This window comes from Callospermophilus lateralis, chromosome 15 (assembly GCF_048772815.1).
Source record: "Callospermophilus lateralis isolate mCalLat2 chromosome 15, mCalLat2.hap1, whole genome shotgun sequence".
Classification (NCBI taxonomy): Eukaryota; Metazoa; Chordata; class Mammalia; order Rodentia; family Sciuridae; genus Callospermophilus; species Callospermophilus lateralis.
In genome coordinates, this window is record NC_135319.1 from 60,872,395 (window position 1) to 61,130,816 (window position 258,422).

The 258,422-nt window shown below is 41.4% G+C and overlaps 2 protein-coding genes across 3 annotated transcripts; one reads left to right on the forward strand and one right to left on the reverse strand.

The window, feature by feature from the left end:
* Nucleotides 1-49,873: 49,873 nt before the first annotated feature.
* On the reverse strand, nucleotides 49,874-206,203 carry Myof (myoferlin). Of its 2 annotated transcripts, XM_076835348.1 has the most exons (54): nucleotides 206,001-206,203; nucleotides 186,349-186,404; nucleotides 183,619-183,710; nucleotides 166,566-166,674; nucleotides 163,749-163,836; nucleotides 151,580-151,746; nucleotides 150,571-150,699; nucleotides 150,029-150,091; nucleotides 149,889-149,939; nucleotides 148,734-148,764; nucleotides 148,131-148,246; nucleotides 147,260-147,386; nucleotides 145,939-146,042; nucleotides 143,244-143,312; nucleotides 143,105-143,148; nucleotides 140,342-140,424; nucleotides 137,458-137,496; nucleotides 133,332-133,456; nucleotides 131,703-131,819; nucleotides 121,459-121,636; nucleotides 119,800-119,924; nucleotides 118,315-118,421; nucleotides 115,913-116,105; nucleotides 114,242-114,397; nucleotides 111,082-111,213; nucleotides 108,213-108,376; nucleotides 105,910-106,024; nucleotides 103,946-104,051; nucleotides 102,673-102,818; nucleotides 101,033-101,206; nucleotides 100,039-100,147; nucleotides 98,315-98,392; nucleotides 95,757-95,938; nucleotides 95,506-95,664; nucleotides 95,290-95,388; nucleotides 94,161-94,322; nucleotides 92,099-92,264; nucleotides 88,953-89,029; nucleotides 85,536-85,547; nucleotides 83,696-83,794; nucleotides 81,909-82,034; nucleotides 79,885-80,040; nucleotides 79,302-79,393; nucleotides 75,922-76,092; nucleotides 75,074-75,222; nucleotides 72,917-73,056; nucleotides 70,440-70,528; nucleotides 70,257-70,352; nucleotides 66,949-67,090; nucleotides 64,268-64,367; nucleotides 61,877-62,067; nucleotides 59,941-60,050; nucleotides 59,400-59,547; nucleotides 49,874-50,423 (listed from the first exon to the last, which is right to left on the reverse strand). In XM_076835348.1, the coding sequence occupies exons 1-54, from the start codon at nucleotides 206,086-206,088 to the stop codon at nucleotides 50,385-50,387; spliced, it is 6,186 nt and encodes a 2,061-aa protein (XP_076691463.1). In that variant the 5' UTR covers nucleotides 206,089-206,203; the 3' UTR covers nucleotides 49,874-50,384. The 2 variants fall into 2 exon arrangements, with proteins under 2 accessions (XP_076691463.1, XP_076691464.1); XM_076835349.1 differs by lacking the exon at nucleotides 137,458-137,496.
* Nucleotides 206,204-219,428: 13,225 nt separating this feature from the next.
* On the forward strand, nucleotides 219,429-237,477 carry Cep55 (centrosomal protein 55). The gene is made up of 8 exons (XM_076834629.1): nucleotides 219,429-219,617; nucleotides 222,075-222,350; nucleotides 225,062-225,130; nucleotides 231,341-231,491; nucleotides 232,844-233,148; nucleotides 234,392-234,463; nucleotides 235,440-235,565; nucleotides 237,143-237,477. Exons 1-8 carry the CDS (start codon nucleotides 219,435-219,437, stop codon nucleotides 237,341-237,343), a joined length of 1,383 nt encoding a protein of 460 aa, XP_076690744.1. The 5' UTR covers nucleotides 219,429-219,434; the 3' UTR covers nucleotides 237,344-237,477.
* Nucleotides 237,478-258,422: the final 20,945 nt, after the last annotated feature.

Sequence of the window (258,422 nt, forward strand, 5' to 3'; positions counted from 1 at the left end):
CATGAGCTCTAAACAAGAGATCCTTGAAGAAATTACTAATTCTAGGGCTGGTGAGAGGAAAACACAAGGTGATGTGTTTTCTGGGATGTCTTGTTATGCCAGAAAGTATTTGAAGTAAGAGTGTTCAAAGACTGATGAGCTATTAAGAAGGCAGGGGCACCACCTTGAAGGAGCTCACATTGGTCAAATTTGGGTCAAGTGGAGCATCAAAAAGGATGGTGAACTGGGCATGGTGGCATACACCTCTAATCCCAGCTGCTAGGGAGGCTGAAGCAGGAGGAGTTCAAAGCCAGCCTTAGCAAAAAGCAAGGTGCTAAGTATCTCAGTGAGACCCAGTCTCTAAATAAAATACAAAAAAGGGCTTGGGATGTGGTTCAGTAATTGAGTGCCCCTGAATTCAATCCCTGGTACCAAAAAAAAAAAAAAAAAAAAAAAAAAGAATAATTAAATAAACAAATTGATAATTGAAATAAACAAATAAACATATCTGATAAAAAAATCAATGAGTCCTTTGAGATACTAAAAACAATAAACATCAAGTATAAAATGAGATTCAGTCTTTTTCTCTGTGTGCCTCTCTCCCTCTCGTACTGAAAATTTAACCTAGGGACGCTTTACCACTGGGTCATATTCCTAGACCCGATCTTTTTAAAAAATTTGAGACAGGGTCTCACTAAGATGCTGAAGGCCTTGCTAAATTGCTGAGGCTGGCCTTAAACTTCCAATCCTCCTGTCTTAGTCTCCTGAGTTGCTGAGATTACAGGTATATGTCACTGTACCTGGCGGGACTCTCTTTATAAACTAATGCCACCCAACAAATGTAAAAGGAATGACAGTATTAAGAATCATCCTTTTCCAGTCATCCATTTTAATAATAAAAGTAAGTAAAAATTCATCAGTGGATGTGCAACCTCTGGGCTAACCCACTAGGAAACAGATGTTCACTCAATCTCAAATTGTAGCCCACTGACCTCCTCTTATTAGAAGGGAAAAAGAACTTTTGTGCCAAATGATCAAATTTAACATCCCCTGAATGAGACAAACTGCCCACATGTGCCACCTGATGTGAAACACTGAAGACGACACACGTTCACTTCTCTTATATTCCTGCCAAACTCTTCAACTTGAACCAAATCACAAAGAAACAATCAGACAAGCCCCAAATTGAGGGACATTTTACAAAATAACTTACCCATATGCTTAAGAAAATCACTGTTATAAAAGAGAGGGAAAATTTATAATAACCAAATGTAAAGTATATTGCTAGATTGGAGATATATATATATATATATATATATATATATATATATATATATAAGCATTTTGGAACAACATAGGGAATATGAATAGAAACCACGGATTACATATGGTACTATTTTTTTAGATATACATGACAGTAGAGTGTATTTTGACATATTATACACACATGGAGTATAACTTATTCTAATTGGGATCCAATTCTTGTGGTTGTACATGATGTGGAGTTATACTGGTTATATATTTCTATATGAACATAGGAAATTTATGTCTGATTCATTCTACTGTCTTTCCTATTCCCATCCCCCCCCTCCTTCCCTTTCTTCCCCTTTGTCTAATCCAATGAACTTCTATTGTGATATTAAATTTCTGGAATGAGCTGGTTATGTGTTTAGGTAGCAAAATATTCCTGCTCTTTGGAAATAAATGCAGAAGTATTTAGCTATAAAAAGCACTGAAATGTCTGCAACTTTCTTTCCACTGTTTTGGGAGAGAAGGAAAAATTGTTCATATGAAGATAATGGAAGAAGAAGGGAACAACTCTGCACAAATATGATACAATTTTAAACAAATGTCTAGATATATTGACGTGGGTTGCATTCTTTCCTTTCAATTTTCCTGTCAACTTGAGAATTTTTTAAATAAAAAGTTGGTGTCCTCTACTCGGTGGTATTATGCATGCTTAGCATGCACAGAACCTTGTTGGGTCCCCAGCACCACAAAAATAAAAAGAAAATGGTAAAAAAAAAAAATTGTATTTAAGTTTTGGGGAAAGCAAGCATATGGCTAGAATGACTATATTGGAGGAATGCTAAGAACAATCTCGTTCATCCAGTCAAGCCTGGGTCTGAGGCTGATCCATGCAGGCAGCTCCTGACAGCCATTCTTTCTGGGAGGAGACAAGAATCCACATCTTCTAAGAGATCAGTTCCCAAGCACGAGTTTTTTGGGTGGAGTCCTCTCAGTCACTGGGACCTGGTGGGTGCAGAAACTCACCTTGAATGAGTCCCACCTTCTGTCCCAGAATAGGGATTCTGACGCTATCCCAAGGGCTGCCTCCAGACTGAGTTTCTATAAATCCAATCTCCACCACACAGAGTGCTACAAACATTCACACATGAATATTTTATTCATTCTCATTAATTCTCATATTTTATTAATTCCCACAGATCCCTCAGATGAGGTCCATGGCCAGGTAGCTTGACCCCAGCTGCTCATCAGAATCACTCACAGGGCTTATAAAACCACAGACCCCTGGGCTCTTCACCCCAAGTTTCTCAGTCAATCTAAATCCACATTTTGAGAGGAATGCCCAGGTGTGTGTGATTTGTAAATGGGTATTGCAACCTTAGGTCGGGTGACCTTTGAGGAACTTCCTTACTCTAGGTGCCTGGCCATGTAAAAATAGGGGATAAAAATAAAGACACACTTAAGAAACTGGAAGACATTTTCTCTCGTCCATCCAGCCATGTGAAAACAAACCTCTTCTTTGTAAGATTCAAAGGCGGCCACCTATGTAATACTTACTACTTCTGAGCAGATTAAATAATTGAGCCAGAGCTTGGGTCTTGAGGTTGGAAAGGTACTTTCAAGTGTCACAGACGCCTGGTGTTTGATCAGGAATGTGGTCTGGGTGCCTTCCAGGCAGAGCCTGCCCGTGCCAGGCTGGCAGCTTCTCAGCATGGCCCAGCCCTTGTCTCCCCTGGCTTCTAAGAATGTTATCTCTGCCATGTGGGAAGGAAATCGTCTAGGTCTAGAAACACAAAATATACCAAAGCACGGAATCCATCTGTGAAAGCTAGGGGTCTGGAATCAGAGGTGATTAGAGCTCAGAAACCATGAAGGCGTTTCCCTCTGACAGTTTTAGAGGTGGGAGAGCTGTGAGCTCCAGAAAGCTTTGCCACGTGTCTGGGAAGTGTCAGAGGAGGGTCTCCACCAATGACTCAGAGTTCAGAGGGGCTCCAGTGCAATCCCACAGATCCCTAGCTTATCTCTGGTTGAAAGGACCCTGTTTTTAGGTCTATGTGAAGATAATAAAAGTCAAGCATTGGGTAAAGAGGAGATGGCTGTGAGCACTAACTCAGGAAGTTTAGGCCATGTTCTCCAGGGCAAAAATATGCTTAATAAGTTCTGGGATTTCTCCCTCCCTTAGTTCTTCCTGGGGGTCTTTTCCCCAAAAAAATCAATACTTTGAGTGTATGTTTGTCCTCAAAAAAATAAAAAATAAAAAATAAAAAATAAATATATATATATATATATATATGTGTGTGTGTGTGTGTGTGTGTGTGTGTGTGTGTGTAGAGAGAGAGAGAGAGAGAGAGGACTTCAGGATAGTGGAAAAATTTTCTTCTGTTATCAGGTTTTGACTGATTTGGGTGAACTAAAAACAAAACAACCACCAAAAACTCGGGTAGGAAATCCTTTTAAATTAAAACTCACACAGGAAATCCTTTTAAATTGTTGACTCCTAGCTACATTTAAAAATGGATATTTAAAATTCATTAATCAAATATTTATGTCCTCAGTATTGTTCTAGGTACTAAGGATACAGAAGGGGGGAAAAACAAACAAACAAACAAAAAAACCCAAAGCCCTTACCTCCCAGAAACTGCAGTCCAGCAGATAAAACAGAGGTGAGGATGACTGGCAACTTGTAGTTATTGTCTAAATAAATACAACTTTAAATGTTAACCGTGAAATCCAATGATGTTATGTGAAACAGAGTACCTTATGATACATTTTCTTATTCTTAAAACAAGAATTGGAATTACAAGACACTGGATAAAACTGCTGCATGCCTGTGTTTCTTTAAAAAGAAAAAAAAAAAAACTAACAAGCAAAAAAAAAAAAAAAAAAATTGACCTGGGTCTTAAGTTTCCTAGAAATTTTACTTCTCTTAATGGGGCTTCCAGGATTTAAAGGGATTAGCAGTGTTTGCTTTGGGCCAAGCTCCCTAGGGCAATAGACACTGGTCCTAGAGTTTGGGGGATTCTTGGAGTCTTTACAGTTACAAAGAGGAGACTTCAGTGAGGGAAATCTTATGGTGAGAACCCCAAAGGGAAATGACAAACTTTATGAAAACCAGAGCCCGACACAGGGTGCCTCTCCCCTACCCCTGCCCTGACTTCTCGGCTTTTCTTAGCATGGCTATTCTGCCTCTTGCCTCCCCCTAGATTTTTCTATGTGGTTTCAATGTCCCCTCTCACCAAATGTCACCTTGCTCATTGGCCATAAGGGCTTCCCAGCCTTGGTTTAGCCTGACTTTTCAATGGCAGTGTAACCATCTCTTCCACTTGTCCATTTCCTTACAAGGCTCTTAGTTTAAATTCGCAAGAGGGAAAGCTAACTGGTATGTTCCATTTAATCAAGCCCAGCCATGCAAGTTGTAGGTTGCTGACTGGCTCATGGTTGGTCTCTTCCTTGGGTCAGATGTTACTCCATTTCCCATAGGTTGTCGTCAGAGTCAAATGGTGTAGAAATGATTATTAAGAACTGCAGTACTTGTAAATGAGGCAGATTCCTCCAGAAGGCAGTGTTTGGAGAGGCAACCTTTAACACTGGTTTAGTATTGTGATGGCATTTACCATTAGATCCAGAGACCTTGGGGATATCTATGGTTGGCTACTTCTGAACCCTGTGGGTACCTGTTGTATCTTAATCAAAGTTGAAAGATAGGAGTTTCCCCCAAAGAAGACAGAGCTAGACCAAAGAGCCAATCTCTGCCCCCAAACCTTTATTTTATTTATTTATTTTTATGCAGCACTGAGGTTCGAACCCAGGGCCTCACACGTGCTAGGCAAGTGCTCTACCACTGAGCTATGCCCCTAGCCCCCCACCATTTTTTTCTTAACCGTGGTGTCTGTAAGCACAGATGGAAGCAAAATAGGGGAAAAGGAGTATTTCCTGGAATCCTTGACTGCTTTTGAATCCACTTGGAATCTCAAATATGTGGGTTCCAGGTAAGTCTGGACCAAGATGGACCCTTGGTGGAGGTTAAAAGAAAAGACATTTCTTCAGCAATTTTCAGGTGAGCTCATGGTGGTCCTACTGGCATTGCTACTTAGAATATATTTCTGCTTAGAATGGGATCAAGGGATGAGTTAAAGTATAGATACTGAAATTTTGGTTTAATCGGTCTAAAGAGAATGGTGGGGCCAACAGAAAAATATAAAAGGCCAAATATTAAGCTCAGAGTGTTCCTCCTGTGGGAGAGAGGGTAACTGAGGATTTCATTTTAGAAACCCAAATGGGCTGATGACGACAGGAGAGCCAATCAGGAGCCTTTGTGCTTTGATCAAGTAAGTGGTGATGTGCAACAGGTTCTGTAGAACTGGCAATCAGGAGGACCTGTGCGGGCAGTGAAGTAGGGTGAACCAAGAGCCAGAAGTGCAGACTTTGGAGCCAGACAGAAACTTCTGGAGCTCCATGATTGAGTAAACCTCAGTTTCCTCATCTGGAATGTGGAGATAATGCCTATTTCTTGGGGTTGTGAGGAAGGTGAGAGCTGATGTTATCTGTAAAGGTGAAATGTTAGCTGTTATTAAACTGACTGCAATCATCATCATCATCATGACTATCTGCCGCCACTGATGAAACTCATTACCATGCGGCATTTCACTTGGCTTTTCCCTTTTAGAGCTGCATTTCTTGACCACAACACTGAGTAGAAATTAACAGAGAAGGAAAATGTTTTTGATACCTCCTTTGAGGTTACTTTTTCTTTCTAGAATTCTCTTTAATCTGAGCTCAAAACTTTTGTCCTGGAGTTGAGGGATAAACTGCTGGGAAAGAACACTTGAATCAAAAGAAGCAAATGTGAATGAAAACAGGTGGAGGGAACCAGAGACCAAGTCCTCAGCTTGGCCTAAGTGTTTCTCAAAAAGTGCTATTTTAAGTTCTGTGACCTCTATCAGAAATTTGTGTGATCTGCCAGCCTCAGTGGCACACGCCTATAATCCTAGTGACTCAGAAGGTTGAGGCAAGAGGATCTCAAGTTTGAGATCAGCCTCAGCAACTTAATGAAAGCCTATCTTAAAAAATAAAATGGGTTGGGGAGTGTATCTCAGTGGTAGAGTACCCCTGGGTTAAATCACAAGTACTACCAAAAAAATCAAGAAAGAAAGAAATGTGTAGTGTGAACTGGTTGAATTAGAGGTTCTGAGGAGTTCTGCATCTAGCTCAACAGTTCTGGTTTGTTGCCTGCAGAAACCCTTTTCTGACATAGATCTTATCAGCTTCCTGAGGAACCAGGAGGACACTTTAGAAATTCTGCTCCACATCTGATTAAGGAAGAGATTACACTCAATACCTACTTCTCTGTTCTCGGTATCTAGGTGCATTGGAGAAGAAGCATTTGGCAAATAAGATCCTTGCCTTCAAATGGGTGGAGGGTTGGCACACTGTTCAGTGGTACTTATATTTGTTCTGGGTAGCTCCAAAGAATAAAGTGGGGGTCACTGTTTAGATTCCAGAAAAGCAGATTTTATTTATGAATGAGAGAGAATTATTTTTCATTATCTTGTTTTTGGAAAAGACATTATAAGCACATGATACAAAATGTAAAAGGTGTTATTACCAAGTGAAAATGTGTGTCAAGAAACTCTGAGTCCAGCTTACATAATGGTTCATGTCTGTAATCCCAGCAATTTTGGGGGCTGAGGCAGGAGGATCATAAGATTGAGGCCAGTCTCAGCCTCAATTTAGCAAGACCTTCAGTTTAGCAAGATTCTATCTCAAAACTTAAAAAAATAAAAGGACTGGGGATGTAGCTTAGTGGTAAAACACCTCTGTGTTTAATACCCAGTGTGAAAGAAAGAAAGAGAGACAGACAGACTCTTACAAACTGCTGGTGGGGTAGCCATTTGGAAAAGCCATCATTTACATATTCTATACCCCACTTATCCCCCTTGGAGGTTTGTACTCCAGAATAATTTTTATATACATGGACCAGGAATTGTGTATGAGAGTATTCTGGACAAAACTCTTTGGAAGCACCAAATGTGAAAATGACTGGATGTTCACCCACAGAAAAATGGATAAATAAACTACAATATTTTTATAAATTGGGATGGTATATGGTAGAGACAAAAGGGAAAAATTACTACTGATACATGCAACATGGAAAAAAAATCTTAGAAACTTAATGTTGATATGAAAAAGAATGTAGAAGACTACATAAAGCCTGATATAATCTTTATATGCCCCAATGCAAAGCCAGGTGAAACAATATAGTATTTATCAATATATAAAATTATTTTTTAAAAATAGCAGGAGTTAGTATCCCAAAGATGGAAATATTACTGTCTTTCAACTGATGAAAGGTTATATGAAATGTGGTATATTCATACACTGGAATGTTATTTGGCAATCAAAAGAAACAAAGTAGTGCTATACACCACAACACAGATGAACCTTGAAAACATGCTTAGTGAAAGAGGCTATTCACAAAGGACCACACATTATTTGGTTCCATTTCCATGAAATTCCAGAATAAGTAAATCCATAGAAACACAGAGTAGATTGCTGATGGTGGGGACGGACTTGGAGGATAGGGGAAGTGACTGCCAATGGATACAGAGTTTCTTTTGTTCTGAAACTGCGATGGTTGCACAACTGTACAAGCATACTAAAAACCATTGGATTTTACACTCTAAGTGGGTAAATTGTATAATATGTGAATTATATCTCAATAGAGTTGTTATAAAAAGTCATGAAAGAATATCAGACGTGACAGTAAGGGAGGGAATATGCAAGGATGGATGGAGGAAGAGCCTCCAGGGAGACTCTTCAGAGCTAGAAATGTCCTAGATGTGAGGTTCACTCTATGGGTGTATTGATGGGGGATGGGGTCGTTGCTGTTCTTGGTTTTAAAAAAAATACTATACAAATTGCATAAATGTTGCACCTGTTATTTTATAGGTGTCAATAATCCATAATAAAACTTTTTTTTACCAAATGTATAAGAACACATACATAAAAGTAGGTCTCACTTCCTTTGCCTAGCCTCCCAATATCCCTTCTTCAAGGTAGCTAGTGTTCTCTGTCCCTTGCGTGTCCTTCCAGAGAGGCTGTGTTTACAAACATGACATGCATGTGTGTGTCCAGAGGAGACTGCATGCTCTGCACACAGTCCCACATGTTGCTTCACAAACCTCATATGCTTTGGAGAACTTTGCAAACCTGCACAGAGTAGCCTTGACCATTTTGATGGCTGAGAGGCTTGGAGTCTTATTTGGGAAGAACGATTGTTCTGGAGTCAGACTTTGTCCTTTGCTCTTCTCAGACTTGGGAGACAAAAAAGCCACCTGATCCAAAAATGTTTCTTTCCATCCTCCTCTGTCCCCTGCCCTGTATTAGATATACATCTTCCCTGCAAGACCTGCCCTAATATTTATGCATTCGTTTAGTTGTTTGTGGTTCATCTTCCCCACTAGATAGCAAACTCTGTAATAGCAGGGACTTTGTTCTTTTGCCAGGTAGGGTGCATTGCAGTAGTCACAAAATATGTGTTAAACAATTGGACAAATAAACAGATGAAATAATGTCTGGTTTAAAATCCCATCTCCATCATGTACTAGCTATAAAACTGAGCAAGTTACTAAATCTTTTCCCCTGCTTCCTCATTTGCACAATAGTGTAATAGGCATGAGGATTAAATAAGTTTATCATATTAAACAGATCAGGGCCTGGCACACTGTAACATTTATTATATGTGGGCTCTTACTATTAAAATATCCCAATGCAGTCTGAGAGTCTCAGACTCTCAAACTGGTTTTCTTTTTAGGTTGTTTTTATATGGGACTGGAATGCATATGAACAGGTCTATCTGTTGGATGAATTTCTAGAAATGCATTCTTAATTTTAAAGATACATGCATTTTTAATTTTAAGAGATAAAACCAAGTTGAAAAGGGGAATAATGATGAGCAGAAGTGGACCATTACTGTCTAGTGACCACTGATGCTAGCTAGATGTGCTTATTTAGACAGTGGATGGTGTGACTCAGTCTCAGGGATGTGGTGGCAGCAATTCTTTCTGCAGGTGGAAAGCTGGGCTATGTGATCTGCAAAGTCCTCACGGACCCAGGATATGAATATGTTCCATACTATTATTGGCTTAGTGCCAGACATATTTACAACATAAAAATGAAAGATTAAACTATTCCATTTCTATCCAACGGTAGTCATGGGGAGAAACACTCTCAATTTATTTTAAAACTTAAGAGCCACGTTTTGTTTTTTTTTTTTTTTTTTTTTTGTCTGTCTACACTACAGTGTTTTAAACTTTTTTTCTTTATTTTTTGAAGGTATTTAATGTAAGTATTGAAAGCATCCAACATACCTTTAAAAAAAAGGTGGCTACTATTTGAACTCTCCATATACAAATTAAACTTTTATATAATGTTATAATGTTTGGAGTGGGAGGTGGGTCAAGAAATATTGTATTTCTTTTTTTTTTTTTAAACCTTTATTGGCTTTTTTTTTTTTTTTCCTGTTGAGTCTGGTCAATAATCCACATTCTACAGCCACTCAAATGTCAAAACGTTTCAAAAAATATATAAAAAAATAAAGAAATGAATAGAAGCGTCCTTGTTCTTTAAATTATTTCTGTGTTACCCTGAACTGTAAGTGAACCCTCCTTGCTTATAAAAGAAGCAGCTGTTCCTGCAATTGAAACCATGGTTCATTACAAGCTGACCTCGGATTCAGGAGTAAAACTTCCTCTATTTTACTACGACTATTCAGACAGGGACTGGAGATAAACAATAATCAAAATCAGGATGGAACTTGACTGGGAAACCCTCTATGTTCTTTGGCAGAATTATAGCAGCTCTCGAATTGCCAGGAGTGAGGCAATGTGAAATGACCCTCAAACATTCCCTTCTGAAACACAGTGGTCCAGGCTGCCAACTCGGAGCAGACAAAGGCTGATTGTAGCAACTTCTTAAGCATATACTTATAGAAACATTAATTATCACCAACCCTATTTAAAACATTTATAGAGATTCGAGATGAAAGGGCTCTTTTATATCCATTTTTATATTCCCCCTTGCGAGAAACTATGATTACAGTTTCTTCCCCCCTTCTCCTTAGAAATTCTTATTTCTAGGTCTTATTCCTAAAATACTAAGTTCAGTTTGAGGCTTACATGCAATCAAGTTAGACATGAGAAGACAACAGGGAAATTAAATGGGTAAGGGGACATGATGACAAGAACAGGATGGGGGCCCCACAGCAATGTGAGAGGTATGGGCACCTTGGGCATGGAAATGACCCCTTTTGGAAATGGGGACAGTGCACTAAGTTGTCTTTGGAAGCCAATTCTGGAGTGAATTGGTTAAGGTCAAAGGCAGTGGTCCTCAAATATTAGAGTTCATCAGTCTTGAGATTGCTTTAAAAATGTTCATGATGGAGTGTACCCCCAGCAAATTTGATCCAGCGTGCCTGGCTTGGATATTAATTATTCCCAGGTTGTCACTCCAAGGAACTTCAGTTTTATGTCTACTCAACCCACATTTTATTTTTCCTTTCCAGAACACAACCCTACGGTCCTCTCAGGTCTCCTCCATTGCACACTGCACCAAGAGCAGCTCCAGAGAAGGCTTATGGAAGCCATGGGCCAGGGTGTTCTTGACTGAGGCCATCTAGAAAGAATGTGTTGACCTCTTGAAGTCATTATAATTCTATATGGAGTCGTGTAAAAAAAGAGGAGAGGGCTGGGGATGTGGCTCAAGTGGTAGCATGCTCGCCTGGCATGCGTGTGGCCCGGGTTCGATCCTCAGCACCACATGCAAACAAGAATGTTAAGTCCGCCGAAAACTAAAAAATAAATATTAAAAAAAAAAAAAAAAGAGGAGAGACAAAGAATTCACAAGTCAACAATTCCACCACTGATAGGGAGTGAATGTCCTTGACATGCCGGATGCTGAGCTGGGCATGGTGGAGTGGTGGGGAGACCTGGGCTTGCCTTGGTAAGGCTGGTGATTCAATGGGCAGGGTGCAGGTGTGGGAGCCTATGTAAAAAGCTAGGCTATTTGAAGAAAACACGAAACTGCACAAATTCCATTGAGCTATAAAGCCAGGCTCCGCTCTATTCCGGTTTTCAAGTGCCTGTTTCTTCCCCTCCACCTTTCCTTTCCTGTATGCCTATCTCTGGCCAAGAGAACACATGCCTGTCAGTAGCCCCATTTCTCATCCTTTGCTCTGTGCCTGTGAACACAAATTATCGGAAATCCAAAATAGAATGTCAGGAAACCAGGAATATGCCTTCCATGACGTACAGTGTCAAATTCTACACCACTGGACCCAGGCCAACACAGGCTGTTGTTCTTCCCCTTCTTTCTGCCTTCACATTTCTGCATGTGACACCAGGGTTCCATCAAATAGGAATCTATATTGTTCACTCTTTTTAAAAAAAGTTATTTCCCAATATTGCCAAGGGCAAGAGGTTCCAACTCTGATTGGGGAGAGGCAACAATTACTTATTAAATGCTTGCTCTGTGTCAAGCACTTTGCATCCTTATTCCATTTAATCCTAACATCAACTCTGCAACCTAAGCAGCGTTATCTCTTTTACAGGGGAAACGGAGGCTGAGAGAGTCTGTGACCTTGTCCAAGATTATATACACAGGAATAGAACAAGTGTGATCCAAAGGCTTGTATGCTTCCTATTTCTTATTTCTTTTATGACGCGTCCAACTCCAGCATTTACTGTAGCAGCATTTTATGCCCATATAGGAGGCCAGATAGCATAGAAAAGAAGTGGTTTCTGGAGACAGGCTGCCCAGAACTCTACCACTCAGCTATGCAGCTCCCAGCATATCGCCTTCCCCCTGCTAAGTTTCTCTTGGGGTAACAATAACGCCTTATAGTTTTTTGGTTTTTTTAAATAAATAATGAGGCAATTATATGCTTAGCACAGTATAAGCATCTCAAGGACTGGGGTTGGCTCAGTGGTAGATCGCTCACCTAGCATGTGCGAGGACCTGGGTTCGATCCTCACCACCACATAAAAATAAAATAAAGATATTGTGTCCATCTGCAACTAAAAAATAAAAAAAAATTTTTTTTAAAGTATAAGCATCTCAATCAAAAACAGTTAATTACTATCATCATCATCATCATTATTTTTGCAAGTTCCTTTAAAATCAGGTATGAAGACCTGATGAAAAAAAAAATGGCCAAACAGTGGCAGAGTGGCTGTAAGAAGGATGCATATATCAAGGAAGAGGGCAAGTGACGGCTGGATGGTGGGAGGGAGGGCTGGCTGGATGGCGGGAGGGAGGGCTGGGGCAGAGAATGATCATAGCCATGCCTGGACCCTCACTGACAAAAAGGGTGACACATTTTGTGGCCAGCCTCCAGAGGTACCTCTCCCCTCCCCTGTGTGTGTGTTGGTGGCAGGGGGTGGGGCGAGGGGAGATCCAGGTTAGCCAAGGCCAGATGGTCTCACATCCTTGCAGGGGGCCCTCTCTGGGACCTCAGTAAGCCTAGTATCAATTATGGTGGCTGCTAATTATCTTCCCAGCTGGAGCTTCAGGCTCCTGCTGGGTGGGTGGACAGAGGGGGGTGGAGGTGGGGGTGATTCTTAGAGATTAAAGAGGAAGGTGTTGCTTGACCCAGCTGGGCAGGTCCTTGATCAGCCTTGTTCCTCTCAGCCCTGTCCCTGAAGAGGATGCATCCTGGCCTGGCACCTTGGGGAAGGGGACACTGGACAGGACAGAGGAGATCTTGAGGGGTCAATTAGACCAGATGGAGAAGGTGGGGGTTCTGCTGCTGAGAGGGATGGGGTGGGGACAAGAAAGAAAGAAAGAAAGAGAGAGAGAGAGAGAGAGAGAGAGAGAGAGAGAGAGAGAAGAGAGAAAGAAAGAAAGAAAGAAAGAAAGAAAGAAAGAAAGAAAGAAAGAAAGAAAGAAAGAAAGGGTTCATACTTGGTTCTCATTTTCCAGATGACAAATGTTTAGAAAATTAAGTCACTTAGCTAGGTTGGGCCTTAGAGGTTAGTCCTGAACAGGGCACTTAGAACCCTAGTCTCGGGCCTCCCAGAGAGGAGACTCATAGACCTGCTTAACTCACTACAGGTGGTTTTGCAGTCTAAGAATGATAACCTTAGACAAAGATTTGGACAAATAATTTGTCAATTATGTTCTCTGACTTCATCCAGTTATCTAGTATTTATTATGTGACCATGAGCCTGGTAAATTATTATTTCTATGTTCAAGACTTGGCAGGGGATATAAATTTTCCATCTATGTTTTGAAAGTATTTATTGTCTAATACCAATGACTATAAGAGCAAAAGTATCAGTTGTTGCTTTTTAAAAACCCACTGCTGGGCTGGGGCTGGGGCTCAGTGGTAGAGCACTTGCTTAGCATGTGTGAAGCACTGGGTTTAATTCTCAGCACCACATAAAAAAATAAATAAAATAGAGATATTGTGTCCATCGACAGCTAAAATATATATATATAAACCCACTGTGTACTAGGCGTTTTATGTTCATGACCTCACTGAATTGTTATAATTGCAATGAGGTGGCTATTATCAGCTTATTTTACAGATGAAGAAACCAAGACTCAGAGAGGGTTCAGTAGCTTGCTGCCCCTCTAGAGCATACAGCTGCAGGGCACTGCCAAAGCCAAGGTTCATATCTAGCCACTGTCTAACCCCAAAGCCCTTGATCTCGATTGCTGGTTGAGTGGAGAGTACAGTTATTGGTGAGAGAGAATCCACTAAGTGAAGATGGATTTGAAGCCACAGAATCATCCAGAATGGCCAAAGAAGGTTTCATAGAGAGGCAGGATGCAGGGGAGATTCTGAGGGGTGACAGGAGGAGGGCTTTCATGCAGGAGAGAGGAGTCAGTGAAGAGGGTCAAGAACACAATGGATGGTGAAGGTGGTTGTCGACTCCAACACCTCCACTGACCTTCTCACCGGCTCCATGAGGTCAGAGGTGACATCTCCACTTGAAACGCTGGAGCTCAAAGAGGCTATGTGAGTTACCTAAGGTACCAAGTGATAGAAAGAGGTCCTCGGGCTCTTGGACACCTTCTATTTTAAAAGCAACAAGGAATCGTGGAAGTTTGGTGTGTAGAATATGGGAGGTGAAGGCCCTGACCCTCTTGTATCATTGCGAGTGTAATTTTCAATATTTGCTTAAGAGCAGGTTTTCGTAACTTGTTTGGGGCCAGATCCCTTTGGCAGTCTGAAAGTTGATGGGTCCCCCGGCTTAAAAAAAAAAAATGGTTTTTATTTTTAAAATTGTGGTAAAAACATGTAAGGTAGACTTTATCACTTTGACCATTTTCAGGTGTGCGTATGATTCCACGGCAGCTGATCCATCACCTTGTTTCCACCAATCATCTCCACCCATCCTCACGGCTCCTCTCATCTTGCAAAACTGAAACTCTACAACCTAAAACACCCATTTCCATTTCCCCACATCTTCCCAACTCTGGCAGCCACCTTCTACTTTCTGTGTCTACAGGTTTGGTTCCTTTGAGAACCTCACCTAAGTGGAATCTTATGCCATATTTGTCATTTGGTGACTGCCTTATTTAAGTTGACATGATGTCCTCAAGAGTCGGCCATGTGGTAGCATGTGTCAGAACTCCCTTCCTTTTTAAGGTTGAATAATATTTAGTTGTGGGCTGGAGATGTGGTTCAAGCGGTATAGCGCTCGCCTGGCATGCATGTGGCTTGGGTTCGATCCTCAGCACCACATACAAACAAAGATGTTGTGTTCGCCGAAAACTAAAAAATAAATATTAAAACAAAAAATAGTAATAATAATATTCAGTTGTATCAAAATACCAGCTTTTGTTTATCCATCTATCATGGATTCTTGAGTTGCTTAAACCTTTCAACTATTCCAAATAAGGTACCAAGTAATGTCTTAAAACATATAAATTGTACACATGTGTGCATATAAATATGTGTGTATATAAATGTGGATACATATATAAATTGTAACTTGATTACAAAGGAAAACAATTACATTGATACAGATTTATCATTATATTTTTAAAGACAAATGATTATCTAGAAATATATTATTTCCTTTACTAATGCAGTAAAGAAGATCTAGCAGCAGTCCTAAAAACTAACTTTGTTAGGGCTGGGGATATAGCTCAGTTGGTAGAATGCTTGCCTCACATGTACAAGGCCCTGGGTTTAATCCCTAGCACTGAAAATCAAAACAAAACCTAATTTTGTTTTGCTTTTAACATTGTTTGGGGTAGGAGAGCACAAATGAGGCTGAGCACATGTTCTCCTACTGAGATGCATCCCCCAGCCTCACTACCTTAATTTTGAAATGCGATGAGTGTTAATGCTATTTTAAGATATCTGCAATAGTTTGAATATAATATTTTAAAAAATCAAAGATTTCCTTTGATGACAGTTCCAGGTACTTACTGCTAACATTCCAGTTGGTGTGACCCAGGTTTATCTAAATCTCAAAATCCCTTTCTTCATCCATAAAGGATGGCAGGATAGAAAGCTTTTGACATCCATGTTTTCCAGGACCTCATTTCTTCCTGCCCTCCAGAGTAAACAACACAACTAAGCCAGACTCGGACTTTTCCTACCATCCCAGTCTTTCGGGAGCCAAGATTGGCATCTTGTTTTCCCAGACCCTAAGTTGTCTAAAACCTTTACATACCAGGGGGTGGTCTGGGATCCTATCAGGGGCCATAAAAGACCATAGCCAACAGAGATAGGGGATCAGCAGGGAGATTCTTAAACAATTAGCTGGGAAAAGGAAGCCACAAAGGCCGTTTATGTGCAGGTGTCCAGGCATCCTAGCTATGTGCCTTAAGATAACTAAATCCAGGGCTCAGGGGGGCAGATGGGAATCCACTAAATTTGCTGCAGGCCGGAAAGATTTGGTCTGCTCCATTTTAATGGTGAACATCTCGTACTGTAATACTTTTTAACGGTCTGTGAGAAGAGAGAATCCTAGCCAGTTCATCTGGTCGTGGATTGATTGAAATAGTGTTTCTGAAAGTCACTGTCCCAGCTGAGCAGGAGCTGACCCAGCCGGGCCTCCCCCCCACCCACCCCCCAGGCCTGTTTACACCAGCTGAAGTGCTCCCCACTGTAGTTCTTGGTTGAGGGAAAAGAGTGGTAAAGGCCCTGGGGGGAGGGGGGAGAATGGAGGGCATGAGCCACTCTCCGTGTCTCCCCAGCCAGACCTTAACTATTAGCCTGGTGGTAGGAAGGAGATGTGTTTGTAGGAGGCTGTGCCAAGCACAGAGCCTGAGGGTCAGAATGTCACATTGAGCAGGAGGGGGCTAGTATCCCCCACACTCTTTTCATTCTACCCAAAGGGGCCACTCTCAGCATCTCTGCAGGGAGTCACGGAATGTTGGGGACAGGGCATAGTGTATCACAGAGGCGAGGCCACTCTATACCCCACTCTGCTATATATGGAGACCAGGTTCCCTTGGGAATTCTGGAAAATAAGTGTTGGAGAGAGGAAAGATGCTGAGCAAAGCCTAGTTTGATGAGCAGGCGGGGGTGATAATTGGCAAGAATCAACTATAAACGTTCAATTTACCTCATTTACATCACTTCTATCTTGAGTCTGAAGCATAAGCCAAATGGCATCCTCATAATGAGAATGCCTGAGAAATCCCTCTTGTATTTCTGAGTCTGAGACATTAGAAAGCATCATACACCTGATTGTTAATGGATAAATAAAACGTGAGCATTCACACAGTGGAATAGTACCTACCCCTGAAAGGGAATAAAATACTGATATTTGCTACAATATGCATGAACCTTGGAAACATCCTAATTGGGGGGGAAAAAAAAGTCAAAAAGACCACACATTATGTGATTCCAAATATATGTTATGTCCAGAACAGCCAAATTGTAAAGAGACTCAAAGCAGATTTGTGGTTGTTGGCTGTAGGGGCTAGAGGAAATAGTGAATGACTGCTAATAGATACAAGGTTTATTTTGGAGATGATCAAAATATTCAAGAATTACACAGTAGTAAACATGGCAGTTTTGCAACATAGTATATATGTAAATCCCATGGACTTGTACACTTTAAAAATATTGAAATAATGGGGCTGGGGATGGAGCTCAATGGTAGAACACTTGCCTAGATGGATGAGGTCCTGAGTTTGACCCTCAGTGCTGGAAAAAAGAAAAAAAAAAAAAAAGGTAAAATGAAGAGTTTAGCATGCATGAGCTAAAAAAAAAAAAAAAAAAAAAAAAAAAAGAGGTTAAAGTGGTGAATGTTACATTTCTTTTATCAACACACACACACACACACACACACACACACACACACACACCAAGGAACAAATATTTAAATAGAAACATAAAAGCACATTTCAAGTTCTTGCTTTCTTGGCAACTTAATTTCTTGATGTTTAGTGCAATAATATTTCCACCATCTGGAGCTCCTGATGCAATGTTACCTGAACAGAACACAGAGTCTTCTCCACAAGTCTCCTTCATGCCTATGAGAAGGCCTTGACAAATATAATTGTATTGTAACTTGGTTCATGCCTAGCTACAGGAATTCTCTGAGCCATCAAGACAAGGCTAATTCTCCTCTGGGTCTCTGACATAGTGTATTATGTGTTCCTTAATTCATTTCTGAGAATTTTGAAGATATTATAGGAGTTTCCAGCATAGACTCAATTTTTGTCATTTAAATTCACATTCTCCAATGTGCTTCAGGAGGATATAAGTCAGAATCTAGGACAAGTGTTGAAAGACAATATTCCATGGAATAGCCACGACATCACCAATAGGATGCTGGCTGTCACATTTTTCACTCGTGGGCAGGGTGTGGTCTTCAACACTGGTTTATTAAGAAAGTCAAATATGATAATGTGTGGGAAATCATTTTATGAACAATGAGATGCTAGACAAACTCAAGCTGTTAAATATTAGGTTGGGAGTAAAAATTCTCTGTGCTAATGTAATGTTAATAATGACAGCTGACATGTGTCATGCACGCATAGGCCAGGCACTTGGCTAAGCACTTCACACACCATCCATGTGCACATAGGAGGTAAGTTCCATTTTAGTCCCAGTTAACAAATGAGGAAACTAAAAGAGAGATGGTGAGTAATTTATCCCAGATAGGGTTCCAGAGTCAGTAAATGATTGAGCCAAGATGTGACCCCAGAAGACTGAGCCAGTCTCAATCTGAGCTCTGCCTCTTGTGTATAATATATCACATTCTTCCTAGAATGTCAAGGAAAAAAGTCAAGCAGAGCTGAGGGCTGTAATCAATACTTCTTCAAGTGAGTGAGTATCTTTGTTTGAAATAACACTCTAAGTCATTGGAGCTGGCTCGAAGCTGGCTGTTAGCATCTTGCTGAATCTAATTCAGTGACTTCAATTTCAGCACTTGAAATCAGCCATGGAAAGCCTATCTACATCACAGAATTACAAATGTTCTTTTTAAAAAAAAAAAAAAAAAATATATATATATATATATATATATATATATATATATATATATTAGTTGTAGATGGACACAATACATTTGGTTTTTATTTATTTGTTTTTATGTGGTGCTGAGGATTAAACCCAGTGCCTCACTCATGCAAGGTGAGCACTCTACCACTGAGCCACAATCCCAGCCTTTACAAATGCTCGTAATCAGGGATTCTTCTTCTTCCTTTTTTTTTTTTTTTTTTTCCTGGACAGCCTGGAAATCTCTTGGACATTTATCAGCGTAACACTGGTTACAGTAATTCCTATTGACAGAAAGAATTGATAATATATGATAATATTAAAAGCATTTTTCCTTTACTTGCAAACCTGCAAATATAAACCTGCAGATGCAAGAGGACTCCCCTTGGTGAGTTTCAACTTTGAAAGAGCAAGAGGAAAATCTTAGCAGTTGGGAAGGAATCTGAGGGCTGGAGGTGCAGTTTGGTGAAATGCTTGCCTAGCACACGTGCATGAAGCCCTAGGTTCCATCCCTAGCACCATAAAAAGAAGAAAAAAGAAAAGGAAGCAACCAAATCTGAGTTAGCCTCAGGACTTGTGCTGCCATTCTTTGAATCAGACACTGAACAGCTAGTGGTTGCATTTCATCTCTCCACCTGTAGGCAGTAGGTACTTTCATGATCTCAGTTTTAAGAATAAGGACAGTGGCTCATGAGGTTGAGGCAGGAGGATCGTGAGTTCAAAGCCAGCCTCAGCAACTTAGTGAGACTCTGTCTCTAAATAAAATATATTAAAAGGGGAAAGGGGTGGTGGTGCTGGGGATGAGGCTCTGTGGTTAAGTGTACCTGGGTTCAATCCCCAGTACCAAAACAAACAAACAAACAAACAAACAAACAAAAAAAAAAAAAACCAGAATGAAGAAATTGAGCCTTAGATAAAACTAAGTAATTTGTTTGAGCTATAGAGTGGCAGAGCCAAGATCTGAATTCAGAGAATGCTCCTTCCAGAACCCATCCTTCTCAACCACTGGGCTTTATTACTTTAGTCTTTGAAGTCACCATTTCTCTTCAAAGACTCTTCTTAGACATCCTGGTGAAAATTAAAGTTAAGGCAGTTGAACAAGCCACCAAAGCCAATTCACATCAGTGATTTTATCAGGTCCCAACATTGCCCCAAGGACTCACTCTCCCCTAACCTCAGGCTCTGAAAAAGAAGGAACGGATCTGCTACAGAAAAACCAGGAGCAAGTACTCTTGGATAACTAATTTGACATACATATTTTGACCACCTACTAGATGGCAGGCCTAGTTGAGAATACTGGGGCTGCAGTAAACTACAACAGTCAAGTCTCTGTACTAAATGGAACTCCTCTTCAACCACAATTTTTTATTGAGTGCTTGATGTATGCTACCTGTCTGCCAAGCATTTATACCATCTCACCTAATCCTTAAAACAAGGTATTAGAATTTGAGCATGACCAGCCGGTACCCTTGCAAGTTACCTGAGCCTTCTGTGGTCATTTTCCAGGGATGCAAAATGGGGATAACATTGTAACAATCTTACCAGGTTGTTGTAGGAATGAAATGAAATGTTAATCAGTGTGGAAAGAGCCTAGGACAGTGTTCCATGCATGATAAGCCATCTGTGCTGGCTTTCACTGTTAATAATTCTGTGAGATACTAGATTAAATGCCATTTCACAGATGTGGAAACTGAGGCTCAAATCTTACCCTCATTGTACCACATTGTCCTTGTAGTGCCAGAATGGGAAGCAGAAGGGAACCAGGTGACAGGATGGACCCTTGCTAAGTTGGAAGAGGAAAATGGGCAAGATGGAAGTTATGGACAGAGATAGGGTATTATGCAGACTTAGAGGATATTGAGCAAGGCAGTCCCGCATGAATGACCACAGAAAGACCTAGCTCTCTAATTAGCCTGAACTCTGTGGAATCTCTAGGAAACCCTTCTTCACTGCCCTCACCCCTGGCTGTCCCCTGCCAACCTGGATTAGCTATCTCCCTCTCCCTCACAAATAGTCCCATAGCCCCATGACTCTTTTTCAGCACATGCTACAGGGTACAATGATTGCCTATGTCTATGTGACTCTTTCAAGGCTGGTAACCTGGTGGCTCCTGCTGGTACCTAACCTCCCAGGCCTCAGTACTGGTTCACACTCAGTAAATATGAGTTAATGTGAGCCAGAATTTAAGGTCAAGCTGAGACTACACATTAGTTCTTTGCCATGAGGAGTTCATAGGCATAAACACTTACCCAGAAAACAGTAGAGTATTAAGGCCCTACTAATATCTAAAAACAAAGCTCATGTTTGAGCTCCATGCAAAGAAAGTTGTTATAGTTTTCAGGTTCCTCAAAGGACTTTGAATAAGGTGCCCAAGCTGTTCAATATCCTAGAAACAACCCTCAAAATTTCACATTCGTTCTCACATTATCCCAGAGAAGAGATGGATTACCCACTGCCTGGGCATACCATGAGCTACCTAAGCTCGGTAGAGCACCTAGGATAATTCCATTTGACTCCTCCAAGCAATGTTGTCAAAAGCGTTTCTGAAACTAGAGCCCTATGGAGGGCTATATGCCCTATGCGGGGCATTGGCAAACCCTTAGATGCTTCCTTGGTATTAAATACAAATACATTCCCAGAGGAGAAGGACTGGGTCCAAAGCATACTCATAAGGTTTCCATTTTAAAAACTCAAATATTAGAAAAGTGATCATGTGGGGCTGGGGATGTGGCTCAAGCGGTAGCGCGCTCCCCTGGCATGCGTGCGGTTGGGGATCGATCCTCAGCACCACATACAAACAAAGATGTTGTGTCTGCCGAAAACTAAAAAATAAATATTAAAATTCTCTCTCAAAAACAAAACAAAAAAAAAAAAAAACAACGAAAAGTGATCATGTGAATCCCTGGCTAATGACAGTTCCCTCAGAGGTAAATACCTCAGGTACCTTTTCCATGGATATGTTTTCTATTTTGACCCAACACAAGGGTTCACAACTCTTGCAAACTTTTTGTTTTTGTTTTTGTTTTCTTTTTTCTTAGGCAGGTGTTGCAGTGTAGTAAGTTGTGGGAATGTCCCGGACAGCACATCAAGAGGAAGAGGAGACCAAGAAAAGGACAATAAGAACACCTGGGAGGAATTGAAATATAACAAGATGGCTTGAGGCTAAAAGAAAGAAGGGTGTTAAAGAAAGAGGAAAAACAACCTAGTTTCTACTTAAAAAGAAGGAAAAAAAAGGACCTTGTAGACATTTTCCTTTGAAAACCCCATAATGCTAGTAAGTAGCAAGTTTCTGGAAAGAAAAGGAAAGTCTTAGAGGAGAAAGAGACCCTCTTGTGCAGATGAAGAAGCAGGTTTCAGGAGTTCCCAGACTCGCTCAAGGACACGTGGCTAGTCAGCGGCATCATGGGGACCAGAGCTCTTGCTCCTCGGTGTGTGCTGGGTTATGGCCTTTATTTTTCTTACCATTTTTCTCCACTTATCCCTTTATAATTACTGTACTTAAGCAATATAGATTATTCATTCAGAGCTGGAACATCGTTTTCTCATTTCACTGAGTTTAAATAGAAATGACAGGGCCTATTCTTAATGTTTAACAATCAAAACCAATTATGACTCTTTCTTTCCCCTATGCAAAAAACACACTGCCCTTTCAGAACGTCGTGTTTTCGTTCTATGGCATCAACAGGCTAATGAGAACAATAATATGGCAATAAAACCGCCAGTAAAGACATATCCTAAATATAATCAAGTAGGCCCAGTTATTCAGGATTGTGGAAACAGTACCATGGATACAAAATAAAGAGTAAAAATACCGTAAAGGACACTGAACTCATGGGCATGAGTCAGGGTACACTCATGTGTGTTAGGACCGGCAGCAACAAGTTCAATTTACTTCTGCCCCTTGGAGGGCATTGGCAAACCCTTAGATGCTTCCTTGGTACTGAACACAAATTCCCAAGACTGCCTAAGTTATGCTTGGCTAAACCAAAAAATGTTCCCATTTTATCTCTGTAGCAGAAGAAAGCTGAGTCACCCTCAGTGTTAGTTCAGTTAATCCTCCATCCATCTATACATTCATCCATCTCTCCATCCATCCACCCCTCCTTTTTCTCACCCATCCATCAAACATTTGTAAAGCTCCCATCATGGAGAAATTGAATTAGCCAATCTGGAAACGACTTTCTGATGGGAAATAACTGCTAAGGTTTGAGTTTTGGCATTTCAATATTCCCCAGGCTTTTGTTTTTGTTTATAGAGACAACTGATCCTGAGACTTTTGTCCAGCTGTGGGAATTCATCTGGATGTGGTTGTTCTTCTCTGTATCATTCTAAAGTAGAGCTCACAGGCATGAGCCAGAGAATCAAGAAAGAGAATCAACTTTGAAAAGGAATTCTATTTTTGTTTTTAATTTTATCTTAAAAAGTCATTCTTTTGGAAATCCGAGGAAACAGTATTGGTCAATCATCCCTTCAGTGTGTCAGGAAGGATTTCAGTGGACCCCAGAAAGATGGTCCTTGTTTAAGAAGAGAATATTTTTGGAGATCCCTTTCTTATGCATAGAGGATCCTGAGCTAGTCCAGCACTGGAGGCCATTGGCACCAGTGCCATTGGGTGACTGCATCCTCAGGTGTGTCAGGGGCTCTGGAGATCTTGCTCTCCCTTGATAAAATTGCCCATGTTTTAAGTTTCAGGAGACTGAAGAACCCCAGCATAGTGCTTGCCTAAGATCCCAGGATAACTTAATAAAATTTGACTATCTTGAAATTAAAAGGATAAGTGACCAAAGTGAATAAGCAAACCTCTAGACTAGGAGCTCTATGAGGACACAAACCCTCTTCTTGATCACAGTCGCTGTTTTACTCTCAGTGTCGAGCAACATTGCGTTCAATGCTCAACATATTCTTGTTTAGGATGTCACTGTTGCTGTCTTCCCAGGAAATAAGTGTAGCACCCAAACTCCCAAGCAATAAAAAGTACATCAGACTTGGAGTAAGGCCTGAGACTGATTCCTGGTGTTACTATTACTAGCTGTGAGTATCAATTTTCATATCTTTAAAATGGGGTCAGTGACATTTAGCTCACAGAGCTACGGGGAGGATTAAATGGAATAGCCTATTCAAAAGGCCCTAGTACAATGTCTGCCACATGGTGTGTGCTTAATAAGTGCACAGTCTATTGGATGACACTGGAGCACTGCATAATTCTTAGCAAAAGGCCTACAAGAGGAAGGCTTAGCAAGAGGAAGTACCAATTGAAGTGTAACCAATGAAAGAGAAGCTAAAAGCATGAAAATTTCAGCTTGTCCTACCAAAGTGCTGTAATGTCAGAAAGACATTGGTACAAAGAGTATTTTAAAAAAGAAAATCAGTTGATAAAGTTTTGCTGGTGTCTCTTTGGTAATTTTCAGTACCCACTTTATTTTCATGTGAACAAGATGGCTTTCCTGAGTTATGAAGCTATGGCTCATTGAATTTTGCTTTTAGGGAATGTAAGTGTATCTCGGTGGTCATGTGCATGTTTTTAGCATATATGAGGCCCTGGGTTCAATTCCCAGAGTTCTTGTTAAGAAAAGTCATCCAAAAAATTAGAAATAGTTAAAGAAGTTATTGTGTGCCCTTGTTTCAATATCACAGCAGAGAATCTTCTAAGAAGATGATGCTATGGGAATTATCATTTTGCTTTACTGACTATTTACTATTCTCTGAAGTCCTACTCCCCAGTGAGGCTGTATTTGGAAATCGGTCTGTAGGATAATTAATGAGGGCAAATGAGGTTGTATGAGTAGAGTACTAGTTGAATGTGGAGACACACACTAGTAATTCTATTGATGAGAGAGGTTGAGGCAGGAAGATTGCAAGTTTAAGGCCAGCCTCAGCAACTTACCTAGAACCTATTTCAAAATAAAAAAATAAAAAATAAAAAGGGCTGGGATGTAGCTCAGTGGTAAAGTGCCCCTGGGTTCAATCCACAGTACCTCAGGAAAAAAAAAAAAAGTGGAGGGGACTCCAATCTGATAAAATTAAGTTCTTATAAAAACAGACACCAGCTTATACACACCAAAGAAAGGCCAGGTGAGGACATAATAAAAAGGTGAACAGGTGAGAACCAGAAAGTGGGCTCTCACTAGAAACTAAATCAGCCAAGACTTGATCTTGGACTTCTAGACCTGTGAGAAAATAAGTTTCTGCTGTTTAAGCCACCCAGTCTGTGATACTTTGTTATGCAGTCTGAATTGACTAACACACAATTGCTTAAAGTCCAGACTGTTTCACTTTGAATATTAACCTGTAAAAGATTGATAAGTTGTTTGTGGGATTTTTTTTCCCAGTAAAGATGTAAATTATTACTGTTTGGAAAAATAAGAGCCTCAAAGGTCAGTTTTATTGACATGTAGAACATTAACCAACATATCTAATATTGTTTTTTTTTTTTAATTTTTTAATATTTATTTTTTAGTACTTGGTGGACACAACATCTTTTTTTGTACGTGGTGCTGAGGATCAAACCCGGGCCGCACGCATGCCAGGCGAGCACACTACCACTTGAGCCACATCCCCAGCCCCCCAACATATCTAATATTGTAATGGAAGTCTCCACTTTCCTGATTGGTAAAATGTCATTGATGGTTTCTCTCGGTCTGGCATGGTGTCATGTGCCTATAGTCCCAGCTACTCAGGAAGCTGAGGCAGGAGAATTTCTTTCCTGAGCCCAGGAGTTCGGGGCCAGCCTGGGCTATGTTATGACACCCCACCTCTTAAAAAGGTAAATAAACTAAATAAATAATTTCTCCTTCAGAAGGTTTCTGCAAGATCAAATATAATGCACAGAGTGCTTATAGGGCACTGCTAGACACACAGTAAGCTCTCAATTAAACCACACTCACTGTATTCTTGTGATAAATGGTACACAGGTGTATTTTGTGGAGGTCATACAGTCTTTAAAAATATGAGTGACCAAGAGGTCACTTTAAGGACGCTTTACATATTTCAGATTTTCTTTGGAAACAATCAAAAGATCAGGGAGGACCATGCTTAAATTCCCCTACGGCAATGAGCAACTCTAAGTAGGTGGCATCTGCCCCTTGGGATAGGCAGGTATTGTCCCATTGGCCATAGGCCACTTTGTTCCAGGCCCCCCTTGTTCCCTTACATTACCTGCCTGGCCTTTGAGGCTTCAATTTCTTTTTCCCAACTGAAAATAACCTTATCCTACAAGACTTCTGTGCTGCCTGGTCCGTTTTATCTCAGTCCTCTCTTTCCAGCCGCCAGCAGCCTGACAGAGAGGCCAGGGCATCTTTGAAAAGGTGTTTACTATCCCCTACCTCCTGCCTCCCAGGGGAGGGTTAAAAAATGTCCATTTTCAGGCTATTGCAGGCATTTTCTAGGCCTTCGACTCAGTGGCCTGTCTCTCTCGTTTCCTGCTGTAAAGATTTCTACAAGTAGGTGCAACATTTCTTTCGGGGGCTTTTAGCCCAAATAGGTCTGAGCCCAACAGGCCCAACAGGCTAATAAGACCTGTCCCTCCTCCTTCCTTCCATCTCTGCTGAATGATTGTCTTCCTCTCATTTGCAGGGGCACAAGAGAAATCATGGGAATTTCTGGCTGCTTGGGCTTGGGAACTCTGGTTTCACTTGGGAACCCTGGTTTCACCCTGGTTTCCAGGGCCTGGCTGGAGGAGCTTCACCCTCCAGATGGTTCAGTTGGCTATGGAAGCTGCGGCTCATTCCCATAACATGTTTGTCAACCCAGTGGCTGGAAGGAAATATCTCTTATGAGCAATGCAGTGGTTTGGGAAGTCAGTTGCCTGCAACCTGGTGCTGGGGATTCACTATCTGCCAAACAAGAAAGGTTCCATGGCGGCAGAGGAGCAGGCTCAGGTGGCTGGGATCTCCCTCTCTATTCTTAACCCCTCTGACTTTGGGCAAGACCTTTGACCTCATGGAAACAGTAAACAGGGGGGATAACAACCTCTAGTTCTGCCTATCTTGAAAGATTGCAAGGAGAATCACAGCAGTAATGGATGTCAACTTTGCAAATATCACATACAATTATCATGTAAGCCTGAGGGCAGTGGGTGAGTTATGGCCAAGGATGAGGAAGAGGGGTTGCAAGAAGTCAGCTCTACAAAGAGATGAGATCAACAGTTCATTAGATTAAACGGCAGCAGACCTTGACAGATGGTCCTGGGCTTAGGCATAGATTTCCAAAATGCATCCCTTTTTCTTGCTTCAGTATGATTGTGAATGACTGGGACTTAAGAAATATCCAGGAAATCTTGTTTCTGTGTCACTTAAAGCTATTTTTATGCCTTAAGATTGTGCACAAGGAATGCAACAGGAAGAAAAATTAAGAGAAGCAACCGAGAGCAGAAAACAAACCTGCACTTTCCACTGGTAGTGAAGTCAGCAAGGCTTATAAACATGCTTCTTTATGCAAATTGTTAACTTGGGCATTATTTAAAACAAATAATGAACTCTAAAAATCTAGCAGATATGAAAAAGGAACCAAATGGAACTTCCATAAATAGAGCATATGGGAACTGAAACTAAACATACCACAGTTCCATAGATAAGTTTGAGGGATGACCTTCAAGGGGAGAAGAAAGGCAAGGCCTCCAGTGCAGGGGCTTGGTGTGACTGGACCCAAGGGTGGCAGGCGGAAAGGAATATAAGACAGCTTTGGCACCTGGAGGTCTCAGAGCTTCAGGGATCTCAAAGGTGTTGTCTGCTTTGACAACCATAGTAGTCTAAGCATCAACATCAGGGCAGAGGAAGCCAGATTTCTTGGCAAAAGGGGAGAGGGATGGATGAGGGAGCCACCACCAACTCTTACCAAGCCATTGAGAAGTAGGGTGCTATGTCTGTCTACATTACAAAGTCCAACTCGATCCAGAACAAGAAGCAAGTTCAGTAATTCTCCTTGAAAATCAGTTCTATAAATGAAAGCCTTTTCTGTTTTCCAATTTTAGCATCTTAGAATTGCAGCCAGGAATTCAGGTTCACAAAATCTTTGCAGAAGGAGAGAGATCATATCAGAATGAAAAGTTATAATGAAAATATACATCAAAGCCCAGAATCAAAAAGCCTGGCACTTGGAAGAAACCACAGAGCTACTGGAGTGCAGTCCCTTCATTTACAGAAGAGGGTGCTAAGCCTTAAAGAGAGAAAGTCTGGCAGACCCAGACCACATGGGGAATGGCCTGGTCTCCACACTGAGACGAAAGCAATACAACTAACAAAAGCTATCTTCCTCGACTCGGCTTCCCCCAAACTTAGTTATCCTATGTAGATGGATAGAAATGTGTATATAGGTAGATGACAGATAGAATGAGGATGTGAATCTTGGACTATCTGGTAAACAGCAAAATCAAAATATAAAAAGGTGAGGGCACTCTACCATTGAATTTATGGCCCCCAGCCCATTTACTGGATTTATAATCCTGGGTACTAAACGGAGCATGTTCCTTGTCACCGCTGGTGCCTTCCACTGTTTCCAACTTCCATTCTCTGAAGCAACTGGAAACAAGATTTTTCAATTAGATGAGCTATCTCTGGCTCCTAGGGTCTCCCATTTGGGGTCTGCACCTTCTCTACGTGCGATCAGGCTTTGCGAAACAGACCAGCGGGCGCTTGTGTTTCTGCCTCCTCTGGGGCCCTAACTTTCTTTGCCTGGAGACTTGTTTGTGACAGAGATGGTGACAGGAGAGGTAGCCACAAGGGCTGCCTCTTGTGGGTCCTGCTTGGAGCCTGGAGAGCCTCGGTGAGAGAGGATTAGGGACTCGCCCTCACCTCCACCCTGGAAGCACCTCTGGCCAAGGGGGAACCAGGCTTTCTTCCTCTCCCCCTGCCCTGCCCAGGAAGGAGGTGGAAATAATTAACACCTAAGTGAAAACTCTTTCACAGGGGTTGCAAAGTCCTGCAGGTATTTGCATTTTAAAGCCTGGTCACTAATTGTAGAATGCAAGGCTTTGTCTCCCGTGAAAGGAAGGGCAGGCGATGGAAATCGGGTGACAGAGGAGGGGGGGTGACAGAGGAGGGGGGTCTGCTTTGTGCCAGCCTCCACACATTCTACTTCCAAACCTGGTGCAGATGAAAAAGCTGAATTGGGGGGCGGGGTGTCACCCAGAACAGTTGATTTCCTCCCCATACCCCACAAGGCTTCTGGAAGCGAGCTCCATTCCAGAGCTGCCTGGCTGTCTGTAACCTGGGGCCCTGTTGTCTCCTCCCCAAAGCAGGCCAGGCCCAGCGTGGCGCCCAGCCCCCAGACCAGCCTGTGTGTGCAGAAACAGGTCTGGATCTGCTTAAAGGGCTGGGGACTCCAGGGAGGAGGGATGCAGCTAAAGTTGAGAGAACTTCTCAGTTACTGTATGAATGTGTCTTTTTTTTTTTTTTTGGATGGGTAAAACTTGCATAACAAAATTCAAAACTGTATATATAGGTACACATACATGTAAATATGTGCTGCATTAATGGCGGTCCCTAGAGCACACTCTTCACCTTGCTTTCCCCCCCGCCACCCACAAAGTAATAATTTTCAGGTCTGCTACTGACTTGTCATGAGACCTGTAAATGCTACTGATTGTCCTGTGTTCATCTCCTACAAAAAATGGACAATAATAGAAATACTTACTCCCAACCCCCACCACCACCCTAGAGCTGTGGTGAGAATTAAATGAATTAAAATTAAGTGAATTAGAGGGAGGAGAAGGGAGGGGGCATGGGGGAAGGAAAGGTGGTGGAATGAGACGGACATCATTACCCTCAGTACATGTATGAAAACACAAATGGTGCGACTCTATTTTGTGTAGAACTAGAGACATGAAAAATTGTGCTCTATGTGTATAATGTGAATTGAGCTGCATTCTGCAATCATATATAACACATTAGAATAAATAAAAATTTTTAAAAAAATTAAATGAATTAATTCAGGGAAAGTCATTAGACCAGGCATGGTAAGTGCGGGGAGCACTGTGAAAGTGTTAATGTTATTATTAAGGTGGGAGTTAAAAATTCATGAAAAATTTCAGACTGTGATCACCTATGAAAACTCCAAGATCATGAAACTTTGTGTTTTAAAGTGTGTAAGAGGTGTGTGTGTGTGTGTGTGTGTGTGTGTGTGTGTGTGGGAGAGAGAGAGAGAGAGAGAGGAGGGTGGTGGGATTTAATGTTACAAGGAAAAAGGTGAGTGAGGTGCATTTTGGGCCCTGGGATGTTAATGTGGTAAAAACAGCAACAGCAGCTTCTGCTTCTGGCCTGTCTGCCAGGTGCCATGCACTGCTCAGGCCCTTGACGTGCCTTGCTTAATGCTTTCAACAAAACTTTGAAAGCAGGTGTTTTTATTCCCATTGTCTAAATGAGGAAACCGAGACCTGTTAATTTGTAAAAGGAAAACATTGCAAGTGATACACACTTTGTCCCCTGAGTTTCCTGCTGCCAAGGAACACCTAGTGCATCGGGTCAGTGTTTTATTTGATTCCACACTGATCTCACTGGGGGAGCTACTGACCTCCAGTTTCATCAGTCCTTTATTGATACTCCATAGCACATGATTTTTAAGGTAGTCCTTGAAGATGATTCTTTCCAGGGTAAAATTTCTTTTTCTTTTTTCCACGAGGGTGACACACCACCTTGTTTTTTGAACACAGCACCAGAAGCTTCATTGGGTTTTTCTTTTCATCTGTCCCTGAGTCATTGCTTCACTATTGCCCTCTGCTTTTTATGCCTTGGATCAGCCTTTCCCCCACCAGTCGGTTTGCTGTCAGAGAGCCCTTGTCTGTGGTCTTTATTTAACATGCTATGCTCTGAGGAAGCCATTAACTATCAGTCTTTTTTTTTTTTTTTTTGGTACTGGGGATTGAACCCAGGGTGCTTAACCACTAAGCCACTGCCATAGCTGTTTTTATTTTTTTTCTTTTGAGACAGAATCTCACCAAGTTGCTGAGGCTGGTTTTGAACTTTTGATCCTCCTGTCACTGGGATTATAGGCGTGGGCCACCACACCAGGCCACCAGTCTTGACAGATTGTGCATAAAAGCAAGAACCCAAGAGGATCATGGGGAGCTGATCGTATGGGGCAAAGAGTGACAACTGTTTGATAAACCTTTCTTTGGCCTGCACTTAGGATCAGTTGGGTTGTTGGAGTTGCATGAAGTCTAAGCCCATGCTTAGGCCTAATAGTCTACTCCATTTATGTGAGCCAAGAGTCATGACGAATCAGCAGGACATGGGACGAGTGAGTGCTTTGTGTACTAATATTAAGATGGTATAGGTTTGTCCCTTTTCTCAAGTGTAGAAGTGCAGCCCAGCACCTACCCAGAGGGCTTCTCTTTCTTCCACTCAGCATAGAACCTGAAAAGCCTGGTCACCTGTTTATCTGGAGACTTCCAGTAGGGTTGGCAGGGATTCATTGGCTCGCTTTGCCTTCACCTATGTGCCTGGGACAATTCCCATTGAAGAGCTGGCTCAGGGGGAACAAAAATAGTTCAGCAGTTCTAAGCAAATACAAAACTAAAAAGTCCAGTGGTGGATTTTCTGATTAAGATAAATAAGAGGAAAGATAGTGTAATGAGCCGGAGTAGCACATTGTAAGTTCTACCTAGTTACTCTGGTTCTTTTGTTCTGTGAACTGCCTGTTCACACACATCTTTTGGGTAGTTTTCTATTGAGTTGTACATGTAGATCTTGCTGATCAGTGCATACTCTTTTTAAAACGGGAAACTAATCTTTCATCAGTTATAGGTTACAAACAATTTTTAACCAGTGTTATTTATTTTGTTCAGAGCATTCATTTAAAAAATAGTTGGGGGCTGGAGATGTAGCTCAGTTGATAGAGGGTTTGCCTTGCATGCACAAGGCACTGGGCTGGATCCCCAGCACCACAAAAAAAAAAAATGTTTTGGGGGTGTGAGGATTAAACATTGTGCTCAACCACTGAACTACATCCCCAGTCCTTTTTTAAATCATATTTTGAGACAGGATCTTGATAAGTTGCACAGTCCGGCTTCGAACTTGTAATCCTCCTGCCTCAGTCTCCCAAGTAGCTGGAATTATAGATGTGTGCTGTACAGGCCCCACCACAGTCTTCTTTTTTGCCATGCAGAAATTGTACATGTTTATATAGTCAGATGCATCAATTGTTTCATTTGGCTACAGGGTTTTATGGTCTATTTTGAAAGTTCTCTACTTTCAGATGATAAATTTGACAAGTTTTCTTTGAGACATTTTGCACTGTCATTTTTAAAATTTAAATGTTTGATCCAACTAAAATTTATTTTGATCTTAAGGATTGAAGTAGGGATCTAACTTCATTATTTTTTCCAACTGATTATCAATGGTCCCTAAAGGATCTCTCTTTTCCTCATTAAATGCTACTTTTAGCATTAACTACATTTCCATATGTATTTAATCTGTCTCTGATCCCCTTCTATTCTCTTATACCCTATTTTTTCTTCACCACAGCTTTTAAACTTGTTGCATACTGTTTTGTTTTGTTTACACGAGGGATTGAACCCAGGGGTGTTTAACCACTGAGCCACATCCCCAGTCCTTTTTATTATTTTGAGATAAGGTCTCGCTAAATTGCTTACGCCTTTCTAAATTGCTGAGACCAGTTTTGAACTTGAGATCCTCTTGCCTCAGTCTCCCAAGTCACTGGGATACAGTGTGTGTGCCACCATGCTCTGTGCCCTGCTATTGTGTTCTTCTTCTTCTTCTTTTTTTGGTAACTGGAGAGTGAACTCAGGGGTACTCAACCACGGAGCCACATCCCCAGCCCTGTTTTGTACCTTTTTAGAGATTGGGTCTCACTTTGTTGTTTAGTGTCCAGCTTTTTGCTGAGGCTGGCTTTGAATTTATGATCCTCCTGCCTCAGCCTCCCGAGCTGCTGGGATTACAAACTGGGATTGCAGGCATGTACCACCAAACCTGGCTATTGTGTTCTTTTTTTATATTGTGTTTTGATATTGAGTAGGAATAACCCTTCTACATTATCCTTCCTTGGATTTTTTTCTAGCCCTTTTCACATGTAAATTTTAATATTATTTTATTAACCCTTTTATATTTTAATTGGAAATGCATTGAGCTGTAGCTCAGTTAATTTAGGGAGATATCCAAGGAAGAGCATGTTTTCTCACTTTTCTTTTATGAACTATTACTGCTTTAAAGTTTTCTTTTTATGGATTCTACAAGCTCCTTACTGGATTTATTTCTAGGAATTTTACCCTTTCAGTTCCTTCAGCAAATGAAATACATGGTTCTCATGTATGGTTCTCATTTCTTTCTCTTTTTTCCCTTGTGGCATTGGGGATCCAACCCAGGGCCTCATGCACTACCTTAGGTAAATACTCAGCCACTGAGCTACATCCCCAGCCCAGTTATCTTTCTCCTGTTTTCTAACTGACTGCGTGACTTTAGACATCTTCTCCATGTCTCAATTTCCTCATCTGTAAAGAAGAGAGAGAATCTCTTAAGATCCCTTCACCTAAAGCTAGCTGAGGCATCCATGAATTGGTCCTTAGCTACGTGCAAAATGTTGGTGTTGGGGGCAGCTTTGGCCTCATTGCATTTTCATGAGAAAGACCCAGGGTCAGCTCAGTTTCTCTGGTCCCAGCTGTGCAAATAAATACCTGGGTCAACCCTAATTGGAGCCCTCTGTGAGTGCCCTGCCCCTGCAACGATTCAAGGGGACTGCACCCCAGACTTGCCCTGCAGCCTGGGCACCAGCTTTATTCCGCATGAATTATTGGATTCTACCAGGCACCATGGTGGCTTCTGGATGGGACCTTTGGCTGTTCCTCTGATCAGGGTGAACAACCACTTTGGATCATTTAGGCTCCCAAAATGCAATTTGTGTTTGGGGGTTGGTTGTGAGATAGTTTTGGCCTCCAGAGACCCTGAGTCAAAAGAAAGTTAAAGGCCTTTCTTCCAGGCTTCAAAGAAGACACGGCCAGGGCCTGTGGAGAGATCTAAGTGTTGTTTGGTAGCACGGGAGGTAGAGGATGCTTAGAGCGAGATCATTTCTTAGAGAGACTAAGATTCTTAGAGAGAAGGTGAGGGCTGGCCAGCCCAGGGTCGCCAGTTCAACCTCCCACCCAGGGCGGAATCTCTTCCATACTTTCCTACTGCCCGTGCACCCCACTGCGTTGATGACTGGGTGACAGGCTCGCACTCCCGGCTAATTCCAGCAGAGACACATTTACCATTTAGCCTAATTGTTTCTTTAATTGAAAGCCAGCAAGATAAGCACTGGTTTCTTTCCCATGCAAAAGAAGCTTGAACTAGAAGAAATGAGCCAAAGGCATAAGAAAACAAGGGCTGGTTGGAAAGGGGCTGGGGGACCTGAGGACTTCTCTGTGTTCTTGCATCATAATGTATTCGAGTTAATTTGACTGGTGGGGGTGCTTAGTTACCCAAACACTTTAATAGGATTGAAGAAGGCTACTCTCCGGCCTCCTTGGATAAGAATGGACTGCCTAAGCCTTCTTTTCTTTAAGAAAACAGCTCCCACACTTGGTACAGGCCAAAATAATTAAGTAATTAGCAAAGGCATTTGTCAAAATGCCCAGTGGGCCTGACGAAAATGACAGCTTTGAGAAGGATGAAGAGCTTGCAAATAGCATTTTCTCCCAGCTCCGGGCTGGGGTCAGGCCTGGAGCCCGTAAGGAAAACGCCTGCCTGGGACTCCGGGGTCCCAGCCCAACCTTTGGGGTTCAAGTTCACTTCCCTGTGGCAAAAGCCAAGCTCCTATTTCTAAGGAGGCGTTCTTGAAAGGCCTTTGGAACATCAAAGGGCTCTTGCTCCACAGCAAGTAAGTGAAAAATAAGGGAGTCATTTTCCTTTCAAAGGATTGAAACCGTTAAGTAGCCAAGAAGACTGTGGTGGAAAAAAGCATTTGTGGTTTATTGAAATTAAAAGCTGAGAAATAGCTGGAGGTTACCAGGCAGTCAACAGTGACTTATTCTGTACCTACTGTGTGCAAAGCACATTCCTGGCTTTTCATAGGGCCACAAAGGTCTCTGCTCTGAAGAGGCTTACAATAGACCATCAGTGGCCCAGCCCTGTTTTCCCAGCAACTTGGGAGGCTGAGGCAGAAAGATCACAAGTTTGAAGCCAGCCTTAACAATTTAGCGAGAACCTGTTCAAAATTAAAAATGAAAAGGTTTAGGGACGTAGCTTAGTGGTAAAGTTGCTAGGTTCAATCACCAACTACAAAGGGGATGGTGTGTGGGGCCCAGGTTTACAATGATTGCTATGGCAGAGTCCATCAAAGACTGGTGAATTCAGAGAGATTCTATCAGCATAAGAGATAGATAATGATAACTAAGCATAATGATAACTAAGATTCAGTATGTGGGTCTTCCATATGCCAGGCACATGGTGTCTGCTTCAATGCTCACAACAACCCTCCAGGGTTGGTATAGGGGTGGAAAGGTGTGAGTCCTTTATACACTCATTTTAAGGGTCGCAGTCTACACTCTTACACAAGGTCAGGTTAGCAAGAGAAAAGCATAACAAACGTACTTCATAAAAGTCTTACTTGGCACAGGAGCTTTCAGAAAGAAGACCCAAAGACTCATGGAAAACTCTCTGTTACTCTTGAATTCAATGAAGAATGGGCAGCTGTGTAGAAATGGGATTGGATATGACCTCAAGGTAACAGGGGAAACCCAGCAAGGCCGGGTTCTGGAATGAGAGCTATGACCTATTATCAGACAAGATGGGTCTGAGAGTTCCTTCATGGCCAGTTCTTACATAGAAAGGCAAGGAAGACTTAGAGCAATGTTTCTAGGTGTTATGACTGGCTTTAGGGGAGAGGGGTTCTGATTTTCCTGAAAGCCTTGGGAAAGAGAAATTCTAGTTTCTGTGACCTGCCTCTGGGGGGAAAGGGGAGCACAGGAAAAAGAAGGGAAGGAGGGAATTGGAAAGATCTTGCTTCTGAGCCTCTTCCCTGCATTTCCAAGTGCTCAGCCTGCCGAAGGCCCACACTCTGGGTTGTCATTTACTGAGCTCCGACTTGTGTTTTGCTCCTTTAAGGAGTAGGGAAACGGAGACTCCATGAAGTCAGCAAACTTGCAACTGAGAGGCAGTGTGGAGGAGAGACCTGGGGCTCTCAAGTAAAAGATGACCTGGGTTTGATAGTAGGTTCTACTCACATAGGTCACAAGGAGTAAGTACTGAAGGAAAATTATTAGATTTAGAAATGAGGATTTGTCAGTGGCTGGAGAGTGGCATTTCAGTGGAGTGATGTAGGTAGGAGGTCAGACACTGGGGAAATCTGATGTGAAGAGTCTTCCCCAAACTGCAATGGGGAAATAGGAGCACTGCCAACATTCTACTTGAAGAAGTTTCCCAAGCCCGGGGAGACCTGGGTAGGTTTGCAGGCTTATGTCAGCAGCTTGAGGAGAGGAGGAAATCAAAGATACCAGAAGGGAAGGGAATGTTTGGGGAAGACAGGGCTTTTCTGCAGCACCTGCAGCTCTAAAGGTGATAGGCTTGGGAGTGCTTGACTCTTCCTGAGAAAAAGATGAAGGAGAGGTTGGTAGAGTTACTGTGGTAAGTGAAGTTAGGAAAGAGAGGTTGATCAAGTGGCCCTTTGGGGCAGGAGAAGAGAGCTGGGAGAACTCAGGTGGAGAGGAAATGGTAACAGGAGTGCTGTCTGTAGAGAAAGGCCAAGAACCTGCGGGAGCCAGTGTTGGGTCCTGATGCAGGTGATGAGCTGGCTCTGCAGGGCCTAGAGGGTATGGAGCACCAGGAGCCTGGAGTGCCATACTTTGGAGGTGGAAATTTTCCATAGCATGTGAGTGGTGTCCGGGCCAGGGGTGGAAGGTACCTAGAGTGGGGCAAGATTGAAAGTTACAGGATCTTGGAAGGTGAAAGATCACGGGGTCAGGGGTCATCTCCATGAATAATGAATGGATGATGGCAGACAAGGGCAGTCAGGTCCTGACGTCCTGAATCAGAGCCAAGGGAGGTGGAAGAGGATGGACACCAGGGTGAGAACTGAGGAAGTATTTGTAAGGGTTTCCAATGGAAGAGTTGCGACAGTGCTGGTGGTTTGAAGATTTGAAGAGCAAGAGGGAAACTTTGCCTCTTTATTTTAGATACAGTAAGAATATTGGGGCTTTGAGGATTGATATTATAGACGAAATGTTTGTTTCCTCAAATCTATATGTTGACACCTAATTGCCAATGTGAGGGTATTTGGAAACAGAGTCTTTGGGAGGGCTCTGCCTGCCTGAATGGGATTAGTGCAGTTATGAAAGAGACCCCAGGAAGCTCTCTCACCCTGTTCCATCATGCAAGAACACAACTAAAGATTGCTGGGTGTGGATTCATGCCAGTAGTCCTAGTGACTAGGGAAACTGAGGCAGGAAGATTGCGTGTATGAGACCAGCTTCAGGAACTCAGTGAGACCCTGCCTTAAAATAAAAAATAAAAAGGGCTGGGGATGCATCTCAGTGGTGGAGAACCTCTGGCCTCAATCCCTAATACCACACACATAAAAAAGAGAGAGAGAGAGAGAGAAAGAAAGAAAAGATGGTCATTTTTGAACCAGGAAGGGGGCCACAGCCTGACATTGGATCTGCTGGTGCCTTAATCTTGAACTTGCCAGTCTCCCAAACTGTAAGGAACACATTTTTGTTGCTCATAGCCACCTACTGTAGGGTATTTTGTTATAACGCCAGAAAGGACCAAGACTATCAGATCAACCTGGCTTCTGATCCTGGCTTCTCATTTGTGTTACCTTGGAGAAGTCACTTGGTGTATCTTTGTTTTGTTTTCTTTATCTATAAACTCCTTGTGTATCTGTGAAGACTGGAAGAGGTAATGATTGTGAAGAATGTGGAACAGCCCAGGCACAGGGCAGAGGGAACCATAAACAGCAGCTTTAACAGATATCTCAGATATCTCAGCTGAAAAAGACCTCAGGTCATCTGCCTACAGACAAGGAAAAGGAGACTCAGATGGAGAAAGATGATAGAGTCCCAGTGGGGTCACACAGTGGAGGACTCTGGTGGCAGTCATGAAAGGAAGTGGGGTGCAGGACAGGAGAGATTCCAGATTCCAGAATCTGCAAGGCTCCCAGCCAGACCTGACATTTGGGTACAGACTGGGTTGTATGTGTGTGTGGAGGAGTCGGGGGTGGGTGGTGGGGGTGGGGTGGGGGTGGTGGCAGTGAGCCATCTCCTTCCAGGGTGACTAGTGAACCCTGGGACATAAAGCTTGCCTTCTACGTGTGTGTGTGTGTGTGTGTGTGTGTGTGTGTGTGTGTGTGTGGCATTCTAATCAGCCAGTTGAACCTGTCATGAGCAAGTGAAGGTACTTGGCAGTGGGCTTCCTCTTTGGTGGACAGATCTGTAGGGCCTATTTACGTCTCTAGTCTCCAAGCTTGGACAGTGTCATCGCAGAAGTCCTCTGTGTAGAAACCGCTCTACTCTTCAGTTATAGCACTTGCCTGGGCAGGCCCAGTGTCTGAAACAGAGTATGTGCTCTATAAACACTTTCTGAACCAGTGGAGGAGCAAACCCTTCTTGGTTTGGTGAAGACAGGTCTCTCTATCCATCTCTGCAGTTGGACCACTGCATGGGGGTTGAGTCACTAGGAGTTTGACAAATGAGGGTTTAAATCCCACCTTTATCATTTATTACTGGCAGCCTTCTCCCAACCACGAAACGTCTGTGAGCTTCAAATTCCTCATTTATAAAAGGAGGACAGTAATATTTCTTTCACTTTAGGATCATTTTAATGACTCGGGATATGTCATTTTCATGTTCTTAATGCGGAGCCTGCCTGGCGCTGTTCGTAATAGTGGCTATTTTTTATTGTCATCATAGCTCTAGGGATGGCCACACACAAAAATTTACCTTTTCTGCATTTATTTAAAGCCTTTTTGCCTCACATTCTGGAAAGTTCTATGAGGAAGCTTAGGGATAGAATTAGACAGACTCCCTGCTTCCCACCTCCAGGTCCCACTAAGGCTCCCTTGGTTTAGTGCTTCAGTTAAAAAAAAAAAAAAGAGCCAAGAAAACCGTGCCCTGATTCTACCCCAAGATGCCTTCAGCCTCAGGTGTGTTGGCCCTGGTGGGGAGGCCAGGTCAAGGCTTGCCACAAACAGACCTGGTGTTTTGGGATGCTCACCGCCAGCAGGAGAAACCCTCTGCGTGGAAATTACTTTAATTTGCAGTTGACAAAAGGCAAATTGCTGGCATTTTTTTTTTTTTTTTTTGCTCAGAGCCTGGAATGTAACCTTGCACAGCTGCCCCAGACATTCCAGGTGGCAGGTTCCATTAGCCAGCCCAGATTTCTAACTGAAAGGAGGAGGAAGAAAAGAACTTAAGTAATTTTACAGGGAACAAAACCTTCAATCATAATTTAACTTCACCAACTTCTATCATTTCGAACTCCCTGCTGCCCTCGGCAGTGTATCAGGCAGAGTGTCTGTCTGTGGATGTCCTATCATGTGGTCTGTTTTTTTCTCCTTAACCTTCAATTGTGTATTTATGACATTCTGTGGGATTGCCATGTTTAGTTGCTGGGATCTGCCTCTGTTTGAGTTGTATGTGACTGGCTGTGAGGTCACGAGAGCAGGTCCTCTCTCCCTTGTTCCTTTGCAAGAGGCCTGGTATGAGGCAGGTCCCAGCACACATTTGTTGAAGGAATGAATGAATGGATGGATGGATGGGTGGTTTCCAGTCTTTCACAAGCCCAGAGCATTTTTTTGTCTGTCTAGTCAAGGACTTCCAGAGAATTACAGAAAGGAAGGGCATCTTTGAGATGCGGTGCTGGTCACCTTCCACTTAAAATATGTCCCAGAGATGCCTGTCTGGGGCGGGGTCCCGTGGAATGCAGACTGCATGGAATGCCTTTCAGCCCTAAGTGAGAACCCGAGGCCGCTGCTGCCATCTTGTGGGCAGTATTTTGAAACACAGAAGTGTTGGGGATGCCTAACACTTCTCCCAAAGAGACCTTGGCTCAATGTATGCTGGAATATTTTCCTCTGCAGTGTATCAGACCCTGTTTCCAGAGCCATCCTTCACCTATTTCTCTTCTACTGTTCAATCATTAGTAGTGATTATAATAATAACTCACAGTTACTGAGGTTGAGGCCTTGTCCTCATAAGACAGCCAGGATTTGGCTCTGCTGCTTGGCTCTAACTCTCTCTCTCTCTCCATACACACACACACACACACACGCACCCACACACACATATGTATATATTGTTTTAGTTGTAGACAGACACAATACCTTTATTTTATTTATTTATGTGGTGCTGAGGATCAAACCCAGTGCCTCACATGTGCTAGGCAAGTGCTTTACTACTGAGCCCCAGCCCCAGCCTATTGGCTCTAACTCTTGACCATTATGTCACCCTTTTCTTTTTCTAGTTTTTTTCTCTTCTGTTGTGACACTAAATTGGTACCTGTAATCACATCACAGTAATTTGTTCTCCAACAAGACAGGCAGCACCTTGGGGGTTGTCACAGCTACTGAGTACTGATATTTGTTTTGTTTTTGATGTTTTTTTCCCCCTTATTTATTTATTTATTGTCTTGTTAGTTTGCTTGTTTGTTTTGTGATGCTGGAGAAGACAGGGCCTCCCACATGTTAGGCAAGTGCTTTACCACTGAACTACATCCTGGCCCCTAAGTACAGAGATGGTATTGATCTCTGTGCACCAACTGGGCACAAGGTGCTGTGCTACGTTAGAAAAATACAAATATCTGTTCAACTGGGGGTTAGGCATCCCCAATGTATGTGTGCCGGGGGTATGCAAGCCATGGAACAGACCTGCAGCATGTTCCTGGAATATATTGTGATTAGATTGACAAAGGTGGTGAGTGGGGTGAGCAATGGTAATTTTACTAGTTATTTACATTCTCGTTTTTATGCAATCTTGTCCTCCCAGAACTGCCCAGGTGAACCATTATGAATTTAATACCTGCACACATTTCTTTGCTGCTTAGTTTGGGGATTTGATAAAGATTTGTCCACATGAGAAGTTGTTCACTTGTAGCTTGGGTGGGGAGGAAGGAGCAATGATCTCTCTCCTGGATGAAGGGGACACACAGTGAATCTCACATAGACCATAGAGAGTGCATTTTGAGTTGGACAATCCAACATGTCCTCTGTGTTTGATGAAAACTTTTAAGTAGTTTTCGTTCTTTGCAGTACTAGACAGAATCAAAAGCTGTTGAAATCAAAAGACTTGTAAAATGGAGTGCAAACGTTAGAATACCTTTATAAACCAAAGCAAGACTTTCAAAAAACTTCACATGGAACCCAGGGCCTCAGGCATATTAGGCAAGTGCTCTACCATTAAGCTACATTTCTGACCCTCAATCAGCTTTTAGTGTGTCTCCAGAACTAGCATCTTTGTTCTGATGTCAGGAGTATTGCTGAGGAAATAGTGTCACTATCATTTGCATTTTTTAAAAAAATATATATATTTTTTAGTTGTAGTTGGACACAATACCTTTATTCCATTCATTTATTTTTATGTGGTGCTGAGGATGGAACCCAGGACCCTGCACATGCGAGGCCAGTGCTCTACAGCTGAGCCACAACCCCAGCCCTTATCATTTGCATTTTTACATCTTCATGTGGTTCTGAAGGAGTCAGCCTTTGGACAACAGGAGCTGGGCATGTGACCAGACCCGAAGTAAGAAGGGGTGCTAATGGCAAAAGTTAACTTCTGAAACAGGGACAACTGTCAGAGACTGACAGGGCCCGTGGCCACTTCACTGGCTAGGACCCACTTCAGTGCACAGAGGACTGGCACTCCTCCAGTGCGACCCCTGGATACCATTTCCGTCTGTATGCAGGGTTCACAGAGATGTCCCCAGTCTGCAGCAAAGGACCTGGAGGCCAGACCTCCCCAGAGAGCCAGGCTTTGATCTGTTCACCACCCAGCTCATTATCCAAAGTCTGGTGGAAATGCATAATATTTGGGAAAGAATTTAAAGGCTAAATTCTTCCTAGTAGGTACATATGTCAGCCATATCAACATTATCCTTCAAAGCACTGTGTGTTTGGTATGCTCTGACTTTTATTAAAAGTCATTATAAGAAGAACTTCTGCACTCTACAAATAGTAATAATAATACTGACTGACATTGATTGCAAACTTAGCAAATGTAGGAACTTTTCTCAGATCCACAGTGGACATTTTCATTATTATTTGATAGAAGAAGTAACTTTATTTTCCCTTTCTTGAGTACCTGTATGTTTTTACCAACCAGGGTAAACACAACCATATGGCAGTTTTTCCTTGAGTCTTCTGAAAATTCCAAATCACTTTTCAAACCGAAATCTGAGTGACTGTCAACTCAGAATGGACATATTTGCTTTCTTCTTCTTCTTCTTTTTAATTCTTTCTTTCAAGCTACTCAAAGCTCCTTCCTCCTCTTTTTAAAAGAAATATGAAGTTTAAAAATCGGTGAGACTCTAAAAACAGTTTTGTAGTTCTTAGTTTACTGGTTGGGGATCCTTGCTCAGGGTATTTTAAGTGCATTGAGGGTTTCTTTAGTAGAAATCACATTCTTAAGTGAAAAGTGTCCAAGTACATTTTCTTTTTTGAAGGGTATTGGAGGATTTCTCTGCCTCTCCAGACACAGCGGGGAGACTATTGTCCCCATAGGAGGTCCTCAGACAGACCTGTGGCAGCCCCTCTTCTCCCCAGGCTGCTCTTGAGGTCCAGCCATCAGAGCTTGGGAAAGGCCCCCCACAGGGATGGAGAGAGGCTGAGGAAAGGCCATCAGGTCTGGCTTGAACCCTCTCAGACTCTGTGGGGGTTGTGTATGTGTAAATGTGTTCTATGTTTTAAGGAAGCAATTGCCAATACAGTTGCAGGGTATTAAATATGTTCATACCCTTTGCTAATTATTAAAAAATTAAAAAAAAATTTTTTGATACTGGGGATTGAATCCAGGGTTTTGTGCATGCTAGGCAAGCACTCTACCATGTCCCCAGCCCAGCAGCAATTTTGATCAAACCACCTGTCTCTGGGGTGCTGGAGTTAGCAGTCAAAAAGGCCTGTAGTGACCTTTGAGACAGGGTTCACCTGTTCGACAGTCAGCAATGTTACCTGTTCCCTGAGACCTGAGGACCTACTTTTATGTAGGGATTAGGAGAAAAAGTTAAGTCTCTAAATTCATAGGAGTTGGAGACTTCATTTACTTAGTCATATTTGTGTGTTAAAATATGCATAAAATGAAATCTACCACTTTTAAGTGTGCAGTTCAGTGACATGAGGTACATTCATGCTGTTGTGCAAACATCGCCTTCTTTCAGCTGCAGAACATTTTCATCTTGCAAAATTGAAACTCTGTACCCATTAAACAACTCCCCTTTCCTCCAACTGCCCCCACTCCGCCCCGCCGGAAGCTGCCATTCTGTTTTCTGTCTTATGAATCTGACTACTCAATTGACCGCGTATAAGTGGAATCATATAATATTTGTTGTTTTGAGTCTGGCTTATTCACTTAGCATATCTTTGAGGCTCATCCATGTTGTAGCATGTGTCAGAATTTTCTTCCTTTTTAAGGGTGAATAATTTTCTATTGTACATAGATACCACATTTTATTTATACATTCTACCATCAATGAAACACTTGGGTTGATACACCAGAATACCCTAGCCAGGCTGGCTTAAAAACAACAGAAATGAGCTTCTCACATTTCTGGAGGTTGGGAAGTCTGAGGTCCAGGCACCAGCAGATGCTCTGTCTGGTAAGGACTTGCTACCTTCTTACAGTGTCTTCACATGGGGGAAGGAAAAAGGACTACCCCTGGGCCTCTTTTATTTTTGTTTTATTTTGCAGTACTGGGGATTGAACCCAAGGATGCTCTACCATTGAACTACATTGCCAACATTTTTATTTTTTGAAACAGAGTCTCATTAAATTGTCTTGAGCCTCTTTTATAAGGGCACTAATCCTCACTAATCATGAGGCCACCATGCTCATAATCTACTCACTTCCCAGAGGTTCCACTTCTTAATGACCAAAGTTTCGGGGTTAGGATTTCAGTATATGAATTTTGGCGGTGAGGAGGGACAAACTTTCAGTCTGCAGCAGGCTGCTTCTGCTGATTTACTATTGTGAATAATGTTGCTGTGGATATGAAGACAAAGATCTCTTCAAGTCCTTGCTTTCTTTCCTTTTGGATATGCACCCAGAAGTAGAATGGCTGTATCATAAAATCCTACATTTAATTTTGGGGGAAATTTTCCTTTTCTTTTTGTGCTAAGGATTGAACCCATGGCCTCCTGCATGTTAAGCTGATGCTCTAGCATGGAGCTACACTCCCAGCATCTACCTGCTTTCTTTAATTAGGATTGTACAGTTAAGACTTGAGGGAAAATCAGATTCATTTGGGATAGGGATGATTTGCATCCCTTTCTGAGGCTACAGTTCAAAGGCAGAACATGTCCCCTTGTGATCTATACTTGTTTAGCTGATCTTGTTCCCTAATAATGATGATAATGATTAAGATGAAAAGGGAAAGATCTCACCCCCACCCTAGAGCCAGAGCTCTACCACTGAGCTGCATCCCCAGCCCACAGGGTCTCCCGACATTGCTGAGACTGTCCTTGAACTTGTAATCCTCTTGCCTCAGCCTCCAGGGGAGCTGGGGTTATAGTTATGCACCATGGTGCCCTGCTTCCTTTGCATATTTTAAATCATTTTATCTTCACAATCTATGAAGCTTCTCTGATGGTTATTATCCCAATTTTACATACAAGGAAACGGAGTTACAGAGAAGTATAACCATAAAACCATGTGGGGGCCGACAAGATCATTTAATTCGGGGCTTATTTTCACAAACGAGGGGAATGGAGGCCCCCAGAGGAGATGCCCCATGTCACAGGGTTACATCGTGACCAAGCTGGGGTGAGCTCACAGGCTTCCAGACGTCTGGAATCCCCTGACCCCCTCTCTTGCTGCTCTAAGACAGGATTCCATCAATTTATTTTGTTTATCCCGTTGACCCAGGTGAAACCTCATCTGAGAGGCTGCCGTGCCGCGTCGGAATCCAGCTGGATATTCCTGGTCCTCCTTCTGATAATTACCAGGGCAGGACTTTGCTGAAATATGATGGGAGAGGATTATAGGTTTGGCTGTAGGATTTTGTGAAAACACATGGAAGTAGCCCATTAATACTAGTCAAGGACTGAAAGAGCCTTTTTAAGAAGCTGAGATAAATTTTGGCAAAATTGGGTTACCCTGAGAAGCATTCGGTGTCATGTGAAGGAGTCTCTCTTAAAAAAAAATCATAGTTTTTTTTTTTTTTTTTTTTAATTATATATTTGTTCAGTTGATTCAAATGGCAAAAACCTGGAGTCTGCATCTCCCATAAGCCCACACCCCTGGAGTATGAGTGAGCCTGGACACATGGCGGGCCTGCGTTTTTCATTATGTCCCCGACTAGTTGGGTTTTGCAGTTAGTCCGCGTTACACGTTTCTTTCGTGTTTTTGTTGAACTTCATGAACTCTGGCGTTTCATTTCATGGATGTATATCCAAGGGAAAAGTAGCCTGCCTTTGATCTGCCTCGGGACCTCATCATGTTTAACCTAAGCAAGATTAGGGAGTTTTCATTCAGCGCTGAACAAACACAGGACTGAGCTGCAGAGATGGTGGGTGCTTAATCTATTTACAACATCGACTCCGTTATGAACTCTTTCCACATCCAGCAGACCGTCAAAAGCATTCTCCCGACTGGAATTCCCATCTGCCTTCAGAAGCAGCGTGCATATGGCTCAGGGTACTGAATGTATCGGCCTCACCAAGGAATCTATTTAACAAGAAATATTTAAATCAGAGGGGTTTTAAGCTTTGAAATCACTCTCACTGGTGGTTCAGGCAAGTTGTACTTTGGGCTAGCTCTATCTGTGTCTCCCTGAACTGAACAGGCAGTTTCTGGAAAGTGCACGTACCTTCTAGTGTTTGTAATAACATCTGCTCCCCTCGTGAAACCAGTCAGCTCAGGTCCTTGAGCAAACAGCCCTCTGAGCCAGGGTGAACTTGGAGGGGCAAAGAGCTGCCACCGGGCCAGCACCTGGAAAACCAAACAGCTCGGCTCCCTTCTGCTCCAAAATAGATTTCAGAACTCCGTCTACTTTTCAAATAGCTCTTTAAAGCAACATGAATGTCTAACTGTGACAACCCCCTTCCCTTCCCTGCCCTGCCCTGCAGCCTTAAAATGAAGAACAAAACAGAATCAAGTGTTCGCCTGTCAGAATTTTCAGTTCCCCGTCACCCCGTGGCATTGGTGGAGATTTATTTTCCTAATGAAGGCTCCGACGTTAATGGTGACACTTGCTACCATCAGTTAGGACTAAGTGTTATTTAATTCATAGTGAAGCAACAATCTGACTGGACTATGATTAGTTCCAGCTTTTAGCTATCATTTATAGGTCACCAGGCAGCTTACAACCTCAATTGAGGGACCATTATCCTTTGACAAGATGAAGCTTTTTCTGGGGGAGAAGAGGGGGTGGAGGTGTATCCAGAAAGCCCAGCTCAATGTTCTGCATGGAAATATTTCATTCCTAACAGAGCTTTGCTGCCCTTTATCAAAGGATAGACACTCATGGATTCCATTTAGGTAACAGTGAAGACAACGAAGGAAAAGACTCTTCAGCCATTCCTTCACCCACTCAGCAGCTGTTTCTTGAGTGAGAAACTGTGGAGAGCCTATTGGCAGGGCTCCCTAGAACGAAGGCTAAGATTCAGCCTGCACATACTGACATGGTCGTTCAAGGTTTTTGTTTTGTTTCATTTTTAATAGCCTTTATCTATTGTGATGTGTTGAAGCATCCATTCTGATTGGTCTGTGTCAGTGCTGTACCCATGGTGAAAAATTTCAAATGATATCCTGGCCTGGAACAGTGCTCTTTTGTGAAGTTACTTTTGCTCTAAAAAAAAAAAAAAAAAAAAAAAATGCCAATTAAAAAAAAATACTGTCTCCCTTTCATCCTTAGAATGTCACCTAAATGAATGGTAAGCTGCAGATCTTCAGGTAAGGTCTAAGCACAATGATGGATGTTGTTAGAGAGTAGTAATGTGGGTATAGGTACAATGCGACTTGAAAAGGCTGGAAGGATATGGATGCCTGGGGCATCACCTGTGGGTAGCTGGCCCTTCTTAACAAGAACCAGAGTGTCTTCCAGTCAGCCCCATAATAGGTCTATTGGAATAGTCCAAAGTAACAAACAGGACATATACCTTCTGCTCCATTAGAACAATGACAGTGTCTGCTCCCACCGAACCCCTGGGAACCTGCACAGCAGGGCCTGTAGTGGCAAAAGCTGACCATTTTCTTTTCTTTTCTGTTTTTGATATAGGAATTAAACTCGGGGTACTTAACCACTGAGCAGCATCCCCAGCCCTTTAAAAAAAAATTAAATTTTGAATCAGGGTCTCACTAGGTTGCTTCCAGTCTTGCTAAATTGCTGAGGCTGGCTTCCAACCTTCAATCCTCCTGCTTCAGCCTCCAGAGCCTCTGGGATTGATTACAGGTGTGCACCACTGTGCCTGGCTAAGAGCTCTTTTCCTACCCCCTGAACTTGGGATCCTTCTTCCTTCTTTTGGGTCTTGGGAAGGTAGGAGACAGACTTTTATCTGGCTTTTGCTTTCCTCCAATCTAGTGATCCTGTTTCCTGTTAAAGGTTCACCTGGTTAGAGGGGAAAAAAAAAACAAAAACAAAAAAACCCCAAAAAACCTGTTCTTAGTTCTGCTTTTGGAACAAAGACATCTGACTTTACGGAGTCTCATGTCACACCTAAAGCTACCTCATATTGAGCACCTCCTGACCTTCCATATTGGTAAAGACATTTTATGTAAGGGATTCCATTTAGTCCTCACCTCAATCGGTTGAGGTAGCATGATATCGCTCATGTGCTGGATGAGTCTAAGGCGTGGCCCAGGAAGCAAAGCCAAGTCTGCTACTCTGTGACGCCCTCGTGTGCAGATTTCACAAGCGTTACTTCTGTCCTTAAGGATCTTACATCAGTTGTGAAGATGAGCCATATTTCACCAGGTGAAACAAAGGATAGCAATGTTTGTCAAACTTGAGTTCATAGTTTTACAGGAAAAAAAGTGACTCTCCGATGTTGACTAACATTTATAATTTATTACCTAAATACGCACAAATACAAATTTTGCATAAACTCTTTGTATCTCTACTATTTTGATGCATTTCTTTACATACATACACACATTTGGGTCCTTATTTAATGTAAATTTGTATTTTCTTTTTTTATTGCTCATACACCAGCATTTTCCTATGCCAGTAACAAAACTAGAAAAAGTGGCCTGGTGTGGTGGAACAAGCCTGTAATCCCAGTGGCTCGAAAGGCTGAGACAGGAGAGTTGCGAGTTCAAAGCCAGCCTCAGCAACAGCGAGGTGCTAAGCAACTTATATTTAAATAAAATATAAAATAGGACTGGGGAGGTGGCTCAGTGATGGAGTACCCCTGAGTTCAAACCCAAGGACCAAAACAAACAAAACAAAAAACCACTAGAAAAAGTGATGTTTTTTCATTCTTGCACCAATGCATGTTATTTTTACCATATATTCGATCTTTCCCTGTGTACATGAACATTTTTATTCTTCATTTTGAGACAGGGTCTCATTAAGTTGCTCAGACTGGCCTTGAACTTGCAATCCTCCTGCCTCAATCTCCCAGATTGCTAGGAATACAGGCGTGCACTCTCACATCCAGTGTTTTTAAGGCTTTTAATATTCATATTTCTCTAGAAAGGCTATACTGTTTTGTCCACTTCTGAGTTTGAAGGATCACTTTGGAACCTAAGAAGTGTCAAGGAGAAGGTGATATTTGAATGGAACTGCAAGGAGAGCAGGAGTTCTGATGTGAAGTTAAGATATGAAGTTGAAGGTTATGCTCCATGCAGGTGGATGATATGAGCAGACTCATTGGAAGGAGGGTACAAAGTTCAGTTAGGGCTGTGTCTTTAAATTTTTTGTTTGTTTTTGTTTTGGTATTGTAATTGAACCCAGGGTCACTTTACCACTGAGCTACATCCCCAGTCCTTTTCATTATTTATTTTGAGACAGGGTCTCCCCAACCTGAGTGTCTTGTTAAATTGCTCAGGCTGGCCTCAAATTTGCAACCTTCTGACTCATCTTTGGAATTACACGTGAGTATCCCTGTACCTGGCTTTCAACATCTTTGTGACTGAACACGCTTTGCTAGGATTTTTGGCAAAACACTGAAGGGAATTAAAATATCAGAAACATGGACTGGGGATGTGGCTCAGTGACAGAACACTTGCCTAACTTGCCTACCATACATGAAGCCCTGGGTTTGATCCTCCAAGTGGAAAAAAAAAAAAAAAAAGTGCAACACCTTAGTAATAATGCCAACATAGTCGCCTTTGTAGTATCAGTTAGTTTAAAATGGTCTAAAAGCATCATGGGTATCACACCATTTCTTGCTCCCCTCCGTCCTACGTTGCTGTTTAAATAGAACCATTTTCTGATCTCACCCTGGTCTCTTAATATGTTAATCAACAAACAACGGTCTCACAAGCATGCTGGCTGTCTTTGGTGCTGGCAGGGAGTCACATTGTGCTGCTTCTGTCACTCATTATCTAAGCACCTCAACTCTATGTTTCTCTTAATCTCCCTCTGAGGAGACACTATTGTGGTTAAGAGATGTTGAGAAGAAGAATCCAGAGTACCTGGGTTCAAATCTCAGCTCTATCACTTATTGGTTGTGCGACCTTGGGCAAGTTACTTAAATTCTTTGTGCTTCATTTAAAAAAACAAAACAAAACTGGGCTGGGCATATATAGCTCAGTTGGTAGAGTGCTTGCTTTGCATGCAAAACAACAACAACAACAACAAAAACAAAACAATTATAACATGGGTTTAATTATGTTTCCTAAATTTGTAGGATTACCTTGAGGATCCAATTGAGTTAATAAACATCAACTTACAATGATGCTATGCCCTGATTAAGAACCTTTAATAAGTGTTAGATTTTATTATATATTATATTAGCCTCAGTTGGACCCACTGGCCAAAATTTTGCAGCACATTTTACCAAGGGTTTAAGGTCAAGTGGTGTGCCGTGGCATTTGGTCCACTGAGACCACTGGGCTAGAAACTTCCTCCTTCCCAGCTTGGCCCACAGATAGAACAAACAGCTAAGTGTAAAAAGTGAAATAGTTTTATTTGCATTCATCACAGAGATTGAAGAGAGTCTCATGATGTTTATTCATACAAAATATCATAACAATGGTTTGTGACATAAGTAAGAATTACTCTATTCTAGCTGTTTTTATAATGCAGTCTTTTTTCCTGATTACAGATAAGAAGTCTATGATGTCAAGATATAGAAATTTTCAAATTCCATTCCAGCAATTTCCAAAACTTGAATCATGGAATGGAGGACACATAAAATGGAACCAGCCACCTTGAAAAATACTCTGAAAAATATGATTAAAACTTTAGAAAATATAACTTTTAATACTTTGAAAGGTAACAAGGTAAAAATGTTGCTCGTTGGCCTGACTTTCCAGGATTTAGTGTGGTCAAGTAGTGTAGGTTGCTGCTAGGCTGGAGCTTCTGCCACCAACCAAATCAGATGCAGATTTGGTCCGTAAGTGGAGACAGGATTCCCTCGTTGCTGGAGGACTCGTGAGAAGTTGTCTTCACTTTTATTAAACATTTGGCTTTACGATTTTCATTGATAAATAGTTCTAGAAAGGAAATAGAAACAGCACATAAAAGAGTACGTTTGTGTGTGTGTATATATTTATATGAAATGTTATATAGCTTTTATATATCTGAAATGTTAAATAAATTTTAAAAACACATTTAAGTTAAGATCTCTCCGTCCTGGCACTATTCATATTCAGGATCAGATGGCTCTTTGCAGTGGGACTTATTGTGCCCTGCAAGACGTTCAGCAGCATCCCTGGTCTCTCCATACTAAATGCCAGAAAATCCCCTCAATTATGACACCCAAAGTGGTTCCAGAGCTTGCCAAATGTCCTCTGAGGGAACAACACCCTACCCCCACTGGTCTACGTCCATAGAATATAAGTCAGGAAGAAGATGGACTGGACTTTCTACAACTGGCAAATGGAAGTATTATATGGGAGCAATGAAAACATAAAGCTGCTTCTGGACTGGAGCATAGCTCAAGGTAGAGGGGGTGCCTGGTATGTGCAGGGCCCTGGGTTTGATCCCCAACACTGAAACAAACAGTCCTACTGTGCCTGTAGGACTACGTAACTAAACACAAAATCATGTGTAATGTGATTAATATGAATTGGAGCAAGAGTTTTTGAATGTCTTCTCGGCTATCAGTGCCTCGTACCTTGCTGCTGCCCATGATTTCCTCTGCCTGGACCATTCCTTTACCATTCACCAAACTGAGTTTAAAATGCCACTTTCCTCCCCCTTGATGAAAATGTCCTCAGCAATGGGCTCCTTGTGGTCATTTGCTCAATAACAGCTTGCTTCCCACAGGAATGTACTTGATTGCTGGGAGCCATCAGCCAAGTAGGTATGACAAATTCCTTGCCAGCTTACTCCCATGCTGTCTAGTGGAAGGACTTCTGAAAGGTGACCTTGCTCAAGGACCAGGGCAGGATCCGTGTTTAGGGTGTTCCCCCTTTAGAATAGGGAAGTTTAGCATAATAGGAGAGTAGGGTGTTCCCCCTTTAGAATAGGGAAGTTTAGCATAATAGGAGAGTAGGGTGTTCCCCCTTTAGAATAGGGCGTATCCTGCTGCTGAGTTCCTCTTGAGTGCTTAGGTCAGACAGTATATTTTGAGAGACAGAAGCCCATGCGGGGTGGATTTAGGCAGGAGTGGATTTGAGAGAGGGGATTTGGGCAGAGAACGTGGATTCCCCCAGAGCGTGTTTGTAGACAGCCGGTGTGAGTTCGGGAATAAAGAATTGCTGTTTGAATCTACAAGCTGTGTGGAGACTCGTGATTTGTGCCCAGCAAAAGACTGCGGCATTTGGTGGCTCGTACGCGGAACGTCTGAAACTTGGAGGTAAGTGAGATTGCTCGCCCCTGAGGGAAGGCGAGAGAATGGGTGACCATTTCAGAAAACAATGTGTTCTTCTTTTGATTTATTTTGTTTTTCTTTCAAGCTGCCTATCCCTAGAAATTTCTCAGGCAAACTGGAAAAAATGGTTGACTAAAGGTTTGAAGTTTGTCGGCCCTGAGGAAGAGAAAATTGATACAACGATTTTTTATTCTGTTTTTGCTTCATTCAGTTTCGGTTTTGTTTTGTGTTATCTTATTGGGTTGCGTTATCTTTATAGTAGATTAAAACAAACTGAAAAGATGTTAAGTAAATTGTTAGAGGTTCAGAACATGGTGAAAGACATTTTAGATCAAGCAAAAGAGAAGGTCTCTCCAGCTAGTCAGACAGAGGAAGAAAATTTAAAGGAAAAGGGGTTGTTAGGAAAAAGGCCACAACAGGAGGCTGTTACTAACTCCGTTTTATCACAAGAGGGTTTAATTCAACCAACAGCCCCACCGATAGAGACAGCTGAGTGGCCCTCAAACCCCGTAGTTGATAAATGGGATCCTGAGACAGGACCTCAAAGATTAGCATGCCCTGTACTTGAACAGGTAGGAGGGCAGCGAATTCATCGTGCTTTAGATTTTAAAACAGTGAAGCAGTTAAAGGAGGCTGTAACAACCTATGGTCCCCAAGCTCCCTTCACGGTGAGCATGGTCGAGTCCATTACTAACTTGGACATGACGCCAGCAGATTGGGCTAGCATGTGTAAATCTGTGCTAAATGGAGGACAATATTTGTTATGGAAGGTTGCCAATGAGGAATTTTGTGCAGAGACAGCTAGGAGAAATGCAGCAGCCGGTTACCCTCAAAGAAATTTAGAAATGCTGCTAGGAAAAGGACCTTATGAGGGTCAACGGCAGCAAATTGAATATGATCCTGCTATATATACACAAATTGCTGCAGACGCAGTTAGGGCATGGAAGACTTTACAAGGACATGGAGATTTACAAGGTCAGCTATCTAAGGTAATACAGAGAGCTAATGAACCTTACGCTGACTTTGTAGATAGGCTAATTCAAACGGCTACCAAAATATTTGGGGATACGGAACAAGCAATGCCATTAATAAAACAACTGGCTTATGACCAAGCAAATCGTTGCTGCAGAGAGGTTATTAGACCATGGAGACATGAAGATTTAAACACATATATTAAATTATGTAGAGATATTAATGAACAAGGGCAAGTCTTGGCAGCTGCAGTACAACAGGCTTTAGATACCAGGCCAAAAACATGCTATGATTGTGAACAAACAGGACATTTTAAAAGGAGTTGCCCCATAGGAGGAGGATTTAACAAAACTAGGTATCAAAGAAATAGAATACCGGGTATTTGCCCACGATGCCGTAGAGGGAGACATTGGGCTAATGAATGCCGTTCTCAAACTACCATAGAGGGTACTCCCTTACCAAAAAACGGAAAAGGACCAGGTATTTACCCACGATACCGTGGAGAAAGGCATCAGGCTCCGTTGCCAAAAAACGGACAGCCGGGCCCAATGCTCCGGGGCCCACAACCACAAATATACGGGGCAGTGGAGGAACCCAGCAACACCATCAGAGTAGTGCCCAGGACACATTGTCCATTAAATCCCTCATCAGACAAACCCGAGGGAGCGCAGGGTTGGACATCTGCGCCTCTGCCAGAGCAGTACTAACTCCAGAGATGGGAATTCAAATCATTCCCACAGGAATAAAAGGACCTCTTCCCCAAGGGACAGTAGGCTTATTATTGGGACGTAGTTCATCTACATTAAAAGGACTTATGATAAGTCCCGGGGTAATTGATCCCGATTATGTAGGTGAAATAAAAATTATAGCTAGTTCTCCAAGAGGTATATCAGTAATTTCACCTGGAGACAGAATAGCACAGTTGTTAATAATACCCAGCCTACATAATAAATTTCCTAGTCATAGTGTAGAAAGAGGTTCCAGGGGATTAGGCTCCACAGGTGTAGATTGGGCTATGTTGTCTTTAAATTTAGATTCTCGCCCAATGTTAAAACTAAATATTCAAGGACACGACTTTAATGGGCTACTGGACACAGGTGCAGACCTTAGCATCATATCTAGTAAGGAATGGCCAAAACATTGGCCATTACAACAAGCCACTCAAACGCTTCGAGGCCTAGGAGTGGCTACTAATCCCCATAGAAGTGCAATGATATTAGATTGGAAGGATCCTGAAGGTTGTGAGGGAACTATACAGCCCTATGTATTGGATCATCTTCCTATAAATTTATGGGGACGAGATGTCCTAGATCAATTAGGTTTGACGTTAACAAATAACATCAATCCTAATGCGCCCACTACTAGGGCTAGACAAGGTTTTAGGAAAGAAAAAAGATTAGGAAAACAAGGACAAGGTATAGCAGCACCAATTCAAATAGATCAAGGAACAGACAGACATGGGTTGGATTTTCAGAAAGGGCCACTGAGACAATCAAAATTACTTGGAAATCAGAAAGACCAGTGTGGGTTCCTCAGTGGCCCCTGACTAAAGAAAAGATACAAGTAGCCCATGATCTGGTCAAACAACAATTAGCGGAAGGACATATACAACCTTCCATATCTCCCCATAATACTCCCATTTTTGTTATTAAAAAGAAATCTGGTAAATGGAGATTATTGCAAGATTTAAGAGCCATTAATAATGAAATGGTTATTATGGGACCTGCTCAATCAGGGATTCCTCAATTGTCTGCTTTGCCAAAAACCTGGCATGTTTTAGCCATAGATATTAAAGATTGTTTTTTTTCAATTCCAATTCATCCCGAGGATAGTCCACGTTTTGCATTTACTATCCCTGCATTAAATCATGAAGGTCCTGATCAGAGATATGAATGGAAAGTACTCCCTCAAGGGATGGCTAACAGTCCAACTATGTGTCAAATATATGTTAATAAAGCAATCCAGCCACTTAGAAATCAAAATCCTGAACTACAAATATTTCACTATATGGATGATGTATTATTGGCACATAAAGATAAAAACATATTGCTGGAATGTTATGCCACACTTACAAACTTATTAAAAAATTATAATCTAGAGATAGCAATAGATAAAGTACAATTAAATTTTCCAATTAATTATTTAGGAGTTCTATTATCCTCAACCATGGTCCGTCCACCAAAAATTCAAATACGAGTAGATCAACTCAAGTCACTTAACGACTTTCAAAAGTTATTGGGAGACATAAATTGGATAAGGCCTTATCTAGGCATACCAACAGGAGAGTTGGGACCTTTATTTGATATTCTAAAAGGTCCATCAGATCCAAACTCACCTCGCATGTTAACTCCTGAAGCAAGAAAGGCATTGAAAATTATTGAAACATATATGGAAAATATACATTTGGATAGAATTGATATAAGTTTGCCTTTATTATTTATTGTACTACCAACAAAAAATATTCCTACAGGAGTATTTTGGCAAGAAGGTCCATTATTGTGGATACATTTATCTTATTCTCCTAACACTATTCTTACTAGGTATCCTGAGGCTGTAGGACAATTAATACTCAAAGGAATAAAAGCAGCAAAGGGAGTGTTTGGAATTTCTCCCAATAAAATTATTACTCCATATACTATGGATCAAATTGATGAGTTAGCTAATGAGTTAAATACTTGGGCAATAATCATGTGTAAATCTAATGTTTCATTTGATAATCACTTACCATCTAATCCTTTGTTGTCTTTTTGGTCTAAGCATCCTGTAGTTTTTCCAAAAATGACAAGAAAAACCCCTATCATGAACGCTCCAAATATATTCACTGATGGGTCAAATAATGGTACAGCAGCAGTAGTTACCCCTGATCAAACTTTTACATTTTTAGTACCCAAACAATCAGCTCAAAAGGTAGAGCTTAATGCAGTATTACAAGCCTTTTCAATGTTTAAAGATTCTGTATTTAATTTATTTTCTGATAGTCAGTATGTAGTTAATGCTATAGTATCTCTTGAAGATGCTGGTAGGATTTCCCCTTCTTCTACTGTTTTCTCTTTGTTTTCCACTATACAAAGTCTAATCTGGGACAGAAAAGATCCATTCTTTATAGGACATATTAGAGCACATACAGGATTGCCTGGAGCCCTTAGTTTGGGCAATGATTTAGCAGATAAAACTACACATGACATACATATTTTCTCTACACTAGAAGAAGCTACGAATTTTCATAAAAAATTCCATGTTAATGCTAATACTTTACAAAAGCGTTTTAAAATAACTAAGGAACAAGCCAGACATATAATAAAACAATGTCAAAATTGTGTGACCCTTTTACCACAAGTTAATCTTGGAGTCAATCCTAGAGGACTGATACCTAACCATATTTGGCAGATGGACGTCACACACTTGCCAGAATTTGGAAAATTAAAATATTTACATGTTACAGTTGATACTTCTTCCGGATTTTTGATGGGCTCCCTTCATGCCGGAGAAAAAACTAAAGATGTTATAGCTCATTGCTTACAAAATTTTGCCACTGTGGGTGTTCCTAAACAGTTAAAAACTGATAACGGTCCTGGCTATACCTCTACCTCTTTTAAACAATTTTGCTCATCATTTGGTATTACTCATATAACAGGAATTCCATACAATCCACAGGGACAAGGCATAGTTGAAAGAGCTCATCAAACTATTAAAACGTACTTACTAAAACAAAAAGAGGGAATTGGAAAGGGGTATATATCCCCCAAAGATAAACTTAAAATAACGCTTTTTACTCTAAACTTTTTAAATTTGGATTCATCAGGACTTAGTGCTGCGGAAAGGCATATGTATCCAAAAAATGTGCATAAGCCTAAAGTTCTTTGGAAAGATATTCTAACAGGACAATGGAAAGGTCCAGACCCAGTGATTGTCTGGAGTCGGGGCTCTGTTTGTGTGTTTCCACAGGGAGAACAGCAGCCGATTTGGATTCCAGAAAGACTAACTAAAGCAATTTCTACAGATCAAAAAGAAGATAATTTGACTCAAATCCATAACAGCTGATATCCAGAACTCCAGCTTGGCCATTCTTACATCTGCGACTGTGATTAACCAGGATGCTTTTTTCAATATCTATTTTATTATTGCATTTTTCCACATCATAAGGTTCTATTTTTATTTTTTGAGCTCATACAAACCTAGGTTAATGTTTTTCTGATCAGTTTTATTTTTTGACTATAGAGTTTTTAAACATTGCAATGGAGATTTCACCTAGGTAAAGCTACAAGGCCTTTATTATTATCTTATGTGTTGTACGTTTGTTTGCACATTTGTGTTTTGTGTTATATGTCTGTGTGTGCGTATGTCCATATTTCATATATGAGGAGCGCTCATGAGAAAATGGATCCAAATTATTATTTTTTTTTATTCACGTGATTTAAATGGTTTAATTTAAATTAGGTAAACAGCTGTTAAGGATTGTTTTTAAAGGTGGTTAACAGATCTGCTTGTTTACTAATTTAAATCAGGTAAACAGCTGTTAAGGATTGTTTTTTAAGTAGGTTAACAGATCTGTTTGTTTACTTTCACCTTTCCTTTTCATTATATTTAATAATTCTTTTCAGGTTAATGTCTTTTTAGCATCATTGCCAGAATTCCTATCTTCATCCCAATGAATATAACTCAACAAGTATGCTCAATCAAGGAGTCAACTTACTTTGGGAGGAAACGGACTTTGGGAAGAGACGGACAGATTAATAGATTCCTCCCCTTTGAACTGCTTACAGAACTTGCCTGGACTATGTAACTACGTTTAGTGCAGCAAATTGTGGTAATGCTGGCATATCTTTGCTGATGGTGTCACCAGTGATCTTTGCTGATGGTGTCACCAATGATGCAATTTTTCCAAAGGAACTGTCAATTGGCTTGGTGTCGTGGCATTTCTGTATCCTCCTCCCTTCTGCTAGTGATGGTCTAAATTTGGGGGCCAATGGCTATATGCTGGACCGGCAGTCAGTGACGGGTATGATCCAATTGCAATGGTATCAACCTAAGACAGGAGGCTGACGCCTAAAGGTCAGTTGCCTAAAGGTCAGTTTTCCGATGACGGGTAAGAACCATATGTTGAATTGGACAACCTACCAGGCGCGGTCCTTAAGCCACATTAACCTCACTCCCCCACTGGCACCAAGGCCAAATTTGGGGGCCAACAGAGGTGAGGCAAAGAACCTCACCCCCCCACTGGTGCATAGACCTATCCACAAGTATGGCTGTATGCTGGACCGGTAGTCAGTGACGGGTATGATCCAGTTGCAATGGTATCAACCTAAGACAGGAGGCTGACGCCTAAAGGTCAGTTACCTAAAGGTCAGTTTTCCGATGACGGGTAAGAGCCATATGTTGAACTGGACAACCTACCAGGCACGGTCCTTAAGCCACATTACTTGTTGTTTAATTAATCAGAAGGGGGGAGATGCTGGGAGCCATCAGCCAAGTAGGTATGACAAATTCCTTGCCAGCTTACTCCCATGCTGTCTAGTGGAAGGACTTCTGAAAGGTGACCTTGCTCAAGGACCAGGGCAGGATCCGTGTTTAGGGTGTTCCCCCTTTAGAATAGGGAAGTTTAGCATAATAGGAGAGTAGGGTGTTCCCCCTTTAGAATAGGGAAGTTTAGCATAATAGGAGAGTAGGGTGTTCCCCCTTTAGAATAGGGCGTATCCTGCTGCTGAGTTCCTCTTGAGTGCTTAGGTCAGACAGTATATTTTGAGAGACAGAAGCCCATGCGGGGTGGATTTAGGCAGGAGTGGATTTGAGAGAGGGGATTTGGGCAGAGAACGTGGATTCCCCCAGAGCGTGTTTGTAGACAGCCGGTGTGAGTTCGGGAATAAAGAATTGCTGTTTGAATCTACAAGCTGTGTGGAGACTCGTGATTTGTGCCCAGCAAAAGACTGCGGCACTTGATCATGTGCCTGGTTGATCCCAGGGTATGGAGTGCTCATGGGCAGAAATCATGCCTTGGTTACCTCTACATCCTAACTCTTAGGCTACAGTAGATGCTCAATAATTCCCTGAGTGGAGGAATGAAGGTGCAACTACTATGCACATGGCTAACTCTTGTACCATTTATCACTAGGGTGATTATGTGAAATTTAAGGAGAGCTTATATGTGATGTGGGCTTTAGAGAATGAGATTTGGATAGACAAACTGGGAAAAGGGATCCAGATAGGTAAGTGCAATAAATATTTGGGATCAACTACGTGGCTATATAGAGTATGGGGTCTGTAAAGGGACCTTAATAAGTCAGGATTGGGGATCCTCAAATACCAGGGCAAGGAGTTAGGGTGCAGGGTGGTTTAGAACCATAAAGCTTGAAGGTAGGAAGGTTAGCTGGAAACACTGCCCAGGTGCCAGATAAACGCGATATGAAGTCCCAAGTGCTTTCTCCTCCAATTCTCAGTCAATTTTTTTTTTTTTTTTTCTTTTCCCCGAGACCATAAAGTTCTGCCTGTGATTTGTGAAGCCCTAAGAATGCAATTCTAGTCACTGGACACTTCACTTTAGATTTTCCAGAAGCAGAAGCGTCCCGACACTAGAACTGCTCAGGGGCCCATTGTTCTAAACAGTGGTCCAGGCAGACACAGAGTCAGATGCCCAGGCCCAGTCCACCCCCACACAGAGCCGAGACAAGAGGTCGGGGCCTCCTACCGGCAAGGAGTACAGGAGCACAGCCAGGAAGAGCAGCAGGATGAGCAGGAGGAGCAGGCCGATGATGACCCACTTAAACCGGCGCCACACGATGAACCGCATGGTCTTGCAAGGGTTTGTGAACCAGAGGAAGGAGGTCTCGGGTCGGCTGAAATGCAGAAATAGAGTATCACCCACCCAATTCGGGAGGGACTGATTTGCCTCAGAGCATAACACAGTTTCAGGAATAACTCAGAACCTTTATAAAAGCCAGGAAAGGATGCTATTCTCTGTAGTTGGCTGACTCTGTCGGGCTGACCCTGTTAGGGACCCTGTAGGGCCTCCTAACATGCTGAGGACACGGAGCTTTGGTTTGTGGGGAAGGAGAACAGTTAAAATGCAGCCAGATCGCCCACCTCTCTGCACCCCCCACTCCAAGGCCCACTTTCAACTACAGAATTAGGACAACAGCTAATCTATTCCATTCAGAATTAGAAGGGGGGCTTTCAAACCACAGGTGTTTGGGGATCAGACAACCAGGAGAACAAAGAGGGCCTCTCACTTGGGTGGGTCCAGCTTGGGGTTCATGTTGGGTTCATCCCGCCCCTTCCCAGCTGGCCTCTCGTCTGCCTCCTTCTCGTTGAGGACCTCCAATGTCATCTCGACTTTCCCCTTCAGTAAAGCAGAACAGGGTAAACACATGACATCACGTTTCACAAATATTTTCATTTCAACCCAAGGAGTATTCCCCAAGCAAAGATTTTTATTCTTGTAAAACAATCCTTAGATTGCCTTCAATTTTCCTCCAGAGAGTTCTTCACATTTCCTCTTCCATGTGTGTTTCTGAACTGACTCCATGTGGGAAACTGAGAGGACACACCGCTCTCTCTCTTCTCTGCTTCTTGTTCTGTGTGTCCCTGGCATTACAGCATTCCACATCAATCTCGCCGTCTCTCACACCTTCCTTTGAAACTTTACATGGACCCAGACTAATGTAGCACTGCTAAAAACAATAGTTAACACATATGGAGCATTAACTATGGGCTCCAAGGAACCAGGGCCATGTCTCCCCACACTTGGCATTGTAGACCTACTGTGTACAGTAGTACTGGAACTTAGTGTGCATTAGCCAAATTAGTCAATGGATGGGTAGATGAATGAATGCTGCCTCCCTGATGACAAGGTTCCTGAGGGATGCCCGGGCTCCATCTAAGCTTTCTATACGGATAATCTTATGTGATGCTCACGAGAGTCTCAAAAGGTACTATGCTGGTCCTCAGGAGGACCTTGAGGCTGTCAGAGGTCTAGAAACATGTCCACTTTTATATCGTGTTTTAACTAAGATTGTAACAGACTTTCTAGGACCTCAGAAAGCCCAGTAGGGGCTAAGTTCCTTAGCTGACCCTGATACCCACTTAGGCAGAGGCACTCAGATGGCTACTTTGTGTATGGGCTGGAAGAAGCTGGGGCACCTTGCCTGAGCTTGCCCAGCTTATATTTGAATCTATAAAATGGAGATGATGTTTACTTCATAAGGTTGTCAGCAGAATTCAAAAAGACTATATGCAAACAAATCTATAGTGACAGAAAGCAGTGAACTGCAGAGGACACAGGACTCTGTGGGTGATGGAAGGTTCTGGCTCTTGGTGATAGTGGTGGTTTAATGGGTGCCTACATGTGCCCAAACTCACCGAATTGTGTACTCGGAATGAGGGAAGTTTATTTTGTGAGAACTATGTATCAAAATTGTTTTTAAAAAGAAGATTATGAATGTAAGACCCTTAGCATGTTACCTGGTTCATAATTAACGATCACAGATGTTAGATACAACAAATGAGCTAGTCTTTTGTGACCGAGCATGATAATTTGCCATATTGCCTCTGGTGTGTGTGTGTGTGTATGAGTGTATTACTGAGGAGTAAAACCAGGGGCTCCCTACCACTGAGCTACATCCCAGATCTTTTCATTTTCTTAAAATTTTGAGACACAGACTCATGCTGAGTGGCCAAACTGTCTTTAAACTCATGATTAACTGCTTCAGCCTCCCTAAGTAGCTGAGATTATAGGCGTGTGCCACTGTGCCTGGCTCAAAATATATCTTGAATTCCCCAAACATGCTTAAAGTTATGGCCTTCTTACTCCTTACTTTTTCCAACTTTTTTTTTTTTTTTTTTTGATGAGAGAAGTTCAAATTTGAAGATTCTTTTCTGTACTGAGTAGTCATGGAAGCTCAGCATAAATTAACCTTCCCTGGTGAAGGCGTGTCCCAAAGAATTAAAGTGCAACCACTTAGACTCCTACTGTTTGGATCATTTCAACCTCTTCACCTTCCCCCTGCAAACACATATTCATAGCGTCTCCCACCTTTTCTTATAATCCCAGGTACAAACATTTTAACCAATTTAACACCGCTCTATCTAACCTGGAGTATATCTACCGATAAAGAGCAAAACCTAAATGATAAAAGGAATAAGCAGTCCCAACCAGGAAACACATACAGCCATCACCCGAGAGCCATCTTTATCTGCGTAGCATGGCCACCATCCTCTCATGGACTTCTGTTCAAAGAGCGAGGCGGTCTTAGCTTTTAGGGGGTTCATGGTTTTGAGGTCTGGAATCATGTCCAAATTGCATTTCTCTGATGATTTTGCTGGAATGATCGTGTGATGCAAATCAAGTTCCAGGAAACCTAGCCAAGGAAACAACGTGAAGTCCAAATGAGCTTCAAGAGGATCAGCCATTGTTCACAAGTGAACAGAACGTTCTTGTCAGAGAAGCAGACAGTGATTCTGAACAGGTGATGGGTGAGTTAGAGAAAGAGACAGCGGAAGACTTTTAAATTCTTTCCAGATAGGATGGAAAATGGCAGAAGAAATAACTGTCCCCTGCTCAGCCTCTCACAGGACTACATGTTTTCTTTCTCCAAGACATGAGCATAAACAGAGTTCTTCTATAAATTCAAAGCAACTAAACATCAATAGACAAAATTTCCACTGAACTCACAGCCCTTGTATTTGAAATGTACTCATTTTAGTTCTGAGCTGCCCTGAACAGGGAGGTCACTTGGCTGTGGGTAAAGACAACGGGTACTCGGAACATGGGAAGCTCCATGGAACGTTCACGTTCAAGTTTCTCCTGACCTCAGAAATGGGAGCTTGAAGAAACATAACTCAACAGAAAATCCTCACCAGGAACTGAGAATCCTGGCCAGGACTGGGGTGTCTGTAGAAGCACACCTCTTCTGTGATGGGGTGGCATTAACTCTTTCAGACCACTGTGGCAATAGGTGAAAAGTGTCTTTTGGGTTTGGGGACTCCTGAGAGCCCTTTTCTTAAGAAAATAGAGTCTGTGACGTAGGGTCAACTCCTCTTGTTCCCAATAGAACAAGAGTCCGAGGAGTCTGGTCAGGAGGGGCGGCAATAGGGAGGTTGTGGTAGATTCACTTTAAACTGTCAGGCTCAGAGACTGTCCTTCTGTGTATCATGGAGGCACAGGCCATAGCTGCCCTCGCTCAGCTTCTTCTGAGCTTAGGCCTGCTCATGTCAGTCTCTGCTTTTGGTGACTGGCTTGCTAGCCATTTTGAAATAGTCATTCCCCTTATTTGTCATCAGACTGCTTCATTTAAACTCTAGGAGGCAATCCTCTATTATTCTGGAATGTTCTACCCATATGCTCTTATAACATAGCATACTTCTATACTCATTTATTTGTTCTATTCTTTAAAAAAAATTATATATATATTTGAACCCAGTGCCTCATGTGTATGAGGCAACTGCCTTATCACTGAGCCCAAACCCCAGCCCTGTTCTATTCTTAATAAGCACTAAGTTAAAAGAATTTTATTGGGTGCTGTGATGGGTCAAGGGAGGAGTAAGATATAGCTATTGGTGGACATTTCTCTGCTAGGAAGAGCCCCTTGGAGCAGGATGGAAGGAGGGAGGCTAGTCAGGGGCTACTGCAACGGTCAGCCAAGAGAAAATGAACTGGCAAGTGGAAGAGCAGACAGAAATAAGAAAAGAACTGTGCATGATAAGGCGGATTACATTGCAAGGACTGAGTGGTGGCCAGGTCCTGGGGAAAAGAGGAGTCACAGAGGACCCAGAGCTTCCACTGGGTGGCTGGGAAAGGGAGGGGCCCCGGGGTGAGATAATTTCATGGGGAGAGCAGATCTGAGGTCAGGGAAGAAATGCCCAGTTTGATTTCAGTTATGGTAAATTTTAGGGGACAGACAAGTACAAGGTGAATGGATGAATTGGGAATAATCGTCGTGATAGTTTCTTAGGACTCTATGAGGCACTAAGACAGGTCAGGCTACACCTCCTGGGGCAGGGGCCATAATCTGCTGAAAGCTGAAGGACGGAACTCCACCTTCAACTAAGGTGAAAAGGCATAAATCACTGGAGTGGGGAGGGTGGCTGGAGAAGAGCCCGGGCGGCTTCAGGGAAGGCTGTGTTTTAAAGGGTGGAAGGAAGACAGAGCCAAGAAGGGAGGGCACTGGGTGGGGCCTGTGACTAGTGCCTTCAGCCACAGAGGAGATGTCCCAGGGCAAAGCATGGTGAGAAGGTCAACAAGCAGCAAGGTGGGGTGGTGGGACTGTGACATCCCTCCCTCCCCCCACCCCAGTAAACAGACTTGATTCTTCCAGGGGAGACAGGAGCTGGTGTGAGCCCCTTCATGACAGCCTTTGAGGGTGGGCAGGGCCCATGGAAAGGGTGACACTCCCCTTCAGGCCACACTGCCCAGAGGACATCCAGGCAGTGGGCATACCCCCCTGTCCCTCTCCCATTACTGACCAGCAGTAGAGATTTAAGCAATTCAAGCTTTAATTGATTTCACTAATGCCAAGTTTCTTAGACTTATTCAATTCTAAGTGAGTAAGTCAGCCATACCCAAGTAGTCGTCCAGTGAAAACTTGTCATTGTCCCATATCTGAATGATCAGCCTGGGTGGGACTCTAAACTCTGTTTGGTCAATGCTCCAGAAATGCTCCTAAAATGACAAGAGACACAGACAAACCTAAATGATAGTGATCAGCGGGATCTGAAACCCTCCCCTTTGGCCCCTAGATTGCAGTATTAAGGCATGGGGCCTTTATCTTCTTGCCCTCCCCAACACCCCTTCCCGTTGGCCCCATTCTTCCTCATGTCAGCCTCCCCAGAAAGTCTCAAGGCCACCAACTGTGTGACAAAAAGGATGTCCCAGGCAATTCCCCAAAGCGGATTGCCTGCCATGTTTTTATCAGTGTGACTTCCTACTGCCAACCCAGGGGTTGGGAAGAAATTGATCTCCTTCCTGAAAGTCACTATGTCCTGTTCAGGTTATTCTCCCAAGGCCAGATGTTCTAGGCCAGCCCACAGCAGCACCTACTGCGGTGTTCCCTCTGTGCAGCCATCTCCCACCCACCCTATTAGACTTGATGTTAGAGCGTACTCTCAGTTAACATGCAGTGGAGACTGGGGCCCAGATTCTACTCTCTTATCAGTACAGATTTAAAACAGATTTCTAAGCAGGGTGCAGTGGTGTACACCTGTGATCCCAGCTATTGGGGAGGCTGAGGCAGGAGGATCACAAGTTCAAGGCCAGGCTCAAATTTAGTGAGGCCCTAAGCAATTTAGTGAGACCCTGTCTCAAAATAAAAAATAAAAAGGGTTGGAGATGTAGCTCAGTGGTATAATACTTCTACATTCGATCCCTAGTAACACACACACACACACACACACACACACACACACACACACAGAGTCCTAACATTTTTTGGGTTTTGAAAAATATTTCTGGCTTTTACATGTTTGTAGTCACCTAAGACCCTCAGATCTCTCACACTGAAAGTTAGGAGGGAGGACTAGGAAAGGGTCTTTAAGTTCTCAGATGTGGTCCCTGCCTCTGCTCAGATAATATTAACCAAGAATAACACCTCCACAGCCCAGTTATGACTAAGTTCCTCTGGCCCTGATGGACAGGAACACACCCAATGTTTTGGGAATTTTAACGAAGATCATTGGGTTGTATCCTGTTTTTCATATTCCTGGAATGTTCTCCTTTGCAGAGCTGAGAGGGCCTGGCTCTGAGGGACTGGGAACCCTCTCTGCTATTGTCCTATGATCCTCCTGACTGTCCTGTGGGTTATGCTTCAAGTACCACTCAGGGCATGGAAGGTCCAACTCTAGATGTGGGCAAACAGGAAAATTAAGTTGACCTAAGGGCATTGCCTGACTCAGATGCCATCCCCTGCCATTCTGCCTCATCATTTGAAAGTGTATGTGATTCAATATCATATTGAGCCTCTGTGCCTCTAGAAAGTCCCCTTGGAAGACATCCATCCCACCAGGCACAGAAGAAGTGCTCACGATAGCATCAGCACTGAGTAGGACCAGCACTGAGTAGAGCCTGACCCAGTGGGGCACAGGCAGAGGGCAGGGTTTGTTTTTGGTGTGTGTGATCCTGGGAATTGAACCCAGACACTCATGTGTACTAGGCCAGCACTTTACCTGTGAGCTACATCCTCAGCCCAGCAGGTGTGTTTTGATAGGGTGTGGTGCCATGGATATAGGAGGAAGGATGGGTCAGGGGACATTTGCTACTGTCCGTCCAGCTTTCAGGCCCCACTATTGGATGAAAGCATGTCCTTCCCCAGTGGATTCAATCTGGACTCCATGGCTAACTTCAAGCGTGGCTAATCAGAGCACAGACTCACAAGGGCACATGATCTCAGATAGGCATAGACAGCAACGCCCAGTTCCAGAATGCTGGCTGGTTCCTTGGGGACTCTCTTCTCTTTCTGCTGAGGTTTTCTGAGAGGACAGGATGTGAGCTGGGGCTACTGGCTGCCTTCTTGCCTCCACCAGGGAAAAGCCTGCCTGGAAGGAGGCCCACAGAGGAAGGCAGAGCAGAGGGCAGGGAGTGTGGGACCAATGTCTAAAGACATCTCTTCAACGTGGGATCCAGATGTGCCTAAAGCCAGGCAACACGGGAATTTTTAGGAATGTGAACCAATAAATCACTTTTTAGGTCTAAGCCTAAAAAGTGAGTTGAGTCCTGTAACTGAAATTCTTACTAATTAAGACAACAAGGACCCTGAGCCTTCCCGGAAGTGCTTCTGAAGGAGGTGAGGCAGATACTAAAGCTTAATAAGGAGGATTAAAAGGGGCATTTAATATTTGGTCCCTGATTAATTCTGCCTGTCATGGGGAAAGATCATTTTCCCCATGACACAAAAAGCACTCATGGGTCGTTGTATGTTCTGAGGAAAGACTCTTTTTTCTATCCTTTATCTTTTGCCCTATGAAATATATCAGGGGGAAGAAAGTCGTTTAATAGGGGGTTGTCAAATGGGCACACAAACCTCCAGTTAAATTCCCATCTACTTCCCAATCACACAAATACCTGTCAGTTGTGTGACCTTGGGCAAGGGCAAGTAGCTATACCTCTGTGGGTCTCAGATTCCCCATCTGTACCAAGAGGGAGCTGGACTCAGTGACCTCCAAAGTCCTGACCAGCTTGGACCTTCCCTGAATATTTGAGCTACGGAAGGCCCACGAATCTACTTTCATTGGCCTATTTCAGAGCTCACTTTTTTAGCAACAATACAGAGTTGTTCGGCGGGGAGGTAGTCAAACGGGAACACAAATCTCCAGTTAAAATTTCCTTCACCATCCAAGGACCGGTAATGGACATCTGTTTTCTGTTTGTTTTCTTCACTGCCAGGAATCCAGCTGAAAAGCAGAGGCAAACAGACTTAGCTTGATGTGATTGACAAGTAATCTGGCCGCAAAATTGTGCTGTGATTAGGGGCGCGAAGAGCAAGAGAATTAATGCACTTTTCTTGGGCAGGTTCCAGTTATCGACGGAGCCGGGGGTGATTTATGAAGGGGAGGCTCTCTATTGCATCCAACACAGGTTGGAGCCAAATAAAATATAATTCCTCTAAAACCAAAGCAGGAAACCCTTTAGACTTCAGTTAATAGGGCTAAGGTGAAGTTTTCTGGAAAATATCAACAATGTAGCTTCTATTTCGGGTATACTGAAGCTTGCTGGCTATGATTTTTTGTCTTCACAACTATGACTCATTAGCGTCTGTCATCACTGCTGATAGGCTCAATGAATATGAGTTAGCTCAAAATGTTAGCATTTCCTTTCCCATATCTTACTTAAGCAATCCAAAAAAAAAAAAAAAAGGGGGGGGGGGCATGAATCAAGTAATCTTGCAGCTTCCTTTTTTATTATTCTTAAATTCGCCTGATCTTATTAATGAGACTAGCACTGAGGATGTAAGCTGTTATTTCCACAGGCTTATTTTAGGAGCATTCATTTCGGTAACAACATCACATCTTAACTTCTAACATTTTGAAATGTTTCCTTTTGCTTGTGCCTGGCACTCAATAGACACTAAATAAATATGATTATAGTCCCGATGGACCTGTTGAATGAATGAATGAATGGGACCAGAAGGAAGTTGTTGTCACATCTGCCTGCTACTGGGAAGAGTCGTGGTTTGGAACCAGGTGGTGACATTTGGTTTTAGACAGGCAAAATAGTGGAATGCATGTGTGGCTGTCTACATTGTGCATTAGAATTGTATCAGAATGACCATGGAGCTTTTAAAAGTACTGATGCCTGGACTAGGCCTGGTAGAAGGTGGTCTTGGCTGTGATGCTCTCTGAGCCTCCTCTCCCATCTGTGCTCTCTGCACATGGTCAACATGAGGACAGGAGAAATCATGCCTTGAAGGAGCAGAGAGGGAAGGGGGGAAATCCTTAACTCAGGGTTTATGATCATCACTTATGAACTGGGTACTTAGCAGGTGTTATTTTATCATTCTCAACAACTGTGCAGCCGTTTCCATTTTACAGATGAGGAAACAGCTTCAGAGAGGATTTAACTTTTACAAATTCACACAGCCAGTAATTGATGGAATTAAGTATCACTCCTAGGTCAGTCTGACTCCAAAGTCTGCCCCAAAGGACCATGGGGACTATAATGTCTTGTTCTAACATTAATTCCTAGGATGAGTAGTGGTACTAATATCCATCAACTACAATTATTTTCCTTTTTGCTAGTCAATTCACTGACTAGATAAGTTAGTTGAAAGATTCCTTCTGACTGTTAACTTTTGAACTAACTCAAGAGAGATTATATTCTCTTGGCTATGATCTTGATGGCTTCACCTCCTGACCCATCCCTAAAATGTCACCATTATTCCTTCTTAGATTGCTCACTCTGGTAGTGCTGCCTTTTTTTTTTTTTTTTTTTTGGTAATTTTTTTCGCATTTAATTTTAAGATAAGTTAAGCAAGTATGTACAACTCTAATTGTATGTATTGGCATACATGCATTATAGCTTTGCATATAATACCCAAATGCATGTAGTGCTAGGCATGGTATTTATGCATGGGTCATTTTTTTTTTCTATATAATATTTAGAATCCCCTCCCCATCTCTTTTTCTTTCTTTCAAGTGCTAAAGATCAAATCCAAGACCTTGAGCTTGCTAGGCAAGTCCTACACCACTGAGCTAGACTCCTAGCCTTAACATTTAGATTTTAATTCCAAATTTTACATGGTACTTTAAGTTGAGCTTTACTCTTTGCTTAGAGGAATTTTCCTTCAATCCAGTATTACTTGAATTTGTTTTCTTGATTTGAAAAAAAAAAAGTAATGCTTACGATAGTCAAATGAATTTGCATATATATAATTAGCTGGGATTAGTTTTCCTCGGGGAATGGTAATGAGATCTTGAAATGAGAAAGAATAATGAAGAACTTGATGAAACATTCCCTGTTTACACTGAACCTAAATAATAATAATCATGTCTTGAACTAAGTTTTGATTGAAGGTCACTTGGGATCATAAGTGAAACTTTGTTCTCACTTTATGAATACATTACAATTCAAGAAGTCTTATCTTTTACATAGCAAAGAACCAAACTCGGTCCATGTGGAATAATAGCAATAATTGTAGCTAACACCCATGTAGTGCACACCATCTGCCAGATACCATCATGAATGTTTCGAGTAACTGATTCTTCTGGATAGCCCAAGGAAGCAGGCATTACCATTATCTCCATTCTATGCATGAGGGACAGTGAGTTTATGAGCTTGCACAGCTAGCAGGGAAAGTACCTGGATTTCAACCCAGATATTTTGACTCCAAAGTCTGACTTCTTAATCACAATGCTGTATTGCACTCAACATCTCTGATCAAGGCATAACAAGAAAGTAACATCAATATGGACTGTTTGAAAATGAATATACAAGCAAGAGAGTAGCAAACAACTGGGCTGGGGACATACCTCAGTTGGTAGAGTGCTTGCTTTGCAGGCACAAGGCCCTGGGTTCAATCCACACACATACACCACTCACATACACACACAAAAGGAGGGTAATGAACAACTATGCATTTTGTGCACTGGATACACTCAGGAAATGTTAGTGAGAGGAATGATTTTCTTAAAAAATATGCCAGTATTTCCTCATTTTCCTGACATTTGGTTGCTGGTAATAAAATATAGAGAAAAACAAATTTTGAAAACTTTACTTATTTTCTGAGGCTAGTTATCCAAAGTGTCAAAGAGGACTAAAATGTCTCAGAAATAACAAATTTGTTTAATAAACTGAAGAAAATCTACTTTGAGAAATGATGGAGTGAATATTAGTTTTTAGAGTCATTAGCTATTCTTGCTCATAATCAAGGTCTATATAATTTTATCTTTGATTTCTTCCCCTTCTCCCACCTGTGTTTTCCTAGAGTTTTCTAAGCAGAGGGAATTAATAAGATAAAATAGCATCAGGTAGCCAAGAATCTTAGAGTGGGCCTCTAATGAAGTAGGCATCCAATGAAGGAGAACACCTGTTTTGTTCCAAGGTTCCTGCATGCTACCTCACCCTTTGACGTAGATGTCACTCATTTCCTCTCCGGTGATGCTCTTCTCATCCAAGATAACATCCTTGGTGTTCCAAATGATCACACGCAGGTAATATCTGCAAGGAACACATTTTTCAATTACTTTTCTTCCGGTTCTGGACTAAACCCTGAGTCCAAGGCAGCAGAATCTCGAGATTACTTACTTCTTGGCTTTCCGGGGTGTGATGTTGAAAGGAGGGCCTGGTGGTCCCAAACTTTTGGGGAAAACATCCACCCACATCTGAAGTTTGCCCTAAACCATCCAAAAAATGAAAAGAAGACAGAATTGGAAGTGGTACAATCATAATCATCTATCATATTTCTTAAGTTAAACTAGTGCTTCAAGTTTGCTAATCTGTTAGTCCAGATGGGCAGCAACAAGAGGAGGAGAGCCAGCCAAGATTAATCTTATATCTGCATTGTTATTTAGGCCACCCGCTTTCCATTCTCACCAGGGGGCTCTGATGGCTACACAAGTTCATTTGTATCATAGTTTGAGTTTTTCCTGGTTAGTAAAATGAGGGACTTTCCATCACTTACCCAACACCACACCCATTAAAGCAAGCACACGCACGCATACACACACACACACACACACACACACATCCCTTCTCACAACAATTTAAAACTGGGTCCTTCACCCTCTCACAATTCTCCAGCTGTCACTCTATGCTTCACCACAATACCTCTTGATATTTGTCTCAGTTTTGTGATACTCAAGGGGTTCTCCACTTACCTCAAGATACAAAATCATAGTAATATAAATGTAAATGAAAAAAAAAAAACCAAAACTTACAATAAGGCTCTTTCAAAGGTGGGACTCAAACAATGACAAGAGTGTTACTGATCCCCAAAGGTGGTGGTTCCCAGACACTGGCTCATCAAAGCCCACCACTTGATAAGAGGCTCATAGGGAGGAAGGGTGAAGGCCTGTTCTGACACTTGTGCTGCCATCTTGGCGAGACCCTGCTCAACTCTCTTGACTGCCGCAGACTGGGCCTATTCATCTGACTGGATGTTCTTTCAGACAGGCTGGGAATGCCATTTAAAACTATATCAACCATACAAACCAATTTATAGTCTCCAAAGTATTTTGGATGTTCTGTAGACTCTACTTTCAGACAAAAACAGACTGGTCTTCAAGAAGGTTGCCAAGGAAACCACTAGGTTGGCTTCCTGATGCATCATGATCAAAATGAATTACCCGGGGCTCTTGAAAGGAGATACATTTTACTATGAGCCTGATTCTCTTCCAACTAAGGTCTAGGGCTCAGGGCTCTATATATCAGACATGTTGCAGAACATGAGGCGTCCAGGTGTCCTGTAAGACCTAGCCAGTCTGTGTCTAATGCTGTAGGCAGGAATGACAGTGGGTTGGAGGATTCCAAGGGAGAAATCTTCCTCACTTTGTCATTTCTTTTTTCACCAAATTTTTTTTATTGTTGCATTAGAGTTATATATAATGATGGGATTTGTTGTTATCTATTCATACATGCACACAATATAATTTGGTCAATGTCACTTTCTAGCCTCCCCTCTCCACACCGTCCTATTTTTACTTATTTTGCTTGACATAATGGTCTGTCGTTCCACCTTCACTTTGTCATTTTCTTGAGACTATACAAGTGAGGGGGAGGAGGGGAGAGAGGAAGAAGAATAGGTTCTTTGGTGGAAGGAAAAAGAATAAGAAATGGAAAAAAATGAAAATGTGGCACAAAATGAAAGCAAGAGGCAAGTGACAAAATGACCTAGTAAATCCAGCCAATTGTGCCCACACCTCAGTGATGATCTTGTCCCTGGTCCTGCAGTAGGTTTAACAGTATGTGCATCCAGTAGATTGACATTTCTTGTAATGGGATCTCCTAGCCACCTGCATCAGAATCTATCATGGAACTTGTGAAAATTCAGATTCCTGGCCTTAACCCAGACTCACTGAATCCAAATATCTGCAGAAATGGCCTAGAAATGTTCATTATGAAACATTTCCACTTAGATTATTTTGGCATTGTTCAGGCTTTGCTTTGCGTCTCTGGAAAGTGCTCCTCATCTTCTGGGAGCTGACTTGCCCCCATCACCATGCACATAGTCCCTGTGACCTGCCATCTGGTGTCTTATGGGACTGCTTCCCTGACTCTTTCTTTTCTGGGGAAGGGGAGCTGACATTCCCTGACTCTTTAGTCTCAAATGGTAACTTCTCCCCAGGCCTGATGTAGCTCAGTCATTTTCTCAGAACCTGCTCTCCTGGCTACAGCTGAGTGGTCCTTTGGTGGACAATTTGGCCAGGTTGGGACAGCCAGTCCCTATACATTTGGAACCAGATGAGGCTACAGCACAAAAATACTCAGGAACTATCTGTAATATTTAAACTCACAGGAAGGTCACCACAGCAAGAAGGGAGATTAAATAGATTCAGAGAAACAGGGACAAGAGGGAGAGTCCGGATCAAGTTTGTTCTGAGTCACAGACAATCTCCATTAACATTTAGTGAGTTCCCTGAAGATTTGTACAATACATTCCCCTTTGGGATGAAATTAATTTGACTGTCATTTCTACTTCTCGTGTATCTACAAGTATTCAATCATGATACAAGAGGTAAATCTGTGTTAGCCATTGCATTAGGATGCTGAGGCTTCTCCTTCACCTGGGAAATGTTGGGTTGGAAGGTGCTGTGCAAAGTCCTTGTTTCCACGTGCTCTGGGACCAGCCCCTGAGTCCTGAGGATGTGAAGGGCAAGGCGCTCTTCAGGGGCCCCAAGGTGCTGGTGCAGGATTTTGTTGACTTCTGGAATGGAAAGTGGCATTGAAACAGAGATAGGTATTTGGGACAGTTAGCAAGAATGACCTGAGCTTCTCACAGCACTTCACCCCAGACTTTGCAACAATGGACACACATTGCCAACGTGTCAACTTTGACTTGCAGGAATAGTGGATAGAGAAAGCTCTTCACCAGAGACTCTGCCTCTCCCAGGCTCACACTCAACTTGCTCACACTCACACACTCGACTCTCAAGGGACAAAGGGACCAAAACACACCCAGGATGGCAAGAGCAGTCTGTATTTACTTTTGCAGCACAGGCTGATAGCCAGGTTCCCAGCCCCTCTTGCGGTCAGATGTGGCCACACAATCAAATTCAACTAGAATGTAACGTGGGTGGAAGTGATGTGTATATCACCTCTGGACCTGGCCCATAAATATCTGTCATGTAGGATCTTCTGTATGCCTTTCTATTTTGGATATGGAGGGGGACAGCCACTTTAGATGCCTTTGCTGAAGAATGGCAGAGCTATAAAATGGAAAGACCCTGAGTCCATGAAATACTGTTTGGGAGGCCATCCACCTGTGGAAATGCTTTGTTTGAATTAGTGAGAAATAAACTTCTAATGTGTTAAGCCCTTGAAATTTTGGAGTTCAATTGTTAGTGCTTCTAGCATTACTGTAGCATTCTAAAAACATGGCCTTAAATTCTTGGACAAGTTTCCCAGCCAGAGGTGAGTTCTGTATACTTACCTTTTGAAAGACATATTGAAACACTAATATATGGGAAAAGGATATTGTGTGACTTGTAAGGCATAAAAGACCATGAAGCTCCTGCCTGATTCTTTTGAGACACTCACTTTGGAAGAACCCATCCATCAGGTAAGGAGTCTGAGAACCAGAGACTGCCCAGTTGGAAAGGCCCGTTTAGGTGCTATGGTTGTAAGTTCAGGGAGAGCCAGCATCCTCTGCTAGCCATGTGTGTGAGCCATCTTGGCCAGTCCCCATCAGCTGAGCTTTCAGAGGAATGCAGCCCCATGACAGACTTCAAAGAAGAATTGCTCAACTGAGCAGTTCCTGACCCACACAACTGAGCAAAACAAAAATGGTTGTTTTCAGTTGTTAAGTTTTTTGGGGGGTTATTTACTCTGTAAACAATCCCAATGATTGATAGAACTTTTGGGGGTGGGGGGATAGCTATTTGATTATTTGGAGGTAACCTTAACCACCAGACCATGATGTTTCCCATTTTATTCTCAATAGTGTTTGCAGCACCAACATTTCTTAAACATCTAATCATCTTTGCACTTGACTAAGTCCTTTTCAAAATGGAAAGACAAAACCTAGTTTCTTACAGTGTCAAGAATCAAGCTGAGGAATAGGAATTCCTTTTACGCCTATGCATCTGTGCTCACCTTTCCCGTGCACCCTCAAGGCTGGCCCCACCAGGACCCCATGTGGAAGTCCTTCCCCCTACAAAACATGGAAGCATACCATAGCTCTTATGCTCTATGGAACTTAATTTCAGTCTTGGTCATGGTGTGACTAGTTGATTATATGTCAGGATGGTTTGGTTGTGTTACAAATTATCGCATGACAAAGAGAAAGACCCCAAACTTGGACATGAGCCATACGGAACTTAGCTGGCTCTTGAACCATCTCCCACATCCATGAGGCATCTTAGAGAAGGGATGGAATAAATGATGGAATAAACATAGAAGAGAAATTCTTGGCCTGTCATCTGAGCATATTTGAATGAATTATGTATTACATAGAAATTAGTTAATTACCAGAACTTGGTGTTCAAAGCTCAAATGGCTGTGACCTGAAAAGGGCAAGTGAAACATAAGGCAGACAGGAGAGTGTCCATGCTGGTGCTTGACAAGACAGCAAAACTCGACTATAATGTGGCTTTTGTTAGAGTCATGTGTGCAGGTCTCATAAAGTACAATCTGGGTTCTGGCTCTGTCCATCTCCCTTCCCCAAACCCAGCAACAGAAATAGGTTATTAGAGTTTGCTTACAAACCGCAGCTCTGCACTCACCAAATTCATCCAAGCTGTATTCTTTCCCTCCATATCTAATTCTGCTTCCATCTTCAGAAAGGATGGGTGGTGGGAAGCCTTTGAATCTGGCTACATTTTGAAGCAACTGTGTTGGTCTCAATTGATCTCGCCAAGTATTTACTCCAGAACTGCAAATAACATCATATGCCCGGAGTTAGTGCAGGGCCCCAAGGTTTTCTCATCTGCATGTACTGTACCCATGTGCTTCTAAGCACTAGGCATAATGAGAGCAGGGAATGTGCTATACACTTTGACTTTTGCCTAGAAATCTATTTCGAAGCCTAAAATCCACATGCTATTTTGGCTTCAACCAAATCCATCATTATTATTTACTCATCATCATTATTTTTTGTTCTCAGATTCCTCCACTACAGAAATGGGGAGTTTGAGATTATTCATAAACTAGAGATTCCACATTTTGTAGGTACTTAGAAAGACAAAGGGTAGCAATCAGGGGAAGAGAGACATCACAGAACTGATCAAGTTGGGGGAGGGAGGACAGCGAATCCTTGTTTCCACAGGGCAGAGAACTCCTTCCTGCCTTCAAACATTGCCAGCCTCAGTCCCTGAGAGCCAAGAGGGGGCTCAGAGAGAGGCAGGGGGAACTGGTTCTCTGAGCACTGCCACTTCTGCTCCCAAAGGGCACTGCCCTTCTCCAGGGCCACCAACTTACACAGACTACAATGTGAATTGGGAAACGTGGTAGCCTTGATTCTCCCTAAAGTAAGCTTATCATTAGAACTGGCATGTCACTTACTGAAAGGGGCAGTGGCCCAGTGAAGAAAGGCACCGAGGTGGAGAGGCAAAGCCTCCACAGAGTCACTTACACACAGTACTGCTCCGGGATGCCACAGTGGGACCCGAACCGGGACAGGAAGCGGTTCTCCAGATCGATGATGGTTTCTCCTACTTTTTCATCACGAGTAAAGGTGTCATAATCATAGACAGAAATTTTCAGGTCTTTGTCTTGAGGTAAGTAGCAATTCAGTTCATACATTCTAAATAAAGAAATGTAGGGTTACAATCGCCACAGCCCATCTGGGCAACTTACCAGGACTCCATGCAAAGAATTCCCAGGCAGCCATTATGGCTGCTGGAGAACAACAGACCAGGACAACTAGGATGGGTGAGGAGACTTGACAGGTAGTAAGTGACAGTAATAAACAAGAGAACACATGCTTGCTCAGGAAAAGAGCATGAGCTGAAGTGCCTATCTCCCAATCCCAGCTCCTGCTTGCTAGCTGTGGGATTCCAGGCCACCTACTTAATCTCTCTGCATTCATTTTTTTTCTCCTATAAAATGATGAGAATACACACCATCTACATTATTAAGAGGGTCAAGTGAAAAAATGTTTAGAAAGCATTTGGCAGGATTATAACCTACTTAATAATGATAAAGTATCATAATATCATTAACTTCACTATTATCTCATTTCTATTTACCAGGGCACCTGAGTGTCTCTCCCAGCAGGGAAAGGAGTATGGCACCAGAACACTGACTTGCAGCCCTTTATCTGTGCCCCTACTCTGTTCCTTCCTCTGCTTCAACAGCGATCCCTTCCCCATGGATCACAGTGGATCCACCTTATGAGAGCACAGAGGTGGGGGAGGGGTGTGAGTGTAATTCCATCAATACAGTGTGATACACCCCCTGGTTCTGTTTTAAATTCTGGAATTTCAAGATTTTTTTCTATAAAATGCAGACAGTTCTGAGATACAGAACTGACCAGCAGTTCTTTTTGTGGCAAGTGAGCAACATGATCCAGAGAACGCTAATTTGGGCACATCTGCTCCAAACGGGCAGGGTTTGGCCTCTGTATTTGCACTGTCCATGGAGTTACTACGTTCATAGACAGTGATCAATACGTTTTGTGAAGGAAAGACTGTGCAAGGCCCCTCTACCCCTGTATTTCCTGTCCCGTGTGGCATGCACACTGATGTGTGGACTGGTTCCTGCCCAAAGAGCCAGAGATATTAATCCATCTAAGCAGAAGGGTGTATGTGAATGTGGCTTTGGAAAAACTTCCGGAATGGTTCCTAGGGAAATCTGAGTGACTTCTCTAGGCTGTGGTAGCTACCCTGAGGCCTGCCTGAGGCAGATAACCACAGGAGAAAGGGGTAGGAAGCATCATACTCACTGATGCCCCATAGGATCACATTTTCAATCCTGGAATCCAAAGAATAGGTCATATGTGTCCTTTGAGAAAATAAAATTGTTTGATCAAATGAGGTTGAGAACCACTTATTTTGGACTATAGGCTCTAAAAAAACCCCTGTAATTATTATATGTTTAACCCAGGTGTCTTGATTTGACTAAGGAATACTTCCCCCACCCCTTGGAACATCAATCAATATCTTACCAAAAACACTGATATTCTGTTGAACATATTCTGGAGAATGACATGGTTTGAGAGGAATATGGGGAACGATGGGCGAGCATGTAGGAAAGGTTACTCCTTCCTGATTTCCTGTCTAGAGTCCTCAAGAGTCTCTGCTAAGAAAAAAGCTACCTCCTAAGTCCAAGGCCATGGACCAGAGCCACCTGAGGGACTGCAAAGCCAGCGTCTCCTTGGCTCCACCCTGCTGGATGAGGGGAAGTCTGCGCACCGCCAGAGAGCCATTGGCCACAGACCCTGACAGCATCACTTCCTCCCAGGGTGACTCTGAGCAAGACTTTTCCTGCCACTTAATTAAGCTTATGTTTGGCTCCTCTGAGACTAGCCACCAGACAGGGCCGCCTTTCTCTCTTTAAAGCTGGCTTTCCCCACTTCCCCGACCCTCCTTCCTGCTCTGCGTGCCTTTTCCTGTCTAGACCTTGGGGTTGGATCAGAGGAAGAAAAGGAAAACGATCACATTGCCATGCCAGAGGATTACTTCCACTCCCTGGCTCCAGCATGTGGCCCCAGGGTGTGTGTGTGTGTGTGTGTGTGTGTGTGTGTGTGTGTGCGTGTGAGTGTGTGCATGCATATGTGCATGGGAGAGAGAATGCATAAGGGCACAAACCAACAAATACAGGACACAAGACAAAGACTGAGTAGTCTTCCACTCAGCAAGGTTCTGTACAAATAACACTGTTTTCACAAATATTTGAACAAAGAACATTTTTCTACAAGTGATGACTTTGCCACGAATGTAAAGCACTGCCAAGGGTGCTGGAAAGGCCTGGGGCTTGGAGTCAGGAATTCCACCTACACCCGGGCTCTGGGATGGACCGCTTTCCTCACCTGTGAAGCTGGGCTGCTAACCTGCTGTGAACCTGCCCTGCCCCATTAATAAGTTTGACCTGGTTAAAAATCAGATGGTGGCAGCAACAGAGTTCAAGGCCATGGACCAGATGAAGCAGCTCTGGTGCTGGGGTGATATGACCTGGGCCTGAATTCTGCCTCTGCCCTTAGCAGCTGGGTATGGTATGCACAGATCCCCTCCAGCCTCAGTTGCCTCTGTTGTGAAACAGGGATAAAAGCAGCACCTCAGAGTGTGAGACTTTTGAGATGTTTTAATTGAGTGGCTTTGCATGAGCCCTGGACACTGTATGCTCAGTCAATATCAGCTGTTATTAAATGTGGAGCCATTTGTAGCTGAGAACTGTTGGTCCTACATAGAGATGACTTCATATCGATCATTTGAGATGGTTCCCATGAAATAAATGCAAAGTTCAGAAACAAGCCCTAGGTTGTAACCAGGAAGAAAATAATGCTATTTCAAGAAACATTGGAAACAGAAGACAAATGGAGCAGGACGTTTTAACACTATAACTTTTTGCATCCTCCTCGATTTGGATGACAGAATCAATAATACAGTCTCTGGATCGAATTGGTGGGACCAAAACAGAGAGCTCAAACTGGATTCCGGAAGAGAGACTAGAATTTCACTACAGCTAAAGCTCTTCTGGTGCAGAATGCACAAGCTTATCCAACTCCTGGGCCTTTCATGGTCCCTGTCCCTCCATCTCCCAAGTTCTCAAAGCAAATCTCTCCTCAGGGAAGCGAGTCTCCTGACTGACTTTCCTCAAGGCACTTTCCAATTTCATGAAATCCTTTCATTTGTGCATTTACCTATTTATTGACTTCTTCCCCAACTAGAATATTGAATTCATCACCACAGTTTTAGGGCCTAGCCCAGGGATAAGCACACATTACATTCTCAGGGCATATTCCATAAAGTAATGAATGAATGACAAAAAAAAATGTTTAAAAATGTACATTACCTGCCAAAAACGGGGTTGAGAGTGTTGGGAATGTAGTGGTCACGGTCTTCAATTACTTTTTTACCCAGTGTTATTTTTATGTAAGGGTCACACTGCGGGGACAAGACAGAAGAGATGTTATGTCATGTACATCGGGTGCAAGTGGAAGTCAATTTCTGGGATAGACTGAGCTTGTTTCCACACCCTCTCCGAACTGATGACAGGGTAGCCTCTGTGGCACTCATGAGCTTGGGAGGAGCCCTGAGCAACGTTCCCCTTTGGGTGGCAGGCAGCCAGCGGGCCTGCAGAGCAGCCATGTGGGGTGGGGGTGGGGTCCTGACTCTGCCCCTGCTGGCCCTGTGACTGGAGCAAATGTGTCCCAGGTCACATCTGTAAAATGAGAAGGATGAACCAGAGGGCCTTAAGCCCCTGCAAGTCTTAGGTAAATCCCCATGGGGACAATCCTCCTGAATACATTGTTTTGATAGAGTATCTTTCCCCTAGTAAGATAACAGACGCCCAGAAAGAAAGAACGTGACAATTATTGTGGCTGATGACTGTAATTATCTTGCTACAGGAGAAGGCCCCACACCCAAACTCTTACCAGGCCATTGTTGTCCTGGGGCTGGAGCTCTAAGCCCCGAACAATGTAAATCCGAACCGTGCATTCCTGAGCCACACTGTCAGGTAATTCCCGAAACTGCCGGGGAGGGGCTGGCACGCTGGGGTCATCGGACAGCGGGTAGATTCGAAAGGAGCCCTAGGAAAAAGACGCAGGCTTGACTCACAGGGCCCTGGGCAACCCGGGTAGAGGGCTCCTGAGATGTGCCCTGCTCCCCAGGGCACTTGGGGGGATAGCTTGCCAGGGTAGTGGGATTAGGGGAGGGAGAGGCTGTCTTTGCGAAAGAAAAAAAAAAAAAAACATGGCTCTTTGTGTGTTTCTTGTAGGGAAAGTCAAATGATTATCAAGTCATTGAGGGATCGCAGGGGAAAAGAGAGGGCAGGACTGAGCAGGAAGAGCAAGCAATAACCTGGGCAGCGGGTGGAGGTGACTCTGGTCGTTGTAGGGGTGGTGGTGGCAAGAAGAAATGAAAAGCTACACACAGAGAGAGGAAAAAACTCAATGAAGTACAAAGGGTGTTTTCCCTTCTCTCCCTTCACCCCTGTACACCTAGGGACACTCTTAGGAGTCTCCTGTTCAGCCTTCAGGTCTCAGCTAAAAGGATCACTTCTTCCAGGACACCTCCTGGACTGCCCAGGGGTGGGTGTGCCTCTCCTGTGCTCACCTCTAACCTTGTGCTAGGCCTGTCACTGCACTGACCCCATGATGAAATGTTCTATCTGTTGTTTACATCCTCCACTACACTGGGAGCTACTTAAGGTGGAGACATTAGGTTCTGGCCATCTTGGGTCTAACTTGGGGATATGCATCTAGTAGGGACACAAATGCTTTTTGAGTAAATGCACCAGCAGACCAGCAGGAGAGGACAGCGGGAGAGGTCACCTCTCTTATCCTGAAACCAGCTCAAGTACAGGGGAAATTACTGAAGCTGGAATTGGAATATGAGGGCCTAAGTTCTATATCTCTTTATTAAGGCAAATGGCATAAAGGAAGCACCTACTACGTGCTAGATGTCGAGGACCCAAAACTCAAGGAGTGCAGATGGCACAGGGTTGTTAGCTTTGCCGGATTCTCATGCCCTCTTGACTGCTAGGTGGGAGGCTGTAAGAAGAAGGATTTGAGATCGTGTGTAGGGTATAATCCCCTGATCCATCAGCCATGTCTGCTATTGGCAAAGGATTAGGAAGAGGCAGCATCCCTGCCATGGCTTTGCCAAGTGTGGTTGAGGGAGAGGCAGCCATAAAGCCCAACACAATGTGAAAGGTGCTTTCACTGCGAAGGGAACCCAGACCTTTGGGAGCCCAGAGCAGGAGTGAGTCACAGCGCCTGAGGCAATCAGGAAACTGTTGACAAAGAGTATGACATTTGAGCTGGTGCTTAGAGCAAGAGTAGGACTTTGTCAGACCACAAAGAGGGAAGGAAGGCATCCAGGGAAGGAAGAAGAGCCTGTCCCAAGGCTCTGAGCTGTGAGACACAAGGTGTGTTTGGGGCTTGGGAGAGGTTCTCTGAGCAGGAGGGTAGGGCCATGAGGGAGGTGTGGAGGGGAGACACGTCACTTATGAAAGGCCAGCTCTGCCTTTGGAAGGAGTTGAGACTTGATCTTGTGGAAACCCAAATGATGTCTTTAAGCCATCAAGAGGCAGAAGCAGATTTGGTTGCAAGGAGGATGGACTCATAGGAGAAAGGACAGTCAAGTGGGAGATGGTCATAATGGACCTGCTAAAAGCCTGAAAAGCAGTGGAATGGGGAGGAGGAATCAAGTCTTGAGAAGGTTTGCATCGGTAGGATTCAAGACTGGCTGGCAAGAGCAGGCAGAAAGAAGCGGGCAGTCAGCATGGCTTTGGCCAATCTGGCTCTCCCCAGTGCCTTTCCCTCCTTAGCAGTTTCTCTTCCTTCATAGGTCAGAGAACATGACGCTGCCCAGAGGTTGGGTGTCCTCTATTCTGGGTTCATGAAGAAAATAAAGGTGGGTTGTAAGCCAGAGTGAAAGCACGCTTTTCACCCACCTTAAACTCTCCTACCACGGAAGGATCTTCATTCTCCTCTGATTTGCCTCGGTACAACTTGAAAGTATCTGAGAAGTCAGTCAGGCCCTCGAAGTCTGCTACTTCCTCCAGTTCGCAATCATATATCTGAAAACCATCAAGAGATTCTTCATTTCTTATTACAATACAGATAGAACCTAAACCCAAAAGGACCCACCATACCAAAGGGTCACGTGGGTATGGGTAGAGCAACCCGAACTCTCTTGTGGCTGCTTTGGGTGTAGAATGATACAACCCCTTTGGAAAATGTCTGACAGTTTTTGATGGAGTTAAATATTTACCTATGGTAGGATCCCCCAAACTACATTCCTAAGTATTAACCAAAAGGAAATGAAAACCTGTCCAAATCATCCACGATGTGGTGTATCTACAGCAAGGATACTACTCGGCAATAAGAAGGACAAACTACTGAGATAACAATATGGTCAGTCTCAAAAGTAACACATGGGACTAAAGAAGCCAGACACCCAGGGTTGTGGCTCAGTGGCAGAGCGCTTGCCCCTCACATGTGAGGCACTGGGTTCAAACCTCAGCACCACATAAAAATAAACAAAATAAAGATATTATGTCCATCTATTCCTAAAAAATTTTAAAATATTAAAAAAGAAGCCAGATACACAGAGGATGAACACTGTGTGACTCCATTTGTATAAAGTATAAAGACAAGCAAAAACAATCTTTGGTGATAGAAATCAGGTCGGTTGCCTCCAAAAAGAGTGAAGGTTGCGGGGAGTTGGCTGGAAAGGGGTACAAGGGAGTGTTCTATGGTGATGGAAATGTTCTTTGTCTTTTTTTGGGCGGTGGTTTACATAGGTGTGTACAATCAAAACTTGTTGAATGAATGACTTTATTGCATGCAAATTATATCTTGATTTTAAAAAATATAGAAAAGGAGAGGAGAAAAGATGAGAAAGAGGGAGAGAAGGTAAGAAGGAAGAAAGGAAGGGAAGGAGGGAGGGAGCTGGAGTGTGAGATGGATGTCCCAACCCAGTTGGATCCTTTTTCTAAATTAGTGATTTTTTTTTTTTAACACTCTTAGGCTGCAATAAGCCATTATGACAATAACATAAAAAGATTTAGATTTTTCTACTTTGATGGGGAAAAGTATTTTAATGATTATATATTTCTCATTAAAGTTCTTTTCCTCCTATACATTGCTCAAACTACTCCAGCATTTGCTTCTACTTGAGTGCATTAGAGGCTGAGAAGTTGAATGAAGAATTAGAAAACTCAGAATGTTAACAGACGGATCGGAGAGAGCCAACCCTGCCTAGCTCAAGAGCTGTTTTTTCTCCTGGACACACGTGCCCATGGTTGTGATTTTTATGCTGGATACATGTAACTGAATCAACTTTTCAGCCAGCAAAACCCATCCTCATTCAGGAAACAGAATGAAGCATGTTGACAACCAATGCCGTTCTGCAAAGAGCACCATGACTTCTGGGTCTCCCTGAGTCAAAAATGGATAATTGTTCCCCTAATTAGTGTGGTACCAACCCATTTCCAACCCTCTGCCAGATGCCCCCAGGCTCCAAAGTGGCAGTCACGCAACCCTAACTCAGCAGCTATCCTCAAGCCCTGGAATCTTGGCAAAGCCACACCTGTTGTGAGAGGGCTCTCTGGCAGGCCAGCGGTATTCCTGGCCCCTCCCCATCAGCAGCCTGGTGACCCTTTAGTCTTCGTAGCTCTGCCTGGGGCCAGTTTTAATGGATCTTCAGTCCTCCACCCACAAGAGCATAGGTCCATACCTTGAGTTTGGAATAGCCTTTCTGGATATACTGTCCACATTTTTCATGTTCCCCAGAGGAAGCATAAAATTTACTCCACCAGTCAACAATTTCTTCCTCCTAAAGATAAGTCAAAATGAAAAAAAAAAATTTTAAACTGATGACTAGAAATTTCCAATTTATGCAGGAAAACAATGAAATAGGTAAGAGAGGTACTTCTGACACCATTAAAGTGAGCTTATATACCTTTGTTAATGCACACTGCGGACAAAACATTCATGATGTTTCTGCTTAGAAGTTAGAGAAATGACCACCCCAGACAATGGGATGTATTTGGTTTTAATATCCACAGCTATACTAGATGATTTTCTTACATTCTCTATAAAATCTATTATTTTTTTTACCCAATGATATTTATATATGCAAATAAATTAAAATAAAACCTCTACTGTATGGTTTTTCCTCTCTCATTTCCCCAACTCATTTAGCCAGTGATGTATTGTAACACACTGTACACTAATCTAAGTGTTGGAAAAACTGGTTCTAATTCAAGTTCCATCCTTATGTTATAACCAAACCCGTTTGTTACACACCATGCTGGCTTGGACAAGTTGTTGAACATCTCTGAGCATTGATTTCTTCATCCACTGAGTGGGATAATAACAATCTGCCTCCATCTCTCCATTTACCTCAGAGAGTTGATTTGGAAATCATATAAGATCATTAAGAGGAAGAGCTTTCAAAAATTTTAAGCATGAAACACAAGTAGAAAGGCAGTATGGTTCATTTAGACCAGGTCCCAACCTGTCATTGTGGATTCTGATTCAATCAACATGGGCTAAGACCTGGGCATCCAGAATGTTCTCATTAGTTCCCCAGGTGTCTAATGTGTAGTCAGGGCTGAGAATTTCAGGGGTTTTCCTCCCCAGGACTGGGTATTGACCCAAGGCCCATCATATGCTAGGCAGGCACTATTTTTTTTTAAATATTAATTTTTTTAGTTTTAGGTGGACACAATATCTTTATTTTATTTTTTATGTGGTGTTGAGGATCGAACCCAGTGCCCCACGCATGCCAGGCAGGCACGCTACCACCTGAGCCACATCCCCAGCCTGGGCAAGCTCTATTGAGCTAACCCAAGGGAATCTCTGGTTTTGATGGCTCTTGTTTAGGCAAAAGGGACAATAAGAGTCACTTGCAGAATATTTTCAAACTACAGAAACCCTCCCACTCAGATTTATAACAAGAACAGATCCAGTTACTAGGGAGGTTGAGGCTAGAGGATCTCAAGTTCAAGAATAGCCTTAGCAACTTAGGGAGGCCTGTCTCAGCAATAAAATAAAGGGGGCAAGGTGTGTAGTTCAGTGATAGAGTATCCCTGGATTTAGTCCTCAGTACTGAAAAAAAAAAAAAAAAAAAAAAAAGCAAAAAACAAACCACCAGACACTCATTGCTTATTTTAATCTGTCTCAGAAATAGTGATGTTGCCAAAAGTACAAGTGTCACCTACGATTTAGCTCCTGTTGAGTTTTGGGAGTGAGGAACAAAGCTCACAAAAGTCTATTTCTTATTTATGTTTATAAATATAATATATATGCACATATATGTATATATAGGTATATACTTACATTACATGCTAACATGTATACACATACTATAAATACATATATATATATATATATATATATATATATATATATATATATGAAGGCACACACTAATGTGTGTGTTACAGTTACAAAGAGTTATTTCCCCTTTATGGATCAGCAACCTCCTCCCCCTGGATTTAGAAAAAATTTATTTGTATAACAATTATAGGCCAAAATACATGAATCTTAAACCTAAAAAAATGTATAGTTACCTTTTCCGTCAGCTGCAATGCACATGTATGGCCAGGAAGAGGGCAAACCATATAACAGGTCACACAGATATTAGGTTTAAGACCCCGCCAACATTAGGTTCAAAGAGAAAGAGAGAAGGAGAAATTATGTTTCACTCATGCTTTATGTTTATCAACATTTTGAGACATTCTTTAAATTATTCTAATCAAGGTGTCCTCATCATTGAACACATACATATACATTCACTCTGATGAAAGCACAGCATGTGAGCGACTGCTGCTAAGCCTTTTGTTTGTTACTGTGTGTAACTCTTTTGCGTGTTTTCAGAGAAGATGGACAGTCTCATAGTCTGTGAGAATGGTCAGCTCAGGAGAGAGTTGTGCAGCTGCTCATCTTCCTGCCCCAAACCTTCCATTCCACTTAGCACCTGAAGCATGTCCCCAACCTGGTCTAATTCTAATTCTCATCCCTTCAACAACTCTCCTGTCACAGATGTGTGTGATTGCAATATTATCATGTAGGTACCTTTTTCTTGTTCCCATCCCCCGTACCTATGTTATAGCACCAAATAAATGCTCATTCGTCAGAATTGTTCTAATATGAGGATGTCAAGTTTCTCATTGGCCAAATCTTTCCATTTGAGTTTTGCATGGAGATTTCACCCCTGATCTAGAGGCATATCCAGGAGATGTGAGAAGAGAAAAGTAGAATGTAGGGACTTGAGTTCTTTCTTGGCACCTTCTGGGACATTAGCCAAGCTCACCCTCAGGGGCAGTTTGAAGAAATACTAACTAGATTCCCTTCCTGAAATCCTCACTTCAAGTTAATGTCTAGCATGTGGAGAGAACAACTTGTTGCAATAGGCACTTCCCACCGTGCTGTGTGAGAGGACTACCAGGTCTCCGCAGGTTTCCCTTCTGTACGTCCAGGTTGAGTTTTGTCCCACACAACAGAATTACTAAGAGTGTCAGAGAGAAAGATAGATGTGTCAATCCTTTCTATTAGATTCATTCCAAAGCAGGATGAAGGGTTAAATCATCACAGCTGACTGAGATTTTGGAGAGAGGGGGTTTCTTTACCAAAACTACTTTTACACACTTATTGGTTCCCGAATTCAGTTGTCTGAGTCTGTTTAATCACATTTATTTCCAGTTATACCAAACTGCTTCAAGAAGAGTGTGTGCCTTTTTTTCTTTTTTTAAAAGAAAGTCATTCAAGACAAGTTGATGATTTAAAAATCTAGGATTAGTATGGGAGGACTCATTTGTGCCCACTTGCTCATTGTTTGTTGTAAAAGTAACAGAAGCAACTGGTGGGAAACACTTTATTATATCTATACGGGACTCACAATCAGAGTCAAGTTATTATTATTAAAGGGCACAGGGGAGTCTTCCCTTAGTCTTAAAACAATCTTATGTGTTTAAAGATCACCTTTCACTCCAAAATCTACCAGTAGAAAGAATCCGAAAGAATAAGAGTCTTCAGATCAAGTCCCACAGTCCCAGACAGCTTCATGCATTTTCTTATCATACATACATGCACTGTCCTTGGAGAAGCCATTTTGCTGAGTGCTGTTGACATACTGCTTAAGCACTGGAATTGGAAGGCAGTTGTTGAGATGGCATGTAGACATGTCCATGTCATCTGGCTAGCACGGGAGCAGTTTGCCCCAGGTTCTTATTTCTCATGATAGTGCTGAGCTTACTTGATAAGAGCTCCCATGGACATCATAGGGTGATGCCATGAGTATCCAGAACATGATGCTGTCACCTAAAGACACAGTCTCCAGCCCCCAGCAACAGCATGGTTAGTTGTGACTGACTCCCTCATTTTACCCAGATACAAGGCCTGAATTGAGTTAGTGGTAATATATGTACATTACATATACGTGTCACGCAGGACATCAGCAAGTTTGTCATTGGCTCTTCCAAAAGCTCAACGCTGCTCATTTGACTTTACAGGGATGTACAATGTCTACCTGGATGAACAGGTGGGCTCAGGTGTTCCGAGGAGATTCTAATAATCCTTTCTTACCAGCACAGTGTACCTCAACTAGGTTTGAGGAGAGCAAGCTGATTAAAGTCACATATTGTGCAGTGGGAACGACTCCCATTCCCAATCCTGCTATGCTACAAACTGACCTTTCACGATGGGTTGCTACAGTAGCCTAGTCATCTGTTAACTACTGTCAAGAAATGACTTAGAATATTGATGTATTCTTTTCTTTGCTCCCGGTGGTACTTAGGGCTACGGTGCACCCAGAAAGCATGCAGTAATAATTGACTGACAACGTTAGATGGTAAAGTTGGAAGTAGATTATTGAGCAAGATCTGACACTGCCTTTTTTTCTGGAGTAATTATGAAAATCTACATAAGGAATCTTAAATATCTTATGCTTTCCTTATCCCAAAGCTACTACTGTCCTATTGAGACTGACTGGGGCTATTTACAAGGTGGACATCGTCATTTTACCCTGAGGAATGGAGAATGTGATATTTTCATTTATGACTGTGTAGAATTTCCAGATAGTAGAATCAAATGCACGGCTGCCATGGCGCTGGCTATGGAGACCACATGTAATTTGGGCCAACTGCTAGTGAGTTTAACATAGTGGGAAGGAAGTGGATTTTTTAAAGGCACTGTTTATGGTCATAACATATTAAAGCTCAATCATGTGCATTTTTTGGCCAGTTTGCATATTAAAACATGCTGTGAGAGTTTATCTTAAATGCCAAAAGAAACAGCAAGATAGTTGGTGTTTTCTTTTTTTCTAGGTTAAGATTTTCTTTCCTCTCCTTCTTATGGAAGGGGCTGGAATGGTTTTAAAATAGGGTCCTGAGTGACTATCTCCAACTGTTTCATTGCTTCAAAACCACAGTGAACATAAAGTCTTGGGTGTCCTTTATACTGACAAATAGGGACATTAAATTTATGACATTTCTGCTTCATGAAGGAGAAAAACAAAACAAAAACTTGGTTTGCCTCATGTATCTCTGTTCTTCTGAATGTTGTGATGCTGTTAAATTCCTCCTGAAACTTGTCTTTCCAGAGAATGGCATCACTTGGAAGGTCCCACACCAGCGGTTCTCAGACTTGCATGCATGTATCCGAATCATCTCAGGAGGTTTGAAAATACACCGATGTCTGTGTCTGAGTGTCTCTCCCTCTTGGTGGGTGGGGTGGGGGCTGGGTGTGAATAATGTTCTAAGTATGCGGGGTGACTAATTAGTGAGGGCCTAGGGCCACTAGTCTACACAACATCATCTAAACTATGGATGAATGCATGATTCAGATGTTTGTCTGTACTCAGTCCTCAATCAATTGTTTCCATGACTATTATTTTAATATCACTGCATGGTTGTTTAATTGAGTTCACCAAATGCTTGGACATCTGGAAGATAAAACTGACAGTATCCAGGGTCAGTTCTGAAGCCTACCTTAGAAGCCAGTAGTGGTTTGGTATCTTCTATTTCAACAATGACATCCCGGCAGGGGGGTGCAGTCATAAGGGAGGCTACAAGCAAATAGGTTCATAATCTGAGATATTTAGAAAAATACAGCAGTGAACATTCTCCTCCAAGTTCAAGTTGAACAGCCACAGGATGGATGGTAGAGTTTATTCCTGAATGAGGCTTTCTGAATGGAGAGGACCACATCTGAACATAGAAATAACTCGACAATCCATCACTTTCCCCAAAATGTAATATGGCTATAGACTTTTTCTAGAAGGCTACATGGCCCATTTTTTTCTTTCACTTTGCACAATTAGCATAATCCTTAGACATAGGAAGTACCCACAAAAGAACAGTGTGTCATACATATCTTCAGAGGATGCGGGAGCAGGGAGAGGAAGGAAACCTACATCCTAAGGAGCCTTCTTTTCTAGGGATTTGTTCATTGGACACATAAAATAAAGAAAATAATAGAAGAAGAGGAGAAGAGAGTGGAGGGAATGAGAGCAGGAAGGGAGAGAGGAGAGGAAAGGAGAGGAGAGAGGAGGGGAGGGAGGGAAAACATGGCGGCCAGTTGCATATTTGGGGTCTGAAGTTGTCCTCACAGAATATTCTGAGGAAAAGGCACAAGCCCTGACTTTCTGCATAATTTCTCAGGTATTTGTGACTCAGGGTTTGTTTGGGGATCAGGACCCCTGCTGAGCTCCCCAGGTTTGGTTCAGTGGAAAGCGGGTGCCAGAGGCTCAGCGTGGACCAGGGTTGGGGTGATAGGTGCGCCTCTCCCTTTTATTGAAGAGGCATCAGGCAATCAAACATTCATCAGAAAGCCAAAACCCAGATAGAACAAACACTGCCAAGCCAAAAGAACTTTCTGTTTAAGGCACCCAGGCAGCTGACATATGGCATAAAGGAGGAAAGGAAGATGCATTTCTTAGGTACTCACCATGTGCCAGGCATGGGCTAAGCACTTCACCTAGATGATCTCATTTAATCCCTCAATAATCCTTTAGAATATCTACCATTAATACTGTTTAAAAGATTTAACAACTAACAAACTGAAGCTAAGAGAAAGAAGGTCACTTGCTTCAGGTTAAACAATTAGTAGTAAGTGGATGGTCCTTTTGACCCTAAAGTTTGTATTTTAACCATTCAAAAGAACCCGGAGAAGAGTAGATGCTCAATAAATGTCAGAGACATGTTCAGAGGAATGTAGGGGGCAGGGAAGACTAAAACTTATTAAGCATCTATGATACACCAGTTGCTGTGCTCAGGTTTATAACCAGTCTCTTCCAAGGTGAGTTCAACGGCAAGTCTAGACAACTGTAATAACACGGAAGGAACATGAGAGTCACGTGGGCAGGGACGCATGAACATAACTGAACGCAAGTTCTTCCTTACATTTAATTTCTCTATCGTCCTCATGTAAACAAAACCTGGAGGCCTGGGGGAGAGGTTATTGAGTGTGCTCCCAGCATCAGACCAAGCAAGTTCACTCCTCAAGTCTTATCCTATCATCAGTTTTAAGAACGTAGCAGATTTCCCTGTTCTGGGGCTCTCTGAAGTGTTGCCCACACTCCTCCTTAATCTCTAACCAGGAGAGCTCTCCTTTGGGTCCAACCAACCTTTGACCAGTAGAGAAAAACCGGTCCACGTAAGTGTTCTGGGACCAAAGTCTGCAACATTTGTACCTTCTAATGATTTCCTATATTTGGACCAAAGAACTACCTGTCACAAAAATTTGGGAAAATACTATGCAAATTGTTTCTCTCCATTGAGGAATCCCAAATGAAACAAGTTCTTCAGTTACAACAAACCTCATTGTTATGAAAAATGTTGCAATTTTAGGCACCATCAATTCAACATAAAATGTTTTGCTTGGGATATTTTTTGATAAACCCATGTAGTGTTTTGCTTAAATGTGACTGTGGATTTTTTCCACCTCTTTGAATCAGGGAAACAGAATGCTTAGACCCACACAGAAGATCAGTTTCAGAAGCTCTGTTTAAAAACAAACAAACAAACAAACAAAAAAAAAAACTTATGCAAGTTGAAAGAGAATTGTTCTGTGTAGGGTGTTTTAGCTCTTCATTGGTTTCTAATCTCATGAAGCTGAGATCTTGTGCACTAAAGTGACTGAACCCCCATCCTCTAATACAGTCCTAGGCACATGGTAAGCTAAAAGAAAGAAACTATTGAATAGGTAATAGCAAATATATATCACTAGCATATAATATGGAAATCTAAGGCATTATGCCCTGCTCTATAATTTACATATTAATTATATGGCCCAGGATCAGATAAACCTTAGACTTTTCCTCTATGGATAACCATGAGATATCTTTCAAATACTTCACAGCACTTCAGTCATGCATATAATATGGAAATCTAAGGCATTATGCCCTGCTCTATAATTTACATATTAATTATATGGCCCAGGATCAGATAAACCTTAGACTTTTCCTCTATGGATAACCATGAGATATCTTTCAAATACTTCACAGCACTTCAGTCATGCATTAATAAAGTGGGATCAACAGATGAAAAGTAACTGGAAATAAAAATCTCCTCCTCCCTCAATACTCATGGAGCAGGTGATTCCCTGAATCTCTCCATCAAAATACTTATAATGCTGGATGGCAATCACTCCTTTCCTAGTCTATCTACCCTGCTGGACTCTGCACTGTGAGAACACAGCTGTCTTGGTTTACTTGGGCTCCCAGAATTTAGGTGGATGCATGTCATTTGATGAATGTTTTAATAATCATTTGTGGAAGGTTGAAGGAATTTACTTCATCCTTGTCACTGATGAGGGAACAGTTGTCCCTGAACAGGCTGCTTCTTGAAAGGCAAGAAAAAATTCATGAAGTGCTTCACACTTCCTCAAAAGACATCTGATGTCTGTCTAGGGACAAGATGCTTCTTGGGCCTCACATCGAGGCCAGGATTCCAATCTTGCTCCACCACTAACTAGCTGCATTTCCTTGGGAGAGTTACACAGTCCACCGAAAATTCTATCGTTTCCTCCTCTGCAGAATCCAGACAATGAATACTCATCTTGAGAAGGTTCATGTAGATTAAATCAGACCATGCATGACAAGCCCCCAACTCTAATTTACAGATTCACATTTTACCTTTTAGCTGTGGCACAATATCCTCTTTTCCTGCATAAGGGTCACAGCGAAAACGGTCCAAGTGGTCAATGGTGCACTGTCCAACCACTGGCTTCCGCCCAAACTGCCTATGGTCAATAACTTTGATCACCAGAGGAGGCATGTACAATTCTTCCTTGGGCAAGAACTGGGGGTCAAAAGAATGGGTGTCATTTCTTTTTGCAAGACCTAACAAGAACAGCTTTGCTAATAAATTCCCTGAAGGGACCAACCCAGATTATTTTTGCCCACTATGCATAGCGTGAGGGACTAAGAGTAAGTAGTTTAGTGAGTTATGTGCTAGACGAGTGGCTGGCTCTGCCACCATGGACTGCAGGACTTCAGGGAACTTTTCTAAAACCCTCCACCCCATGCCCAGCAATATAAACAGTAGAGTGGAATTAATATACATGAAGTGCTTAGAATGGTACCTGACCCACAATAACACTATCTGTCTTGGGTAACAGGATGTGGAACTGGCTTTCTTTACCACTGACCCTGTACTCTGCTTCCTGAGAGGGGATTTGTATGAGGCTGATGAACCCAGAACTTTGGTCAACTACTAGCCAAGTCCTGAGCAGAATTTAGAAATGATTGAGACAAAACTAAATTTCCAAGGGAAATAACGGTGGCCAGGAGTCTTTTAGCCCTAGAAGTTCAAGGCCAAAGTGAGGTGCTCACTTTTCCTTGCCCACTCCTGGAATTTGGGGGCCTTGATGGCCTTGATGGTTGTCCATCATGGGCTGGTCTATGAGTCTCCTTGTGATTCAGGTGAATTTCTATCTCTGACTCCACACAAGAATAGAAGCTGGGGTTCACTGAGTGGCTTTTCTGTTGACTACACTAGATGGGGGAAGATAGAAGAGGGGTGCAGAGTGAATAAGAATGAGTACAGTGGCCCAGGGATGACCAGGGATTCGGCCTCCAAGCATCTACATGGCTCCCCATATGCAGCATTATGGGGAAAGATATGGGCTTTGGAGTTGGAAGAACCTGAGTCCAAACTTTGACCAGCCGCTTGCTAGCCATTCCCCTGTGTACACTAGTTAAGCTCTTTGTTGCCTCCAAAGTGAGGGAAGAGGGGTAAAAATGTCCACCCTGCCAGTTTAACAACTGCCTTCACCTAGCACTGAGCCACATCAGTGGATGAAATTAGGGTACAGTCACTGTCATATGGAAGATGCAACCTGATATTTGCAATCACATTGGACAAGTCATTTCCCCTAAGCCTCATTTTCTTCACCTGTAAAATGAGAGTTTAAGCCACATGGCTGTAGTGTTCAAGGGCAGTGTGCTGGAGATACCGTGGGCAGGAAAATGACTGGGGTGGGGCAAGAAATGGAAGGTTCTAGGCCTTCCATTCCTTCAAGCTAAGAAGATGCCTGGAATTTAACCTCTTTTATACAGTAAAGTAAAAAAAGAAAATTTTTCATTTTGTAAAAGTTATCTGCTTTAAAAACAGAAGTCCTGGTGACCTCTTCTTGCTCCAAGTAATACAGGGTCTCTGGCAGAGGTCTGTGAAGTGTCTCTGATGCTTCCCACCTCTAATCACCATAGGCAACGGCGATGGAATAAAGAAGGTACCGTCCCAGGGACACAGTCATGAGCTGTCAAGAAAATGGCCCATCATCCCCAGGGATTCCCCCCCAGCTGCCCCTTCCCCAGACAGACAGTCCCTATCCAGAGGGTTCTGGCCAATGTGCCTCTGTAGGGGCACAATGGGGGTTAATATTCCACCTTTGGGGAGCTGACCAAGGGCCTATAATAAATAGAGAACTGAATAAAAGGAAGGTTTACTGGAGAAATTAGTAAGTATTGGTCACAGATGCCTCCATATCCCTGGAGTTATTTGAAGCTTTAAGAAACCATCACTACAGAGTGACAGAATATAAGAGGGTAAAGTCACCGACAAGCTGAACACAAGGCAGGAGTTTTCTGTTTGTCAAATTTGGGAAATAAATATACTGTGTGGGGGGATATATATTCATATTTCCAATAAAATTCAGCTACTCAACACACACTGTTGCAGCGTTGGATACCGTACCACTTTCATGAAGAGAACGGAGCTTGGAAAGTTGGGTGTCTTCTTAAGGTTTTTGATCACTACAGACTCTACCCTTTCCCCTCCACACTCCACAACAAGACTGGGGGATGTGACAGAAGCCATCTGGTAGTTTTTCATATTTCTTAAGCCCCAAGCTAGAATCTGGGAAAGCAAGTTAAAGAGAAGAGAAAGAAACTCAACATATTAAGAAATATTGTTCTAAAGGAAAAATTCGATTTAACTTCACTAGTAAAGTTTTCAAGATTGGTCGGTACAGATTTGCCTAATGTGATTGTCAATGTCAACCTACAAAGCCTTGAAGTTTATGCAGAGAAAGTGGTTTTGCCCCTTTCCTTCTCCTGCCTGAGCTGATAGAAAAAGCAGAGCGGCTCAGAGTGTAGGAATCAAGCCCTGGCTGCGCTATAGCTGAGCCAAGTGAATGCTGACAAGTTTACCTCTGTCTCGTTCACACACAGGGCTGAAGGTGTCATCTATCACAGGGCTACTCCGAGGATCAAGTGGAAACTTCTCAACACAGTGTCTGACACATAAGCTTTAAACAATGATACCTGTTGTTTAAAGCTACCTGCCTCAGTCTTTGAGAACTTCTAGCAAGGCAGCTGGAGAAGGGAAATCTCAGTCACTGCTGTATAACTGGATGGGGGAGGCCTTGAGAACAGGCCCACCATTGTCCTTCAAGGTACCTGGTCAGCGCCATCAGTCTGTATCTGACCCAATTGTCTAACATGTCACCAGTGCCCGTTCCTCCCTTCTCACCGTCCTCTCTGCCTCCCTTGCAGCCTCTGCCTGCCACACCCTGCACACACACAGGCACCTTCTCCTGGGCCATCTTTGCTTTCCCAATTCTCTAACTGACCTGAAAAGCTCTGCTGGCTCTCAATAGATGAAGACTCTAGATTGCCTCGATAATGTTGGAATTGACTTCCTGTTGCCTTAACAAGCCTTCAATTTCCATGACGAAATATTTCAAGTTTTTGGAAAAATTTGTATAGAAAGCTAGAGAACAGCAAGAAAATGTGCCACAGGATGCCATCCTTTAAAAGAAAGATTCATGTTCCGTAGCTACATCCATTTGATTTGATCAAAGAAAACCTAGAGGGTGGCGTACCTCAATAGCAGTGAGCTGAACCACAGGCCTGATGCCCTGGGGGACCATGTACAGGTTTGGTGCCCTTTGAGATGGGAGAATGGGAAGGTTGGAGCCGTCCTGTGAAACAAACATGGAATGTCAGTGCCTCCCCTCCGTTCAAACAAGGAGTGCCTAGAATCATCCATAGGTATTCTAAGCAGCTGAAAGAACGCAGGTGGGAAAGCAGCAGTGTACCTTGTCCCTCAGAATCAGCTCTGCAGTCACAAGGACGTCCCCACAGGCCCTCTCTCCATTCATGACTGGGTGCCAGAGAAGTTTAGGGGTGACATCCATTTCTGAGTTTAGTTTCACCAGAGGAGAGCAAATGCTTCGTCCTAAGAATTCATCTTTGCCCTGGAAAGACAAACAAACCTCAAATTCCTAAACAAACACCTCTTCAAATTCCCCTCATCCCCCAAGTCCTTCAGAGATTCCAAATCACCTACCACTTGGTCATTGTCGAAAAGTTCTATGATAACTTTGGGTGGATCCTGCAGAACTGTTTGGGGTTCCCCATAGATTTCAATCTCATCAAATATAATCGTTTGGTCCCATGTGGGATTCAGGGTTGAGTGGATGATCTCGGTGGTTTTGCTTCGATGGAGGAAGGAAACATGAGCATATGGATCTAAAATAGAAATAAAAGTGGGCCATGGTGAAAGTCTAGCTCCCTAGTATCATTCATTTCAACCTCACGCTTTTCCTCTGGATACAACCATCAGGAACTCCCACCGCCCACGTGGGGATAGAGTTTCTGGGGAGCAGGGTGCGGCAGAAGTGGGCGTCATGTTGATGTTAGGTCCTGATGTGTGCTGAAGATTTTTCCTCTCTGGAGTATGTCTCCACCAAGGTTAATTGGACACACAATCTTCCACGCTCATGATTAAGAGCATAGGTTCTGCAGTCTGACACACCTGGGTTCAAACCCTTCCACCCCACTATATGATCTCAGGGAAAAGTTTTTCACCTTCCTAAATTTTGGTTCCCTCCTCCATACAATAAAAGTAGTAACTGCTTCACAGTGTTCAAAGGATGATATGGAGTAAACAATGTAAACTGCTTAGGAGAGAGCTCATCATAGATGGCACAACTGACAAAAGCCAGTTTCCATCATTGCTTCTACTCTCACTGCTAATCCATTTATTCAGCAAATATTTATTGAGTGCCAGGGCTCAAGAATGTAATAGTAAAAAAGAAAGACTCAGATGTGCATAGTGTTTACAATTTATGGTAGTAGAAAGCTTTGTTTCCATGTACTAGAAAATGCAGGGAAAGAAATCTTATGTGCAAAAAAGTAATCTGTGTCTTCATACATGATAAATAATCACAGCAACCCATTTTATAGTTGCTGGAGGCTCACCTATTTGAGCAATAATGTGTAAGTGCAGGGCACAATTGCATGTGCCTGTAGTCCTAGATACTTGGGAGGCCAAAATGGGAAGATGGTTTGAATCCAGGAGTTCGGGGCCAGCCTGAGCAACATAGCAAGACCCCATCTCAAAGAATAAAACAAATAAATAAAAATAATGTTTAACCTTATATATGCCAAAGGGTGCTTTGTTTTTAGTATAGCAGGCAGCTATCATTCTATGAATGAAATTATTTGCTTTTGCCCTGATGGTGGATCTTACACATCTCAAACTGCTTAGAGTTTTATGCAACTTTGGTCAAGAATTTTGCAAGAATTCGAACTTTGACTTTTAGTGATGGAGTGCCCCCTGGTGGTCAATATTTGAAAATGTCCCTCCAAACCATTTTTGGGGCTGTGTATAACAGTGTAGGGATATCTAATTTATCCCTTAACATATTTTAGTTAATATTCTGCTTGGAATGCAGTCCAGAACTGATGTGAGGGCACTGGAGTGTAGGGAAAATGATTTAAATACTGTTTCCATAGCAGATACAGGGAAGGTCTGCTGGGCCTCAAGTCCCAAAGTAGAATGCTTCCTGATAGCCCAGGATGGCCCTGGGAACAATCACAGTTCCAGAGCCAAGAGCACAAATCTACAGGCATGAAAGTCTCCAACCTCCCCTCCCCTCCCAACAACCTTCCTCTTAGAACTAGGTCAAAGGCAACACAATTACCTAGGGTTTCAGTGTGAAGGATGCTTAACCTCATATGTTATTATTATTACCAGGGACTGAACCCAGGGGGTAATTAACCACTGGGCTACATCCCCAGCCCTTTTTTTATATTTTGTCTAGAGACAGGGTCTCACTGAGTTACTTAAGGTCTTGCTAAATTGCTGAGGCTGGCTTTGAACTCATGATCCTCCTGCCTCAGCCTCCCGAGTCCCTTATTATAGGTGTGCACCATCGTACCCAGCTTATATATTATCATTATTATTATTTTTTGATATGGAGGATTGGATCCAGGGGTACTCTACCATTGAGCTATATCCCCAGGACCTGTATTTTTTTTATTTTGGAGACAAGATCTCTCTAATTTGCCTAGGCTGTGATCCTCCCAAACTTGTAATCCTCCCACCGAGAGGCACTAGGATTACAGGTATATGCCACCTGGCCCAGCTAGCCTTATGATTTCATGGTGTTGGACTAAGGAGCAGGTAGCAGAGGAGGTCAAAGGGGACTCCACAGTGCTGAAATCCTGATGCTACATAGGCAGATGGGTAAATGTGTGCTCTTCTTGTCACCTTGAGAGGGAGCTACAAATAACATAAAGGATCTTAATTTACCAATCAACCAAGGACCCAGGGATAAAAACACACCCAGGTGTAAAAATAGAAAGCAGAAATTGCTCTTCTTGGTGCTTTTAATTAATCAGGTGTTATTTGCATTAAAGGGTCATGCATCTCCTGTGTGTCTCCCGCACTCAGGAATTCTTTATCTAACGAGTGAGCAGTTTACCTCCACTACACCAAACTAGTTGCAACACAAAATGGTTTTTTGTTGTTGTTAGAAATGACAGAAAACATCCACTCGATGAAAAGGAGTGGCTGTGTAATTATGTGGGGCATGGTTTTTTTGGTTTATTTTCCCTTACCTGAAAAACTATCCTTGTCTAAAGCCATGAGGTTTCTTGCTTGATAGATGTAGCAGCGCAGATGGTAGACATAGACTCCTGAAAAGAACAAGATGGAGATTACATACAAGAACTATAACACTGTATTCTGGCTTTTTTTTTTTCTGGAATATTTTGGAGGTGATACATGTTTTGAAGAAGTAGGTCACTTGGATGTAACCTCCGAGAGTAAAGAGCACACATAATAGTGATGATGTGTTTCCCTGAAAGTAGTCCTGCTTTCGGTAAAATAAAATTTATGGTAGTCTCCCTGATCTGTGGTTTTGTTTTCCACAGTTTCAGTAGCCTACTGTCAAACCATTGTCTGAAAATATTAAATGAAAAATTCCAGAAGTACACAATTCACAAGTTTTAAATTGCATGCCATTCTAAGCAGTGTGATGAAATCTTGAATCATCCTGCTCCATCCCAACTGGATTGTGAATCATCCCTTTGTCCACTGTTTCCAGCCTGTACACATTGCCCACTTGTTAGTATCTATCTCAATGATCAGTGACTGTCCTGATATCAATATTGCCTTGCTTATGTTAAGTACCTTTTATTATATTTAATAATGGCTCCAAAGAATAAGAGTAGTGATATCAATTTTATTGTAATACATTGTGTTAATTATCCTATATTATTATGTTACTGTCATAAAAATTTTATTCTGCTTAATTTATAAATTAAACTTTATCATAGGTGTATATGTATAAGAAAAAAGGTAGTGTAATTTAGGTTTTAGTACTATCTGCAATTTCAGGCATCCATTGGGTGTCTCAGAACAGTATATTTCATGGAGAAGGGGGGAACTATTCCATTTTTAAAAAATAGTACAGCTTGCCCAACACAGGTGTCAATTAGGAAAACATTATTCCTGTTGTACAAGGCCTGAATTGGGGTTACGCCTTGTCAGAATACAGACTTTTAAAACGAGAGTGGGTCTTCAGCCGTTATAAAAATAGGGCTATCTGTATTAATTGAGCACCAGATCAGAAATAAGGTTATCTGCCAAAAGTTTCTTTGACATTTCAAAATCCATATACTCCTGCTCTTTATTATTATATTAATGCACATACACAGCCCCCTCACACACAAGAACACATAATTTGAGAGGGAGAGAGGAGCACTGTAATTGAATGTTGAATTCTGGGACCCCAAATGCTTGAGTTTAAATCTTGTCTCTAGCACTTATAGGCCTCAAAACCTTGAGCAAGTTATTGGATCATCCTGTACATTAGTTCCCTCATCTGCAAAATGGAGTCAATGACAGCACCTACCTTCAAGGGTTGTTATGAGAATTAAATGAGCTGCTGTATGTACTGTTCCTGGTGCATGCTAAGGCCTATGTATTTGCTATTATTTTTATAGAGTAGGTCTGCCTCATTCCGAAATTCCTGAAGGTACTTTTGAAACTAACCTATATTTAAACTTTGAAACTTTTTTCCTAATCAAATAATAATTTGGAGTATGTACAAAATTGAATGAATAGCTATGGACAGACATGTTAAAATCAGCAAGTTGACCACCCTTCACCCCAAATATGATACAGTTTTTAAAACCATATTAAAAAAAAAAAAACTCCTTTTCATCACAGGATGAAATTGAAAGTCATGTTCTCACAAAGAGATTTTTGTCATATTTAGTGATTAGAAAAGTTTCTTTGAGTTAAAAGCAGAATTCACAAAGACACACTTAAAACTCACTGTCAAAATTACAAGAAACAATGGGAGTGTTTGCTCCAAACACCGCGGTGGCACTGTGCTTATGCTTTTCCATGCTCTTGTCATCTCCGTCCTCCGTGGTGTCTGCACCCTGAAGTAGGAGGCAGAAAAATCAGTTAACATGGTCTAAAAACCAACCAACCAAGAGGCAAGAACCACAAACAGATTGATGGCTTTTAAAAGAGAGTTCATCATTCAATCATCCCATTGTTGAAGATGAATTCAATTCAGGACAGCAAGTGACTTCCCCAAACCCTTAGCTGGAGTGCAAGAGAGCAGGAGGTCCAAGTCCCCTCTGTCTCAAGTTCAGGTCTACCAAACCCTGCTGCTGAAAGCAAGGGAAAACAGGGGGAAATATGGAAGGAAAATAAAAGGATGAAAGGAGGTAGAGAAAACAGCAGAAGAATATAGTGGAGTCACAGTACAGAAATAAAAAACCCAGCTATGTTTGGAGATGGGTTTTTGCCGCCATATTGTTTTAGATCATCCATTGTCATTATCTTATTCATTCTTTCCACCTGCCTGCTTTTTTTTTCTTTTTAGATCCCTGCATATTATCATTATTGTGCTTCTATCTGAACTGTTTTCAAATTTTGTGAGCCATCCCTCTGTTCCTTCACATGTGTATATTTAACCTTGGTTGGGTGGACAGTTGCAATTTCCAAGGGATGATCCAAGCAACTTGTGCCTTGGATGTTAATAGATGTTTCCTGAAAAAACGGTTCTGGAACAGATATATTTGAAAAATGCTAGGTGGAATAGGTGTGTCTACAGTAGTATTTCTTGGAACCTTTTACATGTTAATAGTCTAGTCATTCTAGAAGAATTATTGGACACCTAGGATGTGTGACTTTCCCTCAACCTATCTGTAGTCTTATTGCTCTGGGGTTACAGGTGCCTCCACGGAATTGGTGGTGCTGCACCCAACACTAATATATTTTCTATATTATTTAAGCTTTGGCTACTGATTACTTACAAGGGCACCTTCAAGTTTAAAGATGGCCGCTGCACCATGTGTTTCCGAAGGAGCCATTTTTCTCCTCCAGCGTCTGCGGCGAAAAGTATCTGAACTACGCTGTTTCCAGTGAAATTTCCAGCCAATTAAAGAAGCATATTCCCATCCTTCTCGGTCTTCAAATTCTTCCATGGCCTAAAACAGAGGTAAAACATTTGAGGATAGTAACTATATTCCTTATATTGAAAAAGCAGGTTATTTTGTCAATCGGAAAATATGTAGTAATAAAAATCCACTCTGTCAAGCATATGGTAGAAGCCAGGAATACAGCCAAGAACAAAATAGGAACTCTGCTCTTGCAGAGCTGATGGACTGTGACAATACAGAGAGAAAACTAGACAATTAAAGTGCAAAGAAATGTTGGCATGTGGTGGATATACCATAGGAGGGGCACCTTGGTCTGCAGATGTAGCTCAGTGGCAGACATATACCTGGCATGTGCCTGGCCCTGGGTTTGATCCCCAGAACTGCAAAAACAAACTAACTAACAAGAAATGCATGGAGGGGCTCCTCACTGGGACCTGGGATGGGGTAAAGCAAGTGGATTTTTTCTCAAATTGCTTTGTATTGTTTCACTTCATCAGGTCATTAGAAAGTGTTATTGTGCTATAGTTTGGAAAACGTTATTATCTCAATCTTATATACAGAGGGGAAAAATGACAGACCCCCTCCTCAAGGTTTCAATAAATGTCTTGCTGAACTCATAATTAAATGATAGGTCAGAATATACTACATCTGTAACAACTATTTAGTATTTTTCAGCTTAAACACTATTTTATACATAAATAATGTCGTTTTTCAATATTTTATTCTATTCATTCAACAAATACGAGCACCTGCTACCTGACAGAGATTGTGTTAAAGTCAGAAAAAGCAATTAAGAAAAAGATGGACGGGGTCTTTGCCTGCAGGTCGCTGACATTTCAGTGTAAAAAATCCTGTTTAATACCAACTCTGACACTTACTAGACACATGACTAGAGGAAGTCTATTTCATCTCTGTGAAGATCATCTGTAAAATGGGCGTGAAATCCAGAGCTTACAGATTGTAGATGATGTATATTCAGTACCTTGCATTGTAGAAGGCACATAAAACATGTCATTTATTATTGTTCTGATATTACTATTCCATTTGAAGCATTATAATGCCCCAATTACATAGGTATAGATAGTATTCCCATTTTGCAGATGAGAAAGACAGTCAGGATTTGAATCTTTCTGCATCTTGTTCCAAGTTCTGAGCTATTGCCACTACTATGCTATTCTGTGAATAATTTCAGTGTCTATCACTACTGCCATAGCTATTCTCAACATTTAGCTTACCACAGAATCATTTGGAGGACTTGTCAAAATACAGATTGCTGGGTCCACCCCCGGAGATTTCTAAAGAAGTAGGTGGGGGGTGAAGAAGTTATAGCAAATTCCCAGGCAATGAGGATGTGGCTGTCGGGGGTAGGTGTACTTGGAGAACCCTGGAGCACCTCAGACCCTTGATTTGCAAATAGTTCTTAGAAGGAGCCTCATCCACTGAAACTTGATTGTGTGGAAGGCAACGCCTACCCCTATCCACATTCCATCTCCTGCCCCTATTGCTCCTCTTACCTTAGCAGTACTTGAAGCGGTTTGTGTTAAATCTTTCTTGCGTTTTCGGATTAACCTTCGCCGCCTATGAGTGTGATACATTTTCTCTGCTGCAACCCAGCATTTGGGCTTATTATCAGGAGGAATGGTAATGCCATACTCCCAGCCTGGAACAGAGGTTTTGTTTTTGTTTTTGTTTTTTTTTTTTTTCAGTTTCTCAAAAGAGATTCATTTACCAGATCTCCAAGTAAGCTTCCAGAAACATCCACTGTCTCTGCCCCCACGTGCTTTCTGCCGTCATGACTGGTGTGCTGCTTTCCTATGCTGCAACTTAGCCTAACTGAAGCAGCCTCATTCCCTGGCACCCTCCGTGGTGGCCACGGGGTTCTCCTCCATTGCACGCTCCAGTCACTCGTGAGAATTGAGTGCACCTAAGAATAAAGCACAGCTCAAGGAGCAGAGGGGCACAGAATGAGGGTGTGGACTGTGTAGTTCCATGCCCTGGGTTCAATCCCAGGACTTCCCATGTGCTGGCTGTTTATTAAGTTTCCTGCAACTTGCTAAACCTGTCTATGGCCCAGATTCTGCATCATAAAGGTAAAATATACCTTTATATAGGGTTATTTTTAAACAATCAAAGTAATGTGTACAAAATACCAGGATCATGTTTAGCATGCTAGTGTTACTTAATCAATGGTAACTATAAGATCAGATGTGAGCATCACGACCAATAAAGAACTTCAATTTTTACTTGAAATCTTCTACATCAATGCCAGTCCTTTCTATGCTGTATGCCTTTTTATAAGAAAAACAAACAAATTTTCTCTCTTGATAATTCAACTTAGAATTACTCTTCATAGAAAAAGATAAACGCTATTATTAATTGAAGCTATGTCAATAATCTACCCTATTTCTGAATATGATGACTTTTAAGGCATTTTACAGTTCTCTTTTCTGATCTGGGGACCCTGAGTGTTGTGTTCCCATGAAGATCATGAAATATGATTAGGACAGAGAAAATCCAAATCCAGCTCTCTCCTAACTTTTCATCCTGGATCCCCAGGTATCTCAAAGCCTAACTAGTTGACCTCCTAGCACCTGCTATTTTTCACTCTTAACATCTCCCACCCAACACCTGCTAAGATATTTGCTTATTCCTTAGATTCTGCATCTGAATAGTCACAGATAGCAACACATACTGGGGTTGTCATAGATGAGCAGGAGAAGGACTTTCCTTTCAAAAAACCCTTACTCTGGTTAACCTGCATTCAGCTAAATAGATGCAAAATGTTACCTTTCTCATCCACTGCTCGATTTATGTCATATACCCATGCATCATCTTCCCACTCCCAGCCTGGAGGACAAGTCAACTCAGCGGGCGATGCTGCCTTTTCACCATTCTTCAAATAAATAAAATAAAGAAAGAGAGAGAGAGAGTGGTAATAAGATACAAAGGTACATTTTTTCAGACTTCACTGTGTATCCATATGTTTACATAGATGCTATCTTAGAGATTCATTTTACTCAGAAAAATATCCAATCTTTATTAATGCACAATTGCTACATAAAAATTAGTTGTTTGAGGGCTCTGGTTATAGCTCAGTGGTAGAGCACTTACCTAGCACATGTGAGGCACTAGGTTCAATCTTCAGCACCACATAAAAATAAATAAAGAATAGCAATTTCACATGGTTCAACTCTGAAATGGCACAACTGATTTTTATGGGGGGTTCTACAGGAAAGAACCCATCAGAGGATGGATCAGACATTGAAGACACTTGTTTTCAAGTACAGGAAAATGCTACGGAGGTTCACGATCATGTAAGACTGAGCAAAGTTTATATAAAATATTGACTTAAGTTTATATAGAAACTAAGAGAGTCATGAAAAAGAAAGTTCATAAGTAAAGAAAATAAAGGTGACCCATAAACATGGGCAAACACTCAGCTTCACTTTAAATTAACAAACTGGAAACTGAAACAACAGCCGTGCATTCTATTCACATACTGGCAAAGCTGACACAGTGGGATGTGAGTGTTTGGGCAAATGTCTTCTCACACTGCTGCTGGGAACACGTTTATGCAACCTCTTTGAAAAGCAATTTAGCAATGTTTATAAAAATCTTACACGAATTTATATTTTGACCAAGCAAATCCAAGATCTTTCTTAGAGGTAAACCTTCTTAAGTAAATAAAAATGTATGTGGAAGTAAGAGAGAGGAAGAGAGAGAGACAAGGAGAGAAGGGTGGGGGGCATCTCATTAAAATAGAGTAGAGGAAGGGAGAGGGATAGAAATGGAGGGAGGGTATGCAGAGTACTGAGGAAAGAAATCTACCAAACTATGCTATGTTCATGTTTGAACTGACCACAATGAATCCCACGTATGTGTGTATGTATTCATATATATATATATATAATTATAATGCAACAATTAAGCAATAACAATAATAGAAGGGACATCAGTAGAGTTAAAGCAAGAGGATCTAGGAAGGAAGAAAGAAAGGGAAGGTTCTGGGGAATGATTGATCAAATTATGTTATGTGCATATGCAAATATGATACAATGAATCCCCCCTGTCACCTGTCAATTCACTGTCACATGGTTTCTAAAAACAAGACAAAACAAAACAACACTCCACTTCCAAACCCTACAGGCTTATGAGAAGGAGATTTAGCTAAATTAAGTATAGTAGGTGAATATAATAAGATATCCTAGAGGCATTTTTTTTAAAGCTCATAATATATATGTATTGATATCGAAAGCTGACCAAGATATATTATTATGTGAAAAATCAAGTTGTAGAACTGTGTATACAACACAATTTCATTCAGGTGAGGAAAAAAGAAGTTATACAATTGCTTATGAACAGAAAATGGCTTTCAATGGTTACCTTTGGGGAGCTACGAGTCAGGGAGAAGAACTCATCTTGGTTTTCTTTAAAAATGTTTGAATGTTTAAAAGGACACGAGCATGTTGTTAAGGCTTTAAAAACTAATTAAATGATAGGTGAATATTTAGCCTAAAAATCTGTACAACCTACACATCGCCACGTGGCAACATCTAGTGACCTAGGTCCCATTTCTTTTCTGCAGAAGTAACGATCAGGCAGCAGTGCCAGTTAAATTGTGAAGGGAAGACTATTTGGGGACAGAAGATGTATAAAAAGAGGGTGAAGCCCAAGCCTGGGGTGGTGGGTTCCCAGCAGCTCGTGCTTTAGAGATGACACACGAGGACTCCTCTGGAGAGCAGGCAGCTCACCGCATCAGTGTACGTGTCCTCTGCGGGTTTCCACTCGCCCCCCGGGTAACGGCTCTCATTCTGGTAGACTTCATCTGTGAACTCTGTGTGACCAGCATCGGCCTCGGTCAGTAAGCTGCGGGCGGGCAAGCACTCATGTTATCAAGGAGAAAGGGTAACCCGCAATCCCAGTTTTGCCAATGGTGGGGAGGCACCTACACCCTGGAATGGTACCAGTTCCCTCCCCGCTTGACCCTGTGGGCTCTCTGCTCCCAACTCCCATTTGAACTATCAGATTTTGCAATTCCTTAGAGAAAGGGCCTGCTGAAACAACCAGACCTAAATTGCAGAGAGCTCAGATGAGTGTGATTTCTCCTTCTTAGTAATTAGGGTGAGGACAAGGAAAACTGTTGTGGGCAGCTTCTCACAGGGATCCCAGACAGCGCCTTCCATTTCTGTTTCAGAAATACAGGGCTGTTCAGCTTTTTCTCAGTGAAACTTTTGGCTAACAGTTCAAAGAATGGGGAATCATTTCTTTGAATCCCTCCTATTTTAAAAAATGGAGTGGAGACTGTCATAAAGCCAAGAGTGGAAATATGGACTCATGGATTGCTTGATCTATGCAACACAAATTGAAGGGAGGAGTTTCAATGTTCTCCATGATTCCTAAGTTGACAGCCAAACCAAGTCATTAAAGACTCCAAACTCCATTTGGACCCTGAAGTAATCCATAATAACTCTATCTTGCCAGTTTTCCTCTTGGATTTGGAAGCATTTTTAAAAACCCACAGAAGAAACACAAAGATTTGATTCTAGCTTTCTGCCAGGTAACCAACTCAAATGAGGGTTCTTTTTTCTTTACTATCTCTGAATCTTCTCCTTCTGTATCCTCCTCTAGAATCAAGCACTGGAGAGGTATCAAAAAATAAATAATCCCAACCATTTATATAAAGTGGGCTCATTCCCTCACTTTTATGGCCCCAGAGAAAGAGAATAAAAACCCTGGCTGCTCCCTCTAGGATCCTATCTAGCCCTTACATGCTTTGACCTTTAATTTTTCCAACCACAATTCCTCCCACTGTTCTTTCTGTGCCATTCAAATCCCACTTTCCTTCTCCTCACCAACCCCCCCCAAATCCACCTGAAGCAAGCTGATCTGTCTTGGATCAAAAGCATTGATGTGCAAGCACTGGCTCTTACCAGGCTGGCTTGCTCACGTCCCTCTCTCCGCAATGGCAAGAAACAAGTGCCAGAGAGGTCAGACTCCAGTTGGGTGCCTTAAAATACAACTTTACAGTTTTGTTTCCTCCAAACTCAAGCTCAGGTTCTAATGCTATTGGCAACATTCCAGAATCAGGCTTTAGTTTCTTCCAGACTCCAGGACCCTACTCTTTCTTTTCTTTTTAATAACAGTTTTGAGACATCATTCATATACCTTACGATTCACCCTTAAATGTCTGCCTTCTACTGTTTCTTGCAGATGTTCCAGCATAATGGTTGAGTGCTGACTTGGATGTCCTGGCTTGTCTTAGCTTCCAACCCTGGCTATACCACTTACAGGTTCTGTGACTTTGGACAAGTTACTTAATCTCTCCATGAACATCTTTCATTTCTGCACATCTTACCAACTGAGGTGCAGCTGAGCTGATTGCCTTTATTATGGACTTCCTTTTCAAAGATATTTATATAGGGAACAGCCTGGAAGGCAAAGATAGTATCTCTCCCCAGAGCAAAGGGCCAGCAAGTTCACAGTTCATTATAAAAGATTTGGATTCCCTAAGCTCAGGATTCCTCTTCTGCAATGCAATCTACCATTAAGTGCAAATGTCATCAGGCCCTCTTACATCAACCTGTGGGAACTGGGGCATGGAGATCTAGAGCAAAAGTTGATGCTCTGCTATTTCTATTGCTTGGGCATTAAGGTTCTTTGTCTGTGAATGAGGAGTCATGTATCCATAAAACTGTGGCAGGCAAGTTGGTGCAAATAATGTAAAACCCCAGGCTCTTCACAATTCTTGCCTCTACCTATCTGGTAAGGATGTAGTTAAGACTAAAATGGTGTTGGTGCTCAACACACTGCTTGGCACATTCACACATAATAAATCGTGATAACTGTCATTTTTCAGGTACTTTTTATATTTGTCTGTCTTATGGGACATGGATGACATCTTTTAATTTTTTATGAATTTCTGTGGACTTACTCCTGCTCAACAGGTATTTTATAAATGTCCTGAAGAATAATGATGGAGACAACCCATTTAGCAATTTCTAAGGAAAGGTTTCACTGCCATCCTTTTTTTTTTCTCAGAGAATGAAAAACTTACCTTCTTTCAGGATCAACTATCCACTCTCCTTCCCATTCCCATCCTTTTGGAGGCAAAAAGAATTCCCTCTTGAGTTTTATTTTTCCTGTGACATCAGAAAACTTATGACGTCCCACTAATCCAGAGGTGCCCCATTTTCCAAACATGAGAGCTTGATTTTCATACTGTCAAAAAATAAAGTTAGAGAAACACTATCAGAGAGCAAGAAATAAAGCCAGTCCATACATTTTCCAAGTCCATCCAGGATTAAGCTAGACAACCACAGGAAGTGAAAAGCTTCAGGAAGTATGGACCTAACTTGAGTAGTTACTGATCATGCAGCTTTGGATAAGCCATTCATTTTCCTAAGTCTGCTGTCATTTGTAAACTGAGGATAATACTGCCATCCTCATAAAGTTATTCTGGAATTCAGAAGTGCAGGTAAGTGTGAACATGTTTAGTAAACATTGCTATCTAATACTAGTTATTTTTATTATTTTAATGGCTCCAAGTAGTTCTCTGAATCATATCTTCTAAAAACCAACAAAATCCCCAACTTATAAATATGCAGGTTCAATAAAGTTTATTTTTAAGTTTACTGCTTAGAATCTGAGACACCTTCCCCTACAGAAATAATATATAATTGATGGATTATTTCCCAGGTATTCCACAAAGAACACATCTGAAACATGATGGTCTTTTGGCATCCAGACCTTAAGTTCTGAGCCCTAATCCTCTCTAGAGTGTGGCAGGTAGACCAAGATGTTTCTAGGAAGCAGGTTTAGTGACTTTGGCTTGTATCCCTGTTTGGTTCCAAACTGGAATCTCTATTTCTCTACTGATGACCTCACTGAAAAGATGAGTTCATAAGCCATAGGAGAGTTTGGGGCTGAAGGAGGAGGGACGCAATTTGAGCAAGAGCCTGTTGGTTGAGTAAGAGCACAGTAATGTTGTCTCAGACATGGGCTCTGAGCCTGGAGGGGAGATGAGCTTCAACAGAAACTAAATGGGCTGTTGTCACAAGGGGCCCTGAAACTTAGAAATGGAGGAACAAGATGTTCCTGCCACTTCTGCTAGGAAGCCAGCATGGTTTCTAGTAAAGTCCAAGCAAGGACCTCAAAATGAAGAAAAGGACAACATAGCAGTAGAGGTGGGAAACTTAATTGGCTTTGAGGACTATGGTCTTTAGCTAGCAGCAGTGGAGGCAGGATAATAGAAAAAATATTCATGAACAAGCACATGTGAAACACCTGAAGAACTCCTAGAAATCTTGGGAGTAAAATGTTGCAGAGAAGCAAACTCTGGTATTAACACATGAAGGTAAGACACAGTGATATTTCCATTATCATTACTAATGTGCCCACCCTGGTCTTCACAGGCTGTAGAACCTGGAGAAACTATAGAGTCACACAAAACAACTGAAATGGATAGGAAAATCTCTCCACATGAGTTGATGCTTGAGCTTGGCTCTGTGTAGGGAAGTGTCTGGAAATAGAAAAAAGTGAAAGAAGCCCTGGGCTGGTTGACTGTTTCTCGGGGATTATTAGTAGCCACAGAGCTGGAGGGCTGGTGGATGCCAAGAAATCCTGCAGGAAGCCTCTCCTACATATGCCCTAAAGTCCTTACTCCACACTGCTCAGGTGGCTGGACTCCAGCACGTCTTCTATTTATCTCCATGAGCTCTTCTGTGTGTTCCACTGTTTCATAGAGTGACTCATAAATGCCCCATACCTTCCACATTGAAATTATCTGTGACGCTAATCCCTATCTCAGCTACAGAATCTGAATCCCCAGGATGGCCCTGTGAGTCTGCATGTTCAATAAAAGACCCAGTTTCTGCAATCACTGCAACAGATTGTGAGATCCTTGGGGACAAGGCCTGGCTTCTTGGTCATCTTTAATACCCAAATCAGTGCCTGGCATAAAACCATTGCTCCTTAAAAGCTTGGATGGACTGATAGGTGGATGGAGGAATGGAGAATGAATCCAATCATCATTTATCAATTCAATAAATAGTCATAAGTACCTACTATGTTCCAGGCACTACTAAATGATCGAAAAGTAAAAATTAAAGATGGCTGTTGCAGGAATACCCTTATAAATTAGCTAGAATGAAGATAGTCCCCCCTCCTTCTATTTGAACATAAAAACCCATTTGTAGAAGACAGTTCATCCAAGAATGTATCAGAAGAGACCCACCAAATACATATAGTAAGTTTAAATCAAGAAGCACTTGAAGTTAAAAATGGTGTAATAAGGAAATCAAAATAACTCTACTCTTAGCTTTATATTTTCATGAAATTATTTTTATTGTTTTAATTGTAATCAGACTTAAGTAACTAAGTAGTTTTAAACCTCAGTGAAGGTTTTACAAGTTATTTCTATTGCTTTTGAAATATTCCAGTAGCATATTCTTTGCCCTTGAAACCTATTGGAAGCTTCCCCTAAGTGGGAAATGGGTTTTCTGTGATTTAAAGACCTCTCACTCCAAGCAAGTGTTTTAAGAGCTCGTGTGTGTGTGTGTGTGTGTGTGTGTGTGCCTGTGTGTACTCAGTGTGTCCTACCATCAGGCACCAATATGACTGGGTTTTCCTGAGTTCAAGTTCTAAGAGCTCAAAGGGCATCCGCTTTGAGTGCTGCTGGCTGAGAGCGTCTCTTGGATCTATCACACAAAGGTCTTAATCACCCTCGTGTGTTCTAATGTTGAGAGACCTCAAGAGGATCTTCTCCCATCCTCTTAAATTAAGAGGATTTTAATTTTAATCATGGGATTTTAAGTGGTTGTAATGACAGCTGTAGTTATTTTTGGTATGTGAATGTTTTCCCTAAGGATGAAAAGCAAAAGTTCTTCCCCACCAAATTGGACAGATAAGGGTATCATAAAATATACCATTTCAGCAAAGACGGTGAAAGTTCCTTCTGCGAAGCTATTGAACTTCTTCTCAACAGCACTTAAGCCCAGCCAGATGTTCACTCGCAATTCCACAGGCACCTTGGGACCATTTGTTTTTTCCTGAGGATACTGTGGGAGGAACGATATTGGGTCATGTCATGTTGGGTGTTGGATGCACTGTGACATTAACATAAAGCCAAAAGCATTCTGAACATCATCTAATCATTGCTCTCACTGGCCAAACTGTCTGTTGCTTTAGTTAAAATATTTCCAAATGACCTTTCAGCAAAGACTGAAAAACAACTAAAGCAGTGCATCTCAAGAGTATGATGCACAGACTCCTGTACGTCCCAGTAGGAGGCCCACAAGGTTGAAATAATTTTCCTAAGAGAACTAACAAAAGTCTTTATCTTCTTCAGTATAATGACATTTGCACTGATGGTGCAAAGCAATGGTGGATAAAACTCTTGGTACCACAATAGGCATCAAGGCAGTAACACCAGACCATACCCAGTAGTGATAGCAGTAATAGTATGATAACTGTTCATACCTGAGTAAGAAAAATGAAATGTCAGTTTTACTAAAGAATTCTCCTGAATTTTTTTAAATATCTATTTTATTTTTATGTGGTGCTGAGGATCGAACCCAGTGCCTCACACATTCCAGGCGAGTGCGCTACCACTTGAGCAACATCCCTAGCCCCCTGAATTTTTTTTTTTAAACTAGAAAATTCAGCTGGGTACAGTGGCACATGCCTGTAATTCCAGATACTTGGGAGGCTGAGGCAAAAGAATCCCAAGTTCAAGGCCAGCTGGGCAACTTAGCAAAATAACAAATGAAAAAACAAAAAACAAAAAACAAACCAAAACAACACTGGAGATGTAGCTCAGTGGTAGAGAGTCCCTGGGTTCAATCCCCAGTACCGCAAAACAAACCAAAACAACTAAAACTAAACTGAAAAGAACTCATCTTATTAAATCTTGACCCTTGAATACAATATCTTTTTAATATTTAGCATGATAAAATGGATAGCACTTCAGCTACATATTGAAATATGATGTTTGTCTTGAGAAAACTTGTACAATTGTGTGAGTCGTGAATTGAACTACATTTTTTTTTAAATGACATACCATTTTTACCTAAAGTAACAACTGACAGACAAATATGGCCATTTAGATTTGGATATGGAGCAGATGTTTTCTTAACTATAAACAAAGTGAGCCTATCACTTCAAGAAAAATCACTATAGTTGTTGCCAATGACAAAATTCAAGCTTTCAAGTAAAAACAAAAGAGTTTTAGAAAAACTGTATCTGGCACGGTGAGCTGGATAGCTTCCCAACACATAGAGGCTCTCTGATAAGAGAAATATTTAAAAATGTGATTTATCTCAATTTGTTTCATACTGTACAATGAAAAGTTCCAACCTCAGGAAGATCTGCACAACTTAGCAAACAAATATCTTTCCAATGACCAAGGGTAACATCACAAAATATGCTTGAATCAAAGAGTCAAAGTTCTGGACAGACTAATGGATTTTAACACAGCTTAGGATGGCAAATTGATTGATATAGCTTCAATTCCACATTGAAATTAATGTTTTAAAAGCTACCATTTGAGCTTAGTGTTCTATCAAAAATGAATAACCAAAATTATCTGAAAGGGTTATTAAAATAATCCTTCCTTTTCTAATTATATATCTGTATGAGACCAGAGTTTCTTCCTATACATAAAATAACTTATTCCATCAGTTTAAATGCACAGATTTGAGAATCCATTTTTATTTCTGTTAAGGAAGACATTTAAAAAGTTTGCAAACATGTAAAACAGTATCACTCTGTTCTCTGATTTTTTTCAGAATATATCATAAAAATATATGATTCATGTTAACATGCAAGAAGTTTATGTTGTTATTTTGATGTTGTTTTGTGGTGCTGGGGATCAAACCCAGGGCTTGTGCATGCTAGGCAAGCATTCTACCATTGAGCTATATCTCCAGCCCCAGCAATTGCTATTATTAAATGAATTAATAAAAATTTTAAAATTTTCTGTTTTAATTTCTATTTTGGCAAATATTGATATATACACAACCCACATAAACAAAAGCTCTCTGGGTCTTTGATAATTTTTTTTTAAAGTTTTTTAGGAGTCTCAAAACCAAAAACCCACTGAATTAAATGGCTTATTAAACTGGATAATGAGTACTAACAAAGTAAAGCTACAAAGCAATTTCTTAAAAGCATTTTGCTGTCTATCCAGTGAGTTCCAAAACCTAATACAGAGAACGCCCCTCTGCCTTGTCTCCTGCCCCCTGTGAAGTTTTATTTATTAATCAGTTTGCTTCTACCCACTGCTGAGGTCAATTATCATTGTGGTTCTATCTCAAGTAAGATTTATTCTGCAAAAAACACTTGAAAGAAGATAATCACTCTGATTCTATTTACACCTTCCTGATTAAAGAGCAATGAGTACATTTATTAAAAGTTAGCAGATATCTCCTTATTTTAAGAGAACCCTCTTCCTCAATTCTCCCTTTTTCTTTCCCTTGGTTCTCCAAAAGCACACAGAGGTTCTTCATCAGGGTTCTGGGACTTTCTCAGAGCTGGTACAAAAATGTCAGGTGCAGGCGTGACAAGCGTTTCTCTGGGGAAGAGGTCCAGTAGATCTTACCAAGTGCTTCAAGGGGTTCATGACTCTAAAAAAAGTTCAGAACTCTTCCCTAACCTAGCAATTCTCAAAAATTTTCAATTCGAGGACTTGCTTGGTTAGAGCAACAGATTCCAAAGACTAGCAATACCACTTTCTCTTTTTTTCCCCTAAACACTCACTAAAATGAAGGGAAGAAAGGCATGCTTTGACATGAGACATTAGAGTAAGTAGACAATTCGTGCCAGAAAGCAAAGCACTTACAATGCCATGTTGATATTAATAACCAAAGACATCTAGGGAGGTGTCCATAACCGCCAGTCTACCTCAAATCACTCTGAGAATTATCACTCCTCGTTCCGGCCCAGTCTAGCTGCCATCTTAGCCAGAATGAGCTAGAAGTGATGACAGGCACCCTAGCCACCCAGTGATTAGCAAAATATAAAGAAGTCTCTTTTCCAGAATAACAGTTTTGCATTTAAGTATTTATACTACAAGTGGAAGACATGTACCTTCAAAAGGATGGTCTGGGTTTTCCCACAGTATTTCCCAGATGCATTCTCACCGCTGGTGGAGTATAAAACTTGATGTGCAGGAATTCGTGCATAAGCCAGTCTTTTTTCTCCTCGGATCATCCAGATGATAATGTCAGGCATACTGTTCTGCGGCTGGGCATATGAGATGGACGGAAAAGGAAGCAAAGCAATGGTTAGTCTAGATGCAGAGAGATGGGAGGAGACGCAGCAGACTGGACTCCCAGGACCTCATTCAGCAAAGAAGTGTTGTGATAAGGGCTCTGTCCCAAGTTCCTGAAATTCACATCTTCTAGAACCACACTGTGAGCATGCAAGGCGGGGAGTCAGGCCAAGGCTGGCCAAAGGGAATAGAGAGAATCAGAAGGAGCTTCATCCTGCAAGAGCTCTATCTGCTCTGCTCTGGGAGGTGTTTTAGGAAATGTTCCCTCTTATCATTTGAAGAAAGTCATCAGCAGCAAAGGGCTACAGGTTGCATATATTTTATAGAACACAGAGCATCTATATCCCATAATCCAATATTTGCCAAATCTAAAAATTTTAGTTCTTAACCCCCTCTTTTTTTCTGATCACTATAGAAATCTTTGAAAGTAGCAAAGCATACAAAGCAGGAAATAAAAATAACTTATAATTAAAATAAATTTCTTTCCACAAATATATTACCATATACCTGCTATGGTTTGAATGTGTCCCCCAAACTTCACTGTTGGAAACTTTGTCCCCAGTTTAACAGTGTTGGGAGGTGGGGCCTAATAAGAGGTCCTAATAATTAAGTCACAAGGGCTCTGCCCTCACTAATAAATTAATTTCAATAACTTGGGTGTGTTGGTTATGAGCATGAGTTCATCCCCCTTTTGCTTGCTCCTCTCTTTCACACTCTCTGGCCCTTCAGCTTTCTGCCATGGAATAAGGCAATAAGAAAGTCCTCACCAGGGCAGGCCCCTCAATCTTGGACTTCCTAACCTCTAGACTGTACAAAGTCTCTGGTCTTTAGAAATTACCCAATCTGTGGTATTCTGTTATAGCAAGAGGAACTAAGACATCCCTTGACATCTGACAGACAGGAGAGTTTCTTTTACTCTCTTGTTCTTCTGGGCCACCAAGGTGAGTGGCAGCTAGCATTTACCCCACATTTGCCATGTGCCCTGCACTGTGCTAAAACTTTACATGACCATCTTTAAATTTTCACACAGCAATGCCACATACTATGTCCATCTCCACTTTACAGAGGGGAAACTGAGGCTAAGGTAGGTTGAATAAACTGCCCTAAGTTATACATGGTAGATTCAGGATTTAAATCCACGTCTTTCTAACCTCAACCAAAGCTGATGGTATTTAATCCTCTGTACTACACTGATCTGCTACTACTCAAAGAATCACTCAAAATATCCTCTTGGTACTGTGGAAATCATAATTTGTCTCTTTTGAAAAAATTTTCCAGAAACCAACTCAAATTTATTTTCCTGCTCTGATTTCAATTGACTTTCACCCCCTCCCCACCCAGTAGCATCCCAAGTCCAATAAATTTTTTATTTTTTTATGTGTTCACTGATCCCATGTGACATCCTAGATACACCATCTACCACCCCAATGCTGGGGCCATTTCACAGACTCCTTCTTCCATATGTGTGTGTAGTTTAAAAGTCTTACCTCTTCAGTCAGTTGCATTAATTTATCAAGCCAGTCCTCAATTTCTAACAATGTGGACTTCACATCCGTGGCTTCAGACCTCATCCTCACTGCTGCCTCCTGTATCTGGGATAGAAATCTGTACCTCAACTTCCGGATCTGAGTATCGAGAATTGTGACATTAGCTTTTCCTTCTGTGAGGGGCAAGGTGTATCTAAAGAAGGAAAGAGAAGAAACAGTGAAGAATAACAATCTAGGTCGAAAAACTGTCATTTGCTTTTGGTTTCCATCTTGCAAACCACATCAGTCTCCTTAGGGATTCTATAAGCATTGCCTGGTTTCAGCTTCAGTGGAGGATATCTTGCATATGCAGAGCAGAAAAGGGGATTAACATTCTGAAGCAATTCCTTGGGTTTGACCTAAGGTCCATGGCGTCACACTGGGAAGAAGATGGATATGGCAGCAGCTGGGAGAAAGTGACCTTCCTTCTTTTTGCTTCCTAGAATATTTGTATGGATCCACAAAATGATGGAGGCAGTTAGAGGTTCTTTAGATGAAGTGTTAACTTTAGGACCAAGAACCTTTAGGCTGTCTACAGGTGGGCCTCAGACGGTCTAAGAAAAGCATATATGTCTTTGAAAACATGCAGGGTGACATACTTACGATTAACAATAGGCAGCCTTAGAGCTACTTATCTGGGTTAGTAAATTGTGGCTCTACCATTTACTAGTTCTTGGCTCTTGACTCAATCTCTTGTCCTACTATCTTCAAATGTGGGAGGATGATATCTATTTTTATGGAGAACATTCATATCCATGCCTACTGTACAATAAAGTCTAAATAATACTGCTCTCATCACCACCATCATCATCTCACCCTGGTCTTCTTCATCATTATTATCATCTCATCAGATTCTCAAAGGGGCCCACAAGTTCCAAAAGATTAAGAACCACTTGTGCAAGCCAAGACCCCATTCAAAATAAGACTTGGGAAGTCTAATGACTTTTGTAACCCCAAAGGGTTACAGAAAATGGGGCCAGACTTGCCTTCTGCCAGCAGCCCTTCCCCCTCACTATGGCAGCTAGTAGGACCACAGGGTGAGGTTGTCACCAACTCCAGGAAGTCCTACGCTCATTGTCTCACACAATTGTACAAGTTTTCTCAAGACAATTAGAATTTATAATCATTTGAATTTCACCCAGCTCCTTAAATGAAGGAAATCCTCGAATGATTTCCCTTAAACACTGAATTTCCTGTCACATAAAGTTAAAAAGGATTTCAATTGCATTCTTCAAAAACAGCTCATATCGTCTGCCTCAGCAAACCTTAAAGTTCCCAAGAGTTTTCTACATGAAAGTTACTAATTGTTTCTGTTTTATTTTATTAGTAAGTATGGCAATATAGGCAAATGAAGACCTTGGAATGATTCTGTAAGGCAAAAATATACATGAAAGCTCTTGGTTCAGAAGTCACACTTGAGACCTGTGTAAAATAGATACTGTGAGGCACAGGGCAGGAAGAAGGCCTGAGAGGGTGAACTCAACTCCAGGTATCAATTTACCTCTTTGGGCTTCTATTTTTCACCCATAAGATGAGGAGCCTAAGAGAGGATCCCTTAGGACTCAGTTATAAAATTCTCTGAGTGCTAAATAAGCTCCCTGGTGGTATTTTGATTTCAACTACTTTTCAATGACCCAGCTAAACCACTAGAAGGCACCAGAAGACAGGGTGACTTAGGGCAGTACCCTAGAGGGGGAAAAGTGCAGGACTCCTGCTGTTAAAGGAAAAGTCCTCAAAATGCTTTTCTTTCAAAACTTCCCTGCCCACTGCTTCATTAACATATTTAAAATGATCTTGAAGTGAATCACTTCCCTCTTTGATTTCCAAATGCAACAGATCTGAGCTGCTTCCCCAAGTCACAGCTGGCTCAGGTCCTATTTACTGGTTTTGCCACAGTGTTCACTAGGCACTCAGTAAAAGAGCAAGCAAAAAGAATGTTTCTAAAAACATGTTTGTGAATTAGGAATATTGTTCTAAAAGCCAGATGGATGCTCCACCCCCAGATGCCATTCTCTGAGAAAGCCAGGAGTCTCCCTTGGTCAGGGCGGTGGGCATCATGGATCTTGGGGAAGCACAGGCAGAGACCTGCTTCCTCCTCCCCACACCCACCCCTCCCCAATCTGCCCAGGGCTGCTTCCTGGAGTGGGGCTTCTACCTCCCCTGGCACCAAATCACAAAGCAGAGCTTTTCCTGGCAGTGATTCTGAGACTCCTCCCAGTAAAGGCCTTTTAAGAGGCCCAAATAGTTCAAATTCATTTGTTTAAACAAATAATTGAGACAATTCTAGAAGCTCTTACACTCTTAGAATTTCAGGAAGGAGAGCATGGGCTAGGAATGCTGAGATAGGAATAAGATCACTATACCTTGTGTCTTCTATAACTTCGTCTATCAGCTTCAACCACAGTTCAGCCAGCTGGTTTGCAGGAATTTTACCTTGTATGCCTGATTTTAGAGCCTCTATGTTGGATTGCTAAAGAATTTGTTAAGAGAGAAAATAGTTGATAATTGTGCATTATGCCATTATATTCAGCAAAGGCTTCACTTAAATTTCCAAGGTGGGGGGAAAACCATTAAAAACACTTTTTATAGAAAAGTCAGAGTTATTTTATTTCCCACTTAAGAATACTCACCATAGTTTAGCAGTGTTTATTTTTCTTCAAAATGTAATAATGTTAAAATGCTATTTGGCCTTTGAAACCAAATACATTGTATATCAGTGGTAACAATTATACTTAATTTAAATTGCATAATATTCTTTCCATATTTTCTTTATAACATCAAATAATATTTTTAGATTTTGTCAGAGGTTTTAGATCAAGTATAATCCCATATGTCTTGGTCCAGCTCTGGTAGTTGAGATCTTATGAAAAACTAACAATAATACACATTTTTGTGTTTATTTGTACATTTTAATTATACATATTAATAGGGATACTTCTCTACATGCATTAATCATATATAACCACGCTTTTCCCACACCCTACTACACCAAACATTAATTTTGAAATTAAAACACTAATGCTCAATGAGTTTTATCTATACGCGATAGGAACAACTTAGCATCTAAGACTTAATTAGAAATATCCCAAACATATCTTCTTTTTCCTTACTAACCTAGTTGATCAATGTCAGCAAGATGGCTAATGGCAGACATCATGTCTATGCAGTTCCATCAAAGGAAACCAACCCCCAACTTCCAACAAGGTAGTTCCTCCAGTCTGTAGCAAGAATAGAAAATATCGGGCACTGGTTCCCCTAAGCCATCTCTTCTTATGGTGAAGATTTCTACTGTACTAATAGCAAAGCCCTAAAAATTCCATATTGCTACTGGAATGAACCATTCTTCCTACACAAATTGCAGCAGAAACTATGAGTCACCTCACCCCTGCATCCTCCCTCTGCCACAATAAGAACACTTTTATCTGAGCATATGCTGCCCAGGCACAAGACTGCATTCCCCATCTTCCTTGTAGTTAAAACGTGTCTACATGACTGGGTTCTGGATAATGGAAAGTGAGTAGAGATCAAGTGTGTGACTTCTGGGTCTTTCCTAGAGTAAGGTCTCTGTCATCTTATGCCCCCTCTTTTCCCTTTCCCTTAGGCTTGAGGGCGAATGTCATGATGAGCTGCAGACAGTGCTAATTCTTAGTGATGGCAGAGCAACAAGGGGGTCCCCAACATCACTGAACTTCCCTATCAGCTTTGGATCACTTACCTCAACTGTTACTACAGAAATCACTTTTGCCTTCTTGGACCACTGCATTTAGAGATCCATGTTACAGGGGCCTATTGCATCCTGACACATAATTCACTCTGGTGAAAAGGAAATGCCAAAAAGATAAACTTACCAGCCGTTCTGCAATGACTAGGAGCGTGTTCACTGCATCCAGGCGGTGACTAATATCCTCCCAGTATGAAGTCAGAGTAACAACTGGCTTTGTGCGGGCCCAAGGCAAGTAATAATAGTAGTTTCCTGGTATAGACATGAGGAGTCAGTGGACCCTGGACCCTTAAGGTAGACAACATATTTATTAAAGAGATGTGCAGACTGAGCTACTGATTAATCCATGTGCTTGCAGAAGGACCTGGGATAATTGAGTTCTTTATTTTTTTCAATTAAGTAACAGAGATAGAGAACTCTCTTTCATTTAGCATGTTTTGAACATTTCTCTAAATTATCCCTGTGCACTGAGCCCAGCGACCTCAGGATCTTTTTAGTTATTTGGGATCATGCATCTGAATATCAATGATGATTATAAAGCATGGAGGTAGAAAATATAGAACATCAGAGATTATGTTGAATGTATTTGTTCCTGAAAACTAATTTTAAATAAATATTTTTATGAGAGGAGGGAAAAAAAAGTGTTTTTCATGTTCTTTGTAGGGCTTGCATGGAGTTTGGTAATAATTAGTACTATACTGTGATAAAGAATTAATAGCTAATGTTTTCTAGGGCATTTTGTTGTAAAACTGCTTATGCAAAAGCTAGGTAAAAAAAAAAAATTTGGCAATGCATTTAGGGTATTTGACCAGGATTCATCTCTCCCTTCTCTATGCTGTCAAACCATTTGTTGATACTTTTATTGGGGTGTTCTTATACCTTTGTCTTCTACTATGGTTTACAGTTGCTTTTTAGTATCTAAGGAGATTGATTCCAGGATCCCTGTACTGATACCAAAATTCAGGGATGCTGAAGTCCCTCACATAAAATGATGTGATAATTGCATGTAACCCCTGCAATCCTCTTGCACACTTTAAATCATTCTGGATTACTTACCAGACCTAATACAATATAAATGCTATATAAACAGTTGTTGAACTGTATTGTTTAGGGAATGATGATGAGAAAAAAGTCTGTACATGTTCAGTACAGATGCTTTTCCCCCATATATTTCAGGCCATAATAGGTCAAATCCAATGATGCAAATCTGTGGATATGGAGGGCTGACTGTATTTTATATACTACAATAGAAGCTCCTTAAAAGCAGGGACCATTTCTCACTCATCTTTGTTCAAAAACTGACTGCTATTTCATCCTGACAACACTTCTGAAGAACATGAAGAAACTGAAGGTTAAAATTAGGTGATGTGGTCAGGATCACAGTGCTGGTGAAGACTTGATGTTTCCAGTGCCTGAGCCTGAGTCCCATCTACTTCACCTATTCAATCCACGAAAGATTTGGGAATAGTGGGGGTAGGAGCTGATTTAGGAGCTCAATATTAATCAGAGTTGCCATCTTGGGACTTTAAAAGGCAGAGCTGGTGTTAAAGCCGGGCATGTTGGTGGGGGCAGCTCTTGACAATGGGATTTGCAAATTCTTGGGTTAGAGCTTTCTTAAAGATGCCTAAACTCCAGCCACACTCTCTTCCTCTTTTAACCTTTGCATTTCCTCTAATGCTGTGCTGAGGATAATGGCTGCCAGAGTGAGAGCAGAGTGCATGCTTCTTGTCCTGGGATGCACTCACTGTTAGCAAGCATAGGACCGAATGGTTAGTGTCAATCTTACCATCAAAGACAGCACGGCTGTATTGAGTTGTTGATGCCAAGGGCTTACAGGTCGTGTCAAACTTGTTGCCGTAGTTCCCAATGCTGACCTCAAACTGGATAGCCTCGCCAACATCTTGCAGCATGGTGGCTGAATGGAACACGGCGGACAGGCTGTACTTCCGCCTTCGCTGATATTTCTATACAGTATGAGCAGACATAGTGAAGTTCAGTGAAGTTCCTTTTGCCTGTATTTGCACACAGATTTCTAACAGATGTAATTTTAAACCCAATTGATTAGTGCTGAATTAAATACCAGTGGAGAATGATCTTGGACCCAGGAATTCCCCTTGTACTCTCACAAATGAGCAAAGAGAGAAGTGCTAAGATATACATCACTGTGTTGACTGGAATAAGGGTAAAAAGCGGCAACAATACCAAGTCTATCTGCAGGCCACAGGTTAAACAAATCAGGTTACTGTCATTTAAATGAATGAAAATTCACAAAGACTTAAGTATATCCGTAAGTGCAAAATAGAGAAAGGGTGTACCTTAAGTGAATTCATTAAATATATTTTTAAATAGTGCACGAAGGAGGTTTGGAAGAATATAACTCAAATTGTTAACAGTAGTTATATTGGAGAAGACAGATTATACAAACTTTACTTTTTAATTTATATGTTTATTTATTGGAATTGCTTAAGTATTATTTTTTCTAGTTTAGAAATAACAATAAAGCAAAACAAGCCAGACGCAGAAAGACAAATATCATGTTTTTTCTCACATGTGGAAACTAAAAAAACAAAGATGCCCTGAAAGTAGAAGAGGGACTATTATGGTCTGGAAAAGGAATGATGGGGAGAAGGAAGAAGGGAGATAAGAGTGGGGGGAAAGGAAAGGAGTGGGGGACAAGATCAATGACCGTGAAAATCATTGATTTGTACAGCTAATGCATGATAATAATTATAATAAAAAGAAATCACAATGAAGATTTTTAATGTTAGATTTTTAAATAAGTGAAAATAGGTAAACTTTCCCTTCCCTAAATTACTGGTTTGCTAGGGGCATGTGTGTGAGGAAGTTGAAGATACAGCCAACAAGAACCACACTGAGTCTATCAGCTTAACAGAAATGACCCTGAGCCCTCAGGCCTTCCTTCATGGGTACGAAAAACCTCTTGAATCTACATGCTGCCTCAAATCCTTGCTCACATGACATTTCTCCTTCTTGTTGGCCTATATCCTCGCTGAACTTTAGGCAGTTTGCGTTCTTCAGTCAAACAGCTACGCGATGGTTTAAGTAGCCATACTTTGCCATGTGTGAGGCCTTCTGCCATTTACTATTGCCTGCATCCAGAGTCTGTCCTGGAACCCTGTTGGTATCCAGTCTCTGTGCACACTTGCCCCAGCAGGAGGTGAGAACTTTGGTGTTTATCATCACAGCCACACGTTCTATGTTCCACTGGTGAACTTTTGAGACCCACAAATGACTTGACAAATTTTTCAATGTAGCCAGTTTAATTCAAAAGCCCTTAGAGAAGCATCCAGACTTGTGGTTTGAGATTGGAGGTATCACACTTTGGCATAGAATGACTTTTTGTTGTTGTATTTGTTTTCTTTCGAAAGCTACCTCACTAGCCATTTTGGGCTATAATCTAAATAGGAAAGTAGTGACCTATTTCACCTCCAGGATGTTAATAAAAATTATTTGAACCCAGTAGGATGTTTGCTAACTGATTATCTTTCCTTCATTGTCCATCTGTACCTTGGCTTTTATTCAATTAAATGAATCACAATTATAGGTGGGTCTTCTGACTTGTATGAAGCAAGAATGTGGTCATATAATTGTAGAAGTATTCATGCAATCATTTCAAAACTTTTTAAAAATTGTGGTAAAATACTAAAAAAAAAAAATGTTAGGTGTACAGTTCAATGGCAGTGGGTACATTCATATTGTTGTGCTACCATTACCAGCCATCCACACTTAGAACTCTTTTTATCTTGTAAAACTGATGCTATGTACTCCTCAAATAACAATTCTCCATTTCCCCCCTCCCTCCAGTCTATCTGTCTCCATGAATTTGACTACTCTAGATACCTCACATAAATGGAATCAGGCTGTATGTCCTTTTGCATCTGTCTTAATTCACTTAGCAGAATGTTCCCAATATCTTTTATGTTGTAGCATGTGTCAGAATTTTCCTTTTCTTTCTTTCTTTTTTTTTTGGGGGGGGGTGTGGTATTGGGGATTCAACCCAGGGGCACTTTACCATAAAACCACATCCCCAGTCCTTTTTATTTTTCATTTTGAGACAGGGTTTCCATAAGTTCCTTAGGGCCTTCTTAAGTTGTGGAGGCTGACTTGGAACCTGCAATCCTCCTGCCTCAGCCTCCTGAGTCACTGCATTACAGGCATATACCACCATACCCAGCTAATTTCCTTCATTTTAAAGACCAAATAACTTCCATTGTAAGACTATACCTCACTTTGCTTATCCATTCATCCATGGATGCACACTTAGATTGCTTCTACCTTTTGGCTATTGTGAATAATCCTGCCGTGAACATGGGTGTGCAAATATCTGTTTGAGTCTCTGCTTGCAATTCTTCTGCATCTATACCCTGAAGTGGGATTGCTGGATCATAGGGTAACTCTATTGTTCATTTTTGGAGGACTGTTTTAAGAAACTCTGGCAGTGCATGTAGCTTGTAGTCTTGAAAAATCCCTGGACATTCCATCATTAGAGTCTCCATTTTGGTGAATTACAGTAGATGGGGTACAGAGAGAAGATGGGAGGGGAGGAGAAGGGAGGGGATGGGGGATAGTAGAGGATAGGAAAGGCAGCAGAATACAACAGACACTAATATAGCAATATGTAAAACAGTGGATGTGTAACCGATGTGATGCTGTAATTTGTATACGGGGTAAAAATGGGAGTTCATAACCCACTTGAATCAAAGTGTGAAATATGATATGTCAAGAACTATGTAATGTTTTGAACAACCAACAATAAAAATTAAAGAAAAAAAAGTAAAAAAAAAAAAAAAGATAGCTTCTTCAACAAATGGTGCTGGGAAAATTGGAAATCCATATGTAGCAGAATGAAATTGAATCCCTATCTCTCATCCTGTGCAAAATTCAACTCAAAATGGATCAAAGACCTGGACATTAGACCAGAGATCCTGCTGCTACTAGAAGAAAATGTAGGCCCAACTCTCCATCATGTCAGCTTAGGAACCAAATTCCTCAACAAGACTCCTAAAGCACAAGAAGTAAAATCAAGAATCAATAAATGGGATGGTGTCAAACTAAAAAGCATCTTCACAGCAAAGGAAACAATCAAGAACGTGAAGAGAGAGCCTACAGAATGAGGGAAAATCTTTGCTACCTGTAACTCAGATAGAGTTTTAATCTCCAGGATATATAAAGAACTCAAAAAACTTAACACCAAAAACAAAACAAAACAAAACACCCAAATCATATGATCGATAAATAGGCAAAGGAACTGAACAGACACTTCACAAAAGAAGATCCATGAATTATCAACAAATATATAAAAAAAATGTTCAACTTCTCTAGCAATTAGAGAAATGCAAATTAAAACTACATTGAGATGCTGTCTCACTATAGTCAGAATGGCAATTATCAAGAATACAAGCAACAATAAATGTTGGCAAGGATGAGGGGGAAAGGTACACTCATACATTGTTGGTGAGACTGCAATTGGTGCAACCACTCTGAAAAGCAATATGGATATTCCTCAGAAAACTTGGAATGGAACCACTATTTGACTCAGTTATCCTACTCCTCCATACATATCCAAAAGATTTAAAATCAGCAAACTATAGTGACTCAGCCCCATCAATGTTTATAGCAGCACAATTCACAATAGTTAAGCTATGGAACCAACCTAGGTGCCATTCAATGGATGAATGGATGACGAAAATGTGAGATACACACAGACACACAATGGAGTATTACTCAACTATAAAGGAAAATTAAATATGGCATTTGCCAGTAAATAGATGGAACTGGAGAGTATCATGCTAAATATGAATTAAGCCAATCCCAAAAACCAAAGACTGAATGTTCTCTGTGATATGCAGATGATAAGGGGGTTGTGCAGGAAAGAATAAAAGTTCACTGGATTAGACAAAGGGGAATGAAGGGAAGGGAAGGGAAGGGAAGGGGATGGGAATAGAAAAGACAGTTGAATGAATCAGACATTAGTTTCCTATGTTCATATATGAATATATCACCAATGAAACTCCACATCAAAAATGGGATCCTAATTAGAATAAGTTATACTCCATGTATGTATAATATGTCAAAATATACTCTACTGTCATGTATATCTAAAAAGAACAAATAAAATTTTTAAGAAGAAGTTTACTAAAAAATAAATTTTAAAAAACTTGAAAAAAAAAAGAGTCTCCATTTTGGCTAAAGGAAATTTTTGACATGGCATAATAAACTTCCAATAAGACTTTGTCAGAAACCCCTCTGAGCTTTAGTATTTATAGAAGTCCTTCTAGCAGGGCGATGGTGCACACCTGTAATCCCAGCGGCTCAGGAAGCTGAGATAGCAGGATTGTGAGTTCAAAGCCAGCCTCAGCAACGGCAAGGCGCTAAGCAACTCAGTAAGACAAAACAAAAACACAAAAAAAGGGCTGGGGGAGCTGGGGTTGTGGCTCAGCGGTGAAGTGCTTGTGTAGCACGTGCAAGGGCCTGGGTTCGATCCTCAGCACCACATATAAACAAATAAATTAAATTAAAGTATTAAAAAAAGGGGGGGGGGTGGGGCTAGGGATGTGGCTCAGTGGTCAAGTGCCCCTGAGTGCATTCCCTGGTACCAAAACAGAAGAAAAAGTCTTTCTCTCAATTGCACACTGAATCACCTGTGGGGCTTTAGCCTGTGCATTGTGAGTTTAAAAGCTTCCCTATCTTGGTCCACTGTTACTTTTGTAGAGGGGATTTGGGGGATTGAAGCTACTTGTCAGGATCTCTGTTTTAACTACTCACAACTAAGCCCTTTGAAACTATTCATACTTCAGAACTGTGTAGAAATTGTGGGCTTGAGTCTAAATTGTGTAAAAATTAAAAAGTAGGAAGTTGTTTGTATTAGTCAGTATAACTTCTAGAGAAGGGAAGGAGCTAAAAATAGGAAACATAATTTGGGACCTGAGTCAGGGCACAGAAGAAAATAACTGGTACTTAAGCCACAGCTATCTGTTAAGCCAGAATCTGCGGAGGACAGACAGTTCATGGGAATATTTGGGAGGGTGGAGATGCTGTGTCTGGCTGGGTCTGCCATATTAGAATTTCTTGGATGCTCTCATGCACAATTTGCAGCCACCCCCAGAAGCCCTGGTAGGACCTTCACTCCGGAGATTCTGAGCTCTGAAAAGCACAGTCTGGGCTTCTGGCCATCACAACTCCCAATAGAGGAACACACTGTGAGCAAACTGCTATCCACTGAGCATCCTCGGATACTCTGCAAGTCCAGAGTCTAGGAAGAGTATCCCTGCCATCTGCTCCTCTGCCCCCGGGGCCCCACTGCCTTACATTAGGGCAGCTGCCTCCAGACCTTTCCCACTTCCCCTCTGCCTTAAGAACACAAAGAGATGGAGAAAGGAAAAAACAATAAGCACCATTTTAGAGAAGCTGTGAGCCTCAGCTTTTGTTCAGGACCCTCCCTTAGTTGCCTTGGGGCAAAACTGCTTACTGCAAGGGAAAGTTAAAGAATGTAAACTATAGTCTGTTGGACCCGGATGGATGGATGTTTCTATTGTGTAAGGCTCCGGGGTTCTCCTTCTAATCTTCAGTGACAAGCAAACACAATAGATGAGATGGCATAGGGCAGGATTTCAGAAGTCATTTTGGGGAAGGAGAAGATTTTTTGCTAAGCAGGTAACTGATACAAGGTAACCGGTTTTGAAAGAGGGTGAGGGTACAGATATGAGACATTAAAGGTCAGTAACAAGGAAGATGTGCTCCAAAGAAAGTTGCCCAACTTGACATCTTTGACCTGTTTATTAAAGGTGGCTGATCAATGTTGGAGCTGGTGGAAGAATCTGAACATGTTGTTTCAAATGATATTTATGGAGTCCTAAAAGTGGGCCAGAACCAGGAGAGATCTCAAGGAGGCTTCAGCTGAGTGGGAGAGAAAATGCGATTCCATAAAAAGTGCTACGAGAATATGTTAAATCACACACAGGAGGTGGGGAAAGAGGAGCAGGGAGGATGTGGTTCAAGAACAGATTCCTGAAGATGGAAACCAAAAAACAGGGTCCTTCTGGGACAGGGCAGAGGTACCAGAAGCCAGCAGGTGCTTGAATAATAATCGGTCTGCAACATTTGATCTCATGTCTGCCTGATTCCTTCTGTAGAAGTTGCCAGGTTGGCCCTTGTGGCACCCACTGCATTGCAAGATCCCTTGCCCAAGCCCACTTGAAGCAAGCTCAGTTCTGCTCTAGGGAGATGGGGGAGTTCTTGATCCTCTTGCAATCATGTTGCCTTTTTGTTGTGGCCTTTTGAACTACACCAAAAATTTTTGTATTTGCATATGACCCAGGATGTGGCACCTCTGTAAGGTGGACAATGGACATATGCACTCTAGATTGACTGAATTAACTTAATCTTCCTGGCAGTGGCACAAATGTGCCAGTCTCATTCTCCTCTAGGGCTCCTGGTTGCTTCAAGTGTGAACATGTCCTCAGAATCTCAGTTCCTTTCCTTTTAGTGATGTTAGGCTCTTCCATTTCTGTTTCATTTCATTTTTTTTATATCTGATTTTTTTGTTGTGGTGGTTGTTAAATTCATAAAAAGCTATTTTGTTGTCTGTGTTTAATAATTTGGAGATAAAAAAATAAATTCTCTTTTATATGCCAGTTAATTAAAAGCTATTCTTTTATATTGTTGACACATACTGTGCACAATATATATTTTTGGCTCCTTTTTTTTTTTTTTTTTGCTTTTATTTTCATTAAATGAATGAAGTGTGTGTTTGTCTCTGTGTGTGTGTATGTGTGTGTGGGTGTTATTTGCACTAAAGAAAACTAATTTGATTTTGCATTTCAGTTAATTAAGGGTTTTTATTTCATCTTTTGTTGGGTCCCTCTCCTTGCCATGTTTCCCCTCCTCTCATTATGATTGTTTGAAACAAAGAGAAGAAGCATGAACTTAAATTGTGTTCAGGTGATGGGGCAAAAAAAAAAAAAAATAGAGAGAGACGTCATAATGGTAGAATGTCCATCTGCCATGGTATTTCTTCACACCTTTAATTCCAGCTAACATCTTTAAGAGCCAACTTCAGTCCATAACTACTCAAGTCTAAAACTACATGCTGTCTCTGTGCATTTCCTTGGAGGCCTATAGATGGTTTCTAGTCATCTTTCTACATGATCTTGGCAGTAAACAGCATGAAAGTTACCTCATCTTTCCATCTGCCCTCTCCGGTTTTTCTTTTTTTCTTAATTTGTCTTCAAGGTCTAGTGTAACTCCTAGACTTTAGAGAGTTGATAGTACTGTGGAGTGGATAAAAGACGCTGACCAGGACCTTAGTGACCAGAGGATCTGTTGCTTTTGGTTCTGTGTCTCTTTAGCACATAAAAAGGACATGAAACAGGTGTGCATTTTGTTTGTTTGTTTTGTTTTTGGTGCTGGGGATTGAACCCAGGGCCTTGTGCATGCAAGGCAAGCACTCTACCAACTGAGCTATATCCCCAGCCCAGGTGTGCATTTTGTGATCTCACAGCAGAAACTCCTGGAATCTTCCCTATGGAGGCTCTTCTTGGTATCTGACCTATTCTTCAGAATTTGGCTTAAAAAGTCAGGATAAGTCCAGCACTCAAGGTCTTCGACTGCTCTTGGTCCTTTTTGGCATTATATTATGTGGACTGGTCTTTTGTGTCTTAGTTTGCTTGGGCTGATAAACAAAAATATCATAAGCTGGGTGACTTATAAATAATAAATATGTATTTCTCACAGTTCTAGAGACTGGGCAGTCTAGGATCTGGGTGTCAGAAGATTGGGTGTCTGATAAGGGCCATCTGACTATGTCCTCACTTGGTAGAAGGAGCAAAATAGCTCTCCAGGGCCTCTTTTAAAAGGGTGCTAATCTCATAAAGGCAGAGTTCTCTTGATCTATGCACCTCCTAATACCATCTCCATGGGCGTTAGGTTTCAACATATGAACGTGAATATTCAGACCACACCAATTTGTAAGGAATATCTTCCCCAGATTACAGGAATCCTCAAAATTCAAGAGTATCATAATATTCTAATATTTCCCTAGAAACCAAAACAAATTAACTGAAAGTTTGGAGGAGGGGGGACTTTTATATCTTAATTTAGAGTTGCTGGTCCAGTGCCAAGAACAGTGAACACCAGCCTCCCACTCACTGGGCATACCTGGTGGTTGGCTAGGTGTACCGACTAGCATTTCACAGCCTCTCACTTCTGATTTAAATTCTCAAATTAGCACACATCAGGAGTGGTCAAAAGACAAGTGGTCCTTACACATCAAGGAATTTTGGGATAACTCAAAAGTATCAAAACCCTTAATGTTAAATCCAAGAATAGCATTATGGTATTAATTGCATAATTGCATATGTATTTGTATAAGGGGAAATGGGGAGCAGGGTGATGTGGAAGGACTCACTAATTTTTTGAGAGTTATCCTCCATTGAGCTATTGTAAATACCTGGCCTTTATATTCACTTTTGTATGAGGTTGGTTCAGTAAATAAATCCATCTGAAGACTTTAAAACTAGATGCATTAACGTAAAAAACTGGAAAAACTGTCATGTAAAAGCTGTGAATGATTTCTGATTCTAGAGGCAGAAATATAAATTCACATCAAGATGGACCATTGCTAATTTTTTTTTTTTTTTAGAAAAAAAATCATTGAATGGATCCTTAACTATAATGGAAATCAAACACCTACCATTGTTCTTTCACAATTTAAATAACCTGAATTGAACCATTAATTTGGGAACACAAATTTTCAAGTGCATGTTTTAGCCAGGGCTATATTATAATCTTTGCTAACTCGATGGGGAGAAATCTTTCTTTTCCCTGTGTGAAGTTGGGATGATCCCCTGCAGCTTGCTTCTGGGGTGAGGCAAAATGAGGGGTGGAAAAAAGCAATCTCAGGAAGAATGTGGAACATGATCCCTTCCTCTTAAAGGAGGAAACAAAGAACTGAAATTGGTGCAGCTCGGAAATTGGACTAAGGATGTTCCAAACATGCTGGAAGACTGACTGTAGGATCCAAGAATATACTGCTTTGGATGCTAACCCAATATAATTATCTTCTTGGAATTCAATGAGCAAAGCTACATTGTTCAGAGAGAAAAGAGATGGTTTTCTCTCAAAGGAGTGAACATTCTTCCTGTCAATCATCCAGCAAAGCCTGAACTCGAAGGAAGAGAACAGCCTTTGCTCAGTTGGGAACTCATGGAAGCTGGAACTGGATGTGTTCAAGGCACTACCAAAGTCCAGAGAGGATGAGAGCTGAGGCAGGCTGGGAGCAGACAGGAGAGCCTGGGAGACCCAGAAATCTGCTACTTTGTGGTTTCCATTCCACTGTGTTTCCCTATTCTTATCCCAGAGCTGAAAGCTTTTGGAAAGTTACTGTTTGTTTTCTCCATAAAAAATGAGAGCAAGGCCTGTCCTGTGTACGGATGGAGGGTAAAGAGAGGGCAGGAGCAGCCTGAGGAAGCTGGCAGGCCAGGTGGTTTGGAACCAGCAAGAAGTGGCCCTGAGCAGAGTGTCAGTGAGCAGGCTGTTTTTGCAACAATCCAGATTTGTGGGACCCAAGAGCATGGACCTGGGATTCTCAAAAATAGTTAGGAAGGTGAATTTGGAAGGGGGGGCTCAGAGATATGCCAGCTGCCCATGAAAATGGAAATGACTAGTGGTGGCTCTTATGGCTACCTCCTCAGGACTCCCCAGCCCCAGTTAGAAAACAGGGCACACTCAGTTTGAGGTATCTCTCTCCTCTTTGCCTGTTTTCAGTAGAGTACTAACATCTCAAAGGATTCACATCTCCTCACTCTCATAGGGCTGCTGGACATACACGGAGAGGTTGTTGAACAGTTTCTATGAGGCAAGTCTTTCTCCAACTCTTCCACAGTTGACCCTTCAGTCCCTGGAGTCCCCTTTAGGTATGTTTGTTCAGGCAGGCCCATATCAGCCCTTTTACCACCAATCCTCTAAAATACCCTTTTCCATTCGGTGAACTATTCATACTCTAACATTTACCTCAACAACCAGCAGGTCATCATTTGAAATGGGCTCAAGCTTCTTATCTGGTGGTGTCTTTTCAAGGAAAGTGCTTAATTCAACCAAGATCCTGCCTCTGTAGGCCACACCTTCTCCCTGAAAGGCAAGAACACAAGATTATCCTACCAGACATGGATAACAGCAAACACAACTCTGTCTTTTGGTCAGGCTAATACTGCTACAAAACATTTCTCCTTCCCATGGGTCTAACCTCCAAAATAGATCTGACAGCAACTCTTGATTTCTTTTTTTTTAATTGATTCATTTTTAATTGGTACATTATAGTCATACATAAAAATGGAATTCCTTGTGATATGTTCATACATGCATATGACAGAGTTTGGCTGATTTTATTCTTCTCTTCCTCCTCATTCCCATCCCTCCTTCCTACCCCTAATTCCCCTTCCTCTTCTACATGGTTGTCCCTTTTATTAGTTTCATGGGCTTCTTACCCATGTTTTTAAATTCCTTATTTCTCCTTAGCTTCCACATATAAAAGAAAACACTCAATCCAGTATTTTATTTTTATTTTTTGTGGTGCTGGGGATTGAACCCAGGGATTTGTGCGTGCAGGACAAGCACTTTACCAACCAAGCCCTTGATCATGTCTTTGATTCTAAAAGAAGAGCCATCTACTTGAAGAAGGGTCCCAAAGAGTGCCATGGGGTTCTAGGGCAGAAAGCGATCTTAGCCATGACTGAGGACAGAGGCTTTTAAGCCATGCTCTGAATCTGGAAGGGGGTCCAAGAGGCAGGGAGGTGGAGGTGAATGCGAATAAGCTTCCCTCATCTTACTTGGGCAGAACAGCTCTGCAGTTATCTGTGTTAACTTGGCTCTTTTTTCCCTCTTCTCAGAATAAAGAGGCTGCCATGCTTGAAACTGGGGCAAGTCTCAGTAGCCAGGAAGTAAAGGAGGAAGAAGTTCTGGGTGTAGTGGAGAATGAGGATGAAAAATGGACACTCGTCTCACAGTACGCAGCAGCATTGGCAGTAGAATCTTCTGGAGACGGAGAGAGCACCCCAATTCCACAGCTGTCTCCCACCTCTCTTTCCCAGGACTTTTTCTCTCTAGCTTTGTCCCTTTCCTGAATCATGGGAGATAACCAAATGACATTCAGCTTCTATTATAATAGAAAGAGCATTTCTCATTTCTGGGGCCCCATCTTCTCATCTATGAAAGGAAAGAGTTGGGTCAGGTCAGGGATAGCAAAGTGTTTCAGCAGGCAACGCATGTCACTGCAATTGTTAGCAAATTCCTGGAATATGGTGTTGAAAAGAATTGCAAGGCAGCGTGGTGTCTTATGAGAAAAGAGAGCCAGCATTGACCCTTGATGTCTTCTGTAAGTGTAACAGTTGAAGGAGAGAAATGTCATTTGCTGTCACCAAATTAGACTAGATGATCTCCAGGATTCTTTCCTATTCTCACATGCTAAGACTTGAGGAGTGCAAGACTTAAACCCTTCAACACTTGATCAGTTGTGTGGTGGGTCTGTGTGCATATGTGTGTGCAGGGGATACTCCCTAAATAGGATATTAATTACAACATTATAAGAAGGAATCACATTAACCAGTGCTCATTAATAAGAAGTTCCTTAATTGAGAGACTAACCTTTCCAGTATTTAGCTCATCATAGGGGTCTGGGAATCCCGTGTACTCTCTGGGGCTTCCATAAAGGTTCAGGTAGCAAGGTCCAAATGTCGGAACAAAGCCCACTTCTGTTTCTCCTATATTTGCTGAGAGATGGACATCATCATTGAATTTCAGACTTTTAACATTCAATATATTGAATAAATGTTAGTTGTTAGCTAGTTAAGAGAGGTTATTTTTCTCCACTTCGTGAGTTAGTTGTATTAGTGAAAATTATAAGCACTCGTGTGACTTGTCATATATCCTTTCTGTTATTATTATGATATGAAATAAAAACATTTTGGGGGTATTCTGGGCAAATATATTCCTACAAAAAGATAAAACTATTCAATTGAAGAAATAATGAGATTTTTAAGTTTATCACATTTTTTGCAAGTTTATAAATGGCATGGTATTAAACACAAAATTGAAAATTGGGGTAAAAGATTACATTGTTTTGAGAGGTCATTTAAATGGTACATCAGATTAACTTAATTTGTTCCAAAAAGATGTCAGTTAACCTCAAGCAGTTAGTGTAAATCTGGCAGATGCTGCTAAAAATACATTTAAAAACTTGTGTGTAACAATGAACTACCTGCTTATGGTAATAATAGTGTTATTCAGAAGTGATATAAAAATTACCCTTCACAGGGCTGGGGTTGTGGCTCAGTGGTAGAGTGCTCACCTAGCACACGTGAGGCCCTGGGTTGGATCCTCAGCACCACATAAAATAAATAAATAAATAAACAAACAAACAAATAAATAAATAAATGGAGGTATATAAAAATTACCCTTCATTACTTTGTATATCTGATTGTCATCTGATAAACTCTAAATTCTGCTGTTTGGATTCATCAAGACTACTAACCATTAAAGAGCAATGATAATGTAAGGAAATAGTCAAATCAAGAGGAAATTGGGGTGAAGGCTGGGAAACATAAGAACTATCTCCAACAATCTGAATGATCTCTATGTAAAAGGGATAAACTTGTCTACAAAAGAAGAGTTAGGACCACTTCTGAGAGATATATGGAGGCCAACTTTGGTTCACTCAGTGTAAGGAAGAATGTTCTACGAATTAGAGATGTCAAACAAAGAACAGATGACATTGGGGTAATCAAAAGACATGTTGAAGCAAAGATTTCTGTCTGTCTTTCAGGCTTTCTTGTCTGTCAAGATAATTCCTGTTATGGATGTGAGGTTGACCTGATCACATCAATGAACTTTAGCAACTTAAAGTTCAAAACTAAGGGTGAAAGGTAAATGTGAAGCAGCAGGTGAGCAGAACGACCATGAATAAACAATTGACCTAACCATGTCGATGTATTTCACTGTCATTTTCACTAGGCGAAGCTCCCTGCGTGTCTAATGGAAGTGTGCACTTTCAAAGGGAGGTAGAAACCAGGCATGCTAGAAGAAATTAGCCAACTAAAAATCTCAGTGAAGAGAGGCAAGGGAGGGGCATTTAACTTAAGATGTAGAAAAGTAATACATGATAGTTTAAGAATGACTCTTGGTAAACACCCTGGGTGTAACATTTTATATCTGTTTGGGAATTTTTTGTGAAACACAATCAGGATCAACAGTTTTCCTAACAGGTATTTCTGTAAATCATGTTATCGTCTTCCAGAAAAATGAGCTGGATGAAATAAATGACTATTCTATCAAATCATACAAATTGGTTTGGCTTCATCCAGAACATTGCAAATTATTAATAAGTAGGATTTAGACTTTTCTTATGCTAAAATATTTCAGTGTGGGGGAGGAAAGTTGGGTAGGAATAAGGGATTAAAGCAGAGACTCATAAAGAAGGAAAGAAGTAATGTATAGAAGATGAATATCAGAATGTTGAATTACAGAATGTTGATGTTGGATTGGTCGCTAAAGCTATTGCTCCCTTCATGTCACATTGTGAATGGGCAACTAGAGCTCACAGAGGTGAGGTGACTTGTCAAAGACCTCACAAATTGGTAGATTAAGGTCCGGATCTTGATTTTCAAAGCTCAGACAAGATCTCCTTTCACCACCATCCGTTCCTATGGGTGACTATGCTGTTTGTCATGAATATTTGCCTTTTGTTAGAGATCTTTAGGGATAGAGACACAAATTGTCAATAATGACCCACTGCAGGTCACTTTTATACCCAGGGCTTAATTCTTTTTGTCCAACCAAATTGCTTTTCCAGTTTAAAATATTTAAAATTCCTTTTGACTTGTTCAGTTGGGTACTAACATGAAGAACCCTCCTTTCATGTGTTCATGTGTTGCTATGATTTGGATGTAAGGTGTCCCCCAAAAGTTCATGTGAGAGACAATGTAAGAGGGTTTAGAGGTGAAATGATTGGGTTATGATAGCCTTAACATTATCAGTGCATTAATCCACTTGAATGGATTAATTGGGTGTAAACTATAGGCAGGTAGAGTATGTCTGGAGCAGGTGAGTCATCGGGGGTGTGCCGTAGGGGTTCATAGTTTGTTCATGGTGAGACAAACTCTTTCTCTCTGCTTGTGGTATAACGTCCTGAGCTGCTTTCCTCTTCTACACACTTCTGCCATGATGTGCTGCCTCACCTCGTGCTCACAGCAGTGGAGTCGGTGGTCCATGGACTAAGACTCTGAAACTGTTTCCTGAAATTGTTTCCTCCTTAAAATTGTTCTTGTCAAGTCGTTTGGTCACAGCAGTGAGAAACCTGACTAAAACGTGTCAACATGTTCTCCTGGGAAAGCCTATTCTCTCACAAATATTCCTAACCCATTTTATGCACAGTTGTCACCTCAAACTTCCCAGTGTCCTTCCTGAAAAGCCCATAAAAAACAAAGTAAAAATTCTTTATCTTGGTCATCGAGGTTTCCTGTGATCTAGCTACAACCTACTTCTTTTTTTAAAAAAAAAATATTATTAGTTACAGATGGACACAATACCTTTATTTATTTTTTATATGGTGCTGAGAATCGAACCCAGTGCCTCACACATGCTAGGCAAACACTCTCCCGCTGAGCCACAACCCCAGCCCTACAACCTACTTCTTAAGCAGTATTTTTCATGCCTTTCATGCCTCTCTGAAGCCACTGGCATTTTGAACTTCTACAAATTATTACTATATATTTTAGTTTTTAGAACCTTAGATACTGCTTATCCCTGTGACTAGGGTATAAACTCCTTTTAAGGGAAGTGGCAGGATTTAAACAGGTTAAACCACCAGTACTACTTCTACCACAGAGTACTGCTACAGAAATATCTGTTAGTTGGTTGAACAAATGAAGGACTGAAGTGTTGTCCAACCTGCAAACCTAAGGACTGCTCTGTGTTCCTCCCAAGTCTGATTATAAGATAATGAGATTTATTTCTTAAAACAATTAAGAACTGGGCATTGTGTCAGCTATATAAAGGCAGAAGATATCATTTTAGAGGAGCACTGACCTTGAGAGTTTGCAAAGCTTTTCATGTGCAATATCTTTTCACCCGCTCACACAACCTTGGGCAATTAGCATGGCAGGCCTTACCAAATTTATCTGCCAGATGACCTCTCTAAATCACAGAATCCTCCTCAATTAGAGAAACAATAACATCTGCCTTGGGAGAACTGTGACGGCCAAGACTGAGCAAACTTGCAAAAAATGGCGAGTGCTATACAACCCAAAGTACATGGCATGATGCCTTATATTTGGGAGGTGACTTTCAGGGTAAAAAGTGGAAAATGTTCATATCTTCCAACCTAAAGATCCATGTTGGAAGTGGGGAAAAGCTACATCATCATTTCAGAATAATTGATTTAGTGCCCCATATCTCTATCTACTGAACATAAACAATGACAAAAAAATGTTATATCTCACAAATAATTATCTGCAATGAAACCACATGTGAGGTGTGTGCATCTAGGGGAAAATAGGAAAGATGTGGCAATGTCTGATTAGGAAATTTGTTTTAAGCTTAGCCATGCAACACACCCATATACTCATAAAAAAACTATTACTCTAGCAAAACTATTTTTGAAGCAGCAAAATGTCAAAAAAAAAAAAAGGTTCTAAAGGCAATCAATTAATATATTCTTAGTAAGGTAATAGTAGATAGAAAGCTTTAATAGACAGCAAAATTACAAAGCATAAACCTGTATATGATGCAGACCCAGATCCCGAAGATGAGAAATCTATATAGTAAAAATATGATTGGTTAAAAAAACAAGAGCAACATGGGCATTATAAAACAGACACTGAAAAGTTAATCAAACCTTGCGCCAGGTAAGTGATTAAGCAACAACAGAAAAATCCCAAATTCAGACCCAAATCACATGACACTCTTGTAATTTATACAAGTCTTATGGGTTAAATGTAAAACAGTTCAAGACTTTGTGACAATTTTCAGAGCCACCACACACAAATGACCCCACTCCCCAGTTCCAGGGAATAGGTATCTAAGAAGAGCCAGCTTCCTACCACCAAGGAAGGTCTGGTGAAGTTACCAACACTTCCTGTTTTTTTTTTTTTTTTAATAAAACATTTACTTGTCTTATGGCTGACTTAGTTGGGACCAAGGCCAGAATATCCAAGTTAATTTAGTCTGAGGCTGTGAAAGCAAACGCCTGAAGTTAAGCTTGTAGTTAATGGCACATTGTGTTATTCAAAGCATGGTTTGTTCTTCTGAGGGCGGGATGACAGCTCATTGTTATTTTGAGACACTAACAGACTGCAGGGCCTACAGTGAGAAGGTCTTGGAGAGGGGCTGAAACTGCTTTAACCATTTCTGGTTTTAATTCTTCTGGATGGGAATGAGTCTGTTAAACTAAATGGTGAGTCTGTTAAACTAAATGAAGTAGTTAACAAATATTTCTTGAATAAGTATGTTTAGATATTAATTGATATCTTCCTACTACAATAAATGGATTTAGGTCCTTTTTACCCTCCCTGCATATAGTTATAGCATGATTATAAATTCCTCTATTGGTTTTCTCTGTGATTGAATCTGCAGTGGTATCTGGATTGCTCACTTTCTAAGAAGAGGGTACTGGTGCTCCTATCTTCCACCTCCTTCTCCTTCTAACCTCTCTTTTCTGTCCTTCTTTTACATTGTAATGGGAGATGACATTTACACTCTGTTCAGAGCTTGGGCTATGAGTTTTATAAAAATTAAGAAAATATGGGTTGCTGTGGCACAAACCTGTGATCCTGTGACTCGGGAAGCTGAGGCAGGAGGATCTTGAGTTCAAGACCATCCTCAGCAACTTATTGAGGCCTTAAGCAACTTAGCAAGACCCTGTCACCACATAAAAAATAAAAAGGGCTGGGGATTTGCCTCAGTGGTTAAGTGGCGCTGGGTTCAATCCCTGGTACTAAAAAAGAAAAAAGAAAAGAAAATAACAGCCGGGCAAGGTTGTACATGCTCATAATCCCAGCAACTTGGAGGCTAAGACAGAAGGATCCCTAGTTTGAGGCCAGCCCCAGCAATTTAGCAAGGTCCTCAGCAACTTGGTGAGTTGCTGAGGACCTTGCAAAATAAAAAATGAAGAAAGGATTGGACATATAGCCCGGTGGTAACACACCCCTGGGTTAAATCCCCAGGACCAATAAAAAAATTAAAGAAAGAATAAATAGTGCTTATATTGTATTATATATATATATTATTATACATTATATTATATATTGTATTATATATACATATATTGTATAAATATTATAACATATACATATATATATATATATGTATATGTATTCATTGCCATATAAATATTGTTCTCTGCAGAGGAAAGGAAAGGGTTGTGATTACACTTCTTTACTGAGAAGCTCTGGTGTTATGATCTCCGTGCCACTCAGTAGAAAACACCCATATGGGATTTCTTTCTTACCTTCTACCATTTGCTTAAAATAATGACACACATGGCTTTATATTTGAACTATATCTGTTTTGTTCTCCTCTTTGTGGTTTTCGGGGGAGGATTTATAATTGTCTTTCTTTTTAGCTCTTGAGCTAGGCAATTGATACCGTTTTTACCTTTTCTTGAATATCCTCCAGTTTTTTATACATACTCTTGGTTAGGATTAATAATAGTCTTTTTAGCCAGATGCAGTGGCATATACCTGTAACCCTAGTTACTAGAGAGACTGAGACAGGAAGATTGCAAGTTCAAGGCCACCCTGGGCAAATTAGCAAGACCCTGTCTCAGAGTAGAAAAATAAAAAAGGGCAGGGGATGTAGCTCAGTGATTTAGAGCACTCCTGGTTCAATTCTTAGTACTCTTCCACCAAAACCAAGCTAACAAAACCAGATAGAGTCCTATCTTAAGATGAAAATGAGAGGAAATGTGAATTTCTCAGGACAAAATTTTGTCCCAAATTCTTTCACTTTACTCAATGTGTTTTACATATTTGCAATTACAAGGTTTTTTGGGAACAAAAAATAAGCTTATGATATTAATGTATTATCATTAGTTTTTCCTCTTATCACCTTAGCTTTCTTTCCTTCATTATCTACTATAACTTCTGGCATTCACACAGAACCATAATGCCAGGTTCAGGTAAACAGTGCTCAAGCATAGAAGATGGTAAAAAGAAAAATGTACTGGTTTTAATACCTGTTAGAGTGAAAATAAAACATACACAGCTTAGGGAGGGGAGATGACATGATTCATTGACATCTGACCTCATTAATTCCCACCAAGAGAATCCTTTGAGACGGGAATATTATTTTACATTTGGGTCAACTTGTATCAATGCCACTCTGAAAAATCAGCTGTTGACACTCCATACTGACAATTAAAACTTCATAAAACAGCTATGGACAAAAGGCTTTGGGTAGGAACAAGAAAGTTGTTTGAACTGCTTTTTGACTGGATTATTAATTATTCTTCTGGTCATCACCAAAATATCACTGACATGGATCATTAAGCTCATCACATTCGGCTTTTAAGAAACCAAGCCTATTTCCAGGTGGCTCCCCCAGTTCATTCTTCCTCCAAAGTTTTATATCCTGTCTCGTTCCAGATCTGCTGAGTGTCTTACCTTCTACTTCCCCACCAGAGGCAGCAATTTTAGAGAGGTATAGATATGTTGTCCCAACGACATCATTTTTGGTGAGACGGTCCCTGTGTGAAAGAACAGGTTAAGGCCTGATTCTATAAAAATATGTCTTCATTTCAACAATAAAAAAGAAAAATACATACCCACCTGAAGGAATAATAAACTAAAGACTGGAAATATTTTTAAAAAATTAAAAGAAAGGACTGGAAAATACCTCAGACCTCAGAAATCATAAAAACTCCCTACCCTCATCTCCTGTCCAGGCTTTTGATTCGGTAAACCTGGGTTAAGCACCAAGAGTGTACATTTTAAGTATATTCTGATGCATATGGCTTTTTAACCACCCTTTACAAACACTGATCTAGCTGGACAATTCATTCAACAGGTACGAAAGAAAGGCTTTTACAGAAAGGTCACTGGATTTTTCTATGGCTACACTTAATATCATTGTCATAAGATGAATCAATGGATTATAGCCACTTTACATTATGAGCATAATGTAATTATATCACATAAAATAGTTTTATGTATCTTATTTGACCATGTTCATACTAATTGTGATAATGGTTTAACAATCACAACGGGCTCTATCTAAGGACACATCAGGCTCTATCTGAGGACATATCACAGGAAGAAAAATTCTCTTCTAATTCAATTCAAATATCTAGTAAGCACCTACTATGTGATAGCTGCTGTTTCTCTGAGTGTGTTTGCTTGCCTGAAACCTAAATTTTGCCTATGTTGTAGGGACAAATTTGTCCATGCTCTCTACAAGTAATAAAATATCATATATCCTTCTGTGGGTATCTTGAGGAGCCTGTGAGCCTAACCATGAAATGGTCTCAGGTTGGGCACATACTATGAACGTTGTTTGCTTTAGATCTCTTATTTTTATTCCATCTAGTGGCATGTCCCCTCTGAAGTCAAAGGCCCCACGGGAGGAAGCAAAGTCTCAGTATTTGGGGGAAAGATTAGAGAATAGTATATTAGATTATAGGAAGTGACTAATAAAATATAATTTTCTGGAGAAAATGTGATTTATGTGTATTAAATCACATGCACAGGGTTTGAATATTTTTGGTTCATTCAGTGGGTTCAGACTATATTTGAAGAATCTTTAGCTTTCCCTCAGTTGTACAAATACCATGTAGGATATGTGACCTAAGATCTGGCTCCAAGTGTTCTCCAGGTAAGCAGGGTCTTTCTATTCATTCTAATTTATACTAGTTGCTTTGGAGAGGGGCAGCCTAGGTCAGACATAAAACCCACCTTTACAGTGACCACAGGAAACTCTGGGATGGTTCAATTAGTAAATGGTCCACTGTAGAGTCCATAGATCAGGGTGGTCATCTGAGCTACCTATATTCCCAAGGGTCCCTGAGGCCCCTGGAGCACCTTCTATTGTGGCCTGAGGATCCAAAATGCCTTAAAACTTTCTGTCACTAAAGAAGGGAGTATTTTGTGCTGAAGGCCCTACTGTGGCTCTCCTTTAATTGTGGTGTAGTCACTAAACAAATGAGCCTCACTCTCCTCCTACACACCTCCTTGCCAATATGATAATAGGATACTAACGAGAGTCAAATACATTCGGACAAAAGAGAGACTGTGGAGAGAGCCAGGCTCAACCGGATCTCTAACCATCCAAGTGACTGTGGGCAAGTTACCTGACCTCTCTGAGCCCCAGTGTCCCCATATGTAAAATGAATCTAGGAGTCAACTCAACCCCACAGGGTTAATCTAAAAACTAACTGGGATAATGTAGGCCAGGTACTTGGCAGTGCTCAGAATATGATAGCCAACATAATATGCACTTGTGATGATGATGATGATGAAGACAATGTGATATTTGCCATGTTTCCATTTTCAGAGATCCAAAGACTGAGAGTTGAATACTCCATCTAGCCAGAACATTCTACGAATGGTCTTGTTGTAGCCAATCAGTGCTGAGAGGTTGGTTTAGTCAAAATTCCATCAGAACATTTTTAAGTGTTTCTTTGCATTTCATTTATCCATTTTTCTTACTAATAATAACAACATTGGGCTGGGGATGTGGCTCAAGCGGTAACGTGCTCGCCTGGCATGTGCGGGGCGCTGGGTTCGATCCTCAGCACCACATAAAAATAAAATAAAGATGTTGTGTCCACCGAAAACTGAAAAATAAATATTAGAAAATTCTCTCTCTCTCTCTCTCTCTCTCTCTCTCTCTCTCTCTCTCTCTCTTAAAAAAATAATAATTACAATGCTCAAAGTATTTCTATCAAATACTCTGCTTTCAGAATATTTTGGTATTTCTTCCCCCAAAAAGGGCTTACTTTATTTCTGAAGTCATTTTGGACAGCCTAATGATATTTAATCCTTGGATTCTTATCTTTGAGCATTTTCAGATAATTCCCTCTTCTTCTGTTATGAGCAATCGAACCAAGATGTCCAAGGGTTTTCTTTTCTTTTTTGGTGCTGGGGATTGAACCCAGGGCCTTGTGCATGCAAGGCAGGCACTCTACCAACTGAGCTATAGCCCCAGCCCCTGTCTAAAGCTTTTCTGCTAACCTTTCTTTTCTTTCTTTTTTTTAATAATTTTTATTTTTAAACTAAACCTCCCAGTTCCAGGAGCATGTTTTTATTTCTTCCTATGGAAGAAAAGCAAATATTCCAAGAAGTATAAGTTAGACCATCTACCATAAGATCCACAATATCCAAATGTCTAGTTCTTTCCTGTTGAATTAGACATGTCTATTTTCAACTCACCAGTCATATACTGTTAGTTTTATTTTTTCACACATTGAAGGGAACTGTTAAAATGAAACAGAGAAAGGGTAATTATTTCTTCATTTATTTAGTAACTGGTAAATAGTTTTACTTTTTCTGAAAGAAAAGAAAGTCAAACCTTGATCTGGAGATTGACGACTTGATTCCACTCTGGATTTGCATTTTTCTCAATTATATTTGTGCAAACCTGTAACAATCACCAAAGCAAAACTGTAGGTATTCAGGTTTCTAATTGACAAAAGTTAACAATATTTTCACACTGGATTATGATATCATCAGCTTAGTTATTAGTTATATACTAGTGACCTGGTCAAATTTTAGACATTTTCCCCCTTGGTGCAAGGGATTTAACCCAGGGCCTTGTATAGGCAAAGCATGCTCTCTACCACTGAGCTCTACTACCAGCCTCCAAACTTTATTTTTCTTGATAATGATTTGGTAAAATGTGACATGGATTTAAAATGATTTTTTGCTTCTTCTGTGCACCAATAGCTTGTTTTTATTCATGTCTTTAGTTTGTTTTTAATAGCCTGATGTCTACTAATAGATTAATGTAACAATAAGAGTTAGGTTTATTGAGAATTTATCATATGCTGTCTGAGAAGCAGCTCATCATTAACACATCCAAACAGATCTTTGGATCCTGCTCACAGACTCTTCACTACCCCCAAAGCTCCTGTCCCAGAGTTCCATCTCTGTTCATTTAGTCACTGGGCCTTAGAACCACAGTCATCACAATATCCCTCTCCCCTTAACAAGTCCCTCCCAGTCCAACAGTAAATCCTGATGCTTGTATCTTCGGGTACATCCTAAAATATTTTTCCCTCAGACACCTGTAGCTGGCTCCTAACTGAATCCCCACTTCCTCTCTTGCCTTCCAACTTTCACATCACTCCACCTGTAACATCTTCAGTGAGTTCTCAAAGAGCATTTGGAATAAGGTCAGATCCCTACCTGGCTAATAAAGCACAACCTGCCCCACCCCTCACATCTCTCTGACCTCATCTCTTATCCCCACCCGTGATGCTTGTTCCTCTCCGGCCACACAGACATTCCTTCATTGCAAACATGGTTTCTTGGCCCCTTCCATTACTTTTCTCTGTCTGGAAGCCCCTGCTCCCAGATCTCTTCACATCCAGGCTTCTGATCAAATGTCACTTCCTGAAAGGTGTCCCACCTGGTAACCTTACTAGACACCCCTCCCACATCAATCACATCTTTTCTGTAGTTAATAAACACTATCTGAAAACAAAATTATTAAATTACTTTGCTTGTTTTTTTTGTTTGTTTGTTATGGTTTTAATGTGTTTCCCAAAACTTCATGAGTTGAAACTTAATACCTAAATTCAAATATATACATACACACATATTTACATGTATATAAATATATATATGCACACACACACACACACACACACACACATATATATACACAAACACATATATATGCATACACATACACATACTTTTTTTTTTTTGTACTGAGAATTGAACCCAGGATTGCTTTGCCATTGATACATCCTCAGCCGTTTTTATTTATTTTGAGACCAGCTCTTACTAAGTTGCTGAAGGGATAAGTTGCTGAGGCTGGCCTTGAACTTGCAATCCTTCTGTCTCAGCCTTCTGAGTCACTGTGATCACAAGTGTGCACCACCACCACCACTTTTGGCCCTAAATTCATGTTAATGGTATTTTCAAATGGTGGCTTTGGGAGGTACTGGGATTGGATGAGCCCTGAGAGTGAGGCCCCCTGGTGGCATTAATGACTTTATTAGAAGATAAAGAGGGATCTGAGCTTAGATCCTTGCTGTGTCTTTCCACATAATGCCCCCCCCCACTCCCCATGATTTAGCAAGAAGGCCCTCAGCAGACGACAAGCGGATGCTGGTGCTATGCTCTTGGACTTTCAGTCTTCAGAAACATGAGCCAAATAAACTTACAGTCTTTAGAAATGACCAAATCTCAGGTATTTCATTATAGCAACAGGAAACAGATAAGTCAGTCCATCTGTTTCTTCTAGGCTCCATGAAAACAATGGCTATCCCACGGACTCATTTGTACAGCCTCAGAACATGGGACAGTATCTGGTACTTAGTAGGCTCACAATCACTACTTCTCAAATGAATTAACCCTCTCGAAAATCCTATGAGATTATTATTACCCACAGTTCAGAAAATTTAAACTAAGAAATTAAGAAATGTTCCCATCTGCCTCTGGAATGGGGTGAACCTGAATTTAAATTGACCTAGAGGTGAGGACTTTCCCTCCACAGCCCCAGTGACTCCCTGAGGAAATAACACTAAGTCAGTAGTGTGTGACTTTGGGTGGTTACAGGTTCCCTTACACCAAGAGTCTTCCAGCTGTTTCCAAAAGACTGGGATGGGGTGTCCCTGCACAAGTCTCCGGTTTCAGCCACTTGCGGGGGAAACAACAGGTTAGAAATGTGACAGAAGCGGGCAGCTGGGAGCCTGGGGGCTACACTCCACCATATTTACCAGGGATGACTGTGGTTGGCTTGGAAGCTTGCCTAAGAGAAAGATCATACTTAGACCCGGGAAATTATTCCAATAATTCCATGGTAGCTTTCACTATTCCAGTCTTTCAAAAGGCTGAATTTTCTAATTTGAGTCCTGCATACTTTCCACTCCAAAATAAAGCTGTGGAGAATTCTGGTGTGTTCCGATTCAGATAATCTGTGTTCCTGCAGAGCAGCCCACTCATCAGGGGGCTATTTTAACAAAGAATAAGCAGGAATTCACTCCAAGGAAAGCACCATGCTTTAAATGTTTATTCTGAGAGGATCACATACAAACCTTTTTCCCAGCAAAGGAAACTTCTACAAAAGGGTCCACAAGGTTTTTCTTATCTGCAGTGCCACCAAATATTTCCTTTACCGTCTGTGAGAAGGCATCATCCACTGGAAAGGAATATGTCACACAGCAGAGATTAAATCTGACTCTCTTAAAAAATGGAAATTATTCAGTAAAATTGTAAAATTTCTTCTATATGGGAAAACAAATGCAGTAAAAATCGTTCCCTATGGTGGTAAGCACTAGTGGCAGAATTTCCCTTTGTCTTACTTGAAGAGGGAGAAAATGTCTTCTCCTTGCAAAATCTATAGAACACCTTGAAAAATAAACCCATAAATAATGATGTTGAGAACTGATAATTTATGGAAGAAGAAAGTAGAATTTTAAAAAGTCCAGTCAGAGTAAGAGTCAATTATCAAACTTAGGTCTGGTTTTAATTTGGAAAAGATGCTTCAGGTCAAAGTGACATAAGTCCTGTTCTGACATTGTAGAGAAATTCAAGAAGATTTGGCATATTCGTAAATAACATAGTTGTAGCACATCAAATCAATCAAACAGATCTCTCTGTTTTAACAAACTTGAAAGAACCGAGATCAACTGAACAGGTTAGTATAGGAAGTATAATGTGAAACTTAATTTACTTTATTTAAGATATTTTGGAGGGAAAGATGGTATGGGGGACATTCTAGGGTCTAAAAGAAGGGAGAAGGATTTCCAGGTAAAGACATTCATGGTGGATGCAGTGGGTACTACCTCCAGTGGATTTAGATGCCCCTGAGCCCAGCAGGAAGCAGACAGGTTGGGCAAAGCAGGCAGGATGCTGGCTGTCAGCAAGGACAAGAGAGACTGAACTGGTCTTCATAAATGGAATCACTGTAAACCATTCTCTTAAATGTGAACAGTCTCCTGCTAAACATATCTTACTACAATAGGAACAGACTTCTGGTTATTGGGACTTTACCACCCTTTGCTCAGCTATTTTTAACACTCCAAATAGCAAACACACTTACTTGATTATAAAATTTCATGCTTTCATTTGGGGTAAAGAGACTTAGAAGTGCTGACTGCTCACCTTTCTTTAGCATTCTCTAGAAGAAGACAGAGCATTGAAGGAAGAAGGGATAGGGCAGAATGAGCCAACAAGGACCAAGGATCAGCAGCACTGGCTGCCCAGGAGTCTGCTCAGGGAGCTTTCAATGGGGCCAGATGAATGAAAATAAGCCCTTGAAGACCCCTCAGAAGAAAAACCTATGATAGGGGGCACCAATCAGTATCTCATTATGCACATAGCTATAGACTGGGAAAAGATTAAATCCATACATACTCTGGGGGATATCCTCAGCCCGGTAGATTTTCAGCAAGAAGGTCACCCACCGAAGGGCGATGCCAGCAGGGAGTAACAAATTGCTCTCCACATCATCACTGTCATTATCACGATCACGTTTTTCAGGCTGTTTGGAGGCACGTGATTAAATTACACATACAGAACAGCAGCACTTCTAAAAAGCCAACCTGATGCTTGTAAAATGAGCCCAATCAGAATTTCCACTAGGATTTCCTATGCTTGGGGCTTAAGATTTCAGGCATCAGTTTCCCTTCCACCTATAAGCTGTTCTATACAATCAATGCTGATATGTGTGTGTATGTTTTTGTTGTCTTATGAGCACCGAATAGTAAAGTATTCTTTACTGCCCATTCCTTCTCCTTCAGCTAATGCTAAGGCTAATATTAATATAACCATCAATTAGGCACTTTCGTGTGAGTGTGTGTGTGTGTGTGTGTGTGAGTGTGTGTGTGCACGTGTGAGCACATGTTTGTGTGTGTGTGTGTGTGTTCTTCTCTGACACTTTCCATTTGCTGCCCATTTTCCCAGAATCATCACAATCCTTTAGGTAGCATTGCTTGATTCTGCGAGTAAGTCACACTCTGTAGGTAAAAACCAATCTTTCTAATGATGCAAGGACACTGCGCAAACATGCGTGTTTCCTGAATTAAACACTCACTTATAGACACCAGGAAGGGAACTAAGTGAGCTAGAATGATCATCTGTCATGAAGGAAAGACCGGCTTCTCAGGAATGGAGGAATCGGAGTGGGGAAGGCGATGAACTGAAGGCAACCACAGGTGACTTCTAGCTTAGTCCTTGATCTGCTTTTTCATGAAAAGGGTAAAAGGCAGAGAATTTAGAGACTCACGGGAGGCTCATCTCCGGTTCCCAGGACAAACATGCTGACTTTCATGTAGCCTTTAGCCCCTGAGCTGGTATCTTCAGGGTCATTAAGAAGAAGCCATTTCCTCATGACAGCATGACCTAAAACAAAGGAGCAGAAGGACAGGGACACTCTAAAGGGATGCTGATGGGTCTGTGATTTTGCCTTTTTTAGAAGCATTTCCTTGGAAGCTTCATCAGGACACATCAAGTTCCCCAGGCAAGCCTGCACGCAGATGTGTACTGTGTTCTGTGCTTTCTTCACCCTGACACCCCCACCCCCACCCCCGTGTCCTGGTGTGACTCAAGTATGATTCTCTGAACTCTATTAACTGGTTTGATCATTTGATCTTGATAAAGATATCCTTACAAAACACAGAAAATTAAGACAAAAAAATTAGACATCCACACTAAGCTACTGTTATTCATTTCCAGTAAACAACCTTCCCCAATAAGAACACATTTTTAAAAAAAATTCCTTTGACTTTGATTCCCTTGATCTCTAAAATTTTCTTGATTTCTAGCATCTCCCTCAGAGTTAGGAGGAATTACTATGAGACTTCAGATTGATGAAGAGAACATCACTTACCAGGTTCATCATAAACGAATCCAACATCAATCTGGGGAAAAATAATTTAAAGTAGCTTAAGTAGATTTTAAAATCAGTCTAGTCATTTCAAAGAAACCATCAGTATCATGTTTAAATGAAATGCTCTTGACTAGGCTTAAATTTGCTTGAGACCCAATATTTCCAGCTTACCTTCTTTGCATCCCCCATGCCTGATGTGAGGCACAGAGAAGACCCTCAACCAACAATTTGTTATTGAACAAATAAGCTGTTCTTAAGCTGGAAGGGACCATGAAAGTAAGGTGAAGAATGTGTCCCAGTTTGCTTGAGACTTTCCTAGTTTTTAGCACTGATAGTCCTGGGCAAACTGAGATCATTAATCACCCTACAGGATTTTACCTAGCCCAACTTCCTGCCCATTCCTCCTCCTTCAGCTAATGCTAAGGCTAACATTAATATAACCATCAATTAGGCACTTTAATGTGCAGGTGCTATGCTAGATGCTTTACATGTATAAATCATTTAATCTTCACGGTGATCCCATTTTACTGATGAAGAAACTAATGATCAGAGAAGTAAGCGAGTTCCCCCAAACATGGGGGTACTTGGTGGCAGACGAGGTACAAACACAGATCCACCTGACCCATATCATCCTGTGGCACTTTAGTGACCAGAGCTGCTGCTTTCGCGAGGCAGCACATTCCCTGTAGAGTTGCTAAGAAGGAGCCAACCAAGCCTATTTGTTTTTTTTAATTCCAGTAAGAATAGTTGGCAATCATGCTGATTCTCTTGGCCAGCTTGGCTTTCCTTCCAGACTCCAGATTTATGAAACAGGTTTTGTAGACTGGGTTCTGGGAGTGGAATGGTGGACTATTTGCCAAGGTCAAGCTCTCTTTCCCCTTGTAGTCATGGATTTGCTTCCATCCATAGCAGAAGGCTGGCAGGGACCTGAAGCGGCAGTTTCAGAGCCTCTTGCTTTGGGGCACTGTTAAGTGTTACACTTTAGAAGTAGACCAGGCCCAGGCAGCCCTCAGAACGGATCATGCTATTGATCCCTTAAACATAACTCTAAGATGTCACCAGGATGGGTACTCAGAACTGGCTTGGAGGCAGACTCACTATTATGAAAGTTCTTATCTTTATGTAAGTTCAGTGAAGAAGAATATTGTCACTCACCTTAAATTCCCCCATCAGACAATCTGCCCGCAAAGAATGGGAATTGTAAACCTGGAAGAAAGAAGAGTGATAGAAAGATGATGGCCTTTGTCTGGCAGTTAGTGAGTGAGCTGCACTTTCCCACTCTCTGGGCCCCTTACCCGGATGCTGATGATCTCATCCATCAGTTCAGAAGGGGTTATGTGGACATTGTAGAAAAATAACTGTCAAAACAACAGAAAGCATGTTTAAATGTTAATGGGGGGTTTGGGTTTAGTGGGATCTGCTTGTCATTGTTTTCCTCTAACGTGTATTATTTTTATAGCCAAGGAAGTTTTGCCACTTCTCAAAAAATGGATTATTTAGTTACACAGAGTCATCCCTCAGAGACATCCTGCAATTAGAAAAACAAAGGTAGATGTAGGTGATATCACATGCTCTATCATTAGGGTGAAACTGCTGTACAAACATCAAAAGATGTTGCTCTGAGGATTAATGATGAAGCCCACCAGGTGATACCATGTCGAGGTGGTTCTTAACTTTGTAGGTTTAACTGTTGACCTTTACCTTGTCTTTACATGTCGTCTGCTCACATATCTGCAACCCCCTCCCACGGACAGGGCAGAGATGGCAGGAGGCAGGAGAGAAGCACATAAACAGGATGTGCCCGCTGAGCAGGTGCATGCATTCTCTGCCCACTTACCTCATCAAAAAATGGATTGTTCCCTCTCTTGATTCTTGTTCGGTGTGTCTGGCCACAGACGTGAACTTTGACCACAGGCCTTATGTTGTTGCCACTTAACTGGCGGCCCTCAATCACTCTGACTCGGATCTGCAGCACAGAAGGGGTGTTGTTACTGATCCTTTCCCAGTGTGTGGTGCAGGAGAATCCTAGGGGGTTGCTTCTGCCCTTTGGCCCATAAGGATGGCTGAAAGCAGGCCAGGACAGCTTGACAATGTCCTGGTGCTCACATGCTGGGAGAAGCCTCCCTTGATCATTCCCAAGATAGGAACTGGGATTGGGTTGCAGAAACCCAGAGCGGTTCCGCAGGTTGAAATCGTTCTGAGTTGGCCTGAGAAAGGTGGGATGGGGCTGAGGTCACTGCTCAGACTCCAGGCCTTTACCTAGCCTTCCTGAGCCCTACTCCCTTACTCCCGAGCTCTCAGTCTGAAGCAGTAACCAGAGCTGTGCAATACACAATATCTGTGTTTTCTATTCTATGATTAGCTCTTGCCTACCTCCAGAGAGAAGGGACGTTCTAGTTTTATTCCTGGGGAGAACCCCATCTGGTCTGATTAACTCTATTTCTGCATGCCGAAGATGGAGAGCACCTATTGGATTCACACCCCGACATCCCCCTTTTTTTTTTTTTTGTCGGCGGTGGGGGGGGATTACTGGGAATTGAACCCAGGGCCTTGACATGATAGGTAAGCACTCTACCACTGAATTACACCTCCAGTCCTTTTTATTTTATTTCGAGACAAGGTCTTTCTAAGTTGCTAGGCTGGTCTTGAACTTGCGATCCTCCTGACTCAGTCTCCTGAGTAGCTGGGTTTTGTGGATGTGTGCCACTGTGTCTGGCCCTGACATTCCTTTTTACCAGATAAGCCACTGTTCATAGAAATAGGTCCATCACAGTGTCACTGCAATTGCTGGAACGTGGGCCACGGGGTGGCTGAATGAGGATGCAGAGCACCTGGGCTGTTTCTACCTGGAAGTCCTGTGGCTTATTGGACAGCATCCGCCGGCTGCTCTTTCCTTTGGTGAGCCTGCGAGCAAGCTGTGCTTCTGATACCGCCCCAGCTGGCGCCCGAGGCCCCGGGCCCCTGACCGTACCATCCAATCTGTCTTCATCACCTGCGTCTTCTTCCTCTTCTCCTGAAATATAAAAAGAGAATCCAATTAGTCCTTGGCCTGAAAATGTCTGAACACTCCAATTCTGGACACGGAAAGTTTTGCCAACTGTTAGGTTTTCAGAGTCTCCGAGGTGGCAAAGGAGATGCTCCTGGTAACACTGACCTGTGGCTCAGAGACAGTTTCTTTAGGGAAATGTGCTCAAGGTGTATCACTGTACTCATTTGGGTGCCTTGGAAGAGACCAAGAGAAAGCCAGAGATCCCAGACATAGAGGAGGGTGGATCCAGCAGGAATCACTGGCTTCTCAGGTCAAAAGGACACCGAGATGAAGAAATGCAATGGAAAACTGGAACTTGCAAAGAGAGACTTCAGCCCCACCCTTCCTGGTGCAAGTCTTCCTCCAGAGGTCGGCTCAGGAGCTGCCCTGGCTCATTTACAACTGAGCTTCCTAATTCACAAATGCCATCTTATCCTCGTGGCAGAGGCTGAAGCCATGTCACTTTATTCCTAAGCAGAACAAGGTGGTCGTGTTGTTCTCCCTTTGTCCCCTTGGTTTGCACAGAATGCTTCCTGGGAAGCAGCAGTGTGGGGATTCGGGGGAGCTGGAGCAGTCAGTGAGCAGCACAGATTAAGGGGAAAAGGGGTGCAGAAGGAGGAGGGGAATCAGAGGAGGAAAGAGTCCTCTCATATCCTCTCATGTGTCCTGCTTTACCACTGAGCCAGGGTGAACCTCCTCCCCTCGTAGATTCACTCTTGCTGAGCCTGTCCTCACCTGGCTCCTGTTCTTCAAAGGTCAGCTGTGACCTCCTGCTAGGATCAGGGCCTGCTCCAGGTCCTCATGCTTGGTCTTCCAGAAAATTGGGCACTGGGCCATGGATGCATGTTTGGCTCACTGTGGCTCTCTTCTCACTCCTCTGAATCCTCTTGGTCTTCCTTGGACCCCTCTTCCTGGCTCCTGACCAATGCATGTGACCTCCTCCCCTGCCCTCTGCTCCTTGACTTGACACTCTCTGGATCCCCACTTCACACTTCTTTCAGGGCTCCATAACCCCACAGGATGTCAGACAAGAAGGGACCTTAGAGATCCTCAGTCCAAGTGACCGCTTATCCCATTTTACAGATAGAAAACCAGGGCTCAGAAGCTGAAGTGCTTGTCTGTGGCAGGTTATTGGGAGCTGAGTTAAACCCAGGACCAAGTCTTTGCCCTGCTTTGCTGACTTAAAACTAGGTTTAAACCCGGGCTTCAGGTGAGTAAGGTGCTAGCCTCCTAGTGCATCCACATCTTTGTTAAGATATCAGGGAGACCTACAGAAGCCAAAGATGGGGAACAGTTCCCTTTGTCCTCTGCAAGATAATCTAGCAGGGGCTCCTATTTTTTCCTATTCTTGAAGAGGCTTTAAAGGGGATTGCCTGCTGCCTGGATCCAGGCTCTCAGAATGTCCTTCCTCCTAATCTCCACAGGCAAGTTCCTTTCCTCCCTCAAGTCTCAGCTGATATAGACTGTCTTGCAATAGGCCTTGCTCACCTCACATCCTCTCTGTCCCAATGCACTCTGTTCTTTCTGGTCCTCACCTCAGAGTCTTGTACCTACTCAGTAACCCACAATCCTCCCCCTCTCCCATGTATTCTTCAAAAGCAGGAACTTGACCTTTCCTTCTTTTTGTAACTTCCCCCAGGCCTTACCCCAATCTTGGTACATGGAAGGGGCTTGAGAGGGTGGAACGGAGGGCAGGGGGTAGATCTGACCTGGCACATGCCTTCTGGAGTTCTTCAACAGTTTGGCAAAACTACTGCACAGTTCTCAGGAAAGAGAACTGAAAAAGCTGAAGGGTGCTCGCTCAGCCTCAGGGAAGCACAGAGGGTCAGCACTCCTTCTGCAAACCTGTTCCAGGCTGAGCAATGGTCGAGGCAGATGGCTTTCAGGTTCCTCTAGACAACAAAGCCTAACTTCCTTTGATCATTCTGAGCCCAAGTGGGACTTCCTCCTTGCTGTGAATTGTTCCCCTTGAGGTTGGTGGTTAATTATGGCAGCAAACAGGAGAAAAGTAGGACAGGGCTAGACTCTGGACATGCACTCATTAAGCTCCAGATGGATACTCTAGCAGACTGTGGGTAGTGAAGAACCCAAGGCTTCTGAAAACGCCCTCTGCTATTCAGACTTCAGGCCAAAGGGATGGATCAGAGGGAACCAGAATCTCTGCCCCACAGTAGAGGGATATCTGGGCAGGAAATCTTTTTATGCCAAGGAAGCCAACAGGATTAAACAATGCTACACTAAGTGTTCCACAAAGAATGAGGGGGCCCTAAGCTCTCCCCAAATGGACAGCGTAATCTGTTTCATTACCAAATATTAGTGGCTGCTCTGGCTTGCCCTGTTCATGAGACCAGGCATGAATTTTATCATAGTCAAGTGGATCTACAAAGAATGAGTCTTTTATGACCAGGGGTCAACACTAGGCTGGGAACCACTGACCGAAAAAGAAGTTGCTGGTTGTAATTGCTTCCGAGGACAGTCTAACAAAGTGCTGTGAACTGAATACCTTAAAACAATAGAAATTTATTCTCTTGACAGTTTCAAAATTGAGAAGTCCAAACTCAAGGCATTGGTAGGGACACATTTCCCTGAGCTCTTGCCAATTCTTAGCATGACTCGGCTTACAGCTGTATCACTTCAATTGCTGCAATTGGAGCAAACCAACTAAACAAGCATGGCTCCGAGTGGTGTCTCTACACTGCTGAATTTGGCTTATTTAACTGGATACCTTCGTAAACCTTGCTTTCCTTACTCAAAATGCCATTTTAACCATCTTCCCATAATCCCTCGCATGCTGAGGCCCCACTTCACCCCTTCTGGCTTTGAAGGAAAAAAAAGTCACATGACTTTTCTTCCCTCTGTGTCTTTGTCTCCTTGCCTCCTCTCATGAGGGATCATGGTCTGCTGACCTCATCTTTTTTTTTTTTTTTTTTTTTGAACCCAGGGGCATTTTACCAACTAGCTACATTCCCAGTCCTTATTTTTTATTTGAAAGAGGGTCTCACTAAGTTGCTAAGTTGCTGAGGCTGGCTTCCAACTTGTGATCCTCCTGCCTTAGCCTCCCAAATCACCACAGGCATGTTCTACTACACCTGGCTGACCTCATCTTCCTTATTACATATGCAAAGACTCTATTTCCAAATGAGGGTATATTCTGAAGTTCCATGTAGACATGAATTTTTCAAGGAACATTTTCAACCCATTTGAGAGGCAATCCCCTGAATCTTTCTAATCTTTCCCATTTGCTTTATTATTCCAACCACATGGGCAGCCCCCAATCCACTGACCACACCACCTTCCCTGCCCCCATCTCCTTCATGTCTTCACTTTTCTCCCATCCCACGTGGGAGTACATGGTCCAACACTGCAATCGCTCCCGACCTTCCCCTTAACCCCTCCCGGCCTGTAACTTCGATGTTCTCACTTTTGACCCTGTACTTCCCCCACCACTGCACAGTTGAACTTGGCTGAGGACACACACTTACTGATGGGTTTCACTTTAATTTTATGATCACAAACCAATCACAAGGTTGCCTGGCCATCCTACCACATCTCCAAGGCATCTGTTTCAAAGCTTTGCTGGGTCCTGATCTGAGATAGCTGTAATTAACCAACAAGGTCAATCACTTCAGCTTTCCCAATCTCCATTTTTTTATTTAACTTTTTACTTTAAGCTTCTCTTTAGCCTCGTTGTCTGCCAATGACTTTGCTTCTTATTTCATTGAGATAACAGTCAGATGAGACTTTCCACAATCTTCCAGCTCCAAATCCAGCATCTTACTTTCATCTGCCTTCTCTCCTGCTACCATCCCTGAAATATCTATGCTCCCTAACTTGAGGCCAGCCATCCATGTTTGCACAGAACCTTTTCCTTTCGCTATTCAAGATTTTGCTTTTGCAACACCTGCCTCTGGATCCACTCATCAGTTTCCTCCTTTCTAATGGATTATTCCCATCAAAATACAAACATGCTGAACTGTCACAATTCTCCCATCCCCTGCTGCATACATGCAAAATTGCACTGGCTCCACAGTGCCCCCTATAGCCACTGCTGTTTTTCCACTCCTCTTAATAGCAAACTGCTCAGAATGTTTTCTCACATGGTCCACTTCCTCTCTCCAGCTCACTCTGATTAGGTCTTCACCTCATGGCTCCAATAAAACTACTCTTGCCAAGGTCACCAAAGGCTATCACATCAGGTCATTCAACGGTCTTGTCTCAAGTCTCCTCTTTATCCGACTCTCCACAGCATTTGTTCATTTAATTCCTGAAACGCTTTCTGCTCTTGGATTCAACCCACTGGAACAAAGCCAGACATCTGGAACAAAGCCTGGCATCTGGAATGAGGTAACCACCATGGGAACTTCCATCATCATCTCATCTGCTTACATGAACTTTGGCTTTCATCAGACCATTTTAGTAGAATCTTAGAACATCGGGGCTGGAGGAGACCCTGCCTGTCATTTAACCCAATCTTCTGATGTTGTAACTAAGGAATTTGAGGCTCAGAGAGGTTAAGTGACAGCTTGACAGTGGGATCAAGCCTCAAACTCAGATCTGCTGGCTCACTATGGTTCAGGGTCCTTACAGTCCCTCTCTAGCTATGACAAGCTCTCCACATTCCCTTGTACAAATGCCAGCCTGCCTCCCCCAGAATCATGATGTCACTGGGTCACACTCTGTCCTCTTCCTGGGTCAGTAACCCCCATGTGACCTTTACTTAATTACAAGTAATGCTTCACTTAACATTTAAGAAGCCTCTCCATCACAGCTCCAGCAACTTAACAAAACACATCTTCATAAATCCTGAGATATACTGTCCTCTTTTCAGAAGTTCTACAGCAACATTCTGGAAAGCCATCCCTATGTGAAGTCACTTGTGTCAGTGACACTTTGTTTGCCCACTCAGTGGTGAAGAGTTGGCAGCCCTAGGACACCTTATGTTATCGTCATGTTTTCCCTTGGTGCCCCCAGTCATGCCTTTCCCAATGGATGTCAACTTCTCTCCCTCTTCCTGGATCCCATATTCTTCACATCTAGCACTCCTCCTATCAAGCAGAAGAGAATGAGCTATCCGTCCCTCAGATGTCACCAGATCTGCAGGCCATCCCTTTTTTTTATTCCATCTCCCCCATCTGTCAATACCTTGCCAGGGAAGGGAACCTATTAGAGGTTCCCAGTGAAGCCATCTCCTGGGATGACAGCGGGGAGTCTGTTTGCCTAGTCACCACAGGCTTCCTCCTGGCCAGAACCTCCACCCCTACCAGCAAACCCCTTTATCCAAACACCTATTCCTTTCCATTCCTAAATAGAGAGGTCTTTCTAGAATATTTTCTGTTTGGTTTTGTTTCAGTCTGTTTTGCGAGAGTTCTAGAGGGAATGCCTTTCTCTGCCTGTGATATCAGTTTTCCTTCTTATGCTCAGGTCTTGTTGGTACTGGTCAATGCAGAATTTTTACTACATTGAACAATGCATAATCAAGTCACTATAAACTAGAACAAAGGGCTGGTATAACATGATCTTCAGTGTAAGTTGAAAAATATAACACAGAATGAGAAAGAGTTAGTTTTGAAGGAAGAAAGCATGTAATGTTTTGGAGATAGCATGCTGACTCATCTGGAATGTGGAATTATAACTTTTGAGGGTTTCTAAAATGTTAGAAGTTATATAAATAAATGTGTCTTGTTGTAAGCAATCCATTTTATCTCCCCACTCCAATTATTGGGCAAATAGCTCCAGATGTGCCCCAAGAATCTTCTGGCATGGTTCTAATATGTAGACCATGCAAAAGTACTACAGAAGAGTCTCGCAAAACTGTGAGTTAGTCTAGGGAACGTTGCCCCATGAGCTCTGTCCAAATCTGGGCAATACAATGTAAACCAGATAAACACAAATAAATTGCTCTGTCTTCTTTGGAGGAATTTATTATATTCAGCTCTGACTATCAGTACTTATGTTAATATCTTATCCTTTGACTACAAGATCCTTGGTGGCCAAACAATGCCGTTCTCACCTCTGCTTTGGCATAAACAAGTGTCAGTAGGTGTTTTCTGATCTGGATCAAATGTAGTTTCAAACAAAAGAATTTTGTTCATGGAAAGAAATAAATTTGAAGCAAAGAAGTCTGGCTATGAATGAATTTTTACATTCCTAGAGTTGGACAAAGCACAAATTTAACAGATGGTTCTTCAAAAATAGACATGAGGTTTTAAAAATAGTTCATTCCGGCTACAGGATGGTAGGCTCCACTCAAGCTGATTGATAGATGATGAGTCAAGTTGCCATGGTAACGGGTTCTCAGCTGACCAAATCTTTATTCTGGGTCAGCCCACCCCTCTGTCTTGGCAGCAGTCTCCAAGCTAATCAAGGAAAGGGACATCTTTGACATCACACACGTTCAGTCAACTCCCAGTGGCCCAGAAGCTGTACCTTCAAGTCACCTTGACATAAGGACTCCAAGAAAGCATTCCTTAAATAAGCCCGCAAGGGGTTCGATTCCTTGGTCTATGGTCATGATCGGTTTCTTTAACTTACAGTAGTCGGTTTTCCAGAAAATCTTTACTTCTGTATCCTGTTATTAATATTTTACATTTCTCCTCAGGAGTCACTTTGTAAATGGTGGTATTTAAAATCAATACCAGGTAGTTTTCGACAGTGGTCATCTCAGGAGGATGGAATTGTGAGAAATTTCCTGTTCTGTGTCTTACAGTGTCTTTTCTGTGTTACTTACATTTTTAATGAGCAGATGCTTCTTTTGTATTCAAATAATGATAAACAAGTAAAATTTCAAAAATATGAAAATATCTACATAAGGTAAAGAAAACAGACATTATTTTTATATAAAGTAGTTAAATTCATTCATTCATTCATTTCTTTCTTTCTTTCTTTCTTTCATCTATCAAAGGGTAAAAAACTAATATGGGCCAGTTGTCCTGTTTATGGCATTAAGGCATGCAATAACAAGAGGTATGGTTTTGTGCTTTACTTCTGTTTCAGGCTTGTTAGTTTTATCTTCCCCTACGTTGTTTTCTTCTTTCTTTTCTCCCTTCCCTTTGTCTTCTCTTAGCATAGAACTCAAAGAAAATTTCTCTTAGCCTGAACATAGAGCCCACATTCTGAGTGCCACCCTTGACCCAGCCTTGGTAAACGTTCTTTTTATAGAAACAACAGCACTTCCAGATCAAAGAACCCTGTTTGCTTTTTTAAATAAAGAAATTTCAGTTTGTCCTCTTAACACTTAAAAAATCAAATTGCTCTGCAGAGCTAGCTGGCTCATTGGCAGCAGCACTTTTTTGACAGCCAAATGCAAGAAACCCCAGTGAGGGATCATTTCCATGTCTGTCCAGTGGTATCAGGGATTCCTAGAGCTTCTAGGGAAGACCTTAGGTGCCCTGGCCCAGCGGCCTGTTGCTGAGCCAGCCAGGGGTCAGCTTCCAGGGTGTGGGCAGATTTTCTCAGTCCACAGGGCTGCTAGGATGTTAGGCATCCAAGCTGATGCTATGCCAAGAAGGAGGACCCTCAGGGAAAGGGAGCCTTGGGTGAAGGGAGCCTCAGGCAAAGGGAGCCTCTGGTGACAAGGATTTCTCTGCAGTGGGGTTAAAAGTTCAAGAGTTGCTGCTTTGCTCATATCTAAGAAATTTGCTCCAGGGAAATCTTATGTTTGTGGCACTTGCGTTTCTGGGTTTGGGCTCATTTGAGTTAATCTGAGAAGACAGGATCTCTCTCCCTGTAGCTTAAACAAACTGCTTGTTCTCAAAAAACTTTCTGCTCCACTGGGACAAAACATTTTTTTAAAAAATATTTTTACAGTGAAAACATTTGATCATCTCAATCTGACTCTGGGCCAAACAAAGTAATTCTTTTCTAGAAGCTCTGCTTTGCAGAAAAAATAATTTGGATGTCATACAAACTGTGTTACCCAGCTGAGCTATGATTATAAGTCATCCACAATTGTTTTTGTAATAATAGCAACAATAATAATAGTAGGTACCATCGATGCAGCCATTATTGTGTTTAATCCTCATAACTTTATAATTCACATGCTACTATAATTCTTGCTTTGCAGTAAGGAAAGTTGAGATTCAGAGAAGTTAAGGGACTTACCCAGGTTTCATGGTCATATTAACAATGGACACAGAATCCAGCCAAGGCCAGGCTGACCTCAAAGTCCTTCCTTTTATGGGAGATGTTTTATCTCCAAGATAAAAGAAAGAGTCTTGTCATGAAATCTGACTCAAAGTGCCTGGGGGGCAGGAGCTGTGTCCTAAAGCATTTATTACCCCCTGCACTTCCCCACAGAGCAATAGCATTCAAGAAACTCAGAAATCCTTTTTTTTTTTTTTACTCCACATATATTAATAAGGTATGGCACCAAGCTCTGTAAGTCTGCTCTTTTATTGAAAGGCCTGGCTGAAAAGATAGCACCAAGGAACCCATTTAACATTTTGGCTCTTAAAATGGAATAGACATAATGAAAGTAATCTTTTACCTGCCAGTGTACTAGGTTGAATACTATTCCCCTTGCCTCCAAATTCATACCCACCCAGAAACTCAGAATATGATGAATTATTCTGGAAAAGGCTTCTTAGATGAGGTCATACTGGATTAGGGTGGGCCCTAATCTAGTGACTATTGTAAAGTCAATGTTCTCTTTTCCATCAATGTTAAATCTGTAGTCTGAGTTTCCTAATATGTAGCAAAATATGTTTGCTGTAATCTAAAACCTAAATTTCACTGCGTGTAGTTCCATGGAGCTATTTTTAAATTACAAAACTATGTGGTTGAAATTGTGAGGAATAGAAAGTCTGGTGGTTCATTTTCAAAATCTAGTATCCAGCCTTAATTGGATCAGTTCTAGCCCTCCCCTTTGCCCACCCTAATTCTAAAATTAGCTAATCCCGTAGATTGTAACCCCAACTTCTTCCTATCCAGAGAGAGGGGCTGTACCTCTTCAGGGATAAATGTTGGCAGACTGCCCACCCAGTGGAGCTTGCTTAATCAGATACCCTGTAGCATATCCTTTGGGCAGAATAAAGGTTTGCCTTCCCCATCCACATTTGAGCATGTTTGATTTCTTGTAGCACCTCTTATTTCTAATAAAATGTAGTCATTTTGAGTGGCCCCTTTGTCCTCAGTCTTCCAATTATAATGCCTACATGCACTAGGTGGTAAAATCATAACTATAGCCCTTCCTTTTACCCTCCCCAATTTTAAACTAGTCAATTGTATAGATTGATACCTGGAACTCCTCCAAGCCGAGCAAGGGGCAGTGCTGCATTAGGGATTAAAAACCTGGGCAGACATCCCACCCAGTATGCTTGCTTGCCAGATTTTTTTGGTAGCACACTCTTCTGCAGAAGTAAAATTCTGCCTCGCTGAGTACCTCTGTAGTATGTGTCTGATTTCTTGCAGCACCCAGATATTTCTAACAGTGTTGTCCTTATAAGAAGTGGGAAATTTGCACCCTGACACAGGCAGAGAGAACAGCAGAGAGGCAGAGACTGGAGGGACACATTTTTAAACTAAAAAACATCAAGGATTGATAACAACCACCAGAAGGTAGAACAGAGGCATAGAACAGATTTTCTGTCAGTCTCTGGATAGAACCAGTCCTACAGAAATCTCTCTTTCAGACTTCTACTCTTCAGAACTGAGGGGGAACACATCTACATTCTTTAAACTATCAGTTTGTGGTATTTGTTACAGCAGCCAGAGGAAACTAATACACAGGGTCCAGGGTAAAATTTTCCCAATCAGAGGCTACTTCAGGTAGCCTACCCAGGGGGCTGCCTCAAGAGGGCCAGAAAGTACCTACTTTTTCCCAGGCAGATGCAAATGTTGGCGACAACAATCAGCAGCAGATAAGGTGGGAAGGAAAAGGGTGGGACCATTCGGTTCCACACCTCAGGGTGTGCTAGGCAGTCTTGGACTGCCTCAGGTTTTTTATTTGGTCATTCCTGCTATGGACATAGAGAAGTTACAGACATTCTTGAGTCACTACAGGGCTCTTGAAGGTTAGAGAGTTCAGAGACCAAGTGACGTGTTCAAGGTGCCATTAGGCAGAAGGCAACAAGTGGAGTGTGTTGCTGATAGACTGGGGTCTTGTCAGTCCTGATCTGCACCAAGTAGGAGGAGACCAGCTAACCCTCGATGAAAACTCAAACTACTTACTCAAGAAATGGGCCAAAACATGGGGAGTGGATGCTCAAGCAGGGACAGCAGTTGAGATGAGGCTGAGATAGGATAAGAAGTCAGGCAAGAAAGGAGCAGAGATGCCACAGGGCACAAAGGACAGGTGCTCTCGACTGGGGAGACCATCAGGTGGCCAGAGAGCAGAGCTCAGAAGCAAGGGAAACAAGAACACAGGAGAAGGAACAAGTACCAGAGCTTCCTCCTAAGGGAGGACTTCAAGTTGAGTGTTGGAATAAAGTGTCCCTCCTTCCTGGGGCACATGCCAAGGCTGGGGTAACTGAGCAGGAATTTGGTAACACATCTCAGGACAGAAGTTGACACTTTTTGCATCACATCACTCTAGAAAAATACTAAAGGACGTCAAGTCAGCTTTGTGAAAGATTGTCTTTTTTTTTTTTTTTTTTTGGTGCAGTACTAGAGATGGTGTAGTGGCATCCCCTCCTACACAGGAAAATCTTAATTAAACTTCTCCAGAAATCTTCACCATAATTGATCTTAGGACTATCAGCACAAGAATCTCTACTATGTACTTAAACTTCTTATTTCTTGTTGCTCTATCTTACTTGACTTGGAAGAGATCAGCACCCTAGGAGCTGAACACCCCTTTACTAGTTTTTCCACACAAATTTATGGACTATTTTATGTAAATAACAACATATATAATAGGTTTTAGAAGTGTGCTTGCAAATGCAAAGTATGATAAGAAAACCAGATTCTTTTAACTAGGCCTTTGGCCTTGGACTGGAGCTTCACAGAGATGTTTACTTTCAAAGATAAGAGAAGAAGTTACTAATTGCTCTTCTCTGGTAACAGCTGCCAAGGGGAAGAAGGAAGGGGGAGAAGAAGCTCTCCTCTTCTCAGGTGTTGTTCTTGAAGGGTTAACTTGCCCAGAACAGAGAAAGAAAAAGCTTTTGTGTGAACTTCTGCAGACTGTGAACTTCTAAGCCCCTCCCCTTACACGCTGAATATAAAGTTCTGAAACTGCCTGAATTTGGGGTTCAGGGGGATTGATTGATTACAGCAAAAGCTTTGTCCTCTGAACCTGGCTAGAGCCAAATAAACCTGCTTTCTGTTCCTATTTGGTGTCTTTCCTTGTCTGTCCCCTGCAACAATGGAGCTCAGGGTCTCCTTTGTTAGGCAAGCTAATTCGGGGCCATGAAATATTGTCATGTAGACCCCCTCCCTCCAATTGAGGACTAAATCCCTCCCCTGATAGCCTCACACAACCCCACCCTGAGTGGGATCTCATGACCCCAAAAGACTGACAACCCATGTCAGAGATCAAGGAGGATAAGAGGTGGGTTGTTCTGAAGGGAAGCAATTGACTAGAGGATCAAGGGCTGTTTGAGGGTGGGAGGGGGCTCAGGGCTAAGGGAGACACAGAAAGAGGCCCCAGTCCAAGGGCACTGACCATGAGATTGGTCTTTGAGAGCATAGTCCAGTGGTCACACTTTGGGGAAGGCAAGAAGACAGACAGAAGAGAGCAGAGAGGTCACCCCATGAACCCCACAAGCTGGAACACTCTCTGGAGTGTTTACATTTCAAAGGTAAGAGGAAACCCCAAGCTTGGGACGTGGTTTTGCAGTCCAGGTGTGGGCTGGGCGGGTCTGACAAGAGCTTGTTTACAAAGACTCTTTCACCTTTCCCCTCTGCCTTGAAGGGTAATCCTTAAATGATTGTAATGTCCCAATTCAGGCAGCTCCACCTGCCCTACAGCTGCAGACTTTCTCCAGGGCCCCTCTTGGTGTGTGTTAGCAGATTCCTTTTGGGGTGACCTGCCTTTGGAAGGACCAGCTTACCTCCTGTGCCTGGCATGCTGGTTCCACTTGGGTCATTCGGATGTGGAGCTGAAGGTGGGTCATAGCCGATCACCAAGTCAATGGTGGCCTGCACAGAAACAATTCATCACAGAATCAGTGCTGAGCATCAGAATCAGTGCAGAGCATCGGAATGTTACTGATTCAATGCCAGTCGGCCCAGCAGGAGTAAAACCCTAAGAAGGGATGAGCAGGGAAGTAAGAAAGCCAGACAAGATAGGGAGAACAAGGACATCATGTGCAGGCCTATTTCTGTTTTCCCACACGTGAGCCAAGCTGGGATGGGAAAGGAGCTACCTTGTTATAGTTGCCAAGTGTGTCATCCCTAAGAGGCTGGAATCGAGTTATAACAAGCAAGTGTGAACTTGGAACTAGGCTCCATCCTAGAGTAGAGGTGGCCTCTGCTTACAGAGGTCCAATTGCAGACACTCATTTTTAATGGCTAATTCGTTTGTTGCTAGTTAACTTATATGAGTATTAATTGCTGAGATTTATTTTCACATTTTTGTCTAATGAAGAATTTTAAGGGTCCAATAAAAATGCATATAACAACATGATTCATAAAATAGGATAAAAAAGGGAAGTCTAGTCTGAATAGAGGAAGCAAGTATGCAGATTATAAAGTTCAACATAATTGACAGCCTTCTCACCTAAACCATGATCCCAAAATCCTAAACAAGAAGGGAAACAACATTTTACATAACTTTCATTACCAGAAAGAAGGAAATATATTAGATCCATACAGGAGATAAAGTTATTCCTGCTTATAAAAATCTCAGAAAAAAATTTTCACGTGGGATATTATTTTAGGATAGAATTTATTTACTTTTATATTTCATGGACCTATAAAATTTCAAAAAAAAAAAAGTATATTAGGGGAAATCAGCACAGGCTTGCTAATTTTTATTTGGCCAAACATGCGCCCACAACTACCATTTACTATCACAGTCATTTCATAAAAGAAAGGCATTTTAATCCCAAAACAGGGAAAAACAAACCTCAGAATAGAGAAAGTTCTTTGCAAATAAAGATGATGTGTGCATGTTCATGAACACACAAAGTCACACAAACACACATACACACACATGCTTGTACACATACATTGCATTGCTCTTATTTTTTCCTTGGACGGCTCATCAGTGAATATTCCTTCATGGATGAGATCACGGATGGACTTAGAACTACTGATCTAGAGTCACACAGGGTGCACATGCCTGTAATGTTAGGGGTTCTGGAGGCTGAGGCAGGAGGATTGCAAGTTCAAAGTCAGCCTCAGCAACTTAAGGAGTCCATAAAGCAACTCAGTGAGACCCTGTCTCTAAATAAAAGTTTTAAAAAGGCTGAGGATGTGGCTCAGTGGTCAAACAACACTGGGTTCAATCCCTGGTACCAACAAAATAAAACAAAAGAACTACTGATCTTGGAGATACTGGAGTTTAAAAATATGCACGTCCACAGCCCCATAGCAAATAAAGAATCATCAGAAGCTGGGTGTGGGGCTGCCTGTGATCCTGTAGTTCGGGAGGTTGAGGCTTCACTAGTCTGATGCCAGCCTGGCAAGACCCTGTCTCAAAATAAAATCAAAAGGTGGGGGAGATAGCTCAGTGCATGTATGTAGCCCTGGTTTCAACCCCAGTAACCTGGATGGGGGCGGGGTCGGGGGGTAGCGAAAGAGCAGCATCTTATGCTATTACCAAGACCAAGGCCACAGCACGAAGATCAAACACAGGGAACACGGAGGGGCTCAGTTGCTAAACTTAGTCTAAAGAATCAAACCCCAGAAGATCACATGGGTGGCTCATCTGCTGGCTCAGTTGTTTTCCTGCTGTGGTCCACCTAGCCTTTGGATGCCCAGATGTGCTCTAAGGACCTCAGCAGGGCTAGGGGATCTCAGGGGCAGAGCTCTAGGCCTTCACATTCCCTACTCCATTCAGTCACAGCAGTTCTGCCATTTTTCTACATGTGCTTTCTTCCATGCTTTAAGAAATGAAAAGTCAGGAAGATCACTAGCAACCATCTTTCCTCAATATCATTTCTCTCGGCTAGGTTTTGGGTAGTTGGAAGTCAGATGACATTTTGAATTTATGTTTCATGATCAGAATATTGATTCATAGAAAACTGGTCATTTCGGAGACCAGACCAGCACAACTGATACTCTCATGGATGTTGAGAAGCTAACCTGTATTCTTGCCTAAAGAGATACCCTCTCTTGGTATATATACATTTTTCCGTTTGCCCAGGCTTTCAAGCAAAATAAATTCATTGGGAAATGAAGCAGTTAGAGGTGATGGGCTGAGTGTGGTAGCTCTATGAGCACTTGTTAGTAAACCACATGGAGCTGATTTTTAAAAAACATATTTGAATTCTGATTGGACATCAGACTATATGAACCTATTTAGAGAGGCTGGGATCAGAAAACAAACTTTATTATTGCTACCCAAACAATAATACAGATCATGATATTTCAAGGTAATACGCACGAACTACACTCCTTTTGGGGACTGTCTGATACACAGAGCTATGCCACACAAATACTAATGTCCACATGGATAAGCACAAAGCCAAACCCAGAGAGGTCCCTTTCACTCTACAGATTTCTGTTATGGAAAATCAAATCTCAAGTTTGCTACTTCTGTGACTGAAGGCCATTTGAGGTGGTATGTGAATGAACCCATTTACCTCAAAACCAGATTTCTGCTTTTACTGTAGTGAACTAATTGTCAACCCATGCTTTTTTCTGAATGAACTTTTGCTTAACCATCTCACATGGATACCTTTCAACAAGAGGGAAATGCTCACCCCAGTGTCTTGTCCCTTTTCGTTTAGCAGGGAAATGAGTTTGAAGGGCAGGGATCTGCTTTGGTCTCCAGAGAGGTCCTTCAGGGAGACGGTAGCTGTGCCAATTAATCTGCAGGGGAAACAAAAAAAAAAGCAAGCAGTGGTGTAAGTAGGGGTCTGGCATCCATTGGATCACGGGACTCCTCCCCAGCTCCCTGCTATTCATTGTTACCATTTAAATCAATTCATAATGAGATGTGGGCCAGGGTATTTCTGCAGTAAACATGACATATCTGCCACCACTTCTCCATAACAAATAGTCAGTTCAAGAGTCTAACTATAATGCCTATGAAATTCCAATAGTCATAACAATGTAGATGGACCAGCAGGAAAGACCAACAGAGCCAGAGAGAACAGCAGGACAAAACTCAGTAAGAGAAGAAGGTATTCTTCTGTAATGGGAATTTAAAAGGACTCACAGAACTTTGCCCACTATGAAAATGTACGGTTCTCCCCACCCATCCCACCCCATAGACCTTCAGAATGTCTACTTTGAGAAAAGGTTGGTAGATTACTGATGGGGGTAACTTGCTACCCCACAGTAGATGAATACTGGAGTAGCAATCCAATTCGGATGTGTGTACCATTCTCTCTGCCTGGGTTGAACCAAGTCTCTTCTCCTCGTCCACCTATCTCCATGGTACATATTGCAACAGAAGCATACTGTGTCCCTCTCCCTGGAGTGAAGCTCCCTAGAGGCTCCGATTGTTCCTGTTTTGTCTGCTAATCTAACCCAATTACCTGGGAAGTGGTAGGTGCTTAAAATATATTTACAGGGTGAAGGAAAAAATAATAATTAAAGAATATCTGAAACCTTTTTTATAGTAAGGCACATGACTGAAAAATGTATAGAACACATTGCCAGAGAGATGGTCCACCATACAATCATAAACCATGGAAAATAGTATGTAATGGAAAGGATGTAACCGGAAACGGGAATGAAAGTAGGAGAGTTGAAGAAGTTCACTTTGGGGAAGGCAGTCAGAAAGGCAAGGGAGCCCAGGGGTATGCTTTCATCTCAGTGTGGACACTGAGAAAGGAAAAAGGAATAGTAAGAATGTCTTCTTGTTACTTAGACCTTGCTACCTTTGCAACCACTTACACTAATACATAGCAAATGAGATAGAACAGAAAACTTTTAGCATTAAACTAGAAAATGAACATTGAGCCCTTAAAGTGATAGAAGAGATTCTCCATATTAAAAAAAAAAAAATCCAGGGTGAGGGAATTATATTTGAGTATTTTAATGTAATTTTTAGGCTTTGGGGCAAAACTAATCATCAGGAAAATTTCATTTTGTGGAGTAATAACTTATCTTAAAATTTGTATCAGTTTCTTTAAAAATCAGGAAGTGAAAGTTGATACCAACATGGGCACCTAATTTTTGAAGTGACAAACATACATCCATTTTCTTCTCTCCAACTCAGACCTCAAAAGAAGGTCTAGGTTGTAGAACTGGGGTCTGTCACCCAATCACATACATCAGTGACTCCACAATATTCAGTGATCTCACTTTCTCTGAAGAGATTTATTTTATTGCACAAACCAGGAAATTGCTACAGAGCTGTTTTACTCCATTTACCCAGTGGTTATGGTTTCTTGGAAGAGGGCATGTTCTCATACAGAGAACTACACACGGTGCTCAACAACTGTGACAGATTCTCATCTGATAAGCACAGTCTGTGGTTAGCAACAGAAAAGAAAAAAAAATTGTCTCTGGAGAAATAAAAGTGAATTATTCATTCTTTTCAAGTCAATACAGAAATTAAATCTGCCAGGCAATTTTGAGAATTGATGGCAATTTTACAGAATATTTTTTAGATGAGTCTATTCATTTGGTATATTGTTTAGAGTATTTTTTCTCCTTGGCTACTCCACAAAGTGTTCCTCCAACACAAGGTGAGAGCCATAATATCTCTCCCTTGGCCCCACAGAGAGCTAGAATTGCTGTGTATGCTTTCAGAATATCTCTATGGTGTTAGAATAGAACAGTCAGCTTTGAGGACATAGCTCAGCGGTGGAACACTTGCCTAGCAGGAACCAGGCCTTGAGTTGAATTGCCAGCGCCACAAAAATAAAATAAAATAGAGCCATGGGGTTGGCTGATTTAGTTTTAAAGAAGAAGGAAGTGTGAAAAGTATATGTTTTCAAAAGTCACCTGGCTGTTGTCAAATGTCTCAATGAGATGCTCTCCTTGAAAGACACGGAAACAAACATGACTTGATTCCTCTCATTTGCATGATTCATAGCCTAGCTCTGATCGAGATAATGACATTGCACAGTTGAACATGTACTGATTTGCTTTTGCTAAACTCAAAATGACCTAACTCTCTAAATCAGCAATAAATAAATCTTAGCACAAACCACGTAGCATGCTGAGAGAAAAGAGGCCTGGCCTGGGATTCAACCAGCTTATTATTATTATTATTATTATTATTATTATTATTATTATTTATGAATGGCTCTTTTTGTTTTTTTAAATACCATTTTTTATTGTTGTTTATTTTGTATGTGGGGATGGGGATTGAACTCAGGGCCTCACGCATGCTAGGCAGGTGCTTTACCATTGAGCTATTTCCCCAGCCTCTGGACCAGCATTTTCAAACTTGGCACTGCTGACATTTTGAACCCATTAATTTTTAAATTTTTATTTATTTATTTTTTTTTTTGCGGTGAGGGACTGTCTTGTGTTTTGTTAGGTGTTCAGCAGCACCCCTGGCCTCTACCCACTAGAAGCCCATAGCGCCCCTACCCAGCTGTGACCAACAACTAGCACATTGCTAGTTGTTCCCTGGAGGATAAAACTGCCCCAGGTTGAGAACAATTCCTGCTTTAGCTCTAACTCTGAGTTCCAGTTTTCTCTGAGGCCTGCCTAAGTGACTCATCCCTTTAAGCCTACTTCATTATTGGCAGACAAGTGGGTGGAAGTAAATAATTTTCAGCTCTAAAAGTTCTTTATCTTGAAGTTCTTCCTGTCTAATTTACGGGAAGGGGATCCTCCTAAAATGTGCTTGGCAACCCAAAATGATAAGCAGGGTTTCTGCCTTCAAGAATATTGGCCTATAAAGTTGTAGACCAAAACTAGATCACATAGGGTGTCAGGGGAAAAGGTTAGGCCAATAATAGAAATGTGGAACACACTCAACGTTGTGTAAGACAATAGGGAATGGTGGGGCTTGTGGTTAACCAGAGAGAACAAGCTTACCTAAAACACAGAGCCTTTCTGCTGACCGTTTATGATCCTGAATGGTTTCACAACCTTCAATCTGACTCCACCAGTATATTCTGCTTTTGCTTTCCCATGAGACAGTAGCAACAGATCACTGACCAAAGAATGGGGTAAAGTAAAAAAGAAGCCAATTATAAAGTTTAACCTCAATTCCTTCTTTTAGAAACCTTCGGTCCCATTCTAAAAAGCTGTGGTTTTCATCATAAAATTCTGATGCTTTTGTTGGTGGGCAACATGTAAAAGAAATTACATTTTTTTCTCCCTGAAGTAAAGATGATGTGTTTGGATGGAAGCTTTAAAAAACTACAATCCCAGAGACATTGTCACAGCTAGGCTGGTTGAGATACAGTGACAACAGTTACAACTTCTAAGAACTTTAACTGTAAATCAGAGGAGCCATTCCCTATGGGCAAGCCCCAGCCCTGCAGGAACTCCCAGGCAGGCCTGGCTGGGCCAATTTGCTGTGTTGCCTGGATACAGATTATTGTGAAAAACTGGGGATGATGACTTGGCCTCCTCCATGGAGGACTGGAACAGCTCAGTCCGACCACAGCCAATTTCCTTAAAAGGAGGTGACACTGAACCCGGAACCTTCTTTCTTTCATATTACTATTGCTATGAATAGGCCAAAATGATGGTGCGACAGTAGTGGGGAAATTGCCTTGTATTTCATGGAAAAAAATCAGTCTCCCACCAAAACAGGGCAGATCAGGGCGCAACAGGAAACTGCAGTGAAAGGCTCTTCAGCTCCCCTGCTTTACTTGTGGAATTAATAAGTTGCACATGTATTTTAAAACGAAGAAAAACCCAGTCATGCTCCTTTTCCTTTCAGTCCATAAATGTCATATGATGTGGAGTTGGGTTTCTGTGTGGCATGGAACTAATCCCGAGGAATGGGAGCAACGATTTGACAATCCTAACTTAGATATTGGGATTGGGAGAATAAAAGAGTTTAATGGTAAGCCAGTCAACGTAGTTGTGCAAGTGCTGGTTAAGAACCTCCTTAAATATTTTGTTTATCTTAAAATAGACAAAGTGTAGTTTGTTTAAAAAAAAAAAAAAAAAAAAGAGGAATGGAGAATGTTCTCCCATTAGCACTGGCGCAAACATGGAGAGCCACATGCCTCTGTGGTGAGTCAGGCCTCCTCTGGCTGGTTGTTAAGCAGGGGAGCTCTCATAGACCAAGCCTTCTCTGCAGCCGGGACTCAGCCCACATGGATTAATTTCTGCAGGAGGGTTTACTGGAAATTCCTTCACAAAGAAAAGGAAAAATACGTTGGAGGCTGGGAAATAAACCACACATTGTGCTGTTCCTGCCTCTGGGGACAGTAGCAGAGTGTCATCTTGCTGTCCTCTGGGAAGCTGAACTTGGACAAAAAAAATTCCCAAGCTGCCCCAGGTCCCTTGTGGAGAAACTGAAGACACTGACCTCCCATCCTTTGAAGCACTGGGCTCTTAACAGGGTGAGCCTTGTCATTTTGCCCAGGCCTGTAGGGCCCTGAGGCTCCAAGGCTAGGCCTCCAACTCCCTTCCCCATACTTATCCCCGCCCTGAGCCAGTGTCCCAAGCCAATAGGTAGGAGCGCCAAGCACACCCCTTATTTTGAACTAAACTAGTAGGAAAGGCAGGGGCACATTCTTTGCTTGGCCAGACTTCAGTCAGCCTCTCTTGTGTACTTTCTTATAAAGTGCCATTTCAGTAAAAAACAAAACAAAACAAACAAACAACAACAAAAAAACCCTGCTAAGTCAGTTTAGCAACACCATATCTGATCAGATTCCTCATCTTCCACCATCTCCCACATGACATCTGATCACCCAGGCCTGCCTTCAGCAAGAATCCTGTTAGGTTGGTTTAGCCAGAATCCCCCTTATCCCTGATATTTCCTCTTAGAACTTTTCCATCCCCTGTTTCCTACCCTGGTCCTTGTCCATGCTGTCTGTGGAGTGGAGCCCAGTCTCTCTCTCCTCTCTCTCTCTCTCTCTCCTCTCTCTCTCTCTCTCTCTCTCTGACTGTGGCAATGGTCCTGATTTTCCTTACTATGCTTTAATGAGTGTCACTGAATAACTTTTTCTTTAACAGAGCCAGGGCAGCAGAGAACACTGTAAGAATCCCTTGTCAAGGCAAAATCCCATCTAAGAGCATCTGCCTATGTCTGCCATCCGCTTACCTCCTGGCCCCCCATCCCAACCTTGTCAGTCTCTGGATTATCTCCTGAGCTGTTTCTCAGAATGTGTCTACCCTGGAGCTCCCCGCATCAACATCACCTGGGCGTTTGTAGATTCCCAAGACCCTGAGTCAGACTTTTTCCCTAGATAATTCTTATACCCAGGAAGTCTGAGAAACAATGAGCTAGACCAGTAACCTTCAATGGGAGCCTGAGGAAGGAGGAGGGTGAGTGCAGGGGTGGGGGTAGAGAAAGCAACTGGCAAAACAGGACCAGGGGACAGGGGGGCATGTGGAGTTCTGAAAACATCCAACGTGATAATGCAGATTCTCACTGGGTTGCAGGCCTGCTGAGTAGAGGTTGATGGAGTTTTGTTTACTGCAGTTTGTTCCGTTCAGTGATTGGCTTTCTATGCACAGTTCTCCAATGAGAAGCCCTTCCCTGGGCTCGCCCTCTTCCCTCCATACCAGAATTGTCAGGCTCAGTGGCAGAGCGCTTGCCTGGCACATGTGAGGCACTGGGTTTGATTCTCAGCACCACATAAAAATAAACAAAATAAAGATATTGTGTCCATGTATAACTAAAAATTTAAAAAGATAAATAAAAGCAAGCATGGTGTTTAGAGAATAGAGGAGCACTGGTCCTCAAAAGTATTCCCAAACCTGGCTGTGCACAAGTCTCCTCTATACTTTCAACAAACTCCATTTCCTGGTTGTAAAAGCACTGACCCAGCACAAAGGCCATGGCTGCATGGCAGTAGCTGCTCTCCTTTTCCCTGCCTCTCCTGCCACAAGTCGCATCTCTTTAACAAGGGGAAAGAGCTGAGTGGGAACACGGGTCTCCTCACCAAATAGCTCCCAGTCAGCAAGGTGTCCAGGTGGGTGTCCGTTAGCTGGTGGCTGCAAGGAGCAAATTGACCAGCCTAATGCCTGGGATCTTAAAGACACTCAGTATCACTATTGAACCCAGGGGTGCTTTTACCACCAGGTTACGACCCTAGCCCTTTTTACTTTTTATTTTGAGACAGGGTCTCACTAAGCTGCTGGCCAAGAGTTTACCATGCTCCTGCCTCAGCCTCCTGAGTGGCTGGGATTACCGGAGAGCGCCACCACACCTGGTTCAGTATTTTGTAAATAAAAGAACTATGCCCTGGCTAATTTTGCTATTTCCGTCTGGCCAATTCCCCTGTTCAGTCAGGCTCAGTGTTCTCAATCCATGCTTGCCGGCTCGGAGGGGTCAGTCCAGCTCCCTCAACCATTACAATCACAGTCATAGCTTTTCCTTCATTGGAGCATTTATTGATCCATTCATGCCCCTGAGCCTTCTGAGGTAAGAGGGGCAGCACAGCATAGTGATTCTGGGTGTGGAGGTAGGCAGACCTGACCAGCTCCAGCTCCTCCTTGTGCTCTGTGGGCTGTGGACCTGTTAACTTGACTGAGCCACCGTTTCCTTGTCTGCAAATGGTGATAGTGACAGCTTCTACTTGATGGCACCAATATAAGGGTTAAAAGGATGATATGGCAAGTGTTTCACACCCACCTTTTATTATTTCTTCCGACATTATTCTAGAAAAGCAATTTTTAAAAAGCATAGAAGGATGTGGCTCAGTCCAGTACTTGCAGGGAAAGCAGGTCTGAACCCAGGCCCAGCCCCGATCACAATGGCGGGGGGTGTGTTTCATCACACAGGGGACAGGCGAGTATGAATGAACACCCAAGAACTCTTTGTAACCACCCACATCTATTTCTGTATAAGCACTGTGTCAAGTTCTTAAGATCAGCCCTTTCTCTTACCCATAACAGATAGCCCCTGCCCTACTCATGGGCCATGGGTACCACAAATCTGTCTGGGAGGTAACTTTTATTTCCCTCAGAGTTAGAGGCAAATTTTAGCAGCAGCTGAAAATTCATGAAATCCAATTTACTGGAATCTGAATAAAGTTTTTCAAGTCATAGGTCTCATAAAATGTTTCATTATAGAAGAATCATCCTTATATAATATACAACCCAACCCAGGAGCTAGGTTGTAGCTCAGTGGTAGAGCACTTGCCTTGCATATGTGAGGCACTGGGTTTGATCCTCAGCACCACATAGAAATAAGTGAATAAAATAAAGGTATTGTGTCCATTTACAATTAAAAACAACTTTTTAAAAAAACTATCTAATAGCATACATTCACCTTACCCTGTCATTTTCTTTCTTTGTACTCTGCTTTATTTTCTTTCTACCACTTATCACCATCTCATATTACTAGATGTGTAGTTATGCCAAATAGATGTTAGTTCCATGAAAAACACAGGGCTCCCCCAGTGAATTCTCAAAGTCATTCATGAGCCAGAATAGGCATTAGTAAATATTTATAGAATGAATAAATGAATTGTACATCATTGAAGACGTCCAATGACCTTGCAAGTTATAAAAGCTTTCTCTCCTAGAAGCTACAGATATATAGCTCAGTGATAGGGCACATAGCCTAGCATGTGAAAGGCCCTGGGTTCAGTCAGTACTACAAAAAATAAAACAAAATCTTATGTAGCTGGGTGTGATGGCACATGCCTGTAATACCAGGGACTAGGAGGCTGAGGCAGGAAGGTGGGAAATTCAAAGCCAGCCTCAGGAAGGCCCTAAGCAGCTTAGGGAGACCCTGTCTCAAAATCAATAAAAAGGGCAAGAGATGTGACTCAATAGTTAAGTGCCCCTAGGTTCAATCCTCCATAACTGACAAAACAAAGCTTCCTCAATGCAAAGAGAATTACAGGTCTTGTCATTATGAAATAAATTCCTTTCTCTTTCTGGGCATCTTTTTCTGGGTATGTGGTCCCCATCACTTACAAGAGTGTAAAAGATGCCCCAGAACCTCAGCTATTTAATTGGGCTCCCCAGGTACTGCAGTACAACCTCTCCAGCCTCCAGAGATAGCCAGCCCTAACCAGCCATGATCTTTTCATAGTTTTGTTGCTCTGCTGCAAATATGGAATGAAAAAGAAATCAGAAGAAGTGAGAATTCTGCCGCACAGTAACATCTGCTTCTGATTCAGATTTGTACACAGCCTGAGAGCTACTCCAGTCAGAAAAGCAGCCGTGTCTGTCTGTCTCCTCACCACACCCCGCAGAGGAAGGGGACACCTAAATAAACCCCACTGTCAGGTGGACTCATGGCCAGGTCAGGAATGAGTCTCAGAACTAGGGGGACTAATAGCAATAAAAGTTGGAAGACAAGATCTATGGCATACCAGCAAATGGAAATTTACAAGTAGTACCACAATTCACCCCAGCAAGCTAATTTCATTCTCAACCACTCTGTGTTTTCTATAATTAGAAGAAGAAGAACAACAACAATAACAACAACAACCACCACCACCACCACCACCTTGGCCCAAGGAGTTACCATATTTCACAATCTAATCTTTCACTTTCTATTTTATAGCTCCCTAATTGCTACATATGTCTCTGTGTGTTTATTATGCTGTCCTCTCACATTCTGGTACTCTAGTCTTCAACCTTAACACACACACACACACACACACACACACACACAAGGAGAACATAGTTTAGTTTATGTTCTCACCAGGAAAAACCTTGTCATTCATGGAGAAGGATTTTACCTGGAGGGTTGGGGCTCTGTGTATGATGATTTAAATGTACATTGATTCCTTGATCTCTCCCTTATAGAGCTGAGTGGCCTTGTCCCATTTGGCAAACCTCTCTTAGCCATGTTTTTCTCATCAATAAGTTGGGGATACGACTGTCTGACTGAGTGTTGTCATAAAGATTAAATGTGGTTACGTGTAAAATAGTTTTAGCATAATCGCTCGTACTTAGTAAACCCACAAAAACATTTGCTATTATGTTTTCATCAGGAAATTGAAAATGTTTCCTTAATTATATCAGATGGGCCCTTCCGTCTAGCTTTTATTGAGGAAGTATTATAGTCCCCATTATAAAGATGAAGAAACTTGCCAAGACTCACCCAGCCAGTAAGTAGCAGAACCAACATCCCACCTAATCTCAAGATCAACAGGTGGACCCTTGCCCACACCTCTTATGCAGAACTTAGATAATTTTCCTTGTAGATATATTGTTAAGGTTTGTGTTATCTCCTTCTTACATACAATATACCAGATGTCATGCACAGTGTCTTAGATTCAGATGTTGTTGTTGACTTCTCTGCGTGTGTGTGGATGCCTGGGATGATGGTTTTGCATGCAGAAGCACAAACATGCGGTAGGAAGGAATACAAGAAATGCAAACTCTTAGAGAGCTAATTATGGTTATTTTATCTCAGACATTATAATTTTCATCTCCATCAGTTCAATTTAGAACTTTCCTATATCTTCCTCGTCTCATGCTCAAGCACCTGAATCTGTGGAATGTAATACACAGCCTCTTCACTCTCCCACACCTACTAATGTTATCTTCTGTGCCATTTCAGGGATTTTTTCCCTCCATATTACTGAGATAAAATCCTTCTCCATGAATGACAAGGTTTTTCCACTCTGGGTGGTAAGAACATAAACTATTTCCAGTCCTGTGCGAGTCCCGAGGACTATGCCTCTTGGCAGGTGGCTCTTTCCCCTGTATCAATAGTTTCCTCACTGATCAGCCCTCAGCTGAAGAGTCAAGGGGAACTCTCTGCCAATCTCTGGGGAGCTCTGTCTCTGTCTCTCTGTTGCTTTGTGTCTCTCTGGATGTCTCTGTCCCTCTGTCCCCCTCTCTCTGGGTAGCCCTCTCCTCCTGGTCCTTGAGCCACCTGGGCATCTCTAGAGTCATCCCCCCCCCCCCCACGTCTCTCTCCAGTTCTGGGAGACAATCAGGCCCTCTCCTCACACTGTGGCTCAGGAACCAGTCTCGCTAGGCATTCAGAGTCACTCATAAGGCTCTTCTCATTTGCTTCAGGAAGCACTGTCTAATGTGACAGCCATAGGGTGATTTTTTTTTCCTTGTTAGAATTTACTTTTTTTTTTCAATTTTGTAATAATTAGTTTTACATGACAGTAGAATACATTTTGACACATCATACATAAATAGAATATAACTTTTCTTTCTTCTGGTTGTACATGATGTAGAATCATACTGGTCGTGTAGTCATATATATATACGCACATAGGCCAATAATGTCCGATTCATTCTACTATCATTCAGCCTTTGGTTTTTTGGGATTGGCTTATTTTGCTTAGCAAGATATTCGCCAGCTCCATCCATTTACCTGCAAATGCCATAATTTCATTCTTCTGTAAGGCTGAATAATATTCCATTGTGTATATATACCACATTTTCTTTATCCATTCATGTGTTGAAGGGCACTATGGTTCCATAGTTTAGCTATTATGAGTTGAGCTGCTATAAACATTGATGTGGCTGCATCACTATATTATGCTGATTTTAAGTCTTTTGGGTATATGACTAGGAGTGGGATAGCTGAGTCAAATGGTGGTTCCATTCCATGTTTTCTGAAGAATCTCCATACTGCTTTCCAGAGTGGTTGCACCAATTTGCAATCCCACCAGAAATGTATGAGTGTGCCTTTTCCCCCACATCCTTGCCAACATTTATTGTATCTTGTATTCTTGATAATTGCCATTCTGACTGGAGTGAGATGAAATCTTAGAATAGTTTTGATTTGCATTTCTCTAATTGCTAGAGATGTTGAACATTTTTTCATATATTTGTTGATCGATTATATTTTTTTTTCTGTGAAGTGTCTGTTTAGTTCCTTAGCCCATTTATTGATTGGGTTATTTGTTTCTTTGGTGTTAAGTTTTTTGAGTCCTTTATATATCTTGGAGATTAGTGCTGTATCTGAGATGCATGTGGTAAATATTTTCTCCATGGAGTGATTTTTAAATGTTAAGTTTCATTCATGTGGTGGTATCATAGAGCATTCATTCATTCATTCATTTAACAAACATTTACCAAGAGCCTTCCATATGTCAGGCCCTTGCTCAGGACTGGTGGTACAGCATTGAGCAACATGGGTGTGGATCTTACTGTCCAGCAAAGTAGGAACAGATGAAGTAACTAGATAAGAACGTTGCAGATCCAACACTGAGCTGAATACAGATGTGCAGACCAACACATACTCTGAATACTTGTCTCAGCCCCAGCCCCAGCCTTAACATCCAACTGCCCACAGAGACTCCCTACATCATTCCTATGCTCATTAGAACTTCGCAGAAAGAAGGGTTCTGAAGAAATAAAATAGGGCATGAGAGGGACAGCAGCCAAGAGGGGCTGTTCTGGGCTGGGTGATCAGAGATGCTAAGGCCTAGTGAGAAGATTTTATATCTACTGCAGCATGAGGGAAAGAATAGCACATGCAGAAGCCCTGCTTGGTGCCTCTTTTCTTCCCCTGCACAGGCACACATGTGCATGCATTCACACGCATGTGTGTGCAAACACATACAAACTTGTACATTCACTTCACTCCTACATGTCCAGCCTCCTGAAGGTGGTTCTTCTTGAGGAGTTCAAGTGGATTGCAGCAAAGCCAGGGTGCCAAGGAATCAGGGTCCCAGCCTCAATTCTTTGAGCCTCAAGTCTCCTCTCCATTTCTCAAGGTCATTGTGAAATTAAATGAGATGAGATATAAACTCTCAACAAATCATGCCCAATGTAGAATATGAGCATATGTGACTTCCTGTTCAACACAACAAAAATTTTGCCGATTTTAACCTGGAGAGGAACCTATACTCTGATATTAATGGCTTTTTCTTTTTTCAAAATTAGGAAGAAAAAACTACTTCCATTTCAGCAAAGAGATCATTGACCATTCAATGTACATTTTGGTCCCTATTGGTGCTCAGAGGCTTCCGGTATAACATAAGTCAAGAGCACGGGCTTGGACCTGAGCTGCCTGACTGACACATGTGCTGCTGTATGATCTTGAGCAGGTTACTAACCCTCTCTGAGGAAAAACAGACCTGCGTCAGAGGGTGTGTGTGAAGATGAGTCAATAGGTTAGTCCTAAGTGACAGCCTTGTCTGCTAAGGGGACTCTCATTCTTCAGTCACTGGGAAAATTCTTGCCCTCTGACATTATAGCTAAAAATATCATTTTTGTTTATCATGTGATCAAGAAGCTCCTCCGACTCTTCTGTCACCCTTCTTCAGTCTGCAAAGCTGATTGGATAACTGTAAAGTGAGAGACAGCAGCAGTGGCACTGAACAACCCACCTGGCCCCTGGCACCTGAGAAGGGGCAGTGCCACCGCTCCAGGGCTGTGAGTGCAGGGACCACCCGGGACCAATCTGTCCAAGGTGTAGCCATGGTGCACAGGCCAACCCAGGCCGCTGGCCCTGTTTGCTGACAGGCAAACAGATGCCAAGTGAGAGAAGTGTTTGCAGCAGCCAGTCTCCATGGCAACAGGCAAATCAGCAAGCAGGACATTGCTTAAGATGCAAGAAAAATGCTTCACCCCACCCCAGGCTTTCAGGTGACAGAAGCATTCCCATATTGACAGTCAACAGAGACCTCAAGGCCAAATCTTTAGCAGAAAAGCCAAGAAGACAATCTGGAGCCAAAGGGCCAACCTGCACAAATATTTCAGACAAACATATATCTTATTCCTAGAGGGTTTTTTTTTTTTTTTTTTCTAAAATGCACAGGTAATTTGGCCAAAGTCTATATAGTGTTCAGTTGGCGGAAACAAAGCCAAAGGGCATGATACCCCTCTGATGATGGGGGCATTCTGTTTGGTACAGTAAAAACAGAGGTGACAGAGTGATAGTGCCATCACGCTCTGTTCGTCATCACAGAGCTGACTTGGGGCCAGGCTTTCACTATGCAGTGAAATTTGCAGAACAGAGAATAAATCTCTTAGCAAAAAACACCTGCCCCAGCGACCCTGCCACAGGGCCTACAAGTCCTGTTTTGTTTACCTCTCCAGGTAAGTGACTGGCTTCAGTCCAAAAGCCAGTGTTTGTGGGGAAAAAAATCACACAGTTAACTATTAGCAACCATTACACCTTCCCCCAGGTTGACTTCTCAGCACCTTAAAACAGGACCTTGAAGGCTGGACCAAGGACAAGTGAGTTTTTCTGGGAAAGGCAATTGGCAGAGAGTGCTGGGCATGGCTCAGAGAGCAGGCTGAGCAGGTATCTCCAAGGAAGCCCTGGAAAATAAGGACACTGGGTGCCCAGGAAAAGTCAGTGGGAGGCAGAGGGGTTGGGGAGGGAAATATTGAAAGAGTGATGGAAATCTACTTTATATTTTGCCTAGAATTTACCTTTTTCAGCTACACCTAAAAATTCCTCCGTCATCGTAACACCCTAGTGACCACATGCTCATTTGGTCTCTGTGCTCAGCAGACATTGTGGTGTCTCTCCAGGATGCAGAGTCCTAAACTTTAGAAGGATCCTCTTACAACAGAACCGATAGTATTTTTTGCTATTGTTCAGAATTAGAAAGAAAAATGTCCAGGTTCAGAGCAACTGCACATCAGCTCTTTCTCCAGAAACGCACACAGCACCTGAAAGGGTGCCAGAGTGAGCCCAGCTGGGGGCTTGTCCTCTCCTCATCGCTGCCATCATCCCAGCGCCCCACTGTTTCCATGTGGTGTAAAATAAATTTCTAATGGGCTCCCAGTATTAGTTCCCCTCTTCCCTAACTAGTTCCTGTATCCAGCCTCTACATACAAGGCCTGAATGACCCTTTATAAATGTAAGTCAGACCATACTCAAAACCTTTTATTGGAGTCCCAATTTCCATTCCATTGAGAATGAAATCCAAAGCCCATGCTGGGCTCACAAAGCCATGGGTGTCATAGCTTTGCTGACTTCATATCCTCCCCCAACTCCACCCCTTTGTGCTCATTGTTTCAACTTCACTGGACTCTTCAAGTTTCTCAAATATTCTCCTGCCTCCGGGCCTTTGTACTTGCCATTCTCGCTGCCTAGAATATTATTTGCCCCCAGAGAGCTACACAGCTCATTCCTTCATTTTAGGTCTCTGCTTAAATGTAATCTTGTCAGCACTTCATATAAAATTGCAACCCCCCTGATTCCTACCCTCAATCACTCTCTAACCTTTTACTCTGCTTTATTCTTCTTTGTAAGATATAACAGCTTCCTCCTAAGCTCATAGCACTTCACAGTATACCTGACTAGGTACATATTTATTTTATTTGTTTTTGTCTTTCCCTCAAATGTGTAACCTACAGGAAATCAAGGACTTAGCTGAAGACAGATGGGAGCTGGGAGGCAGACCACTAGGTTCTGCTACCATGCTAAATAGCCATGGCACAAAATGGTGGAGATCTGAACCAGACTGCCAGCGATGGGCAGGGATAAAAACACATGGCACAGATCACAGAAAGGAAGGCAACATAAGATTTGGAAACATATTAGACAAGAAGCAAAAGGGAGAGGATCCAGAGAAGTCTGAGTTTTGAGCCCAGTGGTATGGAACTAGCCAATCCAATATGGTGGCCTCCAAACATGTGTCTATGCAGAACTTGAAGTATGGGTTGTCCAAATTGGACGTGCTATAAGGGTAAAACACATTCTAGATTTCAAAGACTTAATAAGGAAAAGAAAGCATGTAAAATATCTTACATGATTTTTAAAATATGGATACATGTAGAAATGATAATATTTTTTATATACTAGGTTAAAAATATTAGGGGCTGGGTTTGTATGTAGTTCAGTGACTTAGCATGGGTGAGACCCTGGGTTCCATCCTAAAACTACCAAAACAAACAAACAAATGAACAAAAATTATTATTAATTTCACCTGTTTTCATTTTATTTTTGCCAGTGTGGCTACTAGAAAATTTTGAGTTGCATGTACACTCTGTCCTATATTCTATTGGAGAGGGCTGACCTAGAATATCAACAGTGGTTCCATTCTCAGAAAGAGGAAAGCAAAGAAGAGAAAAGACTATTATTAGTAACAATTAGAGATTACTGTGAGGCTCTAGTGCCCACTTCCCCAGAACTTTGAAATATGGGAAATAAAACTGTCTTCTGAGATTTGGGGTGGGAGATTTAAAAAAAAAAAAATCACATAATGGTTCAAAGCTGAGATATGCAATATAACCTTAAAAAGCTAGAGTAGTTTTCGTTGTAAGATTGATGGGACAAGAACTTTCCAGAATGTATAGTTTAAGGGAAAAAACAAAATCAGCCACAAGGGGCATTGGCCGCAACTGAGCACAGAAGAAAGGATCACATCAAAGACAAACACGACAGTTTCTATCAGTGTACTTTCTAGGGAGCAGAGGTCTGACCAGGCTGAGTTTGATACCCTTAAGTGGAAGACCCCAGTGATTGGGGTGACCACCTGATTTCCTGTCCAAACCAACCTACTGTTGACAGCAAAAGGGACATTATTAATCCTTGAGCTTCGACAGTAAACAGGACTGCCCCAAACAAATTAGAGCATATGGTCACTCTATTTTTTTTTTTTTAAAGACACACAGAGAGAGAGTTTTTAATATTTATTTTTTAGTTTTCGGCGGATACAACATCTTTGTATGTGGTGCTGAGGATCGAACCCGGGCCGCACGCATGCCAGGCGCTTGAGCCGCATCCCCAGCCCCATATGGTCACTCTAACTCAACTAACTCATCCTACTTTATTGCTCTCATTACAGCCTTCTGATTGTACCAAATGTGCCTGAACTAAGACGTGCATATTTTTTAATATTTTCAATTGTCAATGGATCTTTTATTTAATTAATTAATTTATTTATATGCAGTGCTGAGGATTGAACTCAGGGCCTCACACATGCCAGGCAAGTGCTCTACCACCTAGCCACTACTCCAGCCCATAAGACATGCATTTTTAAATGCACTAATTATAAAAAACTGAAATGCTTCTTACAATTGATGTAGGTATTAAATATTCATCCTCTTGTCTCTTCCCAAACCTGTTATTAATTTAATAGCACATCTTATGAACCATGATACTTACAATCAAGGATACAGAGTAATCTAGCTTATCATGTAGTATGGCTTGAAAAAAAAATTCATGAATCAGAGGGTAGCCACGCCCACCCATCAGGCAATTGATTCCCATTACAAAACAACAAGTAGGTATTCTGGTTATAAGTATTAGTTTCCTGAGAACTTGGTTAGTTTGAACTGGTAATAAGTCTAGGTTCTAAGTCTACGTGACCAAAGTACAGCTCCAGGACTGGTTTGAATTTAATAAGGTCATTCTGTCTCAGGGGGACCAGTGTTGGAACTTCCCCACCCAAATTTACCCAGAAGACAATCCTTGGTGTCACCCTGGGCACTACCATGACAACTCCCATATGAATCTGAAAGATACAGTATAATGATGTATATAGGCAACACATAATCAGAAGAAGGAAGAATTGGTGTTGTGGCCAATATAGCCACAGCTCAGATAAACAACCCAAAGTGAGAAGCAACTATGTACAGTTAACAAAGAAGTTGCAGGATAGACTCATGGTGTTCGCAGACTCTTTGATATACTTCAGTCATTGGAAAAAAAGTGCTGTGATTGATTAGTCATATCTGATATTGGCTCATAAGGGAGTAGGAACATGGAATTAAAGCACTATATTACATTGGAAATATTATCAAGTGTGATTGTCAACAAAATGAACAATATTGAGATGATATGCAGAATGAAAAAAACTGTTGAAAGTAACTTACTTATTTTGTCCAATTGTCTCAAAATCTTTCACAACGATCCCAAGGGAAGATGAAAAGTCCAATGGTATACCCCTCAGGTCAAACTCCAAAATCTGTTCACATAAAGGTTATGAAAATAAAAAGGCTGTTGAGAGCAAAAAAGAACATAATAAAATGCACAGTATTGCCTGTTGGGAAAATATTTTCATCCACAGCAGTGTCTCGAATTACTCAATTGTATAATTAGGTAGAAACTATTGAATTCTATGCCTGGAGGCCGCTGAGGGGTATGAGACTCAAATCAGCCTTCCACTCAGAGAACCTGCAGGTGGCTCCAACTTTCCCATGTCCTCGGTTCTGTGGCTTCAGACAGGTCACTGAACCCCTGACTCATGATCAGAACTGGACTTAACACCTACCACAGCTGTTGCAAGAATAAGATGGAATATTATCTGTGAAAATACTTTCTTCAAAGGTTATTTTAAAGTGATTTTCTGGTCTTAATTATATCATTATCACACAAGGAAGAGGAATAATCTAAGAAAGCATTTTCTAAAGTATATAAGCCCCTTATTTGAAGTTCCACTGTGGTCAATGCTGTAGTCAAGATCTTTCCAAGTTTCCTGTTTTAAAAGCAATGGATTGATTGCATGTAAATGGAAGGAGACCCTCAGGGGTATACAAAATTACATACAAGAGGAAGTGAGGGGAAAGGGGGATAAATATAAGGGGGAGAAATGAATTACAGTAGAGTGGGTAGAGAGAGAAGAGGGGAGGGGAGAGGGGAGGGGGGATAGTAGAGGATAGGAAAGGCAGCAGAATACAACAGACACTAGTATGGCAATATGTAAATCAATGGATGTGCAACTGATGTGATTCTGCAATCTGTATACGGGGTAAAAATGGGAGTTCATATCCCACTTGAATCAAAGTGTGAAATATGATATATCAAGAACTATGTAATGTTTTGAACAACCAACAACAAAAATTAATTAAAAAAAAAGAAAATTAAAAATAAATAAATAAAAGCAATGGATTGCTTTCTAATAAAAGTGCAAAGAAAATCGGGAGAGCACCATTGATGCCTCTGATTGGCTAGGTAATAAATACATTAAATAAATCAAATAGTGGTTTGAGGCTCTTTGTAGTGGGTTTGGAATGGAAGGAAAAGTTGTGTTGTATCTCACATGAGAACACATACACCAATCCCCACGGGCTTGAGGTTGGCATTTCATTTGGGTTTAGTTTCAGTTATAAAATGTAATTGGAAAGTTTACTTGATAAGTAAATTTGCAATATGAGCAAAAAAACACAAAACCAAAAACCATGCTGAAAGCAAAATGGAATGAGATGGAAGAAGTCTGTAGAAGACATGCCAGTTCACATGACAACCCATCTCTCTGCCACTGGTCATGTGGATTGAGCTTAAAAATAAACATGTCAGGATGATTCAAAACCTGAAGCAATAAAAACACACAGAATAAACATATTTTGTCTTTGTTCTATTCTTGGAGCTCTGTGTCAAGTGCTAGGGACTCACAGTGACCAACCAGGCAGGTCTCTTGTTCTTGTGGCACCTGGGGGTCCACTTGGCTGCTCTGGGTTCCTGTGAAATCACAGAGATGTGGACTTCCCTTGCAACATGCCTGAGGCAAGCAGGGCTTTCCAGATAGGCAGTAAGAAGCTTTCATCTTTATCTCATTCTGTGATAGCATGCTCCCCTAGTCTTGGAGAGATAGTGAGACTAGTTGGGGGAAGAAGGGATCCAGAGTGGGTGGAGGGGAAGTTTTTATAGCCTGGTGACTCAGTGAAACCAACAAAGACATTTATTACTGATCTTGTGCAGGGAGGTTGGACCCAGCTTTTGAAATAAACAATGGTGCTGGTGATCAACTTTTGAAAAATTAGTCAGAGTAGGAAAATCCTACTCAGTAGGAAAAATAAAAAATTTCACATATCTATGAAAATACTAAACACAGAACCATTTAGAAAATAGATATAAAGTCAACAGAGGGGTGGGGAATGGACAAATAAGTTATATTATATCCCTTCAATAGAATATTACCTAATCATTAAAAATGCTTTTGAATTGAATGATATAAGCTTATGCTTGGGATACAATAGCAAGAAAAAGTAGGATAGGAACTTGTATTTGATAGTTTGTAATTCAGAAGTCATATTTCATTAACTGTATTTACTCAAAAACACTTATTGATACACACAGATGTTACCTCCTTGCTTCTAGAGGGTGGGATCAAAGTTAATTTTATAATGTTCACCTGAAGTTTTCAAAATTTCTATATTAAGTATACATCACTTTTTTCAATATAAAAAAAATCAACGTCATTACTCAGCTAGATACACAAAAAGTATCATGTGATATGCTCTTGATTAATCATACACAGATATGTTTTTAATTATGAGCTTTTTTTTCTGAGATTCTGGAGATGATTTAGTCCTCCCCCTTGCCACAGAAGTGGACCATATTCACGCAGCAAGCTCCCGGCTGAGCCAGGAGAGACATCATCCCTCCTGATTCCCAGTCCAGGTTTAGCTCACCACACCACCCCATGCAGGAGACAGTCATTGGTGGACCAACCTCTTTGAAGTGTGCTACTGTCTTGGGGAAAGAAGGGGAGCTGGAGTGATAGGGTGGAAATTCTCTTTCCAAAGGGAAGAGTTAGCTTCTGATCCAAAGAAGTAGCTTATTCATTAAAACAAAGTTGAAAAAAAAAAAAATCACAAAGTCACCTCATTCCAGACAGGGTTGAGTTCATTATCGACTTTCTTTGTTTTCTTTTTCTCATCTGCAAATTTAAAAATTACACATTCAATCAATGAGAAATAAAGAACATGTAAAATTCATTCATTCCTTCAAAGAACATTAGCCGAGAGCCTAATATGTGCCTACATTTCCTCATTCATCTGCCCATGATGGGGACCACTTGATATCTATCTGCCTTCCCAATGAAATGACATTTTTTTTTTTTTTTTTTTTGGCTTAAAACATCTTTTGCATCCCCTGGTCTTCAAGGGATTCAAAATCATGGAGTGCTGTGATGTTCTGCTCCTCCCTCAAGTAGGTCTCCTGGGGCCTCTGCATCTCCTGCCTGCTGCAGAAAGAAGCCAACAGAGATGATCTTTGAGATGCTGGTACCACCACTGAATAGATGAGGAGACTGAGTTTCAGAGTTTCAAAATGTGTCTGAGCTCTGTGTGGCAAGGGTGTTTGACCGAAACAAACACTTCCTGACTTCCAGAGTTACAAAACCTCAACACAGCTTAAAGATGAGATAGGACTCCTCCCACAGGCCTGAAATCAAGGGAATTAGAAGAGGAGCACTACCTAGGACCAGCATGATGGATATGGGGATCATTTTACTCCTGACCCTACTAGAGAAGTAAATAAGTAAATGTAGCCAGTGCTTCAAGTTTCCTAGGAGCAAAGTCCAAAGAGCAAGGGCTTCTCTTGGGAGCCCTGGGAGCCTGTCTCTAAAAGATTTACCAAAATAAAAGCTAATCTCTGCATGACAGATGCTAGAAGTATTATTCTATTTTCTTAAAATGGTATATATTATACCATTGTTGTTGTCACTCCCCTTTCACAGCTAAGGACACTGAGAAGTTAAAATACCATATTCAAAATCACCTATCAGTCAGGGGCAAGACTAGGATTTGAACCCAGGCAGTGTCACATCAGTGGTGACACTTTGAACCATGCTTGGGCCATTGCTTCCCCTCTGCCACTGTGGAGTATAGGAGGCAGTTGGTTTTGTTCATCTGAATGTCACATTGCTTTGGCTCCCAGCTGTCTGTGGGACTAACCACCTCATTCTTCCAAGACCTCAACATTGCAAGGCCATGAGTCATGACCCTCACTCTGCTAAGCATTAACTTTTCCACTTGAGTGGGCATCATATAGTCCAATGGGCTTCCCTTTCTAAGCTTCAGCATGATCCTACTCATGGGCTCGTGCCTAGACCTCACTGGCTAGTTCCAACTGTGGTCTGTCTATGAGGTCAACAGGGCCTCTCACTGGATTTGATTCTGCTGCCACCTGTAAGCTGTCCAGAAATTATCCCTCCCACACTTCCATACTAGACCCACCCATCTCTCTTCTCATCTGACATAAACTCTTCTCTCCTCTGGTTACAGGAGGAGACCATGTTCTTGAGAGAAAGAGGAGCCATGCAAAGAATTTTTAACTACAGTGGAATTGGGCAAAATGATTTCTCCACATAATTGTAGTAACTCCATCTAAGTAATCATTTCTAGGTGCCAGGCTGTGCGTCTACTGCAGTGTCTATCCATTATGATACCTTCAAGGTCACCCTCATTTTACAGACAAGAAAACCAAGAGCAGTCAACCTGCTTAAGATGACACAATTAATGGGAAACAGTCAGATTTTGAAACTACACCTCTCTGGCTCCAATACCTGAGGGTTTTCCACACACCACAGCACCTCTTTGGAGAACACTATCCAGAACATTGGATAATGCAATATGTTCATATAATATATGTAAGGAACCTGGATTCTTGGGCAGTGACCACAGGGAAGCCCATGAACAGATTTCAGGGCATCATGAAACTCTCTAAAGAGTATTTGTTCTAATATACAAAATATTGCCTCTGAGTTTTTTGGGGGAGAGAACTCACTGTTCTCACAGATTCTCAAGTGAGTTAGTGACCTTTGAAAAAGGTTAGGAATCCCTGCATTCAACAAGCATAAAATGGTACCATTAACCAGGGACTGGTGGCTGAGAACTAAGTCATAAAGAAGGTCTTTGGACCTTCAAGGTCCAAAGAGAGAAATGGGCAAATCCAAAAATTCCCATCAAGGTGAAGGTAGTAAACTATGTATCCAACCTGGGTACCAAGGAAGCAGAGGCGGAGTTTGGGAGTGACTGACAAGGAGGGATTGAAAACGCAGATCTAAGAAGAAAAGCTCATTCCAGATAGAGGCCACCAGGTGGGTGGGTTAGCTGTGGAGGAGGGGAGAGTTGGTTACCTCTGGGGACTCTGCACACACAACTGGCTGTGGAAAGGGGTAGAGGGCTGCAGGAGAGGTAATGGTCATACTGTGAAGTCTTAAATTTCCACTAAGCTTCATTTGACTGATAGGAGTCACTTAAAAGAGGAGGATATTAGAGTATGGGCTTCAGAAAATTCAATAAATTCATAATTCAATGATAAAAACCCAGTTGCCAACAACTCTTAATACATTTCCTGAACATATGATTCAGTTTTGTATTAAGAACAAAAGGGAGAAGTCAAGTCTCAGCAGAAGCCTTTGACCACAGACTGGGTGGAGCTACTAAGGAGCAACTTCCTGTAGCTCCAGGCACTAGGTGCCGGGTGTTGCTGCTGAAGGTCTTACCTTCTAGGGGATGCTCACTGTAAGCCAGGCTTTGCTAAGCCCTTTCCATGCCTCATTTCACTTATTCCTTCTAGCAAACCTGTTGGGTAGGCACTGTTATTATCTCCAGTTTGCAGATAACAACTGACTCAAAGTAAAGTGAGTCCAAAATGGTTAAGTAATTTGCCCAAGATCATAGGGCTAGGAGGAAGCCCTCTAACCAGGTCTAGTCTCACTCCAAGCCCTTATATTTGCCCCCTGCACACTCCTATTTCCTTGACTAGAAAGGAAAAAGTAAGTAGTTAGTGTGAGCTTCTCCCCTTCTGGGGAAACCCAGCCCAAACCCTTCCAAAGAGGAGTCTCTGATTAGAATTAAAAAAGTGAACGCATTGTCTTTTATTAAAATCCTATTCTCACACATAAAAAAAGTTAGCAAACAAAAAAAAATGATGAATTAGTTCCTTATCAGCAGCCACAGAGTCAGATATTACTATTATTCAATTATTTGATTGGTCAAATGCTTCAAGGTCAAAGATGCAGGCACCAAACATCTGATTAACCACAGGAAACCCTCCTCCCTTCTCTGCATCACCTACCTCCTCTGCCGCCACCTCTAATTTTATTAAGATGACTGTTCCTTCCGATGGAAAGGATGGAAAGGAATTAAGTACTTACAGCCCTGAACAAAACAACTGACTCAAATGCAGAAACTTTGGACCAAGACTGAGGGCATTCTTCGGGGCGTTTCCTGTTTTCTGATTAGCTACGCCTGCCTCTCACTAGGTTCTGTGAAGGTCAACAGTGCAGTGATTAACCTAAATGCAGTGAATGAGGTCCCCAGGGGACTGAACAGCCAATTCACCCTCTTCACGGAGCCCTTTCCTTTGCTGGTCACCAACCAGACAGTATACAAGAGCCTTGCAGTTCAGGTCTCCCAAGACTAACTGCCACTTCTATGCCAGGTGGCCAGCTATGATGTGGAGATGTGACTAACACTTTACCATCAGCTGACTTACAGTAAGAGATTTTCCCTCTATAATGTAGGTGGGCCTCATTCAAACAGTCAAAGACCTTAAGAGTAAAAGCTGATGTTTCCTGGAGAAATTCCACCTCAACACCATTAACATAGAAACCCTGCCTGAGTTTCCAGACTGCTGGCCTGCACCACAAATTTCAGACTTGCCAGTCCCCACAGAAGCCCATTCCCTTCTCTGTCTCTCTCTCTCTACACACACACACACACACACACACACACACACACACTCACACACACACACACACACACACACACACTCATGCATTCTATTCGTTCTCTGGAGAATCCTGTCTAACCTAACCAATAACAGCAGGAGCCCATGGAAATAATAACACCTACAGTGGTAACACATTTTTATATCCTTTCAAATACACCATATCCTACTGATTCTGATAATCCTGAAGGGAAAAGGACAGGTGTTGGCCCACCTCTCTTGACTGGACTTGGAAATCAGTGAACTCTCCATTTTTTGAGCTATTATCTTTGGAAGAAGTAAGACTCAATCACCAGCTCAGACTTCTTATGTGTAAACTAGTGACGTTAGATGAGATAATACCTAAAGTGTCCTCCAAGTTTAGTGCGACATGAACCTCGGGAGGTGTCCCCAAGTCCTGAGTGGTTAGATTGTGGTGTCTTTCTGAAATGGCTCAAGGAGAAGAAGCGGGTGCTGTTTTCAAAGCCTTCCTCAGTAGGTGAAGTGAATCAACCAGGTCTCCAGGATCAGCCTTGCATCTGTACTTGATGTCAGGAGTATTTCACCTTTTTCAGGTTCCAAGGTCAAGGCCTCTTTCTTTTGAGAGATGAACAGTCACACATCAATTCATCCACCATTTGCCTAAAATTTCACAGACCCCCTGAAGCCCATCCACACGTGGCTAGCATTTATTCAGTGCTCTGAACCAGTCAGAGCTCCTAGTACTTTCCATGAGTTATCTCATTTAATCTTCACAACAACTCTAAGATGTAAGTTCTATGATGATCATGCCCAGTTACAAAGGGGGAAACCAAGGCACAGAGAGATTCAGTAACTTATCCCAGCTAGGAAGTGACAGAGCTGGAATTCAAACCTGGCAGATAAGAGACACAGAGCAGTTTCCAGCATTGGAAGATTAAGGCTAGGCAGTTACTCCTTAAAGACTGGGACTATATTGTATTAATATTGTTATCCACCCCCGGCCCTCAGCCAATGCTTACTAGATAGTAGTTTCTCCATGATTTGAGTGAATTGGACTTTACAAATTCACTAAGTATTGTGACCATGGTTGCTTTCGTGATTAAGTTAGAGCTTGAATACAAAGTGCTCAACCCCCGGCCTACAGAAAGCACTAAACAAATGAGCTATTAGATGATTTCTCATTATGGCAACAGGGCAGCCCCGTTTTGCATACTGCAGGGTTCCCTATTGTATAACAGGGTGTGCCCAGTGAGGCAGGGACTGCCCTAATGGAATAATTTCCATGTGGCTCCATTCCAGACCTCAGAGGCTGCCTGGGGCAGCTGGCATGTGGGCAGTGACATCCTCCCTGGCAGATAGCCTGGCAGCCATGACCATGGGGTAATTTCCAGAATAACTAGGGCCCAGAGACGGATCTGGGAAGGGTAAGCAGGAGATGTCTTATCCTTCAGGACTTGAGAGGGACAGGGGAGGGGAAGGGCACAGAGTCATGTGGACTACCCAGGGGAACCTATTGGAGTAGTGTTTCTGACTTTACGCTTTCCAATCCTGTCTGCTCCAATGCTTTGGAACGATGTTGCCAAACGGGTTCCAGGAGAAAAACATTTGGGCCAAGTGGGAACCATGATACAAAGAAAGGCTGTTTTGTACATTTCTTTAGCAGCTGCTGATAGCGCTGATACACAGGAACGCCCAAGCAGAGGCAGGCGAGGTTCCTGCTCCCCTTTCTGCACCCCATGCCCCACTGGCCTCTGGAGATGCCCTTCCAGGAGAGCAGTTCTCAAATCAAACCCAGATCCTCCAAGGCAACTGCAGTGAGGCCTGTCAATTTGAAAGACCATGGAAGCTATTCCCTGAAAGCCAACCCTAGGGAGCAGTTCCATCCTGGCTGTGCCACCTGCAGGGCTCAGGTGGAGCCAGACACCTGAATTGGCTGCTGCGGTGATGATCTTGTATGTGAGCATCCGTTCTGGGCCAGGTACTTTAAACATGGGAAGTGTCAGCATGCCCATTTAACAGATGAAGAGATCGAGGTTCAGTGGTGTTAACTGATTTGCTCCAAGATCACAGAACTACTAAGTGGCAGAGTCGATTTTTAGCCCCAAGTCTGCTTCATTTACCAACCTGTCCTCTTAACTGCCATTGTAGGCTGAGGGTCCAGGGCGACCTGTGGCTTTTTCAGTCATTATCAGCTGTGTGACTTTGGACTACTTCCTATGTCCAGATTTATTCATTAATAAAAATTGGTATCTAATGCCAGGAATAATAGCTACCATATATAGGACTTGTAATCTGCCTCACACTCCTCTAAGGGCTTGGTAGATGTCACCTATTATCATTATTCTTATTTCAAGGCATAATAAAGTTAAGTTGCATGTCCAGAGCCACCTGCTATCAAGAAACAAAGCCAGAATTTGAATGTAGGCGTTCTGCTTCCTGAGACTCCTAGCCACTCCAGCTTCTGGTGGCATGTTTCTGAGACCTAATTTATAGAGAATGAATTAAGGCTGGTTCTTGGCAAATTCGCTAACTCCACAGAGGAGATGAGGTCCAGAAGGCATTTCTAGGCCTGAACGTCCTATAAAAAGGGGATTAAAAAGTCCACTGGCAGAGAAAGGATCAAGTGAGAAAGCAAGAAAGGGCCCAGGGTGCAAGGGACATTGCTATGTGTTGGGTTAGAAGCACAACCTGCAGCGGCTTCCATCAGACAACCGTGAGGAGGTTCCAGCCCTCTGCCCGCCCCTCCTCTAAAAGGTGGTATCAAGAGAAAATTCAACAGTCACACAAAATAATTCTGAAAGCAAAGAACGAGTGAAAAATCTTGTAAATTAGATCCCATCCCTTCTAAGCAGAAAAGGACGAGCTCCATGTGTCCTGGGCCTAAGATGCTGACATTCCGTAATTCATAATCTTGTTAAACAGGATTTTCGCTATTGCCAGCAGTTTTATTCCACTCTCCTCAGACCTCCCTCCTATGCTGTAAGTGGCTTTGACCTCTGGGCTCTTTAGTGAGCTGGTTGTTTGCTGAAAACCTGCGGGAGTGCTGGGAGTCAGGAGTGTTTGTGGGCTGTGGTTTGTCAGTGGAGCCTGGGGCAGGGACAGAGGGTAGAACTAAAGCAAGAGAGACATCAAGCACAGGGAAAGTGAGCCATGCATTTTTCTAAGCAGTGGGAAAATGTGTTGGACTAAGAATCTCAAGACCCAGGTTCAGTGTATTCCCTGCGTCTTGTGGGCTATGCAATTTTGACCTCCCTTGATCTTTCTGAGTCTCAATACACTCACCTGAAAAAGGGGTATAAATACCTGTCTTCATCACCACCTGGTGTTGGGAAGATCAATCCCATGAAAAGATTTTACACAATGTAAGGGCTCTGAGAGGGGTGACTTTCACAAAGCATGTCACTGTGGGAAGCCATCATAAGGTGTCTAGCTCAGCCAGGTGCAGTGGTGCATGCCTGTAATCCCAGTGACTTCAGAGGCTAAGGCAAGAGGATCACAAGTTTGAAGCCAGCTTCAGCAATTTAGTGAGGCCCTAAGCAATTTAGAGTGAACTTGCCTCAAAAATTAAAAAAAAAAAAAAAGAAAAAAAATCTGAGAATGTGGCTCAGTGGTTGGGCGTCCCTGGGTTAAATTCCTGGGGCTTGTGCCTAAGACTCCATCAATGCTTTTTGAATGGATGCATGTTTGAAAGGAGAAAGCAGCAACAACACAAATCAGGGAGAGAGACAGGAAGTAGCTAGGCAGTGAATTCAGACAGTGAGGAAGGATAAGCAAAAATTATAATTTTTTATGTTATTTGCATAAGAAAGAAAGATAAGGGAAATTTTTTTTTTCCAATTTCTAAGCTTTACTATTAGGATGAAAAAGATGATCAAGGTAACAAACCAGCAAATAGGTAAAATGAAATGACACCTCATCCTGACAGTTAAATATTAGAATTTTAATACTTTACATACACTGTTAGGTTTTTAGTTCCCACTGATAAAATGGCTCAAATGTGATTACCAGCGGAACTGATTCACTCCTAAGCTATGTCACCTCTGAGCCTCTGAGTCACTGCAAGTCGTAAAGGTTTCATTACCCTGTGGCAAGCTCAGCCCAGGAGGGTTGGGTTTTGTTTTTCTTTTCTTTTTATAGAATTCTTTTGTTCTTGGTGCACTTTCTTCCTCCTGCAGACTGGATCCAAATGTCCCCCACACTGAGCAACTCTATCAGTGAAGGGGGCGGAAGCATTCACTTGACTCGGTGGTTGTGGTCCAGGTACTGTGCCATCTCCTCATTCATCCTGAGCTCTGCAAATACAGTCTGGAATCTAGTAAAACCCTGCCTTGTCTCTGCCCCAGCTCCCCAATAGGAAAAATGGTGATAAAACAACACCTTCTTCCTAAGAATGAAATGAGGGTTAGGTACTACATGCAGGTGTGTGCGCAGAGTAAGAGCTGAATAAATGGTGGAAGACCAAGTAATTGTTATTACACGGGTTGTGCATCTAGCCCATAGTCTCTAGAAGATCAAAATAACTGCGTAGACCTTCCTCTGTGCTTACTGTACTCATGCCAATCCCTGCACCTTGCTTGCAGTTGGGACTATTACCCACTCTGTTTTACAGATAAGGCAAGTGAGGTCCACAGTGAGTGGGCAGCCTGGACTGGGCTGCTGTGGCTGTCTGTTGCTATCTGTGCTGCCTGCTTAGGTCTTCAATAAGCACATGTGGCTATGTGCATTAAAATTAATTAAAACTAATATTAAATTTTCAGTCTCTTGGTCACAGTGGCCACCTTTCAGTGATCAATATTCACATGTGGCTAGTGGCTACCACATTGGACAGGGCAGATCTTGACCATTTCCCCCATCATAGGAAGTTCTTTTGAACATGTTGCTCTAATAATCTTCCACATATAGAAAGTGATTAGTGAATAAAGCTTTTTAAAAAAAAGTCTGTTTTATTTTCACCAAACTGACTAGTTGTTTAGACACAATGTGAACCCAGTCTAGACCTCTTTTCCAGACTTACAGCTTCACCCTTTACAGGAGCTTAAAGGTCCTGTATGGCTACCCTCACTAGGATTTGTAATCTTTCTATTTCTTTAGCACATAACCCGGGGCACTAATTTTTCATTTGGCAACGTGCAAAGGGAGGCAGACTTCAAGAAGTGGAGGGAGAATAAACATCTACTTTAAGTCTGGACACCTTAAGTACATCATGTTATTTATTTTTATAACCTTTAGAGGAAGATCAAATCCCCACTGCAGGTTCCATGCCATTAATTGAGACCAAAGCCTATGTCGAGGTCAGAGGTAGGCTGGGGCTCCTCTGACTTCTGGCTTTTGTTGAGATGCAGCTCTTGGATTCCAACCAGCCTGTGGAAACCCAAAGTCTTAAATAATTAAGATCAGTTTTGTAGTTTGTGGGCATAGAGATCTGGTCTCATATGGTGCCTATGGCCCATGAATCCCTGATCCAAATGAGTAGAAGAGCCACAATCATTCATTCAGTAACTTATTATTGATTATTTACTGTATACCAGGCATCAAGCCAGGTGCTAGGGAAAGTGACATGGGCCCTGTTCTCACAAAGCTTACGGTCTAACGGAGAGGGTCGGTGTAAATTCAATAAGCCACAAAGGAGTAGAGGATGTCAGGAGAGAGAGCATATCAGGGCAACCTGATTTAGGAAAACTGATCTCCCCACAATGTGCTTCTGGGAGGAGCAGGGTGAACTCTGGTTCCAGCTCTGTCCTCAGGAGCCCAGACCAACAAAAAGACCTGGTACTTCAGGGGACCAAGGCTATTTCCCACATGCCTTCAGCTGTGCTATGGTACCCAGCACAACTTTGGTCACATGGACCTCAAAAGGCCGGCTACGCTGCAGCCATTGTCACTCAGAGCTAACAAAGCAAGTGTGAGCTGAAAGTCCAAGACAGTGGAGAGTTGCTAAGAATCTGCTATGCCCACAGTCATTAGGATGGCCATTATTAAAACCAGAAAATAACAGAAGTGTTGTCAAGGATGTGGAGAAATTGGAACTCTTGTGCATACACAGCTGGTAAGAATGTAAAATGGTGCTGCAGCTGTGGGAAACAGTAGAGCAATTCTTCAGGATGTTAGTACATGTCCCAAAGAACTGAAAGCAGGGACACAGGTACTTGTACCATTGTTTGTAGTAGAATTATTTGTTATAGCTAAAAGGTAGAAGCACCCGTCAGCAGATGAATGGATAAACCAAGTGTGCTATATACTTACAATGGAATATTATTCAACCTTAAAAATGGAGAATATTCCGAGAGATACTGCTACATGAATGAACCTTGAAGGCATTATGCTCAGTGAAATAAGTCTGGCACAAAAGGACAAATACTGTTTGATTTCACTTATATGAAGTGCTTAGAGTAGTCAAATTCATAGGGATAAAAAGAATGGTCACTGCCAGAGGTTAGGGATAATGGGAATGGGCAGTTATTATTTAATAGGTACAGAAACAATTTCAATTTTACAAGATGAAGCGTTCTGTTGGTGAATGGATGGTGTTGTTGATGGTTGAAATGTATGCTTTAAGATGGTTAAGATTATAAATGTTATGCGTCTTTTACCACAGCTAAAAACAAAGAACTCACTATGTGCCTAATTGAGAGGCCTCGGTGCACTCTTATCAATAAATCAGACATGGGCTCTGCCTTCAAGCTACCTGTGTAGCCACAACCAAAGGGCTTCCCATTTATTTTGAAATCTAAGCCTGGGCCCCTCCTCAGAAAGGTCCCCCAGGGTTCTGTATGATCCCCAGCAGTGGGAAAGGAATGGGTATAAAAGGAGCATCTGTCATATAACAATTATGTCAGGCTCTATGATAAGAGCTTTAGATTTTTTCTCTCTATTGATCCTTACACTGTTTCTTTTTTTTTAATATTTAATTTTAGCTATAGGTGGACACAATGTCTTTATTTTACTTTATGTGGTGCTGAGAATGGAACCCAGTGCCTCATGCACACCAGGTGGCTGCTCTACTTCTGAGCCACAACCACAGCCCCGTCCTTACATTATTTCTGTGAATTATATCCTATTTCCCCCACTTGATAGATGAGGAAATGAAGGTTCAGAAATACAGTTGCCTAATGACAATTTCCTAGTAATAAAACCAGAAATGAAATTTAACCTGCCTATTCTTAAGGTCATCCTTTTCCATATATTGTGTTTATCATAGAAAAAAAGGAGTCTCTTCGCGTGGGATGTTAGGTCAATTAGCAGATTAAAGATGCAAAGAGCCAGGACAGTGGTGCAGACCTGTAATCCCAGTAGCTCGGGAGACTGAGGCGAGAGGCTGAGGCAGGAGGATCACAAGTTCAAAGCCAGCCTCAGTAATTTAGCAACGCCCTAAGCAATTCAGTGAGACCTTGTCTCTAAGTAAAATATTAAAAAGGGCTGGAGATGTGGCTCAATGGTAAAGTAACCCTGGGCTCAACCCCTGGTACCAAAAAAAAAAAAAAAAACAAAAAAAAACAGAACAAAGAACAGGTCAAATCCTTGAACTGGGAGATGGACTGAGTTCTAGTTCCTCAGAAGCTCATCCTGTGCACTAGACACATCTGGTGTACCTGCTTGTCTTGGGCTTCCATGTCCTTTAACCACAGCTGATTGGGCCAGGTATAAACATATGATCAAAATGGAGCCAACTAGAGTCTGTCTCTCAAAGACCTCAATGAGGAGACACTAACATTGTAGTTAGGGTCCAATCAGGATCAAGTCACCTGGTGGTGACCCAAAGCCCACACAAAAGGCCTCAGTGAGGTAGCCAATGTGCAGAGAGGTAAAGGCTGCCATGTGCAGAGAAAAACTGAGGCCTGAGGCTACACAGTCTCTGAAAGAGAAGGAGAGGGTACTCATGACTCCTTGCCAGACATGATGATGTCCCCTGTGAGGTCCAGGATTTGGATTCTGAGAGATTTCTCTCTAGCTTTAGAAAAACTCCCAAGATTTTCTTGAACAAGCTCGAGTGGGTATCTGTCCCTTGTCATTAAACAATTCCAGACCATGACACCTTCCATCCTGGGTCCAACAGTGGCATAGAGAGAGGAGGATCTTCTATGTATGAGACCCTCATCTTAGCTTGACCTTTGGGAAGACAGAAAATTGGTTTTCAAATTTCACTGTCAAATTCTAAGCCTTTCTTCTATCTCCAGATGGCCTCCTTCCCTCCGGTCTCAGATGGCTAAAGGCCCCAGGTTGACCTCTTACAGTGCCGCCCACCTGATTGAGAGGGGGCCAGGCAGTGTGAGGAAGGAGGGCCTGCTCAGTCTGCCTAATATGGTTTTCTTATTGATTTAAATCAGTCAGCTTCTTCCTTCGTAACTTTCCTTTATTAGTTCCTTCTGATTCCAGCCCAAGAATGACCTCCCTCTTCCCTGGGAAACATTTGTCTCAACTTGTAAACTTTCTAAGTTGTCTCCCTGACTATTTCTCATCAGTTACTCATATATCATTGCCTGGGGGCTCCCCAGTGGTTGACAAGTCCAGTGCAAGCCATGGCCATACGAGACCCCATGGTCAACCTCATCACAGAGGAACGTGGCCGCTGGACTTTCTGTGCTGTTCCCAAACATGGAAGGTTCTTTCCCCCATTCTTTATGTCTAGTTTTCACTCATCCTTTATGACCAAGTCAAATGACACTTTCTTCCAAAGCTCTTCACTCTTCCATCTAATTTTAAATTATAATCTTGGCATGTCTATTCTCCTAATTCATCCAAGAGTTCTAACTAGTTGGTCTTCTGGATCTAGAATCATGTCATGAGTATTTTTCAAGCCTTGGTTTCCTTTCATACTGAAGTAACTGTTATCAAATAAATTTAGGGCAATTTAGGGATTCCCATGTGTAAAGTCACATGTATCTTCATTTGATCCTCAAACAACTCTGGGAGATAGGAGGTCTTATTAAAAAACACTGAGGCTGGAGATTGTATCTGATCATGAATAACTAGGTAGCAAGAGGTAGCAACTAGAATCCTCATGCAGGCATCCTAGGCTCCAAAGCTCAGAGTCTTTGCATTCTAATGCCCAATAAGAAGTTAGCTGATAAGGCTTACGGTACCAGATGTCCCATAGTTATTTCTTAGTGAGAACTGTGTTCAAAGTACACCCCTGTTCAACAGAACGGCTGTTGAATGGAAATCACACAGTGGGTAAGGTAACTAGTGTCATATCATGGCATTATAAGTAGTGTGTGTATTATAGACTATCGAATGCTTCACATAGGAATTTTCAACACATTTTTCTCACTGGGAACAAGAATGCAAAGTGTCTAAGACACTAGTTTGCTCCCGGGTGGCAGGTGCTGGGAACTGGTTGTGTTCAGGGTTCAGGAATGTGTGAAGTGGCTCTTTGCCAAGTCTCATCCACAAAGCACCTGAGAGAACAGTAAGTGTAATTCTGGCTGAATGAGGAGCTTGGCTAGCTTCCCATGGTCCCTTTCACAACTAAGGATCAATGACTTTATTACACCAAGATGTCTCCAATCTCCAGCCAGCTCTTTGCTTTCAGGGGCAATACTGAAAATATATATATAACATCAATGACGTGTCAGGGTTGCAGAAATTATAAAAACACCATGCCTCGTGACAGGGCCAGATCCTAGGGGGATGGAAAAACTCATCAATAATCAGAAAAGAAACATAAACCCAGAAAAATGTCAACATCTCTGACTGAGAACATGAAGGTAAAATGTACTGTGGAGGAGGAAAGGGAAAACAAGGCACATTAATCAATTTCTAAAAGGCTATTGGGCCTTTGTAAATGGCCGAGAACCTCAGAATGTGCCTTTGGGAAGTGTACCTTTGAGAGTTTCCAAGCTTCGAAGGGGTGGGGCCGCTGTCCTTTAGCGGTGAGTCTCCAAGCCCAGTTCTCCCGGAAGTAACCAGAATGACTCAGTAGATGAAACACTTTTGCCTTCCTGAGTGTTTTGTCAATACAATACGCTGGTCCTACTAAAGTACCTGCATGCCATGGCTCTCATTTGAACTGTGGAAATTTTCTGGACTAGTTCCTTGAGATGTTCTGGGTAACCAAATTTCTATGTGGGTAATTCACTGAGAGCTTTTACAGACCACAGTGAACGAAATCCATGAGCTCTTTCTCCCATCATACTCCAATAGTTATAGATGGAATCTGGCAGCTTTTGTGCTTATATAAAAGTTTTTCCCAAAAAGTATTCAGGATTTTGAATACTAACACAGAAGTTTAAAATGTCCAAGGTGATAGATCTGCCAATTATCCTGATCTGAACATTACACATTATATACATGTACTGAGATGTTGCACCGAACCCCACTAATACGTAATTATTGTGTGTCACCCCAAAAAACCATATTCAAAACCAATTTTCTAAAATAGGGAATAAGAATACATATATGGTTTTTTTGTTTCCTCTCAGTGTTAATGTCCTTAAGTGGAAAAAAAAAATCAACTGTACAATTTCAAATAATAAAATGGTTCTTGCTAAAAATTGGCAAGTCTCAGGGCTGGGGATGTCAGCTTAGTGCTAAAACACTTGTCTAGCATGAGTGAGGCCCTGGGTTCAATTTCAAGTATTACAAATAAATTATTTAATTAATTTAATTAAAAATAGAGAAGTGATAAGTCTTTATTGGATAAATCACAGTCTTTGAGGATCTCTATAGAATTATTCCCTTTCAGGTAAGCCATTACTGACCCATATATTTTGGTGCTGGGGATTGAACTTGAGGGTGCTTTGCTACCAAGCTATGTCCCAACCTTTTTTCTTTTCTTTTCTAAGACAGAATCTTACTAAGTTGCTTAAGGCCATGCTTAGTCTCCAACTTGAGATCCTCCTGCCTCAGCCTCCTGAGTTGCACTCACATCTCCCGCCTTGCCCCATTTTTTAAAAGAAGAAAAAAAGATTCTCAGGAAGGTAAAGTGGTTTACTGAAGACTACAAAGTTTGACACACTAATTAGAAGGAGGATACAGAAATATCTAGGCTTGCGCTCCCAAAACATGTCCAAGTAAAGCCAATCATGGTAGTGCACACCTGTAATCCCAGTGGCTCAGGAGGCTGAGGAAGGAGGATTGCAAGTTCAAAGCCAGCCTCAGCAATTTAGTGAGGACCTCAACAACTTAGTGAGACCCTGTCTCAAAATAAAAGATAAAAAGAGCTGGGGATGCTCAGTGGTAAAGCATCCCTGGGTTTGATTCCTGGTATTTAAAAACAAAAAAGTCCAAATGAAATAATAAGAATCTCAAAAAATAAGTAATAACCTAACACTTGGTGGCCATTTAGACAGTAGCAGCAATCATCTCTTCAAGAAAAGATCTGCAGGAGGCTAGAAGCAAGAGAAAATGCTGGCAGATGGAATAGACAGAATGAGGAAACTGCTACAGTAGCAACCACCACTTTCTCCAGGAAATGAACATTGTTTATGAATGTAATGTTGCCACATGCCGCCACATCATGAATGCACAACAATATAAAGTATACAAGAAAGTTCCTCTGGACCAAGTGTTCAAGAGATTTGACACAGAACAAGGAGGAGTCAAAGGGGAAATGGAAGTTCATGGCAATATCCACTCACGCAAAACCACAGACAACAGAGTCAGTCCTTCAGCAAGGCAAACATTCACAAAAATGGCACTTCACGGACATCCACTGCTGTATTGTTGCTAGCAGGTAGCAGTGACTGGAAGAATTTGCATATCTATAGCACAAGATTGAGAAATATTTAAATCAAATCAGTCAGCAGGTAGTAATTGTGGAAGACAGAAAGCGTAGGGAGGGTGGGGTGGGAACATATAATCCCTTTTGGATTGTTCATTTGCTTTATTTTTACATGCATTAGTTTTTACTTAAAAAATGATTTTATGCCCAGTCAGTAATGATATTTTAGCCAACAACAGACTGTATATAGGATGGTGTTCCCATAAGATAATCTTGCGTAGTGACATCATAACTGTGTTCATAGCTGAGTGGTGACACATTTCTCAGAATATGTCCCCATTGTTAATCGATGTGTGAGTTTTTTTCTCTGATTGTTTTAAGAGTAGCTTGAAGATATGACGTCCTTTTACCCTAATGCTTCAGTCTCTCTCCCTCCCCCCCCCCTCTCTCTCTCTCTCTCTCTCTCTCTATATATATATATATATATATATATATGTAAGTTTGTATTTCTGTATGAATATGTGTATGTGATATGTATAACAAAGTGAACATGGGAGAGAGAATAAAGACAATGTAGTAAAATTTTGACATGTTAGGAATCTGCAGGATTCATAGAAACCAGGAATCTTTGTTCCAGTTTTTCCTCTTTCTCTATGTATATGTGTATAAACCTTTTGCAACTTTTCTGTAAGTCTGAAATCATAGAAAAAGAATACAACGCAAAATTTTTTAAAAGGTTCAAAAATATTGTATTATTTAAGTTTAAAAAATTTTTAAACCTGTCATGTCTTGGAAAATAGTAATGTCTCAGAGTTGATAGAGGTCTCCGAAGCCTGTGTAGTCTACTTCCTGCTGGATTTGGCTTTGTAGCTCAGCTACCTACGTGGAACTCCAGAGAGAAAGGCCACCTCTGGCTCATAGGCCTTCTGGCCTTAAGATCAGAGCTGATTCATTGACCTGGTGCATGGACAAGGAAGTAAAAAAAAAAAACAGAGAAGCCTGGTGGCTTCCATAATCTACTTGGGCCCCACTAAATACCAATGACAGTTGCTCAACAGAGATTGCAGTAGCCCCCAAATCCTCCTGGCTCATACCAGACCTTGAGCAACTCAACAGTCAGCCTCAGATGAGCCTGAACACAAAAGACTGAGGTCAATTCCAAATCAGTTGGTTGTCAGTACAGCACATTCCCAGTTGCAGTGTAGCTACAGTCTCTGCTATGGTTTGGACAGGTGTCCCCCCAAAAGCACATGTTATAGGTTTGTTTTCTGTGGTGCAATTGGGAAAAGGTAGAAACTTTAAGAGGTAAGCCCTAGTAAGAGGTTTTAGATCTTTGGTGGTATGTGCTTAAAGAGATTGTTGGGGCCCTGGATGTGTCTGTCTGTCTGTCTGTCTCTCTCTCTCTCTCTCTCTTTGTTCTTCCCCATGATGTAAGCAGGTTTGCTCTGCCACCTGCCCCAACCATGACACCATCGTTAAAGGTCTACAAGTAATAGATCTGCTCAGTCATTTACTGGACCTTCCAAAACTGTAAGTCTAAATAAATCTGGTCTCTTCATAAGTTGATCATCTAGGGTTAGTTGTTAAAGTAACAGAAAAATGACTAACACAGCCCCACAGTGTCTACACAGCACTAACACACCTTTTGACTGTGCTTCCTGTCATCTTATGGTCTGAGAAGAGCTGCTTACTGCTCGGATCTGTCTGCTTTATGTACTCAAGAGGCAAAATGTTTACACATTTCAGTTAACACATGGACTTTCTTTGATGACACACTGATATTCTCTTAGGGCTTCTATATCTTCCAAACTACACGCTACCCCATTCCACACTACAATGCACATCTGGCTTTGCTCCAAGTTCCCAGTGATAAACATTATCATGATATAATGTAAGTATCCTCAGAACTATTAAGACTTAATATTACTTAATTTTATACAATGCTCAAAGTTGGGAGGGGCACAACTGGGAAGGATTTGCTATCACCAGTATTGTAAGCCACTGGGGAAGACTGAAAGCAAGAAAAATGCCATATTCATTGCTATAACCCCTTCAGCACTTAAGGAACATCTCCCATGTCTTGCTGAGAGCTTATGTTCAATACATGGAATCCATCCCCTCTATTCCATAGCTGAGAAATTTGAGACCCAGCTGTTAAATCTGGGTTAACTAAGGTCATCATATACTTAGCTAAAGTCAGCTGTAGTCCAGATGTTCCTACACTGAGTTCAATGTTCTTTCATGTGTCAGATTGCCTGTTAGATGAATGAATGAATGACTTTACCATTCCATGTGTACAACCAAAAGATACCAGAAAAGACATTAAAGTTAAATAATCTAGCAAATGCAATTGTTTGGATAGACTATATTCTCCCATTTGTTTTCCATTTTCCACTACGTGTTTTTATGTTCGGAGCCTTAGACATAGGTTTAGTCATTTAAAATTTTTAACTAAGACATATACATCTGACAAATCAGATTTCAATAACGTTAGTTCTAACTCCTTTATAATCTATATCGTTTGCTTTAAACAATGACATCACCAGATTGAGCCCAATATATTTTTACATGTCTTTACATGCCAATGGTGAAGGATGCAAACACTCCATGTTATATCCCTGTATGTAACTGCATCAAGAAAAAAAAAAAGATTTGAAAATAACTAATACGTGCAAATGAACTCTGACATAACATGATTACAAGATATTCGATAGCCAGATGTTTAAACCACATCCTAGTTTAAGAATACAAATTTTGACCAGGTACAGCGTTACACATGTGTAATCCCAGCTCCCCAGAAGGCTGAAGCAATATGATCTCAAGTTCAAGACAGCCTGGGCAACTCAGTCAGATACTATCTCAAAATAAAATTTAAATTTAAAAAGGCCTGGGGATGTAGCTCAGTGGTAGATTGATTGCCTAACAAGTGCAAGAACCTGGCTTCAGTCTCCTGACCAAGGAGAGGGAGGAGGAGGAAGAGGAGGAGGAGGAGGAGGAGGAGGAGGAGGAGGAGGAGGAGGAGGAGGAGGAGGAGGAGGAGGAGTCTTCAGATCTTTCATTTTCTTGCTCATCCTGAGAATTAGAGGTTTAAGAAGAAAACTAGGGATAAAAAACGGAAACAAGAACCGAGAAAGGGATCCATTATCCAGAAATTATAAGAGAGAAGTAGGCAAGCTCCTGGAGGAAGAGGAAAATGGTAGAGGAGCAGTCAGGAAATGTGCCTATCAAAGCTCCCACTCTCTCTGCCTCATCCCTGACCCCTGTCAAGAAGTGAGCTGGCAATCTTATCATGACCAAACAGAAATGGGCAAACAGAAAAAGTGTAAAGCCCCCAAACCCAGATTTAGACACACCTCTCCAGCCAAAGCCAAAAAAATCACACTGCCTGGGGACAGACCATCATACCAGCCACACCCGACCCCCTTCACTGCCATCACTATTAAATGTCACAGAAAAATATGCTTGGAAGTACAATGGGCCTTTTTAAGATGATCTAACCTAAACTTTCCTCTCCGGTATTGCAGAAGAAAAACTCAGAGAAATGAAGTCACTTGCCCAAGGTCATTCAACAAGATAGAACCAGATCCCCAAGCCACCTACGTGCTGTTCAAAGCTCCTGCTCTAAGCAGTTTAAAAGCTACAGAACCTATGAAAACACCCCCAACCACTTAGAAATGGAGAACAAGTACAAAGAGGCACAAAATAACGCAAAAACAAACAAATTCAAAAAGTTAACTTCACCTACCCACCAGAAGCCCAGTGACAATAAAAATAGGATGGGGCTGCTTAATAGAGTAATGATTCCTCCAACAGTTTATTTAATGGCTTCTTTTTCCTATTTACCCCTTTCTCCAAGGCAGAGAAATCTGAAAAATGCATGCAAGACTATTGAAACTCTCACTTTGAACCAACGAAGACTTTACTGACACCTGAAGTTAAGGGATTAGCAAGTAAGCACTTTCTCCCAAGGGTTTACCAAAATCATACTATTAAAACTAAGATATCAGGTCATTCAATGAGCCTCAAAGCCCTGGGGAAAAATCTAAAACCTTCCCAGCAGACAGTCCTCTCCCCTGACCTGCCCAGGCTGTGCTTCCTCAGCCAACTAAAGGCAGACTTTTAAAAGTATGTGACCCAGGCACAGGGCTTCAGAAAGAGAAGAAAACTTTTCCTTACCCTTAAAAATTACAGAAACGATGGGATCCGGCTTCCCAAATTTCGTTTTAGGGATGTTACTGGCAGATTCCACGATCACCCGGAGCATGGCTCTTGCTTGGCAGAAAGTAAGTTTCAGCGAAGGAAGTTAGGAAGGCGCGGCGCGGGAGCTCCGGCCCCTCCACTCGGGACAGAATTTGTCTCCCAGAGGGAAGGGAGGGTTTCTCCCAGAGAAGAGCGCAGGGGGAAAGGCGAATGGGTGGATCTCTGACGGAATGTTTACTGAAGGCTGTGTGTGTAAACTGATACCCACGCTCCCCGGGTCTGCGCAGTGCCGCAGGCACCGACTTACGAATTCAGAAAATGTGGAAGTGAAATGGACAAAACCTCAATGAAAAATGATTTTGTGCAGCAAATGAAACTTCAATGGATTTGGCTAATAAATGCAGGCAGGTCAGGAAACCACTAAACGTTGCTGCTTTTTAATAATAAATCTTGAAACAGAATCCATTGCTTTTCTGCCACCTCTTTCATTCTTCACTGCGTTTCATGCAGTTTTCAAACTTTGCTTAGTCGTTTTAAAAAAATTCTTACTTTTGCCATTTCTTTCGTAGTGTTGAACACACCCACTCGGCAACCACTTACAGACAGCTCTTGAAAAGCAGTTAAAAGTCGCCCCCTGCAGGATGGCAAAGAAACAACTGTCTATGGCAAACAAACCCAATCCAGGCACAGGGGTGTATGGGATTACAAAAATTGTTTGCGGGGCTGATCCTTTGCGTTACAAAAGGATTTACCTTCAGAAGAGAAGGCCCATCAGATCCTGGCCCATAGAATGCTGCTAACAGTCTTCTATGAAAATGGAAATGAAGGAAGTGGCTCTTGGAGCTGTTTCTGGACCCACCCCTGAGTAGTGTCTTCAGTCCCAAAGGATGCTGTAAAGCCATACATTCTGGTGTTGAAAATCACAAGAGAAGATGTGGCGTTAACAGTCACCCACACCCATGAGTCCCCACTTTACCCCTTGGAGCTACATCACTTCCGCTAGTTTCAAAACCACTACTCTTCCTCAGTTTCCCTGTCTGTAAAATAGACATAAAGTTGTAAGATAAAGGTCACATGGGGACTGGCACAAAGCATGAAGTCAATTATACATATAAACCCTGGAAGTCCATGCTTATTCATGATTTTCATAGCATTACCTTTAATGCAAGTTGGCTTTAACTCAGGTTATCACTGAAGAAAAGGACAAATCATGGTAAAGAAACATAGAACTTCTTTTCATATGAACATACACCTAAGACCCATCTGTAAGCAAACACTTCTAGTGTGCTGAAAAACTATGTTTTAACCTACAGAATTCTGTCTCAGTGAATTTCTCAAAGCCCTACACAAACTGGGCATGGTGGCATACGTGCCTGTAATCCCAGCAATTCTGGAGGTTGAAGCCGGAGGATTGAAAATTCAAGGCCAGTCTTAGCAACTTAGTGAGAGCCTGCCTCAAAATTTAAAAGGGTTGGGGATGTAGTCCTTCACTGATAAACATTCCTGGGTTCAATCCCTAGTATTGATTTAAGAAAAAGTCTTACATACAGCGAGAACCCAATTATCCAATGCTAAACACATGAAACACTACTGAGTTTAGTGGACATGTAAAGAGTTTTAGTGGAATTGCTTGAGCAAAGAGTGCAAGCATTTCTTCACCTTTACTGGGCAATTCTAAATTGTATTCCAGTGTGCTTGCACTGTTTATGCTAATGCTGGTGGTGTATGAGCCTTCTGGTAGTTCTTCCACCTTTATTACACTAAAAAATGTTAGATTTTTACAGATGTGGTCATCTGGTGAGCAGATAGCAGTATTTCACTGGATATTTAATTTGCATTTTACCTATTCATGTTGGGGGAAAAAAAACATGATCTCTAACCTTACATGATACATAATAAATTATAGTTGGAGTTTAAATAAGGAAGATAAAAACTTGAAAGATAATATAGAAGAACACCTTTATGACCTCAGGGTAGGAAAGTATTTCTTAATAGGAAAAAAATCATAAAGGAAATAATGATTTTTTTCATTATTTCACCATACTAAAATCACAAACTACAAAGGGCCAGTGTCTAGATCACATAAACAACTCCAGCAAATTAGTGAGAAAAACACTCAGTGCTCAATGGAAAAATAGGTAAATGAAAATATGAGAAGGTACTCAACCTCATTAGTAATCAGGAAAATGGAAATTCCAACACCAAAGAGATACTATTCTATAGTCACCAGATGACCTAATATGGGAAGGCCCAACACTTCCAAGTGCGACAAAATGCAGCGCCACAGGGAGTCTCACACACTGCTGGTGAGCAGTGCAATCAGCAGTAGATTCTTACAGATTTTCTCTCATTATAATCATGTAATTTGCAAATAATGCCTGCTTTGTTTCTTCCTTTCCAATCCTCGTGCTTACTCTATTTTTCCCTTTTATTTCTGTTCGGGTGAGATTTTGCATTACTGTCATCCTATACTTTTTCCCTATTTCAAAGGGAAAAATATCCACATTTCATTATTCAGCATGTTATTTGCGATAGGCTTTTCATAATTAGCCTTTTTAAGGCTAAAGGAGTTCTTTTTATTCCTAGCTTGCTAAAACTTTATAAAATAAGTGAGGTGGCATTTTATCAGATGGTTTTACTCAATATATTGAGATGGTTGTATTATTTTTGTGTTTAATGTGGTGAATTACATTTATATTTTGATGTTAAACTAACCTGCATTCCTGAGATAAACCCAACTTGGTTCTCTTATCTAATGCTTTCTTATTGCTAAATCTGGGTTCCTAATATATTTAAATATTATTTATGACTTTTGCATCTGTGTTTATGAATATGACTGATTGTAATTTCCCTCCCTCCTTTTGTCCTTGTCAAGCTTTGACATCAATCAAGTTTATGCTAGTATCATAGAGCGAGTTGAGATGTGCTGCTCCTTCCTCCATTCTTTGGGAGAGTTTTTGAATTTGGAATTATTTCTAAGTTATTTTATAAGAGCCGTACATGTATTTATTTTAAAAAATCAAGAAATCCTACCAGGTTATTACAAAATTAGTGGTTCCTCTATTCTAGAAGCTATTTCCACTTCCAGAGTCCCCACTTTGCGCTCTTTCATCAGATTATTTTGGTATTGGTATGTTTTATATTTAAAACTTATTTATTTATTTGGTACTGGGGATTGAACCCAGGGAGACTTTACCACTAAGCCACATTCCCAGAATTTTTTATTTTTATTTTTTATTTTGAGACAGGTTCTTGCTAATTTGCTTTAGGGCCTCACCAAATTGTTAAGGCTGGCCTTGAGGTTGTGATCCTCCTGCCTCAGTCTCCCAAACTGTGGGATTACAGACTTGAGCCATCATGCCCAGTTCTACTTTAAAAAAATTTTTCCCTTTCAGGATCATCTGTTTGTTTCCTATAAAGAAAGTGAAGACCTACTTAACTTCTGCCACCTCTCCTTAATCTGCCCACGTATGCCTACCTTTTCTGTATCCTCTCTCCCCTAAGTAGATATATTATAGATTTGCTTAGATCAAATGCATATATATATATATATTTAATATCTTTGTTTTATTTATTTTATTTTTATGTGGTGCTGAGGATGGAACCCAGCGCCTTACACGTGCTAGGTGAGCTCTGCTGCTGAGCCACAACCCCAGCCCTCAAATGTTTATATTACTGTGACTCTGTAAACAATATTCACAACTAAGCTGAGAAGTACACTATGATGTGCTTCATGGGGTTTTTTTTTTCTGTTTATTTCTTTCTGAAGTTTTTTTTTAAATAACTTAAACTCTCTCCAATTGTGCAAATTTCCCCACATGTCTAAGCTCGTTAGGAATCATATCAATCCACTCCTAGAGTCTTCTGAACTCCTGTGGTTGGAGTGGTTTTGCTCTGAGCCGCTGCATGGCTACTGTCCCCAGTCTTCCCTTCCCCGTTGCCTATTCCCTATTTGGGGTTCTGTGTCTTCTTCTTTCTTGTGTCGCTGAAGCATGGACTTTCTATGTCTCAACAGCATCATTCTCTCATATTTAATCAACAGTTTGGCTGGCACAGAAATCCAAGTTCAAAAGCATTGCCTCCCATTATTTGAAAGCATTGCTCTTTTGTCTTCTGGCTTCCCATGTAGCTCCCCGTCTCTAGGAGATATCACATGTCTTCTCCACCTGTTGCTCTGTGACTTGCTTGTTTTTCTATGAGAAGCATGTTGTTCTCCACCCCATTAGTGGCAGACATGGCTGTGGGACTGGCTTTAGTGGAATTTGAGAGTGTGATAGATGCTGCAGTATACCACCCACATACCCTCCAGGAATTAAGAATTTTTATCCCCAGCTGCTGGGAGGTCTGCCAGACCTCAGCTGTTAGACCTCTTTGGAAATTACCAGCCCTGAATAAGGCTGTCTCACCCAAGATCATGTCTCCCTCCAGCAGCAGCCTACCTCCCAAAGCTGATCAGTACAGGGACATAAAGGTTTGGCCCCCTTATCCCCAATGGTGACTATCTGAGGGCCATCTTAGACCCTGACCCCACATGAAGCTGGAGTCAGGACTGCATCACTTCAATTCTTCTTCCTTTTCCTCCCTTCTATGGTGCCAATCTCAAGAATATGTTCTAAGAAATGTCTTGTATGCACTCATCTACATTTCAGAATTTTTCCCTGGGGAATTCAATCTGTCACAGTTGGTACCAGAAGTGGTTCAAGAAAGTTTGGATCAAGAAAATAGATTCTAATATGGATTTGGGGCTTGACACTGGGGCAATATTCAGAATTAAATTCCAACCTACCTCCTGGAGGATGGGCTAGGCCTTCTACAGACAGGAAGGAACAACACCCTAAATAAACTGTAAGGCAGAGCCAATGCGTACAGACAGGAGCTGAAAGAAAACATGTGGGGCTGAATTCTATGTATGTGGTGCTGAGGATCGAACCCGGGCCGCACGCATGCCAGGGAGTGCGCTACCACTCGAGCCACATCCCCAGCCCTCAATGTAGTTTCATTGATCGTAACAAATGGACCACTCTGGTGTGGGGGGGATGTTTAAGGGACCTTTTCAGGGATCTGGATATATGTAGAAACTGTACTTCCTGCTCAATTGACTGTGAACTGAAATCCGCTCTAAAAAAATAAAAGTCTATTAAAAAATATGGAAAAAACAAAACCAGAAGGACTGCTTCATTAATTAGTAACTTTTTTTGTATTTATAAAGATTTCATTTAATTTGAAAAGAATTTAGATTTTCAAACTGTGAAAGAAGTCCTGAGTATGCATAACTATCAAGAAATAACAGCTCTTTATAAGTAATCATAATCCAGATTTTCAACAGCATAATTATTTAAAATCCTTTCAAACGTTTTACAGCAAGAATATTATTTTAAATGTGGCAAAAGGTACACTTAAGTATATTTGATGAGATATATCCAAAAGCAGGATCCTGTCAAATTGTTAAGTAAATCATCAAAAGGATTCACTCCCCAATCCCTAGTATTTCCTGGAGTCTTCTGTTTGGCACTGATTTATACAGCCCTCAATAAACAGAGGTGGGAGACAGGTAAGACATAGCCAAAGCACCAGACCTCTTTTTAAAAAGCTTTACAATGGCTATGCTGTGGAAAAAACCATCATCTCCATCATCAGGGATAAATACATGAGGAGAAATTTAAGATATTTGGAAAGTAGTGACTTAAAGCCAAGGGGCAGAAAAGATGTCAGTTGAGAGATATGTCCTGGAGTCAGAGCTTCTGACTTCAGGATAGGGGAGAGCTCTGCAGGAATATATTGAGGATTAAGATACAAGACTTCAGCAGGAGTTCAGAGCTGTGTGTCATTGAAAGCAGGGGTGGAGGGTGTTGAAACACACAAAGAGTAGGAGACAATGGCAGGAAAAGTCATAGATGGTGTTTAAGGATGAGCAAGGTGCTCAGAGGCTGCCAAAGTATTTCCTTTTGGAAAAATCATGAAAGAATACATTGACATAGAGTGAACATCAATCATTTATTCATCAATAATGGGGTTTATTTGTTCAACAAATTCTTGAGATAGACCATGAGTTAGGAACTGGCAGATGAAGTTCTACCTCAATGGAGTTCCTCAGCTAATGGAGACAACATGCCTTACTTTCACAAGGCTTATCAGTCAATGTTTTTAACAATTCCATAGGATAGGACCCCTGGGCTCTTCTTCACAGCTGAAGAAATTGAGGCTCAGACGAATTTAATTCTTTTTGTGTGTGTGCGTGTGTATTTGGAATTGAACCTAGGGGTGCTTAAGCTGAGCCACATCCCCATCTTTTTTTATTTTTTGTTGAGACAGGATCTTGCTAAGTTGTTTAGGGCCTTGCTAAGTTGCTGAGGCTGGCTTTGAATTTGTGATCCTCATGCCTCAGCCTTCCAAGTGCCTGAGATCACAGTGCACCCAGTTTAAAATCTTAAACCAGGATTCAAACACAGTGTCTTCTGAGTTTAACTGAGTTTAATCCTCCTGATCTCAGCTGAGGTGAAGCTGAGATCTCATTTTCTCTTTCATTATTCCTCACTTCTCCATGAATTAAATAAACTGCACTAACCCTCTGTGAGAGGTCTTAGGCCTGCCCTGAAACACTGGAGCAAAAGAGAACTAAAGAAAAAAAAAATATGTGGAGGAAAATGCACACACACAAAAATCTAGACACGAGGAGTAAAGTAACAGGGGTAACAAAGAGGATTTAGTGGAAAGCAAAGAAGATAACTTCATAACAACTTATCCCAATTCCAGTTTTACAGAATTTTAGGGGTGTGTTACCTAACAGCAATTTTCAAACTGGTACACATAGATGGTCCACTGTTAAGATCTGATTGCTGAAACACTTATTCAAGAATTATTTCAGTTGACAATTAAAATGCTTTGTAGAACTAAATACTATTTTTTAGTAGTTTAATTATAGGGTTTTTCACAGTGGTAGACACTATTTTTTAAGAATCTTCATTCAGTCGTCCCTTAGTATCCAAGGGGATTGGTTCCAAATCCATCTCAGATACCAAAATCCACAGCTGCTCAAGTCCCTTATATAAAATCGGGCACTATTTAGATATAACACTCAAACATCCTCCTATAAATCATTTCTACATTACTTGTAATACCTAAAACAATGTAAATACTATGTAAATAGTTATTAAACTACATTGTTTAGGAAATCCTGACAAGGAAAGAAGTCTGTACATGTTCTGTATAGGTGCGTTTTTTTCCTCAAATAGTTTTAATCTGCAATTGGTTGAATCTGTGGATATGGGACCTGTTAATATGGAGGGCTGACTGTATGTACTGTATTTGAATGTCCTTCCTTTAAAAATGTGGTTGGCAGTGACTGAGAAGAGGGCAAAGTATGGGAGAAGACAAAATATTTCATGACAGTTGGCCTCATCACACTGTTATTCAAAGTACTTGAAGGAGCTAAATACAAGACAGGAATAAATATGACCTTCTCTAAAGAGCTACTAATACACCTTCTCCCTCCCTCCCTCCCTCCCCCCTTCCTTCCTTCCTTTGTTTTTCCCTCTCCCTCTCCCTCCCCTGCACCCTCCCCTCTTTCTTTCTTTTGTGGTGGTGTTGGGGATTGGACCCATTTACCTATCACTGAACTACACGTTCAACCCATGTGTTCTAAAATAAACCTAGAAAAAAAAAGTTCTGGATCTAAAGAAATTTTGTTGTGTGCATTCAAGAGCTGTACTATAGAAATGCAACAGAAATCACATTTATCATTTTGAATGTTCTTGCAGTCAATTAAAAAAGTAAAACACAATAGGGGAGTATTGTGGTTTGGACATGACAAGTCCCCCAAAAGCTCATGTGTGAGATAATGCAGAAATGTTCAGAGCTGAAATTATTAGATTATGAGAGCTGTAACATAATCAGAGGTTTAAATCATTTGATAGATTAAAATGGGCTAACTAGTGGTAACTGGAGATGTCAGGTAGGGCTAGAGATAGTAGGCTCTAAGGGTATGCCCTTAGGGATTCTCATTCTCTCTCTCTCTCTCTCTCTCTCTCTCTCTCTCTCTCTCTCGCCCTCCCTCCCTCCCTCTCCCTCTCTCTACTTCCTGGCTGCAAGGAGCTGATAGCTAATCTTCCCATGTCCTTCCGCCATGATGTTCTGCCTCACTAGAACAATGGAGTTGGCCAGCCATGAACTGAACCTCTAAAACTGTGAGCCAAAATAACTTTTCCTCTTCTAAGTTATTATTATCATGTATTTTGGTTACAGCAATTTATTTTATCTAATATATTCAGGATGTTATGATTTTAACATGTAATAATAAGCAAGTACTAATGCAATACTTTATACTCCTTTTTATACTAAATCTTTGAAATCTGCTCAATTTGGACACAAAAAGTTTCATTAGAAATACTTGATCTGTATTTAGATTTTATAGAATTGAAAATTAGAAAAAAAATGTAGGTATCCAAGTTGTTAAACATACTTAAAAGTTTTCTAGCAACTGAATCAACTACCAGTTTTTAAAACAAAATTAAGTACATTTAAAACTCAGTCCTTTAATCATAGTGGACACACTTCAAGCACTCATTAGCTATATATGAATAGTGCTACCATATTGGATGGAACAGGAAGAAGCTCTCCATCACTGAAGAAAGTTCTATTGGACATGCAGGTCTATTAGCTGATGAGGCACTGTGCATTTATTAGCATCCCTCTGGAAGATGTAACCCTTCAAAGGTGACAGGCACTCTAAATCACAACAACCTCTCTATTTCCATTTAATAATTCTATGCCCATGCAGCAGCTCTTTGATACTGTTTGGGTTTCTCAAGAATACTTTCCTGCTGGGAAGATAATGAGCTCACCTGCTGAGATAAAGACCTAGTTTTCTTGACTGTTCCATTTCTCTCATGAATAAAGATGAGTTTGAATCCTTGTCCTAGAATATCCCTGAGTGAACTGTCAACATCAAAGTGCAATGGCCTTGTGAGACCTCATGGAAACCACCAACTTCACACAAGTTCATGACTGGCAGCATGCCTCTGTAAAGAGCAAATATGGTCTAAATAGGGTAATTACAAAATTTTACAAAGCCTCCCAGGCCAATGAGTCTCCTGTTTGCTCCTCTTTTTCAGGGTCCCTACTCACAGAGGGAGCCAAAAAAGATTTCTGGAGAGCAGGTGTGGAATTGGAGTGTCTGGCCCAGTGGGCATGTCACCTGGCCTAGCTGTCAGGCTGCTGGTACCACCCCTCTCCACATTCCCTTCCACTCCCCTTTCTCCATTCTTTGCTCCCCATTTAGATCTAAGGTGAGCAGGGAGATTCTTTCTCTGTCTTAGCAAATTTCTCTGGAAACAAATTTTGCCACTCTGGGCAATGAAAAACGTTCACAACCTGATTTAACTTTTTCAGGCTTTCTCCCATTTCAATTCCATCTGATACTTGAATGCAATAGATACAAAGCAAATCCAAGAGTGTTGTCTTTTCCACCAGATGTTTAATTCCTTGGAAGCAGGTACCAACATCTTCTTGCATTTTTTATCCTTTAAAATTCACTACTTGGTTTTTCATCCATTCTATTCAGTAACTTCAGTCTGTTGTCTTTTGTATGATAATGGCTAACAGCAACTGAGCATTTACTAAATGCTAAGCACTTTTCCTGGATTATCTCATTTAATACATATAGCCACTCTATGAAGTAGATATTATTTGTGTCATTTTACAGATTAGGGAACAAAAGTTCTGAGAGGTTCAATAAAATGGCAAGTTCACATAACTAGTAAGAAGCAGTCAGAAACCAAACTCAGATAGTCCTAGAGTTTAACTCCTGTAACAACAAAGTCGTAACAACACAGTCTTCCTAGGGTGCTTTACTACTGTGTATTTACAGTCTTAATTTTCTGGTGAGTTTATGCTTGGTCTTAAGGTAGGCCCTGCCAAACATTTCCTGTGCCTCTTTTTCTTTTAATTTATTTTTAGTTATATATAGACACGATATCATTATTTTGTGCTGAGAATCGAACCCAGTTCCTCACATGGGAGGGGCAAGCGTTCTGCCACTTAGCCACAATCCCAGCCCATTTCTGTTCTTCTTTTAGCAACAAAGTTCTCAAGACGGCTAACCAAGTTCCAGACTTGACCAATAGAGCGGCATCGGGCAGCAATCTGGAGCTAATGCTCTGACGCTCCGGGGTTCATAATCTAAGCGTTAAAGCTGGGCGTTACCTATCAGCTCTTTATTGTTACACTCTCGGTTGCTCTTCTCGGATTTTTAGCAGAATAAGGGCTCCGCCCACGCGATAGACAGGGAGGCTATGCTACCTTGTGCAATCCAGTTCTCCCAGAGCTGGTCCTGGGAGTGAACAATGCTCAAGCGCACTGAACCAGTCCAACTTTACTAGATTTATCCCATTAAGAATAGTAATGCCTGAGTCCGAAGAGAACTAAAAGGCAGAATTGATTGGATGGCGTACCCGGGAGGAGGAGTTTCCGCCTTCTGCCCCGCCCCCTGGCTTGGCCTCGGCTCCGCCCATGCCGCATCACCACGGCCTGGGCCCGCCTCTGCCGGCCTCAGACTTCAGGTCCCGCCCCTCGCCGATCGGGGAGCCTCAGCCAATCCGGGAGCCGCGACCCGCCGGCAGTGACGTGCCCCGCCCCGCAGCCGCGGGATTCAAACTCCCGGAAGCCGCGTTAGCGCCGCAGGGTGTGGCGGGCCAGACGCGTGCGCTGTACTTCACCTCTGGTGTTAGCTGACCCCCGTGGGGAGGCCTCGGAGGGTGGCTGCAGCGGCGTGTTGCCGCAGCCTCTTGGCCGGCTAGACCGTGAGGGAGGCGGGGTTGGTGGGCATATCGCGGCCCCCGGACGCAATCTCTGCCGGCTCTGATCTGTACCCCTTTTCTTGTTGCTGGCTTAGTGCCTGGCACCGGGGTGGGCGCCTCTCGACCATCGTATTATCGATTTCTCCTTTGGACTTTGCGGTGCGTATTATCACGTCCTTACAGAGAGGCCAAGTGACTTGGCCAAGGTCTTTTCGTTAGTATACAGCTTTTACTGATCAGCAGGCGCTTTCGTGTCCCTTCTACAAACGCCTTCATTTTAGAGATGAGAAAACTAGTGTCTTTTTGAAGCTTTTCGTGTCTCTCTGCCCACGTGAGATCTTTTGTGACAGACTTTTTAAATTGTGCAATACGTGTACTGTAATACATGGCTTGTGCAGTTTACTGGATTGAAACTCTGTGGTCACCTTTCTGTCCAGATTGATATAGATCACTTCAGCCATTCAGCAAATCATTTCTGAGAACCTGCTATATAGATAACAAAATAATAATAATAATAATAATATTCAAAGTGCAGCCCCTGAAGTAATTTTTGAAGTCTGAAAAAAAAAAAAAAAAGAAAAAGACTGGGGAAGGATACTACTGGGTGCCAGATTGCTTTGTGGGAGGCATCCCTTATTAGAGTTAACAGAGGGAGGGGTTCCTAAAGAAGATGCCACTGCCAAGTAAGGTCTGAACAGGGAACCCTGTTGAGAATAGAGAATTCAGGGAAAGGTGGTTGGTAGGAGTAGATGGTTGGGGAGATGCTAGCTGGGTCTAGGCCAGAGGCTGGAAACTATAGTCATTCACTTCAGGCTGTGTTTAAAGGTTTAGGAAGCAAATATCTCCAGTTATTTCAAGTTCTGCTGATCATATTTTTTTCTGTCCTAATGATTTGAGCTATTAACCTAGTGTATCAAGTTCAAAGGGTGATATCAACAGATGTACATAAGAAGGAACTAACATGACAGCAGGTTCCTGAGACACCATAACCCTGCATTTGCCTCACCAGATTTACTAGCTCCCTTAGTCTTAAACCTTATAATGGGCAAAAGTCTGGGACCAACCATTAGATATGTGGTTTGTTCAATTAAGTCGACAACACAATTCTGGTATTTTTAGGCTTTCTGATTTCACCCAGAACAACTTACAGTCACTTCCCCACCATCATTTCTAAGTAGATCCCCCTTTATTTATTTATTTTTTTTACTGCACTTTTATTCTGTTCATTTCCTGTATAGTATTTATCACAATTTGAGAATCTAGCCAGGTGTGTGGCACATGCCTGTAATCCCAGCAGCTTCGGAGAGGCAGGAGAATCACAAGTTCAAAGCCAGCCTCAGCAACTTGGCAAGGCCTTAAGCAATATAACAAGACCCTGTCTCAAAATAAAACATAAAAAGGGCTGAGGATGTGACTCAGTGGTTAGATGTTCCTGTATTCAATCCCTGGTACCAAAAAAAAAAAAAAAAGAATCTGCTAATCTGTTTGTTTCCTGTTATTGTTTGCTTATTTTACTGCATCAAAAGCTCCACAAGAACATTTGTCTATTTGTACCTAGTATCATTAGGCTACTTAATAAATAGAATATTCTATAGTAATTTTTCTATGGATTAAAGATCTTATACTCTTCTAGATTCCTTAATCACATTGCCATTATTTTACCATGAGACACATGGCATTTTAAAATCTCCTTGATGAAGAATTACTTTCTCGTAATGCTAGGGATCAAGTCCAGAGCCTTGCATTTTTGAGGCAAACATTCTACCACTGAGTTATACCCCCAGGCCTAAAGCCATTTTTAGGTATTATTTATATATATATAGTATGTTACACAATATATTTGCCTGCTTAGTTTGTGTTATATATTTGGTCTTCTAAAATGTCATCTAGAAGTGTTATCAGACTTAATTTGACCCTTTGTTTTAATTCCTTTCTTTGCCTAAATCCCTGAATATTGTGCCTCTTTTCCTATAAATGTTTCCTCTTGGATTCTCCTGGATTCTTTCCTCTATGATTTCTCAAATGGCTATTAAGATAGAGCTGAATTAATCATATCTTCTAAAATAGAGAATATACCATTATGTTAAGTAAAGGTATTTCAATGCCAATAAATTCAGAAATAGATAATTTACCACCAGCTTTTTTTTTTTTTTAAATTTTTAGTTGTAGATGGACATAGCACCTTTATATTATTTATGTGCTGCTGAGGATTGGACCCAGAGCCCCATGCATTCAAGGCAAGCGCAGCCCTATTACCGCTTTTTATACTTGGGTATGATATGTCCTTGATTGTGACCTATTTCTTTCAGGCTTCATTGTAATGATTGTGGACCCCTCCATTGTTTTTCAAACAAAAACTTATATTCTACCACATGTGCAGAATACTGCATAAAACATAAGTATGCAAATTGATATTTTTAGAAGGTTACTACTATCTGAGATTTAAAAAAAAAAAAAAATCCTAACACTCCAGATATCTTCTTCCATTTTTTCTTTCATACTCCCCTGGTTTGGATATATTATTGCAGTTTAGACCAAAGTAATTTCAAACCTGAGATTTACATTCTTAGACTTATAAAATATAATCGAATTTTGTCTTTAATAGACCATTTCAGAGATGTCTTCCAAAAGTCCCAAAGAGTTGATGAAGAGTAAATGGGGAGCAAAGCCTGGTAACTCGAAATCAGAAACTGCATTAGAGAAATTTAAGGGAGAAATTGCAGCTTTAAAAACATCAGTGGATGAAATTGCAAGTGGAAAAGGCAAACTGACTGATAAAGACAAACACAGACTTTTGGAGGTACATGATCTTTTAGCCCTTTAGGTTGTAATAAGCTTTCTTAGAAAATGATGTATTATGATTTCCTGATGCCACCATTACTCTTGTTCTTTAGTTTTGGAAAGTTGACCCTTGGATTTGGAATCTTAAATTCCTAGTTCGACTTTGCTAACTATTAGACATACTTCAGTGCTTATGTGTTTTGAGATTATCACATACTAAGTTTGTTTCAGAAATAAAGACAATAGTTCTGCACCTTCAACACAATACTGAAGTCTCTTTTTCAGTTACATAAAATAAAGTTATAACCTAATTCATAATTCCTCCTATAGCTTTTTGGTTATTTAGCTTAATGACATGAATATTCTTGATAATTTTTGTTTTGCTGTGTCTTAGTCTGTTTTGGTTGTTGTTGCTGCTATAATAGAATGTCACAGACTGAGTAAGTTAAAAAGGAAAAAGATTTATTTGGTTTATCTCCTTCACCTCTTATTAGGCTCTACCTCCCAACATATTACATTGAAGATTAAGTGAATTTTGGAGGGACACATTCAAACTATGGCACGATGTATTTAAGATATTCAAATATAAATTTTTTCACTCCCCAAACCCCCCTTGAGGAACTTAAGCATGCTAGGCAAATGTTTTATCACTGAGCATTTCAGGCCCCTGTTTTTTAATTGTCTATAAGTGTTGCATTTTCATGCTTTTTGGAATACTGGATTTATTATTCATTGATGTATACTTTAAGGATACTGTACCATTCTTATATCTCTTTTTACTATAGATTATTTATGCAATAATCATACTATCTGTTTTTTCTATTAGTTCATTAAATGTAAAAAAATCAAATTTATCCATTTAGGATATTAAATCCTCTATTCATTTCAGAATGTTAAATAGTATTCAAATTTATTTGTAAATGTTTAAAAACCTATTTTATCATGCATGTTGGCTGCTTTCCACGTAACCTTTGCTTGTAGGTGCTTTGAGATAAAATTATTCCACGCATTGGCATTTTGCATGCTATTTAACTATATTTCAGATTCTCTAATTTTTAATTTGTTACGGCACAGGGAACTTATTAGAACTGCGAGGATCTAAAAATCATAAGTTTGGTTTTCATCTATTTTACAAAAGTGCTCTTATTGTTCAAATTTAGTAAACAAATGATTAAAGAGTATCATTTGATTCTTTTTAATTTCACTTATAGGCACTTCATAGAACTGAATTATTATTGACTTGTATACAACATAAATTACTTAAGCACTGAGAAATGAACTATCACCATTTTATAAACAAATGTTATTTTGCAGTCTGGTAAAGGAATATTATAGCTTTCCTGAGAGATGTCTTTCTGGTTCATTGCTCCTTTGACAAGCACTAAATGCTTTGTTCCTTTATAAGCCATTGAAATTCAAGTTCTGTTACTTATTCCCATAGGTTGTAATTGTGCCCATTAGAACTAAACAGAACAAGTCTATCCTTTATCCAAATATACATTTTATCAGACATTTGAGGAAATCTTGCTTCCTTTTGCTTTTCTGCAGAAAACACATTCTCTGGATTATCATCCTCAACACTTTGTGGTTTGTCCGTATCCCTTCTGAATTATGCACCCAAAATTGAGAGCAGTCCCCAAATGTTTTTTTGGCAAATTGAAATGGTACTATTATATGTACTTACTGAATACCTTACCCTACTAAAACCAGAAATTGTCTGGCTCTGTATCTATGTCATACTACTGATTTGATTTAAGCTTGTCGCCAACTAAAATCCCCTCTTAATTTTCTACCTAAACTTTAATTTCCCTGTTTTTTATTTGAATAATTGCTTTTTTCTCCTTAAATGCAAATTTTAATTTGACTCTTTGCTTAGTCATTCGAACAATTGTTTCTATCATCTTTCTATTGGCTTTTCCCCCTTATGCCAGCAGCAGTAGAATAGTGTACTTACTTTCAGATCTTGGAAAATGTTGAACACTTCTTTAAAGATCACTTTCTAGATGTAATACCAGATCATTTACCTGCCATAAGTAGGCTAATTAATTCATCTTTAAGTTATAGTCCATAACTTTTCAAATCTTCTGGTTCAAGTTCACTAAAAAAACATGTATATCTTGGGGGGCCCACTTTTGGCATTTAGGTTTATAAAAGCTGATATTTTGGAGGGAAGATTCTAAAATACTCATATGAGTGCCAGTTTTCCTTTAGCTTTCTCTCCCCACCCTTGGTTTTTCTTTTCTCTGTGTCTGTGCCCATTCATTGTATATATATGTTACTTAGAGCATAAATTTATGTATTGGCTTATCTCTCTGGGAGCTGAGCATAGAACTTGGTTTTATCTTCCTTTTTGATCCTGGTATCATAAAACCAACTTGACATATAATAAACATTTCATAAATGCTTGTTGAATTACATTGTTTCACTGAATGTTTGACCTGGCTTTGTTCTAAGAGTCTTCTTAGTTTATATCTAGAAAATTCGAGTTCTTGAAGCTGAGAGGGAGAAAAATGCTCATCACCTCACGGAGAAGGACAAAGAAATACATCGACTCAGAGACCAGCTGAAGGCCAGATATAGTACAAATGCATTGCTTGAACAGCTGGAAGAGAAAACAAAGGAAGGTGAAAGGAGGGAACAGTTGTTGAAGTCCTTAACTGAAGAAACAGATGTTTTGAAAAAACAATTGTCTGCTACAACAGCAAGACTTGCTGAACTTGAAAGCAAAGCCAGCACACTTCGTGTATCACAGGTGCTAATAATTTCTTTAAACTTAAGGGTTTTTCTAAATTATAAGAATACAATTTGTAATTCTTAGGAAAAGTGAGTTTATTGAAGTATGATTGCTAGATGATGAGATAGCATAGTAAACATACAGGTCACTTACTTGGGTCCAGAAGATTTTTTGCTACTTGGTAGCTGTGTGACTGAATAAATTCCTTAACTTCTACCTTAGAGACAATGACAGGGTTCTCCAGACCTCTTTCTTAAGCCTCAGTGTCCATATTAGTAAAACCAGATAAGAATACTGATTAAATGTGACAGTGTAAAGTGCCTACCATAGTACCTGGCAATACTGAGTGTTCTGTAAAGGATTACTTATTGATCAAACTTTTGATTCTTTTGGAAATTTGAAAATTTGATTAATATAAATAAAACTATTAATACCACCTATAGAAGATAATTGCAGCTTTCGAATATGTCTCAATGCTATTAATGGTCTTGTCCTTGCACTTTATCTCACCTTTGGAGTGGACTTAGTAATCTGACCTATACATTTGTGCATATTTTCATATATAGGTAATTGAGTGTTTTTCCATAAGAGTGCAAGGAGCTGAAGTTTTCTAGAGAACTCCACAGACCTGAAACTCATGAAACATTATAGTCAGACTTGAAATGCTTCTAAAATGTCTTCTAGAAGTTTAAGAATTAGTCCCTCACCCATCTTCCTCTCCCTTTTTTTGGTGGTGGGGTTGGGGGTACTGAGGATTGAACCCAGAAACCCCCTACCACTGAGTTCCATTCCCAACCTTTTTTATTTTGAGACAGGATCTCGCTAAGTTCCCAGGGCTGGCCTCCTAAATAGCTGGGATGACAGGTGTGTGCCACCGCACCCACCTAGTTTCTGTATTTTTAATATGAGATGTGAACGTTAGTAGAACTCTTAACTTTTAAAGATGTATTCTTAAATAATTTTGTGGGTTGTCTGGTGTTGATTTCTGCTCATCAGTATGTTCAGGTGCTGTGACAAATAGCCTTCGAATCTTAGTGTCTTTCACAGGAAATGTTGATTTTTGTTTTTCCTCCTGTCACCATCCAGGGCAGGTTGGGATGTAGGAGGCTTTGCTCCACAGAATCATTCAGAAATCCAGTAGCTTTTAGTGTCTCTACTGTCCTTTGGGAGGGAGTCTTCCACTAGATGCTCTGTGTACAGCTGTGATATAGAAAGAATTGCCTGGGAGAGTTTGGGGCCAGGTTTGGGAGTGGTGTATTTCACTTCTGCCTACATTACATTAGACAGGATTAGATCACATGGTTCCACTAACCCCAGGGATGACTGGGAAACTAGTCTACAGTTTGTTCAAGGAAAAAAAGAAAAGTATTTAGTGAAACCTCTCTGTCATAGTTCCTACCTGGAAGGCTAAATTGAACAAGAAAGGGCTATATATTAATGTGAGCAAATAGAACATCTTTAGGGAAAAAATATATTTGGGGCTTCTTTATATATGATATTTAAAAAAAAAAAAAAGCCAAAGAAAATCCAAACACTCCAAAATATAGTTGTTGTTTTTTTTTTTTTAGTTTGTAGGCTAGCCTGGGTGCATTCCCATTTTTTTTCGTGTATAAGAAAATGAAGAAAAAAAAAAAAGAGGAGAGAAATTAGGTTTTTGAGTTTTATATAATTTGTATGAACTAATACTAATTAATATTATTTCAAGTTGAGCATCCTAATCCCAAAATCCAAAATGCTCCAAAATCTGAAACATTTTGAGCACCAGCAAGACACTACAGGTGTAAATTCTCACACTTGAACCCTTGTGACTAAGGTGGTAGTCAGAATGTGGGCACACTCAATATTTTGTACAAAATTACCCCCAGGCTGTATGTGTAAAGTGTGTGTGAAACATAAATGAATTTAGTATGTAGAGTTGAGACCCATCCCCAAGATATCTTATAATGTATATGCAAATATTCCTAATGCTGAAAAAATATGAAACACAAAACCCCTCTGGTCCTAACATTTTTGGATAAGAGATAACTCAACCTGTAATAATCTAAAATATTAGTACTAATTATTGTGATTATTATAAATAGTAATATTATTTTTATTAATGTTATTATTATTATTATTATTTTATGTACTGGGAATTTAACCCAGTGGTGCTTTACCACTGAGCTACATCCCCAATCCTTTTTATATTTTGACACAGGGTTTTACTAAGTTGCTAAGGCTGACCTTAAATTTGCAATCCTCCTGCCTCGGACTCCCATGTCAATAATGCTAGGATTATAGGCATGTACCACTATGCCCAGCCTACAAAATATAATTCTTGAAAAATAAAAACACTTTTTAATTTTTTGTGTGACAATTTACATTTTCCAGGTTTCATTGAAATAGCGCAGTTGTTTTGTTTAGACAGTTTTTTGGTAAAAATCACTAGTTTATTCTTATGCATGAAAGGCTGTTGTGGTGATCCTGGAGTCCAGAGCATCTTGGAAGTCAAATGAGATTTGAAATCTCAGGCTTTACAGCTTGCTTAGGAAGCTTCCAGGAGATCTTAATTCTCACAGTAGTCCTCTGGTAACTATCACTATGTTGATGTTTTACCATCACGTACCAGATCTGGATTTTAAGATTCCCCAGAGAAGTATACTATATTTTTACGGAACTAAATATAAATATAATAAGGAAACTTCTGTTGTTAAAAGTATACCTTTAACTAATAACTGGGTTATTTACAGACTGTGGCTGCAAACTGCTTCAACTCATCAATGAGTAATATTCATGAGATGGAAGTACAGCTAAAAGATGTAAGTTTATTTCTTTTTGTTAATTACTAGGTAAAGAGGACTTATTCATCTTTTCTTAAATTTCATAGAAATTGAAACATGAGTATTGAAAAAAAATCTAGTTGTAAAATAGGAGAACTGAGTGGTTTGTGATCGTTGCCTAAGTCTCTTCCCAAGCATTCAAGAGAAGCATTTCCTTTAAGTGCTCTGTTTAGTTTAGAAAGCCCTAGAAATTACCTGTTGCTAATACATATTTCAACAACATCCCTTCTCCACCTAAATCTAATTTGCCCAACTATTTTATTATTATAATGTAATTTAATTTATGATTTCTTCTCTTTGTTTATCCATGCAAGGTATACTCTCTTTTTTTGAAATCTTTCTTTTGGAACCAGGATTTGCTTTTTATGGCTTGAAAAGAAAAAACATTCTGTGTACACTCAGTACTCTTTTCTCTAGAATTTGATGAGTTTTTTTTTTTTTTTAAGTATATTGGTAAAGCTGTGTTATTTCAAACTTACTACATCTTAAATGGATAGGTAGTTTTTAAAGGAGTTGAATAAACTGAGGACATATGACTGCTATCAGTGTTTCTTCAAGTTTTAATAATATATATATTAAAGGTAGGTAGATATTTTGATTGCAGAAATGTTACTGGCATGTCTACCCTGATAAGCATGCTCTTAAGATTCCTGCTTTATTTCATCTGATAAGTGTCCCTTGAAGTCTATTTGATCTTTAAAAGAATTTAGATCTCCTGAGTGTCTGACAGGGCGCTACTGTACCTTTCTCAAAGTGATTTACCTAGAGGTAACTAAAATAAAGAAGCAATATAATTTTTAAACTGTCAAAATTGGCTTTTTTTGTATTATATATTACAATGAACTTTATCACATTCTATGCGTATTAGTCCTGCTAGATGTACATATTTGTGAATGATTTACTTTATACACCTTCTGTTTCCTATTAATTCTACCATGCTGGTTTTTCAGCTACTCTTTGAAGGCATTACCTTTTTTATTTCTGTTCCTTCTGACAGGAATGCTCTTCCCCCAGATAATTTCATGAAGTTTCTGTAATATCACTTTCTAGGGGGAGACTGGGACAGGGTTTTTTTAATGCCACCTGTCTAAGATTATAGCTCTCAGATAGTTCCTATCGCCTTTTTTTGCCCCCTCTCCCAATCCTGTATTACTGAAGCTTACAATCTGTTTTACTTACAACCCTTAAAAATAGTATACCTTTTTTAAGGTCTAGCTGTATCATTCCTCAGCTACCATTTAGATCTGACCAACATTTTGAAATAATGCATTACCTGGAGTTAATGCTGTAAACATTGTCAAATGTCCATGCTTTTGTATTTAAGAATTATGTTGGTACAAGCTAGATAGAACAAATAGCTAAAAGGAAGTTTTAATAAGTATTTCTTCCTCTTAATTTTAACAATCTGATTTTTAAACAGAATTTAGGGAAATAAACAATAACTAACTTTTTTAAATCTGAAAAAATTCAAATGAACAGAGAAGTTCCAAGCATGAGAATGGTACATATAATGCCCATATCCTCTTTATCAAAATTCATCCATTACTATCATTTTGCCCCATTTTGTACTCTTGTTTTCTCTTTTACTTCCACCCCTATACAGACACATAGTATTTTTTTAAAAAATATTTGAGAGGATACACATATCCATCATCCTTTAAGCTGACATATTTCAATGTATCTTTCCTAAGAAGGAGGATACTCTCTTACATGACTAGCTTGGACTGCAACCTCAGTACATTTATCATGGACATAGTGCTTCTATCTAATCTACCATCCTTAATCCAGTTTTATCAATTGACCCACATTTTTTTTTAATTCCTCCAGTAGAGGGTAACATATTTAATCTACTTTGGAATTTTTGCCCACAGAATATTTAGTGGATCCCTGTTAAAAGAGGAGGGAGAACATTAGCAGTATTCCACAGAACTTAACTTTTGCTCATATTGTATGTTTTTATTGATTGGATGAAAATGTTAAGTACATATCGTACAAATGTGTAGATGACACAGAATGGAAGGGATAACTAATGCAATGTTGATATTAGAGATTAAAAACTAATAACATCAATATTTATTTATTGATAGATATCCATTTATTGACACTATTAGAAGAAAGAACAGATGCACAGAGTGTGGAATACAGAAACATTTACTTTATTGAAGTAACATCGCCATCATGTGGCCTTTTAGGATATAGCCTCTTAAATCTTATACCAATGTGCATTTTTGTTTTTTATTTTTCAGTAAAGTATCTACCAGTTCTTTTTTAAAAAAATATTTCATAATCATCTGATGTTGATTTAAATTATTTCCTTCTTAAAGGCACAAATTTGTAAAGTTTGATGTAAAATTAGGTTTCTTTAGTGTTGAACATACTGTAAATTATAGCTATTTAGATATACACAATATACAGTGCTACCTCTCTTAGCAACTAAATTTGAGCATGAACCCAAGGTCCTTGTGAGTCTTTTCTTTGAAAGATGCATAGAATATGAACAAGAACTTCATTAGGAATTGCAGTGTATCTAAATAAGAAAGTGATTACTGCAGCCTACTTTGAGATAAGCCATGAATCTTGGCCATCTTCTCAACTATACTAAGTTTATTATGAAGTCTAGATGTTAGTATTCATATTTCTTTGAGGCTGATTATTTTTCTTCAACATTTTATTATGAAATCTTTCACACAGAAAAGTTGAAAGAAAGTACACTGGACGATTGTACATCTATCACTAAGTTTCACTAAAGAGACAGACTCATTAAATCAGTTTACTACAATGAAAACATCCATTCATGGAACTTTACATCATTGAGGTTATAATACAGAATGGGTATACAATATCTCCACCCTGATAGTGAACTCTTAAGCCAAGCAAAAAGAACCACTGTTAAAGTTGCCTGATGAGTACAGAGAGCAGAGTATCACAGGGTGGTGGCCTGGATTAAGTCTTTGATTCTGGAGATGGCTTCTGTTTACTTAACCCTTCTCCTAATCCTACAAAAAGCAAACACTGCAAGTCCTTTAAGTCCACATACCTGGACTTGTAGAAGAAGCCTAACAAAGCCAGTAGAGAACTCTCTAGACATGTGAGTTTCTATGCATGCAGATCTTTGTGGGTATGAATCTCAACTGCATGTATCTTTAAGAGTTAGAAGTTCTTACCAGAAAGCAGAGTTCCTGATCCACAACTAAAACCTTCACATTCCTTAGAACGCTTCATCCTGGAACTAGGGACCTGGGATGAGTGGCTACTTTCAAAGGAAACATGATCATTCTATTTTCAAATTGAGATTAAAATAGAATTTTGTCCATGCATGATAGGTCATTTTAAGATCAAGAGGGCTATTTATGTAGTTCTTCCAATAGTTAATAATCTGACATCCATATTTAATAATGAGGTCTGTGAATTCTGTCATAGGTCTCCAAGGTGTGAACTACCATGAACCCTGGATTTATAGCCCATCCCAAAGCATATACATGAATAGGTTCCAATTCCTGCTGTACAAAGCCAGTATTCTTTGGGGAAAAGTCTGCTTATATATGTAGAGGTTAAAGAATAGTACTAACCACTAAAAAGAACAAATTAAAAAAATTTTTTTAAAAGAATAGTACTAACCACTTGTCCCTCCTTATCCCTTCAGAGTGAGATGGAAGCTTGTGGGCTGGGGGAGCTCCTCCTCCTTGGTATACCTAATACAAATTCAGGGTGGCTCAAAAAGAATCGAACCCTTTTGAAGATGCATTACAGTATGTATGTTTTATTTGATTAAAGTTACACCATGCAACTCTTTTGTCAAGACCCTTGTATTTGTGTCATCTCTTTCTGGCAGCCCTGAAGCATATGAGTTGTATATCCTGTTTGCCATATCCCCTGATAATAATGCAGCACAACAGATCTGAGACAAATGATGACACAAGAAGTACATATTAAACACTTGTAAGCTTTTAGAAACAATTATCTTAGTTTCATTACAAAGGGGTTTTATTGCATTTTTGGCATATTAATCAGTGACTATTTAATAGACTTCTGAAAGTGTTTGATTCTTTTTGAGCTGCTCTAAATTTATTGTTCTAGTGTGTGTGAGGAACTGCTAGATTCATTCTTGGCCTCTCCTGTCTCCTGTGAACACTCAAACTTCAGTTGGAGACTCAAGGGTGCAGTCCTGCTTGCTGGTCCTTGTAGCCATTGTATACCAATTAATGTTATCATCATTGTTCACAAACAGCCCCTTGCTGTTGAAGCAGTGAATGCTTGCATGGAAATATAAAACGAAACAAACACCGAAACAAGCCTGGACCCCACCTTCCATGGGACTCATGATCTAGTTAAGATGAGATGTATCCTTGGGACACAATTAAGGTCACTAGTTATAGGCCCAGTAGGTTGGATTGGCAGTAAAAATACTGGTGGCTTGTAAGAAGAGAGAACTTGCTGAGGGCAGTTTTTTTGAACTGCTCCAAATTTATTGTTCTAGAGTGTGTGAGGAACTGCTAGATTCTTTCATAGACTCTTTTGCCTCCTTTGCTCGCTCTCGCAGTTGGGGCTTGTGTGATGCTTCATAAAACTACATATCTGTTCCACTCTGTTTCAACCACTAAAGTTAATGTAGCTTCTTAGGTATTTCCCAATATCTTGTTGCAGACAAGCATAGTTGTGATTTGTAAGTTTTGAATCTTACTCTAGGCGATCCACTAGGCTATGAGAGCATCTCCAGTTTCTTGAGGGGACAATATGATGGAAATGAAAAACTAATATTAGCAGTAATTGTCAAGTGAATTGCTTCTCATTTCCCCGCTCAGTTAAACAGAATCTGCTTGTTTTATTAGTATTCGTTACTTTTGAGTATATGTTGTACTTGAAGATTGAGAATTCTTTTAGAGAAGCATGATCTTATTATCTGTTTGAGAGAAACAACAGAGAAAAAGCTGAAGATGGTTGATAAAGTAATAACCATTTTTAAAAGTAAGTAGACATTTACTAAAATCTGCATCAGTAAGCACTGTATTAGTTTCCTAGGGCTGCCATAACAAATGGCCTCAACATTGGTGTCTTAAATAACAAAAGTATATTATCTCTCAGGCTGGAGGCCAGAAGTGTGAAATCAAGGTGTCAGCAAGGCCACACTCTTTCTGAAGGCTTTGAAAGAGACCCTTCCTTTCCTCTGGCAGCTTCTGGTGCCTGCAGGCACCTTAAGCTTGTGGCAGCAAGCCAGCCTCTGCCTCTGCCTTCACATGGCCCTCTTAGAGTACTGGATGTCTGTCTTCTCTTCTTATGAGGACACTAGTCATTGTATTTAGGGCTCACTCTTCTCCAGTATGGCCTCATCTTAACCAATTGTATCTTCAAAAACCCTGTTTCCAAATAAGGTCACATTCTACGGTTTCAGATGGACATGAGGTTGGGGGGGACACTATTCAGTCTCCTGCAAGTATGAAGCCCCTGTATGAAAGGCGAACAATCCCAGTTTGGGGGTTTTACTTGAGTTCTAACAGATATAAAGGGTGAAATTGGTAATAAAGAGAAGGGAGCAATTGAAGTTTGATTCTCCAGGAAGTAGACACTGAAGGGGAGTTAGAAATGCAGGTAATTTATTGTGGGGCAATATATGTGACAGGAAAAGGAAGGAGGCCAGAATACACGGGGGACCATCCAATCTGGTAAAAACCTGACTAGGTCTTTATCAGCTCCATAGGAACTTCAGACCAGAAACTACTCCCGAGCAATGTCCCATGTTGGGCAGAAATCACCAGGTCCTTGATTTGCTGTTGGCTAAGCTCAGCCCCAAAGCACAGAGAGACTTGAAGGAGTTAATAGCAAGAGGTGGCCAGCTAACCCCTCTACCTGCAGCCAGGCAAAGCTTTTTCTTGAAGTGGAGTCTGAGCAGCTTTTCTTTGTCTGCTGCAAAGGCATAGTAGTTTACAGAGCATGACGTGTCCACAGACATAAGGTGAGCTGTATATAGGAAGTAGCAATTAACAGGACTTAATCCCACGTAAATTATGACTTTGCCATACTGTTGTGGATTCTCAAGGTGTGTGACATAATGGTTGACCATAATTATTCTATGGGCCATACAAATTTTTAAGTGTTAGAAAAGACTAACATTATATCAGGTGGACCCCCTTTTCCATTTGAAGATTTTTGGTTTTTATTATACCATTGATTTTCTTTCATCTTCACTATAAGGCTCTGGAGAAGAATCAACAGTGGCTTGTGTATGATCAGCAACGAGAGGCCTACGTTAAAGGACTTTTAGCAAAGATCTTTGAGCTGGAAAACAAAACGGAAACAGCTGCTCCTTCACTCCCACAACAGATAAAAAAGACTGAATCAGAAGGTACAAAAATGTTCTTTGGGGACAGGCCTGACATTTTCCAAAAGGAGTGATTCATCAAATTTAGGTTTTTATAGATAGGTGTTAAAAAGTAAAATAAGAGTCTTCTGAGTTTGAGGTAAGAAATCCCATTCTGCAGGTCTGTTCCAGGCCTTGTGTTTTCAGACAAGAGGGCACAAGACAGGGTTGGAGGGTCATGACTGGCACCTCTGGAGTCATGATGTCTCCTCTGCCTGTGCATGCCTTGGCCCCCTTCACAGTCCTCCAGCTTGATTTCCCTCAGAGTTGCCCTGGTCACCAGCTGTCTGTTTACATTGCTTCCCTTCAGCACCAACTCATGTCAACCCCTGGAGAAAGAATAAGTTTTGTAGATTATTCTCTAGTTGTTTGAACCTTACTACAGACTTCAGATGAAATTTCTTACTCATGGTACTATCTTTTTACCAAGTACTTTGCAGTTCACTTGACACTGATCCCAGTTGAGTGTGACAACAGCTCCAAGAGGTGGGGCAGGAAGGGCCATTAGTTTCATTTTACCAATGAAGAAATGGGTCCTGTAGTTCTAGCTGACAGGCCAGGACAAAGAGAAGCCCGTGCAAAGAAGCACTGCTTAAAAGCCTGACAGCCCTGAGGGAAACACAGCCTTGAATTATGTAAAGAGATGCCTAGAGCAAGGGAAGCCAGAGCCTCATCTTGAAGTCTCACATCTGAATATTTAAAATGAACCTAATGCTAAAGGAAAATATCAAGGGAACATCTCTAGAGGTAATTCAAGGTGTTGAGCCCTAATGGGACAAGGTTACTACTGTGGCACCTTTATATATGCACATGGAAGTAGGATTTTAGTTCTGGGCCAAGTCTAATTTTTTCATTTGGTAATAGAGTCTGTTCTCTCTCTACTCCTACTTTCTATCCCTTTGTCCTCCTGACTTCTGTTTTTTTTTCAAAGTAATATAAGCATTTATTAAAATAATCTAGTGACAGTACAGAAGTGTCCTACCCTGCCTTTTTCATCCCATCTTCATACTTTAATTTTGGTAATTAATTCCATATGCTAAATTATGAGCTTTTGTCCCTATTTTTGACTTATCTTTAGACATCAGGGACTTCATCTCCCTACAGAATATAACTGTTTCTAGTGCTTCTTTGTGACTTCTTTGTGATTTCAAATAAAGTATCTGAACTACTATTTCTTAATTCATCAAATATCACCCATAGCTCCCTTTCCTGACTCTTCATTTTGTGAGCTGAAGAAATGGTATGATCTCATTTATAGAAACATGATTGAATTTTAAGTTCTCAGGAATATTATGGGTTTTATGAAATTAGTTTTGCCATGTTGTTGTTCATCATAGGTTATCTCCAAGAAGAGAAGCAAAAATACTACAACCACCTCTTGGCAAATGCCAAAAAAGATCTTGAGGTTGAACGACAAACCATAACTCAGTTGAGTTTTGAACTTAGTGAATTTCGAAGAAAATATGAAGAAACTCAAAAAGAAGTTCAAGATTTAAATCAGCTGTTGTGTTCACAAAGAAAGGCAGATCTGGAAGATGACAGGCATAAAACAGAGAAAATACAAAGACTCAAAGAGGAGAATGATATTGCCAGGGAAAAGCTTGAGGAAGAGAGGAAGAGATCTGAAGAGCTCTTATCTCAGGTAAACTTGACCAGAAAGTTTCTTCATTACTCATAATTCAAAGTTTTCATTGAGCACTTACCAAGTGTCGGAGAGTATTTTAACCACTAGCCAGTTAGCAAGGACTGAAATAACATCCTGCCCCCTCATGGGAGTTTACATTGTGGCATGGAAACAGACCATAAAGAATGACCCAAGTAAGTGAATACACTAAAGGAAATAAAACTAGGTGATATGACAGAGAAATTGGGGTGAGTAAGGCCTGTTAAAGGAAATGGTATTTGGAAAAAGACCTGATGATAAGAAAGACCAGCAAGGTAACTTTGTGGAAATTCCCTCTGAGTGAGAAGGAAGTAGGTATGTGTGAAAAGCCAAAAGAAGATGTAAAGTAGGGAAAGGAATAAAGTTGATCCTGGCTTCTTGATAGATTGTGCTCAAGTAAATCCACATAGTGCCTGCCATAGTCTCTTTATACTCACAGTTTTGAGCCAGTATGTCTTGGTGATGTTGGAGTTACCAAGTTAGAATTATTAGAATTGAATACTACTTTGACAGAAAGTCATTAATTTAAATTTTGCTTGGAAGCATGGAGTAATGGAAAGAACATTTGGAGTCCATATCTAGACATATGGTCTTAGGCAGATCACCTACCTTCTCTTTCTTTGACTCATAGGTCAAATGAATAATAACCTCTACCTGCTTTATAGGGCTCTTGTGAGGGGCAATGGAGGGAACGTAAAAGTGCTCTGTAAACTAAATAAAAGTCAGTGTTAACACTGCTGTCATAATAGCTAATTATAAAAAATCCTCCAGAGGTTAAGACTCGGGGGAGGGAAAATTAATAGTCAAACATTTTCCGTCTTTACTGCTCTCACTTCTGTCTATGGGGTGAGCCACAAGTGACACTTGGGAAAGATTCCTCAGATAGGATTAAATGTGGCTCCAGCTCTGCAGCCACGGAGGCCAGGCACTACCCACTGTGTTTTCTTACTCTGAAATGACAGTGGATGTCAGAACCTCCAGGAAAAGGGTGTGGCCACTGCAGAGTTGGGTGTTGTTTGCAGGGGCCAGTCTGTTGACTCAGGGAACTCAGGAGCCAGGGAAGTACTTGGTAGAGAGCCATTAAACCACCAGCTGGAATGAGTCACCCACCTAGCAGGTGTCCTGGTTAGAGATGTGACTTGTGATGTGAGCTTCTCATGCTTCCCTGGTCAAGTGATGAAAGATTAGCTGAGACAACATTGGTTCTCTTTGCATCCAACAGGTCCAGTTTCTTTACACGTCTCTGTTAAAGCAGCAAGAGGAACAAACGAGGGTAGCTTTGTTGGAACAACAGGTACTCACTGGGGTTGCTTCTAAATTTAGTTCAATTGTTAGGAAATGGAATTTTCCCTCATATTTCCACTGTTTTATAGAGAATTGTTTGAAAGTTGTGAAAAGTGTTCTAAAATGACTTGAACTTTTGTACCCATATATTCCTATGGGTAGCCAAACCAGATTCTTTGAGGTGAGATGGCAATTTATTTAACCAGTTGATGTTGTCCTTGGTAAATTTTGCTCTTTCCCGGTGACCATAGTTTCTACGTAGCCTAAAAGTCTCTTAATTAGACCACCTTCTGCCAGCAACAGTGGCACACATCTGTAACCCCAGCTACTCTTGAGGCTAAGAAAGAATAATTGCAAGCTTGAGGCCAGCCTCAGCAACTTATTGAGATTCTGCCTCAAAATAAAAAATAAAAGAGGCTGGGGGTAGGGTTCAGTGGAAGAATACCCCTGGGTTCAATCCCCAGTATCTCTCTCTCACACACACACACACACACACACACACACACACACAGGCCACCTTATAACTTCAAGCAGAATTCAAAAATATACTATTTGTTCTTGAAATGTAGAGCAGAGATTCTTAGTATATTCCAAAACAGGGAATAGCCATTTCTTTCCTTTCCCCTACTCTTCCCCCCGCGCCCCACAGAGAGGATTGGGATGGGATAATTTCAACCAGCAATTTCCATAGCTGCTCTTTATTACCTGTATCTCAAGCCTTGGCATAGCTTCTTGGATAAACCCAGTCCTCAGCCACATTTAGTAACATCTCACTGTGCACTGATGAGTTTCTTATTATGGTGGTACAAAAATGTTTTCTCCTTGTACTAATACAGAATGTAAGCATTTAAGACTGGGGGTGTAGCTCAATTGTAGAGCTCTTGCCTAGTATTCACACAATCCTGGATTTGATCTCCAGTACCACAAAACAAAAAATGCAAGCATCTAGACAATGTCTTTCAGTTGTAATTGTCTTTCCTGGCCAGATGCAGGCATGTACTGTAGACTTTGAAAATGAAAAACTTGATCGTCAAAATATGCAGCATCAATTGCATATAATTCTTAAGGAACTCCGAAAAGCAAGAAATCAGATAACACAGTTGGAATCCTTGGTGAGTTTGGAATGGCTAACACAACATTTCTCTCTTTCTCTTCTGATGTTCTTTCTATTTGTATGTGAAATTATTTCCCAATCTAATAGGATACAGCTTAAGGAAAAGCTAACTAACTCAAATAAATAGGCAAGCCCCTGCCTTGTTTGAAACAACTACGCATAGAATATCAATTCAGAGCTCAGAAAGAGACATTATGCAACTCTTGGTAATAATTATATTACAGGCCCCATGTGGTGGTACACACCTATAATTCCCACTATTGTAGAGGCTGAGGCTGGAGGATTGAAGTTTAAGACCACCCTCAGCAACTTAGTGAGACCCTGTCTCAAAAAAATAAAAAAGGCTGGGGACATAGTTCAGTGGTGTAGTGCACTGTACTCAATACCAGTGCCACAAAATAATAATTACATTACTGTTCTTCACCCACTCCAGATGCTATGATTCTAGAGGCACTAAATAGCACCCAATTTAGGGGAGAGGGTGGAAGGTGGGGTTGCTGTAGAATCCTGAACTGAAATTATGTTTTGAGAGAGAGAGAGACAAGGGAGAGAAAGAGATACTGATTTTAGGGATAATGGATTGTTATTGTTAATATGCTTTTTAGGTATGTTATAGGTTAGGCATATTTTGGGAGATTACCTTGAAAACATAATACTTAAAAACATAAACCTTTTGAATAATGTTGTTACTATGAGGAAATAGTTTTTCAATTATTTTCATCTTACTAATAAGCTTTTAGATCAAACCTGATGGGAGAGTGTGTCTGCACCTCTGTGTGTGTAGGTCCCTTTAATACACATGTCACAGTTTATCCTAATACTGCAAAATATTTGGAGAAGGTGAAATGTTACAAATATAACCCCTCCATTTTTAAAAGAGAAAAACAATAGATTTTTAAAAACAAGTAATTTGTAGCCTCTATATTAATAAAATAAAATATATATCTGGCTTTATTTTTTTAGTATGTCATTGATTTCAGGCACTTTATATATTTAAAATTAAAGGTTAGAATCATTTCTGTTAATGCCTGTTTTTAAAGTATAGGAAACCAGAGGATATGTGAGTTTGTAATTTTCCTGTACTTTTCTTCATGTTCCTACTATCCACGGTTTTCATACTGTGCTATAAAAATACTCCTTAAACTTGAACTATTCTAAGTTCTTCAGGAAAAAAAAATAGGGAATAGGAAAGTTTCAAAGGTATTATATAATATTTTATTCATTTCTGTGTATAGCCTCTTTGATATACTAAAATTCTTTGCTGCTCTTAATTTTATACAGTTCTTTGTTGCTGACATTTCTCAATTTACCCAACTAGCAAATGTAGTCAGCCTGGCACACGGGCCTCCCATTTATATGAACCCCCAACCCCAGTACTCTTCTTGGCAATTTGAGTAATTATAGTCATTATCTTAGTCATTTATAACCACCTTATATATTACCACCAAAATATTGATGAGCAGAGGTTCAGAAGAAAGTCTGGGCGGAGGCAGCTAGGGAATTTATGAAACAGTTAAAATTGCTGAACAGTGTGCCTTATATACAGACGGTGTTCATTTAAAATTTATTTTTCAGAAACATCTCCATGAGTTTGCCCTCACAGAGCCATTAGTCGCTTTCCAAGGAGAGACTGAAAACAGAGTAAAGGTTGCCTCACCAAAAAGTCCCTCTGCTGCACTGAACGAAAGCCTGGTGGAATGTCCCAAGTGCAGTGTACAGTATCCAGCCACTGAGCATCGAGATCTGCTAGTCCATGTCGAGTACTGTTCAAAGTAGCAAACTATTTTTTGTTTTTATGTTGAAAGATTTAATACTGTATCTTATTGCCTTGATGACATTTTGGATTATACATTCCACCTCTTGCTTGCATATAAAAAACTGCCTCTCTACCTTTGACACTCTGGTATGCAAGCACATCATTGTATTTTTTTTTTTTTTTTGGCGGTTGTAGACCTTTCTTGGCAGAGACACCTCCTGGGAGGATTCATCATCGGGCTGCAAAGACAGAATGTGGTGAGCAGTGTGTACTGAGACTACTAACATTTTGCACTGTTAAAGTATTTGATAAAGAAAAGATATTCAGGTTATTGCTTGTGGGTTAAACCTGTTGCACTGGCAAGCAAATATTTTATATTTTGTGATTTTTAAAAAATCAAAGATAATTAACCAGGGATCTTAGTATGTTAACTTTTTTATTTTTTTTTAAATCTAAGCACCTAGAACAGCTGCAATTCCAGTATCTATGTCCATTGTTAAAAGGTGGTAATATTATTTTCAGTTTTTCCTTGCTATTATAGAACGGTTATTAGAAAAGTTGAGAATGTTCATTGCTGCTCATTGTTGAAATGATAAACCTAGCTATGTTCTAAGCACAAAGCAGATTCTCTTTGAGAAATATTCTTAAGTAGCCACACACAGTGTCTTCTCTCATATTGTCTGGCTATAACTTTAACTTGGATTTCATCAGCACAGATTGGTTAGCTAAAATTGTGCAAATGAATTTTAATAAACCATCAATATATTTTATTTTGATTCTTATTTTTGTCACTCTTAAAACTGGGCAATATAATTATCAGCTGTTTGTTTCTCTGAATAGATTTTTATACATGCTTTATGCAAACCAAAAATTTTTTTATTCAGGTTTTCAGTATGCTTAACACTGGGCTACTGTTAGCAATATAAAGGACAAAAGAATAAAATTATTTAATAAGTTTTGCTGTCTAGTGTATATGTACATACATTGATATGCTAAGATTTCTACCTCAGGAGGAGTTTTGGGAGTTTCAGATTAACAAATGCTGTATGATGATAAGGGAGTTAAGAAAACTCCAGAACCAGCAACTCTGTGAAAGAGGTTAAAGATGCCTGTGCTTTCAGGCATTTTTGCTGAACAGGTAACAACTCATGATCAATAAATATGATTTTATCTGTTACAAAGGTGGAATAATAAGTGTGCTAAGTTTTTTAGTTTGGGAAAGACCACGTTGTCTAGCTCTGTTTATGGAGATAAAATTTTGCCCTTATTTTAATAATCCCAGGTTTACAATATCTTCAACCATAGATGAACAAAAGATAGAAATACTCTTCAGCCAGAGAGTTCTTATTCTAACCCACAATGTTGTAGCAAAGACCTTAGTATTTAATTATTAATATACGCTGTAAGGAAGTTGTTTCCCTTAGAGTCTTTAAGCAAGCCACGTGTCCCCTCTAGCTTGTAGGTGTGAAAAATGCCCTGTATTTCAATGGGGGATGGAGTCTTCGAGTCCAGGCCTGTGATCAGGCCTGCAGGGATCAAGGGGTGTGTCTCATGGGCACCTGGCCAGGACTTAAACATCTGGAAGCTCCAGCCTGACAGCCCCCAAATCTGACTCCAGGGTGATCTCCTGGAGCTTGTTTTCAATATCCTCACCCTCAGTTTACCAGAGGCTAGAGGCAGGCACTGCCCTGCCCACCTCAACCACCAACATCTGGGCACCAGTATAAAAAATGTACTTTGGAAAAATCTCAAAATGGGGTATTTCTCCTGTGACGAACTCCCAATGTACAAGTTTTTATACATTTCTGATTAAAGTAGACAGTTTAGAGTAGGAAGAATACTTCTTTCCTGGATCATGTTATTGAAGCAAGGATCAATAAAGGGTATTTCTGAGACCTGAAAATCCTCAAGGTCTTCACAATCAAAGATGGGGTTCTCCTTCCCTCAGTGCCCATCTTTTCTCATGGAAGATCACCACCTACCATTAAGGCATGTTTGGATCTGGAGGACTATAAACTGTGTCCCAGAAACTGCTAAATGTTTAATTTACCTATACCAGCTCTTTATTACAACTCTGTGAAGTCAGTGCTGGTAGCAGCTCATTTTCAGATGATAAAAAGGCATAGAGATAAAACAGTTTGCCCAAGGTCACCATAATAAATGGTAAAGAAAGGATAGAACATGAGCTCAGTGCGTCCCCAATGAGGAGAGTTCACCCTCTTTTCTGTTTTATCCCCACCACACCCCCATACTAGGGCTGCTACACCAGGATTACTTCTCTCTTCTCTGCTGTGTTGTTTTTTAAAGAATACTTTACACTTAGTAAAATATACAAATTGATGAGTTTTAGCCAATATAAAAACCTTTGTAAGCATCAGTCAAATGAAGTTATGTACTATTTCTACCACCATCCCTGAAAGTCTTTAGTCCCTTTTCCAGTCCAGCGTCTCCTCCCAGAGGCAGTCTGATTTCTATTACCACAGACTCATTTTGCATGGTCTTGAAATTCCTATAAATGGGATTACAGATTTGGTGTCTGACTTTTTGACACATCAGTGCTTTGAGACTCTTCCATGTTGCATGTGTAAGAAATTCATTCTGTTTTAAAAGCTGAATGATAGCTATGCCACTGTATGAATACAACATAACTTGGTTTCCCATTCTTTTGAAGGGGATTTGTATTATTTCTTGCATAAGGTTTTTGTTGTTGTTTGCAGTGTGGAGGGTAGAACCCAAGACCTCGCTCTGGCTAGATGTGCAGTCTGCTACTGAGCTACCTACCCAGCCCCTTAATCAAGTATTTTTGTGGGTCAATATTTTTATGTTTATTAGAGAAATACTTAGAAGGAGAATGCTGAGTCATAAGATAGGTGTTACCTATCTTCAGAGTACACTTTCCAGAGACTAAAGAAACTCATTTCTCCAGGTGCCTCCACGGGAAGAAACCATGTGATGGCCTCTAACCTCAACAACTGCCATAAACACAGCACTGAGTTCCACACTGTTGATTTCTTAATCTTTCCATGTAGGTGAAAAACCTCTGGCCTGGAGATAACTCGCTAGCACTCAGGGGCAGGTCATGCTCAGTTCTCTGCTGTTCTTGGCTTATCCCAGAGTAAATTCTAGAGTGAGGGGGGCCACCTCAAAAGCACCCTCTGGTGTAGGCCTGGCAAGTAATCTAAGCAGGTCAGGCAGGCTGGTGCTGACTGTGGAGGCTGGAAAGGCCAGCTTTGCTCAGCAATATGGAATTTTGAATGTGAAATCTCCACAATTTTTTAATGTCAGAAACAAAATTTTAGCAGTGTGCGTTACAACATTTCCAGTTTGTGGCCTGCCTTTGGAGCATCTGAATGGAGCAAAAGGGTGACTTACTCAGCCTGAGATGAGGAGGAAACCCAGGAAAGTCTTTAGTCCCTTTTCCAGTAATAAAGAGCTGGTATAGGCCCCCAGTCCCTGCCTGCCATCTTCAGCTGAGGTTTCCCCACATCCAGTTCAGCTGAACAGGCGTTGTCTGGGTGACACAGTGAATTTGACCCTCCCTGACCTTTCCCTTCCACCTGCCATCTGGCTGCTTTTAATGGCTATACTTCTCAGACAAAGAGCTGGCTGCTCACATTTCCTGGTTGTCTTCTGCTCCTCCAGGCCAGCAACACGGAGTGTCAGGGGTGGGGGGCCACTAACCACAAGACCTTCTAGTCCATGTCTTTGGTCCAGGAAATCCCCTCACTCTTGGAACAACTTCTTTGAAATGTGGATTCTTTGGCCTCCTCCACATCTCCTACATCAGAGTATAAGGGAATATGTGTATTTTTAACAATCTCTCTAGAGCATTCTGGTGTATTACTGAAATTTGAGAACTGCTGATGTAATCCAATCCTGACTTACTGATACAAAGGGCTCCCAGAGAGGGGAGTGACCTACCCCAGTTACATAATGGATTTGCAGGCGAGAGAGGAAGGCCCAAGCTCTCCAAGACAGTGGTGGTTAGAGCCCCTTCCATCATGGCTTGTGTGCCATTATTCTAGCAAAATTGCTTTTTCCAAGATCCCCAATGCTTTCTTTTTCTAAAGCAAGTCTAGTTAGTGGCTTATTGGTCTAGTTCTCTTTTTTTCTTTATCTTCTATCCTGTGCTCTCTATTTTTGAGTCTAATGATATTTTGAATTTGAATGTTTGTGTAGGAAACATTAGGGTGGTATCTAGGGGGGGTCTACTACCTGCCAGTCTAGTAGTAACACCCAAACAAGGTGAGACATCAGAACCAAGCAAAGATTTGCATGGAGTGCAGAGAGGATTGAGCCCTGGGGAGTGTTCCATGGCCCAGAAGAAGGTAGGGTCTCTTAGAGTTGAATTCACATAGTGTCACCCACACCAACCAATCAGAGAAGGAATAGCATGGACCAAAAAGAACGAGTCAGTATCTGGTAATGGTCTGCTAGGCTCACTCTATTGATTTAACCCCAAGATCCAGCACAGCTCCCGCTAAAACATTTTAATAGGTGGTACAGGTAAATTCCCTGCTACAGCTTGGATCTGGAATACCCTTAATTGCTCATGTATTAAAAGCTTATTTCCCAGAGTAGCAATATTTAGAGGTATGGAAATTTTTAAAAGGTAAGGTCTAGTGGAGGTCTTTGGGTCACTGAAGGCATTCCCTTGAAGGGGCTTGCAGAACCCTGGTGTTTCTCTCTCCCTCCCCCTCACCCCCCTCACTTTCTTGTTTTATCACTCTTTCTTTTCTTTTTTTTTTTCTTCCTTTTTTTCACTTCTCAATCTCAAGGTGAATGGCTTTGTTCCATTGCATCCTCCCCATCATGAGGCCCAAAGCAGGAACCCACGGATTCATGAGCTGAAACCTCTGAAACTGAGCCAAAATAAATCTTTTTATAAGTTGATTACCTTAAGTGTTTGTTCTAGTGACTAAAATTGACTAACACACTTCCTGAAGAAATCTCACCCATTTTAGAGAATATGCCACACACTGATCTCATCACTTGATTCAGCAAATATTTAACACATCCACAGCAGGCAAGGTGCCGTGTAGGCTCTGATGACAAAGAATAGGGCAGAACCTGTCTTCAGCAGAGCCAAGGCCAGATCAGTGATAGCACAGTGAGATAAAGGCCCCATCAGAAGTCACCCCAAGGCTGAGAGAGGACATACTTTCCAAACAAGACAATGCAAGTATGAATAGTGTTTGTTCCTAACTTATGCTGCAAGTAAATAATTAAGTGAAGCTTAAAAGAAAACACAGCCTGTGTTATACAGGTCACTTTCTGATGACAAAGTCTGAAGTCTTAAGGGACGGGAAATAGCATTGGTCCAGATTCCAAAAGGTTAAAGGCATTATCCCATATCCTAGTAACTCGACGTTGAGAACCAGATAGCCTCAAAGATGCTAAAAGGAAAGGTTTTTGGGGAGTGGGGGAGACCGGGGATTGAACTCAGGGGCACTCAACCACTGAACCACATCCTCAGCCCTATTTTGTATTTATTTAAAGATAGGGTCACACTAAGGTGCTTAGCACCTCACTTTTGCTTAGGCTGGCTTTGAACTCGTGATCCTCCTGCCTCAGCCTCCCTTCTGGGATTATAGGCATGCGCCACCGTGCCCAGCTAAAATCAAATTTTGAATGCCAAAGTTTTAGGAAATGGTAAATAAAGGTTAGAGGAAATGATAAATAAAGGTTTTCATGAAGAAGAAAAATCGGGAAAAAAAGCCAAATGCTGTTTGAATTCCAAATTATGCAGAACAGCACATGCCACTTTGCATGGGTGATGTAGTATCCACCCCACTTGATCTCTATAAAGTGGGGGTCAGTAGGGAAAGTGGATAATGGAGGATTAAGAAAAAAACCTTGCAGAGTATATTATCCCCAATTTATAGAATTCAATTCTGTTAAATCAGTTTTACCCTGTGTGGTGTATATGCTGTAGTAATAATTTCTTCCCTTGAGCAAACTTTATGATAATGATTCTATATATTGCAGATCAGAAGGGAGGCACTCAATTTTTAAATGGTTTTTGTTTTATAACTTTGGCAACATCAGGGAAGCCCAGCACTGTAGAGAGAAAGCCACCTACCTAAGTGACTTTAAACAAGTCACTTGACCCCTCTGAACTTCAGTTTCCTGAACCCCCAAATTGGAATAGTAGTGCCTACCCTGGCTGTCATCTTAGAATGTTATGAATATCCAATGCAGTTTAATTTCAGGGGTATTGTTTTTAGCGTATCGTTTTTAGTGTCTTCATATGATTTGTGCCATTTTATTCTCATGATATGCTATATTGGAGTTTCTATAATTGTTCCATTATGCAGATGAGAAAGCTGTGTTTGAGGAGCTTAAGTCACTCGTTCAAAGTGCCATAAGCAGAAATAGTGGCAGAGTCAGTATGTGAACCTGTGTGTATCTGTGTCTAGGGACTGAGCTATTAACCCTGCATTATATGACCACTCTTCCATCACCACAAACCCAGAAACAATGCCATAAACAATCCAGATGGGAAATACTGTCCAGGATTATTTTTATTTTTTTCAGCAATAACTAACGTGGATGAGGGTGGAGAAAACATGAGAGAAGAGAGTGAGATTCTCTGTCCCCAGGAACCTCTATTTTACTGGCCCATGGAAACCACATTCTTTATCCTCATTTGCTACTAGTATCAGTACAGAAGTATTCAAATGCAAATAACAGAAAAGACTCACACCATCAGAACATTTTTTAAAGAAAGAGGGAATCAGACAATCCTACCTTAGATCAGCAGTGTCACAGTGTGAGGGCTCTGGGTGCTCATCTCTGATTCTGTTGGTCCTTTCTTCATCTTGCATCAGGGCTGCTACAGTCCCAAATACTAATAAATCTAATAAATTTGTCCTTAGAATCCAGAAGAAGACAGTTAACCAGGGTAATGGATGAGTACTGTTAAGGCTTTTTATCTTTTTAGTAGAAAGTTTACTTACTAGAAATGGTAATATTTGTGTAGGAACTCCACACACATGTCCCTTGTATCTCATTGACTAGAACTACACACATGATGTATTCAGGTGAGCCAGGCTTAACACATTATAGGTTTATTTCTTGCTTGCCTCACAGCCTCTTGTGGGCTGGTGGCCCTCTATCAACTTGTAGTTATGCCATCTGGAACATGTGGCTTCCTAGGGGAAGAGAGAGATGAAAGCAGTTCACTCCAGACTAGAAGTGACACATCTCTGCTCTCATTCCTATTGGTCAGAACTTAGTCCCATGGCCCCACCTTCTACAAAGGTGGCTGAGAAGAGCAACTTGCCCAGGAAAGGAAACAGTCTGATGAACACCTGATACCATGTGCCACCTATGGCCACCTTTAGGAGTCATGAAAGAAGATGCTTGAGAATGGCTACTGGATGGGAATCTCTCCCCCTCCCCCAACTTATTTCTACCTGCTCCTCCATCAAACTAGGAAGCCTGGTTATACAACCAGGAAAAAAAAATGTGGCAGGGAAGGGGCTCCTCTGGGGTTCATGGCCTCTTATGCACTCTGTTGCCCTTTTCTCAATATTCTAGCCTTCTGCCATTTGCCTGTCACTCTCTCCCCTCTCCTCCCTACACACAGTGAGTTTCTTACAGAGAAGGTGTGTTCCGGTCTCTCATCCCTAGGCTTTGTCTGGAACGTGATAGGTCCTCAACAGATGACTTTAGACCAAATGAGTGAGAGTCATTAAGAAATAATTATCTTTGACCATTTGTATCTAAGAAATGCCTGGCATTTTTTAGAATTTCCAGTAGAACACTGAGGAACGAGAATTATGATTCAACCTTTAAACACGGCTGTAAACAAGACTGTAAAGCCGACCTCAGGAATGTGGTCGTAAATAAGGTCGATATTTGATTAGTGACATCAATCTAGGTAAAACATTACTTTAAGGAAGCTGACTTCTGGAAGTCCACTTAAAATATCTTAAAATGCCTAGCTTCACAATTTATAAAAACTACGTCTCTATAATTGAAGGTGTTAAGACTCTCTTTTGTGTCCATAGAAGCCATCAATGTAATGGTGACTGATACAGGATTAAAAAAAAGTGCACAGTAGTTAGAAATGTAATTAAGGAAGACAGATAAGTGAAGTGCATGCAGGTAGCACTTGTTGAGTTGGGATTTTCACTACCAGTATGGCTGAAATGTATGCTATGTAGGAAGATTTAAATGTCTAATAGGGTTTTTATTAAACAATGAGAGACTGTTCTGTCATTGAATTGATGTTATAGAAAAATATTTAGTGCTATATAAAATGTTGCATTATAATTAACGCAACATTACTTATAGAGAAAAAGCATGTTTTGAGAGAATATTATATTACCCTGTTTTTATTAAAGATGTACACATGACCATTCATTACCAATGAAGAGGGGAAAAAAATTACAGTTCTGAAATTCTGATTTTATTTCAAAATGGTGGACTATGAGTGACTTTTCTTTTATTTCACTTTTTAAAAATATTTTTTAAATTGCTTGTAGTATATATTGCTTTTTGAGGGGGCAGGGGGTAACCTCAGGGGCACTCGGCCACAGAGCCACATTCCCAGTTCTATTTTGTGTTTGATTTGGAGACAGGGTCTCACTGAGTTGTTTAGCACCTCGCTTTTGCTGAGGCTGGCTTTTGAACTCATGATCCTCCTGTCTCAGCCTCCCAAGCTGCTGGGATTACAGGTATGGGCCACCACACCCAGCAATGTATTGCTTTTGTGATGAATTGAAAAGGAAAATATGAAAGAGAATTAAGGAAAATGTAGAGAATTTTAAGATGATTTCAAAAAGCAAAAGAGGAAGTATGAGGGAGAAATAATATAAAAAACTTATATTTGAATCTTCAAAGTGCTTTTTAATTCAAGGTCTAAATTAATTTCTACAACAACCTGGTAAAGGAGATTGGACAGGTATTTTTTCTATTTTGCAAATAGAAAAAAGTGGGGTCTTTAAGGTCAACCCAGCTATTTAAGGCAAGAACCAGATCTCCTGAGTCATTCATGGACCTCAGATGGAATCACAACAGACCCTGAAGTCACATCTGGCTTCAGTTTGGAAAGCCCACTGCCTGTGCTACTTCATCTCCTGGTGTGGCTCTCTGTTGCTTTAGCCCACCCAGAATCCCTTGCCCTGTCTTTTGGTCTCAGAACTCAGATTTTTCTCTATGGAACCCATCCTCCCTCAACCTCAGTCCAGATTCCAGACAAGTGTATGACCCCAGCCCTGCCAGCAAGGGCCATGCTTGGAAATTTTGCCAACAGTGTCAGCAAAGAGTTTGCTGAGTTGGGGAAGTAGGCAAGAGTCACTGTGACTTCTTCACTTCCACCAGGGGAAGGGTGTGCTGCCCAACACAAAGCCAATTCAGAGAAAAGGGTCAGAAGATGAAGATAGTGTCCAGCCAATTTTTTTGGATATCTGGGTCCAGGTGTGCTGAAAGTAGGTCGGCCTCCTGGACTCGTTGCTTACTGTACATCTTTTTTCCCTTGGTTTTCCTCCCCTTTCTCCTCTTTTTCTTTTTTATTTTATTTAAGTCAAATTCCTGTTAGTTATAAACAAGACTCCTGACAATTATGCTTTCCAACCTCAGTTTTCTCACCTGTAAAATGAGAATAATAATAATGATGCTCACCACCTACACAGGAATGTGGTAGGACTTAATGGGTCAGTATGAGCACTTGTCACTTAGCAAGTGGTCAGTAAATGCTACCCATTATTTCTGAGAAACAATTTCATCTTCTCTCAAAGAAAAGAAGTGAAAAATATCCCCCATGCATAAAAATATAGAAAATAGGAGATTAGATTCCTATAGCACAAGCTATAAGAAAAGAGAAAGCACTGTTGGTGAGTTCATCAGGGAATCAAGATTCCAGAATTTATGGCAGAGGAGTCACCAACTCCACACCTTTTTCCCTCCCTCTCTATCACACATGCATGCAGGCATGGTGTACGTACACACACACACACACACTAAATGGCAGGTGATGCTGGTGATACTTGACCCAAAGGAAAACGGAACCGCTTTGTTAGCAATTATTAGGAACTGCAGAAATTGAGAGAGGAGGAGAAAGGGAAAATAAAGTGGTTGGCAGGACAGAAATGCTGATTTTGCAATGCAGTTTGGGGAGAGGGAAAGTAAACTAGGAGAAAGTTAGCCGGAACTCAGAGCCTTGGTCCTGTGTGGGCTGGAAAAAGAGGACATGGTGTCTGCACTCAGGACACATTCAGTCAAGGCTGTTGTTGGGCCAGGAAATCGGGAGTCTGATACTGCCAGGTTGGAAGGGCCTGAGGCTGAGCAAGACTCCCCAAAACACAGAGAAACAGACACACATATGCCCTGGATTAAACAGAAAAGGGCAGTATATAATTCACAGGCTGTCCACAGGAGGCCCCAAGAATGGTCTCCGAGGTGTCCCAGCCTGACAGTGTCCACACACTAGGGAGGCTCCAGTGCACCCCCATTCTTTCTCCCCCACAGCACTGAAACCATGCACAGCTTGCACCATTGGTACTGGCCCTGGGTGCCAGACACTCCGTGATTGTGCCTTAAACCCTTGCCTACAAATGGGTTCTACACCCCCCAACTTCCTCAGATCCTCTCCTGTGAAGCCAAGACTGTACGGTATGTCTGATGGGCCGAGTTTAGGGTGCAAGCCTTGCTGCAAGGGGGCTGGGAAGTCACTGTCAGCTTTGTACCTTGGGAAGGCAGGACCCAGGCTGCAGTTCAAATGGGCAATCATCAAGTGGAATATACACCTCCACAATCACCCTTCTACATTAGTGTGTTCGTATATGTGTGTGTGCGCGTGTGAAGTGAACACGTGGCCCATTGACCCATGTCTCACCATCCCCCTTCCAGGATGGTGAATCCTTAAATATTCGAAGAACCCTCTATCAGGCTGTCATGGACAGCAGGAAGCCCAGTCCCCACCTTTGGGTGTCACTTGTCCTAAGTTCAGACCGCTGCTCCAAGCACCATCTGGCCCCTCTTCTTGTGGCCCTGCTCATTCAGGTTGGCATTGTGCCCCAGACATGGACTGGGTCCCTTTCTCCATCTGGGAAAGGAAGAGCTGACACATGCTTCAGAGATCTAGCAGGCCCCTGGGGAAGAGGACCCCTGGTGGGACAGTAGGACTAATCAGAGGATTGGTCACTTCCTCTCCCTTAGGATTCAACCTTCTGTTTCACCTGAGGCCGTATTACAGGTCTATAGAATTCCTGGTTTCTGAGGACCCATTGAAGGACTAGGGGTATAGTTTGGCAGCAGAGTGCTTGTCTAGCATGTGTGAGGTCCTGGGATTAATCCCCAGCACCATGATACTAATAATCAGCAGCCCACACAGATCACAGGGACAAATAATGTTTTAAGGCATGGGGTTTTTCTGGGCCTGGTGGTACATGCCTGTAATCTCAGTAATTTGGGAAGCTGAGGCAGAAGGATTAGAAATTCAAGGACAGTCTGGGCAACTTAGCAAGACTCAAAATATAAAAATAAGATTAAATGTGACTGGGGATGTAGGTCAGTGGTTGAGTGCTCCTGGGTGCCATCACCAGTAACTCAAGGGACAGGAAAAAAAAAAAAACTAATAAATAGAAATCATTGCGTTTTAGTCTAACCCCAGATAAAATCCCATTTGGGGTGAGAGTTGAGAAACTGCTCCCAATGGGCTCCTAGCTCAGAAAAACTCAGGGAGGCCCTAATATCCAGAATATACAAAGAACTCAAAAAATTAGACAATAAGATAACAAATAACCCAATCAACAAATGGGCCAAGGACCTGAACAGACACTTCTCAGAGGAGGACATACAATCAATCAACAAGTACATGAAAAAATGCTCACCATCTCTAGCAGTCAGAGAAATGCAAATCAAAACCACCCTAAGATACCATCTCACTCCAGTAAGATTGGCAGCCATTCTGAAGTCAAACAACAACAAGTGCTGGCGAGGATGTGGGGAAAAGGGTACTCTTGTACATTGCTGGTGGGACTGCAAACTGGTGCGGCCAATTTGGAAAGCAGTATGGAGATTCCTGGGAAAGCTGGGAATGGAACCACCATTTGACCCAGCTATTGCCCTTCTTGGACTATTCCCTGAAGACCTTAAAAGAGCGTACTACAGGGATACTGCCACATCGATGTTCATAGCTGCACAATTCACAATTGCTAGACTGTGGAACCAACCCAGATGCCCTTCAATAGATGAATGGATAAAAAAAAAAATGTGGCATTTATACACCATGGAGTATTACGCAGCACTAAAAAATGACAAAATCATGGAATTTGCAGGGAAATGGATGGCACTAGAGCAGATTTTGCTTAGTGAAGCTAGCCAATCCCTAAAAAATAAATACCAAATGTCTTCTTTGATATAATGAGAGCAACTAAGAACAGAGCAGGGAGGAAGAGCAGGAAGAAAAGATTAACATTAAACAGAGACATGAGGTGGGAGGGAAAGGGAGAGAAAAGGGAAATTGCATGGAAATGGAGGGAGACCCTCAATGTTATACAAAATTACATATAAGAGATTGTGAGGGGAAGGGGAAAATAAACAAGGAGGGAAATGAATTACAGTAGATGGGGTAGAGAGAGAAGATGGGAGGGGAGGGGAGGGGAGGGAGGATAGTAGAGGATAGGAAAGGTAGCAGAATACAACAGTTACTAATATGGCATTATGTATAAAGGTGAATGTGTAACCAATGTGATTCTGTAATCTGTATTTGGGGTAAAAATGGGAGTTCATAACCCACTTGACTCTAATGTATGAAAATATGATATGTCAAGAGCTTTGTAATGTTTTGAGTAACCAATAAAAAAAAAAAAAAGATTTTTAACCTTTAGATAGAAAAAGAAAAACTCAGGGAGCAAATTTAAGATAATGCCCCAGAGTTGTCCCTGTTCCACAATCCTAGGTAGCCATGCCTGTCAGTAGCCCCACAGACCTGGACCAGAGGAGGCAAAACTGGTGGTGGGTGATGCTCTTCTTCCTCAGCTTTCCTGGATGTACACGTGCATGCTAGCTATTTCCATGGCCATTAAGCACTGTACCTGCCTCCACCCTCGGAGGCTAACATTTCCTAATTCATTTCTGCATGTTACTCAGTGCTTGTCTGTTAAATGACCAGGTCCTCTGTGTGCTGCTCTGAGTCCCCCAGGAGTAAGCTGTGATCTCTTCCTGCCTGCCAGAACATTTCATCCGAAACCACTTTGGAATATTTGCTTTGTAATCTCATATTTATCTATATTTGTAAGAGTGCCATTTGCCATGGTGCCCTCAACACTAGCAGAGTGCCTGTTAGTGTTTTTGAGTGAAAAGGAAGGAAGGATGGATGAGTGGAGAAAGGGGGGAATGTGTGGGTGGAAGAACACCTGAACCTCCAGGGACAATGATTACAGTAGCCAAATGCCACCAGGGGGCAGGGTAGAGAAGCTTTTTCAAGGCCTTCCTACACTTCCTCAGACCCTGGTTGGCGGACTTTCAGAGCTTATTTTGTTTGAAATTTTCATTTGTGAGGAAAATGGATTCTGTATATCCCCGGCTTCCTCATATCCCCTCCAAAGGCGCACAGCTCCTGAGCTGATCCTTGATGCTCTACTACAGTTACCCCACTGCCCTGGAGTCTGAGGGTCCCAATGCAGCCAAGTCTCTGGTGGCTTTTTGTACCCCCAGATCCCTTCCTGGGAGGCTGCTCATTGGCCACTGGCTGGTGCACATAGATAGCATAGAAGAGATGGACCACTGAGTGCTCCCTTCTGGGCAGAAGCAAGGCCTGATCACTGGATGTCTTCCCAGAGCCTCACAGGGTCCCAGCAGCCTTAGTGGTTAGGACCTTCCCATGACATGTCTCCTCTCCTTTGGGACCCCTATCATTTGAGCTCGTACTTCCTAGGAAAGACTCAGAACATGTCCCCCAACAAATTATCCCAAAATTTATATCCCCTGCGTACTATTCATCTGGTCCTACTTGTTAATTTCCACTGTCTTTGGGGGGAGAATGGGGGAGGGAATGCTGGTATAGTGGTGGCTCTCCCCCTCCCCTTCTTGTCCCTGTCTGTCCTCATAGCAGCATCCTGAGGGCCATGCCGTTCATGGCAGACAGACATCTGGCGCGTACACATAACTGCAAATTTTCCTTTTTGTTCATTCATCTGCTTAACTCTATTCAAATATTAAAAATGTTTCTAAGCACCTGCTGTGTGTCAAATGCTAAGCAATTATCACAATCTTACATTTATGAAGCTCTTCCTACACTAAAGGCCTGACATTTGTTACATTATCTTTACACAGGTTTGGAGGTAGGTACACTGATTCCCATTTTATGGATAAAGAAACAGAAAAGTGGGGATATGGTGTCTTTGCACAGAGCAGCAGTACTAGTAAGCCACAGAACAAGGAATTCCACCAAAGAGCTGCCACTCACATGACAAGGCCCTTCCACAAATGTCCTCTGTTAGGCTTGTGGCTCAGGACTCTTCTCCTTCGTCTGCACCTTCATAGGTAACAACAGAGTGATACAGCACATAACCCCAAGAGTCCAAGGGATGAGCAGGAAGGCAGAGAACCACGCCCCCAGGACTGGGTTGCTGGTCCCTTAAATGCATTATAGCTGAGACTCCTGGAGTGGAATTCCAGAATGTTCCATCTAGCTCAATTCTGCAGCTGCAGCATCACCATAAAGTTGCAGTTCAGGAATGAGCCCCTCCAAAGTCACTGAATTGAGAGGCAAGAGCCTGAGTCAGCTTGCCTTGGGCCTGACAAGCCATGTGAGCTGGACCATCTATCCCAGCCATGCTCAACTCTAACACTGCTTCACCTATAAAATGGCAGACTCTGAATTCAGAAGGAGGTAACAGCATGAATGTGAAAGGGTTTTAAAGTTCTGATTAGCACCATGTGCCAGGCTGTTGTGCCTTGACTGAGTTCTCCTGGAGGCCACAAGCACAGATTAGAGTCAGTTTTTCTATTATAAATCTCAGTGACTGTCAAGGTGTCAACCTCCCTTCCTCCCTCCCTCCTCATTCCTTCCCTTCCTCCTTCCCTCCATCTCTTTCCCTTTCTTTTTCCTTCTTTTCTCTTTCTCTCCTTCCTTCCTTTTCCCCCTTAATAATTTCCATGAACACTTGTCCCAAAAGTAAAAGTTTAACAAAAAGTCAGGACATAATCTTGCAATTAAAAGTGGATGTGGGGCTGGGTATAGTGGCGTATGCCTGTAATCCCTGCAGCTCAGAAGGCTAAGGCAGGAGGATTGTGAGTTCAAAGCCAGCCTCAGCAACTTAGTGAGGCACTTAGCAACTCAGCAAAACCCTGTCTCTAAATAAAATAAAAACAGGGCTGGGGATGTGGATCAGTGGTTGAGGACCCCTGGGTTCAATCCCCAGTACCAAAAAAAAAAAAAAAGTGGATATGGGGTAGGCATTCAGTTGCACCAAGATGAAGCTGAATATCTCCTTCTCAGCCACTGGCTGCCAGAAACTTATCAAAGTGGATGATAAATGCAACTTCATACTTTTTATGAGAAGTGTATGGCCACAGAAGTTACTGCTGATGCTCAGGGTGAATAATGGAAGGGTTATGTGGTCCAAAGCCAGCAGAAGCAACAAACAAGGTTTCTCCATGAAGCAGGGTGTCTTGACCCATGGCCGTGTTCACCTGCTACTGAGTAAGGGGCATGCCTGTTATAGACCAAGGCGAACTGGAGAGAGAAAGCAGAAATCTGTTCAAAGTTGCATTGTGGATGCCAATCTGAGTATTCTCAACTTGGTTATTGTGAGGAAAAAAAAAAAAAAAAGGAGAGAAAGCTATTCCTGTATTTACGGATACTACTGGGCCTTATTGGCTGGGACCCTCAAACTTTTCAATCTCTCTGAGGGAGATGATTCCACCAATGTGTGTTCAGAAAACCCTTAAACAAGGAAGGTAAAAAAATCCAGGACCAAAGCACCAAAGAAGATTCAGCATCTTGTTACTCCATGTGCCCTACAACACAAGCTCAGGCATATTTCTCTGAAGAAACAGCAGCAGAATATGCCAAACTTTTGGCCAAGAGAATGAAAGAAGTCAAAGAAAAAATGCCAGGAACAGATGGCCTAGAGACACAGGCTGTCCCCTCTGAAAATGTCTACTTCTGAGTCCAGTCAAAAATAAAAATTTTTAAGAGCAACAAATAAGATCACACCTTGAAAAAAAACAAAAGTGGATATGATGATTAGCCTTGGGAAAAACTACATGGTCTCTACCTTTCTCATTTTACTTTAGACCAGAGGAAAGTGAAGCAATCCTAGGCTGACATCTGGGAACCATTGCTGGAGGTTTTGTATGTTTGCACCTTTTTCCTCCCACTTTGCTGCCAAGCCCTGGGCAGTAAGAGATAGGCTAAATGTGTCATGGGACAGTTATGTGCATCTAGGAAACTGAAAGATGAAATAGAAAGATAAAATATGTTGGGGAAAAATATTTTTAAATTCTTATGTCTTAGTCCATTTTTTGTTGCTATAACAAAATACCTGAGATCAGGTGATTAAAAGAATAGAGGTTAATTTAGCTCACAGTTCTGGGCACTAACATCTTTTAAGGGCCTTCTTTTTTTTTTTTTTAACATCATAACATGGTGGAGAGTATCACATGGCGAGATAAAACAAGTGTCTACTGTGGGGGTCTCTTCCTCTTTTTATGAATTCATAGCAGCCATTGTGGAAGCCCAACTTTAGGCCTCCCCAAAGGCCACACCTCCTACTACCATCAACATATAAATTTGGAGAAACGGACCAAAAATTCATATAAAACACAAACTTTCAAAGGTTACACTCAACCACAACAGCCTATTACAAAATAATGTATGCACCATGACCCCCATTTTGTAAAATGCCCATAAGTCCCAGATACACAGAAAAAACACCGGAAGTTTAATACAACACAATCCCACAAGGTTATTTCTACATGGAAGAATGATGGGTAAATTTATTTTTTTTTTCCGAGTTACTTCTTACATTTTGTAATCAGAAACAGAATAGATAAAAAAAAGCCAAGGGGAAAAAAACCCCAAGAAATGGCGTAATACCGTGCAAGACCTTGGCCAGTGGTCTCCTTGGGACTTGCAGAATTTCAGTGACGCCACATCTTGGGCTGCAGAAGGCATTGCTAGGCTTGTGCTAGCGTCACTTACCTACTATCTTCACATTGCTAGGGCTGGGCCCAGTGCCTGGTGGCATGCAGTACGTGCTCAGATGGTGCATGTTGAGTGATCCGCTTTCCTGACTAGGCCAGCCACTCTGACTCCTGGCTAAGAGGAGCGTACGGAGAAACACTGCCACTTCAGTGGAAGACCATGCTGACACCACTTTCCTTTCTGAGTTAAAACCTACCACCACCACCACCACCCCTCATATTTCCAGGACAGTCAATTTTAATCAGTTTGCCTCAAAACGAGAGTACTTTATAAAGAAAAGAGCTTTTAAGCTCAGTTTTGGAGGCTGAAAGTCCAACATCAAGTGGTCCCATCTGTTCAACCTCTGGTGAGGGCCTCATGGAAGATGTGGGATCACAATGGCAGAAGAGTGTGGAAGAGATCATGTGGTGAGACGGGAGGCCAGAGGCATTCAGGGCCAGACTTGCTCTTTTTACAACAACTCACTCTCACAGGAACTAAACAGGGTTCCTTCTCAGGGCAGCACCCCCAGTTACCTGCTTATCTCCCAAGAGGTAGGTATAGTATAGGTTTACCACTTTAAAAGTTAAATGTTCATCTTCTCAACTTTGAGGTTCACTGGGTGATATTTTATAATATCGGGAGGCACTTCTGGTTTCACTCTGGGGGATTGTTACAGGTATCCAGTGGATGCTGCTGAATACCCTGCAGAGCACAGGACAGCACTCCCAGACAAAAACAGTTGTCCAGAGCTGGACATGGTGATGCTTGCATATAGTCCCAACTACTAGGGAGATGGAGGCAGGGAGGATCTTGAATCCAAGGCCAGTCTGGGTAACATAGTGAGAACCTGTTTCTTATTTAAAAAAAAAAAAAACAAAACTGTCTAACTCACAATGTTGAGAAACCCTATACTCTAGAGACAAGACTTTATCTCTTACTGCTTACTGTGTTGTGGTTTCACATCTAAAAGCAAAAGCTAGATTTGTTATCATTTTTCCCATAGAGGTTTCCACACCGTCTCTGTAAACCCCTTAACCTGCCAGGAAAGGCTCAGCTTTGTGACGTGGTTCCAGTTTTCACATCTGCAATCCTTCTTCATCCCCAGAGCTAACACTGTCACGAGGGTAGACCGACCTCACATGTTCCTCCGAGACTAGACAGCGGAGGGCTGAGCCTTCATTGTGAAAGTCGTATTTATCACTCATGGTCATTAATTCCTATTACTCCTTTGCCTCTTCCACTCTCAGATAAAACCATAGAAACAGAGACGAGGACCCACCAAGTGTAAATATGGACAGTCTGGTTTGTGAGCGAAAGGGAAGGCCAGCGTTTCAGTTCCTTTTTCATATTCAAAACTAAACAGGATCTATTACCCAGCAGAATGCCAAGGATACTCATCTCTCTGTAAAGATTTTAAGTCCCCTCCTGCTTCTGCTTCCCCATCTCCTCAAGACTCCTGGACCCCATGGCCCTGCGTTTTCATAGAGGAGTAGCCTCCTCAGCCAGGCCAGAGTGGCATGAAGTAGGTTCCTTCTTGAACTCTGGGAAAGGATCCTTGTGTCCCTTCCTCAAGGAGCCCAAGAGGTCCCCGGTAGACAAGGCTCTGAGCCCCAGACCAAGGAAACAGCATGTGCTCCCCAAGATGGTAAGGCTTGGGCAAGGCTGCTCGGTGTGCCTCGAGCTGGAGACTTGTCTCCTGTCCACATCATTCCTAACAGCCAAAGAACAGTAGTCTAGGTAGAAGCGGGAACATGAAAAGGCTAAAGCCATGCAGGACAAGTAAGTGGTCAGCTGCCTGTGTGTGTGATTTATTCACACCATGGCAGGGTTCATGCAGTGTCTGCCTTAAACCAGATCTGGAGGCGGAGTCATCGCTAGCACATGCAAAACTTTGTATAAGAGTTGTTTAAAAGTGCCCACTCCGAGCAGACCAGTTAGGAGGAGGCGCCCCTTCCTCCGGGTTGATGCAGCTGAGGCACTGGGTTTGGCACTGCCTGGCCAAGGGCCCCTGTGCATCTCCCACTGAGGCAACCTCACCGGCCTGGGAATTCTCTCAAGCTCGTTGTTTCTAGAATATTGCCCTGAAGAGATGAAGAAAGGAGAGCAAGGGCCAGCTCTTTAGCAACTGTGTGGACCAAAATTTCCTCACACCAAACAGCCAGACCTGACCACTGTGGAGGGAGACCTAGTGTGACTGTCACCCAGGCAGAAAAAAGGAGGGAAGCCAGTCCTAAAGGGGCCCCTGCTGCCCTGAGAAGGTCTTCAGAGTCAATAAATCAAGCAAGGATCAGTCCCCACTTCTAAAGTGACTCTAGGACAGAAGGAATAGTGAGGAGCAGGCGACCTCTCAGGATGGGTGGGGAAGATAAATCAGGAACAACAGTGACATTAGTAATAATACTAATGGCAGTCAATCATTTAGGTGGTAAATATTCCAGACACTATTTTAAGGACTCACTTGTATTAACTCGTTCAATGTTTACTAAAATCCCAAAAGGTACGATGGTGGTTACAAAATATGGCTGCAAAAATATTTTTGATACTCCCCTCTTCAAAACATGGCACCTAATTTGAGAAAGAAAATGGTTAAAACTTTCATTGCATGAAATATGTATAATATAATTGATTCTTAATTATCACACTAATTAACAGAATGGACTTTCAAATGAACTACATGAAATTAAAAAAAAAAAAAAAAATCTGTCCTGGGGTTGGCGGTGAGTCTTGCCTGTGGAGAGACTTACTGGGGTTCTGCTAGTGAATAGAATGTTAGGAGCAGAAGTGATGTCATGTGACTTCAAAGACTAGGTCATAAAAGGGATGCAGCTCCTGTCTGGCTCTTTCTTTGTTATTACTTGTTTGGAGGGGAGGCAACCACCATGTCATGAGGATACTGACTAGTGTCATGATAGAGAAGGCTTTTTATCAGACACCTCACCCTGGCTATCTATTTTAGGGAAACTTCTCTCTGTTTCTATGTCAATCAATCTGTGATAATACAATCAATCAATAGCTGTCTATTGCTCTCTATCTCTGTCTCTCTCACTGCCCAGCTCATCTTTCCCTCACACAAAAACTAATATCCCTTGACCTCAGCCAGACAGTTGCCAAAGCCCTGAGTTTCCTTTATTTTAATCTGCTTTTCAACGGGGACCTAGTCAAGGTTCAAGCTGAGCACATTCCACTGACATACAATCTGCTCCTAAGGTTAGAAGTCACATTGTCAACTCAGACCTACATGACAGTGATACGCAAACACACAAATAACACCTCTCCCCCAGTCAGCACTTTAGACTAACACATTCAGCCCCACACAGAGACAACTGCAAGACACGGCGACTGGGAGAGGGCAAGGCATATGGCAAAGGGGAGAGGGGGTGAGGTCATAGGTGCTCAGAGTGTTCTAGGAGGGGAAGTATTCACTGGGTCTTGGGCCACAGCACACTTTACATTCTCTAAGCGGCTCATCTACTAGACAGCAGTGATATGGTGGGGGTGGGGGCAGGAGCAGGTGACCTGGCAGGTGACCAGGGGCCACTTTAGACAAGTCACTCTTGCTGGGCCTCAGTTCCCTCATCTGTAACAGAACTGGATTGCCCACTACTCCACATACTAGGTGTCTGAGGCACTTTCACAGCTTACTTGTGCACCTGACAGTCTTGGAATATATCTTCCATGTCAAGTTTATTCAAAGATTTGAAGGGCCACCCTTTCTACAAGAAAATGTTTTATATCATTATTCAGAATGCAAATTTTACATGCATTTTAATTTTAGTAACTAATACTACTAACATTTAATCAGTGATTACTGTGCATGAGTTTTGTGCTAAACTCTTTATGACAGCCTTACAATAACTTAATGGTAGTATTATCATTTCTATTTTACACATGCAAAAACGGGAGTCAGAGAGATTAATCCTTCTGAAGTCACACATTATTAAGTGATGATAAAA

What these genes read in the sequence shown, in the direction of transcription:
- Myof (XM_076835348.1), bottom strand. Translation starts at nt 206,088, where the DNA reads ATGCTCCGGGTGATCGTGGAATCTGCCAGTAACATCCCTAAAACGAAA. An exon ending in ATGAGATCATCAGCATCCGG is followed by an intron (nt 149,940 to 150,028) that starts GTAAGGGGCCCA and finishes TCTTTCTTCCAG; the next exon opens with GTTTACAATTCCCATTCTTT. An exon ending in TCGAGCAGTGGATGAGAAAG is followed by an intron (nt 102,819 to 103,945) that starts GTAACATTTTGC and finishes CCTCTGTTCCAG; the next exon opens with GCTGGGAGTATGGCATTACC.
- Cep55 (XM_076834629.1), top strand. Translation starts at nt 219,435, where the DNA reads ATGTCTTCCAAAAGTCCCAAAGAGTTGATGAAGAGTAAATGGGGAGCA. An exon ending in GCACACTTCGTGTATCACAG is followed by an intron (nt 222,351 to 225,061) that starts GTGCTAATAATT and finishes GGTTATTTACAG; the next exon opens with ACTGTGGCTGCAAACTGCTT. An exon ending in TGGAAGTACAGCTAAAAGAT is followed by an intron (nt 225,131 to 231,340) that starts GTAAGTTTATTT and finishes CTTCACTATAAG; the next exon opens with GCTCTGGAGAAGAATCAACA.